At 43.6% G+C, this 213,340-nt stretch overlaps 1 protein-coding gene across 4 annotated transcripts; it reads left to right on the forward strand.

The window, feature by feature from the left end:
• The first annotated feature begins 15,489 nt into the window (after positions 1-15,489).
• On the forward strand, positions 15,490-201,390 carry uqcc1 (ubiquinol-cytochrome c reductase complex assembly factor 1). Of its 4 annotated transcripts, XM_072244125.1 has the most exons (10): positions 15,541-15,597; positions 20,499-20,607; positions 31,164-31,298; positions 36,537-36,644; positions 49,922-49,994; positions 58,198-58,255; positions 93,933-94,041; positions 160,396-160,473; positions 169,701-169,814; positions 200,925-201,390. In XM_072244125.1, the coding sequence occupies exons 3-10, from the start codon at positions 31,170-31,172 to the stop codon at positions 201,057-201,059; spliced, it is 804 nt and encodes a 267-aa protein (XP_072100226.1). In that variant the 5' UTR covers positions 15,541-15,597; positions 20,499-20,607; positions 31,164-31,169; the 3' UTR covers positions 201,060-201,390. The 4 variants fall into 4 exon arrangements, 2 of the variants coding, with proteins under 2 accessions (XP_072100219.1, XP_072100226.1); XR_011883227.1 differs by lacking the exons at positions 20,499-20,607; positions 200,925-201,390 and adding an exon at positions 162,130-162,350 and having other exon boundaries at positions 15,490-15,597; positions 169,701-169,789; XR_011883226.1 differs by lacking the exons at positions 20,499-20,607; positions 200,925-201,390 and adding an exon at positions 162,144-162,350 and having other exon boundaries at positions 15,490-15,597; positions 169,701-169,789.
• Positions 201,391-213,340: the final 11,950 nt, after the last annotated feature.

Consider the following 213,340-nt stretch of genomic DNA (forward strand, 5'->3'; position numbering starts at 1 on the left):
GTGACGCTGGGCAGTGCCAACCTCTGCAATGCAGTCAGTAACTGACCAGGGCACCAGTCCTAGGACCGTCCCTTGCCCTGTGACACTGGGCAAAACCAACGTCTGCATACAGTCAGTAACTGACCAGGGCACCAGTCCTGGGACCATCCCTTGCCCTGTGATACTGGGCAGCGCCAACCTCTGCAATGCAGTCAGTAACTGACCAGGGCACCAGTCCTGGGACCATCCCTTGCCCTGTGATACTGGGCAGCGCCAACCTCTGCAATGCAGTCAGTAACTGACCAGGGCACCAGTCCCGGGACCGTCCCTTGCCCTGTGACACTGGACAAAACCAACGTCTACAATGCAGCCCGCCCCATCTGCATGCCTCCCTCTCTTCTCACTGCTACCATCGAGTGGGAGCAACAGGGAACCTGGATCCTGCGCCGCCAGGTTCAGGAGCAGTTGTTGCCCTGCAGCCATCAGGCTCCTGGACCAGATACACTGAACTGACTCCGCAGCCTGTGGTTTCATTTTTGGGGTCTCTGCAGTTCGTGTTCTCAGCATTATTTGTTTTTTTTTATTATTATCACCATTTGTCCTCTTTTGTTTTGCACATCGGAGTTTGTCAGTCTTTGCCATGTGTGTGTTTTTTGTAGATTCATTATTTTTTATTTAAAGATACAGTATGGAACAGGCCCTCCCAGCCGAATGAGCCACACCACCCAGCGACCCACCTAGTTAACCCGAGCCTAATCACGGATAATTTACAATGACCAATTAACGTACTAACTGGTACATCTTGGACTGTGGGAGGAGACCAGAGCACACGGAGAAAACTCATGTGTCACAGGAAGGACATACAAACTCCTTACAGAGCAGCATCAGAACTGAGCCCTAAGCTTTGATGCGCTGAGCTGTAATAGCATCGCATTGACCACTGTGACCTTATTGCATTTTATTTCCGATTCGCTTGTGTTTCTTCATTTTGTTTTGTGGTTGCCTGTGAGAAGGTGAATATCAAAGTTGTAAATGGTATACATACTTTACCTATGGACTCATTTTCAAGGCTCTTCACCTCACGTTCTTGACATTTATTGCTTATTTATTCATCATTACTATTATTTCTTTTTTTTATTTTGAATTTGCAGTTGGTATTTTTTGCACACTGGTGGTTTGTCTGCCCTGTTGGGTGCACTCTTTCGTTAGTTCAGAATCAGGTTTAATATCCCCAGCATACGTCGTGAAATTTGTTGTCTATTTTTAATTGTTATCTATTATCATTCTTGGATTTACTGTAAATGCCCACAAGCAAGCAAATCTCAGGGATGCATACGGTGAGGTATATGTACTTTGGAAATAAATTTACATTGAACTTTGAACTTTTGAACTGTGAATAAATGCACTTTGTATTTTGAAGCATCTTATATCTTCTCTGGGTCCAATTTGGCCAGCCTCACTCTGATTACTCCTTGCCCTAATTGTGTACAACATAAACCTTTTCCCTCTCTATAGCGTCCTTCTCCCCACCCTCTCTGGATGGCAGATAAACATTCCTTTATTCGTTCACTAACTGCTGAAGGAGAAGAGAGAGAGTGAACAGATGCCCTGACTTTATACTGGAAGCTTGTTAATCCTGGGCCAGAGGCAGGAGATGGGAAAATAGCTAATGTTCCACTTTTTTTTCCAACAGCAAGGTCAAAAGCCTGATCCTGGGAATTATCAGACTTGTAGGCTTAACGTTTTGTAGCAGAAAAATAAACAAGGAGTCTGTTAGCAAGGAAACAATTCCAGCTTATTTAACAAGCATAAAGGCAATAACTCTAAACCTACGTGGATTTGTGAAGGGTAGGTGATGCATACCAAATTTATTGGCATTCTTTAAAGAGCAAACCGGATTGGTGGTGGATTGTTATATCTCGACTTACTGAAGACATTTGATAATGTGCCTTGCAAGGGACTAGTAAATAACGGCAGGCCCGGTGGGACTTGGGGAAAGTACTTGTCGGTTAATACGTGGCCTAAATGATAAGGAACAATATACTGAGGCTAGAAATAATAGTTCTAATTGGACAAGGTCAGCCAAACGAGAAAACCCAAGGTCAGTCTAAGGAATTCTGTCATGTTTGTGCCGTTCAGAAACAGTTTTAATGAATGGGTGTAAATAAAAATGTCAGTCTTTGCAGAGACTGCAATGTGTGTGGGGGGAAAAAGGTACTTTCCTCTCAGTCACCTTATGTTCACTTTATGGTCATACAATCAATCTATGTGTATAAGCTATCTTATCTATTTATATTTACTGTGTTTTACTGTGCTCTTTATCTCATTGTAATTTTCTTGGGCTACATTGGATGCGGAGTAACAATTATTTCATTCTCCATTGCACTTGTGTACTGGAAATGACATTGAACGATCCCGAATTAAATAATCTTGAATACTGTGAAGAATTTGAATTTCTCTCCCAGATCTCAAAGGTGTGCTGACGGATCAATTGGCCTTGTTAAGTTATCACTTAGAGTGTAGATTAACACCGGAGAGAATCAAAGAACGGATGATGAATGTGTGAGAGAGAGTAATTAGCAAAGATGCCAGAAAAAAGCCAGCAATATCATGAAGGAAGCCACCCACCCTGCTCAAGGACTGCTTGTTCCACTCCCATCATAGAGGAGGCAACGTAGCTTCCATGCCAGGACCACCAGACCATATGCTATCTTATGTCTTTATATTTATTATGTTTTTTTTTTAATCATTAGGTTCTTTACCACAGTAGCATAGTGGTTAGCACAACACTTTGCAGTGCAGGTGACCCGGGTTCAATTCCTCCCAATGCCTGTAAGGAGTTTGTACGTTTCTCCCTGTGACTGCGAGGGTTTCCTCCGGGCTCTCCTGTTTCCTCCCACAGTCCTAGGACGTACCAGTGGGGAGGCTGATTGGTCATTATAAATTGTCCAATGATTAGGCTCGGATAAAATCGAGGATTGCTGGGCAGCACGGCTTGAAGGACTGGAAGGGCCTCTTCTGCACTCTTTCTCAATAAGTAAATAAATAATGTTATTGTGTTTGTCTTCAGCTGCATCAGATCTGGAGTTCTCCTTTATACTTGTGTACTGGAAATGACATTAAGCAATCTTGGATCAGGGATGTTAAAAGCAGTGAAGAGGAATTCTGAGAAAGGGCTGCAAGGATTCAGGGAGATGGTGAAAGGAGACCAGACTCCATTTGTGGGGCTTTGGGCCAAGTCCAATGCAAAATAACCAGAATCCAGGAGCATTTGCAACATGAACCTTAAAAGTCCCACAAAAAGAGTCCACAGACTCTGGAGTAAATCCTTCAAAGTGTATCCTAAGACTCCTGCCCTTTCCTGTAACAGCAGTGAGCGAGAGGGAGAGAAAGACCGGTCAAATGCAGGCAGGCAGTGCCAAGCACCGGCCTGCCCTCCGCACTGGTCCTCATCGACATCAACCTTGGCCATTGCTTCAACGGCAGAGAAGCAATGGAGTTGACCGTGGGCTCACGCCCAATGTTCCCTCTGAGGTGTGCGTGTGCACACATCTTTTGCTGCTAGTGCACAATGGAACTTAAACTGCACACAGAAGTTTATCACCCTCTACCTCATTGGTATATGAAGTATATTTCACGATCGTACACATTCTACTTCCTTTTCCGGTTTCTGATGCGGACGGAGTTGACAATGTGGAATTTGGAATGCTTTATCTGCAGATTTTAGAACTGGCTTATTTATACTGCTTTTATTGAACAAATTATTCAGTGAGCACATATTGTTATCACTGGGCAAAAAATTGCACAGTACAATATTTTTGCACACACTGGTCATTACAAATTAGAGGGAACATTGCTCGCACCCTCGACACCTCAATTGAGTAGAAGCTCTTTCTCTGTAATGTAACACTATATTCTCTATTTATTTTTTTCTCCTACTTATCAACCCCATGCAATTACGTATGGAATATCTGTCCGGGCAGCACATAAACTAAAGCTTTTCACTGTGTCTCAGTACACAGGATCAGATTCATTATTCTTGACAAAAGATGTAAAATTTATTGTTTTGCAAGTGCAGTACAACACAAAGACATGAAGTTACTATAAAGTACAAAAATAAATAATGAACACAATAAAAGAAATAACGAGGTAGTATTCATAGGTTCACAGACATGTTCAAAGTTCAAAGTACATTTATTATCAAAGTACGTATACAATACACAACCTTGAGATTCGCCTCCTTACAGGCAGCCACAAAACAAAGAAACCCAAAAGAACCCATGAAGAAAGAAGACCATCAAACACCTAGTGTGCAGTAAAAAAGCAAATCGTGCGAACAATAAAAGTAAGCAAACAGCATTTGGAATGTAAGTGAGCCTACAGACACGAAGCCTGGAACAGGCCACCGCCTCAGCGTCAGTGCAGCGAAAAGTGGAGTAAACGTTGCGAAAAACAGCCAGCAGAACTGGCCCGACCCTAGCCTCCGGTCCCTACACTCTGCCTTTTCAATCCATCTGGCCCGGCATTTAAATTGACCAAACATCGGTTCGTTCCCCACTCTAGGACCCAGGCCTCATCGCATCGATACACTCTGGGCTTCGACACCTCCACCACGTTTCGGCCCGTACCCGATCTTTCCAAATCAGCCCAGCGCTTGGATTCTGATTCCAACTCTACTTCCTTCTTAATTTGCTGACAAGCCATTCTGCCATTCTGACTCATCCTATGACATTTGTTGCCCTCTGCCCTCCCTCCCATTTTCCCCCTACAGCTAAAAAAATTAATTTCAATAAATAAAATCAGAATTAACAAATCTAATCTCAGGATCAGTGAGCACTTGAATTTAGAAGAATGTGGGGGGATCTCGTGAAACCTACCGAATGTTGACAGGGTGGATGTAGAGAGGATGTTTCCTATGGTGGAAGTATCTAGAACTAGGGGGCACAGCCTCAGAATTCGGGGTGACCTTTTAGAACAGAGGTAAGGAGGATTATTTTCTAACCAGAGTAGTGAATCTGTGGAATGCTCTGCCACAGACAGCTGTGGAGGCCAAATCTGTTGGTATATTTAAAGCAGAAGTTGATTGTTTCCTGATTCGTCAGGGCATCAAAGGATTTGGCGAGAAGGCAGGTGTATGGGGTTAAGTGGGATCCGGGATCAGCCATGACGGAATGGCAGAGCAGACTTGATGGGCTGAATGGCCTAATTCTGGTTCTATGCCTCGTGCCAAATGGACCACATAGCTGCTTGTACAATAAGATGGGCTTATCAGAATCAGGTTTAATATCACTATCATGTTGTGAACTTTGTTGTTTTGCAGCAACAGTACATTGCAATACACAATAATAAAAAACGTATATGTATATATACTAACAATGTACTCTTTTGCTGACTTCTACACTTCATTCTGCGTTGTTCTTATGTGAGCCTACAGAAGTGGGGTGTAGCGCTTTCGCTGGCTGCTCGCTGTACAGAATCTACTCTCCCCTTGGCATCACAGGGGCTGCAAGGCAAAGAGCCACCAGGACCAGCACAGAGACTGCTGAGCAAGCCTACAGATAGATATGGATCGAAAGGCATGAGCCGCAGACACAAGTCAGGGCCTGATCAACCCTGGCCGGGTTGCATGGGGGAGCTGCCGGATGTTGAAAGACCCAATACCCCAGTTTATTTGACTGATGATTTGTCCGAGCACATTCTATGGCGTAACTCAGCATCATTTATTTTTTTCTAGCTCAATGCGCTGTGTAATGATTTGATCTGTACGAACGGTATGCAAGGCAAGCTTTTCACTGTATCTCAGTACATGTGACAATAATAAACCAGTACCAAAAGGACTGGAGGGCTTGAGGTTTATAAAATCATGAGGGGTTTAGATAAAGTGTTGTGCTTTCAACTACTTGATGAGAGACATGGGATCGAAAATAATTGGATTGATTTCACGTTGTCAAATCAAAGACAAAATGGTTCTATCTTTCATTAAAGAGCTTTTGAATATTTCTCGACAATGTTGTGTTTCATTCTCAGAGGTTCTGATTTAACAGTCAGCACGTTTATGAGTGGTGGATTCCGTCAACAACAGAACGTGGGACAGTTCTAAACCTGCTCCGGAGGGAGGAAGTATTTAATGTCCCCAGGGTCTAGGAGCAATTAATTAAGCAGTTGAGAATTCCAGCTTGTTTTTACAGAGTTATGGGCTCCAGATAGATTTGTGTTGAGAATGTTGGAGCGGGACTGCGCAAGGTTTAGTCTCATTGGGAGCAGAAAGGCTCCAGTTTTGGATTATGGTGGGAAAAACCAGGGATCATTAATGAACGGTGCAATTCTTTGAAGCAGCTGCTAGAAAATATTGTTCTAGTGACCGTTCGATGATTTTTATTAGATTGGATTTGTTGAGGGAATGTGGACTTGATTATATCACTCTGTACTTCACAAAGTAAGTGTGCTCTTTCTCCTATCTCAATTAGCTTAGGTGACCAGATTCTACCAAGTAGATAACTGGTGACATCACAAAGTTATGACCAACAGCAGGAGCTTCTGGAAACACTCAGCAGGTCAGGCTGCATCTGTGGAAGGCGAGATAGTTTCAAGCCCAGAGTCTTTCGTCAGTACTGAGACAGAGAGAAACAACTTCAGTCAGTGTCCACTTCATTAGGTACAGGAGGTTCCTAATAAAGTGGCCACTGAGTGTGGACCTAAGCAGAAGAAAGCAAAAGTTTGAAAAAAGGGGATTTCTCTGATGAGAGCACATAAAATTGTAGAACTTAGAGTACAGCACAGCAACAGGCCCACAATGCTGTACCAATTTAAATAAACTAGGAATTAAATGCCTATCAAAACTAATCCCTCCTATCTACCCAGTGTCCATATCCCTCCATTCTCTGCACTTTCATGTGCCTCTCCAAGAGCTTTTTCATGTCTCCGTCATACTGGCCTCCACTACTATCGTTGTACTATATTCCAGGCACTTATTACTGTGTATAGAGTCATAGAAGACTACAGTAGAGTAACAGACCATTCTGCCCATCTAGTCCATGCCAACTATTCACTTGCCTCATCCCATTGACCTGCAACCGGACTGTAGCTCTCCATAAACCTCCCTCCATGTACATATCCAGAATTCTCTCAAAGGTTGACATCTAAACCAACCCCTGCACATGTATAAAACTTTCTCTACATCTATGCCACTCATAACCGTATAAACTTTTAGCAGGTTTCCCCTCAGCCTCCATCACTCCAGTGAAATTACCCAAATTTGTCCAGCCTTTCCTTGTAACACATGTCTCTAATCCAGACAGTAACCTACAAAAAACAAGAGATTCTGCAGATGCTGACATTTTATTTATTTATTTGAGATACAGCTTGGAACAGGCCTTTCGTTCCTTTGAACTGCAACACCCTGATTTGATCCTAGCCTAATCACCAGGACAATTTACAATGACCAATTAACCTACCAACTGGTAGGTCTCTAGGCTGTGGGAGGAAACCAGAGCACCCAGAGGAAACCCACACAGCCACAGGGAGAATGTAAAGACTCCTTCCTGGCAGTGGCACGAATTGAAACCGGGTTGTTGGAACTGTATTGCATTGTGCTAACCACTACGCTACCGTGCTGGCCCAGATTCACGGTCACCAACACATAGATGCTGGGGATTGAACCCAGAATTTCATACATGCAGATTTAGTGCTCTCCCTCTGAGCTACAAAATCTTGAAACACACACACACACACACACACAATGTTAGAGGACTCAGCAAGTCAGGCAGCTATGTAGAGGAATAAATTGATGTTTTGAGAAGAAACACTTTATTAGGCCAAGAAGTACATGGAGCTTAGAAAAATAGAAGGCTATGGGTAACCCTAGGTAATTTCTAAAGTCAGTACATGTTCGGGCAGCATTGTGGGCCGAAGGGCCTGTATTGTGCTGTAGTTTTTCTATGTCTATGTTTCTAAGTAAGCTGGTAAGCCTCTTCTGGATCCTCTCCAAAACTTCCACCTCTTTCCACTAATGGGACGGTCAGAACTGAATATATTATTCTAGATGTGGACTAAACTGTGTTCTATGAAGCTGAACATAGCTTCCCAACCATCACACTGTGGGCACCCAATTAGCATAACATCAGCACTGCCACACAGGGATAACGAGAATTATGGGGCTACTTTGGGGGAAGGGGGAGGAAGAAAAAATTACTTGTTGTAGACCCTCTCTGTCACACCAGCTCTGGAGCATGATGCCTCAACTAATAAAGGCAAGCGTGCCATAAGCCTTCTTTACTATCCTATCAACCTCTGTGGCCAACTTCAGGCAGCTATGAACTTGGAACTCAAGATGCCTCAGTAGATCTGTACCATTAAGGGTAATCTTCCTTGTGTGTAATCCCTTCACTCTGTCTGCAACAAGCAGGGTTTCCTGCTGGCCAACCTTTTTAACTCCACTACCCATCCCCTTTCCACAGTGATGCTACTCTTAGGGTGGAGGAGCAACACCTCATATAGTCAAAGTCATAGTCATACTTTATTGGTCTGGGGAGCCTCCAACCCGATGGCATGAACATCAATTTCTCCAGCTTCCGGTAATTTCTACCTCCTTCCCTTCTCTCTGTTTCCATTCTCCATTCTGGTTCCTTCTTACCCCTTCTCTTCTCCTTGCCTCCCTCTGGGTCCCCTCCTTCTTCCCTTTGTCCCATGGTCCACTCTCCTCTCCTAGCAGATTCCTTTGTTCTCAGCCCTCCACCTCTTCCATCCATCACCCTCTAGCTTCTCACTTCAACCCCCCTCTCTCCCATCCACCTACCTTTCCTCTTACCTGGTCTCACCCATCACCTTCCAGCTTGTGCTCCTTTCCCTCCTCCCACATTCTTATTCTGGCTTCTGCCCACTTACTTCCCAGTCCAAAATGGAGCCGAGACCCTTCTCTATAGATGCTGCCTGACAAGTTGAGTCGCTCCAGCACTTTATATGTGTATCGTGAGTGTAATAAGACCATGAGACATAGAAGCTGAAATAGGCCATTCGGCCCATCAGCCATTTGTTTGTGCCTGATCCGTTTCCCCCTCAAACTCATTCTCCTACCTTCTTCTTGAAACCTTTCTCTCCCTGACTTATCAAGAATCTATCACCCTCCACTTTAAATACATCCAATGACTTAGCCCCCACAGTTGCCTGTGGCAATGAATTCCACGGATTCACCATCCTCCAACTAAAGAATTTCCTCTTCATCTCCACTCTAAACGCACGTCCCTCTATTCTAAGATAGTGTTCTCTGGTCCTAGACTTACACACTATAGGAAATATCCACCCTATCTAGGTCTTTCAATATTTGATAGGTTTCAATGAGATCCCCCCTCCCCCATTCTTCTGAATTCCAGTAAGTACAGTCCCAGGACCATTAAACACTCCTCATATGATAAGCCTTTCATTCCCGGCTGGCGCCAGTGTCGCATAACCGGGATTTGTGATATACACCAGCCGCTCATACGATCATTCACCACCTGCTCCCACAGTTTCATGTGACCCTGATCGGTGGGGGGGGGGTGGGCAAGCAGGTGCTACACCTTGCCAAGGGTGACCTGCAGGCTAGCAGAGGGAAGGAGTGCCTTATACCCCCTTTGGTAGAGACGTATCGCTGCCCCACTACCCAACGCTACCCTGAACTAGTTGGAAGTGTGGTTGAAGAACTGGGGCATACATGATTCTGATGAAGTGTTTCTGTCCAAAGCATCTGCTTTTTATTTTTCTCCACAGATGCTGCCTGACCTGTTGACCTGCTGAGTTTCTCCAGCATTGTGTGAGTGTATCTGTGGTGTGTGTGTGTTTGTGTGTCTCAGGGCGTCAAGGCCTGAAGCAAGGGATGGGCCAGTTCAGTTCACTGCTCTGTGGACAGGACAGTCTTTGTAGAATTCTGTTCAGAACACTCTTTGCTTCTGTTTATTGTTTACATGATTTTTCTTATCTCTCTGCACATTGGGAGTTTGATGGCCTTCTTTTATTCAGACTTTTTTTGTTTCTTTGTTTTGCATCTGCCTGTTAAGAGGCAAATCCCAAGGTTGTATAATGTATAGATACTTCAATAATAAGTGTGCTTCGAATTTTGAATTACTCAGGGTTCTAGAGCTGATTCTGGAAGGAGAGATTAGTCAGAGTGGCTCCTTTTTAACCAGCACAGAAGGGATGGGGTAATTAGCCTCCCCTTGTGCTAAATTTTCTACAATTTCCTGAGACAAGCAAAGGCAAGTTTGTTTGACATTTCATTGGAATTGAGAACAGTTAGAAATAAAGCCAACTATTCCCGCTGAACCTTCCCAGTGACTTCACGTTTCCAGTATGCACAACATTTTGTTTTTGTATTATTGCGGTTTGCAGGAGCTTGCTGTGCACAGCTTGCCTCCCAGGATTCTGACGACGACATCAACACCTCAGAGAGTGCTACACCGGCTTGCCAGGGTCACCGGGAGATCCAGTTGTAGGAATCACAGAACATCACACACAAAATGCAGGAGGAACTCAGCAGGTCAGGCAGCTTCTGTGGAAATGAATAAACAGTCGACATTTTGGGCAGAGACCCTTTATCAGGACTGGAAAGGACGAAGCCAGAATAAGAAGGCGGGGGAGGGGATGGAGGACGGCTAGATGATAAGGTGAAGCCAAAAGAGTAGGGGAGAGAGGATGAAGTAAGAACTGGGAGGTAAGAGATAGAAAAGGTAAAGGCTAGAGAAGATGGAATCTGAAAGGAGACCATAAAACATAGGAGCAGAAACAGGCCATTTGGCCCATCAAGTCTGCTCCACCATTCACTCATGGTTGATCCTTTTTTCCCTTCCTCAGTCCCACTCCCTGGCCTTCTCCCCATAACCTTTGATGCCGTGTCCAATCAAGAACTTATCAAGTTCTGCCTTGAATACACCCAACAAGCTGTCCTCCATAGCTGCCTGTGGTAACAAATTCCACAGATTTACCACCCTCTGGCTAAAGAAATTTATCCGCATCTCTGTTTTAAATGGATGCCCTTCTATCGTGAGGTTGTTCCCTCTTGTCCTAGACTCGCCTGCCATGAGAAGCATCCTTTCCACATCTACTCTGTTTAGGCCTTTCAACATTCGAAAGGTTTCAATAAGATTCCCCCTCATCATTCTGAATTCTGGCGAGTACAGACCCACAGCCATCAAACGTTCATCGTATGATAACCCTTTCATTTCTGGAATCATCTTTGTGAACCTCCTCTGGACCCTCTCCAATGCCAGCACATCTTTTCTTAGATGAAGAGCACAAAATTGATCACACTACTCGAGGTGAGGCCTCACCAGTACTTTATAAAGCCTCAGCATCACATTCCAGCTCTTGTATTCTGGATCTTTTGAAATGAGTGTTAACATTGCATTTGCCTTCCTCACCACCGACTCAACCTGCAAGAGCAGTTAACCTTCAGGGTGTTCTGCACAAGGACTCCCAAGTCCCTTTACATCCACTACTAAAGTGCATGACCATGCATTTTCCAACATTATATTTCATTTGCCATTCTCTTGCCCATTCTCCTAATCTGTCTCGGTCCTTCTGCATCCCACCTGTTTCGTCAACACTACCTACCCCTCCACCAAACTTCATATACCTGGAGACTTGGCAACAAAGCCATCTATTCCATCATCTAAATAATTGATATACATCATAAAAAGAAGTGGACCCAACACTGACCCCTGTGGAACACGACTAGTCACTGGCAGCCAACCAGAAAAGGACCCTTTTATTCCCACTCACTGCTTCCTACCAATCAGCCAATGCTCTAACTATGCCAGTAACTTTCCTGTAATACCATGGGCTCTTACCTTGGTAAGCACCTTCATGTGTGGCAGCTTGTCAAAGGCCTTCCGAAAGTCCAAATATACAACATCAACTGCACATCGCCTTTATCTATCCTACTTGTAATCTCCAGAAACAATTCCAACAAGTTCATCAGGCAAGATTTTCCCTTAAGAAAACCATGCTGGCTTTGTCCTATCTTGTCCCGTCTCCGTATCCTTATCCTTAACAATTGACTCTAACATCTTCCCAACCACTGAGGTCAGGCTAACTGGTCAATAATTTTCTTTCTGCTGCCTGCCTCCTTTCTTAAAGAGTGGAGTGGCATTCGCAATTTTCCAGTCCTCTGACATCATGATTTTTGGAAGATCATTTCTAATGCCTCCACAAACTTTAGCGCTACCTCTTTCAGAACCCTAGGGTGCAGTTCATCTGGTCTGGGTGACTTATGCACCTTTAGGTCTTCAGCTTTTTGAGCACCTTCTCCTTTGTAATAGTAACTGCATCCACTTCTCTTCCCTCACACACTCCAGCATCAGGCACAATGCTCATGTCTTCCACAGTGAAGACTGGTGCAAAATACTCATTTAGTGCATCTGCCGTCTCCTTATCCCCATTATTATTTCTCCATTCTTATTTTCTGGTGGTCCTCTATCCACTCTCATCTCTGTTTTTTTTTTCACATACTTGGGAAGCTTTTACTATCCACTTTGATATTGTTTGCTAGCTTGTGTTCATGTTTCACCTTTTCCCTTTTAATGATTCTCTTAGTTGCTCTCTGTAGGGTTTTAAAAGCTTCCCAAATCTCTGTCTTCCCACTAATTTTTGCTTTGTTGTATGTCCTCTTTTGCTTTTACATTAGCTTTGACTTCCCTTGTCAGCCACATTTGTATTATTTTGCCATTTGAGTATTTTTTTTCATTTTTGTAATGCATCTATCCTACACCTTCCTCACTTTTCCCAGAAACTCACGCCATTGCTGCTCTGCTGTCATCCCTGCCAGAAGCTCCTTCCAGTTTACTTTGGCCAGCTGCTCTCTCATACCACTGTGATACAGCTACGTCAGATGTCTTTTTCTCCCCATCGGATTTCAAGTTGAACTCAATCTAATTGTGATCACTGCCTCCTTAAGCTCCCTAATCATCTCTGGTTCATTACATAATACACAATCCAGTATAGCTGATCCCCTAGTAGACCCAAGGACAAGCTGCTCTATATAGCCATCTCATAGGCATTCAACAAACTCACTCTCTTAAGATCCATTGCCAACCTGATTTTCCCAATCAATGTCTATGTTGAAATCTCCCATGACAATCATAACATTGCTCTTTAGACACGTCTTTTCAATTTCCCATTGTAATCTGTGGCCCGCCTCCCAGCCACTGTTGGGATACCTGTATATAACTGCCATCAGGGTCCTTTTACCTTTGCAATTTCTTAACTCAATCCACAAGGATTCAACATCTTCTGATTCTATGTCACATCTTTCTATTGATTTGATGTCATTCTTTACCAGCAGAACCACGCCACCCCCTCTGCCTACCTTCCTATCCCTCCGATACGATGTGTAACCTTGGACATTCAGCAACCAACTACATCCATTCTTTAGCCATGATTCAGTGATGGTCACAACATCATACCCAAAAATCTGTAAAAGTGCAATACGATCATCCACCTTATTTCTTATACTCCGTGCATTGAGATATAACACTTTGAGTACTGTATTTGTTACCCTTTTTGATTCTGCATCCCTAATGCACTGATACTCACCCTGCTGGCTGCAATTTTGTCCTATCATCTGCCTGCCCTTCCTGACAGTCTGACTGCACACTACGTTTGCCTTCTTACTATCCATCCTATCCTGAGTCCTGACGAAGGGTCTTGGCCTGAAACGTCGACCGTACCTCTTCCTAGAGATGCTACCTGGCCTGCTGCATTCACCAGCAACTTTGATGTGTGTTGCTTGAATTTCCAGCATCTGTGGAATTCCTGTTGTCTGAGTTCCTTCAATCTGGTTCCCAGCCCCCCTGCCAAATTATTTTAAACCCTCCCCAAAAGCTTTAACAAACCTGCCGCAAGAATATTGGTCCCCCTCCGGTTCGGGTGCAACCCATCACTTTCGTACTTTCTCCTCCCTCAGAAGAGTTCCCAATGATCCAAGCTCTGCCCCCTACACCAGCTTCTCAGCCACGCATTTATCTGCCAAATCATCCTGTTTCTACCCTCACTGGCATGTGGCATGGGCAGCAATCCAGAAATTACTACCCTGGACGTCCTACTTCTCAGCTTTCTGCCTAGATCTCTCTTTTCAGGACCTCTTTGCTTTTCCTTCCCATGTCATTGGTACCAATATGTACCAAGACATCTGGCTGCCCTCCCTCCCTCTCCGAAATGCTATGGATGGGATCCGAGAAGTCCTTGGCCCTTGACCCTGGAACCTGGGAGGCAACATATCATCCGGGTGTCCCGTTCACGTTCACAGAATCTCCTGTCTGTTCGCTTGACTATTGAGTCCCCTATCACTACCACGCCCCTCTTCTCCCTCTTTCCCTTCTGCACCAGGAACCCATGCTCAATGTCAGCAACCCATTGTCCGTGGCATTCCCCTTGGAGGACATCTCCCACAACAGTATCCAAAATGGCATAGTAATTATTTAGGGGAATGGCCACAGGTGTGCTCTGCTCTAATTGCCTATTCACTGTCCCATTCCTTTTCTTGATAGTCACCCAGCTACTCGCCTCCTGCAACTTCTGGGTGACTACTGTACTTCCCTGTAACTCTGATCGATTATCTTCCCACTCTTCCGTACAGCCTGAAGGAGAGTGGATCATTGAGCAAGGGGAGGGAGAGAGGCATATGAGGAGAACATTTAAGAGGCTGGAGTGGGGAATTGAAGGCGCGGGAAGGGGAGTGGGTATACATTACCAGAAGTTAGAGAAATTGTTGTTCATGCCCTCAGGTTGGAGGCTGCCTGCATGGTTGCAAGTGTTGCTCCTCCAACCTGAGTGGCCTCATCGTGGCAGTAAAGGCGGCCATGGACTGACGTCTCAGAATGGGAATGGCGATCGGAATCAAAACGGTTGGACACCGGGAAATCTTGCTTCTTGCAGATAAGGCAAAGGTGCTCGACAAAGCAGTCATCCAGTCGACGTCGGGTCTCACCAATGGAGAGGAGGCCGCAATCTTTCTTCCTTTCATATTCCCTCTACTTTATTTGTTTCTTAAGTCAAAGGATCTTGCTGAATTTGACTGTTTTGAGCCACATTTTAGTTCTCCAACATGCACCTTTGCCTGAGGCAAATGCTTCCCCACTGAATGTTAACGCATGAATTACCAGCAAATATTTTAATAACCAACATAACTCCCTAATGTTCCCTATGTTGAAATGAACGTGACCTACTTGTCTGGTTTAGAATTTCGGTTTACTTTAATGCAGCAAACTCTTGGAAAGAAAAAACAAAGGATTTTGTGACTATTAACCATTAATTCAGAAACAATGTGGTTTTAAAGAAAATTAAAATATAAGATTGTGCAATTACAATTTGTTCCTGCATCAATTCCAGAATGTGATAATTCCCACGGAGTCCCCTGCTCTCCCCGGGGCTGCTTCCACTCCCATCTGGGACGGCCTGCGGGGACTGCGCGGACTCCGCTGGTGCCGGGGTGGGAACGTTCGTTTAGTGTTCCATGTTTTCCGCAGTTACCCGGAGTAGTGAGCGGAGAGCACCGTGTTCGACTCAGAGTCGGACTGGAACAGTTGGGGACCGGAAACTCGAGGGGAAGGTCAGGACAGCATCGGCGGGGGGATGAGTGGAGGCTCCCTGGTGAGTGAGGGGAGGGAGAGGAGAAAGAGTGGAGGTTCTCTGGTGAATGAGGGAGGGGGAAAGGAGCGGAGGCTCACTGGGGAGTGAGGGTGGAAGAAAGTTTTATCCCTCTGCTGAGGGATTGAGTGAGAGGTGTCCGTCTGCTGAGGGAGTGTCTTCAAATGAATGATTGAGGAAGGACTGGATTTCTGACAGGAGAGGGAGGGTTCGCTGGTTAGTGAGTGAGGAGGATGGTGAAGGAAGCAGAGGGAGAGGTGGGAAGGCATGGAGAGGAGAAAGGGAATGGCGGCTCACTGGTGAGTGAGGGAGAAGTGGATGGACGGAGGGAGTGAGGGTGTCCTTTAATGATTGAGGAAGGGTGGATCTCTGATAAGGGAAGGAGAGAGGGGACGTTCACGTGAGGGGATTGAAGTGAAGGAAGGAAATGGAGGGTGAAGGACGGGGTGGTAGTCTTGTAAGTGGGGGGAAGAAGGGGTCATGGGGTTATTCTCTGGTACGTGAGGGGGTAGGGAGTGGGAAGGAGAAGGCAGTTGGAGAGTCTGCAGACTGATGGAGTTGAGGGAGTGAGGGGAGAGGGTAAGAGGAGGGTGAGGAGCTGAGGCAGAGAGTAGGGGCAAAGAGTATTAATGTGATGAACCTAGTAGAACTATTGATTCCTCTGTGATGGTTATTGAGGAAGTGATCTGTAAATCACTATGAACAGATATTTGCTGGGTGGGCTTAAGGAAGACCTAGATAAAGTGGACATGGGGAGGATCTTTCCAATTGTGGGACAGTCTAGGACCAGCGATATCAGCCTCAGAACAGAAGGCAGCCCCTTTGGAACAGAGGTGAAGCAGAATTTTGTTTTAGCCAGAGGGGGTGAATCTGTGGAATTTATTGCTAGGGATGGCTGCATAGGCCAATTCATTGGGTATATTTAAAGAGGATGTTGATAAGTTCTTGATTAGTAAGAGCTTCGAAGGTTACAGGGAGAAAGCAAGAGAATAGGTTTGAGACGGAATATAAATCTGACATGATTGTGTGATGGTGCAGACTCTGTGGGCTGAATGGCCTAATTCTGCTTCTATGTCTTAAGGCATTGCTGTGCTGCCTTTTTGGTGGCACTTGTGTCTGTTGGTTTTAGGACAGATTCTCTGATGTGATGACCAGAAGGCATAGGAGCAATATTAGTCCATTCAGCCCATTAAGTCTGTTCTGCCACTCCATCATAGCTGATCCATCATCTCTCTGAGCCCCATTCTGCTTTCTTTCCATAACCTGACTCATCAAGAACCTGTCAACCTCTGCCTTAAATAAACCCTTGGCCTGCACAGCCGTCTGTGGCAATGAATTCCACAGATTCACCACCTTCTGGCTAAATGGCGCCGAGGAATTTTAAACTGGTTGCTGGAGGTTGTTCTTATTCACTGCTACTGTAGGGGGTTGTGTATTTGTGAGGTGCTGTTAATGGATCTTGTTAAGTAATTGCTGTGTGTTCACATGATGTCACACATGTCAGCAACAATACGTCAGTGAGGGACGGAGGGCGGTGAACAGGGTGTTTGATAGCTTTGTGTTGTTAGAGTTAAGCACATATGAACTATTCACTATTTCTTTTAGAGTCATGCAGTCTTTCATCCATTTAGAAAAGCAATGTGTTCCTCAAAAAAAATTCTAAGAGAAATTTTGCAAATTAAAAAGGTTGGGTAAAGGTATTATGCATATTTTAGCATATTGTTTTTCTATGTGTGGAGTGGCACACTTTTTTTAAATAGAAAAATAAAGATTCATATATTGAATGTATGCCAAATTCACAACTTTGTTGCAGATGTTGTTACATAGAGGAATATCTATTATTGCTTCACGGTATTGAAAGCTGTGCTGAAGATGTGTGAATGTATCAACAGAATATCCCCCCAGAATGCACAGAATTGGGTGGCAGGTTAGCTGAATGCTGTTACAGCCCCAGTGAGCCAGGTTCAATTCCATTGCTGTTTAAGGCATTCATACATTCTTCCCGTACTGTGAGTTTCTTCCAGGTGCTCTGGATTCCTCCCATATTGCAAAGACCTATGAATTAGTAGATTAGTTGGTCACATGGCTGTAGTTGGGTGGCACAGGCCCGTTGGACAGGAACACAATCAGGAAAGCTCACCAAAGCCCCTGCTCACATCATTCTGCAATTGCGCAGTAGAGAGCATCCTAACATGCTGCATCACTGCATGGTACGGAAACTGCACTGTGGCAGACAGAAAGACTACAACAGGTAGTCAAAACTGCCCAACGCATTACCAGCACCATCCTACCCACCATCAAGGACATATATACAGTGTAACGCCCAGGTTCATAGTCAGTCTCACGAGTTTGGTGAGACCGGAGATTGTTTACTCTAGACTCATGCAGCCAAGGAAATTGGGGGTTCAACAGCATAGTGCCGGAAAAGGACCAGTGACCTTAGGAAGGATGCCACCCACTCTGCCCATGGACTGTTTGTCCCACTCCCGTCAGAAAGGAGGCTACATAGCATCTACGCCAGGACCACCGCACACAAAACAGATACTTTCCCCAAGCAGTAAGGCTGAGCAACACCTCCACCCACTAGGCAACCTAGCACAGCACCAACCACCACTACTTTAGCATTTGCTGTCAGTCTGCTATGTACCTCCTTGTATGCGCCTCATATGTTAACCCCTTCATTCCTGGAATCATCCTCGTGAACCTTTGCTGCATTCTCTCCAATGACAACACATTCTTTCTGAGATATAGGGTTCAAAACTGTTGACAATGCTCCAAGTGCAGCTTGCCTAGTGTCTTATAAAGCCTCAGCATAATCACTTTTTTATATATTGTATGCCCCTTGAAATGAATGCCAACATTGCATTTACCTTCTTTACCACAGACTCAACCTGTAAGTTAACCTTCTGGGAGTCTTGCATGAGGACTCCTAAGTCCCTCTGCACCTCTGATGTTTGAATTTTCTCCCCATTTAGATAATAGTCTGCACTATTGTTCCTTTTACCAAAATGCATTGTGATACATTTCTCAACGACTGTATTCCATTTGCAACTTTTTTGTTCATTCTTCCAATTTGTCTGAGTGCTTCTGCAATCACATTGCTTTCTTAACACTACCTACTCCTCCTCCTATCTTCATATCATCTGCAAACTTTACCACAAAGCCATCAATTCCATTATCTAAATTATTGACAAACAATGTGAAAAGTAGTGGTCCCAATACTGACCCCTAAGGAACACCACTAGTCACTGGCAGCCAAACATAAAAAAGGCCCCTTTATTCCCACTTTCTGCCTGTCAGCCAGGATCTTTCCTGTAGTGCCATGGGATTTTATCTTGTTAAGCAGCCTTCTGCCGTACCTCGTCAAATGCCTTTTGAAAATCCAAGCAAATATACCCAAAACTTCATCCTTAATAACGGACTCCAACAATTTCCCAACCACTGGAGGAAACCCATAGGAAGAACATGCTCTTTACAGAGATCTGGGGAATGGAGCCCAGTCGCTGTGCAGTAATAGCGTTACTCTGACATGTATAGAGTCACGGAAAACTACAGCACAGAAATAGGCCCTTCAGCTCAGCTGGTCCGTGCCGAACTATTTAAACTGCCTATTCCCATCGACTTGCAGCAGGACCATAGCCCTCCATACCCCTACCATCCATGTAGCTATCCAACCTCTACTTGAAATCAAGCTCACATGCACCACATGCTGGCAGTTCATTCTACACTCCCATGACCCTCCGAGTGAAGAAGTTTCCCTTCGTATTCCCCTTAACTTTTCACCTTTCACCCTTTACAGGTGATCTCTAGTTGTAGTCCCACCCAACACCTGTGGCAAAAGCCTGCTTGCATTTACCCTATCTATACCCTTCATAATTTTTTATACCTCTATCAAATCTCCTCTCAATCTACATTCTAAGGAATAAAGTCCAAACCTATTCAATCTTCCCTTATAACCCAGGTCCTCCAGACCAGGTAACATCCTTGTAAATGTTCACTGTACCTTTTTGATCTTTTGTGTTGTACTATGGGGTCATATCAGCAGGTCATGGGCAAATCACCAACTCCATTACAGTTCAGCACACTTCAGAGACGTACTAGTTGACCCTCCACTGACACTTCAGTGCATCACACATTCAGTGCCAGGTTTTACATGAACTTGTTAAAAGAAAGGCTTTGTATGCCTTTCAGGTAGGCATAAAAGACCCTATGTCATTACTTAGATCAGAATTTTCTCCTTGATGTCCTGATATATATGTGCATGGGTGGGTGAGAGGGAGAAACTGGGCTTGTTCTGCTGTCCTGAAGAAGAGTCTTGGACCAAAACGTTGATTGTTTATTCCTCTCCATAGATGCTACCTGACCTGCAGAGTTCCTGCAGCATTTTATGTGTTTTGCTCTAGATTTCTAGCATGTAGAAACACAGCAAATCTACAGCACATTCCAGGCACTTCGGCCCACAATGTTGTGTCGACCATGTAACCTACTCGAGAAGCTGCCTAGAATTTCCCTACCGCATAGCCCTCTATTTTTCTAAGCTCCATGTACCTATCTAAGAGTCTCTTAAAATAACTTATTGTATCCACCTCTACCACCTTCGCTGGCAGTGCATTCTACGCATCCACCACTGTGTGAAAAACTTACCTCTGACATCCCCCTTGTAACTACTTCCAAGCACGATAAAACTATGCCCCCTCATGTTAGCCATTTCAGCCCTGGGAAAAAGCCTCTGGCTGTCCACACGATCAATGCCTCTCATCATCGTATACACCTTTGTCAGGTCCCCTCTCATCCTCTGTCGTTCCAAAGAGAAAAGGCCGAGTTCATTCAACGTGGCACATGATGATGATTTGATAGCACAGTTGGGAGCTGACGTTAGCACTGAATCAGATTGTTTTTTTTAGATGTTTTTGCGAAGTAATGTTCTTCAGTTTGGGGACAGGATGTGGCCCCATAGCCCAGGAGCTGCTCCACCAAGCATTCCCCTCATAGCTGACCTCAGATGGAACCGAGGTAAGTTACCAGGGATTTGCCAGTGTAAAGGGAGTAAATTTAGATGGGTGAATGTTGACTGTGTGTTAGGAATACTTCACAACACATAAACAGACCATTCGGCCATTCTGCTCCTGCATTGAGTCTGCTCTGTGGATGTGCATGGTCATTCAGAAGCCTTAACGAAGTTGGAAAAATGATTGCGTCTGACATCTGGTCACAACGCTCCCAGGATCAGAAGTGGCATGTGGGGTGGTAACCCCTCCCTCTGATTGGTGAGTCTTGCAGTTGGAGGTGCGTGCAAGTCCAGAGTTTGGGGTCCCGCCATGGGCGAGTCTTGGGATCAATACTTGAATACTGAACCCAAAGGTTGAAGAATGAAGTCAGTGAATCTGGAAGTTGAGGCCCTATATCTGCGAGTCCATTGGAGGCTTGGAGGTGTGTCTATGGGAGGGAGAAAAGGGGCTTGTTTTGTTGCTGTTGCTGCTTATGTTGGTCTGTTGAACATTGTGGGTATGCTGTGTTGGTGCCAGAGTACGTGATGACACTTGTGGCTTCGCCCAGCACATCCTCAGCACAAGAGATTCTGCAGATGCTGGAAATCTAGAGCAGCACACACAAAATGCTGGAGCAACTCTGCAGGTCAGGCAGCATCTATGGAAATGAACAAACAGTCAACGTTTCAGGCCAAGACCCTTCATCAGGATTGGAAAGGAACGGGGAAACACATGTTCAAGTTGTGTTGTTTGTTAATGCGATGACACATTTCACTGTATGTTTCAATATCCACGTGATCAATAAATGAATCTGCATGATGGGGTGGCCGGGCAGAATATTGGCATTGTAACATAGTGGTGACAAATGAACACAGTTGCTCAGGCTACACAATACAGAATCACTAGTTGTGGAACCAGTATTAACCACTTTGGCCTGCTGAGCCGGAGTTCTCTTGTTACATACACTTGCACCTAGTGGCACAGTGCAGAGACGGGTGCTGGCAGTAGTGCAAGTCTAATATCTTCTGAGGGGTTGTCTGTTGTGGAGTCCTCAGGCTGTAGTGGCCATTCTGGGGTCCACACCAGCAGGTTCAGGAACACTTATTACCCCTCAGCCATCAGGCTTCTGAACCAACGGGGACAGCTTCATTCACCCCAGCAATGACCTGTTTGCCACCGAATCGAATAATTGTATTTTCCATGGACTCACTTATAAGGACTCTACAACTTGTGTTCTCGATATTTATTGCTTTTGTATTTATTATTGTTATTTTCTTTTTGTATTTGCACAGTTTGTGCTCTTTTGCACTCTGGTTGTTTGTCTCTATCCTGCGTGATTTTTTTTTGTTAATTCTATTGTGTTTCTTTCTTCTTTTTGTGAATGCCCACAAGAAAATGAATCTCAGCGTAGTATATGGTGATATATATGTACTTTGAAAATAAATTTGCCTTGAACATATTCTGCCTTTAATGGAGAATACTTGTGCTTGGCTTTGTTTAACATGGGGTGGCTGATGCGCGAACAGTCACCACATGGTCCTTGACAGATCGGGGTCAGGATCCGGTGGCGTAGCATGAAAGATGACTGGGGATCCTTCACTGCCATTGTGATGTGCCATCATCTTCTGCCAGCTCCACCATTGAGGTCTTGGTTGGATCGTTCTTGACCTTACTCCAGATGGCCTCACTCACAGGAACTCTGGAACTCTCAAGCCTGTCTACCACCACGAAGTGACAATCCTCGGAGGGGAATCGGTGAAGTTCAAGTGATTGCCAGATTGCCACAACACTGTTCAAAAGCAGGAGGGAGTTCTCTTCACATCTGTGTCAACATTTAACCTATACAGGAACCAACCACACAACACTTTAGTTTTTGGTGCACAAGTTCACTGTCAGGTTTGCCTCCATGTCACTGCAGTTCAGAACCGAATAATTATATTTTCTGAGAAAAGATTAGTACTTATCTGATGGCCCTCCACCCTAGCTATTGAAGTATTTCTGTCTATGAAGTAGGAACTATGGCAATCCTTGTACACAACAAGCCCCACATACTATTAACTTGATAATGATGTAAATTAGGTGATAAATGTTGCCCAGCAACTGAGAGATGGCCCTCTTTCACCACTTTGAATAGTGCCACAGGATCTTTTATTTATTGAGATACAGTACAGAGTAGGTCCTTCCAGCCCTTTGAGCCACGCGGCTCAGCAACCCCCATTTTAACACCAGCCTAATCACGGGACGACTTATGATGACCAATTAACCTATCCACTGTTACGTCTTTGGGCTGTGGGAGGAAACAGGAGCACCTGGAAGAAATCCATGTGGTCACTGAGAATGTACCCGAGTCGCTGGTGCTATAAAGTGTTGTGCTAACCACTACTCTACTGTGCCACCTCAGTGCGTATCTGTGAATGAAGGCAGAGCCTCCTTTGCCTGGGGATGTAATCGAGAGGTGATGGGGCTTTGAGTCAAATGCAAGTCGTATCCAGCCCCTGGCTAGCTTCTTTCTGGTAATGTTGTTAGAATTTTCTCTGCGGCATTCCCCTGGAGGGTTTTAGTATTAAAACTGCATTTGGTTAATGTTCCACAGTGAATAGATAATAGGCAGTGTAACTGAGAAGCAATTAGGAAGGATCCTTTATTATTGAACTATGAGCAATTGAGGGATTGGTCTACAACCCTCTCGGTTAGTACATGCATTTAACTGGATAATGGAATGAAGTTCAAATGATTTCTCAGTACTGCAGAGATTTCTCGGATAAACCGTGGCTTTCCATAGCCATTCTTCCCTGTCAGGGTTTCCCATCCGTTTTTATGCCATCGACCTATACCATTAAGCAAGACGTCTGTGGACTCCAGGTTGGGAACCCCTGTTCCATGTGTAGTTTTGAAATATGTGCTGATATACTGTGGCTTCAGTAAAATGAAAGCCATATTGTGATGTTTAACATTAAATCTGGAAATGATAATGATTGAAAACTGTGAGAACACGATCACCACAGAATACTAACGCAATCTTTGGAAATTCTAAAGGCAGGCAAGGATCAGAAGTTTTTGCCAACCTTTATGGAGATCAAATTTCAGGGATCACATTTGCAAGAAAATGCATTGTACAAACGTTCCTGCTTTTTCTGGAAGGGCTAATTTTTGACGACCTTAGTGTCAGAAACAAATGCTCCAACTTTTTGTGAAGGTCACGGCTGGTCTTTTAGCTCACCACCCTGTTACACTAACCTCAAACAGACTTCAATTCCCCTAAGATCCAAAAATCCATCAACCTTTTTTGAATACACTCATGAATACATCATGCACAACCCTCCTGGGTAGAAATTTCCCAAGTTTCATCCTCTGGGTGAAGCATTGTGACAGGGAGTCATAGAAATGTCCAGCACAGAAATAGGCCGTTCGGCCCATCTAGTCCATACCATACCATTTAAACTGCTACTCCTATCGACCTGCTTTGGGACCATAGCCCTCCATACCCCTACCATCCAGGTTCCTATCCAGACTTCTCTAAAACATTGAAATCAAGCTCACATGCAGCACCACTTGTGCTGGCAGCTCGTTCCACACTCACATGACCCTCTGAGTGAAGAAGTTTCCCCTCATGATTCCCTTAAACTTTTCACCATAATCCATGACCTCTAGTTGTAGTCCCACCTAACCTCAGTGGAAAAAGCCTTCTTGCATTTTCCCTATCTATAGTCCTTTATAATTTTGTGTACCCCTATCAAGTCTCCCCTCAATCTTCTACGTTTCAAGGAATACAGTCCTAACTTACTCAGTCTTATAGTATGAATTGGAAGGTTTGAGTGGTCTTGTCCCTTGCTGCAATGATGCTATGAATCAAAGTATGCAGATCATGGTCATGCAGATTTGTATGTGCGCTAACCCTGTAATCTGGTACACAGAGTAGAGACTAATTTCTACAGTTTTTAGGAAAATGGAACATACATTATATTGCACAAGCTGTTATGTAAGAGGAAGTTATTCAGTCCTTCTTCCTCTTACTGGCTCGACATAAGAGCTACCCATTTAGTACAAGCCCAGTCTTCTGATCTGTGTCCCCTGAGTCTTGGAAATTGCTTTCATATATTCATCCAATTTCCTTTTAAATGTCGCTATTCATTTTGCTAACCTTCAACTTTCCTGTTGGTGCCTTCTGTATCAAAGCATGTCACTCTACGTATAAAATACGTAGATTTTACATGCTCTGTAAAATCTGGAATCCCAGCCATGAATTCTGGCACCTGGCTATATTGCAGGTGATTATGTGCAGCTCAGGTTGGTGGATTTCTGCCTGTGACAGTCTGGTGCTCATTCCAAAGTCCCTGTGAGTCACTGGAGAATCCAATCCAAACAGTACCTAAGTATGATTGCACACAACACAGCACAATTGGTTTCTGTGATGGGGTGCTTTTGTCCTGGGTGCTTTTTTAATACTTAAACCAGCATCATTATTGTAATGTTTCCTACATTACAATAATAATTCAATGTCAATGTACCACGATGTCTTGGATGTTTCTAAACTGGTGTCACAATGGGCATTTCTAAAAATAAAGGCAATGAAAATCAAAGGGTTTGATTTTTGAAGGCTTAATCACGCAGTTTTTCAGAAACAAACACAACCACCCAGGTCAGGCTTTCTTCTTGCTGTTCCCATGAGGAACAAAGTACAGGAGCCTCGCCTCAGGACTCACACCACTAGGTTCAGGAACCCCTCATCCATCAGGTTCTTGAACCAGAGGGGATAACTTCACTCCATTTGCTCCATCACTAAACAGTTTCCACAACTTTTTTAAAGGATTCTACATCTCGTGCTCTCAATATTTATTACCTATTTATTATTATTATTTTTCTTTTTTATTTACACAATTTGCTGTCTTTTGCACATTGTCCATTCTGTTTGGTACAGTCTTTCATTGATTCTATCGTGTTTCTTGTATTTACTGTGAATTGCCCACAAGAAAATGAATTTCAGGTTGTATATGGTGACATATATGTACTTAGGTAATAAATTTACTTTGGACTTTGATTTCAATGCAACAGAAATAGTTGGGGTGCTGTGGTAGCATAGGGATTAGCACGATGCTATTACAACTCAAGAGGGTGGAGTTCAATTCTGGCATTCTTTGTAAGAAAGTTTGTACGTTCCTTCCTGTTTCAATAGGTTTCAATAGTACATTTAATGTCACAGAAATGTATACTGTATAATATATATCCTGAAACGTAGGTTTGCACATAGGTTTCTTCCAGGTGCTCCGGTTTCCCCCCTCAGTCCAAAGGTGTGCCAGTTACTAGGTGAATTGATTGTTGTAAATTGTCATGTGGTTAGGTTAGGGTTAACTAGGTGGGATGCTGGGCGGCACAGCTCGAAGGGCTGGAAGGGCCTGTTCTACACTGTATCTGTAAATAAGCACTGGTAGTCACGGAATTGTGAGAGACAGTTTATATATAAATTATACAAAGCCATCTGGATGTTAGTGCAACCAACTTTACCCTGAGGCTTGGTTGCACAACTTGGAATGAGCGCCCTTGCCAAATGCTCAGCAGCCTATTTGTATTAAGTGACTTTTTCCCAGCTTCCCCAAACAGAACTGATTACTCCTGTGACTGGAACTTGTCATCTGCATTGTGCTTCTCTATAATTCAGGACTATTGATAAAATGGGTGTATAATCTACACAATCATACTCTACCTTGTTAAAACCTTGCACTTTATTGTTTCCTCCAAGGGTCCATAATGTTGTCATTCGTACGGAGGCTTGCATGCTTCAATGACCCGGAGAGCTATGTTGGCTTGCATCTGGACTTTATGCTTTGGCTCTTGTTAGGGTTACCAATGCCAAACAGGTCAAAGGGTAAAGACCAGTCTAAGAGTGGTCCTCTGGTCCTTCAAGTTCAGGGGTTCAGCTCAGGGCTAATAATCCTGACTGGTCAAATAAAACCATTAGAGAAACAATCATGAAGAATCCTTCTACATCGTGTGTGACAGTATTTCTGAGTCTCCACCTGGGACTTGCATAGCTGACAGTAGTGAAAACTGAGAGGAAACTACTGGCACGATGAAGGCAGCCCTGAACACCACCAAGAACAAGTTTCTACAATGATGGCAAAGTACAGACAGTGACAGAGGACCTTCATCGCTGCCCTGAGCGCAAGCAGGCATATCAGGCATGAGTACCTCATTTTTTACCTGCACTGAACTTTCTCTCTAGCGTTTACACTTTATTCTGCATTGGTATTGTTTTACCCTGTTCGAGCTCAATGCACTGTGTAATGATTTGATCTGTTTGAAGAGTATGCAAAACAAGCTTTTCACTGTAACTCAGTACATGTGACAGTAATAAACCAATTCCAACTTACTTTACAACTATCCTGCAAACCTTGTTAAATATACCTTGTTTCTCCACCTGGAACCAGTATGGCAGATGCTCATATCTCCCTTCTTTCACATGTCTCAAAAGCACTCGAGCTACGTGGGACCTGAAGTCACAAAGAAATTTGTTTTTTTTAGACTGGGACTGATCAAGTGGAAAGCTGCATTTCTCAATGCTTTAAAACACGACAGTTTATTGTTGGTGGATAGACATGTCTCTCCGCGGATGGGCCTTCCAACCTTCACAGCCACAGTTCACTCCAACTTACTCACTGGTCTGATAATTCCCATAAATCACCTGAATTTCTGGGCCCCAACAGCAGTGCTTTTAGATATTCTCATGCTTTCATCCCAACATCTCCAATTGCTTTTGGTTTTTATTTGCCTATTATTTCAAATCGATATCTTCCAGTTACCAACCTCCTGCCAGTGGGAAGAGTTGTTTCTGGTTGTGTAGTGGTTAGCGTAAGATTGGCGTTCAGTTCCATGCCTTGTCTGTAAGTAGTTTGTAGGTTCTTCCCATGACCGGGTGGGTTTCCTCTGGTTGCTCCGGTTTCCTCCCACCTTCCAGAGAGCTACTGATTTGGGTAAGTGAGTTGTGGGCACGCTATGTCGGTGTCGATAGTGTGGCAACTTGCAGGCTACCTTCGGGACCTTTTAGATTGAGTTGGTCATTGACGCAAAACAAGACATTTTATTGTATGCTTTGATGTATGTGGGATAATTAGAGTTAGTATTTATTTACTCCACCAAACCTCCATCAAACATAGTGCGTTTGAAACAATAGATGTGCTTTTTTTTTTGCACAAAGGGTTGTCTGTGAGCTGTGGAATGGAACTGCTCAGCTGGCTCAGCCGGGAGCTGGCATTGACCCAGTGGGCTAAGTGGCCTGCTCCTGTTTTGTGTTGGAACCCGATGAGTTCTTCAGAAGTCAAAGATGAGGCAGAAAACTTGGTGATTATGGTGTTTATTAAGTGTAATAAGGATACAAAGAAAAGACATGACAAGTAAGTTGTGGTCACCCTATATTAAAAGCTATCTCAAACTAGAAAAGTAATAAGACATTCCAAGCTTTTGAATAGCCACGTTCAGGTGGTGTGCTGCTTGCTGCAGAAAAACTGAAACTCGTAGATCAGGGGTTCCCAACCTGGAGTCCACAGACCCCTTGCTTAATGGTATTGGTTCATGGCATAAAAAAGGTTGGGAACCCCTTCCCTAGAAAAATACAGAATCAGCTATACTACAATTACTAGAAAATTCACTGAGCAATTACATGTATATAGTTAATTATATCAAAATACCTGTATATGCAAGAATAGGAAAAGTAAAGCTACAAGAAAAAAAAGTAACAATTTTATTCACTAAAAATGCAACACTTGTAATAAGTAAATTAATCCTGACTCCAACTCCCAGATGCATTGTACATTCTGGTGGTCAGTTAGGGAGCACTGTCACTGACTACAGGTGTCCCCCGCTTTTCGAATGTTCACTTTACGAAACCTCACTGTTACGAAAGACCTACATTAGTTCCCTGTTTTCGCTAACAGAAGGTGTTTTCACTGTTACGAAAAATATCAGGGCGCGATAAAAGGCAGCGTGCACCCCGAGCAGCCGCTCTCCCCCGGATTCGGATCTGCATTCTCGCCGGCATTGCTTAAACATGTGCCTGTGAGCAGCTGTTTCCAAGATGAGTTCTAAGGCATCGGAAGAGCCTGAAAGAGCTCGTAAGGGTGTTACACTTAGCGTAAAACTAGACATAATTAAGCGTTTCGATCGTGGTGAACAAAGTAAGGACAAAGTGAGTTTAGCTTATGGAAGTTGACGTAGATGATGTTGAGGAGGTTTTGGCATCCCATGACCAAGAACTGATAGATGAAGAGCTGATGCAATTGGAAGAGGAAAGGATAACAATCGAAACCGAATGCAGTAGCGAACTGAACGTGAAGCAACTGCGTGAGATTTTCGCTGCAATGATAAAGTACAACTTTAATTTTGAAAGGGTACGTAGGTTTAGGGGATATTTGCAGGATAGTTTGAGTGCTTACAAACAACTGTATGATAGAAAAATGCGCGAGGCTCAGCAGTAAAGCAAGCCTTCCACATCAGCCACAGCAGACGACGAACCTCGACCTTCGACATTGAGGCGGGCAGTCATGGGAGAAGATGAGCTGCCTGCCCTAGTGGAAACAGACGATACCCCAGTGTCCCACCACCCCAACCCACAGGCCGTGGACAGATACCAATTCGCGGAGAATGCAGCGGTAGCCGGGAGGCACACAGCACATCTTTAAGAAAAAAGCCGAAATAAGCATGCTAATTAATTAGGTGCTGCCCGACATGTAATTGTCGGCCCAGATCAGAGGCGATGCAATCGGCAACCGCCTCTGATCTGGGCCGACAATTACGCGCCGGGCGTAATTACGTGACAATTTACTATATGTTACTGTTATTTTAGGTTTTATGTGTTATTTGGCATGATTTGATAGGATATTTTTGGGTCTGCGAACGCTCACAAAATTTTCCCATATAAATAAATGATAATTGCTTCTTCGCTTTACGATATTCCGGCTTATGAACTGTTTCATAGGAACGCTCTACCTTCGGATGGTGGGGAAAACCTGTATCTATTTCTGAGAACAGTGCAGCCCAGGAGGAGGCCATTCAGCTTTTTGTCCTTGTGTCTATCCCATTGCAGCTATTCCCTTGCTGCTTCCCTGGAGCTCAATAAATGTTCCCTTTCAAGTATTTACAGAATAGGCCTTTAAGGTTACTCCCTCAATCGCACTGTCAGGCAGAACATTTCAGATCATCACTGCCCTGCTCTATGCTGTGTGTAATAATCTGACTGGTGTAAAGTGGTTTAATTTCTTATTATATAGCTACATTATCTGTGACCTATGATGAGGAAATATTTTGTGGTTTAGAAAGTCCTGCGTGTATTATTACATATATAAAACCTTCCCCAGTAATTTCCTTTGCGATTTGGTAGCAAGTTGCAATAAAGAGGGAGGGCCATTCTTCTCATTGTTTTCAACTGGAACGTGGTCAGCGAGTGATCTGATGCATTTCAATTCTTTGGTGTTCCTGTATATTTTGGCTTGCTTTAGAGCTGGAGGTAGTCATGGCAATGGAACAGTTTATAGTTCCACCACTGTCTTGTGCTACTGTCAAGACGTCTCATTCTTCAAAACAGAGTGCATGAGCTAAGTGGCTTCGTCATGGGAGTACATGAGCCATTCAACCTTCGCATTTGACATAAGTGAGCTGGTGTTTGAAATTTAGTTATTATTTAAACTTTGCAGTGAGCTCCAACACTGAAGTCCTGTATTAGCACTTCAGCAATTGCAGGGGATCACGAAGGCTTTGGAATATTGGATGGTACCTATGGGAAACTCACCTCACTGTGTGAAGTCGGAATGGGTGATGAAATTTAAGGTGGCACAATTATTCAGATGAATAATTTCTTACCTGTGAAAACCGGTGAGGACAGTTGCTTCCAGTTTTCTCTGAGCACAAGTAAAATTCACTAGTAATGGGGAAATAGAATATTACAGCACAGTACAGCCCTTTTGGCCCACAATATGCTGACCTTTTAACTTAATCTATGATCAATCTAACCGTTCCCTTCTCCATAGCCCTCCATTTTTCTATCATCCAAGTGTCTATCTAAGAGTTTTTTAATGTCCCTAATATTTTTGCTTCTGCCAGCACCCTCACAATATATTCTATGTACCCACCACTCTCTGTAAAACAAAGCCTCTGCCATCCTCCCTAAGCTTTCCTCCAAATACCTTTGGTATTGCCCATTTCAGCACTGGGAGACAGTCTCTGGTTATCCACTCTCTTTGCCTTTTACCATTTTAAAGGACTCTTGTCAAGTCTCGTGTCATCCTTCTCTCCAGAGAGAAAAGCCTCTGGACCTCTTGCTCAACCTATCCTCATAAGACATACTGTCTAATCCAGCCAGTCTCAGGATAAGACTCCTCTGCACTTTCTAAAGCTTTCACATCCTTCCTATAATGAATCCGCCAGAACTGAACACACTCCTCTTCCCTTTGAGCACGAGCAAGAACTCACAGTAGGTGATGTGATGGGGGAAACGTGGCCATTGTCCTTTCACTTCCACTGATCAGAGCAGCGGACAGGTTTTTGGTATTTGTGCACTACGTAGATTTGATTTGCCTTTTCGTTTTCTTTCAGCTCCGTATGTTGCGGCAGAGTGCAGGATGTGGCATCAATATCTTCATGCTGGGCAGCCCTGCCTTGGGCAGTAGGCTATTGCGTGCAACACCTGGACAGCCACTGCCATTCTGGGCTGGGCATTCCACACCAAGGGTGAGTTCTGTGAGGGGAAGCGTGTGATCTGTACAAAAATCATGCAAAGCTTCAAAACCATCTGCTTCCTCCCCCAAACCTCAGGATAGCTCCTTGACACTGAAATATTCCTGTTGCCAAGCTATTTATCAGCTTATTTGCAATTCAAAGCAAAAAATCTCGAGACTAGATAATTAATCGTCACCTTCCCCAACTCTGTATCCTAGATATCTGTACTCGACAGGTATACAGGCAACCAGGCTTTTTTTACTGAGGTTGGGTGGGACTACAACCTGAGGTTAAGGGTGAAAGGTGAGAAATTTAAGGGGAACATGAGGGGAAACGTCTTCACTCAGAGGGCTGTGAGAATGTGGAATGAGCTGCCAGCACAAGTGCTGCACTTGGGCTCAATTTCAAAACTTAAAAGAACTTTGGATAGGCCCCCCAGGCCTGAGTCGACGTAGTAGTAGTAGATAGGTACATGGATAGTAGGGGTATGGAGGGCTATGGTCCTGGTGCAGGTCGATGGAAGTAGGCAGTTTAAATGTTTTCAGTATGGACTAGATGGACCAAAGGGCCTGCTTCTGTGCTATACCTCTCCATGATGCTCTATGACTCTAATTCAACGTTATTGGTTGTGGAGGGGTGACTGTTAGGCTTCTTAATACCCTGTTGTGATCCGGTACACATGTACACCCTGTCTGAATGCTCTCCTCCCACTCCCCTACTCACAGACACGCTCTCATTCTGCGCTGATCACTTTTTATCTTTTATTGCTGCTGTTTTACATATTTATACGACTGCTTGTTTTATTATGATAGTGTCAGTGACATTATACTGTCTCACATAATCATGTACCTCACACTTTATGTCAACCTGGCACTCTCCAGGCTATGCCACACATGGGCTTGTGCTGATATTATTTTGTGACTGGATGCGCTGTATTGCAACTATATGTGCTGTGTGTGACTCTATGTACTGTGGTTTGCACCTTGGCCCCAGAGGACTAATATTTCGTTTAGATGGATACATGTGACAATAAACTTGAATTTGACTTGAATGTGCTGAATTTCCATCACAGATTAAAGTGAATTACTTAATGTATTGGACAGTTCAAAAGGGAATCTGAGTTCGTTTTTAATTTGTACAAAGCCACAACCCAATATGAAGCTTTATTTAGCCAGTGTATGTCAAAGCATCATATGGGGCAGAAACCAGCCCTACCAACCAAGATGCCCATCTAAGCTGGTCCCACTTTTAGCCCATAAATTTTTCTTATCCATGCACCTGTCTAAATGCCTTTTAAATGTTGTTAATGTACCTGCTCGGTGGCGAAGCAGAGATATGTCTCTACCGGAGGAGCTGTAAGGCGCTGCTTCCCTCCACTGGCCTGCAGGTCATCCTTGTGCAAGGTGTAGTACTGCTTAGACCCTCCTTCCCCCACTCATCAGGTTCGCATGAAGCCATGGGAGCAGGTGGCGGACGGTCTTGTTAACAGCTGGTGCATATCATAAGTCCTGGTTATGCGACCACTGGCGTCAGGCAGACAATGTATTGGTAATGGCTAGGGTCACCCATCTTGTAAAGGCATTGCCCAGAAGAAGGCAATGGCAATCCATTTCTGTAGAAAAATTTGCCAAGAACAGTCATCTTCATGAATAGGCCATGATAGGCCATGTTATATGACACAGTACAAGACGAATAAATGAATGTACCAGCCTCCATCACTTTCCCTGCAGTTCAGTCCATATACTGACCACCATTTATTTTTATTTATTTTATTTGAGATGCAACACGGTAGCAGGCTCTTCTGGTCCACAGGCCCACACTGCTCTCTTACATTCATGTGACCAATTGTCCTATTAAACCTGATGAAGGAACTCGGCCTGAAACGTTAACTTTTTACTCTTTTCAATAGATGCTGCCTGACCCATTGAGTTCGTCTAGTGTTTTGTATGTGTTCCTTTGGATTTCCAGCATTTGCAGGTTTTCTTCTGTTTGTGAACCTACTAACCCATACATCTGTGGAACATGGGAGGAAACCTGAGCACCTGGAGGAAACCCATGTGGACAAATGGAGAACGTACAGTACATACCCCTTACGGTGGGAATTGATCCCGGGCCACTGGCACTATAAAGCAATGTGCTAACGGCTACACTACCACGCCTCCCCTTGAGCTGAGTTTAGCCTTTCTGGTTCTAGCATCCTGCTGCTGCATTCCACCCCATGTTTTCTCCATTTGAAGTCCCACTGCTTACTTCTTATCTGAGGTCATAAACAGCACCGTCCAAAACCTGTGACCTACAATCCAGGAGGAGAGGAACAACAGACATTAGAGTACGGTCTGCAAGTTCTCCACACCATTCTGACATGGAGATATTTTGTTGTTCCTTCCTTGTTGCTTGGTTTGAATTCTGGAACTGCTCAGCCCGCAGCCCCTGAGCACCAGCAGTTAAAGAGGCAGCTCAACACCACCTGTTAGGGTTGAGAATTTAATACTGTCCTTGCCAGCAATGCCTATATCTCATAATTGAATAATAATAAATCTGAGGAGACTTGGCAAGATTAGTGCAAGTATGTCAGTGAAAGGAATTTAGATTTGATCCAAATGCAGGAAATTCTGGAAAATTCAGCACGGATTTTGGCTGTTCTGCCTTTCCCCATATCAGAATCTGTTCGCTCAGGGATACCACTTCCTGCTCTATTATCCACTTCTGTCTGCTTCCCCAGGACTCGGCTTGCTGACTTGCACCACATCACTTTCACCAGAAACTGTCAATGAACGTCAGCAACACCATATCAACTATAGTAAAAAGCCCGGAGGTCCATGAGTCAGTCCTCGTTAGGGGATCAGAGGTGAAGAGGGTCGGTAAATTTCTTGGTGTTAATATATCAGTCGATCTGTCCTGGAATTAGCATGTAAGTGCCCTCACAAAGGAGGCACAACAACTTGCTTAGATATTTGCATTGATTCGGCAAGTCACCTAAAACTTCAGCAAACATCTATAGATGCACAGTGGAGAATGTCCTAACTGGTTGTACCACAGTCTAGTATAGGAACACTAATGTCCAGGAGTGGAAAAATCTGGAGGGGATATTTGATAGCTATATTAAATTTTGAAGGATATAGATAGAGGCTTTTTCCACTGAGGTTAGGTGGGGACCACAGCCAAAGGTCATGGGTTAAGGGTGAAAGGTGAGAAGTTTAAGGGGAACTTGAGGGGAAACATCTTCACTCAGAGGGTTGTGAGATTGTGGAATGAGCTACAATTGCATGCGAGCTTGATTCCAACGTTTAAGAGAAGTACATGGAAAGTAGGGGTATGGAGGGCTATGGTTCCTGTGCAGGTTGATGGGAGTAAGCAATTAAAATGTTTTCAGCGTGGAAGAGATGGGCTGAAGGGCCTGTTTTTGTGCTGTACTTACTTCCCTGTGATGGAAAATGATGGGCACAAAGAATTCCTCACCTTTGAGCACATTTACATGGATCGCTGAAACAAGAAAGCAGCATCCACCGTCAACAACCCCACCTCCCAGGCCATACTCTCTTCTCCCTACAACTATCAGGCAGGAGGTAAAGAATCCCACACCACCAGGTTCAGGGACAGTTATTACCCTACAGCCATCAGGCTCCTGAATTGGCACAGATAATTTCACTCACCACAACTCTGATTCCACAATCAGGCTCATTTTCAAAGACTCAACAACTCATATTCTCAGTGTTATTTATTTTGTTATTTGCACAATTTGTCTTCCTTTGAACATTGGTTGTTTGTCAGTCTTTATGTATAGTTGATCATCAATTGTATTCTATTTCTTTATTATCATATAAATACTTGCGAGAAAATGAATTTCAAGGTAGTAGATGGTAACTTGTGCATACTTTGATAATTACTTTAACAATGATTTTGAACCAGTGATTCCTCCTAGTAAGTTCTAAATTTCTTTTCCCCATTCCTTCCTGGCTTTGTCCTTCACTATCTCCGTAATGACTTCCAAACTATAATACTTGTGCAGCTCCAGTTCCAGCCTCTTAAACACTCTCCAGATTTCACCCCTTTGTCACTGGTAGTCATGTTTTCAGCAATCCATGGTTAAAATTTCCTCCTTACAGATCTATGCACTTGTGTCATAAGACTATAAGACAGACATCCCACCTCTCCTGGAAGTTCCAGGAGTCTCCCGCATATTAATAGTAGCTCCCTGATGCCCACAAATTATATACAGTGTCCCAGAAATTGATATTTTTGTGAGTGAGCGCAGGAGTGAGAAAGCAAGGGCAAGAGAGCGAGTGAGAGAGAGAGAGAGAGAGAGAAAGAAAGAAAGAGAGATCTCCCAAAAAAGTCAGAGTGGCAGAGTGTTCCAAAAAAAGAAAATATAAAATGTACATCACCCCAAACTACACTAAAGTGTACTCCTGCCTAATAGGGGTCAAAAATAATGACAGTGTTGCTCGCTGCACTGTTTGCAACAGTGACTTTTCTATTGCTCATGGTGGGTTAAAATGTAAAAGACATGTTGAGGTGAGTTTAACGGGTGTCATTCGTTCATTAGCATAGCGAACGTTATTTGAACTAGCTGGCTAGCTGCTAAGGAGCTACTCTATTGCAGACATCCCACCTATCCCAGAAGTTCCGGAAGTCTCCCACAAATTGATGGTGCTACCTCCCTGAAATGAGTTTTTGCAAGGTGGGATGTCTGATAAGACATAGAGTAGAATTGGGCAAATGGCCTGTTGAGTCTGTTCAACCCTTTAGTCTTGGCTGATTTATTTTTTCTCTCAACCCCATTCTCCTGCCTTCTCTCCCTAACCTTTGACATCCAGACCGTTCAAGAACTTATGAGCTTCAGCTTTAAATATACCCAATGACTTTGCCTCCACAGCCTCACTCTGGCTAAAGAAATACCTCCTCATGTCTGTTCTGAAGAGGCTTGCTTGTATTCTGAGGTTGTGCAGTCTGGTCCTAAACTCTCACTATTGGAAACATCCTCTCCAAGTCCACCCTATCTAGGCTTTTCAATATTTGGAGGAATACCCTCAGCAAAGTATTCCTTCAAGCCTAATCTTTTGCAAAGCATTTGATTGTCTCGTATCTTCTGTTCTGGCCCAATATTGACTCTTGTCTGATAATGTTCCTGTGAAGTGGCTTGTTAGTGCATGTTTGGCTATTGTTGTCCCTGGCATTTGATTTCATGCTTTGATAAATAAGCATTGTTCTGCTGACCTATTGCTGACACGTTTGCTCTGTTTTTGACAGTTTTACAATGTGAAAGATACAGCCCAGCCTGTTGAGGAAGAAGTTGGACCCTTCACCAAACTGATAGAAGCGTTAGGATTCACTGGACCTCTGAAGTACAGCAAATGGGTACTGCTTTTGTTTTATACTAATGCATGTGGGAGATTTTGGAAGTTGTGCGGTCTCTCCTTTAAAAAAAAGTGGGTTCTAACACTGTGGTGTTCAGAATTGGATTTATTAACACTGACGTGTATGCTGTGAAATTTTTTTTTATGGCAGCAGTACAGAGCAGACATAGAATGAATATAGATTACAAAAAGAGATCATGCAAAACAAAATGGACTAATTGGGTTGTGTTCATTGACCATTCAGAAATCCGATGGTGAAGGCAAAGAAGCTGTTTCTGAGCCATTCAGTGGGATCTTCAGACTCATGGGTGGCCCAGTAGCGTAGAGGTTAACGGGGTGATTTTCAGGGTTCGGTTCCTGCAGCAGTCTGTAAGGAGTTTGTATGGTCTCTCCATCGCCATGTGTGTGTCCTCTAGATCAGGGGTAGGCAACCTTTAGCGCAAATGATTTTCTAGCATGTGTTATTCATTAATTTGAGGCAAAGCATAACTAGATGTATTTAAATGGATAATTCCCATATTTCAAGTTTTTTATGGCATTTATCTAATATAAAAGTGGATAAGTCTCCGGGTCCGGACAAGATATTCCCTAGGACCTTGAGGGAAGTTAGTGTAGAAATAGCAGGGGCTCTGACAGAAATATTTCAAATGTCATTAGAAACGGGGATGGTGCCGGAGGATTGGCGTATAGCTCATGTTGTTCCATTGTTTAAAAAGGGTTCTAAGAGTAAACTTGGCAATTATCGGCCTGTGAGTTTGACGTCAGTGGTGGGTAATTTGATGGAAAGTATTCTTAGAGATGGTATATATAATTATCTGGATAGACAGGGTCTGAATTAGGGACAGTCAACATGAATTTGTGCGTGGAAGGTCATGTTTGACAAATCCTATTGAATTTTTTGATGAGGTTACTAAGAAAGTTGATGAGGGTAAAACGGTGGATGTTGACAAGGTTCCACACGGAAGGTTAGTTAGGAAGGTTCAATCGTTGGGCATTAATATGGAAATAGTAAAATGGATTCAGCAGCGGCTGGATGGGAGACGCCAGGGAGTAGTGGTGGATAACTGTGTGTCAGATTGGAGGACGGTGTGTAGCGGTGTGCCTCAGGGATCTGTACTGGGTCCAATGTTGTTTGTTATATATATTAATGATCTGGATGATGGAGTGGTAAATTGGATTAGTAAGTATGCAGATAATACTAAGATAGGTGGTGTGGATGATGAGGTAGGTTTTCAAAACTTGCAGAGAGATTTAGGCCAGTTAGAAGAGTGAGCTGAAAGATGGCAGATGGAGTTTAATGCAGAAAAATGTGAGGTGCTACATTTTGGTAGAACTAATCAAAATAGGACATACATGGTAAATGGCAGGGCATTAAAGAATGCAGTAGAACAGAGAGATCTAGGAGTAATGGTGCATAGTTCCCTGAAGATGGAATCTCATGTGGATAGGTTGGTGAATAAAGCTTTTGGTTTGCTGGCCTTTATTAATCAGAGTATTGAGTATAGGAGTTAGGATGTAATGTTGAATTTGTATAAGGCATTGGTAAGGCCAAATCTGGAGTATTGTGTTCAGTTCTGGTCACCGAATTATAGGAAAGATGGCAATAAAATTGAGAGAGTACAGAGGAAGTTTACTAAAATATTGCCTGGGTTTCATCTCCTAAGTTACAGAGAAAGGTTGAACAAGTTAGGTCTTTATTTTTTGGAGCGTAGAAGGTTGAGGGGGGACTTGATAGAGGTGTTTAAAATTATGAAAGGGATTGATAGAGTTGACGTGGTTAGACTTTTTCCATTGAGGAGAAGAAGAAGAATATTGTCATTGTTGTGGAGCAATGAAACACAGTTTAGCAGCTCAATGTTTTGCAGCATGACGAAGAATATATACATAAAATAAACTCTAAAACCTCAGGAGTGCAGTCCAAAATTAATAATATATGGGTGGGGGGGTAGGACTATTGCATACCTGCCATTCCTGGAAGTGTGATGCATTTAGCTGCCGCCGTCTTAGGAGGGGGGCAGGAGAAGGGAAGGGGGCGTTATACATTTCACTGCTTGTGGGTAGAAGCTGTTAAGGAGTCTCTTTGTTTTCGTCCTTAGTGCTCTGTATCTCTTCCCAGAAGGTAGAGGGGAGGGAGAGAGAAACCGGGGAATTATAGACCGGTTAGCCTAACGTCGGTGGTGGGGAAACTGCTGGAGTCAGTTATCAAAGATGTGATAACAGCACATTTGGAAAGCGGTGAAATCATCGGACAAAGTCAGCATGGATTTGTGAAGGGAAAATCATGTCTGACGAATCTCATTGAATTTTTTGAGGATGTAGCTAGTAGAGTGGATAGGGGGGAACCAGTGGATGTGGTATATTTGGATTTTCAAAAGGCTTTTGACAAGGTCCCACACAGGAGATTAGTGTGCAAACTTAAAGCACACGGTATTGCGGGTAAGGTATTGATGTGGATGGAGAATTGGTTAGCAGACAGGAAGCAAAGAATGGGAATAAACGGGACCTTTTCAGAATGGCAGGCGGTGACTAGTGGGGTACCGCAAGGCTCAGTGCTGGGACCCCAGTTGCTTACAATATATATAAATGACTTGGATGAGGGAATTAAATGCAGCATCTCCAAGTTTGCGGATGACACGAAGCTGGGTGGCAGTGTTAGCTGTGAGGAGGATGCTAAGAGGATGCAGAGTGACTTGGATAGGTTGGATGAGTAGGCAAATTCATGGCAGATGCAATTTAACGTGGATAAATGTGAAGTTATCCACTTTGGTAGCAAAAATAGGAAAACAGATTATTATCTGAATGGTGGCCGATTAGGAAAAGGGGAGGTACAACGAGACCTGGGTGTCATTATACACCAGTCATTGAAAGTGGGCATGCAGGTACAGCAGGCGGTGAAAAAGGCGAATGGTATGCTGGAATTTATAGCGAGAGGATTTGAGTACAGGAGCAGGGAGGTACTACTGCAGTTGTACAAGGCCTTGCTGAGACCACACCTGGAGTATTGTGTGCAGTTTTGGTCCCCTAATCTGAGGAAAGACATCCTTGCCATAGAGGGAGTACAAAGAAGGTTCACCAGATTGATTCCTGGGATGGCAGGACTTTCATATGAAGAAAGACTGGATGAACTGGGCTTGTACTCGTTGGAATTTAGAAGATTGAGGGGGGATCTGATTGAAACGTATAAAATCCTAAAGGGATTGTACAGGCTAGATGCAGGAAGATTGTTCCCGATGTTGGGGAAGTCCAGAACAAGGGGTCACAGTTTGAGGATAAAGGGGAAGCCTTTTAGGACCGAGATTAGGAAAAACTTCTTCACTCAGAGAGTGGTGAATCTGTGGAATTCTCTGCCACAGGAAGCAGTTGAGGCCAGTACATTGGCTATATTTAAGAGGGAGTTAGATATGGCCCTTGTGGCTATGGGGATCAGGGGGTATGGAGGGAAGGCTGGGGCGGGGTTCTGAGTTGGATGATCAGCCATGATCATAATAAATGGCAGTGCAGGCTCGAAGGGCCGAATGGCCTACTCCTGCACCTATTTTCTATGTTTCTATGAAAACAGGTGATGTCCAGGATGAGTGGGATCCTTTGAAATACAAGTAGCCTTCTTTTGAAGTCTGCCAGTATAAATGTCTCTGAGGGAGGGTAATGAGAGTGGGGAAGATTCAAACAAGAGGACATAGGTTGAGAGTTAAAGGACAAAAGTTTAGGGGTAACATGAGGGGGAACTTCTTTACTCAGAGAATGGTAGCTATGTGGAATGAGCTTCCAGCAGAAGTGGTTGAGGCAGGTTCTATGTTGTCATTTAAAGTTAAATTGGATAGATATATGGACAGGAAAGGAATGGAGGGTAATGGGCTGAGTGCAGGTCGGTGGGACTAGGATAGGGTAAGAGTTCGGCATGGACTAGAAGGGCCGAGATGGCCTGTTTCTGTGCTGTAATTGTTATATGGTTATCTGGCCCACTGTCCACTCATTAATACGCGACCCGGCCCACAGAGGCAAAAAGGTTGCCGACCCCTACTCTAAACGCTCTGGTTCAGTTTGTTTGTTTATTCAGTGATACAGTGCGGAATAGGCCCTCACTCACACATGCCAAAGATGTATGGGTTAGTAAGTTGTGGGCATGCTATGTTGGTGCCCGAAGCTTAGCAACACTTGTGGGCTGCCCCCAGCACTTCCTTGACACAAATCGTGCACCTCACTGGATGTTTTGATGTACATGTGACAAAGCTCATCTTTAATCTCAATCTTTAATTATAAATAAGGATCAGACTCATGTTTGTTATCACTGACAATTGTCATGAAATTTATTGTTTTGCATCAGCAGTATACTGCAATACTATAAATTAGAAGAAATGTATATATTTATAGTCATTAAATAAGTAGTGCAAAAATATTGAGGTACTGTTCATAGATTTATTGTCTGTGCAGAAACCTGATAGTGGATGGGAAGACACTGTTCTTAAAACGTTAAGTATTTGTGTCTTTAGGCTCCTGTACCTCCTCCCTGATAGTAACAATGAGAAGACGGCATGTACTGGGTTGTGGGGGTCCCTATTTATGGATGCTGCCTTTTAATGACATTGTAGAGTGAGGTCAAGGATCCATCTTATCGTACAAGTAGTCTGTTCAATAGTCATGGGATCTTGTTTTAAGGTTTCTTTTGGAAATTTAGTACCACGGCGATCACTCCCTTCATGCTGCATCTGCACCATTGATCTCGACTTCGGTCTTGGTCTCAGTGAAATGGAGTCTAAACATCTGATGTTGCCAGGCTTCCAGCCCACTGAACTGTTGTTGGTGTTGCTTGATGCTCGCCAACTGCAAACTGACAGTACAGCCTGGAGTGCAAGAAGAATCGCATTCTAACTGAGTTTTCCGATAAACTGGGTAACTAACTTCCAGTTCAAAAGTATATTATTGATTATATAGACATTCAAAATTGCCCCAGGGGAAATAGTGCAGACTACATGGTAGGTAACGTCAACATAAGTCAAATATGAAACAGGTGTGCCAACACAACAAATATGTTGTTGTCAAACTGTCAGTGGCTTAAGTATTAAAGCCTATGTTTGCTCTAAGACTTGTCCTCACAGTATGACACGTGCAGATTGGAGGTGTGTAATAAAGTGGCCACTGAGAGTATTTCTGTGTTTGTGTCGTTTTCTGCTGCTATAGCTCGTCCACTTCAAGGTTCGACATACGCTTCAGAGATGCTCTTCTGCTCACCACAGTTGTAACACATGATTATTTGAATTGCTGTCGCCTTCCTGTCAGCTTAAACCAATCTGGCCATTCTCCTCTGACGTCTCTCATTGACAAGGCATTTTTGCCCACAGAACTGGATGTTTTTTGTTTTTCACACCACCCTCTATAAACCCTAGAAACTGTTGTGCGTGAAAATCTCAGGAGATCAGCAGTTTGTGAGATACTCATCCCTCCCCATCTGGCACCAACAATCAATCCATAGTCAAAGTCACTTAGATCACATTACTGTCCCATTCTGATGTTTGGTCTGAACAACAGTTGAACCTCTTGACCATGTCTGCATGCTTTTATGCATTGAGTGGCTGCCACATGATTGGCTTATTAGATATTTGCATTAATGAGCATGCGTACCTAATAAAGTGGCCACTGAGTATATTCTGATGAAATAACTGGAGTCTAAATTCCACAAGATTGATGTTCTGTATGAAAACGATGATGAGTATAAATTGCATACAGGGAAAAGTAGATTTAAGACATCATGTAGCATTGTTGGCCCAGCTCTCTAAGCTGGAGCGATAATTTATGGGCATACTAGATCTGGACATAAAATTGAAATAGTTAACAGATGATGAGTGCAGCTAAACTATGGGCAATATATGACTAGTAATAAATCAGACGAAAAGCTTACGCTAACCAGGGTTCAGTACCTAGAATGTCAAGTGGCGATTTGGTAAAATTTTACAACCAGTTGAGATCTATTTGTTTGTGCGATGATGTTGCTGGTAAGGCTTAATATGTGAGGAGTGTTTGATGGCCCTGCACTTGTAATCACTGGAGTTTAGAAGAATGAGGGCGGAATCTCATTGAAACCTACTGAGTATAAAAAGACTTAGATTAGGGGTTCCCAACCTTTTTTAAGACATGGTCCAATGCCATTAAGCAAGGGGTCTGTGGAACCTCTCGCCTAGATAGAGTGAATGCAGAGAGGATGTTTCCTAAAATAGGTTCTTGATTACTAAAGGTGTCAAAGGTTATGGGCAGAAGGCAAGACAGTACCATTCAGAGAGGTAATAAATCAGCCATGATGGAATGCGGAACCGACTTGATGGGCTGAATGGCCTGAATCTGCTCCTATGTCCTGTGGTCTAATTGAGTTTATTGCCCAAACCTAATGTTCCTTTGACCAAAGTGACTTGCTAAGCCTTCTCAGAGGGCAGTCATCCATACTGGTAGGCCTGGTGTCAGAAACAAGCAGGACTGGGCAAGGATGGTAGATTTTTTTCCCCTTGAAAGACATTTGTGAGCCAGGTGTGTTTTTACAGCAGCCTGGTCATTTATGTGGTCACATTACTGAAACTAGCTTTTCATTCCAAATGGACTTAATTATCTGAATTTAAATTCCAAGTCACGTCTCTGAATCAGGAATCCAAAGTCAAGGTAAGTTTATTATCAAAGTATGTGTATGTCACTATATACTTCCTTGAGATGCAATTTCTTGCAGGCATTTATAGGAAAATAAAGAATTGAAATAGAATTTCTGAAAACTATGCATAAAGAAATTGACAATTACCTTTGTGGCCCTCTGTTGGTCAGGGTCGCAAGCTAAGGTGTTAACAATATGGAGAGCTGCTGTCCATGCAGCAAGTTCCCCCTCTGTACGCAGCTGATGAATCTAAAGGAAATACAGAGAGCGATACTGCTTGGCACCAGCAGAGTCACAGGAGTTCCGGTCAATGTTGAACTCAACATTGGACTGCCTTAGGGACTCCAGCTCCGGATTTTTCCTCAGGGTTTACTCCCGTAACCTTCTCCATGAGTGGGTGTAGCCTATGGCAGCAATAGGAATAAGCTCCCATTACCTATTAAATGTTCCCAATGGCTTGCATCTCAAATAGCCTCTGACAACCAAGCGACCTCCTCGCCTTCATGTGTGGTTTAGCTACTAAACCCAGTAAAACATTTCCACTGACAGAAGGAGGTGGGTTACTGGCGCCTTAAAACCAGTTCTTTCGGGCAGATGGGGCTCGTTAGCTGTGGCTGGCAGTGCATCTAGGAGAAGGAAGTCTGATCTCAAGCCTCCTCTGCCCTGCGGCTATACCCACTCATGGAGAAGACTAACAAACAACCAATGTGAAAATGAAGACAAAATGTGCAAATAAAAGAACATTGAGAATGAGTTGCAGAAAAGAAGACAAACTGCAAATAAAAATAAATTACCAAACAAACAATACTGAGAACATGAGTTATAAAAGGTCCTTGAAAGTGAATCTGTTGGTTGTAGAATCAGTTCAGAGTTGTAGGATAATGCTCTCAATATTATTTATTATTATTATTTTGTTTTTCTTGTTTGTATTTGCACAATTTGTTCTCTTTTGCATACTGGTTGGTTGTCCCTCTTTGTTGTGTGTGGACTTTTCATTCACTCTGTTGTGTTTCTTTGTATCCACGATGAATGACTGGAAGAAAACGGTGACATACGTACTCTGATAATAAAATTGCTTTGATCTTTGAATAGCCTTGCCTGAACCTGGTGGTGTAGGACCTAAGGCTCCTGTAACTCCAGCCCGATGGTAGTACCGAGAAGAGAGCATAACCTGGATAGTGAGGCCAGTTTCTATCCAGGTAACTGGCATGTTATGCTGTAATGATGTAGATCAGGGGCTCCCATACTGGGGTCCACTGACACCTCATTCAATGCTAGGGGTCCATGGCATAAAAAAGGTTGGGAATCTCTGATAGAGATAGAGAAGCACTATTTCTGCTTGCTGGGACAGCATTGGCTAAACATTACACCCAGGAATGAAGCACAGATGAGAAAATCTGCAGATGCTAGAAATCCAAGCAAGACGCACACACACAAAGTGCTGGAGGAACTCAACAGGTAGGGCAGCATCTATGCTGAAGAGTAAACAGTCGAAGTTTCGCACCAAGAACCTTCATCAGGACTGGAAAAGAAGAGAAATCAGAGCAAGAATGTGGGAGGGAGGGGACGAAGAATTACAAGGAGGCAGGTGATAGGTGAAACTGGGAGGGGAGAGGGGTGAATTAAAGAGCTGGGAAGTTGAGTGGGGAAAGAGATAAGGGCTGGAGAAGGGGGAATCTGACAGGAGAGGACAGAAAAAGGGGAAGGGGAAGGAGCACCAAGGGGAGATGATGGGCAGGAAAGGAGATAAAGTGAGAGGGTGATAGGAATGGGGCAATTACACGATGATGAATTAAGGGGCCCCACCATTCGGTCATACACTCCTCCTGCTGCTGCCATCAGGAAGAAGGTGCAGGAGCCTCAGGACCCACACTACCAGGTTTAGGAATAGTTATTACCCCATAGCCATTAGGCTCTTGAACCAGAGGGGATAACTTGACTCAATTTCACTTGCCCCGCTGTTGAACTGTTCCCACAACCTCTGAACTCACTTTCAAGGACTCTTCATCTCATGCTCTTGATATTTATTGCCTATTTATTTATGATTATTATTATTTTTTTTGTATTTGCGCAGTTTGTTGTCTTTTGCACATTGGTTGTCTGTCCTGTTGGATGTGGTCTTTCTTTGATTTATTATGTTTCTTGAATATGTCCACAAGAAAACAAATCTCAGGGTTGTATATGGTGACATATATATGTACTTTGATAATAAATTTTCTTTGAACTTTGAACTAAACTAAATCTTTTGTGTCTGCACATAATTCCTATCTGTCCATAATCATGTATGTCTAACAACCTCTTAAACACCACAGTCGTGTCTGCTTCCCGTCACTTGCCAAGGCCGTTCACTCAAGGCACCTAACACTCTTTGGGGGGGGGGGGGGGGAGGGAGCTTGTCCCATACAGTTCTTTTAAACTTGCCACCTCATGTTAAATGCATGTCCACTAATACTTGAGCAACATGCATAGAATGCTGGAGGAAATCAGCAAATCAGGCACCAGGAGAGGAATAAACAGTTGACATTTCAGGCCAAGACCCTGCATCAGGACTTGCTGAGCTCAGATTCAGATTTGTTTACCACATGTACATCAAAACATACCGTGAAATGCACCTTTTGCATTAACAACCAACAGATCAAAGGGTGTGGTGGTGGCAGCAGCCCATAAGTGTTGCCACACATTCCATCGCATGCTTACAGTGTTCAACACAACACACAGTTCAGAACACAAGCAGCAACAGAACAAAAGAAGACCAGAGCAAAACAAGCCCCTTTTCCTCCCCTCCCAACCACTCATTCACACAAGCCTCAAACCCCAGGACAGGCTGCCTCCAGGTCTCTAGTCTTTGGCCCCGGATTCTTAAACTTGCAGGTGCCTCTAGCATGTTCTGTGTGTTGCTCAAGATTTCCAGCACCTGCAGAATCTCTTGTGTTTAACTTCTATTACTTGACATCTCTTCCCTGGGGAAAAGATCCTGATCATCTAGCCTATATATGCATTATAAACTTGTATCTGGCCTCCACTCAGCCTCTAAAGCTTTATAGAAAACAAGCCATTTGTCCAACCTCTCCTGATAACTAATATCCTCTAACCCAGGCAACAACCTCTTGTGAAAGGCTTTTAATAGAGAGGAGCTATGTAGTCCCAAATTCCTCCTTCCCTATTCAAAATGGCAAACTTGTGTTCATTCTTTACTTTATATTTTAGGATATATTTTTAACTGGATGGAAAATGAACGTCTGCTGCATTCACCATCTCCAAGGCAGAATCAGCCAAGAAGTAAAAGAGAGGTTTAGAGAAGAATCTAGAAATAACAAAGTATTAAAGGAAATCTTTTGTAAAAATCTAAAGGCTTTATTCAATGGTGAGGAGACTTAATAAATGGGAAATATAAACAAAATTATACCCAGATGGGTTATGGATCTGATAGGAATCAGAATTAGGTATATTATCACAGGCATATGTTATTTAGTGGCAGCAGTTACAATTCCAGACTTATAAATTAAAATAAACTGCAAAATAAAGACAAATAATGAGATAATGTTCACTGATTGTTCATAAATCTGATGACGGAAGGGATGAAGTACACTTCACTGGTACTGTGCTGTGCTGTATTGTTCTAACCACTAAGAATCCGTGCCACCCTCTGACTGCACAGGTTTCCTCTTGGTGCTCCGGTTTCTTTCCACATTCCAAAGACGTATGTTGGCTCGTGAGTTGTGGACATGCTATGTTGGCACCCGGCGTGGTGATGCTTGTGGGGTGCCCAACACTGATTTGATTTGACAGAAAGGAGACATTTCACTGTCTGTTTTGATCACTTTGATATGCATGTGACAAATATAGATAATCTTAGTGACAAATAACACTTATCTTTAAGGGCTGAATGGCCCCTCTTCCCTACGTTTCATTACAACCTCAGAACCGGCTCCTCTCGTTCACTTTAGACCCACCTGCATAAACACTGCCACAGTTCCTCAAGTATCAGATTATTTACATGGGGGAATGAAGCTGCTGGAAAGGGAAGAACAGTTTGTAGTGAGCTTTGTACAAAGAAAACTGCACTAAATTTTTCTCATATTAACTCCGCTTACAGTGGCTACATGTGGATGTGATTGGCCAAAAGGCCTGCTCCTATGCTGTTCTGTGTTCTAAGAGCTGACGTTGGTGACCGACTATAGATAATTATATAAAATCCTTGTGTTAAGTTTATTGGGTTAAGCAAGGCTCATTTAGATCATAAGACCTAGGAGAAGAATTAGGCCATGTGCCCCATTATGTCTGCTCTGCCATTTCCATAGTGGGTGATGTATTATCTCTCTCAATCCCATTCTTCTGCCTTCTCTCTGTAACCTTTGACACCCTGACTAATCAAAAGCCTGTCAACCTCCGTTTTAAATATACCCAGAGACTTGGCCTCCACAGCCGTCCGTGGCAATGAATTTCACAGATTCGCCACCCTCTGGCTAAAGAGATTCCTCCTCATCTCTGTTCTAAATGGACGTCCCTCTATTCTGAGGCTGTGCCATCTGGTTCTGGACTCACTACAAGGAACATCTCCACATACACTCTATCTAGGCCTTTCAATATTCAATACGCTTCAGTGAGATCCCCCCAATTCTTCTAAATTACAGGGAATAAAGGTCCGGAGCCGTCAAACGATTTTCATGGGTTAACACTTTCAAATCCCGGAATCATTCTCATGAACCTCCTCTGGACCCTCTCCAATGCCAGTATATCTTTCCTTAGATAAGGAGCCCCAAACTGCTCACAGTACTCCAAGTGTGGTCTAACCAATGCCTTATAAATCCTCAGCATCACATCCTTGCTCTTATATTCTAGTCCTCTTGTAATAAATGCTAACATTGCATTTGTCTGCCTTACCACTGACTCAATCTGCAAGTTAACTATTAAAGAATTATGCACGAGGACTTTCAAGTCCTTTTGCTCCTCTGAGTTTAGAATTTTCTCTACATTTAGAAAAACGACTCTGCCTTTATTCCATCTACCAAAGTGCACAACCATATGCTTCCCTACACTCTTCTGTCTGCCACTTCTTTGCTCATTCTCCCAATCTGTCCAAATTCTTCTGCAGACTTCCTGTTTCCTCAAAACTGCCTGCCCTCTACCTATCTTTGTCTGTAAACTTGGCCACAAAAGTCATTAATTCTGTCATCCAAATCATTGCCTTAAAATGTGAAAAGAACTGGTTCCAATACTGACCCTTGCATATCACCACTAGTCACTGGCAGCCAACCAAAATAGGCCCTCTTTATTCCAGTTCTTTGCCTCCTGCCAGTTGGCCAGTCTTCTACCTATGCTAGTATATTTCCTGTTAAGCAGCCTTATGTGTCACCTTGTCAAAGGCTTTCTGAAAATCCAAGTAAACAGCATCCACTGATTTTCCTTTGTCTATCCTGCTTGTTATTTGTTCGAAGATTTCCAGCAGATTTGTATGGCAAGATTTCCCCTTAAGGAAACCAAGCTGACTTTGGGCTGCTTTATCATATGCCTACAAGTACCCTGAAACTTTATCCTTAATAATGGACTCCAACTTCTTCCAAACAGCTGAAGTCAGGCTAACTGACCAATAATATCCTTTCTTCTCCCTCCCTTCCTTAAAGAGTAGAGTGACATTTGCAATTTTCCAGTCCTATGAAACCATTCCAGAATCTAGTGATTCCTGAAAGATCATTACTCATGCCTCTATAATCTCTCCAGCCACCTCTTTCAGAATCCTGGAGTGTCGTCCATCTGGTCCAGGTGATTCATCTACCTTCAGACCTTTCAGCTTTCCAAGCACCTTCTCCTTAGTAATAGTAACTAGACTGACTTCTGCCACCTGACACTCAAATTTCTGGCATGCTGCCAGTGTCACAAAATTCTTAATAAGTTTGTCTGCCATTTCTTTGTTTTCCCATTACTGCCTTTCTAGCAGGATCTTCCAGCGGTCCATTATCCACTCTTGACTCTCCTTTGTTCTTTATATATCTGAAAAAAAGACTTCTAGTATCCTCTGATAAAAACTTGATATTTCATCTTCTGACTCATGCTTTTTTTTGGTTCCCTGCTGTTGGTTTTTAAAAGATTCCCAGTCCTCTAATTTCCCATTAATTTTTGCTATATTATTTGCCTTCTCTTTTGTTTTTATGCTGTTTTTGATTTCCCTTGTCAGCCAGTATTACCTCATTCTCCCTTTAGAATACTACTTCATCTGTGGGATGTACCGATTTCTGTATCTTCTGAATTGCCCCCAGAAACTCCAGAACTGTTCTGTCGTCATCCCTGCTAGACAACTTCAGCCAGCTCCTCCCTCATGCGTCTGTAATTCTGTTTACTCCATTGTAATACTGATACATCTAACTTTATCTTTTATCTCTCAAACTGTAGGGTAAATTCCATTATATTATCATCACTGACTCCTAAGGGCTCCTTTACCTTAAGCTCCCTAGTCAAACTTGGTTCATGACGCAACACCCAATCCAGAGTTGCCATTCTCCTAGTGTGCTTAATCACAAGCTGCACAATAAAACTGATCTCCTATAGACTACACGTGAAGTGATAACGCTGTAAATTTCTGGCAGTCTGTTTCTCTTCCATCTTAATTTTTCACTTATCAACTTTCTTCCAATGTATTCTTTTTGCAGAAAATTAAGATTGCTGGTCTACGCATGTACGCGTGCTGTGTGGAGAAAATAGACTACGAAGAAATCTTTGCAAGTATGTACAGTCAAAGGGGTTCTGTAGCATATTAACCTAGGCTCTATTTAATACTTGCCTTTTTATTAATTCAGTATATAGAGTTGCATTTTGAAATTGTCTCCTGAGATCCAAAGTCATATCCCATTCTACCAATGTCAAGCATTCTAAGGTATAATGCTGAAAGAAAGCCCCCAGTTACAATGGTTTCCTGTCTTTTACAATATAATGGAAGCTTAAAATTACTAAGATATTAATGGATTAAGTAGATGGCCAAAATCAGCACAGGCTGTCCCCAGGTAACGAATGGGTTCTGTTTTTATAGTCGTTCATAAGTTGACTTTGTACATAAGTTGGAAAAGTAAGCAAAGGTATGCTGTGGTAACCCAAGCAGTATTGCAATGAATGGCTACAAAAGCACATAAGACTGATTAAAAGGGAATATTTACTAAAAATTGAGAAAGAAAGGAAACTATTTCTGATGGTTGTAGGAAAGAACATATCTTGAACTTTTGAATTTAGCTATATTTTGGGAGATCATTCATATGTAATGGGTGTCGATAAGTTGGAGTATGGTAACCCAGGGTGGCCTGCATAGAGGCACAAGCACATGTTCAACTACTTTTGAAATTAAAAGGAGAGGGAAGAGACTTCTCTGAGTGATAAAGTGAGAGGCAGTAGAGCACCTCACTGCTTCATTGGTTTATCCAGGTATCCCATCCACATCTTGCAAATGGAGACGGCGCTTGAAATCTCTCTTAGAAATCCAAATTTTTAAAACACGCGCTTGAAGGTTAAAAAGGAACTCAGCAGATCAGACAGCATCTATGGAGAGGAATAAATAGTTTGACATTTTGAGTTGAAAACCTTCTTCAGGACTGGCAGTCCTGATGAAAGTTCTCAACCTGAACTTTGACTGTTTATTCCTTTCCGTAGATGCTATCTGACCTGCTGAGTTCCTCTTTAACCTTCAAGGGCGAGTTTTAAAAATTTGGATTTTCAAGAGAGATTTCAAGCACAGTCTCCCATTTCCAAGATGTGGATGGGATACCTGAAAAGGCCATGAAGCAGTGAAGTGGAAGAGCCACTTGGAATCGTTTCAGAGTAGGAAGGGAATGAGGCACTCAATGCATGGCCAGATCAGTAGGTTTGATTCATGAAAAGAGCACTGGCCTGCTGGGCTAATCATCCCTTCCTGTTCCTAAAGTTTCTTACGAGATAGAATTCCTGCAGAGAGCTGTGTTGCAGCCAAGCAGGCAATGAAAACAAGGTCAGGAAAAGTCACTTACACTTTTTCTTCCTTTTTTGGAGTTACTTTGTAACATTGAAAACATTTGGTGGGACTCCTGAGAATTTGGGTTGTGGATATTGAACTCTTTTATGTCGTTTGGCTACTGTTAACTCTCCTTTTTTTAAATCCATGTCTACGTGATGCATGTGGGAAGGAGCTCCTTTTTGAGAAGGGCTCTTGGACTGAACCCCAATGTGGTTCAAATTTGTTAGTTGAGTTTGGATTGGATGAATGGATTCAAACCAATTGGGTTCAGGTTGGGCATGTTGTACAAGCAAAGAAATAGAGAGAAAGACAGGGTGACCGTCCAAAATCAGGCCCCTCGTGCCAAACTGTTAAGCTGCCTAGTCCCATCAACCTGCATCTGGACCATAGCCCTCCACATCCTTCCCATCCTCGTACCTATTCAAACTTCTCTTAAACGTGGCAAGATGAGGCCACCCTCAAGTTAGAGTATTTAGTATTTCGTCTGGGTAGCCTCCATCCTGATGACATGAATAACGATTTCTCCTTCTGCTTTAAAAAAAAATTCTCTCCTCCTCTCTTCTATTCCCCACTCTGTCTTCTTACCTCTTCTCACTTGTCTATTACCTCCTCCTGTGTCCCCTCCTCATTCCCTTTCTCCTATGGTCCACTCTCCTCTCATATAGATTCCTTCATCTCTAGCCGTTTACTTTTCCTACTCACCTGACTTCACCTATCACCTTCCAGCTATCCTCCTCCTCCCCCCCCACACACATTTTATTCTGGTGTCTTCCCCCTTCCAGTACTGAAGAAGGTTGTTCTTGGCTCAAAATAGCTGTTTATTCGTTTCTATAAATGCTACATGACCTGCTGAATTTCTCCAGCATTTTGTGTGTGTTGCAAAGGATTAAATTGACTATCCAGCCAAAAGGCTTGTTACCTAAAAGAACTATAAATAAGATAAATCAAATTATAACACTGATGTCTGCCTGTCTCTCCCTTTGAATCCCTCACACTCCTCAAAGGTTTAGACTTAATTGGGGTGCAGTTTTAGGATTGGACGGTGCCAGTTGACTTCCTTGTTTCCCAGCCAGTGGCCCTGATTTCACTATGAACCTGAAAACTGTGTGTCTGCGATGAAGCAAAGAGTGTGTTGAATATGATTTGAATACTTAACCATTCTCGCAGAGTATTCTGCTGTAATTCTACACTTCGTCACAGAGAGCATCCTCACATCAGCCATTACTGTCTGGTTTGGTGCAGCATCCTCTCACAGTATATGAACATTACTGCAAACTGCCAGGTCCGCAGAAAAGATCATTGGCTGCAGTCTACCATCTCTGCAGGACTCATATGTGTCCAGGACAAAGAAGTGGGTGGAAAAAATTACTGTGGACACTACCCATCCTGCAAACTGCCTTTTCCAAAACCTCCCTTCGAGAAAGTGCTGTAGGGCTATTAAATATAAATGCTTCACACCATTTTAAAAGTTTCTTCCCCCAGGCAGTTAATCTGATCAACCATTCTAGCTATCCCCCACCCTTCTATTACCCCCATCACTACACTGTACTGTAAATACTTTAAACCACTCATTATAATGCTATTTACATTGTAAATTCATGCTGATAGATGCACATTTTATTCCATATCTGTACTTTAACCTCTAACTTTATATTTTATGTAATTCTTTATTCCTTATAGTTATTGAATGTTTATTGTTGTATGTCATGCCCTGACCAATACACCACGACAAATTCCTAATGCATGTTAATGTAAAGTTGATCCTTAATCCTTACTCTGTAGACCTAGAAGTTCAATTTCTCCCATCAAGTGCCTATCTGGTTCTCCTTTCACAAGCCCTTTTTGCCTTGTTATCCACTACCTCCCAGCAGTGAGTTTCAGGTTAGAGGTGTTTAGAGTTCAGAGTTCAGTTCCGGCGCAGTCTGTAAGGAGTTTATATGTTATCCCTGTGAGCCATGTGGGTTTTCTCCAGGTGCTCCGGTTTCCTCCCACAGTCTAAGGACGTACCTGTTAGTAGGTTAATTGATCATTGTAAATTGTCCTTTGCTTGGTTAGTGTTAAATAGGTTGGTTGCTGGGCAACGTGGCTCATTGGACCAAAAGGGCCTGTTCCACGTTGTATCTTTAAATAAATAATAAATGCTTCCTCCTAATTCTCCGCACAGCAACACCCCTCCCTAAATTATCACACATCACTTTTGTCAGTCATGCACCTCTTTCACATCTCCTATCACCCTCTTTTACTTCAAAGCGAACAAGCCCAACTAACTGCTGGCATGATGCAATTCGTCTAATTCGAGGGCTAAGTAAGTGTGGACCAGGGGATTAAAGTTGGCACTGTCTTCGACTCTGGATAAATGCCTAGAGCTACTGACGGAAATATTAAGAGTGGCAGCTTTAGAGGAACCTTCTCTAAATTGAGCCTTGCAGTTGCAGTGTCCTTGCATGGTCCCTTGTAAAGAAACACACCTTTCTTTTACCAGCATTAGGTAACAGAGGCCAAGAGAAAGCAAGACTGTGTTAGGATAAAGCACAGAATTGGCCTGGTGTCGAAGAATTGCACAGTGCTTGATCCACATGACTGCTTTACTAATTAATTTCACCATTCCTGTATAATATTACCTTTCATTTCTACATCCTGAGAAATCAAACAGTTTTTTTTAAGACCCAAGAGGTATCTCCATTTGGTTTTGCAATGACTTATGAGGTTAACGTCATTTTGTGTTCTGAACACCTTCCTGTGGTTTTATAATGACTGCATCCCTCCATTCCAATTTCTCTTATTTGTCAGCAACCTTAAGCGCTCTGACTCCTGTCCCCAAGTTGCCTTTATTATTAAATTTTGCAGTGGCCGTGACAAGCCATTTAGACTTTAGAAGATGTCACACACTGTCCTTGTGTAGCTCTTGAGTAGCGCCCTTGAGCATAATTGCTTATGCCCCCAGAATCAAAGGGAATTTTTGGAGGGAAAATTTCCAAGAGGTATCTGAGGGGTTAATCTGCACTGTTTTACTTCTACAATGCAAACTTATGTACGGTTCTTGACTATGGTTTCTTTTTATTACCTCCCTGTTATAGTTCCCCCTGTACCAGCCAGACAAAGAGTTGGTAGTAACACACGCAAAATGCTGGAAGAACTCAGCAGGTTAGGCAGTATCAATGGAGCGAAATAAAAAGAAAATATTCTGGGCCGAACCCCAGCTGTTTATTCCCTCTATAGATCCTGCCTGACCTGATGACTTTAAATAGATTTGAAAACCATTAGATCAAAAACATTAAGTGAAAAATGTATGACTTTTCATAGATTTGAAAACCATTAGGATAGATTAGTTCCTGGGCCAAATGTGATATACCCCAGGTTACAATGGGAAGCGAGGGAATAGATTGCTGTGTCTTTGACAATGGTCGATATGTTCTCAGGGACCACTGCAGTAGTACCGGATAATTGGAGGGTGGCAAATGTTATTCCTTTGTTGAAGGAAGGGAGTAAGGATAAACCTGTGAGTCTTAGTTCAGTTGTCGGCGAATCACTGGAGAAGATACTCAGAGACAGTATTTACAAGTGTTCAGAGAAGCATAGTCTGATGAGAGATGGTCAGCATGGCTTTGTGAGGGGCTGGTTGTTCCTCACGAACCTGATTGAATTTGAGGATGTGACAAAGCACATTTAGAGTATTGGATGTGGTATATATGGATTTTATTAAGACCTTTGATAATGTTGCCCATGGTAAGAAAGTCGAGAGGCATTTGATTCAGAGAAATTTGGCTTTATGGGTACAGAATTGGCTTATCCTCTTGGTGCCTCTCATGAATTTTATCAATGAGTTTACTTTGGTCAGCTGCTGTTTTGAGTCAGACCAGTTCCGGTCCTGTGAAGGCCCTCTCAATGTGCTGTTGGTAGGGAGCTCTCATGTCTGGACCTATCAACTAGTGAAGAAAAGTCAGTGGATTTTCACTTTCACGGAGTTCACGGTTTAGAGGGAACTCAGAACAGCAAAGTCCTTACCTCTTTAGGTGATGGAGCTGTGAGTTTGTATTGAAGCCTTGACCATTTATTGCAGCACATAAGCACAAGAGATTCTGCAGATGCTGGAAATCCAGAGCAACACACACAATGCTGGGGGAACTCAGCAGGTCAGGCAGCGTCTATGGAAATGAATAAAGAGTCGAAGTTTCTGGCTGAGACCTAGTACTGATGAAGGCTCTTAGCCTGAAATGTCAACTCTTTACCTCCTTTGCTGACCTTATTTTCATTGCCTCCTTGACTGATTTATTTTCTATCTCAACCCCATCCTCCTGCCTTCTCCCCGTAACCTTTGCCATCCTTACTAATCAAGAACCTAACAACCTTCGCTTTAAATACACCCAATGATGGCATCTATAGCTGTCTGTGGCAATGAATTCCACAGATTCACCACCCTTTGGCTAAAGAAATTTCTCTTCAACTTTGTTCTAAGGCTGTGCCCTCTGGTCCAATACTTCCCTACTATAGGAAGCATCCTCTCCACATCCACCCTATCTAGGTTTTCCTGTATCATAATTCTAGCTTTGGGTTATTACTGTCATTAATTCTATTGTGTTTCTTTGAATGCCTGTAGGAAAATGAATCCCAGGGTAGTATACAGTATGGTGACATATACGTACTTTGATACTAAATTTACTTTGAAATTTGTCTAACCGAAACCAAGTAGGAATTTGATTATACCTGTTCCTTGATTGTCACTGTCCATTGCAATGGCTTTCAGTTTGGGACATTCTGGTTCTGTGTTAGCTGATCAGGGCATTTAATCTACATGGCATTACACACTAGCTGGTCCTGCCTCGTTCCTCCACTCAATAACCAATATTATGGTTTCCTCACTTTGAGTTATTTCCCCAATTTTGCTTCTTTTTTAAAATTAATTTTTTTATGCCCTTCTACAAAACCATCAACAAAATGGAGATTTATACAGTGCAAAACAAACGTGTCCAATATATAATTCATAACAATAAGGATAAAGCACCCAAAATAAGATCATATAAAATTAGTGTCCTCCCCACCCTCCCTCTATAAGACCCAGGCCAACCATTTCTATGTATAAAAGAAAAATGAATCGGAGCATTCAATCCCACAGAGCTGTAAGTATATATAAAAAAAGAAAATATAATGCCGACTACCAAAACTATAATGTAATTCACAACAAAAAACCGTAAAATTTACAGCAAAAAAAGCTGAAAGTAAGGGATTGTAGTACAAAAAAAAGGATAAACTTAATCTAAAGAGGAGTTATGAAAGTATTCAAGAAAAGGTCCCCACACCTTATGAAACTTTTATGTCTGAATTAAGAAGTGAATAATGAATCTTTTCAAGGTCTAAGCAGGATGTAATAGCACTAAGCCATTGAGCATGAGTGGGTGGGGCAGCATCTCTCCACCTAAGAAGAACTAACCATCTAGCCAAGAGAGAGGCAAAAGATAATGTTTGACGTTTAGTCAGACTCAGGTGCATGTCTACTTCCCCCAAAGTGCCAGAAAGAGCAATCAGAGGATTAGGTTCTAAGTGGCAATTAAGAATATGGGATAGAGTTGAAAAAACTTCTCTCCAGAATTTCCCTAGACTAGGACAGGCCCAGTACATATGGATAAGAGAAGCCTCACTTCCTTTACACTTTCACAAATGGAACTAATGTCAGGGTAAAACCGTGATAAGTTAATTTTAGACATATGAGCCCTGTGTACAACCTTAAACTGCAAAAGGCAATGGCGAGCACATAAAGAGGTTGAGTTAACTGACTTAAGAATTGTATCCCAAACCGCATCAGGTAAGGAAATATTTAAATCATGCTCCCAGGCAGTTCTAATTTTATCAAAGGGGACACACCTCAAGATCACTAACTTATCCCGAATAGCAGATATTAAACCTTTACCCAGTGGATTAATACAAAGAAACAGGTCCACAATGTTCTTCTCAGGCATCTCAGAAAATTTTGATATTAAGGGGTTAATGAAATGTCTAATTTGAAGATTTCTAAAGAAATGCGTATTAGGTAGGTTAAACTTTACAGACAGTTGTTGAAAAGTTGCAAAACGATTACTTATGAAAAGATCTTCAAAGCTCCTAACACCCTTCCTGTACCAATCATGAAATGTTGAATCCCTCATAGAAGGTAGGAAAACCAATTTTTTGCTTCTAACATAAACAGGTTGTTAGTTACTTCAAAGTCTCATTTCCAAAAGCATGTTTCAAGACGAAGGGAGCTTCTATCATGCACTTTCCACTGATTGCCAGGAGACTTTATTAAACACTCAGTGCCCACTTTATTAAATAGGTAACCCCTGAACTTAATAAAGTGGTCACTGCGTGTATGTTTGTGACTTTCTGCTGCTGTAGCCCATCCACTTTAGGGTTTGACGTGTTGTGCATTCAGAGATGCTCTTCACACCACTGCTGTAACGCGTCTCTATTTGAATTACTGTCGCCTTCCGTTCAGCTTGAACCTGTCTAGCTGTTCACTTTTGACCTCTTTCGCTAACAAGGCATTTTCACCACAGAATTGTCACTCATTTGATGTCTTTTGTTTTTTCCACCATTCTCTGTAAACCCTAGAGACTGTTGTGCATGAAAGTGTCTGGAGATCAGCAGTTTCTCAGATACTCAAACCACCCCATCTGGCACCAACAATCACTTCACAGTCAAAGTCACTTAGATCACATTTCTTGCCCATTCTGACATTTGGTCTGAACAACAACTAAACCTCTTGACCATGTCTACATGCTTTTATGTATTGAGTTCCTGCCACATGATTGGCTGATCAGATATATGCATTAACAAATCCCTAATAAAGTGGCCACAGTGTAGATCAGTTCTTAGGAAGAGTCCTTTTCTGGTTTAGCTAGGATAAAGTTCTAAACTTGGGTTTTTGTTTTTTTTTTGTTAAGCTGAAATAAATGTGTTTCTGTTTGCATGCAGGATGCAGTTTGTCAGACACACTGAGCTCGTGGTTTCTGGTCACACAGCTTCACGTCTGGTGAGTAAACTAGTGTTGAAATATTGTAAGGATCTTGCAAAGAGTCCAGTGTGAAGAAGTAGGAGGCTGCTGGTCTGTTTACACCTGTTCTAACTATTTATTTAATTTGTGGTTGGGCTTTGATCTCAGCACCACTTCCCTTTAACAACCACATGTCCCTTCATTCCTTTCATGTCCAAATATTCATCAGTCTGTGTTGTGACTACAGCCAATGATACCAGCTCCACAGCCCAAGGGCGTAGAATTCCAGGGTTTCACTGTTGGATGCATGGCGTAGGGTTTGGTTACTGCTACCTCATAAATCCAGTGACTCAAATTCGATCCTGTCCTTGGATGCTGTCTGTGTGGAACTTGCAAGTTCTCCCTATAACCCTGCTCCAGTTTTTTTCCACATCTCAAAGACCTGGGTAAATTATTGTCAAAAACAATTTTCATTTCATAATTCTATATCAATCCTGCACATTCCTCATTATGATTTTTGCTTCAACTCTTCCTGCTACCATTTCAATAAGAATAAATCCTAGAATTTTCCCTCGTACTGATCGGTACGTACCTATGGTATTTAATCTCTCTCTCCTTTCTAAACAATTGATTTACATTTGTTATGTTCCATTCCGTGGGAGCCATGTAGAATCTGGGCTATTAAAGAATCTTAAACCATGTATTCATGATCTTCGTTGCTTCTTTCAAAATCTTTGGATGCTATTCTGAAGATTAAAGATGAAGATTAACTTTATTTGACACGTGCACATCGGTACACAGTGAAATGTGTTGCTTGTGTCAGGGATGCGTTGGGGATATCCTGCAAGTATCACCGTGATTCTGGTGTCAACAAACCCAGAGCTTATTAACCCTAACCCTAAATGTATATCTTTGGAATGTAGGGGAACCCACGGCCCCAGGAAGAAACCCACGTGCCCACAGGGAGAGCAAACAAGTTCCTTACAGACAGTGGTGGAAATTGAATCCAGATCTAACAGCTGGCACTGTAAAGCATTGCTCATACTGCTACAATACCATGCCACTTAATAATTAAGTGAAAGATTTTGCGAAACTAATACTTCTGGCTCAGCATTCAATATTCTCCACTATTTCCAGAGGTTTTCCTTTGCCTTCCATGGAGATGGGCACAAACAATTTGTTTAATACTTTGAATAGTTATTTTTTATTTAATACAGTACATGAAACCTATGAACTAACTTATTTACTGTTTGTTATGCCATTGCTGTTTAGGGCAGCAGTGAAGGTCCTGCATCGCTGGCCTTGCTTCAACATGTTAGGAGCTTCCTCTCAGTTTTCACTGCTGTCAGCCATGCAAACCCAGGGTGGAGACTCAGGAACACTGCTGCACTCAGATGAGGGAGGATTCTTCATGGCTGTTTCTGTAACAGCTTTGTTTTACCAGTCAGGGTCATTAACCCTGAGCTGAACCCCCGAACCTGAGAACTGGTGAACCATTCTTAGTCTGGCCTTTGACCTGTTTGGCATGGGTGACCCTACCAAAAGCCAAAGCAGAAAGCCCTGACTCCAGTCAGCATGGCTCTCTGGGTCATTGAGGCACGCAAGCCTCCAAAGCACAATAAGATTGTGGTCCTCTTGGAGGAAAGACGTACAGGTTAGGATTAATAAGTTCTGGACACACAAGGTTGTAGTCCTCTTGGAGGAAATCCATGAACTTTACCTTGGTATTCATTCTCTTTTATATCTTTGCACTGTACTTCTGCCACAAAATTCATGACATATACAGCAGTGATAATAAAATCTGTTTCTAATTTCTCTATCCCTTATTCCCCAGTTAATTTTTCCTGACTTGATGTGAGAAGTTTGCACGTTAACTTTTTTTTCATAAAGCTACAGAATTTTTAAACCCAAAGTAATATAGGAACTCAGCAGCTCAGGCAGCATCTATGGAGGGGAATGAAGAGTTGACATTTTTGACTGAGACCCTTCATGAAGAACATTGAAGTCCCTGATGAAGAGTTTCAGACTGAAACATCCACTGTTCATTCACTTCCAGAGATGCTGCCTGACCTTTTGAGTTCTTTCAGCATTTTGTGTGTGTGTGTGTGTGTGTGCATATATATATATTACTCTGGATTTCCAGCTTCTGGAGAATCTCTTGTGTTTAGAAATTTTTAATAGCCTGCTTCTATATTTCTTTCTAAGCTGTTCTTGTATTTCTACTTTCTCATTCCTGATTAGTGTTAAGTGTTTTCCCATCTGACTTTTGCCTTCTGGACTGGAGTTCCTGCGTGCAGATGACAGCAGCTGAGTAAACTGGCGTAGTTGACAGTATGGCGTGCCAGGGTAATCATCGCCATCTGCGCCCAGTACACTCTGCTGCCAGAAAACGCAACTGCAGCTGCCCACTTCTGTCGTCTTTCATCTGTGCTTCAGGTCCAGGTGGTGTTGGCAGTGAGCAGCCTAGTTTCCATCGTAGGGAGAGAGTGAGAGACTGAAAACTGGGCTTTATTCTAACACCGGCTACAAAACTAAATGGGCAGTTTTCAACCGTGCATTCGTTTTGGCACGGCAGCATGATCTACGGCTAGTTTTGTTTCTTACTTCAAAATCCAAGTCATTTCAATTTCATCTCAATTCAAGATTATTTAATGTCATTTCAGTTACACAAATGCACAAGTGTTTTCAGGCTGATCAACACCTCCACCCACTAACCCACCCATCCATAGCCCCCCACCACCATTTTATCATTTCCTGTCAGTCATCAAGAATGAAATAATTGTTACTCCAGATCTGATGCAGCACAAAAACGACAATAAGATAAAGAACGCACACAGAATAAAAAGAAACACAATAAATACCTATAGATGCATTAGATAGCTTATAAACATAGTTATAAGCTCTGGCATCCGATTATGAATGTATATTGAAACCATGAACACTACTTCATACTTTTTTTATTTTTGCACTACTTATTTAATTTAACTAATATGTATATACTTTAATTCAAATTTTTCTATTATTATGTATTCATTATACTGCTGTCACAAAGACAAATTTCTCAGCATATACCAGTGATATTAAACCTAATTCTGATTGCATGTCCATAAGTTGACTCTATTCACAGGATCTTAAGATGACTGTCAGGAAATGATAAAGTGGTGGGGGTTGTGGATGAGTGGGTGGAGGTGTTGATCAACCTTTCTGCTTGGGGAAAGCACTTGTGTATTGGTTTAATTTTCCTTGCTTGATATTGTCAATGACTAGGCACTTGTTACCCTGACTATTTTGACCCCAGTCTTATTTTGAAAACTGGAACTGAACCAAAGGTAACATTCAGAAACTCGATTATTTTAATCCAGTCACAATTCTCATGTATGGAGCTTGCTTAGAATAGAGGATTTCTTTATTTATCTTGGTTTTCTGGGCCCCAGTGTTCCAAGCACATTTGAGGCAAGCTCGCCTTTGAGAAGTAGATGGGCTATAAGTAGAACATGTGCCTTAAGATTCTGCTCCCAGATATTAGCACTCCAGTGAGTGATAACTACAAGCTTTTCATTCATGAAAGAGAAACAAGCAAGTTGCGGTTAAATTTCAGATTTCAGATTTGGATTTATTTATCACGTGTACATCATAACATACAGTGAAATGTGTCATTTGTGTTAACACCCAAGGGTGTGCTGGGGGCAGCCTGCAAGTGTGACCCCACATTCTGGCGCCAACATAGTGTGCCCACAAGGCTTGGCAGAACACAGCAAATAGAATGTACCAAGCAACAAAGCTACAACAGTGAAATAAGCCCTGTTCCTCCCACCCACCCATTCACACGCATACACAGTCCTTTAGCTCCAGGGCAGACCATCTTCTTCAGCCTCCAGAAGACGCATGGGTTCACAGCCACTAGGCCCTGACTTCCCCATTAGACTGGCAAAAATCAGCCTTCGGGCTTCAATCCGGACCTCCGACTGGCCTTCGGGCTTCGATCCGGACCTCCGATCGGCCTTCGGGCTTCGATCCGGACCTCTGATTGGGCTTCGGGCTTCGATCCAGACCTCCGATCAGCCTTCGGGTTTCGAAGCACATACTTAACAAAGTAAAATATCTTGAGGCTTCTCATTTAAATGTTAGGCAACAAATGTCGATAATTGTATATAAGTTGATGGGATAGAGGGGAGGGGGGTGTGCAATAAAAGAAAATTGATCAAACCTTAGGTATTAACAATCCATTTAAAAGAGGGGGGAGAGGTGGAAAAGTTTGGGGAGAGCCTGATTGGTGAATGCAGGAGAATGAACCTAGATGACGTTAGATGCTAAATTGAGAAGGAAGCAATTTTCACAAAATGCTGGAGGAACTCAGCAGGTCAGGCAGCATCTATGGAGTAGAATAAACTTTTGACATTTTGGGCTAGACGCTTCCTCTGACTGGTCGTGGTGGTGGGCTTGCAGAAATACAGTGAGCTTTGGTGGCATGGTAGAACTTGTATTTAGATGAGGCATAGCTGTATCTCCACCTTCCCTCAGGGCTCATCAGTGAACAGGTCATGGTGACAGTTGGAGTATAGATAAAAACAGAACTCAAGACTATAGAGGATGAGGGACTAGCTTGAAGAGCTGCTGAGTCCAGAGGGAACAAAAGTATGGGTGAGGTTTGAACGTAACTGTTCTGTCCCCAGGAACAGTTTGTTTATCATGATAGGCATACAAAAGACATTGGGTGGTAGGGTGGAGATACATCTCTACCAAAGGAAGTGTAAGGTGCTCCTTCTCTCTGCTAGCCTGCAGGTCACCTGCTTAGCCGTTTCCCCCCCCCCCCCACCCGATCAAAGCTGAGGTCACCCATCTTGTAAAAACACTGCACAGAAGAAGACAATGGCAAACTAATTCTGAAGAAAAATTTCCCAAGAACAATCATGGTCATGATGGCCTGTGTCATACAACACAGCACATAACATACGAATGACACATGGACAGGGTGTAAATGCCATGAAAGTTAACTTGTTTTGCTGCAACAGCACAGTACATTACAAACATGGGTGTAAATTAGCATAAGCTAAATTAGCATAAAAGTTAATTTAAATATTTGCAAAAATATACAACAAATGTAGTGACACTAGTGCAAGTCCTTGAAAGGCCTCGAGAGAGTGGACATGATGTTTCCAGCAGTGGGGGAGTCTAGGTCCAAAGGGCACAGTCTCAGAATACAAGGACATCCCTTAAGAACAGATATGAGGAGGAATTTCTTTAGCCAGAGGGTGGAAATCATCATCACAGACAGCTGTGGAGGCCAAGTTACTGGGTATATTAAAAGCAGAGGCTGATAGATTCTTGATTAGTCAAGGCATCAAAGATTACAGGGAGAATGGGGTTGAGAGAGATAATCTTAATTAGTAAGAGTGTCAAAGGTTATGGGCAGAAAGCAGAAGAATGGGATTGAGGGGGAAAATAAATCGGCCATGATGGAATGGCGGAGTAGACTCAATGGGACGAATGGCCTAATTTTAGTCCAGTGTCTTAGGGCCTAATGGGAAGTCAGTGAAGTATTATGAAAAAAAGTACTGCTAGAGGAACTCAGCAGGTCAGGCAGCATCTGAGGAGGAAATAGATAGTCACAATTTTGTCTTGAACCTGCTGATCCAGTACAGATCTCAACCCGAAGCACTAATTTCCATTCTCCTCCTCCACAGATACTGCCTAATCCGCTAAATTCTTCCTGCAGCTTATTCTTCCTCACTCCTAAAGTTCAGCATTTGCAGTCTCTTGATTCTCTGACCAATGTAATACATTTAAGATGGCGTGAATCTTTTTACAGCTAAATGTGATTACCAGTGATTAGTGGGGGAGAGTATTCGCTGTTCCAGAAGTGTAGGGGGTTGTGTGTAGAAATCTTGTTTTCCTGGGATCAAATGTGTGCGTTCATTATTTTGAAAGAGTTGTTTGAATCAGTAAGTCATTATCTTGTCTAAAGAACACAGACGAGGATATTTTGTGCTTGTCTGCTAAATAGTCACTTTACTAAATTTGAGTGCAGTGGTTTCAGAGAGTAACAAACTGGCTTGAGGATAGATACATTGCCACTCTAAACACTTTTGTACAGTTCTTTAAATGTTAATCACTACATCTACAAAAGTATATATTACTGTGGCCAAGTTTAATCGCATAGAACATAGAACAGTACAGCACAGTACAGGCCCATGATGTTGTGCTGACTTATTAGCATACTCTAAGATCTATCTAACCCTTCCCTCCCATATAGCCCTCCATTTTATCGAACATAGAGCGCGTATATTGAAATACAGTTTATGTATTTTATTTAGAATACGGTGTGGAACTTTTGACCCTATTAGTCACACCACCCAGCAACCTACCTATTTAACCCTAGCCTAATCACAGAACAATTTACATTGACCAATTAACCTATTAACCAGTATGTCTTGGGAATGTGGGAGGAAACAGGAGCACCCGGAGGAAACCCACACAGTTACAGGGAGACCGTATAGAAACCTACAGGGATGCCGAAATTGAACTCCAAGCCCCGATGCCCCGAGCTGTAATAGTGTTGCGCTAACTGTTACACGACCGTGCTGCCCCATGGGAAAGGCGAGGGGAAGAAGCAAAGAGTCGGGCTATTTTGCAGGAACTGTGATGGAGGCAGAAACAAAAATCAAATTGAGCCATGACCAACTTTAGCCAAGCCAACATCATCAAAGGGCTCCTCTCAAGGCAGTTAGTGAATGCCATGAAGGTCTCATTGCAACATTATCGGGCAGTCCCTTAACCACTAATTCCTATAGGAAGTCTCTGCCCAAATACCAAACTGTATGAAACATCTTTGGTCAATCAGCAGCGATTTGTTTTTATGTGGTTGTTTTAATGGCTCTGATTAAGGCTCTGAATGTTTTCCTTTTAATTTAATTGTTGACTTAACATTTTTTTTGAGAAAGGGAGCATTTTTAGTCGAGTGTTCTGGTGACAATTGACCACTGTGTGAATGTTTCTTTTAATCAGTGCCACAATATGTTAAGCTTGCGGAGCAGTTAATGTAAGGAAAAGCCCGTGACAGTCACCATAATAAACAGCAGCAGTTTAAAAAGAAAATGGTCACATCCATTACCTCACCCTCCCATAATCTCTGATTAATGAGGCTAAGGCTGTGCAATATGTCAAGCAAGTGGACTGCTGTGGGTGAGAAAGTTTTGAATGAGTGACGTGATTTATTTGAGAACGAGACGGTGGGGTGGTGGGGGCTGGGCTGATGAAATGACTGGACTTTTTTTTAAAGATACCGAAAAAACTGGGGTTGCTGCTCATTCTAACGATTACTTTATAAATGGCTTTGGTGAAGGCTCTTGGTCCAAAACATGGGCTCTTTATTTCTTTCCATAGATGCTACCTGACCTGCTAAGTTCTTCCAGCTTTTGTGTGTGTGTTATGTTTAATTTTCAACTATTTTGAAAGGACATGTCCAATGACGCATAGCTGTACGTGTATATTTCATAAAGCATAACAGCACAGTACAGGCCCTTCAGCACATGATGTTTTGGCAACCTTGTAACTTACTCTAAAATCAATCTAACCCTTCCCTCCCACATAGTCCTCCATTTTGCTTATCATCCATGTGCCTGTCTTAAGAGTTTCTGAAATGTTCCTAATGTATCTGCCTTTACCACCACCCCTGACAGGGCATTCCACACACTCACCACTCTCTGTAAAAAGAAAACTTATCTCTGATCTCCCCCCTACGCTGTCCACCAATTACTTTAAAATTATGCCCACTCATATTATCCATTTCTGCCCTGGAGAAAAAGTCTGGCTGTCCACTCAATCTATGCCTCTTCCCTCCTGTATAGCCTCCATTTTTCTATCATCCATATGCCTATCTAAGGGATTCTTAAATGTCTGCAATGTATCTGTTTCTACTACCATCCCTGGTAACACATTCCACATACCTGCCATTCTCTGTGTAAAAAAAAAACTTACCTTTGACATCCTGCCTGTATATTACCCCAATTAAAAGAGTAAAGATGCTGAAACCACAGGCATTTGAAAATTTTTTTAGAAATGTAATTCTAACGCAGGGGTTCCCAACCTTTTTTATGCCATGGAGCCTTACTATTAACCAAGGAGTCCATGGACCCCAGATTGGGAACCCCTGGTCTAAAGAGAATGCAGGTTTAACGTGAGGTGGGAAAGATTTAAATATTTAAAAGGGACTTGAGGGGTAACTTCATGCAAAGGGTGGTGTGTAGATGAAACAAGAAAGTAGTTGAGGCAGGCACAATAGCAACATATAGAAGATATCTGGATAGGTACATGGATGGGGAAAGGTTTAAAGCAGGGGTTCCCAACCATTTTTTTTAATGTCATGGATCCCTACCATTAACTAAGGGATCTGTGGACCCCAAGTTGCCAGTCTCTGGCTTAGAGGGATATTGGCCAGACGTGGTCAAATGGGACTGGCTTAGGTGAGCACAGTGGTTGCCATGGATGGGCTTAGGCTGAAGGGTCTGTTTCTGCTCTGACTGTAAGTTGGCCAGTAGCCTTGGGAGCTTAGAACTTGCTCAGCCGGCTGCTTATGTACGGCTTGAGTGTTACTTGGATCCGTATGCCAATTTTCAGTGAGGACATCAGCTCTCTGTTCATTGTTTGAGTGGTACGCCCTATTGTAGTGATTCAGATTCACTTATTTATTTCACGTAAATCGAAACATGGAGTGAAATGCATCATTCATATTACAACCAACACAATCTCAGTATGTGCTGGGGGCAGCCCACAGGTGTCATCACACATTCCAGCACCAACGAAACATGCCCACCGTTCTCAGCAGAAAATGCAAGCAACAACAAAACAACAGCAAGCGCCTTTCTTCATCCTCCCTCCCACCCACCCATTCACTCACACATTTAGGCCTCCAACCGCAGTACAGGTCGCCTCCTGGCCTCCAGCCTGCAGTAGCCTCGGAGACATTGGGCCTCTGACTTCCTCAATAGACTCGGAGACCAAAAAAGACAGCATGATCATCAACCCCAAATCCCATCTCCCCGCAAAAAAAAAGAACAAAAGTCGGACAGGCACATCAACCCCTAAATCCCTCCTCCCGCACAAAACCAAGCAAAATGGATCAGTCACTCCTCCCACACAAAAAAGAACATAATGGGATCAGGCACACTGACCCCCAAATCCCCAATTTCCAAGTAAAAATAATCAAATTTCCAACTAAATTTCTGCCTACACGATGGCCATAACTTTCCATTTTCCTCACATTCATGTGCCTATCTTAAAAAAACCCAAAATGTATCTGCCCCCACCACCCCGGGCAACACATTCCAGGCATCCACCACTCTGTGTTTAAAAAAAAACACACACACACACAAACTTACCCCTCACATGTCCTTTGAAATTACCCCCTCATAGTCATAGTCATACTTTATTGATCCCGGGCGAAATTGGTTTTCGTTACAGTTGCACCATAAATAATTAAATAGTAATATGTAAATTATGCCAGGAAATAAGTCCATGACCAGCCTATTGGCTCAGGGTGTCTGACCCTCCAAGGGAGGAGTTGTAAAGTTTGGTGGCCACAGACACAAATGACTTCCTATGACGCTCTGTGTTGCATCTCGGTGGAATGAAGTCCCTCACATTAAATGCATGCCCTCTGGTATTAGACATTTGAAGCCTGGGAAAAAGATGCTGTCTGTCTACTCGGTCTGAGCCTCTCATAATCTTATAAACCTCCTTCAGATCTCCCCTCAGCCTCTGTCGCTCCAGAGAAAACAGCCCAAGTTTGTCCAATCTTTCATTATAGCATATACCTTCTAATCCAGGCAACATCCTACCCTTTGCACTTTCCTCCCTAAACTCCCCTTGCCTTTTACCCTCACAGCTGGGAAATTCTCCTCCTCTTCCACAGAGCTTTTAGTGTGGAAAGGAAGTTTAAAGGAGATGTGCAGTGTGAGCTTATCTGTACATAGCAAGTGGTGGTGTACTGGGAATGGACAGCCAGGGCTTGTGGTGGAAACAGGTAAGACAATGATGTTTAAGAGGCATTTAGACAGACACATGAACATGCTGGGAATGGAGGAAGATGGATGTGTTAGTTTACTTTAACAACATGGTCAACACAGACATTGTGGGCCAAAGGGCCTTTGTATGGAATAAAATGTGCATGAAGGCATAAACAACAGCATGTATTTACAATGTAAGCATTATCAAAAGTGTAGGTAAAGTGTTTACAGTGCAGTGACGGGGGAGGGGGAGGGGGTAACTAGAAGGGTTGATCCATTTAACTGCCTGAAGGAAGAATTTTTTTAAGGTGGTGTGTTCTTGTTTTAATAGCGCTATAGCGCTTTCCAGAAGGGAGCTTTTAAAAAAGGTTACAGGACGGAGAGTCTTCTCTAGCAAAGGGGTTCCTTCCCTCCGCTAGCCTGCCAGTCGCCCATGGGCAAGGTGTAGCACCTTCTTCCCTGCCCCACAATCAGTGTCACACGAAGCCATGGGAACAGGTGGTGGATGGTCGTCTGAGCAACTGATGCAGAACACAGTCCTGGTTATGCGACCACTGTCGTCAGGCAAACAATCTCTGAAGAGCATTGAAAATGGCTGGGGTCACCGTCTTGTAAAGACACTGCCCAGAATAAGGCATTGAAAAACCACTTCTGTGCAAAAAATTTGCCAAGAACAATCATGGTGAAGACCATGATGGCCCACATCATAAGACACGGCACATAATAATGATGAATTTATTAACAAATCTGAGTGCTTCAGTGATTGGAAGGGAGTGTTGGTGGTTGTTTTGCCATTTGTAAGTCTTCAAGATAGTGGAGAAAGTTGATTTGAGAGGTGCTGTCAGAGGAGCCCAGGCGAGTCACCACCATGCAGCATGTAGTTGGTACTCCATGTTGCCACAGGGTTCTGGTGGCAGAAGGAAAGAATGTTGCAGGTGTTAGGAGCGTTGCCAATCCAGTGTGCTGCTTTGGCTTGACAGGTGTGCATCTTTGGGAGTGTCAGTGTTCCACCCATCTGGTGCAGTGAAAAACAATCTATTGTTATCCTGGTAGGGCTTTGATGAATCAAAACTCTAGTCTTTTGCTGCATAGTCCTTAGTATTTATTTTCCCTTGGTTATGTTTATTTGGTCAGTTCAAAGCTGAGTTTAATGTGATTAGATGATCTTCATTTATCATATGTGCATCGACACATACAGCGAAATGCATAATTTGCATCAACAACCAACACAGTCCACAAGTATGGCCGTGCATCCAGCATTAACATAGTATGCCCCCAACTCACTAACTCTAACCTTTGACAGGATTGCTCCTCATCTTTTTTTCTCCAGTCCCGCCAAAGAGTTTCAGCCTGAAACATCGATTCTACTCTTTTTCTAGATTCTGCCTGGCCTGTTGAGTTCCTCCAGCATTTTGTCTGTTGCTGGGATTTCCAGCATCTGCAGATTTTCTCTTGTACGTTCTCAGTATTTTTTATTTGCACAGTTTGTCGTCTTTTGCACATTAGTTGTTTGTCCATCTTTCTTTATAATTTTTCATAAATTCTACGGTATTTCATTGTTTTTCTGCAACTGCTTGCAAAAAAATGAATCTCAAAACCGCATATGGTGGCATATATATCGTGGCCACTTGATTTGGTACAGGACTGGAACCCGTTGTGTTCATCTGCTGCTGTAGCCCATCCACTTCAAGGTTCGATGTGTTGTGCACACCATTGTTGTAAAGCATGGTTATTTGAGTTACAGTCACCTTCCTGTCAGCTTGAACCCTTCTGGCCATTCTACTCTGATCTCTCTCATGAACAAGGCATTTTCGCTCACTGCATGTTTTGTTTGTATTTTGCCCCATTCTCTGTAAATTCTAGAGTCTCTTGTATGTAAAAATCCCAGAAGATCAACAGTTTCTCAGATACTCAGACCGCTCTGGCTGGTACCAACAATCATTCCACTGTCAAAGCCACTTAGATCACATTTCTTCCCCATTCTGATGTTTGGTCTGAACAACAACTGAACCTCTTGACAACGTCTTCATGTTTTTATGAATTGAGTTGCTCCCACCTGAGCGTCTGATCAGATATTTGCATTAATGAGCAGATATACCTAATAAAAAGTGGCCAGTTAGTGTAAGTATTTTGATAATAAATTTGACTCTGACTTTGAAATTCACCTCTCTTCAGGAATGCTGGGTCCATGTTTGGACTGAAGCTTTTTATGGGGAAAGATGGCTTGAAGTTTGACAAAGTGTCAGTGATGATTTGAAATCCGGAGTGAATTTATTTCAATGTTAAGCCCCAAAGGTGTCCCTGTGGATTTTTTCTCCACAGGTTTTTCCCTTTGTCTGTTTTGCAGTGACTTTATTTTGCTCTTCGACATGAGTTGCTTCTGAATGAATCAGTCTGAATAATGAAACTTGACAACTTGTGCCCGTGGCGCATTTACTCAGAGCTTGTCTTTCCTGTAGCTGATCTGAATCAGTAAGTTATTTTGCATGTGTGCTCCTTCTGGATTCCACCAATGATGTCATGTACTGAAGTTTCATTGTTGCTGTACTCACTGCTTTGCATCTTCAATGTCAAATTTATCATCAAAGTATGTAAATGTCACCACTTACTTACTACCTGAGATCCACATTCTTGCATCCATTTGCAGGAAAAAAAAACAATGGAATTTATGAAAAATATGCATAAGCATAGACTAACAAACTACTAATGTGCAGAAGACAAATTTGCAATTTATAAATCAGTTCAGAGATGAAATGAGTGAGCATAGGAGAACGAGGGGAGATTTGATAGGGTATAGCGGGCTTCTTGCACTCAGGTTAGGTGAGACTAGAACTACTGATTATGGATTAAGGGTGAAAGGTGATATGTTTAAGGGGAACATGAGGGGGACTTCTTCACTCAAAGGGTGGTGGAAGTGTGGAGTAAACTGCCAGCGGAGGTGGTGGATGTGGACTTGATTTCAACAATTAAGAGAAATTTAGATTTTCACTGTTGTGACTGTGAACGAAGGCACTGGAGAGATACCGAAGCTGGTGAATATAGAAACCTTCATTCAGCAAAGCAAGCAGGCATCATACTAGAGACGTTCTTGGAAAAAGAGGCCCCTAAACTCAGAGTACATCACATTTTTATACCCTTAAGAACAATGATAACTCAATACAGTTTCAGTGGTTAAAATTACATTGTTTACTTCAATACTTTGGGTTGACAATGCTTCCTTCGCGTTACATAGATAGATACTTTATTGATTCCAAAGCAAATTACAGTGCTATAATAGTATTACAAGTGCACGGATATAAATATTAGAAGAGAAGCAGAAAGAATTAAAAAGTTACCTTAAACAGTCTAACAGGAGGGGGTCATCACTTCCCCGGCTGTAGGTTGACTCATTATGGAGCCTAATAGCTGAGGGTAAGAATGATCTCATATGGTGCTCTTTGGAGCTGCGCAGTTGTCTTACTCTTATTACTAACACTGCTTCCTTGTTCAGTCAAGGTGTTATGCAGAGGGTGAGAAACATTATACAGAATTGCCAGGATTTTCCGGAGAGTCCTTTGTTCTACCACAGCCTCCAGTATGTCCAGTTAGACTCCTATAACAGAGCAAGCCTTTGTAATCAGTTTATTAAGTCTGTTGGCATCACTCATGTAATTTTCAAACACCTAAGTCTTCACACCAACACTCCAGTCACTCTAGTTTGAATGTTAATCACCACTGATACTCTTGTTGCATTCATACATAGGCAGACATCTCAGGTGAATGGGTGTTTCCTGGTTTGCAATCAACCCCAGTATGCAGCTCCAGGAAGGCTATTGTTCGGAGTTGCATTTTAAATTCAATCTACAATCCACATTCAGATCTGAAGACTGGTTGCTGTTGAAATTAATATTTGCTATATTCCATAACTCCAGAATATGCCCTAAAAGGCACATGGATATGGAGGGTTATGGTCCGGATGCAGGTCAATGGGGCTAGGCAGATTAAGAGCTTGGCATGGATTAGATGGCCAACAGCCTGTTTCTGTGCTGTAGTGTTCTATAACTCTATGCCTCTAAGTTGTCCACGCTGGTTTAGGAGCCTGATGGTTGAGGGATAATAACTTCCTGAACCTGCTGGTGTGGGACCTAAGGCTTCTGTATCTCCTGAATGTAGTAGCGAGAAGAGAGTGTGGCCTGGATGATGGGATGATGCTTTTTTGTGGTAGTGCTCCATGTATGTAAATGTGCTCAATGGTTGGGATGGTTTTGCCTGCGATTGACTAGGCTGTGTCCACCTTTAGATTTAAATTAGCTTTGTATTGTGACCAGTCACATGGGGAGTTCAGACTGTTCTGCATTTGCGTTTTTTTCTTTCCTTTTTCTGCAGTCAGTAACTTCCTTAAACAAAAGTGATGGCACCATTTGCTGTGTTGAGCATACTAAGTCCTTCTTGAGAATGGTCCCATTGTGGTAATGTTCATCCTACTATCTGTCCTGGAAGGAGCAGCAAAACACTTCCTTAAATTTGTGTCCGTGCATAGTTACTTGTGGTATCTATTGTGCTTAAAAGAAATGCATAATTTTAAGGTGATTGAGAAAATATAAGGAATATGGCAAAGAAATACTTTTTTCACACTGGATAGAACACCCTGCTAGGAGCAGTGGTACAGCAGATTCATTAGGGGTATTTAGATAGGCACATGGTTGATAGAAAAATAGACAGCTATTAAGGAGGGATTGGTTAATTTTAGAAAAGGTTAAAAGGTTGGCACAACATTGATCAGAGTTACAGGGAAGAAGACACACCCAAGTTCTAGGAGGGGAGTAGCAGGGTGACTATCCAGAGAAATGGCAGAGATATGCATACATACATACATACATACATACATACACACACACACACACACACACACATATGATAGGAGAAGACAGGAGGGGGAGGGATGGAGCCAACAGCTGGACAGGTGATCGGCAAAAGGGATATGAGAGGATCATGGGACAGGAGGCCTAGGGAGAAAGAAAAGGGGGAGGGGGAGGAAAAACCCAGAGAATGGGCAAGAGGTATAGTGAGAGGGACAGAGGGAGAAAAAGGAGAGAGAGAAAAAGAATGTGTGTATATAAATAAATAACGGATGGGGTACGAGGGGGAGGTGGGACATTAGCGCAAGTTTGAGAAGTCAATGTTCATGCCATCAGGTTGGAGGCTACCCAGACGGAATATAAGGAATATAAGACCTAAGGGTACATAAGTCTCTCAGGCCTGATGAACTGCACCCTAGTGTTCTGAAAGAGGTAACGCAGAAATTGTGGAAGCATTAGAAATGATCTTTCAATAATCATTGGACTCTGGCATGGTGCCAGAGGACTGGAAAATTGCAAATGTCATTCCACTCTTTAAGAAAAGCGGAAGGCAGCAGAAAGGAAATTATAGACCAGTTAGCCTGACCTCAGTGGTTGTAAAGGTGTTAGAGTTAATTGTTAAGGATGAGGTTATGGAGTACTTAAGTGACATAGGACAAGATAGGACAAAGTCAGCATGGTTTCCTTAAGGAAAAATGTTGCCTGACGAACCTGTTGGAATCCTTTGAGGAGATTACAAGTAGGGTAGCTAAAGGGAATGCAGTGGGTGTTGTATATTTTAACTTTCAGAAGGCCTTTCACAATGTGCCATACATGAGGCTGCTTACCAAGTTAAGAACCCTTGGTATTACAGAAAAGTTACTGGCATGGTTAGAGCATTGGCTGATTATAGGATGCATCAAATGGGAGTAAAAGGATCCTTTTCTGGTTGGGTGCCAATGACTAGTGGTGTTTCTCAGGGGTCAGTGTTGGGACTATTTCTTTTTAAGCTGTATATAAATGATTTAGATGATGGAATAGATGGCTTTGTTGCCTTGTTTACAGATGATGCAAAGATTGGTGGAGGGGCAGGTGGTGTTGAGGAAACGGGTAGGCTGCAGAGGGGTTTGGATAGATGAAAAGAACTGGTAGGAAAGTGGCAAATGAAATACAATGTTGGAAAATGCAGACGTGCGGTTTGGTCGAAGAAATAAATTTGCAGACTATTTTCTAAATGGGGAGAAAACTGAAAAATCTGAGATGCAAAGGGACTTGGGAGTTCTTGTGAGGGTCACCCTAATATTTAACTTGCAGATAGAGTCAGTGGTGAGGAAGGCAAATGCAGCGTTAACACTCATTTCAAGAGGTCAAGAATACAAGAGCTGGGATGTGATGCTGAGGCTTTATAAGGCACTGGTTAGGCCTCACCTTGAGTATTGTGAACAGTTTTGGGCTCCTGATCTAAGATATGCTGGCATTGGAGTGGGTTCGGAGGAGGTTCAGAAGGATGATTCTGGGAATGAAAGGGTTATCATACGAGAAACGTTTTTTGATAACTCTGGGTCTGTACTCGCTAGAATTTAGAAGGATGAAAGGGGATCTCTTTGAAATTATTCGAATGTCGAAATTCGTAGACATAGTAGATGTGGAAAGGATGTTTGCCATGGTGGATGAGTCTAGGACAAGAGGGCATAGCCTCAGGATTGAGGGGTGTCCATTTAAAACTGAGAGGCTGAGAAATTTCTTTCACCAGAGGGTGGTGAATTTGTGGAATTTATTATCACAAGCAGCTGTGGAGGCCAGGTCTTTGGGTGTCTTTAAGGCAGGGCTTGATGGGTTCTTGATTGGATCAAAGGTTACGAGGAGAAAGCCAGGGAGTGGGGCTGAGGAGAGGGAGAAAAAGGATCAGCCGTGATTAAATGGCAGAGTAGACTCGATGGGCCAAATGGCCTAATTCTTCTCCTATGTCTTATGGTCTAACATAGTGAGCTGAAGGGCCTATACTGTGTTGTAATTTTCTATGTTCTACTGTAACTGAGTTGTCCAAACAAAATGAGAATAAGAAGGTGGAGAAGGGGAAGGAGCAGGTGATTGGTGAGACCAGGTGAGGAGGAAGGTGGATAGATGGAGGGAGGGGGAGGAGGTCTGACCTGGAAAAGAACGTATTTCCCAGTTTTTCTTCAAAGCCTGAGTTTGATTTATGTTCATTACAATGATACACCTCAATATTATGAATGGAGTGCACGCTTATGCAGCACTTCATGTGACCTCTGGATGTAGTAAAGTACTTTAAGGACAGGTGAAGTGTAGTTGCCGTGGTAACGTGGGAAATACTACAGCCTCTTGTACACAGCAAGCTCCCATGATGGGTTTCTCATCATCAGAAAACCTTCTTTATAAAGTAATTAATTATAGAGGGCAGTGGAGTGGGTGAAGGATTTCTTTATGCTGTCCACTGCTGCTTTGTGGATATTTTATGGAAACCCTGAGCAGCAATGTCACAGGAGGTACCAGTATGTGCTAGTGTCTGGCAATAACAGGAAGGGAGGTAAGTTAACATGAGAGAAACGGTCATTAATCTAATGAGGCTCACCTTAAGTGTGTTATTTCAACTCCACCACAGTCTCAGGCTCCCTTCTCCAATGAGATTAGACCTTGCTGTTTTAAAATGTTCTTCAAATCCATAGAACAGTAAAGAGCAAGTGAGAATATCCCGTAATTGTTTATTTTCTCTGCATGACTACTTAAGTACATTTTTCTTTTAGTTCCTCTGAATCGTTTCCACTTCTTTCTTGCAATACACAAGTGAGTTTTTAAAGATCTTCTAAGTCATACACCTGCAAGTGAGTTAGAGCCTTACTTTTGAGAGTCTGGGGAGGCTGTTAGGTTGGGAGATTTTCCTCAGCTTTGTTTGTTTGGACTGATCCCATGGTTGACTCTTAATCCTTTCTACTTACCCCCACCCCCCATACATCCTTTTAATATCATCCATGCACATTAATGAATGTTTGGGGAAAATCTGTTTCTTTTCAGAGCACTGGTACAGCAGGGCTTCTGATTGTTGTTGAGATGAGTGACTTAAAGGAAAACATGACTTGGTGATAGAATAATGGCTACCTGGGAGTGATTACTGGGTGTAATCTAATCGGGTGGTTGGATAACTTTACGAGAAGAGAGCTGAAATTTCAGGTACCTTTTCCTGTGTGAATATGCCAGTTGGCAATAACTTTTATTTATTTTGAAATGTTGTTTTCTCATCAATCTGCAATAAGATGATTCATATTTTTGTGTTGTTAACACCGCTGAATTTCTAGTACTCCCTCTTGCATCTTCTGGAAGTAAACTCCAGGGATGTTTAAAGGGGTTTATGATCCCATTTACAGCAGGTTTATATATACAGTGAATTCCAGTTAATTGGGACACACTAGGGCCAGTACATTTCGGTCCAATTAAGCGGCTGCCTCAATTAGCCAAAGTTTCATGGAAATAATTAAAAAGGTATTAAAAAAAACAAACTACTGTTTAACTGAGTAACAAATTGTGTATTTAAATGAAATACAGAATAAATTAGGACACTGCCAATACCATTACAGCACTATAAAGCTGTACTAGTGCCTAATAGTTATCGACAGAGGAATTCATCCGGTGTATGCTGCCATGTTCTTTTGATTGACTGTAAATGAACAAAATCAGCGCAGATTATAGGCTGCCTTCATACAATTCTTTTGACTATTGCATCATCCAGACCTTCATTTTCATTTTAACATTCAAGATGATTGGTGATACCTTCAAATTCTTTGTGGTTCCTAACTTGATGAAGTAGTGAAATTGTTTCATTTTCACTCCCAGCTGTTCTTGACATCTCCAAGCATGAATGCTTGAAACTGCAGTGAGCAAAAGTGTTCTGAATTGTCTTAATGCTTATTATTCACCAGCTGTCAGTGACAAAAATCATACGCAACAGATGCTACTTAAAAACAGCTCGTTCTAAGCACAGTGTAGTGTCTAATGGCCACAAGAGTGCATGTGACTGACACTATTTAGAAACTGATCAGCAACAGTCTTCCGTCCCAGATAAGCAGCATAGTGTCCAGAATAGACAATGGGAATCCCAGCTATTTTCATAATTAGATTTTGTTCTGTAATACTTGTCATAAATAAGTGGCAACCCTGATTAACCAGTGGTCCAATTAACTGTTGAGCAAACAGCTTGATCTTTCCAGAGGCCAAAATCTGTGTAAAATGGAGCTTCGGTAGCTTGCTGTGACCTGCGGCTGACCAATCTGAGATAAATTTGCATTGCTGTGGTGTCTTGTCGCCACCTCTGGATGTTGTACAATGTTTTATAACTATGGCCTGCATACTTGAGATTCTACTCAATTGCAGAGAGCAACCCCAAAGACCTTCTCAAAATATTCAGGCTATTTTCATCAATAATTCAATTTGTTGGTGATATATTTAATAAAGTCATCTGTGCATTTTTGCTTTGGGAATGTGGCTTTTAAAATAGGTATATTGTGGACTAATTTGTGACTGCATATTTGTTTGCGGATAGGTTACTAAGTTTTCTGTCTGATGATTGGATAATTCATGGTAATAATCTGGATTATTAAAATTTCCATACTTAATTGTGCTTGAGTAGGTTAGTGTTTCACTGTTAGCTGGAAATTGTTAGAGAATTAGAAAATTTGTGCATTTTCTTATCTTTTTCAAAAAAACAAAAATACCCAATTTTTGAGAGACTTGTAGACTCAGGGCTTCTGCAATTGGGCCTCAACTTCAAGACTTCTGATTGACTTTTGGGCTTCGATCTTTGGTATTGACCCAGGACTCACCGATGACAGGACACTGATCTCCAGGCCTTAAGCTTCAGATTCGCGATGATGGGACTCCAAACTCCAGAAGCGCCAACTCATGTACCTTGGTGGTCACCTGACCTCATGCCTCTGCCTCCTGCCTTAATGGACCTCTGATGCCGGGACTTGCTGACAGACTCCCTGCTTGTCGTCATCCATAGCGCTTACCAGCCTGACCTCTTAACTCTTCTACATCCCTTTCTCTAAACCATAACCCAAACCCTAACACGCCTCTCTGTCCCCAAAACCATCCCTATGAATCTAAAAGAAAAATTAAACCTTAGCCAAGACTACAGCTTGGTGTCATCTTGACCAGATTGATAGGTATCAAGTGACAAAAAATAATTTTATTATAAGAACATCGCCATTTTTATGGCACCTAAAAAACAACTCCAACACACACAAAATGCAGTTATTCATCTTATAGCCAGGGTGAGGGATTTGCTGTCAAGGTTGTAACAATCCTAAATTCTATTATATCAAGAGGTTCTCAAGGGAACCAGCTTCGAGAGCAATCATTACCTTTCAACCATCAGGCTCCCGAACCAGCATGGATGACTTCATTCACCTCAACACTGAACTGGTTCCACAACTTACGGACTCACTTTCAAAGGCTCTATGCTCTTGTTCTTAATATTAGCTGTTTGTCTCACATTGGTTGTTAGTCTTTGTGTTTAGTTTATCATTGATTATGCTGTATTTCTTTGTTCTACTGTGAATGCCAGCAAGAAAATGAATCTCAAAGTTGTATATGGTGATGTATATGTACTTTGATTATAAATTTACTTCGGACTTTGAGCTGCATTAAAGCCATCCCAAAGTCACCTTGAATAAATGTATCAGTTACCAACTGGTGCATTCTCTCTTAAACAGTGGAGAAGTATTTGGGAATTTACTGAATTCTAAGTCCCATGACAGGAAAAGGTATAGGGCATGTAAGAACAGCAGAAGGTCCACACAAGGAATCCCTTCACCTGTCCTGCCAGGCAGTGTCTGGCCCCTCTGTAGCAATCTGCAGATCTTCTATCAGACTCTTCAACCACCTCAGAGCCTACAGTGGAAGCAATGCATACTTTGTCCAAGGAACTGCTGAAGAGGAGGTCTGGTTCAAATAACCCTCAAGTGACATTCATCCACATGGATTAAATCATAGACTTTTGCTGGGTTATGATCTGATTAATACAAATCCTTTGTTATTTTACAAGTTTTGTGAAATAGAGCCTGGTATGCCTCTATCCAGCTAAATTGTTAGTCAAATATGGTACACATTTCCAGCAATAACTAGCTAGTCCTACAGTGTGAAACCATTGTCATCAGACTCCTGTAGATGTTTTTAAAGTAGGGCAAGTAATTTTGACTCAGTCCTTCAAATCCTGCATGTTCCCATGCAGCGGCATTCACTACACGTTTCCCGACAAGCTTTTACCCTTTGTGGAACATCAGAAAGCCTCTGAGGCTGTAGTACTGCCACTTTCTAAGTAAAGTTACATTGGTGAGACTCAATGTAGATTGGAGATCCACTTCGTCGAGCACCTTCCACCATAACAGGCTGGATTTCCTTGTGGCCACCCATTTTAATTTTACTTCCCATTAACATTCTGACATGATGGTCTGTGGCCTCCTCTGCTGCCACTGTCAGGTTGGAGGAGCAACACCTCATATTCTGTCTAGTTAGCCTCCAACCCAGTGGCATGAGAATTGATTTCTCTAACTTCTGGTAATTTCTACCCCCTCCTCTTCTTTTTTCCATTCCCCATTCCAGCTCACCTCTCACCCCTTCCCTTCTCCTCACTTGCCCAACCCTTCTCATTGGTGCCTCTTCTCCTTCCTTTTCTCCCATGGTCCACTCTCCTATCAGTTTCCTCCTTCGTCAGCCTTTTACCTTGTCCAATTATCCCTTCCCAGCTTCTTACTTTGTCTGCCCCTCCTCCACCCACCCACTTTTACCCTCACCTGGTCTTACCTATCACTTGCCAGTGTGTACTCCCCCTTCCCCCACCACCTTATTCTGGCTTCTACCCCCTTTCTCTCCAGTTCTGATAAAGGGGTTGAGCCCGAAACGTCGACAGTTTATTCCTGTCCATTGATGCAGAGTTTCTGTAGTGTTTTGTGTGTATTGATCTGGATTTTCAGCATCTGCAGGGTCTTTTGTGTTAATGTGAAGGTACTTCAATAGGCCAGGATAGATGAAATCAATGAAGTCAGCTGAATCTATAGCACTCAGGGTACGTGTGCCTCTGCAGTAGCTACAGGCCAATTGTCCACCAGGTTGACGACTTTTCCATGGTGATAGCACTAACTCTTCAGACTCTTGTCTAATCTCTTCCTGCCTATTCTGGCCTACTCTGAACCCAGAAACCTTGCTTCCATTCACTGAAGAAGGGTCCAGGACTTTTGAGCTGGGGGAGTATGCCTACAACGAAAACATTGGTTCTTTAGTTGTGTTCTGCTGAGCATTGTGGGCATGCTGTGTTAGTGTCAAAATTTGTGTTGACACTTGCGGGCTGCCCCCAACACATGCTCCAAAGTGTTGGTTGTTAACATACAGTGGAATGTGTCATTTGTGTTTCAATGTACGTAATAAACTATTTATTATTATTTAGAAGTACAGTGCAGAACAGGCCCTTCAAGCCCAACAAGCCACACTGCCCAGCAACCAATCTATTTAACCCTAGCCTAATCAGGGACAATTTACAATGACCAATTAACCTTCTTCAGGTGTTCAAAACGCCACCCCCTTTTCTCAATTCCTTTGTCTCCGCCGCATCTGCTCTCAGGATGAGGCTTTTCATTCAAGAGTGAAGGAGATGTCCGCCTTTTTCAAAAAAAAAAGGGCTTCCCTTCCTCCTTCATTAATGTTGCCCTCAACCACATCTCTTCCTTTTCATGCACGTCTGCTCTTACACCATCTTCTCACCACCCTACCACCCCACCAGCCTCCGCGTCCAGCACATAATTCTCCAAAACTTCTGCCACCACCAATGGGATCCCAACACCAAGCATATCTTTCACATCTTTCCTTCCACCCCCCCCCAACTCACTCTCTGCTTTCCACAGGGATCCCTTGTCCATTTGTCCATTTGTCCCTCCCTACTAATCTCTTTCCTGGCACTTACCCTTGCAAGCAGAATAAGTGTTGCACCTGCCCCTACACCTCCTCCCTCACTAGCATATTCAGGACTCATCCAGATGAGGTGACACTTCACCTGTGAGTTTGTTGAGGTCACTTACTGTGTTCAGTGCTCCTGGTGTGGCTTCCTGTACATCGATGAGACCTGACGTGATTGGGAGACCGCTTTGTCAAGCATCTACGCTTCGTCTGCCAGAATAAGTGAGATCTCCCAGTGGCCACCCATTTTAATTCTACTTCCCATTCCCTTTCCAATATGTCCATCCATGGCCTCCTCCACTGTCACGATGAAGCCACACTTACATTGGAGGAACAACACCTTATATTCCGTTTAGGTAGCCTCCAACCTGATGGCATGAACATCGATTTCTCCAACTTCTGGTAATGTCTTCCCAACCTTCCCCTCCCCTCCTGCTCCATTTTCCATCCCTTTTCCCTCTCTCACCTCATCTCACCAATTAGCTTCCCAGCTGTTAACTTCATTCCTCCCCCTCCAGGTTTCACCTATCACTTGGTGGTTCTCTCTCCCCTCCTCCCACCTTTTTTTTCTCTAGTCCTGCCGAAGGGTTTTGGCCTGAAACATCGACTGTACTTTTTTCCATAGATGCTGCCTGGCCTGCTGAGTTCCTTCAGCATTTGTGTGTGTTGACCAATTAACCTACTAACTTTGAACCTTGGGAGGAAACTGGAGAATCCAGAGGAAACCCACACAATTCACATGGATAATGTACTGCAGAAGACACTGGAATTGAACTCTGAACTGCAGAACATCCCAATAACTCTACGCTAATCACTACTGTGGCACCCTGCATCTGAGGAATCTGAATGTGAAAAATGGTTTAGGCCTTTAGAGTTGGGGGAGTGTGCCTACAGCAAAAACATTGGTACCTGATCCAGTTGGGATGTGGAATTACACTGGCAATACCAGTGTTTATTGTCCATATTTATTGTCCATGGTTATTTCTTCAGCGGTTTGATCAGGGCACGACTGTGCTAGAGTGTGGACGTCAGCCAGTGAGAAGAGATTAAAAAGAGACAGCTTTATTGAGCGGGTGTCTGAGGAGCAGAGGGAGACAGAGTAGGAAGGCTTTGGCTCAACGGGGCTTCGGCGATAACAGGTCGAGGTGAGTTAGGTCGCCTGTGTAGAATACAGACAGGAAGAATGTGTGTGAGGCCGGTGCTCTGCGCTTGGTGTCAGATGTGGAATGTCCGGGAGACTCCCAGCCTCCCAAACGGCCACATCTGTGCCAGGTGCGTCGAGCTGCAGCTCCTTAGGGACCGTGTTAGAGAACTGGAGATGCAGCTCAATGACCTTTGTCTGGTCAGGGAGAGTGAGGAGATGATATAGAGGAGCTATAGGCAGGTCGTCACACTGGGGCTCAGTAGACAGATAAGTGGGTAACAGTCAGGAGAGGGAAGGGCAGGAATCAGATGCTAGAGAGTACCCCTGTGACTCTCCCCCTTAACAATAAGTACTCCTTGAGTACTGTTGGTAGGGACAGCCCACCAACAGTAAGCAACATTGGCCATACCTCTGGCACAGAGTCTGGCCCTGTGGCTCAGAATATAGGGAAAGGAAGAGGATGCAGCAGTGATAGGGGACTCTATAGTTCGGGGGTCAGACAGGCGATTCTGTGGATGCAGAAAAGAAGCACAGATGGTAGTTTGCCTCCCAGGTGCTAGGGTCCGGGATGTTTCTGATCGCATCCATGATATCCCGAAGTGGGAAGGAGAACAGCCAGTGGTCGTGGTACATATTGGTACCAATGACATAGGCAGGAAAAGGGAGGAGGTCCTGAAAGCAGACTACAGGGAGTTAGGAAGGAAGTTGAGAAGCAGGACCACAAAGGTAGTAATCTCGGGATTACTGCTTGTGCCATGTGACAGTGAGTATAGGAATAGAGTGAGGTAGAGGATGAATGTGTGACTGAGGGATTGGAGTAGGGATTCAGATTTCTGGATCATTGGGACCTATTTTGGGGCAGGAGTGACCTGTACAAAAAGGACGGGTTGCACATGAATCCCAGGGGGACCAATATCCTGGTGGGGTGGTTTGCTAAGGCTATTGGAGAGTGCTTAAACTAGAATTGCTGGGGGAGTGGGAACCAAACTGAGGAGACGGAGGAAGAAGCGGTTGCCTCACGAATAAAGAAAGCTTGGAGACAGTGCGAGATGGAGGATAGGCAGGTGATAGAGAAGGGACGTGCTCAGACTGATGGCTTGAGATGTGTCTATTTTAATACAAGGAGTATTATGAACAAAGTGGATGAGCTTAGAGCATGGATCAGTACTTGGAGCTATGATGTTGTGGCCATTACAGAGACTTGGATGACTCAGGGACGGGAATGGTTACTTCGAATGCCAGGCTTTAGATGTTTCAAAAAGGACAGGGAGGGAGGCAAGAGAGGTGGGGGCATGGCACTGTTGATCCGAGATAGTGTTACGGCTGCAGAAGAGGAGGAAGACATGGAGGGATTGTCTACGGAATCTCTGTGGGTGGAAGTTAGGAATAGGAAGGGGTCAATAACTCTACTGGGTGTTTTTTATAGACCACTCAATAATAACAGGGACATCAAGGAGCAAATAGACAGAGTTTGGAAAGGTGTAATAATAACAGGGTTGTTGTAGTGGGAGATTTTAATTTCCCAAATATCGATTGGCATGTCCTGAGAGCGAGGGGTTTAGATGGGGTGGAGTTTGTTAGGTGTGTTCAAGAAGGTTTCTTGACACAATATGTAGATAAGCCTCCAAGAGGAGAGGCTGTACTTGATCTGGTATTGGGAAATGAACCTGGTCGGGTGTCAGATCTCTCAGTGGGAGCATTTTGGAGATGGTGATCACAATTCTATCTCCGTTACCATAGCATTGGAGAGAGATAGGAACAGACAAGTTAGGAAAGCATTTAATTGGAATAAGAGGGTATATGAGACTATCAGGCAGGAACTTGGAAGCATAAATTGGGAACATATGTTCTCAGGAAAATGGACGGAAGAAATGTGGCAAATGTTCAGGGTGTACAAAGGCTGTTGTAAATATAGTCAAGAAGAAAAGAGCTTAACGAAAGGTTCAAAAAACTAGGTAGTGATTCAGATCTCGAAGATTATAAAGCTAGCAGGAAGGAGCTTAAGAAAGAAATTAGGAAAGCCGGAAGTGGCCATGAGAAGGCCTTGGCGGGCAGGATTAAGGAAAACCCCAAGGCATTCTATAAGTATGTGAAGAGCATAAGGATAAGACGTGAGAGAATAGGACCAATCAAGTGTGACAGTGGAAAAGTGTGTATGGAACCGGAGGAGATAGCAGAGATACTTAATGAATCCTTTGCTTCAGTATTCACTAAGGAAAAAGATATTAAGAAAGAGGATATGCTGGAGCTTTTGGAAAGCATCGAGTTGGATAAGTTACCGGGACCGGATAAGATGTAACCCAGGCTACTGTGGGAGGCAAGGGAGGAGATTGCTGAGCCTCTAGCAATGATCTTAGCATCATCAATGGGGACGAGAGAGGTACAGGAGGATTGGAGGGTTGTGGATGTTGTTCCATTATTCAAGAAAGGGAGTAGAGATAGACCAGTGAGTCTTACTTCAGTGGTTGGTAAGTTGATGGAGAAGATCCTGAGAGGCAGGACTTATGAACATTTGGAGAGGCATAGTATGATTAGGAATAGTCAGCATGGCTTTATCAAAGGCAGGTCATGCCTTACGAGCCTAATTGAATTTTTTAAGGATGTGACTAAACACATTGTTGAAGGTAGAGCAGTAGATGTAGTATGTTTGGATTTCAGCAAGGCATTTGATGCAAGGCTTATTGAGAAAGTAAGAAGGCATGGTATCCAAAGGGACATTGCTTTGTAGATCCAGAACTGGCTTGCCCACAGAAAGCAAAAAGTGGTTGTAGACGGGTCATATTCTGCATGGAGGTCGGTGACCAGTGGTGTGCCTCAGGGATCTGTTCTGGGACCCCTACTCTTCGTGATTTTTATAAATGACCTGGATGAGGAAGTGGAGGGATGGGTTAGTAAGTTTGCTGATGACACGAAGGTCGGCGGTGTTGTGGATAGTGTGGAGGGCTGTGAGAGGTTACAGTGGGACATTGATAGGATGCAAAACTGGGCTGAGAAGTAGCAGATGGAGTTCAGCCCGATAAGTGTGAGTTGGTTCATTTTGGTATGTCAAATATGATGGCAGAATATAGTATTAATGGTAAGACTCTTGGCAGTGTAGAGGATCAGAGGGATTTTAGGGTCCGAGTCCATAAGACACTCAAAGCTGCTGTGCAGGTTGACTCTGTGGTTAAGAAGGCATACGGTACATTGACCTTCATCAATCGTGGGATTGAGTTTAAGAGCCGAGAGGTAATGTTGCAGCTGTATAGGACCCTGGTCAGACTCCACTTGGAGTACTGTGCTCAGTTCTGGTCGCCTTACTATAGGAAGGATGTGGAAACCATAGAAAGGGTGCAGAGGAGATTTACAGGGACGTTGCCTGGATTGGGGAGCATACCTTAAAAGAATAGGTTGAGTGAACTCGGCCTTTTTTCCTTGGAGCGACGGAAGATGAGAGGTGACCTGATAGAGGTGTATAAGATGATGAGAGGCATTGATCGTGTGGTTAGTCAGAGGCTTTTTCCCAGGGCTGAAATTGCTAACATGAGAGGGCATAGGTTTAAGGTGCTGGGGAGCAGGTACGGAGGAGATGTCAGGGGTAAGTTTTTTTATGCAGGGAGTGGTGAGTGCGTCGAATGGGATGCCGGCGACGATGGTGGAGGCAGATACGATTGGATCTTTTAAGAGACTCCTGGACAGGTACATGGAACTCAGAAAAATAGAGGGCTATGGGTAACCCTGGATAGTTCTAAGGTGAGGACATGTTCGGCACAGCTTTGTGGGCCGAAGGGCCTGTATTATGCTGTAGGTTTTCTATCTCTAGAAAATATATTTATCAATATATTTAATTGCCCTTGAACTTTAGAAGACGTTACTAGTCAAAAACGTTGGTAAATCTGGAGTCAAACATAGATCAGACTGCGCAAGGGTGGCAGATTTTTCTTCCCTGGACGATGCTAGTGACCAAGGTGGGTTTACACAAGAATCTGGTAGTTTCTTCCTGGTTTTAGCAGCAAGCAGGAAACACAAGGGACTGTGGATGCTAGAATCTGGAGCAACAGACAAAGCACTGGAGGAAGTCAGCATCTATGGAGGGAAGAGGGCAGTTTTCTGAAAGATCTTGACTGAAAACGTCATCTATCCATTTCTCTCCATCGAGGCTTGACCTGTTTTACAACAAGCTAGTAGTTATGGTATTTAGTACTGTTATTGGTTTAGTATTGTCACATGTACCAGGTGGTGAAAAGTTTCTTATATACTGTTCATCCAGATCAAATTATGGCAGTGTATCAAGCTTGAATCAAGTAAAACAATAACAATGCAGAATAAAGTGTAAAAGCTACCGGCAGAGGTAAGCAAAGTGTGGGATCATAACGAGGTAGGTTGTAAGGCCAGGAATCCGTCCTACTGTAAGAGGCGGCCGTCCTGTCGCTTTGTTTGTCACATAAACATTGAAATATACGGTCAAATGCATCATTTGCGCCAGCAGCCAACACAGTCGAGACATACGCTCAGAAGCATCACCACCAACATAGCAATCCTACAATTTACTAATCCTAACTGGTACATCTTTGGAATGTAGGAAGAAACCCACGCTGTCATGGGGAGAACATACAAACTCCTTACAGACAGTGGCAGGAATTGAACGGCTGGCAATGTAAAGCACTACATTAAGCACTGTGCTACCATGCAAGAAGTCCATCTTATCGACCAAAATATGTGGTTACTGTTCTTGAGGCTACCTTTGTTGGACTTCCTCCAGCAGACTGTGTGTTGTGGCCCATGGTGTACCTTGACCCATTCCCAATTTCCATAACTGACCTTCTTAACACCATCTATCCATCTTGGTTCCTCAATACCCTTGCCTAACAAAAAAATCTATCAATCTTCCTTGTGAAATTCTCTGGTGAACTGCAGTTTCAAATTTTATGGTATAGTGCAGGCGTTCCAGATATGTATGCAAAGAGGTTCAGCTGGCTCTAATTTGAAGGCTTTTCCTTCTAGTTCTGGGCTTTGCACCAAACTGCTGCACACCAGAAGAAATATTTTATCTCTTTCCAATTGCAAGTCCTCAACTATCCCAATTAGATCATCACTTAATCTTCTGTATGCAAGGGAATTGCTGCCAAGCACTCTGCAACCTGTGTTTGTAACTGGAACTTTTTTTTGGCCCGCTGGTTCTTTCTCAAGTCTCCAGTCACCCAAAAACCTGGTTAGGAACTCATGATTAATAACTATAGTATTTGTGGTTTAAATGGAACTTGGTAAGTGCCAGCTCATGCAGGACTGAGGGCATTTTTACCACGATGCTATGAGAGATCAAGATTAATTGGTCAGTACTGTCAAAGAGCTGGCACAACCACAGTGGGTAAGCTGCCGTACAAGTTGATAGGGTTGTCAGAAAGGTGTGTGGTGTGTTGGCCTTCACTAGTCGGGGGACTGAGTTCAAGAGCCGCGAGTTAATGTTGCAGCTCTATAAAACTCTGGTTAGACCACATTTGAAGTATTAGACCATAAGAAATAGAGGCAGAATTAAGCCATTTGCTCCATTGAGTTCTGCCATTCCATCACGGCTGTTTTATTATCCCTCTCAAACCCATTTTCCTGCTACTTTCTTGTAACATTAACACCCTGACTAATCAAGAACCTATCAAACCCTGCTTTAAATATACCCAATAACTTGGCCTTCACAGCCGTCTGTGGCAATGTATTCCACAGATTCACCACTCTCTGGCTGATGAAATTCCTCCTTAGCTCTATTTTAAATGAATGGTCCTTTATTTTGAGGTTGTACCCTCTGGTCCTAGACTCACATACTATAGGAAACTTCCTCTCCACATCCACTCTATTTAGGTCTTTCACTATTCAATGTTCTAAGTATCGTGTTCGGTTCTGGTCGCCTCATTATAGGAAGGATGTGGAAGCTTTAAAGAGGGCACAGAGGAGATTGACCAGGATGATGCCTGTATTAGAGAGCATGTCTTATGAGGATAGGTTGAGTGAGCTAGGGATTTTCTCTATGGAGAGAAGGAGAATAAGGGATGATTTGATAGAGGTGTACAAGATACTAAGAGGCATAGATCAAGTGGACAGCCAGAGACTTTATCCCAGGGTGGAATTGCTAATACAAATGGGCATAATTTTAAGACAGTTGGAGGAAAGTATGCGACAACATCGGATGCAGGTTTTAACAGGGTGGCGGGTACATGGAATGCCCTGCCAAGGGTGGTAGTAGAGGGCAATATATTAAGTGCATTTAAGAAACTTAGATAGGCAGATAGATGATATAAAACTGGAGGGCTATGTAGGAGGGAAGGGTTAGATTGATCTTCGAGTAGGTTAAAAGGTTGACAACATTATGGGTCGAAGGGCCTGTACTGCGATGTACTGTGCTTTATAATGTATGTTTATTCCCTTTTCTGTTCTGTATTTTGTAATCTTGGAGGGAAATGCAATCTCAGTTCATTTAAAGAACTTGGAGAGCACAACCTGCAAGGAACTTGTGTCCTCTAGTACTGTTTCTATCACAATATTGCAGAGGTAATAAATCAGTTAGCTGCGATATAAAATCATGGATTCTTTTCTCCCTTCAGGGTATGGGAGACACTGGAATGCCCAGCATTTATTGCCCATACCTCTTGGTCCCTGAGCCTTTCCCCCAAGCCACAACACATGGGAGACCACGAACACTGGAATCTGGAGACAATTTGATACAGCAGTTTTGATGCATTTCACCGGACAGTTTCAGGAAAACTATTGCCATTGGTCTGAAAACATGTAAAACCCAGATGAGTAACTGTGGCAGACATTATCAAGTTGGATGAGTTTTAATCCCAGAAGGGTCTCAATCCAAAAACATCAACTATCCATTTCCTTCCACAGATGCTGTCCGGCCCACTGAGTTCCTCTGGACTGCAGCATCTGCAGTCTCTTGTGTCTTGAGTTATTATTGATTTATTCTATTAACTTATTTTTAATTCTCCAGCTGCTGTGGTGAGACTTAACTCCATCTCCTGTGCTTCAGACCAGATTGCCATTCCAGTAACATGTGCATAGTGTTACTGTACCCCAAATGAGGCTGCTTAGTGATCAGTAGAGCTTCAGGTGGTGAATGGCTCCCTCTGGTGGCCTTAACAACGACATTCAGTCTGGTTCACTCTCTCGAGCTACAGCTTTAAGAACAGTGAGAAGAATCGGGATTGTTTAATGTCATTTCCATTTATTTGTTCGTTCGTTTTATGCCATGTCGTACGTTGTGGGCGATCATGTTCTTTCAATGACCATGACTGTTCTTGGCAAATTTTCCTACAGAAGTGGTTTGCCATTCCCTCCTTCTAGGCAGTGTCTTAATACGATGGGTGACCCCAGCCATTATCAATACTCTTCAGAGATTGTCTGCCTGGCATTGATGGTCACATAATCAGGACTTGTGATATGCACCAGCTTCTCATAAAACCATCCACCACCTGCTCGCCTGGCTTGACGTGACCCTGTTCAGGGAGCTGAGCAGGTGCTACACCTTGCCCAAGGATGACCTGCAGGATAGCGGAAGGAATGAAGGCCTTACATGTTCTTTGATAGAGATGTATCTGTACCCCACCACTCAAAGTGATATACTTATACTGAGGAGTAGCAGTTTATTCACCAACTTCACCTTTTAAAGGAAGCTGAAGTCAAAGTGACCCGGCAAGTTCAAAGGTTCAAAATACACAACTCTGAAATTCTTCTTCTCCAGATAGCCACAAAACCAAGAAAAAAAAGTACAGCAGCACAATGATCAACCCTCACATCGCTCCTCTCCACACAAAAACACGAACAAAAATGGAACAGGCACATCAATCCCCAAATCCATCTCCCCCAGGCACAAAAAAAAATGAGAACGATTGGGCAAAAAACACAAAACATAAAAAAGCTATAAGACTGAAATAAAGTCTATAGTCTAAGTCCATATCCAAAATGCAGAAAACCTGGCTAACACTCTCCGGGTACAGCAGCAGGCCTTTCCCTCTTCGGCAGCAGAGTGATCCCACCAGTGATCAAAAGGCATCTCCCCTCTCCAGTAGCAGAGCAATCACACCATTGATCAAAAGGCATCTCCCCTCTCCAGTAGCAGAACAATTACACCGGTGATCAAAAGGCAATCATCTCTCCTGTCCAGTAGCAGAGCGATCACACCAGTGATCAAAAGGCAGTCTCCTCTCTCCAGTAGCAAAGCGATCCCACCAGTGATCAAAATGCAATCTCCCCTCTCCAGTAGCAGAGCGATCCCACCAGCGATCAAAAGGCAATCTCCCCTCTCTAGTAGCAGAGCGATCCCACCAGTGATCAAAAAGGCAATTTCCTCTCTCCAGTAGCAGAGCAATCACACCATTGATCAAAAGGCATCTCCCCTCTCCAGTAGCAGAACAATTACACCGGTGATCAAAAGGCAATCATCTCTCCTGTCTAGTAGCAGAGCGATCCCACCAGCGATCAAAAGGCAATCTCCTCTCTCCAGTAGCAGAGCGAACACACCGGCGATCAAAAGGCAATCTCTTCTCTCTGGTAGTAGAACAATTGCACCAGCGATCAAAAGGCAATCTCCTCTCTCCAGTAGCAGAGCGATCCCACCAGCTATCAAAAGGCAATCTCCTCTCTCCAGTAGCAGAGCGATCCCACCAGTGATCAAAAGGCAATCTCCCCTGTCCAGTAGCAGAGCGATCCCACCAGTGATCAAAAGACAGTCTCCTCTCTCCAGTAGCAGAGCGATCCCACCAGTGATCAAAATGCAATCTCCCCTCTCCAGTAGCAGAGTGATCCCACCAGCGATCAAAAGGCAATCTCCCCTCTCCAGTAGCAGAGCGATCCCACCAGTGATCAAAAGGTAGGCAGCTGACGCTCACCCTCTGCATTCGCCTCCTTGTTTCAATCTCCCTCATTGCTTTAATCAGCGAACAATGGAAGCTTTAATCAGTGAAACGGAGTAGGTTGGCAGCTCATGGCCTTTTTGCCACGCGGCTCGCGCACGCTGCCTATGCCTTCCAGAATCCTCAGAGACTGCAGAGGGCTGGAAACCCAAATGATCTCCAAACTGCAACTCATAGGCTCCAACAGTTCCAGAATCACATTCAAGATGAAAACAAAAGTAAAAGACATAAAAGAAGTGAAATATATGGTTTCATGATCTATCCAGAAGATGTCGATGGTAGGAGCATTGTATGCAGGTGCCATCTTGACTAGAAGATTTATACTGGTTCTGATTATGCTTTGATAGGTTGGTTTCTGGGTATAATTCTCTGAAGCATTTGTGTGGCTGTAATTGATAATTCTACTCCTGAGGCAGCTGCTTTCATTGCGTAACTAGAAAGGAATTGGAGGATTGGAATATCCCTGACAGAATAACAAAATGCTTATTTTCTGAAATCCATCCAGCTTTCACAAGCTGTCTCCATTCTTCAAAGCAAGCTTGTATCAGAGACTCGCCATTCACTGCGTTGGTCCGCTTTTGAATTTTAAGATGTTTGGAGGAAAATAAGAGGTCGGCACAGCATTGTGGGCCAAAGGGCCTGTACTGTGCTGTAATGTTCTACTTTCACTCTTGGTTATCATTGGATATATTTTTGGGCAAATTAGCAAACATGATGAATGTAGGAAGACTTTTGACAGCAGTGTTCTGTCTTAGGCTGGTAATGGTTGTAGGAACTATGGATGCAGATTGTCCACTTCTATCACCAGATCTGTATTGCCACCCTATCTAATATAAGTTAAAACTGTCAGTACAACTTTAGTACACACTCTCCCTCCCCTCTGTCCCCCTTTCCTCTTCCCTCCTCTACCCCATTTCCCTCTCCCCTTTCCCCCTCCCCCTCCCCTTCCCCTTCCCCCTCCCCCTCCCCTTCCCCCTTTCCCCCTCCCCCTCCCCCTCCCCTTCCCCCTTTCCCCCTCCCCCTCCCCTTCCCCTTCCCCTTCCCCTTCCCCTTTCCCCCTCCCCCTCCCCCTCCCCCTCCCCCTCCCCCTCCCCCTCCCCCTCCCCCTCCCCTTCCCCTTCCCCTTCCCCTTCCCCCTCCCCCTCCCCTCCCCTTCCCCCCTCCCCCTCCCCTCCCCTTCCCCCCTCCCCCTTCGCCCTTCCCTTTCCCCCTCCCCTTTCCCCCTCCCCTTTCCCCCTCCCCTTTCCCCCTCCCCTTTCCCCCTCCCCTTTCCCCCTCCCCTTTCCCCCTCCCCCTTTCCCCCTCCCCCTTTCCCCCTCCCCTTTCCCCCTCCCCTTTCCCCCTCCCCCTCCCCTTTCCCCCTACCCTTCCCCCCTTCCTCCTCCCCCTCCCCTTTCCTCCTCCCCTCCCCTTTCCCCCTCCCCTTTCCCCCTCCCCCTTTCCCCCTCCCCCTTTCCCCCTCCCCTTCCCCCCTCCCCTTCCCCCTTTCCCCCTCCCCCTTTCCCCCTCCCCCTTTCCCCCTCCCCCTTTCCCCCTCCCCCTTTCCCCCTCCCCTTTCCCCCTCCCCCTTTCCCCCTCCTCCTTTCCCCCTCCCCCTCCCCTTCCTCTCCTCTCTTTCTCATTCTCTCTCTATCTTTCTCTGTATCCCTATCTCTGCCTCTATCTCTCTGTCTTCGTCTCATTGTCTCTCACTCACTCACTAACATACAGGAGATTTGCAGATACTGGAAATCCAAAACAACACACACAAAATACTGGAAAAACTCAGCAGGCCAGGTAGGATCAATGGTGAGCTATAAGCAGTCATCTTCGTACACTGAGGCCCTCCAGCATTTTAAAACTATATGATACAGGAGTGGAATTAGGCTGTTACAGGAGTGGAATTAGGCTGTTTGGTTCATCGAATCTGCTTCTCGGGTTCCTTTTAAATCTCTCCCCTGTCACCCTAAAGCTATGTCTCTTAATTTGGGTTCTGTCTGAGGAAGAAGACTGTCACTATCCATTCTATCTATGCTTCTCATTATTTTAAATGCATCTATAAAGTCAGCTGTCATTCTCCTACGTTGCAAGAACTAAAGACCAGGCCTGGCTAAGCTCTCGCTTTGCAAACACATACAAAATGCTGGAGGAGCTCAGCAGGACAGGCAGCATCTCGGAAGAGGAATGAACAGGTGATGTTTTCAACCAGGACCTTTCTTCAGGACTGAAACAGAAAGGAAAGGGAAAGAAGCTAGAATAAAAAGGTGGGGGGGGGAGGAGGAAAAAGAGTACAAACTGGCAGATGATGTGAGAGATCAGGTAAGGGGGAAGGTGGGTGGGTGGGGAAGAGGGGAAGAAGTGAAAAGCTACAAAGTGGTAGATATAAGAGGTAAGGGCTGAGGAAGAAGGAATCTGATAGGAAAGTAGAGTGGACCTTGGAAGAAAGGGAAGAAGGAAGGGCAGTGGAGGGAGGTGATGGGCAGGTGAGGAGAAGAAAAAGAGTGAGAGGGGAGCCAGAATAGGGAATTGAAAAGGAGAGAAGCAGGACGGGAGAGAAATTAACAGAACTGAGAGAAATCGATGTTCGCGCTATCAGGTTGGAGGCTACCCAGATGGAATATAAGGCGCTGCTTCTCTAACCTGAGAGTGGCTTGATTGTGGCAGTAGAGGAGGTCATGGACCAATGTGTTGGAATGAAAATGAGAAGTCGAATTAAAAAGGGTAATCACCAGGAAAATCCTGCATGTAGCGGCAGACAAAGTGAAGGTGTTTGACGAAGCTGTCTCCCATGATAGAGTAAAGATCCTAGACCATTGACCTGGTGCATGGGTGGGAGAAGGCAAACTCAGGACCTCTGGTCCTGGCAACATCTTTAGAGGATGATAGTGCTGCCTGAGTCATGCTTTGCTTTTCTGTTTGCAGGATATCCCTGGTGCGTATGAAACAGGAAGGTCGTGAGGGCAAATATATGTGCAGATATATTGTGCACTCCATGTGGGAGGACTTGCAGCAACGGGGAAAATTAATGGGGGTAAGTCAGTGATTCTGCAACATGTCTGGAAGATGTTTCCTCCTGATATTTAATAGGTATGTAAAAAAAAAAAATTCACACTAGGTATTGCTAATTCACTAATGCCATTCACTTAACGTTCAAGATGAGGTAATAAATAGGGTTGGACATTGGCTTTGTGGGAGAAGCCAGGGAGTGATAGTAGAAAGTTGTCTCTCTGACTGGAGGTCTGTGACTAGTGGAGTGCCCCAGGGACATCATCAGTGCTGGGTCTGTTGTTGTTTGTTGGATGATAATGTGACAAATTTGTGGATGACAGAAAGATTGGGGGTGGATTGGACAGCGAAGAAGGGTGTCAGAGCTTGCAGTGGGGCCAAGGCCAGCTGGAAAAATGGAAGATGGACTTTAATGCACTTTGGGAGGACTAACCAAGATAGGTTTTACACAGTGAGCAGTAGGGCAGTGAGGAGTGTGGTAGGACAGAGAGATCCGGGAATACAAATCCCATAATTCCTTGAAAGTGGTGTCACAGGTAGATAGGGTCATAAAGAGCTTTTGGCACATTGGCCTTCATAAATTAATGTATTGAGTACTGGAGTTGGGATGTTATGTTGAACTTGTATAAGACATTGGTGAGGCTTAATTTGGTGTATTGTGTGCAGTTTTGGTCGTCTAAATACAGGAAAGATATAAATAAGATAGAAAGAGTGCAGAGAACATCCTGGAGGATGTTGTCAGGACTTGAGGATCTGAATTATAGGGATAGGTGATTAGGTTAGCATTTTATTCCTTGGAACATTGAAGATTGAGAGGAGATTTGATAGAGGTAAGCAGGTTCCACTGAGATTGAGGAGTGAGACTACGCTAGAGGTCATGGGTGAGAGGTGAAATGTTTAAGGAAACATGAGGGGGAAATTCTTCACTGAGGGTGGTGTGAGTGTTGAATGAGTTGCCAGTGCAAGTAGTGGATGCCGGGTGTGGATAGGTACATGGACGGGAGGGTTATGGAAGCAACACACATAAAAGTTGCTGGTGAACGCAGCAGGCCAGGCAGCATCTCTAGGAAGAGATGCAGTTGACGTTTCAGGCCGAAGGGTCTCGGCCTGAAACGGCGACTGCATCTCTTCCTAGAGATGCTGCCTGGCCTGCTGCGTTCACCAGCAACTTTTATGTGTGTTGCTTGAATTTCCAGCATCTGCAGAATTCCTGTTGTTTGGGTTATGGAAGCTATGGGCCAAAGCAGGTTTATGGGACTTGGCAGGTAGATGAGTCAAATGGACTGTTCTGTGCTGTAGTGTTCTATGATTCTATCACTACATAATTCATAAGAACCAACCATCCCAGTGTGTGATTTATCATGAACATATTTGACAATAAATGGTGGGATAATTTGCTCCATGTTGAGAAGCTGCCTGTTAGTTTATTATTGGTATTACCATCGGGATAGGAGACCAACCTGACAGGAGAGAGATCAGAATTGTTCTGACATCGTGAGCTTGAATACACTTCAGTTGTGCATTTGCAAAAGGAGAAATTCCCGCCGTCAAGCACCATCACAAGAAAGCAACGTCCATCATCAAGGACCCCCACCATCCAGGTTATGCTGTCACTTTCAAGGTTTCTGCAACTCATGTTCTCAGAATTATTTATCTGTGTGTCTTTTGTCTGTCTGCCATTTATTTATTATTATTGATGTTAGTATGATTAATATATATAGTTCTACATAAATTCTATTGTATTTCTTTGTTTTCCTGTGAATGCCTGCAAGAACATGAATCTCAAGGTGACACTGGTAATAAATTTACTTTGAATTTTGAAATTTTTGAAGAGGGGAAAGACTTTCAGGGCTGTGGTCTGGGAGCAGATGGGAGTGGGGCCAATTGCAAAGAGCCAGAATTTCAAGGTGAGTTAAATAGCTTTCTCATGCTCCTATGCCTCGGAGAATTACTGAATATGGTCTTTGTGTGCTTTGGTCATTGGTCTAGTGGGCTGTGTGCTTAAATCAGAATCAGGTTTTTTATCACTGACGTGGTTTTGTGGCAGTAGTACAGTGCAGTATATAAAGGTCCTGTAAACAATACAAAGAAGTATATTAAAAATAAATAAGTCGTACAAAACAAGAGCAAGGTAGTGAGGTAGTGTTCATGAGTTCATGAATCATTCAGAAATCTGATGGTGGAGAGGAAGAAGCTGTTCCTAAAAGCTGTCTTTTCAAGCTGCTGTACTTCCTCCCCGATGGTAGTAATGAGAAGAGGATATGTCCCAGATGATAAGGTCCTTCATAATGGATCCCGCCTCCTGGAGGAATTGTTAATTGAACTTGCTGTAGATGGTGGGTAGGTTAGTGCCCATGATAGGGCCAGCTAAGTTTACAGCCCTCTGCAGTTTTTTCCAATCCTGTGCAATGGCCCCTCAGTACTATACCAGATGGTGATGTAAATAGTTAGAATTCTCTCCACGGTACATCTGTAGGAACTGCATGTATAAATGGTTCCAAAATACTCTGGAAATCAAAATAAGGCTGCAGGACTGGATGGTGTCAGTACCAGGGTGCTCAAAGCCTGTGCCCCTCGACTATGTGGAGTACTTCGCCATGTCTTCAACCTGAGCCTGAGGCTCCGGAGGGTTCCTGTACTGTGGAAGACATCCTGCCTCGTCCCTGTGCCAAGGACACCGCGCTCCAGCGGCCTCAATGACTACAGACTGGTGGCATTGATCTCCCACATCATGAAGACCCTGGAGAGACTTGTTCTGGAGCTGCTCCGGCCTATGGTCAGGCCACACTTAGATCCCCTCCAGTTCGCCTACCAGCCCCGACTTGGAGTTGAGGATGCCATCGTCTACCTGCTGAACCATGTCTACGCCCACCTGGACAAGCCAGCGAGCACTGTGAGGATCATTTTTTTGACTTCTCCAGTGCGTTCAATACCATCCGCCCTGCTGTGCTGGGGGAGAAGCTGACAGCGATGCAGGTGGATGCTTTCCTGGTGTCATGGATTCTTGATTACCTGACTGGCAGACCACAGTATGTGTGCTTGCAACACTGTATGTCCGACAGAGTGATCAGCAGCATTGGGGCTCCACAGGGAACTGTCTTGTCTCCCTTTCTCTTCACCATTTACACCTCGGACTTCAACTACTGCACAGAGTCTTGTCATCTTCAGAAGTTTTCGGATGACTCTGCCATAGTTGGATGCATCAGCAAGGGAGATGAGGCTGAGTACAGGGCTACGGTAGGAAACTTTGTCACGTGGTGTGAGCAGAATTATCTGCAGCTTAATGTGAAAAAGACTAAGGAGCTGGTGGTAGACCTGAGGAGAGCTAAGGCATCGGTGACCCCTGTTTCCATCCAGGGGGTCAGTGTGGACATGGTGGAGGATTACAAATACCTGGGGATACGAATTGACAATAAACTGGACTGGTCAAAGAACACTGAGGCTGTCTACAAGAAGGGTCAGAGCCGTCTCTATTTTCTGAGGAGACTGAGGTCCTTTAACATCTGTCGGACGATGCTGAGGATGTTCTACAAGTCCGTGGTGGCCAGTGCGATCATGTTTGCTGTTGTGTGCTGGGGCAGCAGGCTGAGGGAAGCAGACACCAACAGAATCAACAAACTCATTTGTAAGGCCAGTGATGTTGTGGGGATGGAACTGGACTCTCTGACGGTGGTGTCTGAAAAGAGGATGCTGTCCAAGTTGCATGCCATCTTGGACAATGTCTCCTATCCACTACATAATGTACTGGTTGGGCACAGGAGTACATTCAGCCAGAGACTCATTCCACCGAGATGCAACACAGAGCGTCATAGGAAGTAATTCCTGCCTGTGGCCATCAAACTTTACATCTCCTCCCTTGGAGGGTCAGACACCCTGAGCCAATAGGCTGGTCCTGGACTTATTTCCTGGCATAGTTTACATATTTCTATTTAATTATGGTTTTATTACTATTTAATTATGGTGCAACTGTAACGAAAACCAGTTTCCTCCAGGATCAATAAAGTATGACTATAAGTGCAGGTGCAGCGGATCTTAAATCAATGACAAAAGTGCTGGAAACACTAACTAGCATCAGTCTCGTGCACTTGTGTGGCCTTTGGACACTACACTGTGCTTGAAACGAACAGTTTTTGAATAGCGTGTGTGTTTGTATTCAAAAAGCAGTAGTTTTTGTCACTGATAGTTGGTGGACAAATGTGCAGTAAGACAATTCAGAACAGTTTTGGTCACTGCGGTTTCAAGCATTCAGGCTTGGAGATGCCCAAAACAACCGGGAGTGAAGATGAAATAATTTCACTACTTCAAGTTAGGAACTGCGAAGAAATTGAAGGTATCAAAAGTCATCTTGAATGTTGCAATGAAAATGAAGATTTGGAGGATCCAATCATTGAAAGCATTATATGAAGGCAGTCCATTATCTGCACTAGGTGTCAGCACTGATTTTGATCATTTACAGTCAATCAAAAGAACACTGCAGCCCACACTAGGTTGACTCTCAATGTGCTTAATGGTGGGGAGGGCTTTGCCTGTGATGGACTAGGCTATGTCCATCACTTTTTGTAGACTTCTCAAGCAAGAGCAGATCAGAGTTGTGAAGAGAAGCATCCCTTTGGAGTACTGAAAGAGGAGAAGGTGATGGAATCTCATTGCAGGTAGATGATGAAGAATTGCGGGTTGGATGTGGAGACTGGTGAGGTGGTAAGTGAAGACCAGGGGAGCTCTAACCTTGCTCGGCCATGGGTGTTGAGGGATCCCTTCTAGCTCTTAGCACAAACACGAGATTTTACAGATGCTGGAAATCCAGAACAACCCACACAAAATCCTCGAGGAACTCAGTAAGTATGGAAAGGAATAAACAGTCAACATTTTGGGCCGAAACTCTTCACTGGGACTGGAAAGGAGAAGGGAAAGAAACCAGAATAAGAAGGGTGAGGGAACGTAGTGGAGGTCTCACAGCTGGAAGAAAGTGATCTAGTCATTCTTCTGTTCAGTTCACCCTCATGAGCAAAATCACTCATCCCCTCAAGCATTAAAACAATGCAACACAAAATACTGGAGGAGCTCTGCAAGTCAGGCAGCATCTATGGAGAGGAATAAACAGTCAGTGTTTTGGGCTGAGACTCTTGATCGGGACTTAGAAACGTAACAGCTCTGCTTGTTCCATTGTGGGTACATGAGTATGCAGAGCAAAAAAAAACCTCCTTCTCTCCAAAGGCCACTGCGCTGAAGTTGGAAATTCCCCACTGATGTACGAGGAAAATGCAGGGGAGGTCTGCTAGACAGCCTGATGCAGGGCACCTGTAGGCACTCTTTTCCACAGCTCTGACATTGACTGATTGCACCTTGAGAAAATCATTGTTAACATCAGTCTTTGAAAAGTAAATCTGGCTGATGATTGAGCAACACAAGGTACCAATGAAAATTCATTGCTGTAGATTTGGAGCTGTCTTTGAGATCAGGATATAGTTCAATGAGTTGATTAATGTGAAGTAACACCTGACCACACGGCTACATCTACTCCATAATCTCACGTGTGAGTCCTTGAGATAACTTGAAATAACAAAAAAGCTTTTCCACCGAAAACTTCAGTAAAGGATTTTTTCTTGTATAAACTTCAGTATAGATATTAAAATCTATTTAAGTTGAGAAACCCCATTTATTCCATGGTTATCTGTTCTATGCCTTATAATTTCATTGTTTCAAGTAGAGTTTAGTAAAAGATTTGAAAAACAACTGAACTTCAACAAAGTTTAATTTATCAAAGGTTCTATGGTCCACAGCCTCAAACTTCACCCCAGATGCTTTTTTTTCTTATTGGATGCTTACAGAAGCTTCCAAGACGTGAACTTACAAATTTGTGGGTACAGTAGCGTAATGATCAGCATCACACTATTGGAGTGCCCGCAAGCCGGGTTTGATCCTGTCACTGTCTGTAAGGAGCCTGTACCTTCTCCCCTTGACTGCATGTGTTTCCTCCCATATTCCAAAGACATATGGGTTAGTAGGTCACATGGGTGTAATTGGGTGGTATGGCTCGTTGTGCTGGAATGGCCTGTTGCCATGCTGTATCTCCAAATAAAAAAAAACTGTTAACACCAGAAATCCAGAGCAACACACACAAAATTCCGCAGGAACTCAGCGGGTCAGGCAGCATCTGTGGAAATGAATAAGCAGGCTACATTTCAGGCTGAGACCCTTCAGATCTGCAAAGGAAGGATGCCAGAATAAAAAGGTGGGGGGACAGGGAAAAGGCAAGCTCAAAGATGACAGGTGAAGCCAGGTGGATAGGAAAGGTAACGAGCTAGAGATGAAGGAATCTAATAGGAGAGGAGAGTGGATCATAGGAGAAAGGGAAGGGGGGGGGACCCAGGCACGAGAAGAGGGAAGAGGCCTGAGTGGAGAATAAAAGAGGGGAACAGGAGGTAAATTTTTTTTACCGAAAAGAGAAATTGGTATTCGTGCCATCAGGCTGGAGTCTAAGGTGTTTCTCCTGCACCCTGAGGATAGTCCCATCATGGCACAAGAGGACGCCATGTACTGTCGTGTCATAATGGGAATCAGAATTAAAAATTTGGCTTCCAGGAAGTTCAGCTTTTGGTGAATGGCGCAGAGGTGCACAATGAAGTGAATAATAGCAGTTAAACTTCTTTTTTTTGTTCTGGTCTATGTCACATGTCCTGCCGGTTTTATACTTGTGTAAGTACCATTCTGCAGTCTTCTCCTTCCATGATGGTTCTCTCTGCAAGTTAATCAGGGCACCAGTTGTATGGAGTAATTATATTTAACACTGTGTTAAGAACTCCAAATTCCTTATAAAATTTTAGACATTTCTTCTGGCTCATGATAGCTTGATATATGAAGAGCAGTCCCATTGGAGAGAATGCCACAGAACTGCAAATAGCTTCTTGGTTAAGTGGCCGTGTCAGTGAACCTTATCTGGTGTTGCCATTGCAGCTGTGTTTCTCTTAGAGCAGGGGTTCTCTCAATCTGGGGCCAACAGACCAATTACTTAATTGCATTGGCCCATGGCATAAAAAAGGTTGGAAACCCCTGTCTTAGAGCTATTGCACTGTGCAAAAGGGATATGAAGTCAAAGTCATGTATATTGTCATAGGAATACATATGCACAGGAGCAATGGACAAACTTACTTGCAGGAGTGTCATAGGCACAAGGCATCAGATAAGCAGCATTCACAAAAAATACCTTTTCTTGTGTTTTCAAGAAATAATTTTTGTGAGAAAGATCACAGTAGGAGAAATAACTGTCCATTTTAGTGCAAAATGCTCAAGTTGTAGTGATTAGAATTTTACCAGATGGTTGATGTGAAGAAGCAGTTGTTGAACCTGGTGGTGTGGAACTTCAGGTTTCTGTACCTCCTGCCCAGTGGGAGCTACAATGCTCTGCTCACTGCTTAGTGACGTTTGCTCCGCTCTGCACTACATTGAGGCTGAGGCTCTGGCCTGCTCTGGGCTTTGTGTCTGAGGACTCACTTTCATTCTAAATGGTATTTGCTTACTTTTATTGTTTACACAATTTGTTTTTTTTTTCTCCCTCCCTGCTCATTGGGTGTTTGATGGTCATCTTTTTGTATGGGTTCTTTTGGGTTTGTTTGTTTTGTAGCTGTCTCTACGAAGACAAATCTCAAGTTCGTATAATGTGTACATATTTTGATAATAAATATACTTTGAATTTTGATACCATAAAATGTTTGTACTCATTCCAACATATCTTGGAATGACAGCAATCAGAAATCAACAAAATTTTACACTCAGATGCCTGTATCTAAATATTTTATACTCAGTTTTATTGACACTTCAAGCTTGAGATCAAATCTCTACTTTTTGGGTTTTGGTTACCTTGTTTTAGGAAAGACGTCATGAAATTGGAAAGAGTGCACATATTTAAGAGAATGTTGCCAAGACTTGAAGTCCTGAGTTAAATGGAGAGGTTTGGCAGGCTAGAACCTTATTTCTTGGTGTGTAGGAGGTGGATGACCATATAGAAGTTTTTTAAAATCTAATACGAGGGGGCATGATTTTAAGGAGATTGGAAGAAGTTCCAGGGAGGATGTCAGAGGTAAGTTTTTTTACACAGAGAGAGGTAGGTGCATGGAAGACACTGCCAAGAGTCTAAAATACTCCTAAAATACTTTAGGAGTATTTAAGAAATCCTTAGGTACAGGGATAAAAGACAAAAAATGGAAGTCTATGTAGAAGGGGAGGGTTAGATTGCTCTTAGAGTACGTTGAAGGGTCAGCACAATGTCATGGGCCAAAGGGCCTGGACTGGGCTGTATTGTTCTATGTTCTATAAAATCATGAGAGGCATAGATAGGGAGAATATGCAGTGTCGATTCCCAGGGAAAAGGAATCAAAAACAAAGATTCATAGTACATTTGTTATCAAAGTATGTGTGCAATATGCAACCCTGAAATTTTCTTCCCACAGACAGCCATGAAACAAAGAAACACCATGGAACCTGTTCAGTGAAAACAACAAGCACCCAATGTGCAAAGAAGAGAACAAATCACACAAGTAGTAAAAAAAAAAGAGCAATAAACTCACAGATTATGAAACAAGAGGGTAGAGATAGGTTTAAGATGAGGGGAGAGATTTAAAAGGAACCTGAGGGTCAGTTCCACCTGCAGGCTGGTTCATATATGGAATGTTGCTCTATGATTCTTTAAAAATGTCCATAATGTTTGCACGGGCAAAGCGTTGGTGTGGGCACATTTCCTAAGCAACTGCTGGAGGAACTCAGTAGGTCAAGCAGCATCTGTGGGGGTTGGAAGAAGTGTTAATGCTTCAGAGGACGGTCAGTGCTGCTCGACACGTTGAGTTCGTCCAGTGGATTGTTGCTCCAAGTTCCAGCATCTGCTGTCTCTGTTTCTGAGTTTGATTTGCTTCGTGCAACTGACCCTGTGCAATGGAACTGACTTAACTAAACCTACACACTGATATCATTCCCTGTACACCAGCTGCCATCCAGGAGGACATACGTACAGGAGCTTGAAGATCCACATTGAACATTCAACAGGTTCTTCCCCTCTGCCATCACATTTCAGAATGGACAATGAACACATTTTCCCTCTCTTTTTGCACTACTTATTTAAGTTTTATATATATAAAACTGTGAAAAAGTCATTAGGCACATACAGCGTATATAGGTAGGGTGCCTAAGACTTTTACACAGTATTGTAATTGTCAACATGGAGCAGAGAACGAGTTTGTAAATCTGGCAGGAGCAAAGGATGTTGGGAATGGTGAGGGTGGAGTGGCACATGAGGGGTGTGGGATAGGTGACAGACAAGGAGTGCCAGGAACTATGGAGAGGCATGGGTTCAGACACACCTAGCCCTGAGACACTAGGCAAGGTCATTTGATCATTACATCAAACAATTCATTTATTGATCATTACAGGATGTTTCTCTGGTGCATCCCACTCCCTCCCCCCTTCCCCAACCATGATTCCCTTCTCCCTGCCCCCTTCCCACTCTCACTCCACAACAAAGACCTATATCAGAATCGGGTTTATCATCACTCACATGTCATGAAATTAGGTTTTTTTTGTGACAGCAGTACAATGCAATACATAAGATTACCACAGTACTGTGCAAAAGTCTTAGGCACGATATATATTATAATTTATAATTGTTATTATTATGTACTGCTGCTGTAAAATAGCTAATGTCATGACATATGCCAGTGATATTAGACCTGCTTCTAATTCTGATTCGGTCACTCTCTCCTCTCTGTGCAGTGGGTACTACAGCAAGGACACTTTAAATAAGCACTTGAAATAGTGTTGAGAGAAAACAAAGTGTGATAAAATATTGACAAGAAAGCCTTTTACGTTGTTGGTATGGTGACCGCTGGCCTTATGGATTTTGAGTTAAGACATATAAAATAATTGTGAAAGGTTTGTACTGCCACTGTCTACTGCCTAGTGAGTATGTAGATAGATAGCTAGCTTTCAATACTGACAAGAAATGACCTGCTAGTGTATGACCTTTTTGTATCTGTTTGTCTTGATACAAATCCAAGATAACTTGCCTGATTTATCATTCCTCTGTTGGACTCGTTTGTCTGTTCACTTTCTGTGCTTACTTTTCCCTGGCCAGCTGTTGATAGGGAACTCGTATCCTCTGTGTGGTGTTCTCCTGTCAGTCAGAAAGTTGTCAAGTTTCTTTGCTCGGAGTTGCGCCCCGTCACTTCACTGAAAACAACGAGTGCTGTCATAAACTGGCGAGCACAGGAGCTCACAGCCCACTGACTCTGCAATTGAATGAAGAACTTGTTCACGCTGAGCATGCCACTTGGGATCGGATACAGTGCACAAAAGGTCACTCTTCTGCACTGTAAACCTTGTAACTAATTTCATTTCAGAGAGATATCTGACCATTCTTCCTGACCTGAATCAGCCTCTCAAATTCCACCTCATCTCAGTTTTAAAGAGACATCCCTTTATTCTGAGGTTGCTCCCTCTGATCCCAGATTCTCCTGCTGATCGAAAGATCCTCTCTATGTCCACTATCACTTATACAGGTTTTTCAGTATCTGGTAGGTTTCCTTTAGATCACCTCCCTAATCCTTCTGAATTCAAGGGTAGAACTTGTTGAGTCCGTCTCTGAACAATTGTGTGCAGGTGTAGGGGTTTCCTGCTGAAAGGATGCATTTACAATAGCAAGAGATTACATTGAGGATTTCTGGAATGGTAGATTTGTCATCTGAGAGATTAAGCAGATAAAACCTCTACTCTCCTGAGCTTTGAATGATAAGTGAAGTACTCAAATTCTTCAGTGGCTTGTCAGGGTAGATGCAGAATTGATGTTCCCTTGTCTGGACTGCTCAGAACTAGGAGTTACAATCTCAAAATAAAGGTTGCCCATTTACGACCAATAACAAGTTGTGAATCATTTTGGATCTCTATCTCAGACTTTATTCAAGGATGAGGTAAGTAGATGTTTAGGTGGTAAAGAGCAGCCATTTAACTGAAGAGCACAGCAAGCATAAGGTGCTGAATGATCTAAATTTATTTATCATCTTACATATTTACATTTTCGGCATAGACTGACTAGTGGAGGATTTGGATTATCGAGGCCTTTCGGCCCAACTGATCTATGCTGTTCAAAATTCCCATCTAAGCTAGTCTCATTTGTCCATATTTGGCCTATAATGTGAATGAACTAACTGAGTCTGGGAAATTCACAGTCACTGACTGATCATGGAACCTTACTGAGTAACTTTGCAGCACTTAATGCTAATACGAGGGGGGCATCATTGTAAGATGATTGGAGGAATGCATAGGTGGGATATCAGAAGTAAGTATTTTACAAAGAGAGTAGTAGATGTGTGAAATGCCCTATCATAGATGGTGGTAGAGATTTGTACATTAGATGCATTAAGAGATTCTTAGAAGAATGGAGGGCTATGTGGGAGGGGAGGGTTCGATTCACCTCAGAGTAGGTTATAAGGTCAGCAGAACTCGTGGGCCAAAGGGATGGTACTGTGCTCTACTGCTTCTGTGTTTCTGAATAGTTTCCAACTATCTATCTGAAACAAAATGCGTGTCTGTCTGTTTGAAAACAACCCAGGGGAACAATGATGAGGCAATTGCAACAACTCTTGGAAGATGTTCTTAAAACTATGGAATAAGTGTTGTTCTCATTAAGGCCCTGGTACTGTTCCTTGTTCTTAATGAAATCATTTGGGCCATTGTGCTGTACTGGGTCTCTGACAGTAACCATGCTCTTTGCTTCCCAGCTATTTCTTTCTGATGATCCTATAAATTGGTGTTCTCCATTAGCTGTCCAGCTCCTTCCCAAAACTATTTACGGGATCCCACTTCCACTTTTTTTTTTCAAACAGGTCTTTCTAATTTCAGATCTAAAGGAAGTCTTTAAACTGAATTCAGATTGTCAGCTGCCATCTGTGTCGGGCAGACGAAAATGAAAAGAGCAATTATTAAATGGGAGCCAGTTTTCCATGAAAGCATGCTCTATGACTAGTTGTCCTCCCTGGAAATCCAGGTCAGTTCACCCAGCCTGCGTGCTTTTAAGGGGATGTTTCCAAAATGGAAGCACAATAGGGGTCCTTCACTAATACCAGAGCATTCTGAAATGTGGTTTGTGAAATGCAAAGCAAATAAGCTGCTCCAAGCTAAACTTTCAATGTTAGTGGTTCCTTCACCTCTGCCGTCTGCTTTGCCAGCAACCTCATGCAGCCGTGCCAGTACGTGGTGTTCAGTATTTAAATCTGCCTCTGAGGTTCTTTCTGTAAAGCTGTGCTGCTGTTTTCTTATCGACAAGGCGGTTTAGTTGATGGTACAGTATAGACATATTCCCCTCACCCCACTCTTTAACAATGGCTTGCTTTATTTCCCGTCTTGTTCCGCATATTTTTCAGTGTCAGAATCCGGTTTAATGTCACTGACATATGTCACCAAAGACTTGCAAATTTCTACAGATGTACAAGTGAAGAGAGCATTCTAAATGGTTGCATTAGCATCTGGTATGGGGGGGGGGGCCACTAGAAGGGATCAGAAAAAGCTTTAGAGTGTTGCAAACTCAGCCAGCTCTATCGTGGGCACTAGCCTCGGCACCATTGAGGACATCTTTAAAAGGCAATGCCTTCAAAGGTGCATCCATTACCAGGACATGCCCTCTTCTCATTACTACCATCAGAGAGGAAATATATATTTCTTATATTTTTTATATTTATTATTAATGTGATTTATATTACAGTGCAATACATTAAAATCCTACAAATTGCATTAAGAAATACGTATATTAAAATTAAATAAGTAGTGCAAGAAGAGAGCCAAAGTAGTGAGGTAGTGTTCATGGGTTCATTGTCCATTCAGCGGTCTGATGGCAGAGGGGAAGAGGTTGTTCTTGAATCGCTGAGTGCGTGTCTTCCTGCACCCGTGCCACCTCCTCCCTGATCGTAGTAATGAGAAGAGAGCATATCCTGGATGGTCGCAGTCCTTAATGATGGTTGCCATCTCCTTGAGCTATTGCCTTTTGAAGATGTCCCCGATGCTGAGGACACTGTTGTCCATGATGGAGCTGACTGAGTTTACAACCTTTTTATAGCTTTTTCTGATCCTGTGTAGTGTCCCCTCCATACCAGACGGTGATGCAACCAGTTAGTATGCTCTCCACGGTACGTCTGTAGAAATTTGCTGGAGTCTTTGGTGACATACGAAATCTCCTTGAGGTCATAATGAAATATAGCCGCTGGCATGCCTTCTTTGTAATTGTATCAGTATGTTGGGCCCAGGATAGATCTTCTGAAATGTTAACACCCAGGAATTTGAAACTGCTCACCCTTTCCATTGCTAGCCCCTCAAAGAGGACTGGTGTGCATTCCCTCAACTTCCCCTTCCTGAAGTCCACAATCAGTTTCTTGATCTTACTGACATTGCGTGCGAGGTTGCTGTTATGACACCACTCAGCCAATCAATATCTCATCACCATGTGAAAGTGTGCCAATGACAGTTGTGTTTACTTGCTAGGCAATTTGATGGTGAATCACACAGCAAAGCCTTGTTGTATTACCTCCGCAGAGATATTACTCTGCTGTGAGAGGAGCCAAGATTTTCTTGAGGGCAATGATGTGTTTTATTAATGTTGTAACAAGAACTGTTAGGATGGGAAACGGCTTCTTCCCCCAGGCCATAAGACTACTGAACTCCTTGCCACCACCCAGGTCTCATCATGTATGAAGCGCCAGTAGTGTTATACTGTTTACATTTTAACTTGTGTCATAAATAAACCTTATTATTTGTTAATTTATTTATGGTATATTACATTATGTGTTGTGTACGCGAGTTATAAGTACTGCGCTGTGCACTTTGGTCTGGAGGAATGTTTCGTTTAGTGGTATACATGTGTACGGTTGAATGACAATAAACTGAACTTGAACTTTATAGATTTTCACCCTCCTTAGCTGCTCTGGTCTGCTGAGAGAAAGTACCCTCCTTCAGGAAGTTGTTCAAAGTAAATTTATTATCAATATGTTTTGTATATGTCACCATGTGCAACGCTGAGATTCATTTTCTTGTGGGCACATTTGCGGGCATTTTGTGTGTGTTGCTCTGGATTGCTAGTAGCTGCAGAATCAATTTATGTACCCTATCCTTCCACCAACATAACAAGGATAGGATTCCCCTGGTCCTTCCCTAGCTCTCCATGAGCCTCTGTATCCAGAGCACTGTTCTCTATAACTTCTGCCATCTACCACTAAATACACCTTTCCTTCCCCCCCACTGATCTCCCTGCTGCCACTTATCCCTGAAAGCAGGATACATGCTACACCAGCCCCTGCGTCTTCTTCCTCACCACTATTTGGGGGTCTAAACTGACTTTCCAAGTGAGCCTACACTTCACCTGTGAGTCATCCAGAGTCCCCTCTACATCAGTGAGACCTGGCATAGATTGGGAGACCACTTTGTTGAACACAAAGTGAACTCTGCCTGTCACAAAAGGCGGGCCACCCATTCCAATTCGCCTTTCCATTCCCATTCCAACATGTCTGTCTGTGGCCTCCTCTACTGCTATTATGAGGCTAAACTCAGGTTGGAAGAGCAGAACCTCACATTCCATCTGGGTAGCTTCCAAGCTGACACAATGAACATCAGTTTCTGAAACTTCCAGTAATTTCACCCCCCCCCCCCATTCTCTCTGTTTCCATTCCCCATTCTCTTCTCCTCACCTGCCCATCAACTCCCTCTGGTTCCCCTCCTCCTTCCCTTTCTCCCATGGCTCCTGCCTTCTCCTATCAGATTCCTACTTCCTCAGTCCTTTACCACTTCCACCTATCACCTCTCAGCTTCTTGCTATACCCCTCTACCCCCACTAACCTACCTTCCCCCTCACTTGATATTACCTATCACCTGCCAACTTGTACTCCTTCCCCTCTTCCTGTCTTATTCTGGCTTATGCCCCCTTCTTGTCCAATCCCAATGAAGGGTCTTGACCCAAAACATCAGCTGTAAATCATTGCTACCCCAGATTTATTATGAGGACTTTATTACTCTATTAAGCAAATGAGGTGAACCAAATAAGCTCTTCTCAGGCTTTCAGCCAAGTATAGGTATCAATTATAACTGGCGTTTTGATGACCAACTCTGCAGCCTTCATCAGGGATGATGCTTGATGAAGATGGCAGAGTTTGTCATCGAAGCGTCAGTTATAGTCGATACCTGTACCCGGCTGGAAGCCCAAGAAGAGTTTATTCATCACATATGTCAGGAAAGCACTGGATCCTTTTTTAGATGAGGTCAGCATTCGTGATCATCATTATGTTCCGTGTCCTATGTCATGGGCGATCATAGTCTTTCCGTGACCGTGACTGTTCTTGGCCAATTTTTCTACAGAAATGGTTGCCACTACTTTCTTCTGGGCAGTGCCTTTACAAGGCTGCCGTTATCAATATACTTCAGAGATTGTCTGCCTGGTGTCAGTGGCCGCATAACCGGGACTTGTGATATGCACCAGCTGCTCATACGACCATCCACCACCTGCTCCCATGGTTTCATGTGACCCTAATGGGATCTAAGCAGGTGCTACACCTTGTCCAAGGATGACCTACAGGCTAGTGGAGGGAAGGAGCACCTTATACCTCCTTTGGTAGAAATGTATCTCCACCCCACCATCTATTGCATACGTTTAAAGAGGGGAACAGAATGTGGTTATCCATATGACAAAGCAATGAATATGTTGATGTGGTTAGATGAGGATGGAAGGAGGTTCATGTGGGGGATAAACACTAGCAAAGACCATCAAAAGATGGGATTAAAGAGATTTAAAGATTAGCTTTATTTGTCACCTATGCATCAAAATCTACATGATGTCTGTGGTGTTACCTGTATGGAGTCTGTCTGTCTTCCCCTTGGGATGCGCATGGTTTCCTCTGGGTGCTCTGGTTCCCTCCTACAGTTGCAAAGACCGAAAGACATAGGAGACATTTCACCCATCAAGACTGCTCCGTCATTCAATCATGGCTGATCCCTTTCTTTCTCCCTCTTCAGCTTCACTCCCCGGTCTTCTCCCTGCAACCTTTGATGCCCTGGCCAATCAAGAACCTATCAATATTTGTCTAAAATACACCCAACGACCTGACCTCCACAGCTGCATGTGGTAACAAATTCTATAAATTCACCACTCTCTGATGAAAGAAATTTCTCCACATCTCTATTTTAAATGGACATCCCTTTATCCTAAGGATGTACCCTCTTTTCCTAGAATCCCCAACATGGGAAACATCCTTTCCACATCAACTCTGTCTAGGCCTTTCAACAGTTAAAAGGTTTCAGAGATTCCCACTCATCCTCCTAAATTCCAGCGAGTACAGGCCCAGATCCAGTAAACAGTCCTCATATGATAACCCTTTCATTCCCAGAATTATCCATGTGAAGCCTCAGCACCACATCCCTGCTCTTGTATTGTAGACCTCTTGAAATGAATGCTAACATTGCATTTGCCTTCCACACCACTGACTCAACCTGCAAGTGAACCTTGAAGGTGTTCTGCAGCAGGACTCCCAAGTCCCTTTGCATCTCAGATTTTTCAAATTTCTTCCCAATTAGAAAATAGTCCACACATTTATTTCTACTACCAAACTGCATGACCATGCATTTTCCAACACTATTTCATGTTCCACTTTCTTGCCCATTCTCCTAATCTGTCTAAGTCCTTCTGCAGTCTTCCTGTTTCATCAACATGACCCACCCCTCCACCAATCTTCATATCATCTGCATATTTGGCAACAAAGCCATCTATTTCATCATCTAAATCATTTATATACAGCATAAAAAGAAATGGTCCCAAAACCAACCCCTAAGGAACATCACTAGTCACTGGCAGCCAATCAGAAAAGGATCCTTTTATTCCCACTCGCTGCCTTCTTCCAATCAACCAATGCTCTAACCATGCTAGTAACTTTCCTGTAATACCATGGGCTCTTAACTTGGTAAGCAGCCTCATCTGTGGCACCTTGTCAAAGGCCTTCTGAAAGCCCAAATATGCAACATCTACTGCATCCCCCTTATCTATCCTACTTGTAATCTCCTCAAAGAATTCTAACAGGTTTGTCAGGCAGGATTTTCCCTAAAGGAAACCATGCTGACTTTGTCCTATCTTGTTCTGTGTTACCAAGTACTCCATAATCTCAATTTTAACAATTAACTCTTAACATGTTCCCAGCCACTGAGGTCAGGCAAACAGATCTATAATTTCCTTTCTGCTGCCTTCCTCCTTTCTTAAAGAGTGGAGTGACATTTGCAATTTTCCCATCTTTAGGCATTATGCCTGAGTCCAATGATTTTTGAAAGATCATTTCTAATGCCGCCACAATCTCTACCGCTACTTCTTTCAGAACCCTAGGGTGCAGTTCATCTGGACGGGGTGACTTATGCACTTTTAGGTCTTCAGCTTTTTGAGCACCTTCTCTTCCATCACACTCTTCAACACGGCTAGTGTCTTCCACAGTAAAGGCTAATGTGAATTACTCATTTAGTTCATCTGCCATCTCCTTGTCCCCTGTTATTATTTCTCCGGCCTCATTTTCTAGTGGTCCTGTCTCCACTCTTATCCGTCTTTTATTTTTTATATACTTGAAAAAGCTTTTTCTATCCACCTTGATTTTGATTGCTAGCTTGCTTTCATATTTCCTCTCTCCCCCCCCCAATGATTCTTTTAGTTGCTCTCTGTAGGTTTTTAAAAGCTTCCAAGTCTTCTAGCTTCCTGCTAATTTTTGCTTTGTTGTATGCCCTCTCTTTTGCTTTTTCATTAACTTTGACTTCCCTCGTCAGCCACAGTTGTACTATTTTGCCATTTGAGTATTTCTTTGTTTTTGGAATACATCTATCCTGCACCTTCTTCATTTTCCCAAGAAACTCAAGCCATTGCTGCTTTGCTGTCATCTCTGTCAGCATCTCCATCCAATTTACTTTGGCCAACTCCTCTCTCAGACCATTGTAATTTCCTTTACTCCACTAAAATACTGCTACACTGAAATACTTCTCCCAAGGGTTAGAACATAGAACATAGAATAGTACAGCACAGTAAGGCCCTTCGGCCCACAATGTTGTGCCAACTCTCAAACCCTGCCTCCCATATAACCCCCCACCTTAAATTCCTCCATATACCTGTCTAGTAGTCTCTTAAATTTCACCAATGAATCTGCCTCCACTACTGACCCAGGCAGTGCATTCCACTCACCAACCAGTCTCTGAGTGAAAAAACCTTCCTCTAATATCCCCCTTGAACTTCCCACCCGTTACCTTAAAGCCATGTCCTCTTGTATTGAGCAGTGGTGCTCTGGGGAAGAGGCGCTGGCTGTCCACTCTGTCTATTCCTCTTATTATCTTGTACACCTCTATCATGTCTCCTCTCATCCTCCTTCTCTCCAAAGAGTAAAGCCCTAGCTCCCTTAACCTCTGATCATAATGCATACTCTCTAAACCAGGCAGCATCCTGGTAAATCTCCTCTGTACCCTTTCCAATGCTTCCACATCCTTCCTATAGTGAGGCGACCAGAACTGGACACAGTACTCCAAGTGTGGCCCAACCGGGGTTTTATAGAGCTGCATCATTATCTCACAACTCTTAAACTCTCTCCCTCGACTTATGAAAGCTAACATCCCATAAGCTTTCTTAACTACCCTATCCACCTGTGAGGCAACTTTAAGGGATCTGTGGACATGTACCCCCAGATCCCTCTGCTCCTCCACACTACCAAGTATCCTGCCATTTACTTTGTACTCTGCCTTGGAGTTTGTCCTTCCAAAGTGTACCACCTCACACTTCTCCGGGTTGAACTCCATCTGCCACTTCTCAGCCCACTTCTGCATCCTATCAATGTCTCTGCAATCTTTGACAACCCTCTACAATATCTACAACACCACCAACTTTTGTGTCGTCTGCAAACTTGCCAACCCACCCTTCTACACCCACATCCAGGTCGTTAATAAAAATTACAAAAAGTAGAGGTCCTAGAACCGATCCTTGTGGGACACCACTAGTCACAATCCTCCAATCTGAATATACTCCCTCCACCACCACCCTCTGCCTTGTGCAAGTAAGCTTCTTTTACCTTAAGCTCCCTAATCGCCTCCAGTTCATTACATAACACTCAGTCCAGTATAGCTGATCCCTTCGTGGGCTCAACAGCAAACTGCTATAAAAAGCCATCTCGTAGGCATTCAACAAATTCACTCTCTTGATATCCATTACCAACCTGATTTTCCCAATCTACCTGCACATTAAAATCTCCCATGACTGTCATTACATTGCTCTTACGGCATGCCCTTTCTTTTTCCTGTTACAATCTGTGGTCCACACCCTGGCTACTGTTGGGATGCCTGTATATAACTTCAAGATCCTTTTACCCTTGTGGTTTTTAACTCGGCCCAAAAGGATTCAACATCTTCCGATCTGATGTCACGTCTTTCTACTGATTTGATGCCATTCTTTACCAGCAGAGCCACACCACTCCCTCTGCCTACTTTCCTATTCCTTGGATATTCAACTACAAGCATTCTTCAGCCACAATTCAGTGATGGCCGTAACATCATATACGACAATCTGTAAAGTGTAACAAGATCATCCACCTTATTTTTCATACTCCCTGTATTGAGATATAACACTTTGAGTACTGTATTTGCTAACCTTCTTGATTCTGCACCCCCAATGCACTGATGCTCACCCTGCTGGCTGCAATTTTGTTCTATCAGCTGCCTGCCCTTTCCTGACAGTCTGACCGCACGCTATCTTTGCTTTTTTACTATCTGTCCTGTCCTAAGTCCATCACGGTTCCAATCCCCCTGCCAAAATAGTTTAAACCATCTCCAACAGCTCTCACAAACCTGCCCTTAAGAATATTGGTCCCCCACGGGTGCAGGTGCAACCCATCACTTTTGTACCAGTCAAATCTCCCCCAAAAGAGATGCCAGTGATCCAAGAACCTGAAGGCCTGCCCCCTGCACCAGTTTCTCAGCCATGCGTTTCTCTGCCAAACCATCCTGTTGCTACTCTCACTGGTGCATGGCACAAGTAGCAATCCAGAAATTACTACCCTGGAGGTCTTGCTTCTCAGCTTTCTGCTGAGCTCTTCAAGTCCTCTCTTCAGCTCTTCTTTACTTTTCCTTCCTATGTAATTGGTACCAATACGTACCAAGGCATCAGGCTGCTCTCCTCCTGCTCCAAAAATGCTGTGGACACGATCCACGATCTCCTGTCCCTGGCTCTTGTGAGACAATATACCATCTGAGTGTCCCGTTCACATCCGCAGAATCTTCTGCCTTCCTCTGACTATTGAGTTCCCTGTCACTACCATTCCCCTCTTCCTCTTTCCCTTCTGCACCATGGACCCATGCTCAGTGCCAGTAATCCAGTCTCTGTGGCATTCACCTGGGAGGTCATTACCCACAGCAGAATCAAAAACGGTACACATATTATTGAGGGGAATGGCCACAGGGGTGCTCTGTGCTAACTGCCTATTCACCTTTCCATTCTTTCTCTTGACAATCACCTGGCTACTTCTCTCCTGCAACTACTTCCCTATAGCTCCAGATTGATGAGCTCCCCGCTCTCCTGTACAAGTCGAAAGTCATCCAGCTGCTGCTCCAGATCCCTAACATGATCTTTAAGGAGCTGCAGCTGGATGCACTTCACACAGAGGTAGTTCCCTGGGAGACTCTCCCAGTACTGCAACATCCAGCATGAAGAACACACAATGGCCACTTAAACTACACTAAGTACCCCTGACACAGTAAGAAAAAAAGGAACCTTAAAAGAAACTTTCCCGGACAACTTACCCACGACCAACGCCTCTTCTGAGCCGAAGCCTCCTATCAGCCAAAGCCTGGCACTCCCTCTCACCTCTGGCCCACTCCCAACAATGGTCGCTCCGCTTGTCCCTTCTGTACTTTTATTTACTCCTCTCTGTGCTGCTCCTGCCACTGTTTGGGCCGCCAAAATGACAACAAACACCCACAAAGCTCTCCTTTTAAATGAACGCCACTGACCTGTGAGTAATCTCCTCACTGTGCACTGCTCCCGCTGCTCATTGGGCCACCGGAATGATGCGAGTATCCTTTTAATTGAGCACTGCCATCCTGCGAATGACCAGGTAGGTTCATTGTTAATAGGGTTAAGTCAAGGTTGTCAAGTGTTGGTGGGCAGCACAACTCGGGAGGGCCTCTTCTGTACTGTATCTCTAATTATATAGATAAACATACAGTGAAATACGCTGTTTGCATCATCAAGCAACACAGTCCAAGGATGTGCTGAAGGCAGCCTGCAAGTGTCATTGTGCTTCCAGCACCAAAATATCATTACCACAGCTTACTAACCCTAACCTATACATCTTTGGAACTTGAGAGGAACCAGAGCACCCAGAGGAAACCCACACGGTCACAGGGAGAATGTACAAGCTCCTTGCAGAGAGCAGCGGGAACTGAACTCCAATGGGTGATCACTGGCATTGCAAAGCATCACGCTGACCGCTATGCTACCATGTCGCCCTGTGTACAGTCAGGGTGAAATATTTTCATTCAAGACTGTAAATGCCTTACAAAACTGACACATAGCAAACTGTGAATTACATCGTGATTAAATATGGCATTGCATGCTAGTTATAGTTAGAAGTACTCATTTGCAAATACACGTAAGGAGAATTACCAGACCTTGTCATCTACCTGACATTCAGGCTACAAATAAAATATGCCTCTTGGATTTTATTGTTCACTGCCAATAACCGCAGAAGTGTGCCTGGCTGAATTAATTTGATTTGTTTTTTTACTTTAGCTCATAAATTTTCAAGTCAGTTTCCCAAGGGTCTATGAGATCATCAGCTTGAGGTTGGCTCTTTTGCAGAGCACTGGGGTAAGGCCTTGGGTAAAGTAGAGGTGATGTCGGGCAGCAGAAACCAGCAGCTCTCTCCTATTTTTAAAAGAATGTAGTTTTTCAGGCAGGGAGACAGATTGAAGCTTCAAAGACGAGATTTTTGATAAAGTTCTGTAGATGCACTGTGGAGAATATTCTAACTGATCACCACAGCTTGGTGTGGAAATACCATTGCCCAAGAACAGAAAACTCTACAGAAAGTGGTGAATGCAGCCCAGTCCATCATGGGACAAGCCTTCCCACCATTGAGTACATTTACAAGGAGCTCTGCCACAAGAGAGTAGCATTCACCATCAAACCCACCCCCTCACCAACCAAGCCATGCCTTCTTTTCACTACTGCCATCAGGCACTTAGGTTCCACACCACCAGGTTCAGGAACCATTATTACCCTTCAACCATTGGAATCCTGAACCAGTGTGGATAACTTCACTCACCTCAACAATGAACTGACTCCACAATCTATGGACTCACTTTCAAGGACTCTACAACTCATGTTCTCAGTATTTTTTTATTTGTTTGGTTTGTGTTCATTTGCGCATTGGTTGTCAGCTTTTGTTAATGTATAGTTTTTTTTGTAAGTTCCATTGTATTTTTCCTGTAAATACTTTGTAGAAAATTAATGTCAAGGTAGTATATGGTAACACATATGTACTTTAATAATATATTCACTTAATTATTTAGAACTGCGATGAATGAGTTGTAACTGGGTAAGGGTATTAATGATTGTGGAGCAGCTGTCCACTAAGTAGTGAAACTGGCAGCGATCTACCTAAAACAAGTGTTCCCAACCTGTTTAATGCTATGGAGCCTTACCATTAACTGAGGGGTCTGTAGACCCCAGGTTGGGAACCCCTGACATAAAGGGTGGGATATCCTCAGGGGAAGGAATGGCTGGTTCTCCTTCCTTTGCGTGCACAGGGTATCTGTCATACAGTACTTTGGGTATGTAAGCTCTGCAGATACACGAGGAAGGATGTCTCTAATGTTGCAAAGTTTGCATGTGGTGTAAGAGATACCCATCTGAAAGATGATAAATAATATCCTTGGAGATTTAACAAGCCATTAATGTCTGTCCTGGCAATTGATAAATAAATGCATGGGAACTCACCAGCTTCACACTAGCCATTAAATATATGGGACAGCAGCAGTTAGCGAAATGCTTCCAGTTGTAAGATCGGGGTTCAGTTCCCACCACTGTCGGTAAGGAGTATCTACATTCTCCCTGTGACCGAGTAGGTTTTCTCTGGGTACTCTGGTTTCCTCCCACATTCCAAAGTCTGATGGTTAAGGTTCGTGAGTTGTGGGCATGCTGTGGTGATGCTGGAAGCATGGCAATACTTGTGAGCTGCCCAACTCAATCCTCGCTGATTTGATTTGACATGAACAATGCATTTCGCTGTATGTTTCGATATACGTATGATAAATAAAGCTAATCTTTACCTTCTTTACTAGCATATCTTTGGGATGTGGGAGGAAATTGGGGCACCCTGAGAAATCCATCCAGGTACAGGAAAAACATGCAAACTCCACACAAACAGCACCCGAAGTCAGAGCTGTCCCCAAGTTACTGGATCTCGAGTCACTGCACCACTGTATCTCCTTTAGAAAAAGCTCTTATGCCCATTACATTGAAAAGCCTGCTGATTCATTGTTATCAAAGAGATAAGTACAGTCAAACAGTTTACTTACAGGGTTATTACAAGCAAGGTGAAGATTTATTTCAAGGAAAAAGATGAGAGCTCTAAAAGCTGCAATGAAAAAGACAAGGGTAATTTGATGTTTAAGTTGGTTTATTATTGTCATATGCATCAAGAAAAAATGAAAAACTTTGTTTTGCATGTGCAGATATCTGCAGAAATTCATACAGATCATATTAAGGTAGTTCTAAGGAAAGGCATTAACTGAATGCCGAGCAAGAGAAAATCTGCAGATGCTAAAATCCAAGCAATACATACAAATGCTGGAGGCAGTATCTATGGAAAAGAGTAAATAGTCAACCTTTTGGGCTGAAACACTTCATCAGGACAACAGAATGCAGAATCGTTTCAGTTACAGAGAAAGTGCAGTACAGGCAGACAATAGGTACAAGGTCATGACAAGGTAGATTCTGAGGTCAAGTCCATCTTCTCGTACAAGGGGACCATTCTCTAGTTTTATAATAGCAGAAAAGAATCTGTCTTTGAGCCTGGTGGTACGTGTTTTCATGCTTCTATATCATGTGCCTGATGGGAGGGGAGAGAAAAGAGAATATCTGGGGTAGGTTGGATTATGATTTTGCTGACTGCTTTCCTGAGGCAGTGGGAAATGTAGACAGAGTCTGTGGAGGGGAGACAGTTTCCTTTGATATGCTGAGCTGTTCCCACAACTCTGCAGTTTTTTACTGTCACGGACAGTGCAGTTGCCATATCAATCCATGATGCACCCAGATAGGATGCTTTCTATAGTGTGTTAATATGCTATTAGTTGAGGAAGCATAGAAACTTGGCTGTTTCTCAGAGTTGAGGCAAAGAGGTGATATAAGGGAGTCTGTGTGAATGTTCTTATATTGAGAATAGAGCAGCACAATAGCGTAGCAGTTAGCACAATGTTTTACAGCTCGATTTCCGCCACGATCTGTAGGGACATTGTATATTCTCCCCGTAGTCACATGGATTTCATCCCACATTCCAAAGGTATATGGGTTAGTGTTAGCAAGTTGTGGGCATTCTATGTTGGTGCTGGAAGTTTGGCGACACTTGCGAGCTGTCCCCAGCAAAATCCTGTGATTTGGTTTGACGCAAATGATACATATGACAAAGATAATCAGTTTTGTCTTGGAGTTTAACAAAAAAGATCATTTCAAAGTAAATTTATTATCAAAAGACATATATGCCACTATATACTACCTGGAGATTCATTTTCTTGCAAGCATTCACAATAGAATAAAGAAGTACAATAGAATCAGTGAAAAACTACAAACACAGACTGACAAACTGTGCAAATACAAAAAGAAATTAGTAACAATTATAATAAATAAATACATTTCATTGACACTGTAAAACCCTTTGGTGAATTTGTCGATGTAATTGCAAAGAAAATGTGTTTTTAGTTCTGAATCACTGGCTGGAGGTCTAGAACTTAGGATAAGGTATCTGTCTACAAGAGCAGAAAAAAAACTTTCTTCACTCAAAAGGTTTCGAATCTTCAGACGACTGTATGGTAGAGGGCTGCAGTTGTGCAGGCTTTAAATATGTTCAATGGGGAATGTTCTTTGGGGGAAGCAATGTGGATTTGTGGGGTATGATTATGAAGTAGAAAGGTAGTGTTTGAGATGGTACATCATTAATGATCTTATTGAATGGCAAAACAGCCTTAATGAGACATTTGACCAATCTTTGTGTATCCTAATGCTCAAAGATTAATTGTCTACAGAAATTAAAGAGAAAGTATATTTATAATGTGAAAGGGATACAAGTGCACAAGGGTTAGTGTTAATGAACATGAACCCTGTTATTGTCGGGAGTGCCTCAATGTCTAGCTCAAGTTTTTCGTTCTGGTTAATCTCTCACACAGATGGCTGCAGACCAGCATGAGCCAACTCCAGGAATAGAGTTGTGTGGACCACTTCTAGGGTTGAGAGAGTCGCTGAGCCAAATCAACCCATGACTGATTTAGAACGGTGCAAACTTGAGAATCATTCAATACATTTTCTTCCTGCACCACTGATGAAGATAGCTAAGACTGATTGCGCCTTTAGGGTCATGCCAAAAAAAAAGCAGGCCATTTGGCACAACTCTCAATGTCTGCCAGGTTTTCTACTTGAGCTGGTCCTATTCCCCCATGTTTGTCCCACATCCCTCTAAACCAGGGATTCCCAACCTTTTTTATGCCATGGACCCCTACCATTAACTGAGGGGTCCATGGACCCCAGGTTGGGAACTCCTGCTCGAAACGTTTCCTATCCATATACCTATCCAAATGATTTGTAATCATAGTAACTGTACCCACCTACTCTGATAGCCCATTCCATACACCCAGCACCTTGTAAGTCCCTTCTCCTCTCACATATGGGGTGGCTTGGTAGTATAGCGGTTAGTGCAATCGCTGTACAGCACCAGCTGTCTGTAAGGAGATTTTATGTTTTCCCCATGACTGTGTGGGTTCACTCCAGGTGTTTCTTTTTCCTTCCGCATTCTAAAGACGTATGGTTAGGGTTAGTGAGTTGTGCGCATGCTATGTTGGCGCCGGAAGTCTGGTGACACTTGTAAGCTGCTCAGCGCAATCCTCAATGATTTGATTTGACGCTTGTTGTTGTTGTTGAGCCCACTAGGGGATCGGCTGTGCTGGATTGGGTGTTGTGCAATGATCTGCAGGTGATAAGAGAGCTTAAGGTTAAGGAACCCTTAGGGAACAGTGATCACAATATGATCGAATTCACTTTGAAATTTGAGAAAGAGAAACTAAATTCCAGTGTGTCGTTATTTCAGTGGAATAAAGGAAATTACCATGTCATGAGAGGGGAACTGGCCAAAGTTGACTGGAAAGAAACACTAGCAGGAAGGACAATAGGGCAGCAATGGCCAGAGTTGCTGCGAAAAATGAGGGAAGTGCAAGACGGATATATTCCAAATAAAAAGAAATTTTCGAATGGAAGAAGGACACTACTGTGGCTGACAAGTGAAGTCAGACCAACCTACTTCAATTTTTTGAGGAAATTATAAGCAGGGTAGACAAAGGGGATGTAGTAGATATGGTGTACTTGGATTTTCAGAAGGCCTTTGACAAGGTGCCGCACATGAGGCTGCTTAGCAAGATAAGAGCCCATGGAATTACAGGGGAGTTACTAGCATGGGTGGAGCATTGGCTGATTGGCAGAAAACAGAGAGTGGGAATAAAGGGGTCCTATTCTGGCTGGCTGCCGGTTACCATTGGAATTCCACAGGGGTCAGTGATAGGACCGCTGCTTTTTACGATGTATGTCAATCACTTGGACCGTGAGATTCATGGATTTGTGGCTAAATTTGCCAATGATACAAAGATAGGTGGAGGAGTGGGTAGTGTTAAGGAAACAGAGAGACTTAGATAGTTTAGGGTAATGGGCAAAGAAGTGGCAAATAAAATACAATGTTGGAAAGTGAATGGTCATGCACTTTGGTGGGAGAAATAAACAGGCAGGCTATTGTTTAGACAAGGAGAGAATTCAAAGTGCAGAGATGTAAAGAGACTTGGGAGTCTTTGTGCAGGATATCCTAAAGGTTAACCTCCAAATTGAGTCAGTTGTGAAGAAGGCGAATGTTGGCATTCATTTCCAGAGGTATAGAATGTAAGAGCAGGGATGTAATGTTGAGGCTCTATAAGGCACTCATGAGACCACACTTGGAGCATTGTGTGCAGTTTTGGGCTGACATTAGAGAGAGTTCAGAATGATTCCAGGACTGAAAGGGTTACCGTATGAGGAATGTCTGGCAGCTCTTGGGCTGTATTCCCTGGAGTTTAGTAGAATGAGGGGGATCTCATAGAAACATTTCGAATGTTAGAAGGCCTGAACAGATTAGATATGGCAAAGTTATTTCCCATGGTAGGATACTCTAGGACAAGAGGGCACAACTTCAGGACTGAAGGACGTCCATTTAGAAAAGAGGTGTGGAGATAATACTTCAGTCAGAGGGTGGAATTTGTTGCCATGAGCAGCTGTGGAGGCCAAACCATTGGGTGCACTTAAAGCAGAGATAGATAAGTTCTTGATTAACCAGGATATCAAAGGGTATGGGGAGAAGGCAAGGGAGTGGGGATAACTGAAAGAATTGGATCAGCCCATGATTGAATGGCGAAGCAAACTTGATGGGCCGAATGCCCTACTTCTGCTCCTATATCTTATGGTCTTATGATCTTAAATGACACATTTCTCTGTATGTTTGATGCATCTGTGACAAATAAAGTTAATCTTAATAATCTCAAAATCTTAATCTCATTTTAATTCTATGCCTTCTGGTCCTGTACTTCCATATCCTGGAGAAAAGACTTGCCCATCTTGTCTATACCCCTCATGATTTTATAAACCTCTCAGCCTCCAACACGCAAATTGAGAGAAGTCCTAGCCTATCTGGCTTCTCATTAGAGCTCAAACCCTCAGTCCTCAGTAATATATCTGTGAATCACTTCTGCACCCTTTCCATTTTAATGACATTTTTCCTGTACTCTGGCGGCCAGAACTATACTCAGTATTCCAAGTATGGTCTCACTACAGCTGTAACTTAACTTGTGTGTGCAGTGCCCTGGCAGAGTGTGTGAAACACATTCAGTACCCTGTCTATTAGGGTATGCCATGATACAAAAATAAATAGTCTTAAGATGCAGGAGCAGAATTAGGCCATTCCACCCAATTGCTCCACCATTCCATCATGGCTGATTTATTACCCCTCTCAACCCCATTCTGCTGCCTTCTCCCCATAACCTGTGACTCCCTGACTAATCAAGAACGTATCAACCTCCATTTTAAATATGCTCAATGGCCTGGCCTCCACAGCCATCTGTGGCAGTGAATTCCACAGATTCACCACTCTCTGGTTAAAGAAATTCCTCTTCATCTCTGTTCTAAAGGGATATCCTTATATTCTGTGTTTATGCCCTCTGGCCTTAGACTTGCTCGCTCTTGGAAACATCCTCTCCACATCCACTCTATTGAGGCCTTTCAATATTCATTGGGTTTCAATGAGATCCTCCTTCATTCTTATAAACAGAGTGCCCCTCATATGTTAACCTTTTCATTCACAGGATCATTCTCGTGAACTTCCTCTGGACCCTCTTGTATACCCACATATCTTTCCTGAGATAAGGGGTCCAAAACAGCCCACAATATTCCAAGTGCAATCTGTCCAATACCTTATAAAGCCTCAACATTAATCCTTGCTTTTATTTTCTAGTCCTCTCGAAATGAATGCTGATATTGTGTTTGCCTTCCTCACCACCAACAAGCCGTGCTCCAACATTATCAATGACTTTGCTACTTAAGTAACAAGCAGGACAGACAAAGGAGAATTGGTTGATGTTGTGTACTTGAATTTTCAGAAGGCCTTTGACACATGAGGCTGCTTAACAAGCTATGAGTTCATGGTATTACAGGAAAGATTCTAGCATGGTTAAACCAGTGGCTGATTGGCAGGAGGCAAAGAGTGAGAATAAAGCTAGCCTCTTCTGATTGGCTGCCGGTGACTAGAGGTGTTCCACAGGGGCTGCCTTGGGACTGGTTCTTTTTATGTTATATGTCAATGCTTTGGATGATGGAATTGTTGGCTTTGTTGCAAAGTTTGTAGATGATACGAAGATAGGTGAAGGGGCAGGTAGTTTTGAGGAAATCGGGAAGCTACAGAAGGACTTAGATTAGGAGAATGACCAAAAAAAGTGGCAGATGTAATAAATTGTCAGGAAGTGTATGGTCATGCACTATGGTAGAAGAAATGAAAGGGTCAACTATTTTCTAAATGGAGAGCAAACACAAAAATCTGGGGTGCAAGAGGACTTTGAGAGTCCTTGAGCAGGATTCCCTGAACTTTAATTTGCAGCTTGAGTCTGTGGTGAGGTAGGAAAATGCAATGTTAGTGTTCATTTCAAAAGGATTAAAATATAAAAGCAAGGATGTAATGTTGAAACTTTATAAAGTTTATAAAGTCTTCACTTAGAGTATTGTGAGTAGTTTTGGGCCCCTTATCTAAGAAAGAATATGCTGAAACTGGAGAGGGTTCAAATAAGGCTCTGGAAAATGATTCCAGGATTAAACGGCTTGTCATATGAAGACCATCTGATGGCTTGGGACCTGTATTCACTGGAATTCAGAGGGATGACGGGTGACCTAATTGAAACCTACCGAATGGTAATAGAGTGGATGTGGAGAGGCTATTTTCTGTAGCGGAAGTATCTAAGACCAGAAGATGCAGCCTCAAAATAGAGGGGTGTCCTTTTACAACGGAGATGAGGAGGAACTTCTTTAGTGGTGAATCTGTGGAATTCATTGCCACAGGCATCTATGGAGTCTTTATGTATATTTAAAGCAGAGGTTTGATAGATTCTTGATTGGTCAGGGCATTAAGAGATATAGGGAGAAAGCAGGAGATTGGGGCTGAGAGGAAAAATGGATCAGCCATGATGAAATGGTGGTGCAGACTCCAAGGGCCAAATGGCCTAATTCTGCTCCTATATCTTATGGTCTTAGGGTCTAAGTATATGAAATGGGGGTAGGGAAACATTGTACTGAACATCTACAAAACAAAGGTTCTTTACAAACTTACCCCTTTTGTACAAGAGCTTCTGCAGGCTGAAAACATGGTCCTGTTACTGTGTCTCATAAGCCACCTGTCAGTGAATGCCAGCATTAATGAGATATTCACTGTCACCTTCAATGCTGTGGTGTAGCCTTTGGCTGACTGAAGATGAGGATGTTTGAAAAATCAAGACCTCAAACCTGGCACAAAGCCCTCGGTGTACTGGGCACAGCGATCCTTGCCTTCCTCTCTTGGACTGCCTCCAACAGGCACCTCAAGGAATCGAAGAAACTTCATCAATGTTGCCTTTGTAAAATACTCCAGATCCACTTGAAGGAGCAATGAGGGTGTTCTGTCCCAGGCCAACATCCCCGGAAACATGGTCCCAATTGGCCACATCATTCACATGCCCTACACCCAAAACACATGCTCTGTTCTAAACTATGTTACAGAAAGAGGTTACTGGGCAAGCAGACTAAAAGGTTCAAGGATGTTCTCAAAGCCTCATTGGGGGGGAAAGCTGTAACATCCCCACTCTCTCCTGGGAATCCCTGGAAGTCGAGAAGAAGCCATCTAGGTAGCACTAAGAAGCCTCAGTCTATGCATCGGGACAATGTGTGGACTCGGGTGGATGGAGAGGCACTGGTTCACTGATCTTATCCATTAGCCATCCCCTGCTCCAACTTTGGAAAAATCTGTTGGTGTCATTAATCATTTCAGAAGCCATAAAACCAGTGGAAGTACAGAACAGAAACAAGCCCTTTCGCCCTCTTGTTAAAGTGAATTAACCCCATCCATATCCCTCCATTCCCAGCATGTTCATGTGTCTGTCTAAATGCCTCCTAAACGTCACTATAATACCTGTTTCCTCCACAAACCCCAGCTGTCCATTCCAGGCACACCACCACTCACTGTGTAAAAATAAACTCACCCTGCACATCTCCTTTAAACTTCCTTTCCGCACTGAAAGCTATGGAGGAGAATTTCCCAGCTGTGAGGGTAAAAGGCAAGGAGAGTTTAGGAAGGCAGGTGCAAAGAAGGTAAGATACTGCCTTGATTAGAGAGCATGTGCAATAACAAGAGGTCGGACAAACTTAGGTTGTTTCCGCTGGAGCGGCGGAGGCTGAGGGGAGATCTGATAGACGTTTATAATATGAGAGACACAGATAGAGTAGACGGACAATATCTTTTTCCCAGGGTTAAAATGACTAATACAAGAGGGGATACATTTAAGATGAGGGGGTAATTTTGAAGAGGCAATGTTTTTTTTACAGAGTATGATGGCTGTTTGGAATGTACTGCCTGGGATGGTGGTAGAGGCAGAGACATTTCCATTTTTTAAGAGACAGTGAGATAGGCACATGAATGTGAGGGAAAGAGACATTGTGTAGGCAGAGGAGATTAGTTTAATTGGCCATTTTATTACTAATTTAATTAGTTCAGAACAGGATTATGGGCTGAAGGGCCTGTTCCTGTGCTGTATTGTTCTATGTCCTATGCTCTAAGATGTGGCCTGTACACTGATCCCAGTTATTAAAGTAATTGGCCAGAGGGGCTGAATCTGTGAGGAAAGAGAGTGAAAGAATGTTCATGCCTTGCAGTGATAATGTTTTTTCCCAGCATATTCTCCTATTTCAGACCTGCAGCATCTGCTCTGGTTTGCTTTTCTATTCTCTGTCACTGTCTCACCACAACGAATAAATGTCTTCCAGCTCAGAGGCTAGTTGGCGCGTCTAATCAACCACTTGGTCTTGAGCCAATTTCAGCTCATTACAACACTGACAAAGGGCTGTCTTCTGCACCAGAAGCATTCATTCCCTTTGGGTGGTTGACGTTAACAGAAGTTCATCTGAGGCCTCCCGAGATTGGGTAACTACCTGTGGATCTCTCCAAATAGTATATTTGTACAGGTCCCTCCCACACAGAAAATATGAAACTCTCTTTTTATCGATGTACGTAAGAAGCGCTGCCACTGGGATTCCTTCAGTCCCCAAGCCAGTGTTGTCACTGGCACCAGTACACTACAGCAGAATGTTAGACTTAACCCGATATTATTTAGTTTGTGCTGTGTCGTAAAGATTGCAAGCATTTTAGACTATTGAGAGGTAAGAGGATCATTTGAGCACTGCAGACAGTGGGCTGGAACAGTGACTCTTCATTCCTCTCCATAGATAGCATCTGACAGGTTAATCAATGCCTCCACCCACTAACCCACCTTTCCACACTCCCATGCACCACAACTTGATCATTTCCTGTCAGAGTTGCCTTATGTGCAGATCAAATCAAGTCACTTTTTATTGTCACTTCAACCATAACTGCTGGTACAGTACACAGTAAAAACAAAACAACGTTTTCCAGGACCATGGTGCTACATGAACAATACAAAAACTACACTGAACTACGTAAAACAACACAAAACTACACTAGACTACAGACCTACCCAGGACTGCATAAAGTGCACAGAACAGTGCAGACATTACAATAAATAATAAATAAGACAATAGGCACAGTAGATGGAAGTAGGTTGGTGTCAGTCCAGGCATTGAGGAGTCTGATGACTTAGGGGGGAAGAAACTGTTACATAGTCTGGTCATGAGAACCCGAATACTTCGGTGCCTTTTGCCAGATGGCAGGAGGGAGAAGAGTTTGTATGAGGGGTGTGTCTGGTCCTTCATAATGCTCTTTGCTTTACGGATGCAGCATGTGGTGTAAACGTCTGTAATGGCGGGAAGAGAGACCCGGATGATCTTCTCAGCTGACCTCACTATCCACTGCAGGGTCTTGCGATCTGAGATGGTGCAATTTCCGAACCAGGCGGTGATGCAGCTGCTCAGGATGCTCTCAATACAACCTCTGTAGAACGTGGTGAGGGTGGGGGGTGGGAGATGGACTTTTCTCAACCTTCGCAGAAAGTAGAGAAGCTGCTGCACTTTCTTTGCTATGGAGCTGGTGTTGAGGGACCAGGTGAGATTCTCCGCCAGGTGAACACCAAGAAATTTGGTGCTCTTAACGACCTCTATGGAGGAGTCGTCGATGTTCAGTGGAGAGTTTGCTCCATGTCCTCCTGAAGTCAACAACCATCTCTTTTGTTTTGTTCACATTCAGAGACAGGTTGATGCTCCTGTACCTAGTGTCCTTTTATGTACATGTAATCAAAGTAAATTTTATTATCAATGTACATGTATGTCACCATATACAACCTTGAGATCCATTTTCTTCTGGCACAATCATTCTATATAATAATAACCATAACAGAATCGATGAATAGCCGCCCAACTAGGGTATTCAACCAGTCTATGCATATAAGCTAATCTTATTTATTTATATTTATTGTCTTCTTTTTGCTTACTGTGTTTTTTAAGCTGCATTGGATCTGGAGTAGAAACATAGAAAACCTACAGCACAATACAGGCCCTTCGGCCCACAAAGCCGTGCCGAACATGTCCTTGCCCTAGAAATTACCTGGGTTTACCCATCGCCCTCTATTTTTCTGAGCTCCATGTGCCTATCCAGGAGTCTCTTAAAAGACCCTATCATATCCGCCTCCACCACCGTCGCTGGCAGTCCATTCCACGCACTCATCACTCTCTGAGTCTTGACTGGCTGAGTTCCATTTTGTAGGTGTTGATCAAGATTTCCAGCAAGTCAGATTCAAATTTATTTATCATGTGTACACTGAAACATACAGTGGAATGTGTCATTTGTGTTAACAGCTGACATACCTAAGAAAGTGTTGGGGGCAGCCTGCACTGTTACCACACCTTTTGGTGCCAGCATCGCATATCCACAATGTTCAGCATAACAATACAAGCCCCTTCCCCAAGCTCCCACCCACACACAGACAGGCCTCCAACCCCAGGACCGGCCACTTCCAGTCCTTGACCCTGGACTCCCAGACTCACAGACATCAAGCTTTCAGTTTTGGACTTTGCCCCAGGACTTGGCAATCGTGGGTTTGACCTTTGGGCCTCAACTTCTGGACTTGCTCAGACCTCCGACCCCGGTGGCCTCGGCCCTTGTGACTCCTTTGGGCCTTTACCCTTGGTATTCATCCTTTAGGTTTCTACCCCTGGACTGGCCATGCTCTGTAGAATTACTTGTCAATGCAGGGGTAGATCTTATTGCCACAGTCAGCTAACTGAATCATGTAAAAAAAGGCAGAGAAGACTTGGGAGTACTTGAAGGACCTCCGTTGGTCAGAGTCAACCATGGATATTGCGTCCTAGCAGACAACCAAGTCCAGCTCCTGGCCTTCATGTGTGACTTAACTACTAAGCCCAGCAGCTCCATTTCTACTGACAGGAGAAGGAGCAAAGGCGGGTTACTGGCACCTTAAAACCAGTCGCTTCAGGCAGACGGGGCTCTTCAGTAGTGGTTGGCAGCTCATCTAGGAGAAGGAAAACTCTGATCTCAAACCTCTGCTGCCGTATGGCAATGCCCACTCATGGGGAAGGTGTCGGGAGTAAATCCCAAGGTAAAATCTGGACCTGGAGTCCCTAAGACTGTCCTGTGTTGAGTTCAAAGCTGACTGCCACTGTGCCAAACTATATTGGTCTCTGCCTTTCCTTTGGGTTCATCAGCTGCGTGGAGAGGAGGAGCCTGTGCTTAGTTAACAGTTTGCTCTCCATATCATACTGCCCAGGCTTGCATATCCACTGCTTGAGATGCAACCCATTGTGAGTATTTCATCAGAAGTGGGTGCTTAGTCCCACTAGCCCCCCACACCTGACTATAACTATGTCAAGGAACAGTGACAGTACAAACTGTTACTAAGTGTGCAGAGTGTGTTCCACTTCCAAAATGTGCTTGTATTAATTTTAAGGGAAGGGAAGTCAAAGTCTGGAAATACAAGGACATCCCTTTAGAACAGAAATGAGAAGGAAATGCTTTAGCTGGATGGTGGTGAATCTGTGGAATTCATTGTCACAGATGGCTGTTGGGCCAAGTCATTGGATCTATTTAAAGCAGAGGTTGATAGGCTCTTGATTAGTAAGTGTGTCAAAGGTTACAGGGAGAAGGCAGGAGAATGGGGTTGAGTCGACACAAAACATTCTGCGAATGTCTTATAATGGGGTGGAGAAGGATAATACATCAGCAATGATTGAATAATGGAGCAATGATGGAATAATGGAATAATTGACCGAATGGCCTAATTGAGCTCTGATACCTTATGTTCCAAGTGCAACCCGTGGCTGCTGGTATATTATACGCAACAGCAATGAGTATGATTTTGAAGAGGCTGTCTATGATTATATATGGCTCAAGTGTTGGGTCCATCCTTGCCTTTTCAGAATTAGTGTCTGAGCAGTGATCTCATGGTGGCAAGTTAGGTAACTGAAGGGATCCAACCCTTAAATGCTCACTTCCCTAAAATTTAGAACTGGACTGGGATGATCTCTATGCTCCGAGGAATGTATACACATATGCAATGGTACAAATTAAAACTCTAGAACAATTAACATACACAAAATATGCTGGTGAACGCAGCAGGCCAGGCAGCATCTCTAGGAAGAGGTACAGTCGACGTTTCGGGCCGAGACCCTTCGTCAGGACTAACTGAAAGAAGAAATAGTAAGAGAATTGAGAGGGGGAGGGAGGAGGGGGAGATCTGAAATGTTAGGAGAAGATAGGAGGGGGAGGGATGGAGCTAAGAGCTGGAAAGTTGATTGGCAAAAGGGATATGAGGCTGGAGAAGGGAGAGGATCATGGGATGGGAGGCCTAGGGAGAAAGCAAGGGGGAGGGGGGAAAGCCCAGAGGGTGGGCCAGGGTTATAGTGAGAGGGACAGAGGGAGAAAAAAGAGAGAGAGAGAGAGAAAAAATTTAATAATAAATAAATAACAGACGGGGTACGAAGGGGAGGTGGGGCATTAACGGAAGTTGAGAAGTCAATGTTCATGCCATCAGGCTGGAGGCTGCCCAGGTGGAATATAAGCACCTGGAGGAAACTCACACGGTCACAGGAAGAACATACTGTACAGATTTCTTACAGACAATGTCAGAATTGAACTCTTGACGCCCCAAGCTGTAATAGCTTCATGCTATCCGCTACGCTACTGTGGCGCCTATTTTATTAAAAACTGTTATTTGGGAATGCAGGACTGCTCTTGATAGATGAATCCACATTGCCCTCATTCATATCTTGTGGCCGTTCTTCTGCACTATTCCTAACTCATCATGAATTTGCTCTCCACAGTGACAAGCTTAAAATTCCAGTGCTTCATAGTAGCATTCTATTGCTCCAAGTATTCCCCTCAGAAATGGCCTCTCTGTACACATCACTCAAATTGATTTCAGTTGGATTTAGATTTATTTATCACATCTAGATCAAAGCATAAAATGAAATGCTTCATTTGTGTGAAAGCAAATGAAATCAATGAGGATTGTGCAGGGTAACCCGTAAGTGTCCCCATGCCAATTTACCTGACTTACTTCCTTAAAGGAATCACAATGGAAGGATAAAAACCCTCCAATTTTCTTCCTCTACAAGTATTTATTCAGTTTCACTGTTTTACCCAGATGCTATGACTGAATCTGCCACCACTGTCTCCATCAATCCATGTCCATTCCACATCCTAACTACTGACTGAAGTTCTTCCCTGTGTCACTTACGGCTCTTTAGCCTGTCAGCTTCACCCGTCGTCTGATTGCCTTTCACCAATCTACCTCCTCTCCAGTACATCTCCTCACAGATTCAAAATCATGTTCTTGGAAACATACAGTGAAATGCATTCATTGCTTCAACACCCACATCACCCTCCATTCTGGTACGAATATTACATGCCCACAATGCTCGGCAGAACAACACAGAACTCAACAAACCAGCACATAGCAGGTAACATCAGTGAAACAAACCCTGTTCCTTTCTCTTTCCTTGACACCCACTGTTTTGGAAAAGTGCATTTCCCATCCACCATTCTAATTGCCTGGGTAACAGTTGCTTATTGATAATGTGTGGGGTCACCCATCTTGTAAAACACTGCCCAGAACACTGTCCTAAAGCAATGAATGGGAATCAGGGTTAGTATCACCGGTATACAGTATGATGCCTTTGCAGCAGCATGAGCATGAGGCCTCAGTCGGTCAGGGTCGACATGGACATTGCATCTTAGCTGTCTAGATATGCAAGCCTGGGCAGTACAATATGGAGAGCAAGCTGTTGCCCATGTAGCAAGCTCCCCTGTATGCATCTGATAAACCCAAACGGACAGCAGAGACCGATATAGTTTGCCATCAGCAGTGTCGCAGGAGTTGCCAGTCAGTGTAGAATTCAACATAGGACTGCCCTAGGAACTCCAAATTGGGGCTTACTCCCAAAAGCTTCCGCATGAGTGGGTGTAGCCACAAGGCAGCAAAGGTTTGAGATCAGATTTCCATCTCCTAGATGAGCTGCCAACAACGGCTGATGAGCCCCATCTGCCCAAAACGACTGGTTTTAAGGTGCCAGGAGCCCTCCTTTGCCCCTTCTCCTGTCAGTAGAAACGGTTCCGCCAGATTTAGTATCTAAGCCACACATGAAAGCCAGGAGCTGGACTTGGCTGTCAGAGGCTATTTGAGTCACATGCCATTGGGAGTATTTAATAGGTAGAGGGAGCTTGTCCTCATTACCACCTCCAGCTATAACAGCATTAAAGTAGTACAATGCAATACATAATAATAGAAAAACATTAATTACAGTAAGTGTGTGTGTATATATTTAAATAACTAATGCAAAAATAGAAATAAAACAGTAGTGAGGTAATGCTCATGGGTTTAATGTCCATTCAGAAATCTGATGGCAGAGGGGAAGAAGCTGTTCCTGAATCATTGAGTACACCCTATCCTCGTTATATGCGGGAGATACATTCCTCGCAGTCGACACATAATGTGAAAAATTATTTAAATGAAGAAAATAGGGATGCGTTCCAGAGGGCTTCCAAAATATGTTTTATCTGTAATTTATCCACATTTTCATACCAATACGACACAAAAGCAGTAGCACAAGATAACATTTGTATTCTATTTCATCAATTTAAGGTAATATTCAAAGTAATAAATCATAGAAAGTTAACATCCTAGGGTGTACAGTACTCACCAACAGTGGCAGGTGTGTTCGCTCCGGGAGATGAGTGGTTGTTGTGGTGTCGGGCAACTTTACATGGATAAGGTGGATGGTTGTGGTTGTCAGGATCATATCAAGCACAGCAAGGAGTGAAGGAAGATCACAGAACTCTTAGAACTGCCGGCAGCAGGAGATGACACCGATCTGAAGAAAGTGGTGAGGGTTGTTTGCTTGGCAGCATTTTGTTTTTCAGCATAAATTTGCTTGTAGGGGAAAAGGGTTGACGGCAAGAAACGACTGAAATGCTGACCCCATTCTAAACTTGGGTTCATGTCCATCACCATTTGTGCCAAGTGTTCCGACTTCCACCATTCCCTTACCGTTGGTAAACTCCTGGGATTTTTAAAATTGTCAGCATCTGAGAGATAGTTCGCCGTAAAAAAAAAATACGTACACATCACACCTTGGTCGAGTGGTTGAATCAATGACGTTGTGTTAGGCGGCAGGAAACGCCCTGCTACGTTAGGATGTATGCTGTCCAAATGTTTAGGATGGGCTGGCACATTGTCAAGCAACAAAAGAACTTTAAAGGCAAGATTCTGTTCCTGGCAATAGCGTCCCAGAGCTGTGTTACCTTCAGCTGATAGCCCAGGACATGACATCGGACGCTTAGAAGGCATAGTTAATATTTCAAGCATAAAATCACTGCACCGTAGGTAAAACCAACAAAAGTTTAAGAGCGCAAGATGGCGCCTCCACACCTTGCCAAAACCAATGCAAGACTGGCGGGAGTGAGATTGAGGCGTGCACACCTGACGTATTGGCGGGAAAGCGGAAAGCGGTGCTTTTCAGCCCAACAGTGAGACTGTAAGGCGTGCGCGCGTGACTTGTATTAGCGGGAAAGCAGTGCTGCTTGCATAACTGTGAATCTTGGACGCATATAAGGAAACGTTGGTAGAAATAGGTTCCTCGCATAACTGTGAGTCTGCATTGTCAGAAGACACATATAACAAGAATAGGGTGTATGTACCTTCAGGCCTTTCTAGCTCCTTCCTGATGGTGCAACGAGAATAAAGCTGATTTATTCTTGTGCATACGGACTACTCTGTAGGCCTGATTTATACTTTTGCGTAGCCCTACGCCGTAGCAAACATGCGTAGTTGTGTCAGCGTCGCTCTGCAATTCACTGCCAAAACACTAGTTGGCGGTGGGGTTTCTATGCCACTGTGTTGAGAGACATGGACGAGGAAATGCATTACAAATATTTTCGGATGTCGGCAGGTAGATTTGACGATTTGGTTTATCGTATCCAACCATTTATTTCGCATCAGTGTAGAGACATGGCGGAGAAAAGCAACTGGAAATGTGGACCAATCACATTTGATGCACAAGTATAAATCAGCCTTAAGGCATGTCCTGGCTGATGGAGTCCTTAATGATGGATGCCACTTTTTTGAGGCATCACTCCTTGATGGAAAAATGGCAAACCAGTTCTGCAGAAAAATTTGCCAAGAGCAATCATGGTCATGGAGACCATGACTGCCCACATCATAAAACACATAATGGTGATGATGATGAATATAGTTGTGAGGTCATGGAATGATGAGTTGGGGGGGGCCTTGAGGTATATGAGTCAAAATCTGAACAATGGAATTGGAAAGACCAACTTTGAGTTAATTTATACATGTGTGTGCACGGGCAATAAAGCAGTAAGGTGCTGTTGCAAAAAAAAATTCTAGACACTTAATTGATGTGAAGTTAGTGCCTCACTTAGAAACATACAGAGGCCAGTTGCAACACCCTTGTCATTGGGGTAGAGGTCAAATATATATGGCCCAGGACATTCTGAACAGCTCCTTCCCTCTAGCACACCAAACAGTACAGCTTTGTTTTACGAGGTGGCTGTTTATGATCACGTTAACTTGGCAGCTTATTGTCCTGCCAAACTGGCAACGGGGCCCAGTGCAGAATGACAATGAGCTTGTTCAAATCTATTTTTGCTTTCACTTATCCAGGGATGTAGATGAGAGCGCACTCCAATCCTCAGTCGGAGCACTCCCCAATCCAAAGTGTTAGATGCAGATTGGAAGTTCCTCCAGTCCTCCACGCTATTGAGCCTAATAAGTCCTGATATTTTCCCCCATTTCCCTCAGTGAGTGAAATTGACCATTGGTGCCAAATAATTGGCTGTTAGGCTTGTGGACTGATGCCCAGCAGGAGCTGGATTAACATTGTCTTTCCATCACTTTTCTACTGTTCCCAGAGGAGACATTTCAATCCCAGTCTGAAATGGATATGAGTCACAGCCCCAGATGCGAAAGGAATGTTTTCACTTGTGCTTACTGGGACCTGAAACCTCTCAATTCTGCTGCCGTCTGATCTCCTGGAAATGCAGTTGTTATTGAGATGAAACCAGCCAGATTCTCGATCTTCCAAGTGAGCATATCTCCTCACACTGGACCGTTCAAGTAAAATTAAACACAAGCAGTCAGTTATTTCTTGTGACAGCGGGGTTGGTAAATGCTTTAAAGGTGATACCCCCTTGGCTCACCCTCCCTTTGCCTCCCTGCAAACACCAGCTTATCCAGAGCTTGTTTTAAATCAAAATAAACTTCAAAGTTCAAAGTAAATTTTATTATTGAAGTACTGTACAAATATGTCACCATATGTAACCCTGAGATTCATTTTCTTGTGGGCATGCTTGATAACTGTAAAGAATTATAACCATAACTAACTCAATGAACGATCTTCCAACTAGTGCATTCAACCAGAGTGCAGAAGACAACAAACTGTGAAAATACAAAAAGGAGAAATAATAATAATAAATAAATAAGCAATAAATATTGAGAACATGAGATGAAGAGTCCTTGAAAGTTAGTCCATTGTTTGTGGGAACATTTCAGTGATGGGGCAAGTGAAGCTGAATGAAGTTATCCTCTTTGGTTCAAGAGCCTGATGGTTGAGTGGTAGCAAATATTCCTGAACCTGGTGCTGTGAGTCCTGAGTACCTTGTTCCTGATGGCGACAGTGAGAAGAGAGCATATTTTAGGTAATTGGGGTCCCTGATGATGGATGCTGCTTTCCTGTGACAGCGTCTCACATAGATATGCTTAATGGTTGGAAGGGCTTTACTCATGATGGACTTTTTGTCGAATGTCCCGTTCAATGGCATTGGTGGTTCCATTCCAGCCTGTGATGCAGCCAGTCGATATACTCTCCACTACACATCTATTATTTTTTTTTATTTATACAATGTATTTGCAAGAATAATGCATGCCAGACTGAAACACCAAGCAGCGAAGATGCTTCCTCCACCCAGCATCTTGTTAACGAATGTACTGTACAGTCGCTGGAGAAGAAGATTGAGGACCTCAGAGCAAGATTGCTGTGTTGGAGGGAAATGAGGAATTCCTGTGTTCTGTGTATCACAGAAACATGGCTCACTCTGGATGTGCTGCATATGTCAGTAAACCCAAAGGCTTCTCAATACACAGTCTGGACCAGACTGCTGATTTGGAGAAGGCAAAATGTGGGGGGTTGTGTTTCAAGAGAAACTTTTTTTGGTGCTCAGACTTGGCAGATTTATTGCTCTCTTGTTCCCCTGACCTGGAGCATCAAACTATGAAGTGCCAACTGTTCTACTTACCAAGGAAGTTCTCCTTGGCCACAGTTTAGATACTAAAAGCCGACTAATCAGGCATATGCAGTATTGAATGCTTCCATCAACAAACAAGAAACAGCCTACTTCGACGCATTTCAAATCATTGCCATGGACTTTAATCAAACTTGTTTGAAGAAATCTCTTGCCCAATTATCATCAGCATATAATCTGCAGCACTAGGGATCCCAACACACTAGACCACTGTTATGCTTCGATAAGGAATGCTTACACTCCATGCTTGGACTGCATCTTGGGAAATCGGATCACTTGACTGTCATTGAGGTGGTCTCGGGAGGCTGAGGATGGCTACAGGATTGCTTCAGGTCAGTGCACTGGGCCGTGTTCAAAGACTCATCAGAGGATCTGAAAGAATATACCATGGTTGTCACGGACTTCATTAAAACAGTCGTAAATAAAGTGTGTTCCCACAAAATCATCAGAATCTTACCCAACCAGAAGCCCTTGATGAAGCACAAGATCCAGAATCTGCTGAGGGCCAGATCAGAAGCATTCAGGTCTGGCAACCAAGATACAAGAGGTCCAGATACAATTGCCAGGAAGCCATCTCATGTGAGGTGGTAACCTAGACCAGACTTGAATCACTGAAGGGTGCTTGACAGCTTGAATGCTACTTCTTCTTACAAAGTGAAACCAAGTGATATAGGTGACAACAAAGCTTTGCTGTCAGATAAGCTCAGTGCCTTCTATGCTCGCTTTGACCATCGAAACATGGAGGTACCTTCACAAACTCCCACAGCCCCTGATGACTGTGATTTCCATCTCTGAGGCCAACATGACAGCATCCTTCAAGAGGGTGAACCCACTGAAAGCATCCGGCCCAGAGAGGCTACCTGGCTGGTGCTGATCAACTCACTGGAGTGTTCACTGATATCCTTAACCTCTCGCTTCGGTCATCTTGAGGTATCCACCTGCTTCAAGCAACCTTCAATTATACTGGTGCTTAAGAAGAATGTGGTAAGCTGCCTCAATGACTGTGGTCCAGTAGAACTTCCATCCACTGCAGTGAAGTGCTTTGCAAGGTTGGTGATGGAGCATAGCAACTCCTGCCTGAGAAGCAACTTGGATCTGCTCTAACAGGCCCACAGCAGATGCCACTTCATTGGTTCTTCACTCAATCCTGGAACATCAGAACAGCAAAGATGCATACCTCAGGATGCTCTTCCTTGATTATAGCTCAGCATTCAATACTATCATCCCCTCAGAACTAATCAATACACTAGAAGACCTTAGCCTCAATACTTCCCTGTACAATTGGATCCTCGATTACCTCACGTGCAGATACCAGTCAGTTTGTAATGGCGACAGCATCTCCTCCGCAATCGCCAGGTGCACCATGAAGCTGTGTGCTTAGGCCCCTGCTCTACTTGCTTTATACCGATGATTGTGAGGCTAAGCACAGTTGTGATGCCATATTTACATTTGCTCACAGCACCACTGTTGTTGGCTGAATCAAAGGTGGTGAAGAATCAGCATATAGGAGAGAGGGTGGAAATTTCACTCAATGCCAGCAAGACCAAGGGACTAATTATTGATTTCAGGAGGAGGAAATTGGAGTTCCATGAGCCAGTCTTCTTCGGGGGATCAGAGGTGGAGAGGGTCAACAACTTTAAATTCCTTGGTGCCACCATTTCAGAGGATCTGTACTGGGCCCACCACATAATTGCAGTTACGAAGAAAGCACGGTAGTGCCTCTACTTCCTTACAAAGATTCGACATGACATCTAAAACTTTGACAAACTTCTATAGGTGTGTGGCGGAGAGTATATTGACTGGTTGCGTCACAGCCTGGTATGGAAACACCAATGCTCCTGAACAGAAAATCCTGCAAAAAGTAGTAGATGCAGCCTAGTCGACAGTTATAAAACCCTCCCCACGATTGAGCATATCTACACGGAGCGTTGTCACAGAAGATCAGTATTCTCTGTCAAAGAAGAACGCCACCACCCAGGCCATGCACCCTTCTCACTGCTGCCATCAGGTAGAAGATACAGGAACCTCAGGACCCACACCACCAGGTTCAGGAACAGAGTTTACCCCTCAACCATCAGGCTCTTGAACCAGAGGGGATAGCTTCACTTGCCCCATCGTTGAATTGTTCCCACAACCTATGGACTCACTTTCAAGGACTCTTCATCTCATGTTCTCAATATTTATTGCTTACTTACTTTTTTTCTCTTTTATCTTTGCAGTTTGTTGTCTGTTGCACATTGGTTGTCCGTCCTATTGCCATTTCATTGATTCTGTAGTGTTTCTTGGATTTGCTGTGTATGCCCACAAGAAAAGGAATCTCAGGATTGTATATAGTGACATTTGTACTTTGATAATAAATTTACTTTGACCTTTGAACATGTAATGCCCTTTAATATTTTTGCATTCAGAGTTAATATTTTCTTTACTGTTCTATTACATTCCTACACATCAGCAGCATTGCTGCCCCTCATGTGGCACTCAGGGGTGGTATACCAGCTTATCCAGAGCTCTCTTGTCCACTGTACTACATCACCTCCTTAGAATTCTTATCATTCTCCCCATGACCTTATTTCACCCCCGCCCCCGTTAAGCCTACAGAACCCCCTCGAGATTTCTGCTTATCTAATCTCGCTCATGTGTGTAACCCCCCCCCCCCCCCCCATGCCTATTACAACATCAACAATCAAAGCTGTAAACTCTGGAAATCCCTATTTAAATGTCTCTGCTCCCTTGTGATGTTCCTTAAAACTGATCAATTTGGAGATTTTTTTTAATGGTCATCTGTCCTGCTAATACCTTAAGCATAACAAAGTTAAGTGAGATCAGATAAAGCTCCCATGAAGCACAGTGGTGGCTTATGGGGTGATTTGTCTCAGCTTGTCTCTAGTTTGGTTGGCGATAATGGCTAGTGAGCCGGGTACCTTCTTTCTCAATTCCATTAGGACATGTTTTGAAAATGGGGATTTTAAAAGAAAATTTCCAAATAGCTGGTTACTAACACGTTCTTGTGACAAACCCTCATCCCAGTGTAGGCTGCAAGTCAGCTGCAGACATGTGGTAACCATTATTAGATAGCTAATGTTTGTTTGAATTTAAGTCATCGAATTCTGAGATTTGAGGCTAGGATAAAATGCTCAGCAAAGCTCTCAGTGCGAGGCTCCCCTCTTTTTTGCACGTCCTCTAGTTAATCAGAGGAGCTTGAGCTGGACTGGTTGAAGTTTAAGAGTGGAACATTGACACAGCTGTGTAAACATCACAAAGAGCTCCTGACCTCAGCGCTTTCAACTATTCCACTCAAGTTTCATTAAGGGTATACATTTTTTTAAAATTAAAAGTTGCAAGACTGATCAAGGCTAGAGAATAACTCAAGGTCATTTATCTGGTGTGTTCCCGTGAAGGGTTTTGTTTCTGTGCTGTAGCTGAGAAATGTGTATTGATTATTTTAGCTCAACAAACTTAAAACTTTCATATATTCATCTGTTAAAGATCTGTGCATAAGTTACTGCTTTGCACAGCGTGGTTGCTTCCTTTGTACTGCACCACTTCCACAGAAACTTGCCAACCTAATGTCCTATTCACTTTAATGAATGGTGACTTATCCACAGAGGTTCCCTGAATTTTACACTCTTAGATCTCCATAAGACGTGAGAGCAGAATCAGGCTATTTGGCCCATCTGCTCGGCCATTCCATCATGGCTGATTTATTATTCCTCTCAACCCAATTCTCCTGCCTTCTCCCCAGTACCTTTGATGTACTTGCTAATCAAGACCATATCAACTTCCACTCTAAATATACCCAATACTCAACCCTGGTCTCCTGCCTTTTTCCTGTAACCTTTGATGCCTTTACCTTACTAATCAAGAATATAATGCAGTTTACTAGTGCTATTAGGCGTGGTTTAAACTAATAGGGCAGGGGGATGGGAGCCAGGATGATAGAGCTGAGGATGAGCCAGCAAGTTTACAAGTAGATGATGGGTGTAACATAAATGTAAGGAAGGACAAGCCAAATTGGGTACAAATGCAGACCCAAGAGTTAAATTGTACCACAGAGGCAAAATTCAAAAGGGTGAAGAATGCCGGTCTGAAGGTTCTGTATTTAAATGCATGTAGCATTCAGAATAAGGTGGACGAACTCGTGGCGCACTTACAGATCGGTCGGTATGACATGACCATCACTGAGTCGTGGCTGAAAGAAGGCCATAGTTGGGAGCTTAACATCAATGAATATACTTTATATTGAAAGGACAGGCAAGAAGGCATAGGCAGTGGTGTGGCTGTGTTGGTAAGAGATGGAATTGCATCTTTAGAAAGAGGTTACATAGGGTCAGAGAATGTTGAATCTTTGTGGGTGGAGTTAAGAAACTACGAGGGTTTAAAAAAACATTATGCAAATCATATATAGGCCTCCAAATAATAACCAGGATGTGGGGTTGAAATTGTAAAGCGAGCTGGACAAGGCAAGTAATAAGGGAAATGACACGCTTGTAATTGGAGACTTCAGTATGCACGGGGATTGGGAAAATCAGCATGGTGTTGGATCGCAAAAGAGGGAATTTGTTGAATGCCTATGAGATAGCAGCTTGTGCTGAGGCTACTCAGGGAAAGGCTATCTTAGATTTGGTGTTGTGTACTAACCCAGATCTTATTAGGGAGCTTAATGTTGCTGAGTAGCTCGCCAAACTGGCTTGTTAGCTTGCAGACATTTTGTTACCCAGCTAGGCAACATCATCAGTACAACTTCGAATGAAATGTCGGTGATCTACATCAGTGGTCCCCAAACTCCGGGCCGCAGACCGATACCGGGCCGTGAAGCATGCAGGGGTGCAGGGGTGCAGCGGTAGCTGGTACACACCCAACACATCTTTAAGAAAAAAACCGAAATAAACAAGCTAATTAATTAGGTGCTGCCCGGCACATAAATGTCGGCGGGATTTACGTGCCAAGCGGCACCTAATTAATTAGCTTGTTTATTTTGGCTTTTTTCTTAAAGATGTGCTGAGTGCATTCCGGCTACTGCTGCACCCCTGCGTGCTTTGCGGCCCGGAGGTTGGGGACCACTGATCTACATTGTTCATCTTTTATGTGTCCTGTGGTTAGTCAGTGTGCGTGTGCGTGTGTGTGTGTATATATGCGCCATTTCTATTTGTTACCCATTATGGCTCGTTAAAATCCGATTAGGTGGTAATTGTTGTCCGGGCTGTGTCAGTCGACCGTTATGTAGGATTAACGTCATCTCCATTGATTAGCACGTCCAGTCAGGTGTGAATTGATTCTTGGCTCTGGACTGACAACATCTTAGAGAGTTTAATGTAAAGGAACCCTTCAGAGACAGTGATCATTTGAATTCATACTGCAGTTTGAGAAGGAAAAGCATCAGTCGCATGTATCAGTATTGCAGTGAATAAAGAGAATTACAGAGGCATGAGAGGAACTTGCCCAAGTGGATTGGAGGAGGATACTGGTGGCAATGATGGCAGAGCAGAGATGGCTGGAGTTTCTGGGAATAGTTCACAAGGCGCAGGATAGATATGTCCCACAGAAGAAGTAGTTCTCAAATAGCAAGGGAAGGCAACTGTGGCTGACAAGGGAAGTTAAGGACTGCCTAAAAGCCAAGGAAAGGGCATATAAGGTAGCAAAAGTGAGTGGGAAGTTGGGTGATTGGGAAGCTTTTTAAATGCAACAACAGTCAACTTTTAAAAAAGCTATAAGAAAGGAAAAGATGAAATACAAGGGCAAACTAGCCAATATAAAGCAGGATACTAAAAGTATTTTTCAGTTATATAAAGAGTAAAAGGGAGATGAGAGTTGATATTGGGCCACTGAAAAATGATGCTGGTGAGGTAGCGATGGAGGACAAAGAAATGACAGATAAACTTAATGGGTACATTGCATCTCTCTTCACTGTGGAAGGCACTAGCAGTGTGCCAGAGGTCCATGAGTGTCAGAGAGCAGAAATGAGTGCCATTGCTGTCACAAAGGAGAAAGTACTAGGCATACTCAAAGGTCTTAAGGTGGATAAATCTCCTGGACCAGATGGACTACATCCAAGAGTCCTGAGAGAGGTTGCTGAAGAGATAACGGATGCATTGGTCATGATCTTTCAAGAATTACTTGATTCTGGCATGATCTCAAAAGACTGGAAGGTTGCAAATGTCACTGCACTCTTTAAGAAGAGAAGAAGGTAAAAGAAAGGAAATTATAGGCCAGTTAGTCTAACCTCAGTGGTTGGGAAAGTGTTGGAGTCTATTATTAAGGATGAGGTTTCGGAGTACTTGGAGACAAATAATAAAATAAGTCAAAGTCAGCATGGTTTCTGTTAAGGGGAATCTTGCCTGACAAATCTGTTAGAATTCTTCGAGGAAGTAACAAGCAGGTTGGACAAAGGAGAGGCAGTGGATGTCGTTTACTTAGATTATGAGAAGGTATTTGATAAGGTGCCACACATAACAAGATAAATTCCTATGGCGTTACGTAAGATACTGGCATGGAAAGAGGAATGGCTGACAGGCAGGAGATAGCAAGTGGGAATAAGGGATTTTTCTGGTTGGCTGCTGGTGACTAGTGGTGTTCCTCAGGGGTCAGTATTGGAACCATTACTTTTCAGATTGTCAATGATTTGGATAGTGGAATTGATGGCTTTGTGGCAAAGTTTACAAATGATACGAAGATAGGTGGAGGGGTAGGTAGTGCTGAGGAAGCAATGCGATTGTAGCAGGGCTTAGACAAATTGAAAGAATAGGCAAAAAAGTGGCAGATGAAATACAGTGTTGGAAAATGTATAATCATGCATCTTGGTAAAAAGAACAATAGTGTGGCCTATTATTTAAATAGGAAGAAGGTTCAAACGTCGGAGGTGCAGAGGGACTTGGGAGTCCTTGTGCAAGACCCCCAGAAAGTTAATTTACAAGTTGAGTCTGTGGTAAAGAAGGGAAATTCAATGTTGGCATTTTTTTCAAGGGGAATAGAATACAAAAGCAAAGAGACAATGCTAAGCCTTTATGAGAAACTAGTCAGGCCGCACTTGGAGTATTGTCAACAGCTATGGGCACCATACCTCAGAAAGGATGTATTGTCTTTGGAGAGAGTCCAGAGGAGGTTCTTGAGGATGATTCCAGAAATGAAGGGGTTAACATACGAAGAGCATTTGTCTGCTTTGAGCCTGTATTCACTGGAATTTAGAAGAATGCATGAGGATCTCATTGAAACCTACCTAATGTTGAAAGGACTAGATAGGGTGGATGTAGAGAGGATGTTTCTTATGGTGGGGGTGTCCAGAACTAGAGGGCACAACCTCAAAATTGAGAGGGACCTTTTAGAACAGAGGTAAGGAGGATTTTTTTTAGCCAGAGAGCAGTGAACATGTGGAATGCTCTGCCACAGACTGGTGGAGGCCAAGCCCATGGGTATATTTAAGGCAGAAATTGATTGTTTCCTGATTGGTCAGGGCATCAAAGGATATGGTGAGAAGGCAGGTGTATGGGGTTGAGTGGGATCCGGAATGCAGCCATCATGGAATGATGGAGCAGACTCAATGGGCTGAATGGCCTAATTCTGCTCCTATGTCTTATGGTGTTAATGTCAACCTCCACTTTAAGTATACCCAATGCTCAACCCAATTCTCCTGTCTTCTCCCCATTACCTTTGACACCCTTACTAATCAAGAACCTATCAACCTCCGCTTTAAATACACGCAATGACTTGGCCTCTACAGCTGTCTGTAACAGATTCACCACCCTCAGGCTAAATAAATTCTATAGGTTTCAGGTTTCTTTCTAATAAATCCAGTCCTATCTGTCTGCCTTATTGTAAACTATTGTGGCTGAGCATATCCTTCCTGAGATTTTTTCTTCCTCTGTGGTGGCAGTCCGAACTCTGAGCTATACTGTATACTGTTCGAAGTACGATTGTCTGCAGTGATGTCATTAGACCTCTGGTGTTGATATTCTGATGCATCCTTGGAGTGGTGCCTGGTTGTGGTGGGGAAGATAGCCATAGAGCACACAGCACAGAAGTATGCTCCTCGGCCCATCTGGTCCGTGTTGAACTGTTATTCTGCTTACTCCCATCAACCTGCACCTCGACCGTGGCCCTCAATATCCCTCCTTTCCATGTACTTATCCAAATGTCTCATAAATTTTGCAAGATGTTTGACAATATTCACAGACGGATGTAAAACTTCCAACACCACATGTATAATCCTCTTAAACAGATCTCTTATACAATAAGAACATAAGAAATAGGAGAAATAAGAAAGAGTAGGCCATCCAGCCCATCGAGCCTGCCCCGCCATTCAGTAAGATCACGTCTGATCTGTCCGTAAACTCAGCTCCATCTACCTGCCCTTTCCCCGTAACCCTTAATTCCCCTACTATGTAAAAATCTATCTAACTGTATCTTAAATATATTTAGTGAAGAAGCCTCAACTGCTTCCCTGGGCAGAGAATTCCACAGGTTCACCACTCTCTGGGAAAAACAATTTCTCCTCATCTCCGTCCTAAATCTTCTCTCCTGATGGACTTTTGACCTCACAATCTACCTCGTCATGGCCCTTCCATTTTATTTATTTATTTGCCTGCTCTGCACTTCTGCTGTAATTAATGTTATCTGCTGCATTTTGCATTTTTTCCTTTTAATACTACCTCGATGTACTTATGGAGGTACTTGGCTATAAAAGTTCAAGGGCAGCTTTTATCCTGCTGTTACAAGACTATTGAACGGTTCCCTAGTATGATAAGATAGAATCTTGACCTCACAATCTATCTCATTATGATCTTACACCTTATCGTCGACCTGCACTGCACTTTCTCTATAACTATAACACTTTATTCTGCACTTGTTATTACTTTTCCCTTGTACTACACCACTGTGTAATGATTGATCTGTATGAATAGCATATTTAATATTAGGGCGTCTCAGCAACATAACAGTTAGTGCAACACTATTCAAGCTCTGGGTGTCAGAGTTGGGATTTCAAATCCAGTGTCCTCTATAAGGAGTCTGTATGTTCTTTCCATGACCATTTGGGGTTTTGCTTCGTTTTCCTCCCACAACCCAAAGTTATACCAGTTAGTAGATCAATTGGGCATTGTAACTTGTAAGCTAGGGTTATATAGATGGGTTGTACGATGGCACAGCTTGTTAGGCCAGAAAGGCCTGTTCCATGGTGTATCTCTAAATAAATGAGTAAGTAAATAAATAAATAAAATATGCAAGGCAACTTTTTCGCTGTACTTTGTACATGTTACAATAATAAACCAATTTACCAATTTTATCCTCATCTTTCTCTGACTTAGACTATCATAATATAATTCATCAGTTTCATTTTGGCTTTCTCCTCCTCAGGGAAATCAATCCCACCTCTGTAGTCTTGCTGCTTTGCTGAACGCTTTCATCTCTGGAACCAAAAGTTTCCTGCTCGTTGTGGGATTTTGCTGTGCGCAATTTAGGCTGGTGTTTGTTTCTGCAAGTATTTGATTATGAAAAGGACAGAGATGTGAAAGTTGCTATTCAGTGCCAATTCATTCTTTTCAAGAATTCTGACATTAAGTTAAATTTGTTAAAGGTATTCCTTTGCAAAAGCATATTAATTCTGCCTAATCTTTATGTGATTTCTCAGTGCTCTGTTCTGTGTCATTAAAATAATGAGTTCCAACACTTGCCAACAACTGACTGCAGGCTAGCTGGTTTGAATAGAGTCCAAGGGTTGAGAGGCTTTTATTGTTCAAGGCCGAGCTTGATAGATGTTTGGATGTTAAAGGAATATTAAGTTAGGATAGTGAGTAGGTAAGATATATCAGCAACCACAGTCATACTGAAATCAGAACAGGTAGATGGCCAGACTGCTACTGAAAGAAAATAGAGCATTATGGCAAAGTACACACTATTATACCGACATTTTAACCTACTCTTATATCAACCTAACCCTTTCCTCCCACATAGCCCTCCATTTTTCTATCATCCATGTGCATACTTGAGTTTTTTTAAATGTCTTTAATGTATCTGCCTGTACCACCATCCTTGGTAGAGCGTTCCACGTACCCTACCACTCTCTGTAAAAAATGCTTCCCCTGACAGCCCCCTATACTTTCCTCCGGTCACCTTAAATTATGCCCTCTTGTAATAGTTATTTCCATCCTCCAGCTAAACAAAAAATCTCTGCCTCTTATCATCTTGTACACCTCTATCAAGTCACTTATCATCCTCTTTCACTCCAAAGAGAAAAGCCCTAGCTCGCTCAACCTTTCTTCATGTCTTATGCTCTTAAAGGGTTAACCCCATCGAAAATTATCCTTAAAAACAAAAACGCCAGAGCTTCTGCAGATGCTGGAAATCTGGAGTAATACATACAAAATGCTGGTGGAATTCTGCAGGTCAGGCAGCATCTATGAAGAGGAATAAACAGTTGATGTTTTGGACCAAAACCCTTCATCATGACAGAAGGGTCTCAGCCTGAAACGTTAACTGTTATTCCTCTTCGTAGATGCTGCCTGACCTGCTAAGTTCCTCCAGCATTTTGCATGTGTTACTTCAAGACAAAAACCAATTTTCCTTTGGCACTTTTCCTTGTCAGTCTGAAGCAGGAGTTTATGCCATGTACCTTTACCATTAACCAAGGGGTTCGTGGATCCCAGGCTGGGAACCCCTGATCTAAAGAGTTTGAATATACTCTTTGTGTGTGGATGAAATGGCATCAATGTGTGTGAGACTTTGCTTTGACACTTGCCTTCAGCTTTATGGATTGGGAAAGACTAGGACTTGTTTGGACATTGAAAGGATGTGCAGCTCCATCATTTGGCTTTTGACGCTGTTTTCTTTCTGAAGGAGTGTAGATGTTCCCGTGAGACATGAAGCCTCCCCATCCACCTCTATTACCCCCATCGCTGAACTAAGAACACTTTAAACCCCCACTTTTTAAAACGCTGTTTACATTGTAACTACATGCTGATATTTATATATTAATACACATTTTATTCCATATCCTTACTTTCTCTATCTTTATTTTTTATATAATTCATTTTCCTTATAATTATTGAATATTGTTTTTTATTACGTGTCACACCAACATACCACAACAAATTCCTGATGTTTGTAAATGTATATGGTGAATACAATTGATCCTTGAATGAAAGCTCTATAATAAGATTCAAAATTCAAATTTATTTATCACATGTACATCAAAACACACAGTGAAATGTGTCCAAACGAGGAAATCTTCAGATGCTGGAATTTCAAGCAACACACACAAAAATTGCTGGTGAACACAGCAGGCCACAAGCAACGCACATAAAAATTGCTGGTGAAATGTGTCATTAACGTTAACAATCAACACACCCAAGGCTGTGTTGGGAGCAGCCGCAAAGTGCGCCACACATTCCAGTGCCAACAGAGTATTTCCACAATGCTCAGCCAAGCAACCCAGAACACAACAAAACACAGCTCAACACTAGGGCACTGAGGAATGCGGTAGAGCAAAGGGATCTGGGAATATGCTCCACAATCCATTGAATGTAGCGGCACAGGTACATAAGGTTGTAAAGAACGTTGGCGTTGGGACATTGGCGTTCCTTAATCAAAGTATTGAGTACAGGAGATGGGATGTCATGAAGTTGTATAAGACATTGATTAGGCCTAATTTGGAGTATTGGCTGCAGTTTGGTCACCTACCTCCAGGAAAGATGTAAATAAGGTTGAAAGAGTACAGAGATTTACAAAGTTGTTGCTGGGACTAGAAGACCTGAGTTACAAGGAAAGATTGAATAGGTTAGGACTTTATTCCTTGGAACATAGAAGATTGAGAGGAGATTTGATGGAGGTATACAAAATTATGAGGGGTATAGATAGGGTAAATGCAAGCAGGTTTCTTCCACTGAGATTGGGTGGGACTACAACTAGAGGTTTTGGGTTAAAGGTGAATGGTGAAAAGTTGAAGGGGATCATGAGGGAAAACTTGTTCACTCAGTGGGTTGTAAGAGTGTGGAATGCAGTGTTTAATTGAATAGGTACCAGGATGGTAGGGGTATTGAGTGCTATGGTCCCGGTACAAGTTGATGGGTGTAGGCATTTTAAATGATTCAGCATGGACTAGATGGGCCAATGGGCCTTTTTCTGTACTGTGCTTTTCTATGACTCTATAACAAAACAGAGCACAACACACAATGAAACAACAGCAGCAAAACAGCCCCCTATTTCTCCCTCCCACCAAATTGGTCTGTGTTCTTCGGCCTCCGGAGCTCTTGGATATGCAGGCATTGGGCTACCCCAGCAGACTCACAGAGATTCGCATACTCAGAGCTCCATAAGAAGATATTGCTTCAATCAATTATTGCAGGGGTTAGCAGAATTTTATTTAATTAGGTTTTCTGTAAAGAGCTAGTGCAATGTTGTTTTATTTCTGCTTTTTTTGTCAGTTTATTTAATGAGGCAATGTTTTCCTTCCTCGTTGGAGACTGGCCCTTAGGCTGCTGCAGTACTCAGCTTGTTATATATTCCACCTGCCTCCTGCGCCAATGGCCCCTTGCTGCAAGTTATTGTGGGGGGAGAAGGGGTGCAGCGAGAGAACTGATGCTCCATTTTCCTCACAGACGAAGCGCATGTGCACTATTGAAGGCTCAGGGGGCAGAGCAGCAGTCCCAAAGGCCAGGGTTCTTTGCGGTTCTTGGGATGTGTGTCCTGCTTTTAATTGGCTGCAAGTTTGCCCCTGAAGCACTGGCCACAGGAGTTTAACTGCAGTGCTTTGCAGGCAGCCTGCTTCTAACTTATTCTGTCCCTGCAAGGCACCACGCTACCACTACTGAGCAACTCAGCGGGTCATGCAGCATTGATGGAGGGGAATAAACAGTTGACATTTTCACGCCGAGACTTTTCATCAGGACTGGAAAGGAAAGGGGCAAAAGCCATTCAGGAAGGGCCTTGTCCCAAACTGTTGGCTGTTTTAATTTTTAATTTATTTAGAGATACAGCACGGTAACAAGCCTGTGCTGCCTAGTTACACAGATGTGAGCAATTAACCTACAAACTCACAGTGCTTGGAATGTGGGAGGAAACTGGATCACCCGGAGGAAACCTATGTGATCATGGGGTGAACATACAAAGTACAAGCTCCTTACGGACAGAGGGGGAATTGAACCCGGGTCACTGACACTAATAGCACTACATTAACCACTACGCTGCCATCCCACCGTAGTTTATTCCCCTCCATTAATACTGCCTGACTTGCTGAGTTCCTCCAGTATTTTGTGTGTCTTGCTCAAGATTTCCAACATCTGCAGAATATCTTGTGTCCACCATTACTGAGAACAGGTTTATGTCAGGGAATTCATATTCTTTCACCTCTCACCACAGCTAACTCTCTGGGAAATGTACTTCTAAGTCCAACAAAAATCTTATAAGCTTTGTGTGAACTGTTTCAGTTTTAGAGACTCAGCAGATGCTGGAAATCTTGAGCAACACACACAAAATGTTGGAGAAACTGAGCAGGTCAGGCAGCATCTATGGAGGGGAATCCAGATGAAGGGTCTCAGTCCGAAACATTAACTGTTTATTCCCCTCCATAAATGCTTCCTGACCTGGTGAGTGACCTGGTGTGTGCTGCTCAGTTTTAGGGAAAGTTTTAACTTGCTGTATATTGGTTGGAAACCAGAAATAGACTTGCAGAAGCCATGTGGAATATGCTTCAGAGCAAATAGGGCTTGAAGTCGTGAAAGAATGTGTAATCTGCTGCTGGCTGTTTGCTTAAGTGCACCAGAAATGTACACAGGGGTGGTACAGAGTAAGAGGAAGGAATACAACCAGCTTTGATCGCAAATGGTTTGGGTTTTCCGTGAAGATTAATCTAGAAGAAATATTCGCTTATCGGGCACCTGGGTGTGATTTTTGGACAGCTGTATTCTCCTGGTGAGCAGGACGTGTTTCCAAGGTTTCAGACTTGGTAGCTTAGCAGAAACAGATAGTTCGGCTGTATTGGTATGGGCCTTTCCTGACACCAAGCTTTTGCCATGTTTCTCACAGAAGATTGACAATTTGCTAGCCTTGTTAAACAACACTGGAGGATCTGTGCATTTCAGGACTTTTGTTTGTTCCACTGTCAGGAAGCAATTCTGTGCCGGTTTTCAGTAGCTGAGACCCTCCCTTCCCTAGTCCTGTGGTGGGGGATGGGGAACAGGTCACCAGTTGGTTCAATGGGTCGACAAGCTCCTTACTCTAGAATAATGGAGGAGATCTTGTAGTCATGTTACTTCCGCATGAGGAGACCACATCCCACGCGGGTTTGGCTGCTGCCAAGTGCGTTTCCCCCGCCAGCAGTGCACCATGACAGGCTCCAGGTTGGCGGGGAAGGTGGCTCGAGACCCCGTACAGAAACAGGCCCTTCAGGCTTTCCATTTATCTGTGTATAGTCCATATTCCTCTAAACCCTTCCTATCCACAAACCTGTCCGAGTTCCTTAAACCTGTGACTTTAGTTCTTGATTCCTTAACGCTGGGAAAAAGACTGTGTGATCTATGCCTCTCATAACTGACCAGAACTGAATATCTATCCCAAATGTGGCCTCACCAGCACCTTGTATAACTGCAACATAATATCCGAACTTAATACTCAATGCACTGATGAATGCCAACATGCCAAAAGCCTCCTTTACCACTCTGTCTGCCAGTGGCACTACTTTTAGGGAACCATGTCCAAGTTCCTCTGCAATTCAGCACTCCTGTCGTTCGTTGACAGTTACAAAACCCAGAACATACTCTAGGACACTACAGCATAGTACAGGCTTGTCAGCCCATGATGTTGTGCCAGCCTTTTAATTTCCTCTGTGATCAATCTTACCCTTCCCTCCTACATAACCCACAATTTTTCTATCCGACCTGTGAATTGTGGAAGTCATAGTTAAGGAAAATGGAACAAACATCTCAGGTGCAAGTGTGGAAATTGTGCTCATCATAACCCATGTAACAAAGCCACATAAATGAAGGGGGGGGGATGAGGGGAGGGTGGATGTATCTTGTCTTTACAAGCATTTCTCAGTGTGATGGAACAGGCCTCTTAACTCCTCTGAGAGTGACTTTACAAGGCTCATGTGTTATTTTACTCATTGCCCGTTATGCCTGTCGGCATTTAGGGCAGCAGTGAGCATCCTCCATCGGTGTTCAGGGCTTCCTTCATTGCGCCAGCAGCTTCCTCTCAGTTTTCACTACTGTCAGCCATGAAATGCAGGAATACCATCGTGCTCAGATGTAGAAGGATTCTTCATTGCTGTTTCCATAACAGTTTTACTCGACCAGTCAGGGTTGTTAGCCCCGAGCTGAACCTCTGAACCTGGAGGCCGGTGGACCACTCTGAGTCTGGTCTGTACCCTTTGACCTGTTCAACATGGGTGACCCTACCAAGAGCCAAAGCATAAAGCCCTGACTCCAGCCAACATGGTTCTCCGAGCCATTGAGGCACACAAGCCTCCGAATCACAACAAGGTCCTCTTGGAGGAAGGGTGTATTTTTTTTAAATCATTTTTGTCACGTCACATTTGCAAATTTTTGCAAATGTACCATGGAGAGCATTCTAACTGGCTGCATAGCCATCTGGTACAGGAGAGGGGTGGCTACTGCACAGGATTGAAACAAGCTGCAGAGAGTTGTAAGCTTAGTCAGCTCTATTAAAAAGGCAGCATCCATCAATAAGGACCCCCATTACTCAAGACGTGCCCACTTCTCATTGCTACCATCAGGAAGGAGGTACAGGAGCCTGAAGGCACACGTTCAGCAATTCATGACCAGCTTCTTCCCCTCTGCCATCTGATTTCTGAATGAATTGAATTGAATTGACTTTATTACTTACATCCTTCATATACATGAGTAAGAATCTTTTGCGTTACGCCTCCATCTAAATGTGCAATGTACAGTTTATAGTAACTTATAATAACCAGTATGTACAACAGGATAGTCAATGTACCATAGAAATACAATTGTGTAAGCGTGAATTAATCAGTCTGATGACCTGGTGGAAGAAGCTGTCCCGGAGCCTGTTGGTCCTGGTTTTTATGCTGCAGTACCATTTCCCAGATGGTAGCAGCTGGAAGAGTTTGTGGTTGGGGTGACTCGGGTCCCCAGTGATCCTTTGGGCCCTTTTTACACACCTGTCCTTGTAAATGTGTTGAATCATGGGAAGTTCACATCTACAGATGCGCTGGGCTGTCCGCACCACTCTCTGCAGAGTCCTGCGAATGAAGGAGATACAGTTCCCATACCAGGCAGAGATAAAGCCAGACAGGAAGCTCTCAACTGTGCCCTTATAGAAAGTTCTTGGGATTTGGGGGCCCCACGCCAAACTTCTTCAACTGTCTGAGGTGGAAGAGGCACTGTTGTGCCTTTTGCAGCACACAGCCAGTACGTACAGACCACGTGAGATCCTTGGTGATGCTTTTGCTGAGGAAGTTAAAACTGTTCACTCTCTCAGACACAGATCCATTGATGTCAATGGGGGGTAGCCTGTCTCCATTACTCCCGTTACTCCTGTTCAATGTTCAATGAACATTGCCTCACTACTTTTTTATTTCTATTTTTGCACTATGTATTTAACTATTTTATACACGTGCGCACGCACACACATACACAACACACACACAGTATATATACTTACTGTTATTCACAGACTTTTCTCTAATTATATATTGCATTGTGCTGCTGCCACAAAGACGAAAATTTCATGACGTATGCCAGTGTTATTAAACCTGATTCTGATGTACCAAGATACAGTGAAAAGCCTCTGTTCAGACAGATGAAATCATTACACAGTGTATTGAGGAAGAACAAGGTATAACAATAACAATGCAGAATAAAGTGTAAAAACTACAGACAAAGTGCAGTGCAGGTAAATGATAAAGTGCAAAATCATGACGAGGTATAGTGAAAGGCAAATGATACATCTTACTATACAATTCATCCGTTCAGGAGACTGATAACAGTAAGTTAGAAACTGTCCTTGAATCTGGTGGTATGTGCTTTCAGGCTTTTGTTTCTCCTGCCCAATGGGAGAGGGGAAAAGAGAGAATGTCCAGGGTGGGTGAGGTACTTGATGACGTTAGCTGTCTTACTGAGGCAGCAAGAAGCATAGACAGACTCCATAGAGGAGAGGATAGTTCCCATGACGTGCTGAGCTGTGTCCATAACTCTCTGCAGTTTCCTGCAGTCACCTGCAGATCAGTTGCCATACTAAGCTGTTATGCTTCTCGACAGAATGCTTTGTGTGGTGCATCAATAAAAATTAGTAAGAGCTGATGGGGGCATGCCAAATTCCTTTAGACTCCCGTGGAAGGAGAGGCACTGGAAGCCATTTGAGTTTGACAGACCTGTTAGATAGAGCAGTCAGAGGAAGACCCTTATCGTTATTTGTAGGGTTGCTTGCCGAGCTTGGAAGTTAGGTTGCAAATGTTTTGTCACCACAAGCAAGCAACCAACCTGAGCTACCAATCTTCTCTGTCATTTCAAACCCTCATCATTTACTGCAGTGAGTAGCAGAGGCAGATAATATGAGCTTCATACCACATTAACCTGGATGTTATTTGATCCCATCCCTTTTGATGAAGAAAGAGCTAATGCAGCAATATGGGTGTAATAATTTCGATGAGCCTTGTGGTCAGTGCAATCAGAGTTCAATTCCTGGCTGTGTCTGTAAGGAGTTTATATGTTCTCCCCGTGACCATGCAGGTTTCCTCCAGGTGCTACGGTTTCCTGCTGCATTCCAAAGGTGTATGTGTTGAGGTTAGTAAGTTGTGGACATGCTACGTTGGCACCAGAAGCATGGTGACACTTGTGGGCTGCCCCCAGCACATCCTCAGGCTGTATTGGTTGATGACACAAAACAAAGCATTTCACTGTATGTTTCAATGTTCACATGACAAATAAAGGGAATTTTTCTGAACAGAAGCTATTGCAATTGAATCTGGACAAATATAAAATAGTATCCATGCAAGGGGAGAGAGTCAGTACATACTCTGTGGTCAGTGTGGGGATGAAATTAAGCTCTTTGGTCCTTTGACATGCCCAGGCCACATAGAATTAACCCAGTGCAGAAAGTAGAAAGGGTAAGACGGAGGAACACATACCAATCCTCAAAGAGGGATCAGAAGTGGAAAGAGTGAGCAGCTTCAAGTTCCTGGGTGTCAAGATCTCTGAGGACCTAACCTGGTCCCAACATATCGATGCAGTTATAAAGAAGGAAAGACAGTGGCTATACTTTATTAGGAGTTTGAAGAGATTTGGCATGTCAACAAATACACTCAAAAACTTCTATAGTTGTACCATGGAGAGCATTCTGACAGGCTGCATCACTGCCTGGTATGGAGGGGCTACTGCACAGGACCAGAAGAAGCTGCAGAGTGTCGTAAAATTAGCTCCATCTTGGGTACTAGCCTACAGAGTACCCAGGACATCTTTAGGAAACGGTGTCTCGGAAAGGCAGTGTCCATTATTAAGGACCTCTAGCACCCAGAGCATGCCCTTTTCTCACTGTTACCATCAGGTAGGAGGTTCAGAAGCCTGAAGGCACACACTCACTTGTTTTTTAATATACAGTATTTCGGTTTTTTGCACGATTTTAGTCTATTCTATATACGTATACTGTATAAAGTATACTGAATAAGATTTACTTATTATTATTTCATTTTTTTCTTCTGTATTATCTATTGCATTGAACTGCTGCTACTAAGTTAACAAATTTCACGTCACATGCCAGTGATAATAAACCTGATTCTGATTCTGAGGAAGAAAAGAATCACCAGACAAGGAGCGTGCAAATCCACAGATAATGTTGAAATCTCATTCCAGAGACTTCAGAACAAAATTCCTAGCTGATTCGCCAGTATGGTTATGCAGTGCAGCAGTGCTTCACTATGCGATGTGCAGTCTTTTCAGGTGAATTGTTAGACAGTGGCCTCCATCTGCTGTTTGTAGAACTGCAGGATTCACTGGCAGAGTTCTAAAGAAAGCTGTTAGAATTTTATTTTACTGTAGTTAGAGATGCAGTGTGGAATATTTCCTTCGGGCAACACCGTCCGGCAACCCACTTATTAAACCCCAGTCTAATCACAAGACGACTTACAATGACCAATTAACCTACCAATCAGTATGCCTTTGTACTCTGGGAGGAAACTGGAGCACCCGGAAGAAACCCACATGCTCACAGGAAGGAGGTACAAACTCTTTGCAGATGGCATTGGAATTGAACTTGGAACTCTGAGGTCCTGAGCTGTAATAGTGTCGAGCTAGCTGCTACATTACCTTGATGCCTCAACGTTATGGGCAATATTTAGCCCTTAACTCCCACAGAAATGAAGTTGTTTTTATGGCAGCCTGCTGTGCACTAGTTGGCTGCCTCATTTGAAACTTGATCACATCTAAATAGTGTTTTGGCGATCAATCAGTTTGAGATTGAGTTTACAGTTTCTTCCTCTTAAAGAGTTAAATTTTATGTGATGTAGCTGAGGTATTTCTGATGGTTCAAAGATTTTATCAAGCCAGCCAGTGGTGTAGTCGCATTAACACCCGACTTTGAGCCGAATAGTCCCAAGTTTGAATCCAGCTGGTTCCTTGCATGCTTTCCAATCCGTGCTGGGTTACGCATCGAGCTAGCAACTCAGCCTTGTTAAAAAAAAAACGGTCATGTGCTATGGAAATGGCAAAAAATGCCACCCAATGCACCACAAGGCACGTAAAGGAACAACAACAAAGGTTTTATCAGTTCGATGAATTGAACTATTTCCTCTTGACTTGGAATAGAATGGCACATCTTGAATTTCTAACTGTCAGGGTCGATAAGTAATAATATATTATAACTTATCATATGAGCCTTTTTCATACAGACAATGTCGTTCAACGTAATTTACAATGGGATAAAGTGTAAACATGAAAATAAAGGACAATAAGATGTTAGTTAAAAGCAAGGTTAAATAAATAGGTTTTGAGCTGGTGTTCAAAAATGCCAACTGAGTTCGTGTCCTTCATGGTTTTAGGTATTGAGTTCCACAATTTAGTATCGTAGTTCAAAAAAGCTGATCTGCTAATGATGTTTTGAGGGAAATTGTTTAAATATAACAGACCAGTGGAAGAGGACCTGAGAGGCATTGTGTATAAGATGATAGAGGCATTGATTGTGTGGATAGTCAGAGGCTTTTTCCCAGGGCTGAAATGCTGGCCACGAGAGGACACAGCTTTAAGGTGCTGGGGCGTAGGTACAGAGGAGATGTCAGGGGTAAGTTTTTTACGCAAGAGAGTGACGAGTGCGTGGAATGGGCTGCCGGCAACGGTGGTGGAGGCAGATACGATAGGATCTTTTAAGAGACTTTTGGATAGGTACATGGAGCTTAGAAAAATGGAGGGCTATGGGTAACACTAGTAATTTCTAAGGTAGGGACATGTTCGGCACAACTTTGAGGGCCAAAGGGCCTGTATTGTGCTGTAGGTTTTCTATGTTTCTATGTTCTATGTTTCTAGCTCGAGCAGGATTATAAAACGATAGGTGGTTTGTATCGTCACAAACCCACAGGGCAATGGAACGCTGGAAGATAAAACCTGGGTCATTGAAAGTTTCAAGACAGAGATAGATTCTTGTTTTAGCTTAGTTCTTGTTCTTAGCAGGGCAAAGTCACTAAGCATTATGGGACCAAAGGAGAGTGGAGTTGAGATATAGATCAGCTGTGACGTAACTAGCTAACTAAGGGCGGCACGGTAGTGTAGTGGTTAGCATAACACCATTTTAGCGCCAGTGACCCGGGTTAAATTCCACTGCTGTCTGCAAGGTGTTTGTATGTTCCCTTGTGCCCACGTGGGCTTCCTCCATGTTCTCCTGTTTCCTGCCACGTTCTAAAGACATACGGGTTAGGGTTAGTGCGTTGTGAGCATGCTGCATTATTTTGACACTGGATGTTTAGTGACACTTGCCGGTTGCCCCTTCTCACATCCTCGGACTGTGTGGGTCATTGACGTTTCAATGTTGGTGTGACAAATGAAGCTAACCTTTAGGTATTGAGATAGGCACAGGAGATTCAGTGTTCCTGAAATAGTCATTGGAAGACCTGCTAATGGCAAGACCTAGAAGGATCTTGGACTCCCTGAGGGTGGCTACACAAGTTAGCAGGGTGGTAAAGAAGGCAGGTGGCATGCTTCCCTCTATTCATCAAGACACTGAATTCAAGACTCAAGTTATCTTGCAGTTTTGTAAAACTCTGGTTGGGCCACTTATGGAGTGTTTGCCCCATTATAGGAGGAATTTGGAGGTTTTGAAGACAATGCAGAAGAGGTTATATTTGTTTAGAGATACAGCAGGGTAACAGGCCCTTCCTTCCTATTGGCCTTGTGTTAGATTAGATTAAATTAGATTCTGACAACACTCAGCCCTCTTTTATTGTCATTTAGAAATGCATACATGCATTAAGAAATGATACAATGTTCCTCCAGAGTGTTATCACAGAAAACAGGACAAACCAAAGACTAACACTGATAGAACCACATAATTATAACGTATAGTTACAACAGTGCAAAACAATACCATAATTTGATAAAGAACAGACCATGGGCACGGTAAAAGAAAAGTCTGAAGTCCCAATCGACTCCCGAGTCCCCGATAGCAGGCGGCAAAAGGGAGAAACTCCCTACCATAAACCTCCAAGGTACCGACAACTGTCGCTGCCTTGGAAGCAGCCGACCACAGCCGACACCGAGTCCGTCCATCCAAAAACTTCGAGCCTCCGACCAGCCCCTCCGATACAGCTTCCCAAGCAGCATCCTTTGCCGAGCACCTTCCACCTAGCCCTGGCCGCCGAAACAAGCAAAGCCAAGGATTCGGGGCCTTCTGCTCGGGAGATTTCGGTTACCACACAGTAGCAGCAGCAGCGAAGTGGCCATTTCAGAAGTTTCTCCAAATGTTCCTCCGTAGTCTCACATCTGTCTCCATCAAATCAGAATTGTGCACAGTCCCCTACTTGACAAATTGCAGATATCATTCACCAGAGAGGCTGTGTGCGCTGCATCGCGCCGCCATCTTCTCCTCCTCCTGTGTTCACCAATAATACCCATGTGACCAATTAATCTACTAACCTGTACGTTTTTTGGAATGTGGAGGAAACCCACACAGTTATGGGGAGAACATGGGTGATCGTGGTCTTTCCATGACCATGATGGTTCTTGGCAAATTTTTCTACAGAAGTGATTTGCCATTGCCTTTCTCTGGGCAATGTCTTTACAAGACAGGTGACCCCAACCATTATCAATACTCTTCAGAGATTGCCTGCCTTGCATCAGTGGTCGCATAACCAGGACTTGTGTTACGACCTTCCACCACCTGCTCCCATAGCTTCATGTGACCCTGATTGGGGGGGCTAAGCAGGTGCTACACCTTGCCCAAAGGTGGCCTGCAAGCTAGCAGAAGGAAGGACCACCTTACATTTCCTTTGGTAGAGACATATCTCCACCCTGCCATCCAACAAAATATGTAACCTATTTATGTCTCCCGTAATCTGATAAACTTCTGTCTGGTCTTCCTTCAGTCTCTGCCACTCTGGAGAAAATAACCCAAGTTGTCCAGCCTCTCCTTATTAGACTGCAGGTGCTCAATTCCGCAGCAAGAAACTACCTCCTGGAGGAACTCAGCGAGTCGGGCAGCATCTGCCTGAGGGAAGGAATTGACAAACATTCTGCATTCAGCACTGATGCAGTGTTGCTGCTCGACCCACTGAGTTCTTCCAGCAGATTGTTCGCTGATCTAGTTTCGTCTGCTGCCTTGAGGCTAAAGTTCAAAGTAAATATATTATCGAAGTAGGTACCCTGGGATTCTATTTCCTGCAGGCATTCACGATAGAGCAAAGAAATATAATAGAATCAACAAAAAACTACACTCAAAGATTGACAAACAGCCAATGTGCAAAAGAAGACAAACTGTGTAAATACAAAAAACACAAAAATAATATTAATAAATAAGTAAATAAATAATATTGAGAACGTAAGTTGTAGACAGCTTGAAAGTGAGTCAATAGGTTGTGAAATTAGTTCAATAATGAGGTGAGTGAAGTCCACTCTGGTTCCTGAGTACTTCAGCAAGGAGCTCGATCTCCTTGAGGAAAAGCAAGTAGAGTAAAGCAAAGAAAATCAGCAGAAAAGAAAAGTTACACTGCAGAAACAAGCAGTCAGCATATTAACCACCAACACCATCCAGCTCTTCCCCCGAGAACAACAATTTCTCAAAAAGTACAATCTTTCATAAGCTAGGGAGTAGTGATGGCAGGTCTGCAGCCAAATGTTGAGGTGCTGACATTGGTCAGATTTGAAATTGATCCAAGGATTAAGAGCACTGACATTTTTTCCTCTTGCGTAAGTGAAAGGAATTCCGCGAGGAACGCCGTAACAATCCCTTAATGGTGAAGGCCTTTCATTCCCTGAGTTAATGTCAACTCTGGGCGCCACCTTTCAGAGAAGGAACATCTGCCCATGTCTGAAACATATGCAAACTGGGTTTACCCAGATTTCCTAGCCATCTGTGACCCCTCTGTGTTGTCGGTCCTCCTCTCCCAGTTAAGTACACGTGTTTTCCCTAATGGAGAAGGGGTTAGGACGGGGAGTAGTGGTGGGAGAGATGAAATAAGTGACAGGGAATATTGAAAGCTGCATTGAGGGGGAAAAGTGCTATATAAAATATACAGGTCACTCACCTAGCTAGTGCACGCTGGCATTTGTCTTACAGTTGAGCAATTTATAATATATAGCGCCTTGTTAATGGTACATTGCAGATGGGGTAAGCATGCCCTTATAGAGTCATAGAACACTACAGCAGAGAAGCAGGCCCTTCGGCCCATCTGGTTCATGCCGAACTTTATTCTAAACATGACAAGGTCTGCACATTGCTGGGAATCCAAAGTAATACACACAAAATGCTGGAGGAACTCAGCAGGCCAGGCAGCGTCTATGGAAATAAATTAACAGTCTATGTTTCGGGCTGAGACCCTTCTTCAGGACTGGAAAGGAAGGGGGAAAGACGCCAGAATAAAAAAGGTAGAGGGTGGGTAAGAAGGATAGCTAGAAGGTGATAAGTGAAGCCAGGTGTGGGAAAAATAAAGAGCTGGAGAGGAAGGAATCTGATAGGATTTCCGCACCTGGACAATGGCCCTCCATAGCTCTCCCATCGATGTACCTTTGCAAATTTGTCTTAAATGTTGAAATTGAACCCACATCTACCATTTCCGCAGGCAGCTTGTTTTACACTCGCAGCTTGCTGTTGTCAGCTGCTGGAGAGTGCATTTCTTAAACTCTCTGCACTTCAGAAGCAGACTCAGAATTGGGTTTAATATCACCGGCATTTGTCGTGACACTTGTTTACTTTACGGCAGCAGTACAATGCAATACATAATAATAGAGGAAAAAACTGTGAATTACAGTAAGAGTGTATGTATGTATACATATATTAAAAAAAGTAATGAGGTAGTGTTCATATTACCAGTTCATTGTAATCTGCTGTTTGTCTTCTGCCCACTGCTCATTTCTGCTGCTATTTGTGTCCCTCAGATCGAATCAATTGTGTTGAAACAGCACATACGAGCTATGACCGAAAACTTCTACGCTGCTATATTTGGGTATGATGAGGTGAGTGTTTTATTTTGAATTTCTGGTCCTCTATCACTTTTTCACTTTTGACCAAGCAATACTTAAGATCAAATCATTAACGTTTGTGCACCACACAAACTAAAGAAACTGAGCATACTGAAGCCCAATTACACAAAGCCCTCCAGTCCCTAAACCTGCCTGTTCTTTCTCTTCACCTTCTGGGACTTTTAGTTTACATTTCTACTTTCACTTCCTCGGGAGATAAAGAAAGGTGCTCTTTTACCTTCACCAATTTTTATCAATGCACCATAGAAAGCATCCTATCCGGATGCATTGTGGCTTGGTATGGCAACCACAAGAAACTGCAGAGAGTTGTGGGCACATCTCAGCACTTCACAGAAACCAGTGTCCACTCTATAGATTATCTTTACTTTCTGCTGCCTCAGTAAAACAGCAAGCATAATCAAAGACCCCACCCACACGGAGCATTCTGTCTTCTCCCCTCTCCCATTGGGCAGAAGATACAAAAGACTGAAAGCACATACCACCAGGCTTGAGGACAGCCTCGATCCCACTGTTGGAGGACTATTGAATTGTCCCCTAATACGATAAGGTGGACTCTTGACCTCACAATATACCCCATCATAACTTTGCATTAAATTTTACTGCATTCTCTTTGTAATATTTTATTCTGTACTCTGTTTTTGTATTACCTGAGTGTAATGAAATGAAGTGTGGCTGACATGCAAAACAAAGTTTTTCACTGTCTGTCAGTACAGGTGGACAATACCAATAAACCAGATTATGGACTTTCATTCGCCTAACCATCTACTATCTGCATTTCTATAGTCCACCTCGACAAGATCAAGCTCTAGCATTCTCATTCCTCTGTCATTCCCCACGCAAACCTGTTGCTGCTGGCAGAACTGAAATTTCATAGAATAATGCAGCCCAGCAACAGGCCCTTCGGTCCATCCTATCTGTGCTGAACACAGTGCCAAAATAAACTAAATCTCTTCTGCCTGTATGTGATCCATATCCCTCCATTTCCTTCATTCCTTTGTTACGTGACGTGACTGATCATGGTTTTTCTATGACCATGATTGTTCTTGGCAAATTTTTCTGCTGAAGTGGTTTGCCATTACCACCTTCTGGGCAGTGTCTTTACAAGATGGGTGACCCCAGTCATTATCAATACTTTTCAGAGTCTACCTAGTGTCAGTGGTCACATAACCAGGACATGATATGCACCAGCTGTTCATACAACCATCTCCCATGGCTTCACTTGACCCTGATCGGGTGGGGGTAAGTAAGTGCTACACCTTGCCCAAGGGTGACCTGCAGGCTAGCGGAGAGAAGGAGTACCTTACACCTCCTTTGGTAGAGATGTATCTCCAGCGTGCCACCCTAATATCATGCAAATTCTATCTAAAAACCTCTGAAATGCCACTATTATATCTTTTTCCACCACTACCCCTGGCAGCACATTCCAGGCACCCACCTCTATAAAATAAAAACTTGCCTTGCACACCTCACTTAAACTTTCTCCCTCTCACCTTTCCAGACAAGATGCGCCTGTTTATAATGCTCCCATGGCCGATATCTTCTGGATTGGCCATTAAACCATGTATTTCACCTTTTTTATGTCTTTTACATTTGTTTTTCCTCTTGAATGCAATTCTGGAACTATTGGAGCCTGTGATTGGTAGCTTGGAGATCATTTGGGTGGGTGCTTCAGCGCTGTGCAATCTCCAAGAGGATTTAAGGAGACAGAGCCAGTGAGCGCGAATCTCATGGCGAGAAGGCTGCTGGAGAGGACGTGAGCCAATGTTCGACTCCATTTTGCTGATTAAAGCTTCCATTGTTCACCAATTAAAGCGACAAAGCAGATTGAAACATCGAGGCGAGTGCAGAAGGTGAGCACCGGCTGTCTACCTTTTGATCGCTGGTGGGATCGCTCTGCTGCTGGAGAGGGAGACTGCCTTTAGAACACTGGTGGAATCACTCTGCTGGCAGAGAGGAGAGAGCCTGCAACTGTGCCCAGAGAATGTTAGCCAGGTTTTCTGCGTTTTGGATGTGAACTTGGACTATGGACTTTTTTTCAGTGTGTTTTTTATATTTTGTGTTTTTTACTCGATCCTTCTCGTTTTTTTTTGTGTGTGCGGGATAGGAGGATTTAGGGAGGGGGTTGATGTACCTGTTCCATTTTTTCTTCATTTTTTTGTGTGGGGAGGGGGGATTTGGGGGTTGATGACCGTGCTGCAGTTCTTTTCTTTCTTGGTTTCATGGCTGTCTGGAGAAGAAGAATTTCAGAGTTGTGTACTTTGATTAGAAATAAACCATTGAACCTTTTAAACGCGTGTCCTCGAGCTCTACCCCTTGTCCTCCTGTGCTCCAATCAATAAAGTCCTAGCCTCCCTCTGTAACTCAGTTGCTTAATTCATGGCAAAATCCCCGTAAATCTTTACTGCACGCTTTCCAGTTTCTTTCTTTTTTGGATGACCAAAACTGAACACACTATTCCAGATGTGGCCTCACCAACATCTTATGAGAACGTAACAAAACATCCCAACTTCTGTACACTGCAACACACACAACATGCAAGAGGAACTTGGGTCAGGCAGGGTCTATGGAAATGAACAAACAATCAAAGTTTCAAGCCAAGACCCTTCTTCAGGACTGGAAAAGAAGGGGGAAGATGCCAGAATAAAAATTTGGGGACTGGAAGGAGGCTAGCTAGAAGGTGATAGGTGAAACCAGGTGGGTCAAGGGCTGGAGAGGAAGTAACCTGACAGAAGAAGAGAGTGGACAGTAGGAGAAAGGGAAGGAGGACGGGCACCAGAAGAAGTGATAGGCAAGTGAGAAGCAGTAAGAGGTCAGAGTCAGGAATAGAAGAGGAGTGGAGTGGGAGAGAAAACAGTTTTTTACTAGAGGGAGAAATCAGTGTTCATTCCATCAGTTTGGAGATTACTCAGACAGAATATAAGGTGTTGCTTCTACACCCTGTGAGTGGCCTCATCATGGCACAAGAGGAGGCCAGGAACTGACATGTTGAAACAGAAATAGGGATCAGGATTAAAATGTTGGGTCATTGGGAAGTTCCACTTTTGGCGGATGGAGCATGGGTGCTCTGTACTCAGTGCCCTGACTGATGGAATGCCAGCATGCCAAAAGTCTTCTTCACCACCCGGTCATTCTGAAGTGTGTTGTGATTTTCACTGTTTGCTTTACACATCCTACAGTCAGATGTAGCAGAACCAAGTGCTTAGAGTAGGGAACCGTGGCCATTTAGCCCTGGGATCCATGCCGTGCACAAGCCTGCTCCTACCCCACTTTGTCTCACCCTGTCAGCATGTCCTTCGAAGGGAACCTCCCTTATGCCCACCTCACCTTTCCACAAACAGTAGTGGCCTCAGTTACCCCCTCTGTGGAAGCTAGTTCACCATTCTCCTGTGAAGAACATTTCTGTGCTCCCTTCTGGATTTGTTAGTGAGAGTCCTATGTTCATGGTCACTCATTCAGGATGTTCGCTCCTGATTTGGTCCTTTCAGCAGCCAAAAACTCTTCATACATGCTTTACCCACAAGGTATTAAAATAATACTCCTTCCATCAAAAAGCTTGGGTCAGAACAAGCCTATAGTGTATTTCTAAACCAAAATCATTTGGCACCGATTTGCCTTATTTTGTTTGGAATGAATCCCTGTGAAATGCCATTAGGCACTTGTACAGTACACTCGCTTCCTTGCTTACCTTCTACACGAATCCTAACCTCACTAAAATGAATTCTGCCGAGACAAGATAGGTGTCCCCTTTCCCTGCCTGGCTTCCTCTCTCTGTCGCCACTGAGTGAATTTGAAAGACGAGTGTTTATTTCATAATAGAGCTCCTTTGTAGCCCGTTTGAGAGTCACAGAGCAGCTGAGAACCAATTTGGGACTTTGCTGTAATGTTTGATCTGAGATCTGTAGTTGGCATAAGATATGGTTTAACCTGCTTTGCTTATGATAATCACAAACAAGAGAAAATCTGCAGATGCTGGAAATCCAAGCAACACACACAAAATGTTGGAGGATCCCAGCAGGCCAGGCAGACCCTGCTGAAGGGTCTCAGCCCGAAATGTCAACTGTACTGTTTTCCATAGATGCTGCCTGGCCTGCTGAGTTCCTGCAGTATTTCGTGTGTGTTGCTTATAATATACTGTAGCTTATACCATCTGCTGGGCATTGAGTGTGTTCTATTTTAATACTGAATCTATTTTTCAATCACCATTATCCCTGCTTTTATGTTCCATTTTTTAAATCAAAGTCAATTTATTGTCAATGTACCTTTATGTCATCATATGCTACTATGAGATTAATTTTCAAAATTAAAATAAATTTCTTACTTCATTCTTGTAGGTACTTCAAAGTTCAAAGTAAAATTTATTCAAAGTTCAATTAAATTTATGATCAAGAGTACATACATGTCACCACATACAACCCTGAGACACCTTTTCCTGTGGACATACTTAGCAAATCTATTAAACAGTAACTGTAAACAGGATCAATGAACAACAAATTGCAAATGCAAATATAAATAAATAGCAATAAATAACGTGTATGAAATAACAAGATAAAGAGCCCTTAAAGTGAGATCACTGGTTGCAGGAACACCAGAAGTAGAATGAGTGTAGTTATCCCCTATTGTTCAAGAGCTTGGTGGTTGAGAGGTAGTAACTGTTTTTGATCCTGGTGGTGTGAGTCCTGATGCTCCTGTAGCTTCTACCTGATGACAGCAGTGAGAAAAGAGCATGGCCGGGGTGGTGAGGGTCTTTGATGATAGATACTGCTTTCTACGGCAACATTTTGTGTAGCTGTGCTCAATGGTTGGGAGGGCTTTGCCCGTGATGTACTGGGCCAAATCTACCACCTTTTGTAGCATTTTCTGCTCTAAGGCTTTGGTATTCCCATCGCAGGCTGTAATGTAGCCAGTTAGCTCATTTTCCACCACACATCTACAGAAGTGTGCCAAGGTTTTTGATGACGTGCCAAATCTTTGCAGACACCTGAGGAAGTAGAGGTGCTGCCGTGCTTTCTTTGCACGACACGACAGGCATTTACATAAAAATACAGAAATACAATAGAATTTATGAAAAAGTATATGCAGAGACTGACAAACAGAAAATAAATGATACTGAGAACATGATTTAAGAATCCCTGGAAGTGAATCCTTAGGTTGTTGAATCAGTTCAGAGATTTGGTGAGTGAAGTTATCTACCCCATTCAGAAACCGATAGTTGCAATTAATAACTGTTTGTGAACCCGGTGGTGTGGGACCTAAGGCTATGTACCTCCGACCCAATGATAGTAGTGAGAAGAGAGCATGGCCTGGATGGTGGGGGTCCTTGTTGAAGGCCGCTGCTTTCTTGTGACAGTGCTCAATGTAAGCATGCATCATCTCTGTAAAGTCCCTAGCCTTCAATTCAGATGTAGAGCAAGGTTCCTCAAACAGCAATGTGCTGATGATCAGATCATTGGCATTAGATGTTGTTTGGCCATTAAGTATTGGCCACAATCCTCTGCTCTTCAAAATTATGCCACAGGATCTTGAGATGATAGATGACCCCTTGATTAATCTTCTCTTCTGAAAGATACCAGCTCTCTCAATTAGATAGGGATAGTGGCACTCCCTTCTTCTCTGAGGATCGTTACTTTGTCCTGCTGGAGAGACTTGTGAGTTCTTGAGAACACGACAGCGATGCTGTTTGGACTTTACTCCTGGTAGTGTCACCAGGGCTGTCAAAGTCAAGGGGGAGGTTCCAGACAGAGCGATCCAACCAAGAAGCTAACGGGGGAACTATCAGAAGATGATGACACATCACAACAGCAGTGAAGGTGGAGGAAGGCTGCAGCTTTGAAGGGTTCCCAGTTGTCTTGTATTCCATGCCATTGGACGCTGAGCCTGATCTATCAAGGACTTTGTGGTGGCTGCCTGTGCATCTGCCTCCCCATGTTAAACAAAGTTCTCCACTAAGGGAATAACCCCTTAGGAAAACATCACACTCGATTGGAGTGATCACATTTCTATGAGTGGCACCCTCTCAGTACTGGAAGAGGGTTTCAGCCCAGACTTCATGCTTATTTTCTGCAATAGGATTTAAGCATTGGGCTCAAAATCCAATGTGTTAGTCAGGGACTCACAGCTGAGTGTTAACCAGAGGAAAACAAGAGTTTTCTCAGTTTTGGAGAGGGAGGAGAGCTGCCAGATGTCTTGGTACACATTGGTACCAATGACATAGGAAAGAAAAGCAAAATGGTCCTAAAAAGAGAAATTAGAGAGCTAGGTAGAAAGCTGAGAAGCAGGACCTCCTGGGTAGTAATTTCTGGATTGCTCAATGTGCCAGTGAGGGTAGAAACGGGATGATTTGGCAGATTAATGCATGGCTGAGAAGCTGGTGCAGGGGCCAGGTTTTCAGTTTCTTGGATCATTGGGATCTCTTCTGAGGGAGGTATGACCTCTTCAAAAGTGATGAGTTTTCAAAAGCACCTGTATTCTCGTGGGCAGGTTTGTTAGAGCTTTTGGGGAGGGTTTAAACTAAATTAGCAGGGTGTGGGAGCCAGAGTGAAGAGACTCAGGATAGGACATATGGTTAAAAAAAAAAGCAAATATAACGTGCAGTCAGACTGTCAGAAAGCACAGGCAGATGATAGGAGATCATTGCAGCCAGTAGGGTGAGTATCAGTGCATTAGGGATGCAGAATCAAAAAGGGTAGCAAATACAGTACTCAAAGTGTTATATCTCAGTGCATGGAGAATAAAAAATAAGGTGGATGATCTTGCTGCACTATTACAGATTGTCAGGTATGATGTGGCTATCACTGAACCACGGCTAAAGGATGGTTGTAGTTGGGAGCTGAATGTCCAAGGTTACATGTTTTATCAGAGGGATAGGAAGCTAGGCAGAGGTGGTAGAATGATGGAGTACTTGGTGACACAGGATAAGATAGTACAAAGTCAGCATGGTTTCCTTCAGGGAAAATCCTGCCTGACAAACCTGTTGGAATTCTTTGAAGAGATTACATGCAGAGTAGATAAAGGGGGACAGTGGATGTTGTGTATTTGGACTTTCAGAAGGCCTTTGACAAGGTGCCACACATGAGACTACTTACCAAGTTAAGAGCCCACGGTATTACAGGAAAGTTACTAGCATGGTTAGAGCATTGGCTGTTTGGTAGGAGGCAGTGAGTGGGAATAAAAGGATCCTTTTCTGGTTGGCTGCCAGTGATTACTGCTGTTCCACAGGGGTCAGTGTTGGGACCACTTCTTTTAATGCTCTATATAAATGATTTAGCTGATGGAATAGATGGCTTCGTTGCCAAGTTTGCAGATGATATGAAGATTGGTGGAGGAGCAGGTTGTGTTGAGGAAACAGGTAGGCTGCAGAAGGACTTAGACAAATTAAGAGAATGGGCACGAATGTTGGAAAATGCATGGTCATGCACTTTGTTAGTAGAAATAAATGTGCAGACTATTTTCTAAATGGGAAGAAAATCCAAAAATCTGAGATGCAAAGGGACTTGGGAGTCCTTATGCAGAACACCCTAGAATCGGTGGTGAGGAAGGCAAATGCAATGTTAGCATTTCAAGAGGTTGAATACAAGAGCTGGAGATGTGATGCTGAGGTTTTATAAGGCACTGGTGAGGCCTAGTCTTGAATATTGTGCACATTTTTGGGTTCCTCATCTACGTTTGTAAGAAAAGGTGGCTGGCATTGGAGAGGGTTCAGAGGAGGTTCACAAGGATGATTCTGTGAATGAAAGGGTTATCATACGAGGAACGTTTGATAGTTCTGGGTCTTTACTCCTTGGAATTTTGAAGGATGGGGGGTGGTGATCTCATTGAAACCTTTCAAGTGTTGAAAGGACTGGACAGAGTAGATGTGGAAAGAATGTTTGCCATGGTGGCCAAGAGGACACAGCCTCAGAATAGAGGGGCGTCCATTTAAAACAGAGAATCAGAGGAATTTCTTTAGCCAGAGAGTGGTGAATTTGTGGAATTTATTGCCACTGGCAGCTATGGAGGCCAGGTTGTTGGGTGTATTTAAGGCAGAGCTTGATAGATTCTTGATTTGACACAGCATCAAAGGTTACGACGAGAAGGCTGGAGAGTAGGGCTGAGGGGGGGAAAAAAAGATCAACTATGATTGAATGGTGGAACATATTCGCTGGGCCAAATGGCCTAATTCTGCACCTATGTCTTATGGTCTTACTGTCTTTGCTCTTGTTTGCGATTGCACCACAATAAAATTTTCTGCTGACGTCGCCGCCAAATTATGAGCTAATTATTGCATCAAGTGTTGGCACATGGCCAAGTGGTTAAGGCGTTGGGCTAGTGATCTGAAGGTCGCTAGTTCGAGCCTCAGCTGAGGCAGCATGTTGTGTCCTTGAGCAAGGCACTTAACCACACATTGCTCTGCAATGACACCGGTGCCAAGCTGTATCGGCCCTAGTGCCCTTCCCTTGGACAACATCGGTGGCGTGGAGAGGGGGGACTTGCAGCATGGACAATTGCTAAGATGCTAAGAGGCATGGATCGAGTAGTGTTTAGTGTATTGAAGTTTTTTCTCTACTAAATTGACCCTGCTCCCAGCCTATTGTGTTCCAGTAATGGGCACTAACGTCTTATCAGTCATCCTATTACTCCCTGTTCATTGACTGAATGAAGATTCAAGATTGTTTAATGACATGTCTGGTACACAAGTGTAAAGGAGAACAAAATAATTGTTATTCTGGATCTGATGCAGCACAAAAAAGACACAATAAAGTGAAGAGCACAATAATAATAAAAAGCACAATAAATAGATAAGACAGCTTCTATGCATAGATTGATTGGATGTCCATAAAGTTTCACTTGGCTCAGGAGTGTCTGACAGAAAATGATAAAGTAGTGGTGGAGGGCTGATTTAGTGGGTGAAAGTGTTGATCAGCCTTACGGCTTGGGGAAAATAACTGTTTTTGAGTCTGGTGGTTCTGGCATAGATGCTGCATAGCCTACTCCCTGATGAGAGTGGGACAAATAGTCCATAAGCAGGGTGGATAGGATCCGTCATGATTTTAGTGACTATTTTCTGGCACAGTTGTGTATATACTGTATGTCTTTGATGTCGGGTAGGCTGATGCCGGTGATGTGTTGGGTAGTTTGACTACCGACTGCGGAGCCTGACTTCTATATTCTTCTCAATCTTGATAGTGATGAAACCTCCTCTTGGCTTTTTTTCTGTTAACCAGGGAATATTGTCAGATGATCGTGTCTTGGCTGCATCTCTGTGGAGACACTTCTTCAATAAACAGTGCGAAGACCCAAGGCAGCTGGAGCTGATGGTCGAATATGTCCGCAAACAGGTACTGTAACTAAATTGTTTGAGTGAACTCTAATCTGTTATCAAGGCTGAACTTCGCAATGCTGCGGGGTAGGCTAGTCGTTTGAAAGTGCAATGAGCATAATTTTACTTACCTATTCTTTTTCCACATCCATTTCATCTATTTGATCCTATTTTGTCAATATACATTCAGCAGCCAACATTTGCAGCGAGTAAATAGTCTGATGCTTGCTCGAAGTTAAAAGTACACTCAATGGCCACTTTATTAGGAACATCTTTACACCTGCTCATTAATTCTTCAACTCGTTCTCGAAATTTATTACTTATTTATTTTTTATTATTCTTTTTTTATTTGCACAATTCATTGTCTCTGTTGGTGCGGTCTTTCCTTAATACTATTATGGTTATTGGATTTATTGTGAATGCAAGGAAGAAGATGAATCTCGGGATTGTATACAGTGACATATACGCACTTGGATAATAAATGTATATTTTTGAATTTTGAACTTTGAACCTTAGTCAGCCAGTCACGTGGTAGCAACTCAATACATAAAAGCATGCAGACATGGTCCAGAGGTTCAGTTGTTATTCAGAGTAAGCATCAGAATGGGGAAGAAATGTGATCTTGACTGTGGAATGATTGTTGGTGCCAGATGGGGTGATTTGAGAATCTCAGAAATGGCTGATATCTAGGGATTTTCATGCACAGCCGAATCTAGAGATTACAGGGAATGGTGCAAAAAGCAGCTGTTGGGTGGCCAAAAATGCCTTGTTAATGAAAGAAGTCAGGGGAGAATGGCCAGACTGGTTGAAGGTGACAGAAATTCAAATAACCACGCGTTACAACAGTGGTGTGCAGAAGAACATCTCTGAATGCACTACACGTCAAACCTTGAAGTGGATGGGTTGCAGCAGCAGAAGACCACAAGCACTTTATTAGAGAAACCTCCCTGGTTTCCTTGGCTGCGTAAGTCTAAAGAATACACACACCTGTCCCACCAAACCCATGGGATTGAAATGGCTATCCCACCCCAAACCCCAATTTGTGTGGATGCTGTGTAATTTGCTACCCTGTTACAACTCAGTACCAAGAAATAACGGACAGCACACTGCATTCGATTAAAGGAATTATATTTATGAATCTTAACTAAAGGGTTAGTAAAGAAAAGAAAGAGAGAAAAAAGGGCCCATTATAATTAAACAGTCAACTGTGCACAACTCTTCCCAAAATTCATTTTCACCAATCCTCAGTCAGTCTCGGCATCTGACACCATCGAATCACGGTTCCCCACCGGGTCGATTCCTATGACCAGTTCTCTCCAGCGTCTTCCCTCTTCCACCAAACAAAAGACTCTGCTCACGTTCCAAAGCACCCGTTATCTCTAAACATAGCCCAAACACTGTTTCTCCAGAAAGACCATTATATTAACAGTGAACCCTTTCCCAGGATGTTACATTAGGTACAGGAGGTATCTAATAAAATAGCCACTGAGTAGTTTTTTCAACCCCTCTCGTGGTTGTTGTGGTGAATGGTCGTTACCATCCATTTATTATACCAATGAGGGTTTTCTCTGGATGCTCCAGTTTCCTCCCACATTCCAAACATAAATGGACACTCAGTGTTTCAAAGTTTCAAAATACATTTAATATCAGAGTATATATTCAGTATATAACCTGAAATTCGTCCTCCTCACAGACATCCACGAAACAAAGAAACACCATAGAACAATAGAAACAGTGAAGCCCCGAAGAGCCCCCCCACCTTTGCACAAGCGTCAGCAAAAGTATAGACTTCCCCCAAGCCCCACCCACAGCAGAAGCACCCCCCAACAACACTACCGTGCCAGCAACAACAGAAGCCCCAAAGAGTCCATTAATCCAGAGTCCATCAAACTACAGTTCACAAACCAGCACTCCATCCTCTCCCTCCCTCCCTCCCCTCCCCCTCCCCCTCCCCCTCCAGCGAGGGAGAGAGAAGTCGTTCCTGCAACAACAAGAGTAGAGACTGGCAACTCGCTGTTCCAACACTGCAATATTCCATGTAACTTTTCCAGGATCTCATCTCGAGGACCAACAGGTTCTCACTCTTCATTAAAAGAGAGAAGGATCACTCGATTGCCTCTTATCTCAGAAAGGATGTGCTGGTATTAGGGAGGACCCAGAGGAGGTTCACAAGAAAAACACTGGGAATAGGTTAACATATGAAAAGCATTTGATGGCTCTGGGATTGGACTTAGTAGAGGTTAGAAAAAGGAGGGGGGATCTCATTGAGACACATTGAATATTGAAAGGTCTAGATAGAGTGGACATGGAGAGGATGTTTCCTATAGTAGGGGTGTCTAGGACCAGAGGGCACAGCATCAGAATAGAAAGACTTCAGAACAGAGATGAGCAGCAATTCCTTTAGCCAGAGAGTGGTGAATCTGTGGAATTTATTGCCACAGACAGCTGTGAAGGCCAAAACATTAAATATGCTTATTAAAGCAGAGGTTGATCGTTTTTAATTAGTAAGCGTATCTAAGGTTACAGGGGAGAAGGCAGGAGAATAGGTTTGAGAAGGATGGTAAATCAGCCATTATGGAATGGCAGAACAGACACAATGGCCAAATGGCCTAATTCTGCTCCTACATTTTATGGTTTTATGGCTCAAGATCTGATTGAAATCATTGGTTGCAGGAATGAACAGCTTTGAAGCATACTGTCATCTTAGCATGTGATAGGATTCTGATCCGTTTATACTTTGCAAAGAAATAATCATTACCATAGCCTGTTAAACGGGTGGTTGTTTTGTTTTTCTTTTGTAAATTGCTGTGCCATTAATGCAGGCTAACAATAGATGAAATGGCTCTCTTTCCTGCGGAGGTAACACTTGGCAGAGACACGGTGAATGAGTAAAAGTTTCTATTCAGTAAAAGCCACAAGAGGCCCCCGAAGTTTCCAGTGGTAGGATGTTTCTACCAGCACAGAGTACTCCCAGTAATTTCTGGGGCACTCCCTATTTATAGATATATAATACACCCTCTCTTAACAACCGCAGAGTTGGTCTGTCCTCCTAGAACCAGGTAAATCAGTTCTAGGAATAGCGATCAGATCGCTGAGCCAGGAACTATTCTTATTTGGCAACAGTCCAGGATCCAAGCTCAAGAGCAAGCCTGGCACAGGGAGCACACTGACAGCAAAAGAAACTTTTATTTAATCCACCAGCAACCTGAAGTGTATTCATATCCAGAGCAGATATCATCAGACCACTCTCAGCCTTTGCTGAAATAATCGGATACTTGTGGAGCCTAGATAAAGCCAACCCTTGCGAAAGCTTTAAGTCAAAGTCAAATTGATTCTTAAAGTAAAATTAATTGTCTAAGTATGTATATGTTACCATATATTACCTTGAGATTCATTTTTTTGCATGTGTTTACAGCAAAATAAAGAAATGCAATAGAATTTACAAGAAAAATTTATATAAACAAAAACACAAGCAGATCTGCAGATGCTGGAAACCCAAAGCAATGCGCACAAAATGCTGGAGGAACTCAGCAGGCCAGGGAGCTTCTATGGAAATGAATAAATAGTCGACGTTTTGGACCAGGATCCTACATCAGGACAGGGAATGAAGGGGGAGGTTGCCAAAATGAAAAAGGTGGGTGGGAGGGGAAGGAAGATAGCTGGAAGGTGATAGGTGAAGCCAGGTAGGTGGGAAAGGTCATATGCTGGTGAAGAAGGAATCTGATAGGAGAGAAAACTGAAGAAGGAGAGAAGTAATAGGCAGGTGAGAAGAGGTAAAAGGTCAGAGTGGGGTGGGGAATGTTTTTACCGGAATGAGAAATTGATACTCGTGCCATCAATTTGGAGGCTACCCAGATGGGATATAAGGTGTCGTTCCTCATATTGGCACTAGAGGAAGCCATGGACCATGTCAGAACGGGAATGGGAATCGGAATTAAAATGTTTGGCCACTGGGAAGTTCTGCTTGTGGCAGATGGAGTGGAGGTGCATAAAGAAAGACTGAAAAACAGCAAGGTGAAAATGAAGGCAAATCATGCAAATGATAAAAATGTAATCTTTGTGAGTCTGTGGGTTGTGGAATCAGTTCAGGGTTGAGGTGAGTGAAGTTATCCACACTGGTTCAGGAGCCTGATGGTTGAAGGACAATAACTGTTCCTGAACCTGGTGATGTGGGACCTAAGGTTCCTGTATGCACTGCCCAAGTGAGAAGAGAGGATGACTTGGATGGTGGGGTGGTTGATGATGGATGCTGCTTTCTTGTGGCAGAGCTCCAAGTAAATGTGTTCAGTTATGTGGCTTAGCCGGTGATGGGCTGGTCTGCGTCCACCACTTTCTGTAGACTTACCTTTTCTAGACATCGTCAGTCAGGATACTCTCCATAGTGCATCTATAGAAGTTTGTCCCAGTTTTTAGTCACATGACAAATCTGTGCAAACTTTGTCGTTCATGCCTTCTTATGTGAATCATAATCGGGTTTAATATCACTGGCATGGGTCTTGAAATTTTTTTATTTTGCGGCAGCAGTACTTAATAAAACTCTAAATTACAATAAGAAGTATAGCTAAAAAAAATTAAATAAGTAGTGTAATAAGAGAGGGAATAAAAATAGTGAGGTAATGTTCAGACTCCTGTAGCAGTGAGAAGACGACACGTCCTGGGTGATGAGTGTACTTAATGATGGATGCCAACTTTTTGATACATCATCTTTTGAAGATGTTCTTGATTTACTTTTTTCCTTATATATTATTATGTATTGCATTGAACTGCTGCTGCTAAGTTAACAAATTTCACGACACATGCCGGTGATAACAGACCTGATTCTGGGGAGACTAGTGCCCATGACAGAGCTGGCTGAGTTTACAATTTTCTGCAGCCTTTTACGATCCTGTGCAGTGGCCCCTCTATATCAGATGGTGATAGAACCGGTTAGAATGATCTCCATGGTACATCTGTAGAAATTTGTGAGTATCTTTGGTAAAATACTCCTAATGAAATATAGCTGCTGTCGTGCCTTCTTTGTAACTGTATCAATCTGTTGGGCCCAGGATAGATCCTCGGAAATATTGACAGAGATGTGAAGAGCAGATGCTGGAGGTATTTGGTTGGTTGAGTACTTTTGCAAAGGGGGAATATGTGGGGAGCATCTGAAAAGAGCAGATGAGAACTGCAACACTCTTGACTCTGAATCAGACAGCTTTGACTTTGACATCTCCACCAGTGAAGAAGACACAAAATGCGGGGCAGACACCCAGTCCACTGCTAAGCGAGACCTGGATCTGGGAAGGCCCAGGGTCTCAGCTGAGACATTAGACTGGAGACCCATCTGCCATTCCCACCACACCCCCGGCAATTCTTCTTCACGGCCCTTCAAGTTCCTTCCTCTCTTGTGCTGATTTCCACTTCCTCTTCAAAGTACCTCACTGTTTGTCCCAACAGCTTCTCATAGGAGTGATTTCCAGATTCTTGCTTTTCCCTAGCTAAAGGTGTGTCTCCAGAATTCTATTTTACTCATTTATTTGGAGATACAGTGCATAGCAGGCCCCTTCCAGCTGCGCCACCCAGCAAACCACGTAATTAACTCTAGCTTAATCACAGGACAATTGGCAATGACCACTTGACCTATACGTCTTTACCGGTATGTCTTTGGGCTGTGGGAGGAAACCAGAACACCTGGAAGAAACCCACATGCACATGGGTTAAAACATATAAACATGCTTACAGAATTGGGTGCCAGACTCTTGGCGACCTGAGCATTACAAACAAGAGAAAATCTGCAGATGCTGGAAATCAGAGCAACACACACAAAACGCTGGAGGAACTCAGCAGGCCAGGCAGCATCTAGGAAACAAGTACAGTCGACGTTTTGGGCCAAAACCCTAAGGCAGGACGTCGGCCCAAAATGTTGACTACTCTTTACCTAGGTGCTGCCTGGCCTGATGAATTCCTCCAGCATTTTGCACATGTTGTAATAACATTACATTAGCTGCTACACTACCATGGCATCCCACAAGTGGAGGTTCTTCTGTTAGAATACTGTTCTGTCAAATCCTTCATGAATATTAAAGATCTCCCTTGGGCTTCTCTTTTGAGCGAGAGAGAGAGTATGAGATGCAGTAATTTTAGCCTCTCCCAACGGGTATGGTCTCGTGCCTTTGATATGCACCTTATTAAGATCTAATCAAAGTTCTGTGCAAGTTTGACATAACTTCACTGCTTTTCAATACCATACTTCTAAAAATAAGGCCCTTTTTTTTTGCTTTTTTTGGCAGCTTTGCAATGCGATTTTTTCTGATTTATCTGTAACCCCAGATCTTTGTTCCTGTACTCTATTTAGATTCATAGCTTCCAAATACATTGAAACCCATATTTTTCTTCCCAAAATATGATTCCTCACACATCAATTTCAAAATTTACCAATTAGATGCCTGTTGTGGTGATGTATTGAGGTTTTGTAATTTGACACATTTTTCCATATTAACTATACAGAGTAATTATTGTCAATTAAATGATGGAATTGTAGAAGGTTAAACCACAGAAGGAGGCCACTTATTTAACAGGCGTCAGCTCTTGAAAGAACACCCTTATTCCCATATCACTGTCTACAACCCAATAGGAACAACTTCTTTAGCCAGAGGGTGGTGAATCTGTGGAATTCATTGCCACAGACGACTGTGGAGACCAAATGATTGAGCATATTTGAAGTGTAGATTGATAGGTTCTTGATTAATAAGGCCGTCAAAGGTTATGGGGAGAATGGGGTTGAGAGGGATAATAAAACAGCCATGATCGAATGGTGCAGCAGGTTTGATGGGTTAAATGACCTAATTTGCTCCTATGTCTTATGGTCTAACATAGAGCAATACAGCACAGAAACAGGCCTTTCAGCCTACGATGTCTGCGCCAACCATGTTGCTCACCCAGACTAATCCCATTTGCCTCCATATTGTCTATGCCCCTCCATTTCCTGCTTGTTCATGTGCCTTTCTAAATGCTTCTCATATATTGCTGTCATACCGGTTTCTACCAGCTCCCCTTGCAATGCATTCCAGGCTACCTCTCTCTGTACTCTCTCTGTATTTAAAAAAAAAGTATTTGCCTCGTAGATCCCTTTTAAATTTTCCCCTAAAATACATTGAAACCATTATTTCCTCATTAAGAATCCTCATCCTCCAACACCTCTCCTCCTTTTGAAAATTTTGAAAAGGATTCATATTCTAACAACATTGCTGGGACAGCTTACCTGATCTTGAAAAAATCTGAAATAAAAAGCAGAAACCACAAGAAACACTCAACAGGTCAGGCAGCATCTCTTGAGAGAAAAAAACAGCTAAACAGTTAATGTTTCAGGTTGAAGACAGAACTTGTGAAACTGAGGAAAATGCTTGTCACTCAGAGGGTGATTGCTGAGTGTGTGACGGAGGCAGAAACTCAGAATTTACAAAGTAGTTAGACAAACGCTTGGAACAAAAACAACAGGAATTCTGCAGATGCTGGAAATGTTAGCAACACACATAAAAGTTGCTGGTGAACGCAGCAGGCCAGGCAGCATCTCTAGGAAGAGGTGCAGTCGACGTTTCAGGCCGAGACCCTTCGTCAGGGCAAGCACTTGGACTGGACAACGATCAATCACTGAGTGGGAGCACGAGAAGAGAGCTGCCTTTTCACATAGGTTCTCACTCAAGCTTAAAAAAGCAGGGCATCGCGGCAGTTTTTCAGAGTTGGACTGCAACCAGTCACTAACCAATCATTAGAAAGAGCAAATAAAAATAAAGCAGGCACAAGCAGATCGGCCATTGTGTGAGTGAGCCAGTGTTGGAGTGGTTTCAGCTCATCAAACTTCAGCGAGATTAGACTTGGACGAAGTAAGAATCTGGTTAGTTTCTTCTTAGTATTCTTCATTCCTCGTCTGTTAGGGCACAGTTACTGCAGTGAGAATGGCTCCATGGCCTGTGTTGTGTCCTTCAGCCTCCCAGGTACACCGAGCTGCAGCTCCTCAGAGAAGGTGTTAATGAACTGGAGCTGCAGCTCGATGACCTTCAGCTCATATGGGAGATAGGAGCTACAGGAAGGTAGTCACCCCTAGGTTGCAGGAGACAGGTAACTGGGTGACTGTCAGGAGAAGGAAAGGAAATGGGCAGCAAGTGCAGAGTACCGCTGTGGCCGTTCCCCTCAATAATAAGTATACAACTTTAGATACTATTGAGGGGGATGGCCTACTAGGGGAAACCACTTCTGGCACTGATTCTGGTGGTGTAGTTCAGAGGAGAAGAGAGGTGAAACAGACTGCAGTGGTGATAGGAGATTCCATAGTCAGAGGATCAGGGACAAGATCCTGTGAGCATGATAGAGACATCCAGATGGTATGTTGCCTCTCAGGTGCCCGGGTCAAGGAGGGATCAGGTCCACAACTTTTTAAGGGGGGGAGGGTGGTGAGCAACCAGAAGTCTTGGAACATATCAGCACTAATGACATAGGCAGGAAAGGTGAGGAGGCCCTGAAGAGAGATTTTAGGGAGCTAGATAGAAAGCAGAAAAGCAGAACCTCCAGGGTAGTAATCTCAGAATTGCTGCCTGTGCTACATACCAGTGACGGTAATAGGATGATTTGGCAGGTGATTGTATGGCTGAGGAACTGGTGCAGGGCGCAGGGGTTCAGATTTCTGGATCATTGGGATCTCTTCTGGGGAAAGTACGACCTGTAAAAAATAGACACGTTACACATGAACCAGAGGGGTTCCGATATCCTTGCAGGCAGGTTTGCTAGAGCTGTTCGGGAGGGTTTAAACTAATTGGCAGGAGGATGGGAACTGGAGTGATAGTGCTGAAGATGAGGCAGTTAGTTCACTGACAGAGTCTGTGTGTAGTGAGTGGCTAGCAAGGAGAGGCTGTTGATAAGGCAAAGTTGCGGTTAGCAGGATGAGTTGCAATGTAAAACCTGGACAAAATCGAAAAGGGTGATGAATCCAGGACTGGAAACTTATTACAAACAAGAGAAAATCTGCGGATGCTGGAAATCCAAGCAACGCAGACAAAATGCTGAAGGAACTCAGCAGGCCAGGCAGCATCTATGCAAAAGAGTAAACAGTTGACATTTTGGGACGAGGCCCTTCATGAGAACTGGAGAAAAAAAGATGATGAGTCAGAGTTGGAAGATGAGGGGAGGGGGAGGAAGAAACATAAAGTGATAGGTTAAACTGGGGTGGTGGGGGTGAGGGGTAAAGTAAAGAGCTGGAAAGTTGATTGATGAAAGAGATACGGGAGGGGAGCACCAGACAGAGGTGATGGACAGGAAAGGGGATAAGGTGAGAGGGGGAAAAGGGATTGGTGAAGAGGGGCCATTACCAGATATTTGAGAAATCGATATTCATGCCATCAGGTTGGGGGCTCCCCAGATGGAACAGAAGGTGTTGCTCCTCCAATCTGAGTTTGGCCTCTGTGATAGTAGAGGAAGCCATGTCGGAATGGAAAGTGAAATTAAAATGGGTGGCCTGGGAGATCCTCCTTTTTTCTGGCAGCTGGAGCATAAGTGTTTGGTGAAGCGGTCTCTCAATGTATGTCAGGTCACACCGGGGGCACCGGACACAGTATATGACCTCAGCAGACTCACAGGTGAAGTGTCGCCTCACCTGGAAGGACTGTTTAGCGCACTGAATGGTAGTGAGGAAGGAGGTGTAGGGGCAGGTGTTGGTCTGCTTGCAAGGCTAAGAGCCAGCAGAGAGATCAGTGAGGAGGGACGAATAGACAAGGGAGTTATGTAGGGAGTGAACCCTGTGAAAAGCAGAAAGAGGGAAAGGTGTGCTTGATGGTGGGATCCTGTTGGAGTTACGGAGAATTATGTGCTGGATGCGGAAGTTGTTGGGGTGGCGGGAGGATGTGGTGAGGGCAGACGTGCGTGAAATGTAAGAGATGTATTTTTTTTCCTCCAATCCTGGTGAAGGGTCTTGGCCAGAAACATCAACTATACCCTTTTCCATAGATGTTGCCTGACCTGCTGAGTTTGTCCAGCATTGTGTGTGTGTTGCCTGAAGATGTTATTTTTGAATGCACTCTGTATACGGAATGAGGTACGTGAATTTACAGCACATTTACAGGTTGAGACGTATGCTGTTGTGGGCATTACTGAGTTATGGCTAAAAGATTATAGCTGGGAGCTTAACATCCAAGGATACACGTTGTATCAAAAGGACAGGCAGGTAGGCAGAGGAGTGTGGCATGGCTCTGTTGGTAAACAATGAAATCAAATCCTTAGAAAGAAGGGACATGAGGTCCGAAGGTGCTGAATTTTTGTGGGTCAAGGTAAGAAATTGCAAGAGTAAAAAAATCGTGATGGGAATTACATACAGATCTCCAAACAGCAGCAAAGGTGTGGTTTACAACTTAAAATGGGAGGTAGAACACACGTGCCAAAAGGGCAATGTTACGATAGTCATGGGGGATTTCGATATGCAGGTAGTTTGGGAAAATCAGTTTGACACTGGATCCCAAGAAGGGGTATTTCTAGAATGCCTACATAATGGTTTTTCAGAGTAGCTTGTGGTTGAGCCCACTGGGGGATCAGCTGTTCTGGATTGGGTGTTGTGCAGTGAACTGGAATTGATTGGAGAGCTTAAGGTAAAAGAACCCTTAGGAGAAAGTGATCATAATATGATTGAATTCATTCTGAAATTTGAAAAGGAGAAGCTAAAGTCAGATATATCAGTATTACAGTGCAGTAAAGGGAATTGCAGAGACCTGAGAGAGGAGCTGGCCAAAATTGATTGGAAGAGAATACTGGCAGGGATGATGACAGAGACACAATAGCTGATATTTCTGGGAGCAATTCGGAAGTGCAGGATAAATATATCCTGAAGAAGAAGTTTCTAAAGGCAGGATGACGCAACTGTGGCTGACAAGAGAAATCAAAACTACCATAAAAGCCAAAGAGAGGGCATAAGTGTAGCTATGGGCTCTCGCATGGGCCCCAGCTGTGCCTGCCTCTTCGTTGGTTATGTGGAACAGTCTGTGCTCCAAACCTATTCTGGTACTGCTCCCCAACTTTTCCTTCGCTACATTGACAACTACATTGGTGCTGCTTCCTGCACCCATGCTGAGCTCATCAATTTCATCAACATCAAACTTCCACCCAGCCCTCAAATTCACTTAGTCCATCTCGGACACTTCCCTTTGTCGACCTCTCGGTCTTCATCTCTGGAGACAGACTGTCCACTGACATCTTCTACAAGCCCACTGACTCTCATAACTACCTCGACTATACCTCTTCCCACCCCGCCACATGCAAAAATGCCATTCCCTATTCCCAGTTCCTCCGTCTCCGCCGCATCTGCACCCAGGATAAGGCTTTCCGTTACAGGACACCTCAAATGTCCTCTTTCTTTAAGGATCGTGGTTTTCCTTCTGCTGTCATCAATGATACCCTCACCCACATCTCCTCCATTTCCCGCACTTCGGCCCTCACCCCATCCTTCCGCCACCACAACAGGGACAGAGTTCCCCTTGTCCTCACCTACAACCCCACCAGCCTCCGGATCCATTACATTATCATCCACAACTTCCGCCACCTTCAACAGGACCCCACCACTAAGCACATCTTTCCCTCTCCACTCCTCTCCGCCTTCCGCAGGGATAGGTCCCTCCGCGACTCCTTGATCCACACGTCCCTCCCCACGGATCTCCCACCTGACACTTATCCCCGTAAGCATAAGTGCTACACCTGTCCCTACACCTCCTCTCTTGCTACCATTCAGGGCTCCAAACAGTCCTTCCAAGTGAGGCAACACTTCACTTGTGAGTCTGTTGGGGTCATCTATTGCATCCGGTGCTCCTCTACATCGATGAAACCCGACGCAGATTGGGGGACCGCTTCGTCGAGCACCTCCGCTCCATCCGCCACAACAGACAGGATCTCCCAGTAGCCACCCACTTCAACTCTGCTTCCCACTCCCATTCGGATATGTCCAAACGTGGCCTCCTCTACTGCCATGATGAGGCTAAACTCAGGTTGGAGGAGCAACACCTCATATACCATCTAGGTAGTCTCCAGCCCCTTGGTATGAACATAGAATTCTCCAACTTCCAGTAATTCCCTCCCCCTCCCTTCCCCTATCCCTATGTCACTCTGCCCCCTCCCCCAGCTGCCTACCTCCTCCCTCATGGTTCCGCCTCCTTCTACTACCCATTGTGTTTTCCCCTATTCCTTCTTCACCTTTCCTGCCTATCACCTCCCTGCCTCCCCTCCCCCACCCCTTTATCTTTCCCCTTACTGGTTTTTCACCTGGAACCTACCAGCCTTCTCCTTCCCACCCTCCCCCCACCTTCTTTATAGGGCCTCTGCCCCCTCCCTCTTCAGTCCTGACAAAGGGTTCCGGCCCGAAACGTTGACTGATCATTTCCACAGATGCTGCCCAACCTGCTGAGTTCCTCCAGCATGTTGTGAATAAAGTAAAAATTGGTGGGCAGTGAGAGGATTGGGAAGCTTTTAAAAACCAACAGAAGGCAACTTAAAAAGTCATTAAGAAGGAAAAAGATGGAATACAAAAGTCAGCTAGCCAATAATATTAAAGAGGATACCAAAAATTTCTTCGGATATATAAAGAGTAAAAGAGAAGCAAGAAACGATAACGGATTGCTGGAAAATGATGCTGGAGTGATAGCAATGGGAGACAAGGAAATAACAAATGAACTGGCTATGTATTTTGCATCAGTCTTCACTGTGGAAGACACTAACAGTATACCGGAGGTTCCTGAAAGATTAATTTGCAGGTTGAGTTGGTGGTGAGAAAGGCAAATGCGATGTTAGAATTAATTTTGAGAGGATTAGAATATAAAAGCAAGGATGTAATGTCGAGACTTTATAAAGCACTGGTGAGGCCTTATTTGGAGTACTTTGTGCAGTTTTGGGGCTCCTTGTCTAAGAAAGGATGTGCTTACATTGGAGAGGCTTCAAAGGAGGTTTATGAAAATGATTCTGGGATTGAAAGGCTTCATCATATGAGCATCTTGGATGGCTCTGGGCCTATACTCATTGGAATTCAGAAGAACAAGGGGTGACCTAATTGAAACCTGTTGAATGTAATAAGCCTTTATAGAGTGGATGTGGAGAGGATGTTTCCAATGGTAGGGAAGTATAAGACTAGAGGACACAGCCTCAAAATAGAGGAACGTCCATTCATAACAGAGATGAGGAGGAATTTCTTTAGCCAAGGGGTGGTGAATCTGTGGAACGTATGCCATAGGCGACTTGGAGGCGAAGTCATTGAGTATATTTAAGGCAGAGGTTGACAGGTTCTTAAGCAGTTAGGGCATGAAAGGATACCTGGGAAAAGCAGGAGATTGAGGGGGAAATAGAGCAGCCATGATGAAATGGCGAAGCAGACTTGATGGGCCAAATGACCTAATTCTGCTCCTATATCCTATGGTATAACTGGCAAGATTTAGAAGGCAAGTGGTTCAGCATGGACTAGAAGCTGTTTTGGTGCCACGGTGCTCTATGAGTGTATGGTCAGGTACAGGGACAATGAAAAGCTTACTTACAGCATCATCATAGGCACGTTGGTACGTACAACACAGTGGTGGTGTTAGAGGATTTGATAGTGAGGGGAACAGACAGGAGATTCTGTGGACGTGAACGGGACACCTAGATGGTATGTTGCCTCCCAGGTGCCAGGGTCAGGGATGTCTCAGGTCGTGGCCACAACGTTTTGTAGAGGGAGGGGGAGCTGCCAGATGTCTTGGTACATATTGGTACCAATGACATAGGAAGGAAAAGCAATGAGGTCCTGAAAAGAGAATTTAGAGAGCTAGGTAGAAAGCTGAGAAGCAGGACTTCCTGGGTAGTAATTTCTGGATTGCTACCTGTGCCATGCACCAGTGAATTTGGCAGATAAATACGTGGATGAGAAGCTGGTGCAGGGGGCAGGGCTTCAGGTTCTTGGATAATTGGGATTTCTTCTGGGGAAAGTATGACCTGTTCAAAAGTGACAGGTTGCACTTCAGTCCGAGGGGGACCAATATTCTCACGGGCAGGTTTGTTCGAGCTGTTGGGAGCATTTAAACTAACTTGGCGGGGGGTGGGAACCGGAGTGAAGGGACTCAGGATAGGACGGATGGTTAAAAAAAAGTAAAGATAGCGTGCAGTCAGATTGTCAGGAAGGGCAGGTAGGTGATAGGACTTAGTTGCAGCCAATAGGCTGAGTATCAAATCATTAGGGATGCAGAATCAGAAAGGATAGCAAACATGGTACTCAAGGTATTGTATCTAAATGCGCATAGTATAAGAAATAAGGTGGATGATCTTGTTGCAATTTTACCAATTTGCCAGGTATGATGTTGTAGCCATCACTGAATTATGGCTGAAGGATGGTTGTAGTTGGGAGCTGAATGTCCAAGGTTACACGTTATATCGGAGGGAAAGGGAGGTAGGCAGAGGGTGTGTTGTCTGTTCTACCAGTAAAGAATGGCATCAAATCAGTAGAAAGATGTGACATAGGATTGGAGGATGTTGAATCCTTGTCGGTTGAGTTAAGAAAATGCAAAGGTAAAAGGATGTTGATGGCAGTTATATACAGGCCTCCCAAAAGTGGCTGGGAGGTGGATCACAGATTACAACAGGAAATAGAAAAGACAAGTCAAAGGGTCAGTGTTATGATAGTCATGGGAGGTTTTAACATGCAGGTTGATTGAGAAAATCAGGTTGGTTATGGATTTCAAGAGGGTGAGTTTGTTGAGTGCTTAAGAGATAGCTCTTCAGAGCAGTTTGTCGTTGAACCTGTTAAGGGATCAGCTATACTGTATTGGGTGTATTATAATGAATTGGAGACGATTAGGGCGCTTAAGGTAAAAGAACTCTTCGGAACCAGTGATCACAATATGATTGTGTTGAACTTGAAATTTGATAGGGAGAAAGTAAAGTCTGATGTAGCAGTATTTCAGTGGAGTAAGAGAAATTACAGTGGTATGAGAAAGGAGTTGGCCAAAGTAAATCGGAAGGAACTGCTGGCAGGGATGTCAGCAGAGCAGCAATGGCGTGCATTTCTGGGGAAAATGAGGAAGGTGCAGGACATGTGTATTCCAAAAATGAAGAAATACTCAAATGGTAAAATAGTACAACCGTGGCTGACCAGGGAAGTCAAAGCTATTGTAAAAGCAAAGGAAAGGGCGTACAACAAAGCAAAAATAAAGGTAAAGGTTTGAGAAGTTTTTAAAAACCTAGAGACCAGCTAAAAAAAATTACTAGAAGGGAAAAGATGAAATCTTGAAAGCAAGCTAGCAAATAATATCAAAGTGGATAGTAAAAGTTTTTTCAAGTATGTTAAAAATAAAAGAGAACTAAGAGTGGATCGAGGACCACTAGAAAATGAGGCAGGAGAAATAATAACGGGTGACAAGGAGATGTTGTAGTGTGTGAAGGAAGAGAAGTGGGTGCGGTTATTGTTACAAGACAGAAAGTGCTCAAAAGTCTGAAAGACCTAAAGATACGTAAGTCACCCAGACCAGATGAATTGCACCCTAGCGTCCTAAAAGAGGTAGCATTAGAGATTGTGGTGGTATTAGAAATGATCTTTCAAAAATCATTGGTCTCCAGCATGGTGCCAAAGGACTGGAAAATTGAAAATATCACTCTACTCTTTAAGAAAAGAGGAAGGCAGCAGAAAGGAAATTGTAGACCAGTTAGCCTGACCTCCGTAGTTGAGGAGATGTTAAGAGTCAATTGTTAAGGATGAGGTGATGGAATAGTTGGTGACACAGGACAAGGTAGTACAAAGTCAGCATGGTTTCCTTCAGGGAAAATCCTGCCTGATGAACCTGTTGGAATTCTTTGAGGAGATTACAAGTAAGATAGATAAAGGGGATGTAGTGTATGTTGTATATTTTGTCTTTCAGAAGGCCTTTGACAAGGTGCCACACATGAGGCTGCTTACCAAGTTAATAGCCTATTACTAACATGGTTAGAGCATCGGCTGATTGGTAGGAGGCAGCGAGTGGGAATAAAAGGATCCTTTTCTGGTTGGCTGCCAGTTACTAGTGGTGTTCTGCAGAGGTCGGTGTTGGGACCATTTCTTTTTATGCTGTATATGAATGATTTAAATGATGGAATAGATGACTTTGTTGCCAGTTTTGCAGATGATATGAAGATTGGTGGAGAGGCAGGTAGTGTCGAGGAAACAGGTAGGATGCAGAAGGACAGACAGATTAGGAGAATGGGCAAGAAAGTGGCAATTGAAATACAGGTGTCCCTTGCTTTTCAAACGTTCACTTTACGACATCTCACTGTTATGAAAGACCTACATTAGTTACCTGTTTTCGCTAACAGAAGATGTTTTCACTGTTACGAAAAAAGGCAGCCAAGCTCCTCCCCGGAATTGCATTCTAGCCGGCATTGCTTAAACATGTGCCTGTGAGCATCTGTGCTTTATGTCAATTTATTTTGAGCATCCATTAGCAAAATGAGTTCTACGGTATCGGAAAAGCTTAAAAGAGCTCGTAAGGGTGTTACACTTAGCGTAAAACTAGACATAATTAAAATGTTTCGATCATGGTGATTGAAGTAAGGACAAGGTGAATTTGGCTTGTGGAAATTGACGAAGATGATGTTGAGGAAGTTTTGGCATCCCATGACCAATAACTGATAGATGAAGAGCTGATGCAATTGGAAGAGGAAAGGATAACAATCGAAACCAAATGCAGTAGCGAACGGACCGAAAGTGAAGTCATCCAGGAACTGAACGTGAAGCAACTGCGTGAGATTTTCGCTACAATTGACAACAATGATTGCAGAAAAGTATGACTTTAATTTTGAGAGGGTACGTAGGTTTAGGGCATATTTGCAGGATGGTTTGAGTGCTTACAAAGAACTGTATGATAGAAAAATGCACGAAGCTAAGCAGTCAAGCATACTGTTGTTTTTCAAGCCTTCCACGTCAGCCACAGTAGACAATGAACTTCGACCTTTGACATCGAGGCAGGCAGAGATAGAAGAAGATGACCTGCCTGCCCTGATGAAAACAGATAACGATGAGATGACACTCCAGTGTCCCACCATTATTTCTACTTTATATAGGCTGTGTATCTTTATGTGTTACTTGGTATGATTTGGCAGCTTCGTAGCTTAAGGGTTACTGGAGAGAGTGTTTCTGCTGAGAGCGCCTGCGTGAGATTTTCACTACAGTGGACAGTGCAATGATTGCAGAAAATAATTTCTACTTTATATAGGCTACTTATATCATTCCTGCTTTTGCTATATATTACTGTTATTTTAGGTTCTGTGTGTTATTTGGCATGATTTGGTAGGTTATTTCTTGGGTCTGCGAACGCTCACAAATTTTTCCCGTATGAATAAATGGTAATTGCTTCTTCACTTTACGACATTCCAGCTTACGAACCATTTCATAGGAACGCTCTACCTTCAGATGGCAGGGGAAACCTGTACAATGTTGGAAAATCATGGTCATGCACTTTGGTAGTAGAAATAAATGTGCGAACTATTTTCTAAACGGGGAGAAAATACAAGAATCTGAGATGCAGAGGGACTTGGGAGTCCTTGTGCAGAACACCCTGAAGGTTAACTTTCAGGTTGAGTCAGTGGTGTGGAAGGCAAATGCAATGTTACCATTCATTTCAAGAAATCTAGAATACAAGAGCAAGGATGTGATGCTGAGGCTTTATAATGCACTGGTGAGGCCTCACCTTGAGTATTGTGAACAGTTTTAGGCCCCTCATCTTAGAAAAAATATGCTGGCATTGGAGAGGGTCTAGAGGAGGTTCACAAGGATGATTCCAGGAATGAAAGGGTTATCATACAAGGAATGTTTGATGGCTCTGGGTCTACTCGCTGGAATTCAGAAGGATGAGGGAGGATCTCATTGAAACCTTTCGAATATTGAGAGGCCTATACAGAGTAAATGTGGAAAGGATGTTTCCCATGGTGGGAGAGTCTAGGACAAGACGGCACAGCCTCAGGATAGAGGGGCGCCCTTTTAAAACAGAGATGCAGAGAAATTTCTTTAGCCGAAGGGTGGTGAATTTGTGGAATTTGTTGCCACATGCAGCTGTGGAGGCCAGATTATTGAGCGTATTTAAGGCAGAGATTGATAGGTTTTTGATTGGACATGGCATCAAAGGTTATGGGGAGAAGGCCTGGAACTTCGGTTGAGGAGGAGAAGGAAAATGGATCAGCTATGATTGAATGGCGGAGCAGACTCGATGGGCCAGATGGCCTAATTCTGTTCCTATGACTTGTGGTCTTATGGTCTAAAACATATTATACAAGGCAGTGGTGAAAAAGGCAGTGTTAAACTGGTTATTATTGCAAAATCACAAACAGGAACATAGCCATGGTAATGCAAGAGGTGGTCTGTCGTGTTCCATTGCTACAGAGGTAGGGTTAGGGCTGTGCCAGTCAATTCAGCAACCTGATCTTTGCAAGAGATCCCACAAATGCTGGAAATCTTGATTATTCTGGAGGAACTCATCATCATTACATGCTGTATGACATGGGTGTTCATGGTCTTCCATCTGTCTAATTCGCGTGTGGGGAAGACCCCCTTCACGTTGTTATTCTTATTCTTTTCTCTATCCATGACCTTGATTGTTCTTGGTAAATATTTCTACAGAAGTGGTTTGTCATTGCCTTCTTCTGGGCAGTGTCTTTACAAGACGGGTGACCCCAGCCATTATCAATACTTTTCAAAGATTGCCTGGCGTCAGAGGTTGTGTGAAGGCATTTATGGAGGGGAATAACCACTTGATGTTTTGGGCTGTGACCCTTCATCAGGTTGTAGGAAACTATTGTAGCCGTTCCTGACCATGGTGGTGTGGAACTGCAAACTTCAATATCTCCTGTCTGACAATAAATTACTCGCAGTCTCAACAGGAAAGGCAAGATGATTCAAACAGGCAGATCTGAATTAAATGCCCATCCACAAAATTGGCCCATTTCCTTGTCTTATGAGAAAAGTTTGAGCAAACTAGGGTTTTTCTCTCTGGAGTGAAAATGGATGAAAGATGTGACCTGATAGAGGTGTACTGGATAATAAAAAGCTTGGATCGAGTGGACAGCCAGAGACTTTAACCAAGGGCGAAAATGGCCAGTACGAGGGGTCGTAAACTTAAAGTGAAGGTGAATGGAGGAAAGTATAGGAAGGATGTCACAGGTAAGTTCTTTTAACACAGAGATAGAGGTGGGTGAGGGGAATGCCCTGCCAGAAGGCAGATACATTGGGAGCATTTAAGAGGCACAGACAAAGTGGATAGCCAGCTTCTTTTTCCCGGGATAGAAATGGCTATACAAGAGGGCATAAAGCTAAGGTGATTGGAGGAAAGTATAAGAGGAATGTCAAAGGTGGTTTTTTTTATACAGGAGTGGTGGGCACGTGGAACACAATGCTATAGGTAGTGGTAGAGGCAGATACATTAGGAACATTTAAGAAACTCTTAGACACATGGATGGTAGAAAACTAGAGGACTATGTAGGAGGGAAGGGTTAGATTAAACTTAGGTTAAAAGTTTGTCACAACATTGTGGGCTGAAGGGCCTGTACTGTGCTGTAATGTTCTATGTTCTAAAATGTAAAAAAAAACAACAAATGCTCTGATGTTCCAGCAAAACTCTGGAGATCAGAAGCATGAATGTGGATGTGCACACAAGTACTTATGGGCAATGCTGTTGGACTATCAGTAACCCTACTAACTCCACTCTCTTTCCCCCTTCCTCAAAGAAAACTCCCTGCTGAGGGCTCTTGATGCAAGGCATGAACATCTGCTGCAATTTCCTTCTTGAGGTTACCTGGAATCCCGACAGGAAAGAATAAACATTTCTGGAAGTATTAGGGGTTTAGCCACTCTAAATCCTGTCACTGAACAGATAGCCAGTTGTACTCATGACTGCAGAAAACTTGAGAGTTGTGACTAATGCAGTCAAATCTTCTGAGAACTTTCCTTTCCAATACACAAACCTCAGGTGTTGGGGCCAGTAATCGTACATTCAGGGCTTGTTTGAAATCAGGAAGTGGACAATTAACTGAATTCCCATCTTTCAGCCTGTCTTACAGTGTTGGAAGGGTTTCATAGAGTCAGGCAAGGTCACTCAGCAAAGCTGGGGAATTGCAGATCTATACAGAACTGGGCTGTGATGCCAGTGTCCACCTTTCACTTCTCCTTACTGCCAACTTCTTTTTCCTCTCATCTTTTTTTCACAGTGTCAGTCAAAACTGAAGCAAACTCCTTCCAACCATAGTAATGTAGTGGAGTGCAGTAACCTGGTGCATATGGTGTCATCGGTTATCTGGACTCTGACGATTGCACTTGTTCCTCAATCACACTTTGTTTACTCATGCACAGGATTCAAGATTGTTTAATGTCATTTCCAGTACACAAGTTTAAAGGAGAGCTAAGTAAGTGTTACTCCAGATCTGATGCAGCACAAAATAAATGCAGTACATAAAGAACACAATAAATATATCTTATATACCTAGATTGTATGTCCATAAAGTGACACTAGGCACAGGAGTGTCTGTACATAAGGAGACTGACAGGAATGATAAAGTAGTGGTGGTTGTCAGGCCTGCTCAGGCAGGCTCCTTCTAGTCTCCCCGCAACTAACAGGAGTCACCTGCAGCCTATTTAAACCCAGCTCTCATCCACAGTCCTTGTTCACCCATCGAGCCAGCCAACCTCAACCAGTTGCTCCTAGTCTCCAGTTACCTTGTTGCCTTGTCATGTTAAGTATCCATCCCTTCTTGTTTTATGACCCCTTGTGGCTCATTATTTTGCAGTTTACTAGTAAGTATTGTTTACTGGTGGATCATCTCCACTGCTCTGCTTTTGGATCAAGCGTCCTCTACATTTCCTGACAGTGGTGGGTTCATGGGTGGAGGTGTTGATCAGCCTGACTGTTTTTGGTCTGGTTGTCCTGGTATGGATGCAACGTAGCCTCCTCCCCAACGGGAGTGAGACAGGCAGTCCATGAGCAGGGTGGGATCCTTTATAATGTTACTGCCCCTTTTCTGGCACCTTTCTGTATATGTGTCCTTGATGGCGGGTAGCCTGGTGCCAGTCATGCATTCTGCCCCTATCACATAACTGTTCTGAAGTTTGAACAAAAGAAATGCAGTTTCTATTGACAGTTGCAGACAGATACTGAACCAATAGAAACCTTGTGTATTTCTGAATCCCATTTTTTGCATATTGAAGTACCAATCATAGTACATATTTCAGCTACACACAAAAAGTGCGAGTGGAACGCAGCAGGCCAGGCAGCATCTATAGAAAGAAGTACGGTCGACGTTTCGGGCCAAGACCCTTCGAAGGACAAAGGGTCTCGGCCCAAAACGTGGACCGTACTTTTTCCTATAGCTGCTGCCTGGCATGCTGTGTTCCAGCAGCATTTTGTGTGTATTGCTTGAATTTCCAGCATCTGCAGATTTCCTCGTGTTTACATATTTCAGCTATTAATAGCCAATTAAATCTAAGTGTTAAAGGCCAATAATACTTGAGAATTAGTAAGATACCTGTCCAATAGTAAGTATTGCCTGAGAACCCTTTGTTTGCATCTGTATCTTGTCTGGGTATGCTTGGTGACCTTGGTTCCCAGGCTTGAACAGAAAAGCTGTACAAAGAGGAGTTAGGCTTTCAAGGGCCGTGCTCAGCCTGGGTAACTGCGCTATGTCTGGACACTGTCTCCGTCAGCTTATCATCTTGACTGTTGTCTGAGTGAATTCAACGCACAGAGTGTGTGTGCTCTGTTCTGTTAGCACACCATTTTTAACTCTTTCCTTGCTGCAACTTCCACACATACATTTCTATATCTCTGCTGCAGTTCAGGTCCAGTCTGTAAAGTGTGCGCTGGCCTGTACGGACAATTCATTATAGAATTTTGTTAAGGCCTGGGGATAATTGTGTTTAGCCTCGTTCGTAGAATTCTACCCTTCACCTCCCCCACCCCGCCCAACATTCAGGCGGTTACAACAAACTTAAACCAGAGAAATGGGCTATTTGGTACAACAGGTCATGTCTACGTTTATCCTCCGTCTGACACCAAGAATGATCGAAGGGCATAGAGGAGTTTGTACACGCCCTTTAGCCCACAAAGTTGTGCCCACCTTTTAACCAACTCTAAGATCAATCTAACCATTCCCTCCTACAAAGCCCTCTACTTTTCTGTCTCCAATGTGCCTGTTTAAGAGTTCCTTAAATTTTCCTATTGTATCTGCCTCTACCACCATCCACACTTCCATCACTCTCTGACATTCCTCCTGTATGTTCCTCCAATCACCTTAAATCCATGACCCCTTCTATTAACTATTTCTATTAACTATTTCCACCTTGGGTAAAAGGAGCTGGCTGTCCACCCGATCTATGCTCCTTTTCATCTTGTACACCTCTTATCAAGTCATCGCTTATCCTTCTTCGCTCCCAAGCTCGCTCACCGTTTCCTCATGGGACATGCTCTCTAATCGAACCAATATAAGTGGAGAAATGAAGCCAGTATAATCCGCCCTTCCTCCCATGATGCACCTGTGAGTTGGTGTTGGTTTACCATTGTCACATATACTGAGTTACCATGAGAGAGGTCGAGGCAGGTACATTATCGACATTTGAAGGGTACTTGGACAAGTAGATAGATAGGAAAGACTTTAGGCAGAGATTCCCAACCTGGGGTCCACAGACCCCTTGCTTAAATGTATTTGTCCATGCATAATAAAAGATTGGGCACCCCTGGTTTAAAGGGATATGGACTAAACATAGGGAAATGGGACTAGCTTAGATGGGCTGAAGGACATGTTTCCATACTATTTGACTCTATAAGAGAAGAAAAATTTGTTTTGCAAGCCATCCAGACAAATCGTTCCACACATCAGTACATTGAGATATAGAAAGAAAACAGAATGTGGAATATAGTGTCACAGTTCAAAGTTCAAGGTAAACTTGTTAACAAAGTACATATATGTCATGATATATATCCCTGGGATTCATTTTCTTATTGGCATACGGAGCAGATACAAAGAAACACAATTGAATCAATGACAAGATGGACAAACAACCACATTGTGCAAAGAAGACAAATACTAAAAAAATAAAGGAGGGAAGGGCGGCAGGGATTTTTTTTACACAGAGTGGTGGATGACTGGAATGTGCTACCTGGCGTGGTGGTGGAGGCTGGTACGTTAAGGACTCTTAAGAAATGTTTAGCTAGGCACATGTGTCATACTGGACCGACTGATGCAAAGACAAAAGTACCACAAAAACACTAACACACGTAATTCTTTTTCAAACCTTTATTCTTTACTCATAGCATGCTATGGGGGAAGTTACAGACTGATCTCCCAAAAGAGCCAGTCCAGACACTGCCCCCGAATTACACAATTCCCCACAATTTATAACATTGATCAGGTAGCAGGAAAGCTTACGATTACAAGTTTAGATAATATTAGAATCATTTCAATCACATGCTAAGATACAATTAGATGTAAAATAATTATTGGTCAGTTAATTATAATTATTTTAAGCCAAAGCTAGCCCATCAGTTCCTCATTCGGACCCTTCCCCTTTTCTCCTGAATATTCTAGCCCTTACACTATACTTCCCGTATTTAGCTATACCTTGAGCTGCTTCTGCAAGATCAGATAGTTTCTTATTTGAGCCACTGCCTATCTTTAGAGAACCATGACTAGTACGTCACCGGTTGCTGGGTAAAGCTTCTTTTTGACTGTCTAAAACAGTAAGCTAAGGCACCCACAAGGTGATTGATCATAATTAATCATTGTTCTTAGTCTATAATCCTATTTACCTACTCCTTCACCCCATCATTCCCCCCTTTTATCATACCATGAGCAGAGTGCCATCAGTCTTTCCGTGAAAAGTCGGCAGCCAGCATTTAGGCAGGTCATTATCACACAGCAAGCAATAATTATAACAATGAGAATAATCAGCCCATGCAGTAAATAAGATCCCCATGATCCTCCCTGCAACCATCCTAATCAGCCATCCCCTTTCTCCGAACCTTGCCTGAAATCATCCAGTTGTTTCTTAATAGACTGAATGGCATGGGTCATGTTGTATGATTCGTCAGTAACATGGGTGATACATTTGTCTCCGACTATAGCGCATACCCCTCCCTGTTGGGCCAACTGATAATCCACAGCATACCTGGTCTGCTGGGCGTAGAGTCGCAACTCCACCAGTTCTCTGTTAACAGCCTCCAGACTTTCCATCGTACTGTTTCCCAATGCCGCCTGCCTGCAAATGAGATAGTTGCAGTTCTTTGCAGCTATGGTTCCTGCTGAACCCCCTAGAGAGAGAGTGCTCAGAAACCTATAGCCCAGAGTAACAGGATTCCACCAGTCAGCACAGAATTCCTTACTCACGGCTCGAGTTGTCAGTCACCATCGAACATGGGCAACCTGAGGGCTGGGAACAGAAAGTGGTCCAATCGTTCCTACTGCAAGAAGGTTAGGCAGAGTGATGGTAACTATAGAATAGGTACCATTGAACAATAATACATATCCTGTCTTGGCCTGGTAGCAGGTATTTTTGTATCTCACTATGTTATCATACCACAGGTGCTCCTGTGGATACAGGGAGGAGTATTCAGAAGTCCCTGAACCTGCTGACACATGAGTCCCATTGCAATATCCACATACATACTGAATTCCCTTAAAGACGGGCATGCATTGTTCGTGGATACATTTGCAAGAGAATATTCCCTGGTCAATTGTACATCGGCGGTCTGGACAATGTTTCTTCAGGCAAGGTATCTCCGCGGGAACCCTGACAAGGACGCACCCCTCCCCCTTCTCCTGCAAAACAGAAGGGATAATCCCCGTCGCCCTCGCCGGTAGTCTCACCACCCACTCTCTTGAGGCACTTTCCCATAGCCCCCCTTTTACGCTTTCCGCTTATCCCCTTACATTCTGCTCCTGATCTATCCTCCACTATTGTCATGTTCTGCCCAATTTAGCCCTGATGGGTTAGCAACAAACAATACTTCTACAGATTTTACCAAAGGATAACATGCAGTACGGTTACCATGCAAACGCATATGAGTCTTATAAAATAAATTGTCCTCCAGGCTTAATACCGCGGAGGTAGTTATGATAGTGAAAAGTCCAGTAATAGTCTTTAGTCCACCTGCAGAGTCCATCATTTGCAAACCCTTAGGTGGATCCAGCAGTTGAGCCCTCGAACCTTAACGGCTGTCAGTGTTTGCAGAGGTATCTGAAATGGCCCTTTCCACCAGGGTCCAAGCTTGGAGCGCTCCCAATCCCTGATCAGTACCGAGTCTCCAATTTTCAACTCCGGCCCCTCCGTTCCCTGACCTCCAGGCTCCTTAAGGGTATTCTGTGCCTGGGAGTGAAGAAACCTTAGAGAGAAAGTTAGTTGGCGAAAGTACTTCTGCAATTCATCCCCCATGACACTTAGATCAATTTGGGTGGGAGGCTGCATGTCAGCATCCCATGAGGTCCTTCCAGGATGCCCATAAACAATTTCAGCTGCAGATACCCCTGTAGTGGAGTGTGGGGTAATTCTCATATGGTATCAAGCCAGCGAAGGACCTTCAGCCAACTCAGTCCGGTTTCAGACATTAACTTAGCTTGTTTATCAGGGTGCCGTTGGCCCGTTCCACTATTCCTGCAGCCTTTGGGTGGTCAGCACAATGAAACTGCTGTTCGAAGCGCAGCACCTCACATAGTTCTTTATTTATATTTCCTACAAAGTGGGGGCCGTTATCCGAATTTATTTGTCTGGGCAATCCGAATCTCGGTATAATCTCTGTAAGCAACAGCCTTACCAGCGTAGAAGCTTTATTATTGGTGGTCGGAAAGGCTTCAATCCATTTACTGAACACATCTACAATCACTAAACAATGCTTATAACAGTACACATGCGGTAGTTTGATAAAATCAAGCTGAATATATTCAAAAGGGCCACTTGGCAAAGGGGGTTTTCCCTGGGGCACACTTTACTCCCTTTCCCGCAAATCAAACAGGCTTTTATTTTTGCCGCAGCAGCTTCCTCCAGCCTGGGGGGTGCCACCATGTGCGGAACAAAATATTACTCATTCCCCCCTTGCCAAGGTGGGTGTCCGCATGCAAGCACTCGAGCAACATAGCCAGCAATGCATTAGGAATACAAACTTGGCCAAATGGGGTATGCCAGAGGCCTGTGGACAGCGAATGCACACATCCGTTTGTCTTCCGAAGTTGTTTTTCTGAATCAGGGGCGTCCCCCTGGAGTTTTTGAACTGTAGCCCTGTCTGGAGTGCCCGACGCTCGTGGTGTTTTAGTCAGGATGAAGGCCAATTGTTCTGCAGTTAAGGCTATAGCGGTCGCCTCCTGCGCAGCCTGCTTGGCAGCCAAATCGGCCCTGTTATTTCCTTTAGTCACTGCAGATTCATCTTTTAGATGAGCCGAACATTTAATAATGGCTAATTTTTCGGGGAGGAGTATGGCCTGAAGGAGGTTCCTTACACACATAGCATTCTGGATGGGGGTCCCGGGGGAGGTGAGGAAATGGTTCCGTAGCAGACGGTCATGAGGAGGCTCAGTCAACTCAACAAGTGTCGTCTCTAAAAATGCAGCAGGGTTGATGGTATCACAGTATGCAAAGGTGAGGAGTGGGTTATGAAGTAATGCTATTTCATAACGGCATAGTCTGGCCTGAGTCAGATGTTGGGTTTGGTGGGTGGTCAGCAGCGCTACAATGGTGTGGGACGAATACACTGTAACTGGCTGTTGGAGGGTGATGTTGGAAGCAGCCGTGACTAGGGAGTAAATGGCCAGGAGCATCTGCGAGCAGGAGAGTAATCCCTGTGCTACGGGGTCTAACTTAGTGGAATAATAGGCAACAGGCCTGCGTCTATCCCCATGGGTCTGAGTGAGCACTGCAGTGGCGCAGCCATCTAAAACATTCTCAAAAAGCTGGAACGGACAGTCATAGAGTGGGCGGCCGAGAACAGGCACTCTCGAGAGGGATTTCTTCAATTCCTCAAAGGCTCCTTTCTGTTACTCGGTTAGCTCTAGGGGTCCCATAAGTGAACTGGAAGCCAGAGGGCTCAAATGTTTTGCATACAGAGCAACATTGGGAATCCACTGTCTGCAAAAGTTTACCAGCCCAAGGAAAGCACGCATGGCTTTCGGCATAGATGGCAGGGAGGTTGCAAGGATTGGGGTCACCGTTTCTGGGGTGAGCTGCCTTCCGGTTGCACTCAAAAGGGTTCCCAGAAATCTCACTTGCCTTTGGGCTCTCTTTACTTTTTGGGGCGGGATCACGTATCCCTGTGAATGTAGAGCATTCAGAAGCGTATTGGTGTCCTGCACGTTTGAGGCTTCTGATGGGCTAGCCAGTAGGTGGTCATCTATGTACTGTATTACCGTAGAGCCCCCGGGAAATTGTAAATCTCTAGGCTGCCTATGCAATATCTGCGAGAAAATGGTCGGGGAGTGCATGAACCCTTGGGGTAACCTAGTCCAAGTGTACTGCTGGTCTTGAAAGGTAAATGCAAAAAGGTGCTGTCACTCAGGAGCAAGGAGTATTGCAAAAAAAAACGCATGCTGCAGATCTATTATAGTAAAAACTTGGGAGTCCGGTGGAATGTTGCTTAAAGTTGTAGGGACCACCGGATGTATAGGCTGCACAATTTCATGCTTTACTCTGGTTGGCTTGGAATCCCTGCATGACTCCAAAAATGCTCAACTGCCCTTTTCATGGCCTGCTTATTCCTATCGGGCCAGTCCATATCAGTTCTAATAGCCTTGGGCACATCCTCGGGAAGGCACTGCAATATCATCGAATTAAACTGGGGCGAAGTATTGCCGGCATTATAGGCGGCATCTCCAGCATAGGTTGCATAAAGGGAGCAGACCTTTCCCAAAAATCGCAGCCGTTTTCTCCCGCCTTTGGGCGGCACTCAAGGACCTTAGTGATGTCTACGGGACGCTGCAAAGCCTTCTTTATTTTATTCACCTGGTCTGTGAGTGGGGTTGCGGCGGAAAAGGACTCCCAATTGGCATGATCCCCTATAGCTTCTCTCCATTTCTCCTGCTCACTGGTTGTAAGAGCCATGCAGCACAAACTAAAAAGATCCTGGGGAGCCGCCTGAAACATTTGGATTGAACCAATCGTATAATCGATAAATCCCTAGGGATTATTTTTCCTGTTTGAGGCCCGATTCATGATCATACACATTTCTTGGGGCTTCCAAGGACCATAAACCTGCACAGTAGCTGCCTGGTTCGGCTGCCCTACCCTAGGGTTGGGAACGGTCCTGCTGGGAAATTGCCCGGGGATCCCTCTCCCTCTGGGTCTCCAGTCTTCGGAATCATCATTTTCAATACTAGAGTCATAATCAGTATCCGTTTCAGGGTCCGTCAGGGGGCCTTCTCCCACCAAAAGGTTTTGTCTCCTCCTAGTCTGGCGCCTATTACTCCCCCTTCGCCGAAATTATCCCCTGGTTCGGCTTGGGGACGGTGTATTCGGAGGTGCCTGGAGTTGGGCAGCAGTAACATTATATGGGGGTGGCGGCGCCTTGGGTTGGGGTTGAATGCTGGCAACGGGAATGTGCCATACCTCCTCCTCCTCAGTCTCACTTTCATTAAAGGGCAGGAGCAGTCCAGACAGGTCAAGAGGTACCTCAGTTTTACTTTTGCTGGCTTCATCATTATCCTTCCGTCTATCCTTAACCCCCCTATCTCTTGTCTCCCTATCCTGTTTTTCCTTATTCTTACCGTGATCCTCACACAGTCCTTTTAATATCTCCCACGGTTTCAAATTTCCTTCATTGTCACATACACTAATCCCTCTGCGACGTGCATTATGCTCCCAACTACTTTGCTTAGATCTGTTATTTAATTCTTCGGCCGTTTTTCTCCAATTGGACATTAAAACCTTCCATTTTTGTCCGGTATTACACTTTCAAATTGCTTCTTCTACCTTTAGACACTTATCTAAATCCTATGATCCACCCAGAGGCCAAATTACACTCCCCAGTTTCTTATTTAGGCATGCTGATAACCTTCAGTAATCATTCTCTCTCTCTGGGTCATCTTTACATAGTTTAAACAATGGCGTGTTATTTACAGACTTATCTAATGTTAGCCCCATGCTCCCTAATCGGGTGGGTCCTGACCTTCGCGTGGGGGATTTCCCCTCTTAACAACCGGTCTAAGGCTGGTTGCTGATACTTAAGAGTGCGGCTTTACCACCTTATAATTTATAACCCGCACTCCCTGTTAATGTTGTGCCATGTCTCTCTGCATCCACTTCAAGGTCCTGAACTTCGCATGGGGGATTTCCCCTCTTAACAACCAGTCTAAGGCAGGGTGCTGAGACAGGCAAATTGTCACAAGTATACCCCAAAACGTATTTATAGCATCCGGATAGATTGCAGAGGAGAGCCACTTCCCCTGTGTTTGGCCAAACGTCTGCTTTGCCCTGTGCTAGTCAATTTACTGCACTACACGCCCCGACCCCCCACACCAATTAGAATGGTTACCAGCTCCAAAATGTAATAGGTTACTGCCACTAACCCGCTGACCAATTTGCTGTAACACACTCAAAGAAAATAATACATCACTACCAATGATCTGCTACCCAATTTGTTAGCACCGGCAGGCTTTAATATTCTCAATACTTCATCGGAGACTCTAACCCCTTACCTTATACCTCGTCAGTGACTCTAAGCTCTCTTTTAACCTGTGGTACTCGGACGATCCTCAGGTTTCGAAAGGAGTCCGTCAGAGGATTACCCGCCAGACGAGGGGATCGTCAAGGTGGGCAATTAATGAGAGAGGTCAAGGTAAATCTTACCTTGTGGGCCCACCTGTCTCAGGTCACTGCCACCGAGTTGACCACTGAAACCGTCTCACGAGACCCTCGACTTGGATTCCTGGCTGGCTCGCCAAATTGTCGTACTGGACCGACTGATGCAAAGACAAAAGTACCACAAAAACACTAACACACGTAATTCTTTTTCAAACCTTTATTCTTTACTCATAGCATGCTATGGGGGAAGTTACAGACTGATCTCCCAAAAGAGCCAGTCCAGACACTGCCCCCGAATTACACAATTCCCCACAATTTATAACATTGATCAGGTAGCAGGAAATCTTACGATTATAAGTTTAGATAATAGTAGAGTCATTTCAATCACATGCTAAGATACAATTAAATGTAAAATAATTATTGGTCAGTTAATTATAATTATTTTAAGCCAAAGCTAGCCCATCAGTTCCACATTCGGACCCTTCCCCTTTTCTCCTGAATATTCTAGCCCTTACACTATACTTCCCGTATTTAGCTATACCTTGAGCTGCTTCTGCAAGATCAGATAGTTCCTTATTTGAGCCACTGCCTATCTTTAGAGAACCATGACTAGTACGTCACCGGTTGCTGGGTAAAGCTTCTTTTTGACTGTCTAAAACAGTAAGCTAAGGCGCCCACAAGGTGATTGATCATTAATTAATCATTGTTCTTAGTCTATAATCCTATTTACCTACTCCTTCACCCCATCACATGAATGTGAGGAAAATGGAAGGATATGCACATTGTGTATGCAGAGGGGATTAGTTTTTTGGCCATTTGGTGATTAATTTATTTGGTTTGGCACAACATTGTGGGCTGAAGGGCCTGTTCTTATGCTTACAGACAGCAGAAGGAATCACAGGCATTCTAAAACATTCCACTATCTGCTATTCCACTGTGCAATCCCACACATTTTAAACATGTCCTTCTCTGCCTTTCCCATCCATGCACCTTTCTAAATGTATGTTAAACACTGTAATTGTACCCTTCTTTGTGTCTTCCTCTGGCACATCTCTACATTTTACCTCTCTCAGCCAGAGGGTGGTGAATCTGTGCAATTCTTTGCTACGGTTGGCTGTGGGGAGACCAAATCATTGGGTATATTTAAAGCAGAGTTTGATAGGTTCTTGATTAGTAAGGGAGAAGGCAAGCAAATGGAGCTGAGAGGGATAATAAGTAAGTCGAAATGGAATGATGGAAGTACTCGATGGGCTGAATGGCCTGATTCTGCTCCTATGTCTTATGGTCTCTCACTGTAAACCACTGTCAGTAAAATGATAATAATAAACCTGATTCTGATTCTGTCAGTGTGACTGACCTTCTGCTCTCCCTCCTCAGATCCAGTACCTGGACTCGATGAATGGAGAGGATCTGCTGCTGACTGGAGAGGTGAAGTGGAGGCCTCTGCTCGAGGACAATCCCCAGAGTATCCTGAAGCCAGACCCACCTGCCTACAATGACGAGGGCCTCTGACTCGAGTGCGCCTTCCTGTCAGGCACCAAAGCGTTCAGTGACAATCGTAACCTGTGACTAAGCCAACTCGACTTCTCAATCCGGTTTCAAACAGAATTGTATTTATTCCTGGGTTTTTCCCCTGCCCCCTAACCCAATCCACTGGTTCGGTTCTACTCCTGGGTTCTGTGTCCCCTACTAGAAATGTCCCCCTCTTGAAGTGGGTGAGACAGGTACTGCTCCTACCCTGCATTGTTTCCTGGTTTACTAAAGGGATCTTCCTCAAACAACAGGAATTCTGCAGATGCTGGAAATTCAAGCAACACACATCAAATTTGCTGGTGAACGCAGCAGGCCAGGCAGCATCTGTAGGAAGAGGTGCAGTCGACGTTTCAGGCCGAAGGGTCTCGGCCTGAAACGTCGACTGCACCTCTTCCTACAGATGCTGCCTGGCCTGCTGCGTTCACCAGCAACTTTGATGTGTGTTGCTTGATCTTCCTCAAAGACTTGATCCGAGCCGAACCAAGCTAAAGCTGGACTCTGGGCAGCCTAGCGCACACGGTTTAAAAGGAGAAGGTATGTCTTGCGTTTCAGGCAATGTGGGAAACTGACTGAGCTGAAATCTTATGATTAATCCTTTCTGTCGGTTATCTAACGATGTGGCTTCTGTTAAGCTAAATGAGCAGGTTCAAACTTGTAGAAAAGTGTGGCGTGCAGGCAAGGTGAACAGAAAATAAAGCACACATTACTGATGCAAAATGCTGCTGTTGAACAAAGCTTGTAAACTGATCTGTTGTCTTCATTTTAGACTGGAAAACCTCAATAAAATCCTTAATCGCAAGAACAAACTGTAAAGCAGGGTGCTGCGTATGAGAAATACACTGTTTCAATAAAAAACCAAAGTTTCCTCTGCACACAAACTAACTAGTTATGTCAAAAATTGGCTGAAAAGTGGTGTAGAATGGGTCTACATAATGCAAAACTTTTTTTCTTAGCAGGATTGGTAGCCAAAGTCATTAAGGGAGCCGAAGGCTGAGAGTGCCCCATGTGCCCTCTCACCCTCAGCTCAGCTTCTCCCAGGAGAGTTCATGTTTGTTCTTCTTCTTCAGCCCATCACATCTACTGGGACATAGACTGCCAATAGCAGCTCGCCAGAGTCCTCTGTCCCTGTGGCTTCTGGTTTCACCACACAACTTCATATGCCTTCAGGCGAAGGTCCTTCCCCTCCCAGGGAAGAGGTCTTTGGAGCTCCTGTCAGCGTTTCTGTAGCTCTGGGTTTTTACTGGATGGGGTTGCTAGCTCCACACTCAACCCTCCTCCTTTCGCAATTGGGAGAGTTTATTTTTGTTTTTGAAATATACTTGGGATGGACTTCTCAGTAATTGAATAACTTGGATTGCAAGTATAGGGAACCCTGGTTTTGAACTCACTGGGACCTCGTCCCCTGTTGTTTAGCCTGGGACCGTAAGATACCCAGTTTCCGTGTGTGGCCCCGAGGAGGCACTGCAGGAGTCTTGGTGGTGGAGAGGCTCTGTACTGGCAGGAGGAGGCTTACACACTCAGCTCCTCTTTTCACCCTCTATTAAGAAGGTAGCCAGCGGCAATAGCTGTAAGCAGAGAGTAGCAAGCCAACAGCACTATGCAGCATGCACTAACTACAAACATTACTACACTACTGCACTAATGCACTAGACGCTTCATACGCACCCTGTGAGCAAATACTCCCACCCAAACTACAGGAGATCTCGGAGCAGCAGTGGGCCCCAGAGACGTGGCGTGCAGGCCCACCACTGTGTGGACACGCCCTGGTACCCATCAACCACTGTCCCAGCTATGGGCAAATAGCCCCACTGTCTTGTGGTAAGTCTGTTGAGACAAGGCTAAGGGAGCATACCCTGACAGAAAAGCAACGCGCTGGCGGCGTGCAATAGGCGGGCCTTAACAGATCAAGGACCCGGCAGCCTCCTGCAGCCGAGATGTGGGACCGGTTGTCCTGGGATCACCCTTGCCACCGGGATTTTCCTTGCACAGGTCTCCACCTCTGATCTGCAGGAGTATTGAGGCCATGATCACCCAGTGTCAGCTGCAGAGGCTGGGGCACGTGATAAGGATGCCCCCATGTTCGGCTACCCTGCAGAGTGTTATATGGCCAGCTGCATCATGGTCGACGCTCAGCTGGAGGGCCGAAGAAGCGCTATAAGGATCAGATGAAGAATGCTTTAAGGAAGTGCAAGATCAGACCTGAGAACCTGGAGGATGTTGCTGCTGACCGTACCACTTGGCGATAGCTGTGTAGGGATGGGGTTCATATTCTGGAGATGGAAAGAACAACCAGAAGACAGCAGAAGAGAACCAGGAGAAATGCAGCCATGGTTGCCACCACTCCCACATATACATGTCCCACCTGCAATAGAGCTTGTGGGTCCAGGGTAGGACTGTGTAGTCATCAAAGATCTCACAGTTAAAGGAGTGGAGATCATCGAATTTTGATGGACAACTGAAGGAGAGAGATCTCATCACTGCTGCCCCACCATTCCTCCCTCTGTTACACTTGAACAATGTCCTGTGCACTCTTGCTGAGAGACTGAGTTCCCCACTAAATTGGAACCCTGGTGAAAAAAAATTCAGACTGCAAGTGACGGTACAGGAAAACATTGGCCTGGCAACACAACGGTGTCTATTTGTATCAGGAGTAGAGAGCAGGAGGCTGCCAGTTCTCTTCCTTGGTGTGGTTTCTGAGCCTGAAAATCAGGGCTTTTTATATAACAATATATAAGTCAATTTCTATCAAGTTCCTTCAGTTTGTACTGAAAAGGGTCAGTCAGCTTGTTTCCCAGTGCAGTGGGGTTTCATTATTGCACTGTATTGGGTAATATTTCTATAAACATTCAGTTGCTATGCAGATCGTACTGTGTCCTGTGGTAATTAACTTACCTGTGAGCGTCATCGTCTGCACCACAGCCCCTGCACTCCACTCACTGGTGGTGTGGTCCAAAATGAAGGATTTAATAATAACTGTTCTCAGCAGGAAAAGTGGATTATTTGTCAATTTTGGTGGCAAAAAAATGTACTTGAAGGAAGAATAAAATGTGTACTTTGAGTAGTTTCCTATTGTGTACCTCTGTGTTGCTCACAGCTCAGAGTAAAGCTCTCTTATGAGCACAAGGTTGAGAGTCTGAGATCCTCGCAAGAGACTGGAGATGAAAGATTAGCTTTACTTGTCACACATACATCAAAACAAATCCTCGTTTGATGCGAGGATGTATCTGAGGCAGACCACAAGTGTCAACATGCTTCCAGCACCAGCATAGTGCACCCACAACTTGCTGAACCTAACCCGTACTGCTGGGATAGTCCTAGAGAGTAACACACACAAAATGCTGGAGGAACTCAGCAGGTCGGGCAGTACCTTTGGAGAAGAATAAAGACTCAATGTTTCGGGCTGAGACGCTCCATCAGGACTGGAAAAGAAGCCAGAATCAGAAGATGGGAGCGGGGGAAGGAGAACAAGATAAAGAGTACTGTGTCTCTTGGAAAGACGTAATTGTTGGATGCATCCCCATCTGCTCTGTCTGTGGATATAATAGGTCCCAGTGCCCCTTTTGAAACAGCAGTGGGTTGCTGCCAATGGCTACTCCTTAACCATTGCCACAGTAGATCACCAAAGCTGTATACTATACAAAAGGTAGATTGTGAATGTTAGTACAATGTATTCCGATCAAGTTCGAGTTTAAAATCAGATCTATTACCACAATTTTATATGAAGTTTTATATCGTGCAAGGGCATGAAATTACTAAAAATTAAAACAAGTAACTAAAACAGAAAAAAAAGGAATAATGAGGTAGTGTTCATGGGTTCATGGACCATTCAGAACTCTGATGGTGGAGAGGGTTGTGCCCTTGACAATGTTGCTATAGGCACACAAGCACTGGGTATTTTCTCTGAGGATCGTCACCTTGTCATGGTGGAGAGGGTCAGAGCCGTCTCTATTTCCTGAGGAGACTGAGGTCTAACATTTGCCGAACGATACTGAGGATGTTCTACAAGTCTGTGGTGGCTAGTGCTATCATGTTTGCTGTTGTGTGCTGAGGCAGCAAGCTGAAGGTAGCAGACAACAACAGAATCAACAAACTCATTCGTAAGGCCAGTGATGTTGTGGGGATGGAACTGGACTCTCTGACGGTGGTGTCTGAAAAGAGGATGCGGTCCAAGTTGCATGCCATCTTGGACAATGTCTCCCATACACTACATAATGTACTGGTTGGGCACAGGAGTACATCCAGCCAGAGACTCATTCCACCGAGATGCAATACTGAGCATCATAGGAAGTCATTCCTGCCTGTGGCCATCAAACTTTACAACTCCTCCCTTGGAGGGTCAGACACCCTGAGCCAATAAGCTGGTCCTGGACTTATTTTCTGACATAATTTACATATTACTATTTAATTATTTATGGTTTTATATTGCTATATTTATACTCTAGGTTGGTGCAACTGTAACAAAAACCAATTTCCCTCGGGATCAATAAAGTATGACTATGACTATGAGTTCCTGAGATCCCAAGAGTGATGCTGTCTGGATCTTAGCTCCTGGTAGGATCACCCCTGGTGGTGAGGTGAAGGGAGGGGGGATTCCAGATAAAGAGCAGTCTAACCAGGACCTTAACAGTGGAGCAGGCAGAAGATAATGACACATCACAACAGCAATGAAGGCGGAGAAAGGCTGCAGCAGTGAGGGGTCCCCAGTCAACTTGCATTCCATGCCACTGGACCTTAAATCCGATCTCTCAAGAACTGTGTGATGACTGCCTGTGCATCTGCCTCCCCACGTGAAACAAAGTCACACACAGGCATTCACCATTAACAGAATAACCCCATAGGAGAACATCATACTCAACTTGAGTGATCACACTACCAACTACACAGGCTATACATGCCATGAAAATGAGCACCACGGTGTGTTACATAACAAGATGAGGACAAACATGAATTAGCATAACTTATACATAATGTGTACATGTGCAAAATGAGCAATGACACTAGTACAAGAGAGAGAGAAAAAACAGACTGTCCAAGGTAGTGTAGGGTTTTTCAGGTTGGTTCAAAAACCTGAAGGCAGTGGGGAGTGAGGTGTGTGTCTTCAGGCTCAAGTACTTCCTGCCTGAGGGCAGCATCAAGAGGAGGGAATGGTCCCGTTGGTGGGGTCCCTGAAGATGGTTTCACCTTCCTGAGGCACTTCCTCTCATGGATGTCCTCGATGGGGAGAGCTGTACTTATAAGACCATAAGATATAGGAGCAGAAGTAGGCCGTTCAGCCCATCGAGTCTGCTCTGCTATCCAATCATGAGCTGATCCAATTTTCCAGTCACCCCACTCCCCTGCCTTCTCCCCGTACCCTTTGATGCCCTGACTAATCGAGAACCTATCTACCTCTGCCTTAAATGCACCCAATGACTTGGCCTCCACAGATTTACCACCCTCTGGCTGAAGTAATTTCTCCGCATCTCTGTTCTCAATGGTCATCCTTCAATCCTGAAGTTGTACCCTCTTGTCCTGGACTCCCCTACCATGGGAAATAACTTTGCCATATCTAATCTGTTCAGGCCTTTTAACATTCGGAATGTTTCTATGAGATCCCCCCTCATTCTCCTGAACTCCAGGGAATACAGCCCAAGAGTTGCCAGACGTTCCTCATGTGGCAACCCTTTCATTCCTGGGATCATTCTCGTGAATCTTCTCTGAACCCTCTCCAAAGTCAGTATATCCTTTCTAAAATAAGGAGCCCAAAACTGTACACAATACTCCGTGTGGTTTCACGAGTGCCTTATGGAGCCTCAACATCACATCCCTGCTCTTATATTCTGTACCTCTAGAAGTGAATGCTAACATTGCACTCGCCTTCTTCATAACCAACTCAACCTGGAGGTTAACCTTTAGGGTATTTTGCACAAGGTCTCCCAAGTCCCTTTGCATCTCTGCATTTTGAATTCTCTCCCCATCTAAATAATAGTCTGCTCATTTATTTCTTCCACCAAAGTCCATGACCATACACTTTACCACATTGTATTTCATTTGCCACTTTGCCCATTCCCCTAACCTATCTAAGTCTCTCTGCAGGCTCTCTTGTTTCTTCAACACTACCTGCCCCTCCACCTATCTTTGTATCATCGGCAAATTTAGCCACAAATCTATTAATCCCATAGTTCAAATCATTGACGTACATCGTAAAAAGCAGCGGTCCCTACACCCACCCCTGTGGAATTCCAATGGTAACCAGCAGCCGGCCAGGATAGGATTCCTTTATTCCCACTCTCTGTTTTCTGCTGATCAGCCAATGCTCCACCCATGCTAGTAACTCCCCTGTAATTCTATGGGCTGTTATCTTGCTAAGCAGCCTCTTGTGTGGCACCTTGTCAAAGAGCTTCTGAAAATCCAAGCACACCACATCTACTGCATCTGCTTTGTCCAGCCTGCTTGTAATTTCCTCAAAGAATTGCAGTAGGTTTGTCAGGCAGGATTTTCCTTTCAGGAAACCATGCTGGCTTTAGCCTATCTAGTCATGTGCCTCCAGGTACTCTGCAATCTCATTCCTAACAATCGATTCCAATAACTTCCCAACCACTGATGTCAGGCTAGCTGGTCTATAGTTTCCTTTCTGCTGCCTCCCACTCTTCTTAAATAGAGTAACATTTGCAGTTTTCCAGTCATCCAGTACAATGCCAGAATCTATTGATTCTTGAAAGATCGTTGTTAATGCCTCTGCAATCTCTCCAGCTACTTCCTTCAGAACCCGAGGGTGCATTCCATCAGGTCCAGGAGATATATCCACCTCAGACCATTAAGCTTCCTGAGCACCTTCTCAGTCGTAGTTTTCACTGCACAAACTTCACTTCCCTAACACTCTTGAATGTCTGGTATACAACAGATGTCTTCCACTGTGGACTGATGCAAAATACACATTCAGTTCCTCTGCCATCTCTGCATCTCTCATTACAATATCTCCAGTGTTATTTTCTATTGGTCCTTTATCTACCCTCAACTTTCTTTTACCCTTTATGTACTTAAAAAAAAACTTTTAGTATCTTCTTTGATATTAGTTGTCAACCTCTTTTCATAATTCATCTTTTCCTTCCTAATGACCCTCTTAGTTTCTTTCTGCAAGTTTTTATAAAGCCTCCCAATCCTCTATCTTCCACTAGCTCTGGCTTACGGTGTTGTCCTTCTGCCATTCGAAAATGTCTTCTTTGGAATATATCTGTCTTGCACCTCCCTCATTTTTCGCAGAAACTCCAGCCATTGCTGCTCTGTTGTCCTTCCTGCTAGTGTCTCTTTCCAGTCACCCTTGGCCAGTTCCCCTCTCATGCCATTGTAATTTCCTTTATTCATACCGACAGATTGGAATTCAGTTTCTCCTCAAATTTCGAAGTGAACTTGATCATATTGTGATCACTGTTCCCTAATGGTTCCTTAACCGTAAGCTCTCTTATCACCTCCGAATCATTGCACAACACCCAATCCAGCAGAGCTGGTCCCCTAATGGGTTCAATAGCAAGCTGTTCTAAAAAGCCATCCCTTAGACATTCTACAAATTCTCGCTCTTGAGGTCCAGTACTGACCTGGTTTTCCCAATTCACTTTCATGTTAAAATCCCCAATGATTATCATGACATGCTTTTTTTTTATCTCCTTCTGTAATTCCGCATTATTTTGCTTATTTAATTGTTTTTTATGTTTTAATTATACTGAAATATCTTGATATTTGGAGATAGAACAGGAACAGGCCCTTCAGTCTACAATACTGAATGCCCAGCAAAGCTAATCCCTTCTGTCTACACAATGTACAGTCCTTCCATTCCCTGCAGATTCATATGCCTATTGAAGAAACTCTTGAACATCTCTGTCACAGTTGCCTGCTCCACCATCCTATCCTGCACATCTGTTTTATTGAACTTGCCCCCCTCACCTTAAATACGTGCCCTCGGGTAGTTGACATTTCATCCCTGGGGAGAAAAACATAATGAATATCTACTCTGTCTATTCCTCTCACAATCTTATAAATTTCTTTCAGATATCCCCTCATCTTCTGTCACTTCAGAGAAAACAATCCACATTTATGTAACCTCTCATACCTTCTAATCCAGGCAACTTCTTGGTAAACCCCTTCTGTGCCCTCTCCAAAGCCTCCACATCGTTCCTATAATGGAGCAACCAGAATTGAATGCAATGCTCAAGATGCAGTCTCACCGGAGTTTTATTTAACTGCAACATAACTTCATTCTTAAACTTGGTGCCTTGACAAATAAAGGCAAAAATACCATTGCCTTCTTAACTACCCTGTTGACTTGTGCAGCCTCTTTCAGGGAGCTACGAACTTGGGCTCCATGATCCCTCTCTTCATCAACACTATTACAGGTTTTGCCACCAACATTTGATTTCCCAAAGTACAATCACTTATGTTTGGTCAGGTTAAACTCCATCTGCCATTTTTCTGCCCTTACTGCATCTCACTATATCCTTCGCCAGTCTTCTACGCTATCTGCAATTCCACCAGTCTTCATCTCATATGCAGTATGCCTTATGCCCTCTTTACCACCCTCTCAACTTCTGCAGCCATTTTCAGGGAGTTTTGGACTTGGATCCCAAGCTAGAAGAGACGTCTGAATAGGATTTACTCATGTCTAGGTTCTCCAGAAAGATGAGCTGTCCCAGAAATTGCGCTGCTCTATAAGGCCAGGAGCTGAGCGAGCAGAACAAGGTAATCATAAGACATAGGAGCAGAATTAGGCCATTTTGCCCGAGTGCTCCGCCATCCCTTCATGGCAGATTTATTATCCCCCTTAACCCTGTTCTCCTGGCTTCTCCTGGTATCCCTTCATGACCTGATTAATAAAATTCCACCTTAAATATACCCAGTGATTTGGTCTGCACAGCGTCTGTGGCATGAATTCCATCATTGGGCATGTTTGTGAAACTGCAAATGAAATTTGCTTTCACTGACACTGGGTGTGGGTTATGACATTTGGTATAGTAACTGCTCTGCCGGTCACCACAAGAAACTTGAGTTGGTGTCATAGCTCAGCACATCACAGGAACTAGCACAGACTCCATGGACTCTGCACTTCACACTGCCTTGGTAAATCAGCCAGCATTACATTGTTCCTGGCACTAGAGGACGCCAGTGAGCCACCTTATAGTCAAGTAGCTTTTGGTATTCTGAAAGGCCTGAATACTGATGAAAACAAGCATTCAGGTACATGGGGCTTCAAATAACTAGTTAATTCCTGGCTTCCTTAAAAGGGACAGGAGGTACCAAAGCCTAAAATCCCACACCACCAGGTAAGAACAACTACTTCCCTTCAACCATTCAGTTCATGAACCAAGTGGCACAACCCTAATCACACTATGACCACTCTGATCACTTTTCTGTTCTCATTGTGTTCTTGTAAAGATTTCAGAATCAGTATTTAATTCAGGATTTGTGTTTCTTCCTTATATGATGCTGCTTGCTATAAGTAACGATGTTTTAAAGATTAGCATTATTTCTCACGTATATATTGAAACATTGAGTGAAATGCATCATTTGCGCCAGCAAATAACACAGTCCACGGATGTGCTGGGGGCAGGCAACAAGTGTCGCCACACTTCCGGCGCCAACATAGAATGCCAACAACTTACCTGAAAGTAAGCTTTTCTTTGCGACTGCATAAACTTAACTTTGACTTTGACTTTGGCTGGAGCTAAATTTAACAAAGGAAAATAGACAATTACTCAGCCAACATGAAATGTTTCGGAATTGCGTGTATCTGGTGGTCATAGAGAGCTCCAGCACAGAAAACAGGAATTCTGCCCACTATGCTGATCTAATCCTTTTATCCTCCCTATATTTCTATCAATTCTTTCCAGTTCAAAGTAAATTTATAATAAAAGTACACATACGAGGGTGATTGATAAGTTCGTGGCCTAAGGTAGAAGGAGATGAGTTATACAGCTCTTGTTACATGCACGTGCAGTTCAACTCAGTTCAATTCGAGCAGATGGACCTTTCTCTGACAGCAGCAAGCAAGAGGCTGGTAAGCAGTGCTGAATGCAGGCTCAAAATCAGAATCACCGGCATGTGTTGTGAAATTTGTTAACTTAGTAGCAGCAGTTCAATGCAATACATAATCTAGAAGAAAAAAGGAAAATAAACTAATAATAAATAAGTAAATCAATTACAGTATACATATATAGGTGTGGACATGTGGCCAAGTGGTTAAGGCATTGGACTAGCTACCTGAAGGTTGTGAGTTCGAGCCCCAGCCGAGGAAACGTGTTGTGTCCTTGAGCAAGGCACTTAACCACACATTGCTCTGCAACGACTCTGGTGCCAAGCTGTATGGGTCCTAATGCCCTTCCCTTGGACAACATTGGTGTCGTGGAGAGGGGAGACTTGCAGCATGGGCAACTGCCAGTCTTCCATACAACCTTGCCCAGGCCTGCGCCCTGGAGAGTGAAGACTTTCCAGGTGCAGATCCATGGTCTCGCAAGACTAACGGATGCCTTTACTTTACTTATATTGAATAGATTAAAAATTGGGCAAAAAAACAGAAATGGTATATATTAAAAAGTGAGGTAGTGTCCAAAGGTTCAATGTCCATTTAGGAATCAGATGGAAGAGGGAAAGAAGCTGTTCCTGAATCACTGAATGTGTGCCTTTAGGCTTCTGTACCTCCTTCCCGATGGTAACTGCAAGAAAAGGGCATGCCCTGGGTGCTGGAGGTCCTTAATAATGGACGCTGCTTTTCTGAGACACCACTCCCTAAAGATGTCTTGGGTACTTGGTTGGCTAGTACCCACGATGGAGCCGACTAAATTTACAACCTCTGCAACTTCTTTCGGTCCTGTGCAGTACCCCCCCCCCCCCCACTACCAGACAGTGATGCAGCCTGTCAGAATGTTCTCTATGATATATCTATAGAAGCCTTTGAGTGTATTTGTTGACATACCAAATCTCTTCAAACTCCTAATGAAGTATAGTCGCTGTTTTGCCTACTTTACAACTGCATCGATATGTTGGGACCAGGTTAGATCCTCAGAGATCTTGACACTGAGGAACTTGAAACTGCTCACTCTTGCCTTCCATCCTCACCTCAATGTTTCAATCTTCCTTGGTAAGAAATGGACTCGATCGTGGGCTGGCTCCAGTCTCTAAGCTTCTTGGTCTTAAGGCTACTCACCTCTTGGAATCTTCTTAAAGACAGCAAAGCACAATATTGCCCAAACTGAACAAATACAGAACAATAATAATAATAAATAAATTAATAGTACTGAGAACATGATTCAGAGATTTTGGCCATCTACAGATGGGGCTTGGTGGACATTTTATAGTGGTCAATAGCTGATCACATGTCTTTGGGGTGTAAGAGGAAGCATGCAGACTCCACACAGACAGCACCCTAGGTCAGGATTGAACCCATGTCTCTGTCATTGTGAGGCAACAGCTCCTCCCACTGTACTGACCTAATCTGTTGCTTGTTTCCAAATCAATGCCTCACAATGATTTCTATGAAGAGTAGATTGGATTGTCATTGTCACATGTACAGTGAAGAACATTATTTTGCATGCAGTCCATACAGATCATTCCATTACCATAAGATAGAGGAGTGGAATAAGGTCATTTGGCCCATCAAGTCTGCTCCACCATTTCACCAATTTTCCTCTCAGCCCAATCTCCTGCCTTCCCCCCTTATCCCTTCATGCCTTGACCAAACAAGAATCTATCAACCTCTGCCTTAAATATACATCAAGACTTGGACCCCATAGTTGCCTGTGGCAATGAATTCTATAGTTTCACTACTCTCCAGCTAAAGAAATTCCTTCTCATCTCTTTTCTAAAAGTTTGTCCTTCTATTCTGAGGCTGTGTCTGCCGGTCTTGACTCTCCCACCATAGGAAACATCACATCCACTCTATCAAGGCCTTTCACTATTCAGTAGGCTTTAGTTCGGTCACCCCTCATTCCTCTGAATTCCAGTGAATACAGGTCCAGGATCATCAAACAGTCTTTAAATGACAAGCTGTTTAGTCCTGGAATAATTTTCATGAACCTCCTTTGAACAACACTCACAACTCTCCTTTGAACGTTTTCCAGTTTCAACACATCCTTTCTAAGCTAAAGGGCCCAAAACTGCTCACAATACTCCAAGTGAGGCCTCACCGGTGCTTTATAAAGTTTCAACATTACATATTTGCTTTTATATTCTAATCCTCCTGAAATGAATGCTAACATTGCGACTCAGCGCATGCGGCTGTTCTGAATAATGTC

This window comes from Mobula birostris, chromosome 2 (assembly GCF_030028105.1).
Source record: "Mobula birostris isolate sMobBir1 chromosome 2, sMobBir1.hap1, whole genome shotgun sequence".
In the NCBI taxonomy this organism is placed as follows: Eukaryota; Metazoa; Chordata; class Chondrichthyes; order Myliobatiformes; family Myliobatidae; genus Mobula; species Mobula birostris.

Bases quoted from the DNA above. Each gene is read 5' to 3' on its own strand.
- uqcc1 (XM_072244118.1), top strand. The intron at 94,042-160,395 runs GTAAGTCAGTGA...TGTGTCCCTCAG, and splicing joins AACGGGGAAAATTAATGGGG to ATCGAATCAATTGTGTTGAA. The intron at 169,815-200,924 runs GTACTGTAACTA...CTCCCTCCTCAG, and splicing joins TCGAATATGTCCGCAAACAG to ATCCAGTACCTGGACTCGAT.